Here is a 288,358-nt window from a genome sequence, read left to right as displayed (position 1 = left end):
GTAAAGGAGTGAAGAATAAAATGAGACCAACAAAATAAAATCTTTTCTAATCTCAGCAAATACTGCAGCAGTGGTCCGCTGACCCAGCAGAGGAGTCAGATAGAAAAATCTATTCTTCCCAAACAAGTATTTGTTCTCAAAATGCAGTGTTTCACCACTGCCTGCTTTCCCTCTAAAGCCCTTTTTCTCCCCTATCTTTTTTGTTTAGTTTTGTTTTTTAATAAGATGTGTGACTTTAGGCAAGTTATTCCAATTCTCTGTAACTCAAGTTTCTCCACTGAAAATTGAGACTGATCTCTAGCTAGAGTGTGAGGATGGAGTTGCATTCACACGACATGCCTAGCACATGCCTGGTCGCATAGAGAAAGTACAATAAATGTTCTACCTGAGAGAACTCCTCAACTAGGAACTTAATGATTGGGTAGCTAATGATCTGTAATACCCTCCTGAGCACCTGAAATCTTGGTTTCAAAAGGAGAGTGTGTCCAGCCTTCTACAGGAAGCCGTGGGTACTTCGCCGGCAAGGTGCGAGGCAAGGCTTAGATCTGGACCGAGCAGGCTAGTGAGCAGGTGTTCAAAACCCAAGCACTGAAATTGTGAATCAGAAACATTTTCTGCAGCTTTGATGGCCCATAGGACAGGCAGCAGGCAGCTCTCGACATCTTGCTATAGTCAGAGAATTCGGGATGCGAACCCACTTAGAAAGTGTGGGGTGCAGCCTTCTGAGGACAGTTTTCAGGCCCATGAGAGTGGAGTAGGTTGTGAGAAGGCAAATACTTCTACAGAAACCCTTGGGAGATCATTTTGACATAGGAAAGGGATTGGAATGAAAAGTGAAACATCACCTCTTTCAAGCTTGTTTCCTGCCAGCTTCTCCCTTCTCCCCTTCCTTCTGAGCTCTTGGATGGGGGTATTTAAGGTCTCTCTTCTAAGAGAAGTTTTGTAACGCCTCAGAGGCATTTCCCAACTTAAAGTCAATATACTTTGTATACTGATGAGATACGGCAGTAAAGTAATTAGCTGTCTACAACTAGTTAATTAAGAGACACCGCATACGTTGGCCTCAGGCAGTTAGCAAGTCTAGTTGATGAAGTGGTAATTGGCAAATAAGAGGACTGACAAAACACAAGGTGATAAGGAATTTGTTTGTCCAATGGGTAAGAGATCACAGCCTAGAGAAGGTCACATGGGTGGGCTCTTCCTGAGGCTCAATTATTGTCAGGAAAACAAGGATTTCCAACTCTCGGAAAATGCAGCAGTAAACAGAATTCTTCCCAAATTTCATTCTATTTTCCCTCTTTCTATCATGCCAGTACCCAGTTTACTGAAGTCAAGGAGGGCATTAAGACTCAGAGACCTTGCATGTGCCACCTGGCAGGGTCACAACTAGCAGAGACCTTGTGTGGGTTTTTAAAAGGTGCCCCTTCCTCCGGCCAGACACAGCCCTTGCCCTTGCTCTGACATCCAGCCTGGGGAGGAGGACCTGGACTAGAGTCCAGCTGCACTCACCCTTTGGGAATGAACCCTCCACCTGTACAACCGTAGGCAGGGACCCCACCTCCTACTCCTGGCCCGGATCAAAGGAAGACTAGACTTTGGAGAGGAAGCCCTCATGAAAAGGAGCCGGATTTTCTTTCCCCACCCTGGAAGGGAAGGAATATCCCCAAGTGTAAGTTCTTGTCTGCTACTCACCAACAATGCAAGTCCCATGGCGCCTTGAGTGTTAGCAAAAGTCTCACACCCAGAAATTCCCGCCCAAGGGACACTTGCTTTTCTCCAAGCCAAGAATCACCTACTGGTGAGAGGAGTGGGAAATGGAAATAGTATCAGAATCTGGGAGGGCTCTCCACATGCCCTGGAGACTGTGATGCATGACCCCCATAGGAGGACACACTATATCACTCCTTCCCCCCATCACTTTCAAATTCCTATGTAATTAGGTTATGGTGAAAGAGTGTATAAATGTGAAGAGGATCAAAGCAGAAAAAAACATTTGGAAATTACAGATAGCCCTTTAAGTCAAAACACGGGAATGTCTAAACGGTGTCTCTCTCTGCCCCACGGTTTCTGCTGTTCAATGCCATGCTTTCTTATCATGTGCTCTGCTGCTACCTGCATAAGAATCAGAAGCACTGGGAGCAGAGCTGGAAAGCTACATCTTTTAACAAGGTTCCCAGGTGACTTTTATGTATTCTAAAGTTTGTGAATGACTAATCTCCTAGGACAGGTAGCTTATTTAGTGAATATTTATTCATCTAATTTATCTACTTATGACTTACATCACATTTAGAGAGTGGAGAGTGAGTCCCTAATGTCATTTACACAGATATCCATTAGCCTAAACCTAGCATAACATAGTCCTCCTTGGCCATAATTACAGAACAGCAATCTAACTTCCAATGGCCATAAATAATCAGTCATAGGTTCTCTAAGCAGTTCCCGCTGAACTTACGTGGCATCTAGCATCCGGTTCTGATGCTGCCCTAAAACCAATCATGTCTCAAGTCCACACCATATGATCTTATGTGTAGTCGCAGCCATTCTGTTTCCAGCTCTTGAGATGGTGCTGAGAAGGAGTTCTTTGTTGGGAAGAGGAGTGAAGACACAGATGGAGCTGGAGAAGCAGAAGAGTAGGTCAAATTGTCTCATCAAGCAGGGCAATCTCCTTCTTGGCCACATTCAGAACCTCCTTTCCAGTGCCCCTCAGGGGCTGTGTAAAGTGAGAGGCCCCAAGGGCTCTGGGCCAGACCAGGAAGGACAACTTATGGTGAGGGAGCCAGTGCATGTCACTTTCCTGTTGCTGCTGTGGCAAAGTACTACAGACTTGATTTCTCCCTATCTTCTTTTTAATCCTGACTTTGTTCAAAGATTAATGAAAAGAAATCAGCTATATGTACAACTGGAGGAAAATTAGCCTCGTCGTCATTTTCTGAATTTAATTTCATGTATATACTACATGCCAGTGACATCTCCTCAGAGGCACTGCCTTTTATTGCCAATGAAAAATTTCACAAAAGTTTTGCATGTATTTTAGCACCTATTATAAAAATTTTACAGTACCATGAACCCACTAAGCATTAAAATGTAAATTGAGGGGAAGAGAAGGCATTAAAAAAATGCTGCAGGGGAAAAACAAGAGGTCATTCTGAAGTTCAGAGTCAAAGGAATAGCTGAGGAACAGCTAATAATGCCTCTGGGAGCACCGGCTGGAGGATCCTGTTAAATGGGAGAAATTGGACTCTAGTTCTAGCAGCTGCAGTTCTGCCTGGAGCAGATTTTTTTGGCTCTCTTTAGTGGAGCAGATTTCAGCATGTGTCTGTCTTCCTGTGGGAGACGCTCATGCGGAATCACCCATGACCCCAAGTCGCCGTTCTCTGCCTCCAGCCCAGAAAGATAATTGTCTACTACTGACTGTTCTTCACTTTTATTTTATGAGTTCATTTTAAATTATAGCAATAATAAATGTTCAGTGTATTGTCCCAAAATTCAAACCATGAAGAAATGCATGAAGAGTAAGGGTCACCACATCCACTCCTTCCCATTGCACCTTCTCTCCTCCAAAATGGCCGCTAAATGGCGTGGATCCTTCTTGACCTTTCCTCCATGTACATATGTATACCATTTTTTGTTGTTCTTAGTAGCTTGCTTTTGCTAATTAAATGCTCAATAGATCCTGGATACCTTCTCATGTAAGTGTATACAGTCCAGCCACATTTTTAAATGGCTTCATTGTACTCCTAAGGGAGAAAGGCACCACAATTTGTTTAACTCTTTCTTTATGGATAGATATTTACTTTGTTTCAGTTTTCTATTTTTAAACAGTGTTGGAATAAATATCGTTGTACACATATCCTTGCAACTTATATGGTTATTTCTATAAGAAACATGCCAAAGGTGAAATTTCTGGGTACATTTTAATAGGTGTTGCCAACTTACATGCCTACCAACAGCAAAGTAGAGTTCTATTTTCTCTATATTCTCGAAGACACTGGATATTAAAATATTTATAATTTTTCTCCATCTGATGGCATGAAAATAATATCTAATGATTCATTGGATTTGCTTTTACCCGATCCGTTACAAGATTGAGCATCTTCTCATGTGTTATCATAGTGTTTCCTTTAAAGGCTCTTAGAGTCCTGAGGATCCTCTGGAAGATGGCTATGGTCATTGGAGGACAGTATAAGCCACCAGGAGTTAATCTGGAACATAGCAAGCTAAGACTCCGGGAAAGTGGGACAGAACCACCTTCAGACTCTTTATTAGGCAGCTCCCTGTCTATCCCTAGGCTTCCTCTTCCCTCTTTGTGAACTAACAAGTGGATTATGGGGAGCCAATCAATAGTTCTCACCCTGGAAGTCATCAAGGTTGGGAAATACCTCAGACTTCTCTAACACTCACCTTCTGCAAGCATAATGTGCAGCAAGCCCTGAAAATCCCCAAAATAGCATAAAAGGAAGAAGATGGGTTTTAGATTCAGTCAAATCTAAATCCTCCACTTATTAAATTCATAATCTTGATCAAATGACTAAACTTTTCTCTTAAGAATGTTCTCAAGACTGCAGCAAGAATTAAATGGAGTATATGGAATATTAAATGCTCAGTAAATGTGAGGATTCTTTACCTTTTCTCATTTCCTCTGTCTAGGCCCCTGAATGCCTGGGTCCCCCTCTATTCACAGGGCACATGTGCCAGCTGGCACAGTCTTGCCCTCTGCTTGAATCGTGGACTGGGGCTTGCTTTTAGGTCTCTGTCTGGCCAGCTGATTCCTCTAAAGGTTGGGTTTTTGTCCTTGCTCTTCCGCCACCTTATATTTAGAACTATTTTCTTGAAGGACAGTGCTCTTCTTCATTGTCCCATCCTCTTTTCCCCATAGTTTAAAGCCTCATTCCCTTCCTTTGGAATTCAAAGCTTGCCTGACACTAGACCAGAACTGCCTCCCTCAAGCTTAGATTTGGACTTGACTTTCTATTATGTCCCCTCATAATTCAGTTGCCATTTATACGTCTGTGTCCCCACCCTCAGTCTCACCTCCTGTTCCCATTCTACCATAGCTTTCCTTTGCTAGAACAATAAGACATTGCAACACAGTCTAGCAAGCTCCCAGGAGTCCATGCTGACTGATTATCTAGGTCCTAGCAAGTGATGCTGAAGAAGAGAGAGAAGGAAAATTGCCCTAAGAGAAAGGCATGCCTCTTACTCCTCAGTTTCTCTTTCTTATCAATTGGTTTTTATATGGCTACTCACGGCACAAGAAGCTTCCCCTTCTCCCCAAACTAGGACAATTGATCCATCTATAGGGCCAAATCTCTAACAGAGCCAACCAGCTAACATAGCACACAATATCCCATTCTGGAAGCAATGGGCAGAGGTGGAAAACCAAAAATCCCCACTAACACTTCATAGATTTGAGATCAAGTTAAAACCTTAAAGAACTAAGCAAATCTTTCACCTTTTTAGAATTGCGTCTGGTCCTGCTTTTTTTTTCTAAGTTATAGCTAAGCGCTTTTGTGAAACATCTGCACATCCGATTGCCAGAATAGCAGAGATACGATGTTAAGCATTCTGCTTTTATTAACAAATTTTCTATTGGGACTTGTTACTTAGTTTTGTTACTAAGATCATTAGTGTCTTTATGTATTAAATAATTATAATAATAAGGAATAAAAAAATGTATATATTTTACACAGCTGCTATCTATAGTAGCCAAGATACTAGTTCAGCTGCTTAAACAGAGACCAAATCACAATGGTTGAAAGCAAGATAGAAGGTTATTTTCTCTTGCTAAAGTTCCATCTGACAGGTTCAGTAGGGAGGAGTTCTACCCCACAAGATCCTCCAGGGACCAAGGCTCCTTCTATCTCATTGTTCTGTCATTCCTTAGAGTGTTGTTATTGTCCTCATGGTCAAAACCAGTTTACTCAACCCGGCATCCATCTATCAGCCTATGGAAAGGTGGAAAGAGGACAGGGAGAGCAAGCACTTTTCTAGGAAAATGGTCTGGAAGTAGCATATATCATTTCTGCTCTTATGCTATTGGCCAGAACTTACTGGTGTGGCCATACCTCGCCAAGGGCAACTGGGAAATGTCATTTCTAGTTGAACAGTTATGTATCCACTTGGACCTCAGATGGTTCTGTTACCAAAATTCCATCAGAACCATATATACAACTTTTAGCCTACTTTTTCATTTAGTATTTTAACAATTATTTCCCCATGTCATTAATAAATTGTCATAAACATCATCTTTAATAACTATATAATGGTTCCATATATGGAAGTATTTCCCAACTGTCAAACATAGGTTGTTTCCAATTTGGGAATTTTATAAATATTACTTCAATTAACATCTGGTATATTAATCTTTATTTGCTCTTCTGGTAATTTTCTCAGGATTTATTCCTACGAGTAGGATTGTTTTACATAAAGGTTGTACCAATTAACCTTCCTCTCAGCAGCAAATAATAGGGTCATATTTATGCCACCGTCCCTAGCAATAATTTGGTCTTTTTTCTTAATCTTTGTAAATTTGATTGATCGAAAATGGTATCTAATTGTAATTTTAAATTTCATTCCTTTAATTATTAGTGTGTTTATTTCATTACTTGTGAATTTTAACAAGTTCCATCTATTTATTAACTGTTTGCATTTCTTAAGAATTTTTGTTTGCCCATTTATTGTCTCAGGTTATTTTTTTCATCTGTAAAACAGGGTAGTAATTGTACCCACATAATAGAGTATGGTGAGGATCAAACTTTGTTTCTTCTACCCCATTTGTTCTGGTTTCTTCTGGACAAGCCCTGCAGCCTTGGGCCCCGTCCATGTTGGGGCCACAGTGGATTGATCTGAGGAGCCCCATTCATTTTGTCACACCACTCCATCTTAATTTGTTCACAGCACTGATGATTAGAAAAAAATTGTGTATATATATATATATATATATGTGTGTGTGTGTGTGTGTGTGTGTCCGTGTTAGAGGAAGATTGGCCCTGAGCTAACATCTGTTGTCAATCTTCCTCTTTTTGCTTGAGGAAGATTGTCAATGAGCTAACCTCTGTGCCAGTCTTCTATTTTACGTGGGATGTCACCACAGTGTGACTTGACAAGCGGTGCTAGGTCCATGCCCAGGATCCAAACCTGTGAACCCTGGGCCACAGAAGCAGAGCACGAGAATGTAACCACTACACCACCAGGCTGGCCCCAGAAAAAATTGTATTTTTTAATGGTTTGCTTATTTTTTTTGCCCCTCTCTCTTCTCCCGTCCCCTTGCATCCCCCTACACTAGAACCAGGCCCTAGTTTCTCTTTTTCACTGGTTTCTCTACCACCAAAACAGAGTCTGGTACATGGTAGGTACTCAATAAATACTTGCTGGATAAATAAATGCACCTTCTTCTGTCATTGCCAGAATCTCTCGACTACATTAAATATTTAGGCACAGTATGCAATTACCTCTTTTCCAAAGATGAGTTGTGAAGCCCTGGCACACACCCTCCCGCGTCCATGCACACTCACTCACTCGTATTTCCAAGCTCTCCTCTCTGCCTCCATCTGTCATGCTTACAATCCCAATGCAAATGCACCACTGCCAATTATGCTCTAACAATGCACTGCACTGTATCACACCCCCTGGCACAGTTTCTACTAAGGCCTGTAGTCTCTAATCAAGAAGGAAGAGAGAAGAAAGAAAAGGAGAACCCTAATCTGGCTGCCTAAGAAATATTGCCCTCATGCAGAAAGGAATGTGGCTGCCTGGCTTTCTGGTTGGAATCTCTGAGCTAGGAACAGGCTGTGATGGTAACAGCTTTTTCTGCCAGATGATGTGTACTTTTCCGAGGCACAGGGTGGAGCAAACAGAGTCCACAACTGTGCTTCTCAATCCAGCACCACCGACGTGGCAGTTTGTGGAAATCCTCCCGGAGTCGAGCATATGGTCTTCCCCGTAGCCTGCTTATCAGAACTGCTGCAATTAAAAAATATACAGTACTGGTACATTTTCAAAGGGATTTTCGTGGACTTCTAGGAGAGAACAGATAAGGTACCTCTAACATGCCTCCATATAAAACTGAAAGTCCAGCTAATGCCTAATTTTGAATTCATTTTCTTTAGTATAAAGTAAGAGACACGCATTGTTCTTTTTATTCTGGACATTTTGTCCTATTTTACTTCTGTTTCCTCAAAATTATTAGGAGTGGCCTCAAATATATTTTAATATTTTACAGTTAATTCCACTTTAAATTACATACTAGCATGGGCTATAGTTATAAGAGTAACTATTTTGAGACCCAATAATTAAGTAATTAAATTTGAGAATTTCTTTGACTAACTAAAAAGCAGAGAAAACACATAAATTGCTTTGGAGACAGACTGAGTATTCTGTACTGACAGTATGAGCTCTCTTTCTGAAGTGCCCAGGGAAAGCATACCCCTAGCTCTCCCAACTGCTAAGCATCTCCCAACCTCTGCGACTCTTCCCACATCTACTTAGGCTCCTAGAGAATTGAATGGAAGTTCACTTCAGTAAACCCACCTCAAAATTATATCCTGATCACCTAAACCCTAGACCTTTGCATCTTGAAACAAGGGAAAATGCCCTCTTTCCTTATTGTTTCATTTAAAAGCATCTACAACCCCATGAAAATACTGTGTGTTAATTTAGAGTCACACCAGCTACATTTTTACTGGTTTGGAGATTCATTGGTAAGAGAATGAGCTGTTGGAGAGATGACCAAATCCTCTTGTGTGTCCCATCATGTTACCATGTCCAAAACATCCACTGGATGAGGCTGCCTCCTGTGGCCAACATCCAGCATGCCTGGAAGTGAAGCCAACTTAGTTGTTTCTTCAATCTGTTCTGGATCCAGCCTGGGCTCAACATCTGGGGACCAGGGATATAGCAGCCTGAGGATAATTAGGTGGGCAAGGATATTTACTATGATAAATAAGGCACCGATGTGGCAAGCTCACTAGAATATCCCTGGTCAGGGACGTGATGACAAGCTGTGTCTCTCTCCAAGTCCTCTTGTCCTATCATTTGAGTGACTGGATCTAATTCCATCTCAGCACTTCCTAATATTCCTCACAAACTGATGACCGAATACTTCATGCCAGGATATTCTTGGCTATCCTGGGAATCTAAGACTTTTCTATTATCATGATGCTTATTGATTTCCACAATTCAGAAAGTGTTAGGAACTTGCATGTCTGTGAAACCAGAACTTACAAAACCCATCTTGTTCTGGGTAGCATGAAACCAGTCAAGGGACAAATGGGTCTCTAATAAAACCACTTTTTATCACCACAGGAACTCTCTGCAGTACAAACACGGATGCTCGAAAGGAATAAAATTGCCAGCACTGATACACAGCAACCCCTGGCATATGTAAAGGGGAAGTAAGATGACAAACAAATACATAAAATTCTAAAGCAACTTCATGGGAGGATGTTTAAAAGTTTCCAAGGTTCTCAGTTTATAAACCAATTTTTAAAAAGTTTTAGTGCAGCAACAGAAGTTTCAGTATGTCTGTAAGATCCAGCCAGGTAACTAACGAATCTGGAGGCTCAATCTAGACAGAACTGTCTTTTTTTTTCACAGTATTTTAAAAGACATTAAATCTCAGATGTTGCCAGATTATTCTTCAGAAAAGTTCAAAGAAATGGCTTTGATAGAGACGGCTTTGAATGTAGGCAGACCATCGTTTCTAAGAGGAGACTTGAAGCTGGGTTGAGGCAGTGACAGTGAAGAGCAAACGCAGGTCCAGGAGCCTTTCAGCAACGTCGGGCTTCAGACGTGATGAGAGGCCAGCCTCATGCGTGCCTTCGAATGAGAACAAGTGGAAAATGCTCGGCCAGCTGCAGAAGCAGATGAGCTTCCCAGATATCCTAGGACTTCTGATGCCCGTATAGCGATGGATAAGACAGTTCCCCTAGAGGAGATATGGAGGGGAGGTTAAATAATTTTTCTCTTGAAGAATCAGTTTTAGAAACCCCTAGAAAAGGAAAAGTACTGACCTGAATTTAATTCGTGAACCTGACCTAACTGTGAGCAAACCATAGACTCGCTGAGTTGCCATGTAGTCAAAGGGCCTACATCAGTGTTTCCCCAAGGCCAGCCTGCAAAACAGTTGTATCAAGATTACCCGGGAGGGCATTTTTAAAATATAGATTCCCAGGCCACACCATGGGGCCTTCTGATCCAGTTGGTCTAGAATGAGACCCAAGCATCTCTACTTTTAACAAGCACCACTGTGGGAAAAGCAACTTGGAAACAGAGGGATGGATCAGACCGATAGAGCTCAGGCCCTAGGAATCTGGCCCACCTGCTGCCTGGACACAGGCACTTGGTGGGCAGTGGGTGAATTTCCAGGCAGGAAGTCACAACAAGGGGCCATCAGCCTGGATGTCCCAGCAAAAAGCTGGAGCGTGGCAACATATAGAGATCCAAGAGAACAGGCAGGCCAGCAGAGGCCAGCAGCAGTTCCATCCAAAAGTCTGGAAGAAGGAGGAGTGGCAGTCTCAAGCCAGGTTCAGAGAAATATTCTCAGTCCTGAAAGTTGTCAGGCCCTGAGGAGGTCATCCACACAAAGACACAGGCATGAAGGACCAAAGAGGTACACGGGCAAAGCTGGGGCTTGGTCATGAGAACAGAGCGGAAGCCCAGTCTCTAAATCTAAGACAGAACTAAGGGGAGTTCATATTTGTCAAACGCCTTCTCCGTGGAAAGTGCTTTTCACAGGCTGCCTCGTAACCCCTCCCATGTTTTACCCTCACACATGCTGACTTAATCCCCACTTAATAAGTGAGGTGAATTTAAAAGGTGATCACGGGCTAATTTTTATCTCTTTGGGCCACCGTATCCTCATCTTTAAAATGGGTAGAATAATTCTTACTCCCCTGAGTTTGGGAAAGGATAAAACATGGCGGTCTGGTCCCTGGCACACAGTAATGTCTAAAAGGAATTTCATTGTTTCTAAAAGGAAATCCTAAATTTGTGTTGTAGTATTTTGCAGGGAGTGTGTTCAAAAGCCTACCACAGCTTTCTCTATCTGGCTAACTTCCCTATCTAGTTTCTAAAGCTCTCCGTTAACCCATCACACCCTCTGCACCAACCGCATCTCTCTCCACTCCCCTGAGCCCCGCACTCCATCCAAACCAACCCAGAGGGACACTAGGTTCCTTGCCCATCCTCGCGAGTATCTGGAGGGTTGTCTTCACCCATACGTCCTTCCCTTCCCCCTTCCTTATATAAACAGCTTAGCTGTATCCAGCACGTACTCCATGCCAGGCACTGTACTGAGTATTTTATTGGCATTATTTCTTTCAAGGGTCACAGTAACGCACTAGGTAGGTACTATTATTTTGACCCTTTTACCGATGAGTAAACTGAGGTTTTAAAGAAGAGAAGTAGCATGCGTAAGATCCCGTATTTAGTAAACGGCAGAGCCCTGACTTGGACTCAGGTTTTTGTGGGGCCAAAACCTTTACTCCAGCGCATGCTGTGCTCTCTGCAGCCGACCAAGCTGTCTGTCACTCAAAGCTGAACTTGAACCTCATGTCCTCCAGGAAATGGAGGGCAGCTCTAGGCTTCACTGGATCAAAGGTAACACCCAAAAATTTATTTAAGGACGTCAGTGTCTGGAAACCAAATAGAGAATCAGTGAGAACACTTCATTATCCCTTGCAAAAGAGGCCTGCCTGCGGGGGAAACAGGGAAGAGTGAAGCTCCCTGAATACTGAACTGGAGCCTGCTCCCAGGAAGACTTTAGCTGAGCCTTGTTCTTCTAAACAGTTAGTCAGAAGCATGAAAAGAGATAGTGATAAATGCTTTAGGAAAATCACTCTAAATTTTGGGTTAAAAACATTTCAAGCGTTTCTGTCCCCAAATAGTTTATAGTCAACATTATGCACCTAGACATTACCTCCTTTAGTCACTAAAGTAACCCTGTGACACCATTGTTATTTTAAACAGAATAAAAAGAGAGACCAAGGACACCCAAAGAAATTAATTTGCTCAAGGCTATATAGAGCATAAGCTGTAGATGTTTCTGCCCCCAAAATATAAACACTTTTAGCCCGGATGCGCTGCCTCTGGGGCTTTCCGAGATCTGGTCTCGCACTTTGAACCTGTTTCTAGTGGTTCAGTCAACCTGCTGACGCCCTTGCCTGATTCCTCTCTCATAACCCTGTTAAGTTATTTCCGAACTGCCACACTCTGCTCGGGAAGCTTCCCTAGGGAGTGAAATTCTTCCACTGAACTCCAGGTGGCGCTCTGTCACTGGAGGCGGTGCTTGCCGCATGCTGGCTGCTGGACTTCACCTCTTCTTTCAGGTACCCCCATGTTCAAGGAGGAGACGGTCACAGTGCCAAATCCATTGACCATCAGGATCCCTGTTACTGCAGTGGTGACCTTCCTGATGCTCCCGGCTTCACTAGAAGACTCCAGTTGCCTATCTCCTTGGCCTCTGGATACCCTACCCTGGCTAGCGACCCGCACACCCTCTCCGACGTCCTAGACCCAGCTGGGTGTGTTCTAGGTCTTTACCTCTCCATATGTGCCCCATCCCAAGGCAGCTAATCAACTCATGCCTGGCCACAGCCCAAGATACAACAGGAAGTAACATAAATGCATTCAATCTTCCTGGAGCACAGTCTGTCAATAAGTAACAGCAGGTGTAAAATGTCACAAAGGAAAGGAGTTCTGCACCAGAGGAGTGAGGCCTGGCAGGCTGGAGGGAATGGTCTGAATCAATCTCTCTCTCTTTCACACACACACATTGCCTCTCTCTCTCTTTCTCCCTCTCTCTCTCTTTCACATATACAAATACAGTTTTTCTCTCTCTCTCTCGGAGTTGTGATTCTCTAGAACTAAAGGCCAGAGCAATTCCTCCCCCAGAGCCACACTGAAGGGGTCACAGTGACTCACTATGACTCTAGGGATGCTTGAGCTTTAGGACCCCTCACCGGCCTCTGTGAGCACCCAGGCTGTCGAGTGTTCTCAGTGATAAAAGGCTACAACAGCAAGCATTTCATGTAAGCATTTCTGATAAATTGCCTAAAGAGATCTCTGAAGAAAGGGACATGAATCTCCAAGGAGCCATGTCTTGGTTTATTTTCTCATTAAGTATTTATATTTGTACCCAAGTTAGTAGTGATAATTTTGTATTATGTTAGGAACACTCCCAAAATTGAATAAGTAATGGACACCACAAAGCCTAGATCTGCTCCTGGGGAGAATACTGGTACTGAAGAAGCAGAGAAACTCAAAAAAGTGCTGAGAGCCAAAATATCAGGAAGGGACTCCGAAGTCTCAGCCCATCAGAAGGAGCAAAGGCAGCTGGGAAGGTGACGTATGGAGTCTGGGATCCAGGAGTCCAGTTTCAAGCACACAAAGTGGGAGAGATCCAGAGAATTGCCTGAGTAGTTGCAGCTGACATGAGGTGTTCCCAGTCAGAGCAGAGGACAATCGGAAGGCTGAGCAGGGTAGGATGCTCAGGGCACAGCAGGGTCAGGGGCCCAGCCAAGAGCACTGGAGTTGGTGGTGAGGTTGCAGTCCAAGCAGAGGAAGCCAGGACATGAGCACCACTGACTAGCGGGTACAAAGATGCCATCAGTGCACCCTAAGACACTGCACCCCAAGAGTGGAATTGGGCACCTTACACACTTAGGCTGCATCAAGGACTCCTCAGAATACACTGCTCAATTAGCAGGATTGGGGAAGGCTGGCAAGGACAGTGAGGCAAAACAAGCAGAAGAACCTCACCTGTAAAATGGGCATAAGACTATTACCTAGCTCTTACCATTGCTCAGGTGAGTCAGTCAAGGGTGGAGGCGCCAAGTGTAGCCTGGTGCCCTATTCAATCCTGGAGAACTGCTCAAGCACTTGTGAGTATGCTCCTACCTTGAATATAGCCAAAGAAAAGGAGTTAAAATTCTCCTAGTATGAGAGGAACAAACGCACTCAAGGAAACAATGCGGTCAGGAAAGAGCAGCTCAGTTCAATTTTAAAAAGAAATCACCAATACAATGCAAAATGCAGTTCTCTGTTTCCTTATTGATTTGATGAATTTCTTGGTAAATTTTTATCTGCTCAGTTGGTTAGTGTTTGGTTAGCTTTCCTTTATAGTAATAGTAATAGTTTTAGTTTTCCTTATAGTCATGACTACCATTACTATACTTTATTTTCTAAGTTGATATTGTTTTCTAATATCATTCTCTTTCCTTGTGTTGTGGGGAAAATGAGAAATTTCTTTCCATTTCAACAGATCATGAGGTATCTGTGCCCCTCCGCCCACTACCCTTCACCCGGAACGTGGAGCGTCCAGTGAGCTGACTTGCCGATATCTGTTCGTAGGTAGTGTTTCCAGCGCCTGGCCCAACACTCAGAGATTCCGCCCTCCGGAGGGCATGTTGATCCTCAGCTCTGAGACCTGCCTCCCAAGGCCTTTGGAAGCCATCTTTCCCCATCTGAAAAGCTAGATGCAATTCTATCTGATCCCCAAGGTCGGGTCTCAGCCTTCCAACACAGCTGCTTAGACCAAATCAAGAGGTCCGTGGGTAAGCCGGAAAGGACGTCAGAAGGTCAGAGGCTGGGATTTTTATTCAGCTCAGATGTGGACACTTTTGCTTTCCTCTAAGGGGAAAAAATATTTAATACTATTAAGGAAAAATTTCCACTAACTGCGGTCATGTTCAAATCACTCACAGAAAATAATTTGAATGCACAAGTTTGCTCTCAGGGAAGAATATTCATCGTTTCAGAGGAGGGAAAGGAGTCAGTCATAAATTTTCTCCCACCTACCCTAGCATCCACAGTTAGGGGAATTAATTTAGTTTGGCCTAGTCTCCATGACAAAGCAATTCTTGCCTGAGCTCTCCAATTCCCTTCCATCCGGAGATCATATAAACAGAAGGAGTGGTAGCAAATTCTCAAGAGACGACAAAGGTGAAAATGGGGTAAAATCTGGAATCACCAATGACTGCCTGAGGTTGCAGGCCCGGGAGCCTTCCTACGCTGCGTCCATAAACCACAGCAAGATGCTCACATCTCGCTGTCCATTTTTTCTTCATTGATTAGTTGTATTTCTTTTTGAAAGACAGGAAACATCTGCTGTCTCTCTTACGTGTTTAAATGAGAGACGTCACTTACGTAAAGAAGAAACTGCAGGCGAAAACACGGATCCCAGCGCTGTATATTATTTTCTAAAATGATTTATAACACAACCCTCAGGATAAATGTCAAAATTAAAAGAGAATCAGGAAGTACAAAATGAATCCAACTCAATAAAGTCAAAGCCAAATCATGGTGCTTTAGTAAATGTTTCTAGACCCTCAAACATGCACATGAAGTGAAAACCTTCAGAAATAAACCAGTTGTACAGAATTCAGCTTAGGGCTTTGTATTTGGTATGTGCCGAATAAATTGCGCTAAATTTTTCACCAACAACTGTGATGACCAGTACACATTCATATGATGTAGGGTGAAGTCTGTGCAGCCTCAAGATAATGCAGCGTTGTAAATGCCACTGCTACTGTCAGCTCCTCCTTATTTATCTCATTGATTATCAGTCCCACCTCCCATTTTATGTCTGACCTCAGAATGACAAGCAAACATAATGAAAGAGAAAATTGAGGACCTCTGTAGACTTGGCTCAAAATCTAAACCCATGATAGTGTGGGCATTAAGAATGAAAGAGCTCATGCCATGTGCTCTCCAGGGATCAAGGTGGTAACAGGCTGTCCTTGCAGCCAGGCCCTCACATTTGAAGGAGGAAACTGCCATACAGTGGTTCCTCCTGTCACTCTGTGTTCTGCTACAGAGAAAATCCACTCAGGGCATTGCCTGATTGGGCACATTGATTTTGGCCCTAATAGGTATGGATTATCTGCCAGGCCATGGCCTCATTCTAGATCCACTGCAGAGAGAAGTCAACAGATAGTCTTCTCACACCCTGCTAGTAGCTTAATCTATTACATTACATAGTGACCAGGGCAGCCTCTGATTAATGTAGTCCAGCCAGATTGCGAATCTAGAAGGAGAAGCAGGGAAAACCTTGGCAATGTTTCACAAATGATTCTGACTCTGAGACACCAGGAAAAGGGCGCTTTGGAACAAAATAGGTACAGATAAACTGTTGGTAGAGGTGAATATTTCTAAGTGCTCACACAACAGGCAGACCTCTTTTTCTGACCCCTTGAGATCTTTCAGTGGTTGGCTTGGAAGCCAGCATAATTTTTATCTTGGGCTTCTAGGACCTCCATCAGTAAGACTGGATGCTTTTACAAGGAGAACTGGTCCTGCTAGCTTTGAGTGGTTTCAGCCATAATTTTAGGCAACAAGGAACACATTCCACAGTGCAGAGTGGGAGGGAGAGCGCCTGACTGTGAGTCACAAGACCCGGGTCTGGTCCCACCTCCACCAGAAACTATCACACAGCCACCCTTCAGGTCAATTTCTCCATCTTCAAAATGAGATTGATAGGCCTACTCTCTGCCATATCCAAAGAGGGTATTGATGTAAATAATTTGTCATTCTTTGGAAGAGAAGCAGACAGAGACTGTTAAGATAGTCAAGGGGCATAGGCTGTTTGCACACAGAGGCAGAGAATGGAGGCAATTAGTCAAACAAGTACAGTACTGCATAAACCACTCCCACCTCCCACGGAGAAGGGAAAACAATACGCACACACTTACCAACCCTTACCTCACTAATCTGAGTAGTTCAGATAGACGAAATTTTTGGTTGCCTGAATTACCCAGATAGTTCTCTGAAAAATCTCAGTTTTACCTGAGTAGTGATAACCTTAATATTATCTTCTTTAGGGAATGAGGTACTGGACCTAAAACTACTTCTTTCCCTTTGAATTTAATTTCTGAGGAAGACAAATTATTATGCTGTGTTCATCCAATGGAATCTTCAGATTTCAGAAGACCACAAGAGCGATCTGGAGTTTAGCTAAGGGGTTAAGATTCAGAATCTTCCAGAAAGTGTCTCTGCAAGGCATCTCTCTAGGGTGACACACTGAAAACCCCAGGGGATTTCTGGGTCACTCCAGCAAAGCATTACAATTTAGACCTGTGGTTGTGCTGACAGGAAATATACATCTTGATATATTAAATTAAACACATTGAATTAAATTGCAATGCCTCGGGCTTAGACAAGTTTTGGGGGATTTTATTGCGGTCATTAGTCTAATTTCTAGAAAGAGTTTGTGGAATTTCTGGAAAGTTCTTCTCAAACTAGTATGATGAGAGAATGATACACCAACTTTGCACATTCTATTTAAATATTATTCAGAGAGGAAAAAAAGGAAATAATTCACTCACTGGGTCTTGCTCTTTGATGCCAGAAATGAACTTACACTCCTAATTTTTCAAAGACATTTGATACATGTATCTGGACGGTTATACTTCTCAATTTATAAGACTAATTTACTCTCAATTGTTTTTATAACTCAGGTATGTCATTTAGCATGACAATGTCCTTATCTTCATAAAGTGGGTCATTTTAATAATGCATAATAGTTATTGAGAATTTAAATTCAGAACCCCTTATTTATGTTCCATCTTTACAGTGGCCTTGACTGGTAGACAGGCGGTACTCTGTATTTATGACTACAAGATGTTGTATGTAACTCCCTGAGTATAACCTAGTTGCCTAGAAAAAAAATGCTGCTTCTGGAAGCACCTTCTGTTAAAGTATCTTATGTTCAGGCGAAATTGGCTAAACAATTGTGACTTTGGAATTTCATACCTATTTATGCTACTACTTCGTAAAATTTGGGCTCTGAGTGTCAGCTTTCCATGGTGCCTGCAAGGTGTCAATTTCACCAAGTCTCGTAAACTTGGGAATACAAACTTTTTTATAACTTACTGCTTAACTCTTACCCCAAACCTGCACAGAGCTCAAGGTCTATCCCTCTGGCCTTAATGTTATACCCTGTTATCTAGGCAGTGGCTTGCCCCTCTCCTAAGAGATAGGCTCTTCTTTCAGCTGCTGTCTGAGGCCACTCCAGATAATTCACCCTACGCCCATCACTCCCACCCTCAGGAGAGCCACACTCCAACTGGGTTCATCCTGGAGCCTGATTCAAACCAAGAGCTGCCCAAAATTATACAGGAAACCACAGCAGCAAGGGGGAACAAAAAGGTCTCCTGGGGGTCAGCTGGGTGGAGTAGTGGTTAAGTTTGCACTTTCTGCTTTGGTGGCCTGGGGTTTGCAGGTTTGGATCCTGGGCGCAGACCTAGTACCGCTCGTCAAACCACACTGTGGCGGCATCCCACATAAAATAGAGGAAGATTGGCATAGATGTTAGTTCAGCCACAATCTTCCTCAAGCAAAAAGAGGAAGATTGGCAACAGATATTAGCTCAAGGCCAAGAAAAAAAATGTCTCTTGGCCTACAGTACCCTAATCGTGCTCAGTAAGGTTTTCTTAAAGATACAACTTGAAGCACACTAAGAATTCAGCATTATATTTATGCCCCAAATTCTAGATCAACAAACACTGATTTGTTTTAGAGATTCAAGGAAAAACATGATGTGGGAAGATATGTCAGAATTAAGGATCTTGCTCAAAAATATGATGTTCTGACTGCAAAAAGTAGGTCAAAGCAATATGACTATATATCAGGTTCCAACCTTTTAAGTATTTTTAGAAAAATACCTTCTTAGACCCATACAAGCCTCCAAATTAAATTTATATGTATATAGATAAATATATATGTATGTGTATATCTTGACCCCTTATAATTGAATGTCAGGTTTAAAAGTGGTCTTAGCATACTGAAGCTCAAATGTTGACCTACAGGCCCATTAAATCAGTATTGCTATTTGTAAGATCTAAGCAAAATGAAGGGAAAAATTTAATGTTGTGTGTGTGTGTTCACGTATATCATTGCAGGGTTACTACTGTCCTTACTCCAAGAGGCCTATTCTTTATTATGGCCTTCCAATTCTCTTGTAAATTATCTCTTTTTTTTTTAATGAAATCTTGGTTATAGTGGAAAGTTGTTTTGCTTTTTCATTGTTGTTTGGTTTAGTTTTTATTAGGCAAAATAAGATGTTGAAAACCTGATATGCGTCTCCAAATTTGGGGAGTGGCATGGGTATTTTGCTGATCCTTGAAATCCTTACATCTGGGATATAAGAACTAGACGACGTATGCCAAACTCTATCTGACGTTGGAAGCGTCTCAAGGACCTTCCTCCATCAGTCCTGTTCTAGCTCCTGCAGCCACATGGACTCAGTTGTCCTTCTTCCACGAGAGTTGAAGATGCATGTCTATAGTTGAAGCCAGTTCCTCTGTTCCCCCTAGGATCTTTTTCCTTCAGAACAACAAAACCTTTTATTGTCTTCAACTATCCTTTTGAGCCAGACCTCTAAAAAAAGAGCCTGTAAGGAAGAAGAAAAAACTTGAAAGGAAGGAGTATGTATATACTATTATCATTTTTATTACCATTTAAGGAAATAAATCGCTCTCTTCTATGTTTTGTAAATGAGGAGACTGAATCTGAGTGATGCAAGACTTAACCAAGATCAAACAGCTTGTAAGTGACATTCAGTCCTCGGCAAATTGAAATGTCATGTCCGTGATAAATGTATGCATTAAGACAAAGGACAGAGACAGTCGCAGATGTATACAAATGGATTGAATAAATATTTCCATTGTCTAAACTACACCAGACATTACCGTAGTAGCAAGGTTACAGAGAAGGAGGTGGACTCCCTGTTCTGGAGGAGCTCACAACCACAGTGTGTAAATTAAACAGTGAAAGTGTGAAAGAGTTGCTTGAGAAATTAGAAACAACTAACTTTACCTGGGAGAGCTGGAAAGGACATGACATTTAGGCTAGGCCACGAAGGATGAGTAAGTTTGCCAAGGAAAGTGAACCATTACCTATGATATTTACTGCAGAAGGAAGAACGTGTTTGAAGGGGAGGTATAATGAGTTCAGTTCCAGAGTGTCGAACTTCGATGACTTTGAGACATCCAAAGGAAAGAGCCAGGAGGCAATTAAACTATGTAACAGAAAATTGAAAAAACAGACTTGTGAGGTACATACACACAGAAAGCAGAGCTGGAAAAAACTTTTTCCCTCTTCTGCTAAATTGGAAAATGCTTGGTATAAAAGCTTAGGAGGAATTTAATTTTAACTCTATGATCCAAGAGAGTTTTCTTTTCTGAATCGTGGTGCAGAAATCCATTTTCATTGATAATGGTGAAATGAAAAAGAGAATAGGAAAAATATCCTCCAAAGAGATGAGTTTCAACAGAGAGAATAATTTTATTTGACCTCAAACTTTCTATCTTTAACTCACAGATATATACGGTTACTCTATAGCCAACAGGTTCTCAGTCTTTAACGAATATCCAGCCATTACTAGCAAAACAAAAGTAACGAGGTGGCCTTAGCTTTGAAATTCCTTGAGACCGCCTGCTTAAAATTATTGTCATATAAATATGGAAGTGGCTTCTTGATACTGATAAGGGCTCTGTGATTCTTTGCATCCTAGCAGAGATGGGTAGTTTGGTTTGGGCCCCGGGGGAGTCGAAGCCTATCTCTGAGATACCAAGATAGGGATTTGCCATCTTTAACTCTGCATTTAAAGGCACACGGCCGGTGGACTGAAAAGCCTGCCGCCGAGGAGCCAGTGCCTGCTATGTGCCAAGCAGGGTGGCTCTGATACCTGTCCTGTCCAAGTGAAGGGGGCTTACAGCAGGTTACTCTGCACTGAGAGCAGCTACATACAACAGGCTGCACTCGCTGGCATGATCTCCCCAACCTTGTGTTCTCTGAGCCTACCTCCCCCATGTCCCTCCAACACCCACAAACTCCACTCCTGGCATCTCATGGAATGTGAGCCTGGACCTCATCATCTCAGCTCCCAGGTACACTTAAACACAGCAGCACATAGAAGTAGCTCAATCATTATTTTTCGTTTGTTAGATGCAGCCAAAAACAACAATTACAAATATAAAAAAATAAATTTGAGTCAACAATACCTAGCAACACTGCCTGCTCAAAGGCTTAGCAGACACATTGGGAGATCTTCAGCAGACAGTGACCCAGAAAACTTCTGCAGGCGTCGTCCCCTCATTCCTTCTCACCCGTCTCGTGAAAGTTTCAACTTGGAATTTTGAATAATATCCTGGATAATCAATTTGGTTTATTTTAACCTCTATTACTACATTTAAACTTACCAAACAAAATGCTCTCTCTCTCTCTGTCCTGAGGCTTCTATTTTGAGTTTTCTCTTGGCACCATTTTAGCATGCACTTAAAACTGGGATTTTTTTGAGCTTGGATGAGATGCAGAACAATTTTCTGTTATGCATGACTGAGAGGCAGGAAAAATATTTCAGAGAAAGAAAGCTGTCTCTAAGTGGTTATAAGAATAATTTGGGATAAAACTGATAGAGAATTTAATTTTAACAGCATTAATATGCGGAACAAAATACTAAAATGTCACTTTCATGCCTTGTGGTATATTGCTAATCATACATAACAGCTGTGTTTAATACATATTTTGGTTGCATCTAAAGAATTCTCATCTACATGCCTGCATTATTCTGTAAATGTGAATTGAATAACGGCATTTCAGTGTGCTGTGATCTATCCTTCAGTCGTAGACAGAGCCCAGGGGAGAGTCCTTTGTAAATACACTCTAATAACGACCCCAGAACGTTTAATTTATGCACGTAAGTTGCTATAATTCTTTCTCTTGGTAGCTGGTTTTATACACTGACGGCAAGAAAATTAAGAGCCTCCATTAAAAATATAGAGCTTCAAGATTAAAAACCAAGACTTAGATACAATCCATTCAAGGATATTGTTCTCCTGGGCTGTTCTTGGTCAGCCTCTCTCCACTTTCATCAGTCTCTTAGCAAAGATGCCAAGAGAGTTTCAGAGAATATGACACTCAAAAATATTGCTTCTATATATATTGGCAGGAAGCATTGTCTGGGAAGGAAATTCGTCTTGCCCTAGAAGCCTGCAGAAATTGTCCAGTGAAAAATAATGAAGTAAATCCAAAGTGGCAAACCAAAACCAGGAAAGTAAAGACACATTTTACAAAGGCTTTTGAAGCAAATTTGAAGTTTTCTTTTGAAAATGTTTGGGTCCTTCATAGACCCTGCTCCTTAAGGTGGTGGGAGAAAAAATCTCTCTCTCTTGTAATGAACCCTTCAAAGGAAAATTTGAGCAATAATTTGTGGTATTGTAGGATAATCCATGTTAAAGCTAATTGTGAAAGCATGGCCATAATTTAAAGAAAATCAGTGGACAGTTTCCCAGCTGGCCAATCGTGGAGTTGATGTATTCCTTGCTCTCTTTCTCCCTGACTTCTTTGTAGCACTCAATACAGTTGAAAATCTTTGCCCCCTTTGCCTGATCATAGCATCGCCATGTTCTTTTCCTTCTCCTCCAACCATGTTCAAGTTCCCTCATCTCTGTGTTACCCACTATCCCCCTCTGATCATGAATTCACATCAAGGTCTCCGCTTCTGTAAGGTTACGGGAATCTACCTCCTTAATTTTATGATTTCCCATATCAAATTTATTGCCTAAAACCATATACATCATCTTTTTTCCAAAGCCTGGTGGCCCTACTGACAGTTGTAGTTCTGGCAAAGGCAGACTTATCCTTCTGATTACTGACTCACAACCCCAGTCAACAGATTATCTCACACTTATGCCCCGTATCCAGTTAGACACCAACCCTCCTAGATTTTTCCTTTGTAGTATCACCTAACAGTGTTTATTTCTGAGTGATGAGATTTTATAATAAATATATATTAATCATTTAAACACACACACTGCATCTATAATATGCATATAGACAATACATTTCCCTATGTATTATATCTTGTATCTCTCTCTTTCTTTGTAAAGAGAGCTTTGTATCTAAGCTTTGTATTCATCTTTACTTCATTCCTCAGCTCGTGTCCTTATCCTCAATATCCCACTTCTATCCTGCCCATTTGAAGCAGATAACCCCACTTCTGACTTGGTTAAGAAGATTGAAGTCTTCCAACGAATGTTCTCTCTACTTCCATTCTTAAAAACCTCAAAATTTTCCAGAGTTCTCCAATAGTCCTCTCTCGTGTTTTCCAATTGGTCTTGATTCTTCACCTTTATATCTATTCTTGGATCTCAGCTCATCAATCAATTATTCCCTACCTCTGTCTGGCAGCTTCTACCTCTTTCTGAAAAAAACAATTTCCCTTCTACCTACAACATTCTCAAGTACTTCATCTGGGAAGAACGGCCTTCTTTACTCTGCTAATCTCTCAAGCTGCCAGGCCAAGCCTCCCTTTCCCTCACCCCATTCTTCTTGAGAAAGGTCTGCCTACTGGTCCTAACTTCCCACTGATTCCTCAACCTACTGTGCTGTTTTCAGTCTTTAGCACTCCACTGAAAGAGCCGTCTTGAAGATCATCATTTAACTCCTAAAAAACCAATCCAATAGCCTCATTGCAGTTCTTAGCCTTCTTGGCTTCTCTGATACATTTGCCACCAACAATAACCCCCCGGTTCTCAAAAATCTCCCCACCTCCTCAGCCCTGTGACTCTCCAATCCTCTAGTTTCTTCTTGTTTTCTCAACACCTGTCCGGTTTTGCTTTTTAGCCTGTCTTTCTCTTTCTAGCCGTTCAATACAGATTTCCTCCAAGGTCCCATTGTTAACCCCTTCCTTTCTCTCTAACTATCCTATTTCAGGTCAATTCATTGGCTGACATGTGACTGGCTGGCAAATTTGTATCTTACTTCTCTCTTGAAATGCAGACCAGATTTCTAACCACCTCCCAGACAGCTCTATTTGTTCTTTTGCAGACACCTCAAACTCAACATGTCCAAAATCTGGCATACCATCTTTCCTATAAATTTCCATTCCTTGCTTGAATTTCTCATTTTATCAGTTTTCTTCCATACTTAAGAACATCTAGTAGAATTGTTCTATTTATTATCCCAAAACACATTTCTCAACCATTTCTTCCTAGATAATTTATTCGATCCTAATTACTAGAATATCTTTCTTCTTTCTCTCAGGCAATTCAAATGCTACATAACTTTTCAGACCGAGGTGTCGAGTCCTTACTGCACCATGGCCCGACCACTTCGCGCCTCTGATTCCTGCATCACTTATGGTCCATATCTTTGACTGAACATATGACGAATTATTACTTGTGACTCATATATTTTTGCATAATATTTTTATTTAACTTTTTATGTGTCTACATTTCATTTACTCAACTAGATTATAATCTATTTCAAAAGCATAGCTCATTTGTTACATTTCCTCAATCTGTCTCCCTCATTCATGTATTTAAAACATGTTTGTGGGGCAAGTACTATATACCAAACACCATGTTAGATACTAGGGAAAGATATATACGACATGTTCCCAGCCTTACAGGGATTTACCATCTGATGAATGAGTCAGAAATAAAAATCAACAGGTACAGTAATGTGATGCGTGTTGCATTAGAGGTATGTGTGTGTACTTTGGCACATAAGGAAGAAATGCTTTAAGGGATTAAAAATTGTCCCAGAAGATGCTACCTGAGTTTCTTCTTTTTTTTTTTTTTTAAGATTGACACCTGAGCTAACAACTGTTGCCAATCTTTTCTTTTTTTCATTTTCTCCCCAAATCCCCCCAGTACCTAGTTGTATATTTTAGTTGTGGGTCCTTCTAGTTGTGGCATGTGGGATGCTGCCTCAACATGGCCTGATGAGTGGTGCCATATCAGCGCCCAGGATCCAAACCGGGGAAACCCTGGGCCACCAAAGCGGACTGCACAAACTTAACCACTCGGCCACGGGGCCGGCCCCATGAATTTATTCTGAAAGGAAGAATAATAGTTAAGAAGGTGGACAATGATGAAAGGGCATTCCACGCAGAGCAAAGGTAAACAGATAGGAGAAAATATAGTTTATTTGTAGGACTCAAGTAATTAGGTGTAGGTTGACAGGAATTTGGAAAGACAAGAATCACAAAAGGCTTTAAATTTCAAGCTAAAGGTTTTGACTCAATCCTGGGGACAATGGGAAGCCATGGGAGGTTTTTACATATAAGCTTTTTGTGTTAAGTCTTACATACAGAAAGGTGCACAACTCATAAATCTATAGCTCCATGAATTCTCACAAAGCAAACACACCTGTGTGGCCAACACCTCGACTGAGGAAGAACACACTACCCGAATCCATGGAAGGATTTCAAGCAATGGAAACATATTATCAGACTTGCGTTTGAAAGATCTTTCTGGTGCATTGGAGGAAGGAAGTGTTTGGCAGAAACATCATTTAAATTGTAAAGGCAAAAAACTCAGAAAGGCCTTAGAGTGGTGGCATTGTGAATAGAGAGGAAGGGGTAAGTTTAAAAAACATTTAAGAGGCAGAAGCAATAAGATAAGAGGCTGCTTTTTAGTACACCGTCATGCCCATGTACACCAATCGTGCTCCTGCGGAGCTCACTCTCTAATTCTTTGGCAAAGACCTTGTCTAGTCAGGGTTCTCCATAGAGACAGAACCAATAGGATGTACGTGCAAATACACACACACACACACATATAGATACAAGATATGCCAAAATCGTATTATTATGCTTGTGGCAGCTTTAAGTTATCTTAGTGTGTATATTTATATATTTACAGGCTATCATATATACAAATATATATATATATAAAGCTATATTACTTAGTGCATTTATATATATGTAGAGAGAGAGAGAGAGGTATTTATTATAAGAAATTGGCTCACATGATTATATGGTTATAAAGGCTGAAAAGTCCCAATATCTGTAGACAGCAAGCTGGAGAGCCGGGACAACCAATGGTATAAGTTCTAGTCTAAGTCTGAAGGCTGGGAACTGGGAGCTGATGGTATAATCCGGTTTGAAAGCAGGCAGACTCAAGACCCAGAAGAGCTGATGTTCCAGTTTGAGTCCAAAGGCAGGAAAAGACTGATGTCTCAGCTCAAGGCAGCCAGGCAGGAGGAGTTCCCTCTGACTCTTGGGACAGTGCCTTTTTATTCTATTCATGCCTTCAACTGATTGGATGAGGCCCGCCCACATTAGAGAGGGCAATGTGCTTTACTCTGTCTAGCAATTCAAATGTTAATCTCAGAAACACCCTCCCAGACACACCTAGGTTAATGTTTGGCCAAATGTCTGGGCTCTCTATGGCCCTGTCAAGTTGACACATAAAATTAACCATCACAGACACCTCTCTGCTGGTTGTTCCTTGAATGAGCACTTGAAGAACTGGGCTTTGGGACTTTCTTCTTGCTCTGCCTCTGTTGCTGACTTTGTTTCTGTTTGACATATTCTGTCGTTAGATGGTCTAGCAGCCCTTGTCTCTCTTTAAACTAAGTTTCAATAACTCTACTTTTGTCCTTGTTGTATAGATTTGTTTTTAGTTTAACTATTTCTACATTAATTCCCATGATTAGGGGAAGCACATTCTCCATTCATTCATGCTCCCATACTACTTCTATCTGGCATATTTGCCAAATGACATAATAAAAGTACTTATATTATTATTTTTATTTTATTTTATTTTATTATTTATTTAATTTATTTTTTATCACTCAAAGCAAATGCATTGTCCAGGGCCTTGCAGTTCCTTTTTCCGGTTTTATTGAGCTATAACAGTGTGTAAGTTTAAGGTGTACACCATAATGATATTCTATATGTATATATTGTGATATTGATTCAATTTTAATTAATTGCCTCTTTATCTTATCTTTAAGTATTGAAATTTTTTGGTCAATTAAACAGTTCTTGACCTCAGCTTCTCTCTTTTCTATTTCTCTAATTTCACAAGCCTTCTTGCTTCCCCTTGGGAAATGTTTAACTTTTATCATGCCTAGACAAAGTTCTGGAATGAAACACAGTCGGGGATGGCCATTCCGGAGCACCGCTCTCCTTGGTTGTCTGCCTGCTTCTCCCATCACTTTCTTTAGCTTTCTCCCCTGCTACTCTCTTTCGCACTCCCTAAATATTCTTGCCCTCTTAGCATCTCTCTTTGGCTCTTACGTCTCCTCATTACACAGCTCTCCTCAAATGGCTAATCCACTCCCGTGGCTTCAACCATGTGTTAGCTTGGGAAGAAGAAGCCAAGAAGGGAGAGAAAGAGGGAAGGGAGCTGGTAGAGGCTGTGAGAGCCATCAGACTGCGATGGCATTCTGACCCTAAGTGAAGGACAGAGGGAGGGAAAGTCAGCTCCAGCAAGTCTATATTGGCAAGGTCACTGGAGAGTTCTCAACCAATGTCACTTATCAGAGGAGTCCCCCTCTCCCTTGTACATCCAGTCATGGGCTGGGAGCACCAGGGGAAGCTTGCCACAGGGCAAATATGGGGAGGATTTCAGAATGTAACAACTGGAGCCACTGGTCATGTATGCTCGCTGCAGTTAGTGATATGAGGAAAGCTTTGCATGGCCACCACAAACCACCACCTCACAATTCCCAAACCCTAATCTCCAGCCCTAGCTTCTGTTCTAAGCTTTAGAGTCATAATTTTGATTTGCACCAATTACCTTCAACAGATGCCCCATGTGAACCTCATTCATTTGTACAATAAATCATTATTGAGACCCTATTATAAGCCAGACATTGTGCTCTTCTGAAAATGAAAAGCTCGTAGATTGTACAGGGATAAATGATACAAGTCATTTGTTCTTTCAACAAGTATTGATTGTGTACCTAATATACACCAGGCACTGAGACAAGTGCTGGAAATACAGTAGTAAATAAACATGATATGTGCCCTAGGGAGCTCATCATCCAGTTGGCTAAGTCAAATAAATAACCACATAATTATCATACAATGTAACGTGTGAAATAAAAAAGGCATAAACTACATCTTAAAGTGTAGAGAGGAGGTGTCCACATGAATAGGAGGAAGGACAGGGTTTTCTAGATTCGCAAGACAGCATAAGCAAGGACTCATTAACAGCTTGGTGTGGGAGGAACTACATGGTCTTATTGTTGTAATTGGCTATTTCAGTAATTTAAGTGAGAAATAATAAGTGCCTGAGTTGAATGTTTGGCAAATCAATGGAAGCCTGTGAAGGGAGAAAGGGCACATGAGAAAGATATTTAAGAGATCCAGTTATGAGAATTTGGCGACATTCTGGTTTAGGATGGCAAGAGAGAAGAATCTTCTCAGTTTCAGCGTGCCCACCGTCTGTCTCACCTTCTGCCTTTCTTCTCCCCCTGACACCACCCCTCACAAAGGTGCTCCAGTTGGAGACCTCAGGGAGCTCTAACACAGAGCCTGGTGGGCATACAAGAAATGCATACTGAGTAAACTAATTAATACCTCCGAGTCTACAGCATGAACTGTCATCATTGCCTGTGTCATCAGGGTTCCTAGCTGCAATCACAAAAATCCATTGTGGCTAATTTAAGCAGAAAAAAGATTTATTAAAGGGTATTAAGTAGCTCATAGAAAAAATGGGAGAGTTGGAAAAACAGACTAGAGGCTAAGTTTTCAGGAAGAGTGCTCAGGACCAAACCACAGAACTGGTCTGAAGAGCAAACAGCTGCCACCACCTCCGATGCTAAATACTAAACCTGGAAACTTGACCAACATAGCTGCCACAGCCAGCACCAGGGCCACTTCTGTGTCAGGCATTTGGCCTTGCCAACACTGCTGCTGCTGCCACCATCAAAACTGGGCACCACCCAGAGCAGCAACAACCAAAGTCCCACGTAGAGCCTGTTTCCTCAGTTGCTCACATCCGGCATGATATCTTGTGTGCTTGCATCTAATTGGTGGACCTGGGTCACTTGGCTGAGTCTCAGCTGCAGGGGTAACTGAGGAATTTGAGTTTTAACTTCAAAGTCAGAACCTCTATGTTGGAAAAATGAGGCTGTTAATGTGGGAAATTCCTCAAATGTAGAAAGTATTCAAGCTATGATGGGCAGCCACACATATGATGTGTGTAGCTTCACTCATCTCGTGATTTTATTTGATAATTAATTTAGATGCCTATTTAGAAAAGGCACCAAGTGACTGTCCAAAGTCAAAAAGGAATCGTCCCCGTCTCAAGGCACACATTTCAGAAGCTAAGATGCCTTCAAAGAGCTTTCCTACTGCAAACAAAGGTAGTCTCGCAAGTTTTGATTGCAACTAATATGTGACATTGTTTCAAATAAATGGTGATGCCTGTATTCCACAAAATACATTGTCCTTTTCAGGACTTACCAAGTTGGCTGACAATTTCTTCCATTTAGTGGGTTCCATTATTCATCTTGGATTGAATAATAGTCTGTTTTCTTCTTCCTTCTTCAAATTGAACAGTTTAAGAGTACTGTGTATCATTCTGTCAGCTACTGCTGCTAGTTCTTGAATAAAATTTTCTCAAATGTTTTATAGCCTAAACCAATGCTTCCAGTAGAACTTTCTGTGATGATAGAAATGTTCTGTACCTGTGTTGTCTGATCAGAAGCCGCCAGCCACAGAAAGCTATGGAGTCTTTGAAATGCAGCTAGTGCTACTGTGGGACTGGATTTTTCCTTTTATTTAATTTTAATTCCTCTAAATTGAAATTTAAATAACCACATATGGCTAGTAGCCAGTGAATTGGACAGTTTAGGTCTAAACCTTAATTATTAAAAAAATGATCCTAGGCTCTTCAATCCCCACCATTCTTTCCTTTACCTCTCTTTATGGAAAATATTACCATCCCTACTATCTGGCATTGGGTCATTTCCTTTTCTTTAAATTTCATTGACAGTCCTGACATAGGCTTACATAACTGTCTTCTTTACTGGAATCAGTCAGAACTGGACACAATCCAAGTATATAAAATCAGGATGATCTAGATAACTGAGTAAAAGCCTTGCTCCTCCTCCACCAGAAAAAGAACTCAGTGGTTAACAGTGAAGTGTGGTTATAGAAGCAAATTTTAGAAAAGGTTATGTATATATCCATTTTTAATAATAGAGGTAGATAATTTATATTGATTACACATGTGGCTTTAAAGTCTAGTTACAGCCACAATACTATTAATGCAAATATGCATCATGACAATCATAGGATTAACCAAGTGATCTTAAATGAAAATAAGTGGATACTGATGAAACTAAACTAATCACAATTCATGTCTTAAAAAAAGACAGTAGTGAGGTTGACCGGTGGTGTAGTGGTTGGGTTTGCTCCCTCTGCTTCAGTGGCCAGGGGTTCGCAGGTTCAGATTCCAGATGCAGACCTAGCACCAATCATCAAGCCACACTGTGACGGCATCCCACATAAAATAGAGGAAGATTGGCACAGATATTAGCTCAGCAACAGTCTCCCTTAAGCAAAAAGAAGAAGATTGACTATGGGTGTTAGCTCAGGGCCAATCTTCCTCACACACACACACACATGCAAAGACAGTAGTAATGGAAAACCACACCAGTGCCAGTCAACACTTCATCAGGCAAGCCAACACTTCATCAGGGTCGAAGCAACTATCATGTACATGCATTCTCAGTGGGAACCTGCTACATTGCCAAACAGCGCATGGCAGCCTGACTTCTTAGCAGAACATAGATACAATTTTAGTTTATAATTACAAAATTTTAGAGCTTATTTGAGAGGACAAATTGAATCAAATTTACCACCTACATAAATTGTGCATCATTCACCTGGAAAAAATGAAGGAAGGACATGCTTTGCTTTAGATTGGTTCACAGGCCAAACAAAGGACTCACACTTGAGCATCCTTGCACTAGAGAAGAACGGCGTTGAATTTAGGCTCTTTGTTCTCTACCTTTATGTTCCTCTATGTGAGTCCTGGTGTCTAGAATTTAAATGGATAAACAAGCAGATCAGATAAGCAAGGGTCAGATACATGCTGTTTAACTGGACTAGACATTAAGATGCATTTATATCTACATGGAAATCCGTTTCCCCACCCTTCTCCATTAGGAAAGCCCTCTTGATCTCCACACATGATGTCAAGGGGGAAAGAAGGTAGAGGAAACTGGAAAGCTGAGAGGGGTCAGCAAGGATATCCTTTGGAGAGTGGAGAAAGACATCAAAGCAAATGTAACCCTCTCCCAAATAGACCTAAGTCCAGGTCTGTCTCTCATTCATTCAATAACATTTGACCAGCCTCATCCTAGATATATGAATAGAGAGGAGCATAAACACTGTTCCTGCCTTCCAGGGATTACAGTCCACTCAGTGAGACTAGTTTATCAGACTCATTCTGAGCCCAAAGTGACAAAATACAGTTCATTTTAGCATTAGGTGATACTCTCCTTTTTTAAGGGTGGCACATCTAACTATTCCAAAAGTTTCTATTTAACTAGTTTTGTATTATTACAGTACTGAATAGAAACAAAAAACCTAAGGAATCATTTATCCACATCAATAATGATAACAGCATTATGCTAATGAACTGAATGAAATAGTGGTATTTCTATGATGAAAAATAAATATTGTAAGTCATCCTTAAACATCTAGAAAATTCAAAAGTCATATGGAAAGCAAACATCAAATTCTTTTATTTTTGAAAAGCAGTGTAAAAGTCAATGTATCAAGAATAATAGTTCCACAACCAGAGATGGAGCTACTCTCTAGAAAAAGAGAACATTAAATTATTTGTAGGGGACAGCTGCGTGGCCGAGTGGTTAAGTTCGCACATTCTGGTTTGGCAGCCCGGGGTTTCACTGGCTCAGATCCTGGGCGTGGACATGGCACCGCTCATCAGGCCATCTTGAGGCAGCATCCCACATGCCACAACTAAAACGACCTACAACTAAAATATACAACTATGTACTGGGAGGATTTGGGGAGAAAAAGCAAAAAAAAAAATTAAAGAAGATTGGCAACAGTTGTTAGCTCAAGAGCCAATCTTTAAAAAAAAAACTATTTTTAATATTTCTATAAAATAGGAATGAAAAGATAGGTCCAGTCTGAAACATCAGTGTAAGATTTGTTTAGCCTCCAGGATCTAACTCTTCCAGTCAATAATATGGACAACTTATAGGCTTTTTCACCCAACCACTCCTTCCAATGCCTGGATGTAGAGAAGACTAAACCAATAAATTAATTTTAATGCTTTGTATTATTCTTTTGAAAATCCTAAGAAAGTTTCCTGTGACACATTCATGATAGATTTCAAAATATACTGTTAATATAGTACAAACTCATTTATACAAATAAATTGTGACCTAACATGATTTCTATATATAGAAATATGGATATCCACACATCCGGAGGGACCAGTCCGTATACATTCATGCATAGCATAGCTTCCATCTTTGGAAGTAGACACAAGCAAATCTTTTCAGCTCCTCCTCCAGATGCATTCAGATTCTACGGTGGAAATCATAAGAGAGGTGCACATAATGCTGAGGATTATATGATAATCCATTGGAATTTGGGAAGAAAATATTAGAATATCTGCTTGTATGCATATAAAAAAAATAAGAAATAGATGAAGGCTACTAATGTCTTCCATACTAGGGCCCTCCCTTGGCCCACACATTAGGTGATCACGAGTGTACAACGCAGGAGGTCTGTAGACAGACGAGGAGGAGTTCCTTGACACCAAAGGATTGGCATTGGCGACCTCACCCAGTCTCCACTTGTAGCGCACTTCAATAAATTGTACTTTACATGTGCTAAGTGTCATTAAAGATTATTTTATCTTTGTTAGTAGAATGCTACAGTCTGGTTGTTAAAAGCAGAGTCTCTAAAGCCAAAATGGCTAGGTTCAAATGCTGCCTGACTTTGAACAAATTTCTTGTTGCTTAACTTGTCTCTGCCTTAGTTATCTCAGCTGTAAAATGGGAGCGAAACCTAACTCATAATGTTGTTATGAGATGAAATGAGTTAACACCTGTAAAGTGCTTAAAACAGTCTCTGACAAATAGGAAGCACCATAGAAATCTCTGTTAAGGAAAAATGTGCTCACGACATGAAGAGTGTCTGTGAAAATATTATGTTCTGCAGAGAGGTCACTGGTTATCACCTGGCGAAATGTTTCAAACTCTTGTCAAACTTAAGGATGAATGATATAGTTTTCTTTTATGGAAAAGAAATGTGTTCCAAATTTGCTGATATTCCTGTGATGACAAGTGGCTGTCAATATCGAGCATCGGGGAAGATAGGAAAAAAGGAAAAGAAAATGTGCTGATCTTTTCTGTGATGACAAGTACCTGTCAGTAGGAACCAGCTACAGATATTAAAACAAAACAAAACAGGAAAACTAATATGTCCCACGAAGGTAAAGGTGAGATTTTCGCAATGAGTGTGTTGGTAATTGCTTCTTTTTGAGTGTTATGGAAACAGCGTTCTGCAAATGGGTGTTTAAAAATGTTTATATCATTGTGTGATTTTGTGTGAAAATGATATATGTCATCCATCAACATTTTTATTTCTTCACACAAAAAACCTGGCAACAGAATCTTCTAACTTGTTTTTAAAAATCCTGAGTTGCGTTGGAGTTTGGAAACGTTTGAAAAATGAAAAATGCAACAAAAATGCCACTTACGTTATATATTATATTTTTATTTGTTTCTAAGTAGTGTTTATTTTTGTCACATTTAAAAATTTTTACTTGTATGTACGTTGTATGCCCATGCTGTATTAGTCTAAAAGGAATACATATATAATTTATAAATAAATAATTCAGGCCTATATGATGAAAATATTTTTACTATTAGGGATACAAGATAAAACAAAAAAAAGACCAACATTCTATGGTCTAGAAATGGTAGTTGTTGAGAGTCTTGTAGGTGACAGAAACTTGCTGTGTATGAGCTTATTTAATCCTCATAATAACTCTAAGAGAGAAGCACTTACATTATTCCTATTTTGCAGAGTAGGAATAAGGTTAAAATAAGTTGAATAAATTCCCCAAAGCCATAGAATGTGCCAGCGATTGAATCAGGAGTGGAACGCGGTTCTTCCTGGCTCCAAGGGCATAGTTGTGACCACGCTGTGTCTCCACTTCCCTAAATACAGGACAAAGGGCTGCAGTGATATTGCGCAGCAAAATAACTTGAACAGAATAACAGCAGAAAATTCAGATTGGCTAACTTCAAAGATATTTAACTGTATTTTGGTTACATATGGACAAGCAGTCTTCAACTTTCAAATGGTTTTTGCTCTAAACTTGGAAACCACTTTTTAGGAACGCGGGATGCATTTTCTTCTAGAAACAGGGCTAAAGATAATGGCTGAGTTTCTGGACTGTACAGAATCCTATTTTTCTCATAACATTTCTGAATTATTAGACATCACAAATGAAAAATAGTAGAAAACCAAACTTTTGCAATGTCAGCAATTGAACACATATACACACACACACAGAATCAGAATATTGTTACTTAAGAAAAAACACGTTCTAAAGGATGGTGATAATGCATAGGAAAATTTTGTGCATGTTTTTAAAGGAATAGTTCCTCATTTTCATGGATTTTAGAAGTGAATGGCATTAGTTCTTCACAATGCCTAATTTAACTTCAAAGTAAATAAATGTAATACTCTTGATAGAGATGTATAATTAGTGTTCTTTTACTTTTACCAGAATTGATTAAGGCTTGTACTCGAGCAAATGGTTCAATGGGAAAGTGGGCAGAGAGAAAGAAAGAGGGGTTGAGAGATTTTCTTGAGGTAATTGAGAAAAGTAAGCAGAAAAAGAGAAGACAATAATCAGTTTAGCAATGGCACATGTTTACTTTTAAAAAAAAACCATTGTCTTCGCTAAAATTGGCTGACACATGGGACGGAGTAAAGAGACAGGAATGTGGCATATGCTTATTCAAACTCATTCATTGTGGTTCTGCTAGATGCCCACTGTGTCTGTTTGTTACAGACTTGTTTAATGTTTTGGACATTATAGTCCCTCCTTCCCTCAATATGGAAGACTAGTTGGCCCATGGCAGTTTGGTTGATGGGTGGTGGTGACTGGGATGGATGGGTGTCAGGTGTCAGTGGTGAATGGACATTGGGTGTCTCTGATGCAAGAACAGCCTCAAGATGGCTTTGAGAGCAGTGATTGACCAACGCCCAAATTATGAGTCCAGGGTATTTAATTCAGGAAGCTCTTAAGATGCGGACGTTCTTTTTGGCAACGACTTAAATGAGTAACCTCCATTGACAGAAATATTTAACTAATCATTCTTTGAGATCTCCCAGTATTAGCTAGCTCCAAAAAGGAAGAATATTAGAATTGGCATAGTTTTCAGAGACCAGGTCATTCTCCTTATCTTTAAGAGAAACGTATTTGACTTATTTTCTGTCAGCTTCCCTAGATGGCTGCACTTAGAAATACACTGGCTACCTCCTCTTGTTTCTTACAATACACTTTTAAATTCATTGTAGTTTAACTTCTTGGTCCTCATCCCCTCTAATCTTAAGACAGGACATAAATTGATATTACTTCCTCCTTCCTTCTTGAAACTCTTGTCTCCCACTTCACTCTTCTTGCTCTCCCCCTTCTTTTTAAAGTGCTCCATTTCTGTCTTTCTCTCTATGACTTTATATTTGCCACACTTCTAAATTTAAATATCTCCTAACATCCTCTCAGTTCTATTTTTTTTCTTACACCCTCCCATGGGATGTCATCCACACACAACTTGAGCAATTACACCATTGAATGACTCCCCAGTGGATATCTCTATACCTCCCACATTTATATCTCTTGACCCCTGAAGTCCCAGAACTTTCCAATGCCCAATAGTAATTCAACTTGCTAAACCCAGTAGGTTATATTTCTTCAAAGATTTTTTCTTCCAATCTCTCTATCCAGTCCTACTGTCACCTCAACAATTTGGGAGCAATCATTATTTCCATCCTGGGCTGCTGGATACCAACCCACACACTCTCCCTACTTCCAGTTTTCCTCTATGGATCCCTTTTGCTCATGTAGCCTCGTGCAGACATATTCTGACATATAATGTCCTTACTCAAAAACCCTCGATAGTCCTGAGAAGAATCTAGTTGTGTTGTGTTGGAATCCCACCCTACAGAACTATGAGCTGATAGATGAGTGCTGGTTAAGCTGATAAATCTGAGGCAATGTGTTACACAGAAATAGAAAAGTAACACAGTCTTCATGATGTGGCCGCTAACATCCCCCAGAGTGAACAACCCAACAGATAGCAAGGAGGCAGCCACAATGCTTTTATAAGAAAAACAACATCCAGTCTATTTGTTAGAAGTCACTAAGTCACTATTATAGCTGGATTTATAATTAGTTCAAGGACCATTTCCAGACATGACCAATTAATAACTAATTCAAAGTCTACCTGGAAGAAAATTGATAGTGGTTTGTTTAAAATTGTATCATCTACGATTTTCTCTAAAACATTTTATGAATTCCTTGATTCTCAACATCGAAGGCATGCTTACCAAATTAATGAAAGGCGAGAAGATGATAGAGTAGCCAGTATACCAGACAACAATCAGAATCATAACGGTTCTTGAAGTATATAATTATAAGCCAAACCTAACGCCATGATATTTTTAAATGATAAATTTAGAAGTTCAGCACTTGAGTACTGGACTGAAAAAAATGACAATACTTGCACTTACAAAAAATAATTTTAGGCAGTGTTAGTTGACTGTAAGCTTAATATATGTCAACGTGGTGACGTGCCTGCCAGAACCTTGAATAGAACCTCAGGCTGTATTAGAAGCAGGAGTGAGGCTTCTCAGACCAAACCTAGAGAAGCAAATTCTGTACTCATTGCTACATTGAAACAGGAAAGGCAGCAATTTACAGAGAACAGATTAACTAGAATTGCAGGAGTCTTAAAAAGCATGCCATAAGAGAAACAAATAAAAGACTCAGGATTTTCTAACTTAGAAAAGAGAAGATAAAAGGAGAACATATTTAGTGACTCAAATACCAGAAGAGCTGATTTTGTGTGGTTTCAGAAGGCAGAACTGAAATAAATGGATAGAAATGGTGGGGAGGTCGATTTTTCGATCAATACAAGAACTCTAACCATGTCAGTCATCCAACAGCAGTCCAGGCTGTCTTCGAAGGTGGCGACTTCTGAGTCACTAGAGGAATTCCAAAAGCAGCCGAATGGCCACTTGTCGGATGCTGCAGGAGAGATCCATTTTGTAGGTGGAGAGTTGGAATAAGTTAGTTCTAAGTCACCTTTAAACTCTAAATGTCTTCAATCCTGTCCTATGCGTCCTTGATACCTCTTCAACTTCCATTGTTTGGCTCACTAAACTATATGTCCTTCAGCTGAGCATGGCTAACTTGTATTCCCCAAAAGTACCTTTTGTTTCTTGGCTTTGTGTTTTTTCTCATCTTCTTCCCTTCACCCAGACTGACCGTTACCATCTTATATGATTGGCAGTCATGCCCATCCTTGAAGATCTAGTACAAAGTTATCACATCCCTGATGCTTTCTCCAATGATGAATCTAATTATCCTCTTTGCTTCCTTTTGCACTATGTTCACCTCTCTAAGATAGCTTTTTTGACATTCTGTCTTGTATTAAACATTTTTTATAACTATCTTTATTCCCTATAAAATTGAAAGCTACTTGGAGGCAATGACCATCTATTGCTTATTTTGGCATTCCTGTTTAGTTTTAGGTAGGACTGCCTATGACAGCCCTAAAATACATGCTTATTAAACTGGAATTGACACAGTTACTGCATGAAATCAAGAGTGATATCAGGAGGAGGAAAAATTAAATATAATTTCTGATTAAATGTACTTCTGGAGTGGAATATCTGTGCCTCTGTTTCATCGACCCTACTGGTTCCTTTTTTTCTGCCTGATTTTTTAAAAATTTTGGTAAAATACATGGCTTTTACCATTTTAACCATTTTAAAGTGTACAGTGGCATTTAGTATATTCACAATGTTGTGTAACCATCACCATTAGGTAGTTCTAGAACTTTTTCATCATCCAAAAAGGAACCCCCAGGGCCATTAAGAAATCACTCCCCATTCCCCTACCCCTTGGCCCCTGGTAACCACTAACCTGCTTTCTTTCTCTCTCTTCTAAGTTCTTTTGAAGCTCTGACACAAAGTCTTGTGGTCAGTAAATATTTATTGAACTTAATTTGAATAAAAAGGCCCTCCCAGAAAATATACATTATACAAGAGAAATAAATAGGAGAGATATATTTTTTGAAGTGTAGATTCTTTTTTCTTTTTATTTATTTATTTTTTTATTGCCATAACATTGGATTATAACATTATATACCTTTCAGATGTACATCGTAATATATTTCAAATTCTGTGTAGATTACATCATGTTCACTACCCAAAAGCTAATTATAGTCCATCACCTCATGTCTGAGTCTAATCACCCCTTTCACTCTCCTCCCTCCCCCCTTCCCCTCTGGTAACCACCAATCCAATATCCATTGCTGTGTTTGTTTGTCGTTGTTTTTATCTTCTACTTATGAGTGAGATCATATAGTATTTGACTTTCTCCCTCTGACTTATTTCACTCAGCATAATACCCTCAAGCTCCATCCATGTTGTCACAAATGGCTGGCTTTCGTCATTTCTTATGGCTGAGTAGTATTCCATTATGTATATATACCACATCTTGTTTATCCATTCATCCCTTCATGGGCACCTAGGTTGCTTCCAAGTCTTGGTTATTGTGAATAATGCTTCAATGAACATAGGGGTGCATGTATCTTTATGCATTTGTGTTTTCAAGTTCTTTGGATAAATACCCAGCAGTGGAATAGCTGGATAATATGGTAGATCTATTCTTAATTTTCTGAGGATATTCCACACTGCTTTCCATAGTGGCTGCACCAGTTTGCACTCCCACCAGCAATGTACAAGGATTCTCTTCTCTCCATATCCTCTCCAACATTTGTTATTTCCTGTGTTGTTAATTATAGCCATTCTGACCAGAGTGAGATGATACCTCATTGTAGTTTTGATTTGCATTTCCCTGATAGCTAATGATGTTGAGCATCTTTTCACATGCCTGTTGGCCATTCGTATATCTTCTTTGGAGAAATGTCTGTTCAGATCTTTTGCCCATATTTTAATTGGGTTGTTGGGTTTTTTTGTTGTTGAGATGTGTAAGTTCTTTGTATAATTTGGATATTAACCCCTTATCTGATATATGGTTTGCAAATATCTTCTCCCAATTGTTAGGTTGTCTTTTCGTTTTGTTGATGGTTTCCTTTGCTGTGCAGAAGCTTTTTAGTTTGATGTAGTCCCATTTGTTCATTTTTTCTTTTGTTTCCCTTGCACGCTCAGACATGGTACTTGAAAATATGCTGCCAAGACCGATGTCGAAGAGCCTACTGCCTATATTTTCTTCTAGAAGTTTCATCGTTTTGGGTCTTACATTCAAGTCTTTATTCCATTTTGAGTTGATTTTTGTGCATGGTGTAAGGGAATGGTCTACTTTCATTCTTTGGCATGTGGCTGTCCAGTTTTCCCAACACCATTTATTAAAGAAACTCTTCTTTCTCCATTGTATGTTCTTGGCTCCCTTGTCGAATATTAGCTGTCCATAAATCTGTGGGTTTACTTCTGGGCTCTCGATTCAGATTATCTTTAAAGGATTATGTTTCTGAGTATAATATTGTATAGAACAGTGTTAGTGATTTTGTCAAGCAAGCACTTTGAAATATAGAGTTCTATGTAAATGCTAAAAAAAAACCTAATGAGCTGTAAGAAAGTCTAATTCTTCAAGTAGAACTTCCTAATTTCCCTTAAAAGTACACATGAATGATTAAGGTGACAAAAAGACATCTTAGAAGTTGGTCTTGAAGAGATCTTAGGTTTTCCAAATATTCTTCACCGCTATAGCTTAGAATATTCAAAATACTATTATTTTTTATTTTGCCCTCTTAAAACCTTTCAATAAAGGAGGATTTCTTTTTATGTGCTTATGTGATTTCTAGGAGTAGGAGGATGAACAGGGGTGAATTCCCATGCCAGTTTTCGCTTCCAAGCAACAACTCCATTTAAAATTCTGGTACTAGTCTGTAATCTCATGTATTAGTGGTTGCAAAAGACTGAGTTTGGCACATCAAAATATTCCTTTATCTTAATTTTCCTCTTTCTCTGTGGTAGCTTCCTTACATTTATAGTTTTATGATATTTTTGGCTCCTGCTGCTGGAGAATCCACTGCTTTATGCCTCAGTTTCTCCAACTGATAAATTAATCAAATCCAACTTATAACTCAGAGGAACGGCATTTTTTATTCAGTGCTAAGTGCTCTCTGACTGAGGGGGATTTTCCAAAGTATAATGCTGTGCAAGTGACAATTTAAGTTAATTAAATTCACTGACATTAAACTAACCATAAAACTCCCAATGTGTACAAAATGACTCAGTTTCAACAAGCCCTGTTTAATTTCATGAAATTGTAAAGGGTCATGATTTAGTTAGCTATTATTCCAAACAATCTTGAGGCCAAAATTAGAGTTGTTTTTTGGGGGGGTTTCGCTGAAAAATAAGACTACATTGCTGTCATGATTATTTTTACTAGAATATTCTAATGCATTCAAGACATTTCTTCAGTCATATTTTATTTATTTGTACATCACAGAGAAAAAATGGAATGAAGGAATTTCTCAAATTGTTCTAAGTGGAAGTAGAGAAGGTAGCAGATACATAAAAGAAAGCAGATGAAGGGGGAAAAAAATCTTTCAAAAAGCAGACTTGCGTGTTGATTGCAAGATATGGGAAAAGTGTTATTGCCAGAGGGAGCGAAAATGGGTACCACCTTTCTGGGATTTAGCTTGACCAAGGTCTTAATGATCCTAGGGAAATAATTTGAAAAGGAGAAAAATACATGAACACGAATGTTCATCCAAGTGTTATTTATAATGGAAAAGAAACAAACCAACCTAGAAACAACCTAAACATTCGAAGATAGGGGACTTGTTAACAAGTTATAGAGCATGTATTCTATTAAATACTGGACAGTCATGAAAGCCATTATGGTGCCCATTATATACCAATACATAGATATTATTGTCATGGGGAAAAGTTACAACATGATACCTAGTGATAAAAGCACTTTACAGAACAGCATGCACAGTATGAGTCCATCATAATTAAATCTATATTAAAATACGTACACGCAGGCACACACAGAAGGAAGTTTTGTAAAGATAAACGATGAAATTGTAACAAAGGTTATCCCTAGGTTGTGCATTTACATAGGGTTTTCTTTCTGTTAGTTTATCCATATTTTCTAATTTTGCTACAATGATCATGGATTTCTTATATAATTTGAATGCAAGAAATGTAAATAATTTTTTCTCATTCAAAATTCTTATGTGAATTACCTAAAACCTATTGCTTTGTTCCTAGATGACTATATAAACTGCAAAAATAATGACTGTGGATAGGTGGATGGATGGATGGATGGATGGAGAAATTACTGCAAATAATAGCATTAATTGCAGCTCTGCAACTCACACAAAACCACCTTATTTAAGGATGTTTGTCTTAGGGAGTTCTGCTAAAAATATTTGAAAATGAAATGACTTTATTAATTTCGAATGACTATTTTCAAATTCAATGTATTTTTATATAAGTTCCATTTTATAAAAAGATGTACAGTGAGATCAATTCATTCAAACTAAATGACTTGACTAGGTAATTTTGATGTTGTCCCCTTTATGGCTTTGCCTGGAAAACTATTAAGCTAGATAAGTAGCTTTTCTGTGCTTATGTTTATGCCATAATCCTTCTAAGTATATGTATTAGTCTGCTATTGCCACAATGATGCTGCATAACAAACTACCCTAAAGCTTGGTTGCTACAAGAACACACATTAAATGCTTATGGATCTATGGTGACTGTAGTTCAGCTGATCCAGACTGGTTTGGCTGGGAAGTCATGTTTCGAATGCAGGATGACAGGACTTGGCTCCAGGCTTTGGATTGGGTTCCAGTTTATTCCATTTGTGTTTTTTCTGGGGTTCGGGATCAAGCAGCAGCAGCTACCTGGGGCATGCTTTTCTCATGGCAGATCACTGGAACACAAAAATCAAGCAAAATTACACAAGCGCATTTCATTTACAGCCTCTTCTCATTTCCACTCGCCAAAAAGCAAGTCACATGGCTCAACAAAGGCAGAGGGTTAGGGAAATAGGTTCTATTCCAAGAGGAAGGGAAAGTGTTTGGAGATTGGTGGAACAATCCTCCTAATTATCACAGTAAGTGAATCAGTGACTGGAAAGTAACCCACAAGACTTTACATGGAAAACCCTGTAACAGGAGACTTTAATTCTTGGGTTGAGAGAAACCTTCAGTCACTTCTCAAATGGGCATTTCTATATTCTGTTTTTGCTTTAATTACTGGTCCACCTTTTCCCTCTTTCCCATCCCACTAAATCTATCCCACCAAGTGAACCATTTTCCCATGTGTGAGGCCAGTAACACATGGTGCTAACAGGCCTTCTTGTGTGCCAATTTAGCTTTCATCCTTTTATAGGAGGAAAAATATCTGTTCACTTAATTGGACAACTTCACAGCAAGCCTACCCCCAAGAACAACCGAAATCAGTTGCATAGTTCTCCCCAAAGAGAAGCCAGTTTGTGATAAAAGAGAAGCTAGTCATAGAAATGTGCATTTTTCCTCTCTGACCTGGGAAGCTCCTCTAATAGATAAAAGGAGAAATGCAAGTTTTGTGGGGTTTTTTTTTTAATTTTAGCTTTTTTCTTTTCCAATATTGGCACCTGAGCTAACATCTGTTGCCAATATTTTTTCCTTCTTCTTCTTCTCCCCAAAGTCCCCCGGTACATAGTTGTATATTCTAGTTGTAGGTTCTTCTAGGTCTGCTATGTGGGACACCAGCTTAGCATGGCTTGATGAGCCGTACTAGGTCTGCACCCAGGATCTGAAACAGCGAGACCCAGGATCTGAACTAGCGAGACCCTGGGCCGCTGAAGCCGAGCACCTGAACTTAACACTCGTCCAAGGGGTCGGCCCCAAAATCCAAGTTAAACATGGCTGTATTTAATTCTCTCTAGGTGGAAATTAAGAGTCAAGGATGTCACTGGAAAAAATACACTCATCCTTCCCTAAGAACACTGGTCTCTGGCTCCATGGCACCTGCCGTGTAAAACCTTTAAACGTGCCCTGCTTACTCTCTCCATCAGCTGCCAGAATTCTCGCCATTCCCCTTCATTAACATCCCTTTATTCTCAGCGCTGTGTAGGCTAAGCTCTGTCATCCATCACACAAAGAAAAAGGATGACATATTTCTTGAGACCTATTTGAATATGCCCAATGATACAGATAAGAGGAGGCAGAAAAGTAAGAACATGAGCGAGTGATGTGGAGATCTATCCTGTCTCATGAGACATTCAGCAAGGGACTGACTTTGGACGGGCTCTGGCAAGCGTCGCGGGGTTGTGGAGGGTTACGAAAGACCATCTGCATAAATCTGAATTCTTGCCAAGAAGAAATCTGTGCTTGAGGTGAGAATACTATCAAACACTATAATTAGGACGAAAAGTTAGTGGAAGTGAACTGAGGGCTGCCAGTTTGCTGACAGCAGTCCTTTTGGAGGCTCCTTCCTCTTCCTTTTATTCTATTTGTGAGTGCCCCAGGGTGGTGACACTCTGAGTCATTATGAAGAAAATGAATAGTCAAGGTATTTGAATGGAGGGTGGGGGTTTGCTGCATCCCACCCCTCCTGCCCCCCAAACGGGGAAGACAATAGTTCTTGTCCAAACCATCTCACTTCCTTTCTTTAGTTCCTGATTATAATATCAGAAAGTAAAAGAAAAAAGGACCATTTTGTTCAGATACTTTCAGTCGTCTCTCTGCCAAATGTGCATCTGTCAAATTAAGACCAGAATTTACCTAAATAAAGTGTTTTTTTTTTTTTTAAGCAAAGGGACTCTTTTGGCAAGACTCTATAAATAAGCTTAAAGGAAGAAATAGATCATTTGTTACAGATCATTCTATATGATCTCTTATATGAAGCAAACCGTACATTCTATGCGGCGTCTATAAGGCAGAGATTTCATGCATTTAGCAGTTTTGCTGTTAAGACGGAGAGCTGGTCACGTTTAAAACTTTTGAAAAGTTAATCCTAGACTGGAGATAAGTGAGTTAACTGTTTAACATATAAGATGACAATAAACAGAGAGACGCAAAAAATAATGATTAGCAAAAAGTTTGGGGATCAAGATGAAGTAAATTCATCACGAGTGTTATCCTGCTGAAATTAAATTATCAAAAACAATCAGATGTTAAGTAGGTGTTCATTATGTGTTAAATAAAGCTTAAGCATTAAAAAAAATAATCTACTTCTAAAACCCCCACCCTAGTAAAACAATTGTCTTTTATTCATAGGAGCACATCATTTTGCTTGACCTCTCAGCAGTATTCAACACAGCTGACCACACCTTCCTTCCTGAAAGACTATTTTCTTTGCTCCAGAATTACTCCACTCTCTCCAGCCTGAAGTCACCTTTGGTAGCTCCTCATCCTCAACAAGACTTCTTAAGGCTGCACTTCCTTAGGACTGAAATGGGCTTTTCCCCCTAGCCATCCTGTACTCATTCTATACAATAGCATCAAATATCATCTAAATGCTAATGGCATCTAATTTCCAACCAGCTCTATTTTCTGAATTCCAAACCTGTATACTATCTATTTGACTTTTCCAATTGGTTCTCTGACAAGATTTCAATTTCATATCCAAAATGGACTTTTAAGTTTTCCTTCCTAAATTTCTGTCTATACCAAATATCTAAATAACATCACCATCTACCCTGTGGTTTCAGGAAACAATATGAAAATTGTAGTTAATGTTTCCATCGCTACTGTCAATCCATTAATAAATTTATTTTTCTTACCTCCCGAATATAGCTCAGTCTGTGGTCTTTTCCTTATCTTCTCAGTTTTAAACCTTGTCCAAACCGCTTTCATCTCTCTCACCTGGACTACCACAGTGGTCTCCAAAGTGGATTCCCTTCTTGTACTCTTGATTTATTTCAACCCATCTCCCACATGGTACAAAGTGGTCTTAAAATGTGAATCGGCCCCTGCCATTCCTCCTCTCAAGAAGCTTCGATGGCTTCCCATAGGATTAAAAGATCAATCCTGAAGCCATAGCATGATCTGGGGCCTCAGGATATGTCATTCTCCTCTCACTCAAGCTCCGATTGCTCTGGTCCTTCCCTCACTTATGTGATGACATGAAACCCTTTCCCACCTCTGGGTTTGTGCCTCTGCTTCTGCTGTTTCCACCTGGAATGTTCTCCCCGAGTCTTCCCTTGGCTAACTGATTCTTCCTTCACTTCCTCAGAGAGGTTTCCTTGACAAACACCCTCTTCCTTGAACAAGTTTAGGTTCCCCTACTATGCATTAACACCCTTACTTCATAGCATGAGTCATAGTTTGTAACTGTATATTACTTGCTTCATACCTTCCTCCCACATCAGTCCGCAAGAACCCTATGTCAGGAATCACATTTGTCATTTTCACTGCTGTAGCCCCAGTGTCTAGCACAATGCCTGGGCCAGAGTCAGTTTTTAATATTGGATGTGTGATTAGTTTCAATAATACCTTTATACAATTTCATGTACTGATTCTTTTTTAAGCTGGCTTCATAAACGGTCTTTAGTTAGTTATCCCATTTATTGTTTATAAAAAGTACATAATATTCCATCAAATATATGACAAAATTACACTTAATTATTTCCTGTTTCCTGAGAACTGTTACTCATTTTTGCTGTTGTAACTATTGCTGCTATAAGAGAGCTGTTTCCTTGAGAGAAACTCACAGAGATGGTCACAGGATCACCAGTTTTTCTTTGAAAGTATTATAACATGTTACAGTACCCCCAAGTTGACTGATCTTGGTCATGCTTTTTAAATGCTTATCAAAGCAAACAGCCTATTCTATGAGACCTCCAGACCTACAACCGAGTCACCCCATGTGGGTCATTATAAATTTTATGAGGAACACTAGTACTGACACTAGTAATGTCTAATTTCTCATAGGTCCTAGGAACATTTCCTATTATATTTTGCGTGTGGTAAAATTATAATGACACCAGGATGTCTATCGGGAAGGTATGTTTATTGTGACTACGACATCATACATCTGATTGAGAGTCAAGGTTTTTAATTGACTCAGTCATCATGGAAGAGGAACAAAATGACTTGTTTTTGTAACTGGTACCTCGCAGCCAGAAACTCATCACTTGTAGTCAAGGATGCATTACAAAAACTTTAATTATGAAGACTAAATATTTTTCAATAAGATTTCTTTATGAAGAAAAGATGCTAGAATCCCAAAAAAAGATTTTCAAAAATACTTTTTGATTTTTAGGAAAAAAATGAATATATTAACTTTCAAGTGGGAATAGATGTAGGACAAAAAGTGGGCAAAGAGGTCGTCCTTTCAGAGCCCACAGCATACCTCAGCCAGGGGTCAAGGCCCCAGAAAGAGAATTACGACTCTATTCTAGAAAGAGGCATGCTAGAAAGAGGTCTGGATGGTGAGCGCTGTGATGAGGTGGATTTGAATCTGATCTGTTCAGTTAGCTTCTGGAAAACTGTTCCGTGCCTAGTGTGTTGGGGCTCTTTGACGATGGACGTAACATGGTTCCTGGGTTCCTGTTTCAAACAAGCACAAGTCCAGCCCTGGAGCCAAACTCAGTTTTTTTTAGAAATAATTACTTCAATAATAGAGCTCTTTCTCCCTTTCTTCCTTTCAATAAATCAATAAGCTTTTTCCCAGGGTCCACCATGACAGACACTATAGAAGACACAAAGAAGTTTCCAGCAATTCTCAAGCCTCAAGCAGGATGGATTAGATCTGTGCAAACCCAGTTGCCTGGTATAAACAGAGTGTGGTGCTTTTCATTTTCTCCCTGTCTTTCTTGGTTGGGGGTCCTGTGGCAATGCTTAAACTTTTTGTTAAAATGCAGATTCTGATTCACCAGGTCTGGGGTAGGTGGGAATTTGCATTTCTAACAAGCTCCCAGGTAATGCTCGAGTTGCTAGACTGAGAAGGGCACTTTGAGCAGTAAAGTCCTAGGCTGCATGTTGCCAAGATGAGTGAAATTACTGGGCCACCAGCAGGGCAGGTCTGTTGGCCTGAAGAGCTTCTGGAGATAGAGCAATGGGAGGTTCTTTCACTGTTTGCCTTTTGGCAGAGCTCAGGGGCCACAACAAGAGAAAGAGCTGCATATGTAATAGAGGAGACCTCTCCACTCACATGGTCAACGGATGGCATCATTCTATCCTCCACCGACCGTAGTACACAGGAGCCCGGGAAGAGAGAGCAGCTCTGTGTGGTGACTGACTTGCTTGTGTCCTGGCAGAATAAAGGATTCTTTGTTAGCCCAAAGCCTAGCAGCTTTTCTGGCTCTTGGTGGAGACAGTCATTTTAAACCAAAAATGGATCTTTCAAAAATATTGCCGAAATAACAGGAGTAATTAGGACGGTTCAGTCTACCAAACTCTGAACATAATACTACAATCTGAGGTAAGGTGGAGGCCGTGCTGCAGCAGAGGGTGAGCCAAACAATCTTAGAAGATTCTTATTTTTCTGCTGGATGCTGTTCTTCAAGACTTAAATCAAGCAAGTCAAGAGATATGAGAAGAAGAGTCGTACTTGGCTATTTGTGATCAAAATTCAGAACCAGTCACTGTTTAAACTTATGTATCAGTATAATGTCTTACTAGATCTCAATTGAGGCCTAACAATAAACACCAATGCTGAAATCTTTACACTATTAGTCTACGCCCTTAGGCCTTTTCTTTGGAAATATAGCAATAGGTGGAAATATTAGGACTTCTGGACAGGAGAAGGTGGACATTTTTGAAAAAGCACTTTCTATGTATGTAAAATTGCTTTTGTGAAAACTGGAATGCTATATTGCATCTGTGGAGATAAAATATGATTGCTGGTAGCAGAGGCAGTGGTTCTAAGAAGTAGCTCGGATTAGAAATTCAAAACACACTCTTGGTTTTCCCTCTCCCATTTTTCTTGAAATTACCAAGATGGGCGGTCATGGAATGAAAGTAGCAACGTTTATTCAGCACTTGCTGTGGGCCAGGTACCATGCTAAGTATGTTACACATGTGTTCCCTTTTAATCCTGCAATGAGAACCACAAGTAGATAGAAATATGCCTTTTTTAGGAGCAAGAAATCTGGCATTGAGAGAAGGTGTAGCCTTTGTGCAAGGTTATATAGCAAGAGGAAGCTGAAACAGAAGTACACACCCGAATCTGTCTAAAATAAAATCCATGCCCTTTCTACTGTGGTAGGCTGCTTCCTAATGCCAGATTGTTTTACGTTTCTGGCTGGGGGCAGTTTGCTTTTTGACAGCAGCTGTTCTTATAAGATGTCTACGGAGTTAGCAACTGGTTAACCATAAAGACCTTTAAGATGCCTCCCAACCTTTCACACATCCTCCTACTGCAGTGCTCTTGCACATGCTGTTCTCTCTGCCTGAAATTCTCTTTCTTTGATTCTTTTTTGCCTACCCAACTGCTTTAGACTTATCCTGTAGACCCCAGGTACAAAATGGGCCCAACTCCTAGGACCAGATATCAATCTGGTCCTGTGATAAACCGCAAACATTAAACACGTTTCACAAGAGTGAACGGCTTTCATGTTTTCCTTTTGATTCCAAAACATAACAGTAGTTTAAAAGTCTGTAATCTGGTATCTAGATGAACTCTAAGGTGTTTTTCAGTTATATAGTTTCATGATTGGACTTTAAGGAAAAAACTCAACTATGCTTGCTCCCGTGTGCATAGGGTATTTCTGTAACTATATGCAAGAAACTGGCAACCATAGTAGTTCTTGGGGAAGGAAATTTACTTGTTCTCTTTACTAGGCTTTTTTTGCACTGAGCTTATTTTTAACATCATGTATTATTTACTACTAACCAAATAATTTAAAAAAGCAAATACAATTTAAAATTTAAGTAGACAAAGCATTTTACTTATAAAAGCACAGAACCCCTCCCTTTATAAATGTTTACATGCTATTCTTGCTCTTCTTTACAACCTTATCATTATTGTGATTTTTTATAATGAGAATTCATAGGAACTGTGGGAGATGGAACAGAGGTACAGAAGATTTTGATGATGGAAATTGCTGTTTATTCTGCAAATACTTGTAACTACCTGTTATGTGACAGGTCCAGGACTAAGTACTTTTTCCTTTCCATAACCTCTGGGCAGCTTCTTGCGTGAACACTCAAGCTTTTTTCTTTCTATGAGAGTTCTGCATGCTTAAAATGCTTCCCAGAGATAAGTAGTGGCCTGTTCTCCTTGAATGCCACAACCAGTGAGCTCACCTGCAGGACTAAGGTAAGTCCCAGGTGTCTGGTTGAGGCAAGGAAGGTGGTGGAAGGGACGGTGGCCAGCCATGGAACCTACTACGGGAACATTTTAACTCAGAAAATTGTTGAATTACCCAAAAGCTGATTCCAAAGATTTGTCAACAGAATCCTGAACACACTAAAAGAGCTTGCTAAATAAAAGAAGCTTGCTACTTAAGGCAATTTTTGTAAAGCCACAGAACTTCCTTGTTTAAATTCAGATTTCACAGAGATGATGTGTAGACAAGACCCATGCCTTATACTTGCTTAAACTCTGAGTTTTCAAAGCCCTTTGACATACATTATTGCTCTGAATGCTCTCAAAAACGCTGTGAGCATTGTCTTCCATTTCACAGATGAGGAAAGTGGAGCCACATGCCTATGGAAAACTGGAGGCAATGGCTGGGGTTTAGACTAGGACTGGGAGCTCCACCTGTTGGCACCGAGCTAGCCCCACCATGAGCCTCTTCAGAAATAAGCAGAGACACCTGAATTTATTAGGGAAATTCCTCTAATTTTTATAAAACCAAAACAGCGAATATGTACTGGGTATCCCCATGTCTTCTGTTCTTCCCTCCAAACCACTTTCCTGGGTCCACAGCCCCGCCCATCTTCCTAAAGTTTAGCTCGGATTGTGTCGCTGTCTTCCCCAGTATCTCTGCTAGCTCCTCAGCCTAGCAACTGAACTGAAGTTCAGGCTCCACAAACTGGCAATCCAGTCCTCAGCCTCCGCCCCCATCCACTATTCCCATGCTCTTTCTTATTTCAGCATGCTATTTCCTTCTCCAACCCAGCAGACCAGCCTACCACCAGTTAACACCCCAGCAGGGCCTGGGAGAGGGTGAGGTGGGCCAGAAAGTTTAAGAGGACATCAAAGAACTCCAAAATCAAGATAACTGTTTTAATGCAATATTTTAAGTAACGAACGCAAAAAATGATGAAAAAATATCACAACTTAAAGCAAAGACAGGGTCAGTATTACTGGTTTTTCCTTTATTTTGAGACTCCAAAATGCCTCCGCAGGGCACTGTTACTGATCCTGCAGTGACTTCCCACTCGGGTACTTTTATTAACAATGTTTCCCAAAAGTTAGTTCTCACAACTCTTTGCACACCAGTAACTTCTCTTCTCGAATGTCCCAGCATTTACTTGTAGCTGTCTTCTGGAGAACCTATTTCCCCTAGTGACTGGTTGTACTTTGACGGCAATCTGAATCACCTTGGCTCCCTTCCAGCGCCCTCCCAAACCACTGTGGGTACTCAGCGCCTCTTTGCTAAAAGAATGCAGAGATGACGGTCCTCAAAGTGGCTTCTGTGGGGTAGAGCAGAGAAGGAACCCAGTTGTGTTTTGTTTGGTCCAGGGTGTTTTAAAAAAACTGAGTTTGTTATCAAGCTTGAAAAATCAGGATATTTTACATGAAAAAAAAATAGAAATGTCTGTCATGGCTTGAAAAAAATCAGAAACTCTAGCCAAAGGAGGCCCAGACTCTTCCTTGTCAGCGATGGGCATTTAGAGCAGCGCCGCTCTGCCTCCGGAGCTCTCTCCAGTTCGCCACCTCCTACCCGTTTCGCTCATTTACGTCGCCAGCCAGGCCCCGTTAGCTCTTTGAGTTTGTGACTCTAGGCATAAAGGGACGAATTCAGTAGATGAAACCCATCTGCTGAGTTCTCTCCTGCAGAATAAAGGTTTCCTCGTTGTCCTTTCGAACACGGTCTTGCAGAGGCTCAGGGAAGCAGCTCACCTTTCTAGCCCACAAACTTCCCACGACCCGTGAAACTTTCACTGCCCGCCGCGCACTGCTTCCCCCCGGCCCTTTGCCCTCTCCGGCGCTGAGCCTCCTCTCCACCCCACCCCCTGCGCTCCGGAGCCCGGGGCGGGTCCCCGGCCCCCAGCCGCGACTCTGCCCCGGGCCAGGGCGCTCGGGCTCGCCCACGGCGGCACTGGGCATGCTCAGAGGCGGCCGCGGGGGCAGGTTTGCTTAGCAGGCGCTTGCACTCGGCGGCGGCGGCGGGCGCGCGGCTGCAGCTGGAGCTCGGGCGCCCGGAGTTGGAGTTGCCGGGAGTTTCCCCCCCCACCCCTCCCTCTTCGCGCACGGCAGCGGGAGCCAGCGCGGGAGCCGCGAGCGGCGGCGAGCCAGCGCCCGGGCCGGCCGAGCCTTGTCCGGAACCCGGAGCCCCGCGCGGGGCAGCCCCAGGGGAGGAGCCTCGCCGGCTGGGACGCGTGCAGTGCACTGACACTGCCGTGGCACGAGCCGGGCTGCACGGTAGGGCCAGGGCGTGGGGATCCGGGCGGGCGAGGCAGAGGCCAGGCCAGGGGGGATGCGGCTGCAGTAGCCGCGGCCATCGGGGCGGCCAGGGCAGGGACCCCGCTGCGGAGCCGGAGGAGTAGGCAGGCGCCGGCCAGGGAGATGCTTTCAAGTTGGCGGGTGGCGGGAGAGGGGGCTGCGCGCCCCGGCGCAGCTGCTTTGCACGCGCCGAGAGCGGCTTGGGTCCTTGGTTCTCCCCCAACCTGAGACCCGGTGTGTGGGCAGGGTTGGGCAAGCTGCGGAGCGGAGCAGTTTCGTCCGAGAAAGTTGAAGATGGAGCCCTTCTTTCCTCACTGTCTCCGCGGTAGGATGGGTCCTGAGGGTGCTGCCCACAGTCCCCCAGTGTGGAGGAGCTGAGTGGGTCGCTGCGCCCCTGGGCTGAGCTCCTTCACCCCCAGCTGAAATCCACGAATCACCCCGATCTTCGCTTCCCTGGCGTCTTCTAGGAAAATCATTCCTGCCAAAACTAAGGTAGGCTCTCCAGGCGGGCATGGCTCCTTGCCTCCAGGGCGCTTATCCCTGGGCGATGCCCCCTCCCCAACCTCAGACGTGGCCAAGGGCGCAGGGTTCCGAGTTAGCGCTTGTGGTGCGCGCCAGAATCGCGCCTCCCACACATGGCGGGGCAACGTGTCTGGGGTAGGTGGATGGCCGGATATTTCCTCCAGCCTTGCCTGAGGTTTACCACACCCTACCAACCCCACCCTGTTCGTCTTCGCAGAGGACAGGACCTGGAGGGAAGGGCCGGGGGGAGAGTTTGGGATGACATGCTGTTCCTTAGGAGACATTGCCTGGATTGTATCTGCCTTGGGATTCGGTTCCAGGACTTCATAAGGACCCTTCTCCCCTTTCCTTAGGGACTGGGTGGGAAGGAATAGGGTCAGTGGGTCCACAAGAATGTCCCCCTTGTCCCACCGTCTCCTAAGGTCGCTTTCCAGGCGACCCCAGGACCCTAGAACTGGCATTGTGCAGATTGCGAGGTGTGGAGGATGCTGAGGGTTTCTCCTGGCTCCACTTTTTTCACTTCTTGTTTTGAGTTTTGGGGTTTTGCCTGCACACGAGTCAGAGCTGCGCTGTCAACCCCGGGGGTTGGGAGAGCTTCAGGCAGGCGGTGAGCCGCTGTTCCCTCCGAGGCTGCTAGTGGGAATCGGTCCAGAAATGATTATGCAGGCTAGAAATATGCCTCTCTTTTTTTCTTTTTTGGCTGAACACCTTGGCTGTTGGGTTTGTGTGTTAAGTTCTTAAAGGGGCACCCACAAACGGCTCAAGTGTCGTGTTTTAAGGGCTCATCATTTCTTCTGCATTTTTTTCCCTTTGCTTTTTCCTTGGGGGGAATCTGCTTGGGGGCAGATTTCCAGCTGTGGGAAATGACGTGGTGTGACTAAACAGGTTCTAGAGTCAGATGGAACTGAGGTCAAAGTTTAGCTTTACAGCTGATGACTGTGCTGCCAAATGGTTCGCCATGCAGAACTTCACTTTCTCTTCCGTCAAATGGGGATAATAGTGGCCTTATTTCCCTCCCTTGCAGGGTTATAGTGAGACTTGAGTGAAAAATGAAAAGCGCTAAGAAAAATTTAAAGCACTGTTCGTCTCATAGTGCCTGTCGGCTTTACTCAGTTCTTTTGAATTAACTAATTCGTTTAATTACAACAAGACACCTAACTCTTCTCCCCTCTACCCACTCCTCACCAAGAGGTTTAGTTGCTCAGATGTTTGAAAGCAGCTATTTATTTTTCTCTCTTCCCTTAAATCCATCTGTCTTGATTTTAAGGGCTGAGGCTCCGGTCCTCAAATTTATTTGAGGGAGGCAGCATGGTGCAGATTGGGGGGCAGGGTGGGGGGGGGAGGTGTCCTTGTCAGTGTTCAGACTCCTGGGCTCCAGAATTGGCATGCCAACAAGGCCCCAGTTTGACATCTGAGGCTGATGAAGGAGGCAGCAGACCCTGGGCTAGAGCTCTGGCTTGGCCTCCAACAGTGACCTTGAACTAAGGACTCAGCCCTTCATTGGTGAAATCAGTCTTTGGGATTGGGAGCTAATGCTGGTCACAGGCAAGAAGAGGTGAGATTGTCTCTCAGTCAGTTAATAAGGGTTTAATCAGGCGCCTGAGCCCCACCCCAGGTGGGGCATCTTCCCTAATCTTGGGGCAGTGGTTCTCTAACCCGAGAGCACAGAGTGACCTGGAGGGCTTGTTAAACCACACGCAGCTGGGCTGCACTGCCTGAGGCTCTGATTCTCTGAGTCTGGGAGCATGGGGAGGGGAGTGGTGTTGGCAAGAATTTGCATCTGGGACTAGTTCCTGATGATGCCAATGCTGCTAGTTCAGGGACCATGCCTATGGAATCATTGATTTATGGAGGAAAAGAAAGTAAGAGAGGTGAGGTTTGTTTTGATTTTAATACTTCGTATAGAGAGACGGGGTTTCCTTGGGGCATTTTAGGAACTTGCCTAAAGCATTTTATATTTCCAATACCTGTGCCAGTTACCATTGCCCGGTTTTAATAATTCTGATTGCTCTGCAAATGAATGAATTTTACACACAAAAAAGATAGGATTCCCCTTTCTTTTCATGCCGTAAAATACTTGGCCTCTGATTTCTAGATCACTCTTGGGTAGACGGAGATTGATATTGATAAATCGGACAATTACCCTGTTTCCTTTCTTTAGGGTTCTCAGACGTTGTGGAAAGGAGGTTGCATAAAATCCTGGCAGCTTGAACCATAAAGTTGGAAAACAGGTTGAATCACTTTTGTGCAAGTTTTACAAGAATTTGCAGTGTGCTGTCTTCTCGGAATGAACAGCTGACCCAGGCCTCAGGGGCAGGTGAAGTGCACTCTGTGACAGATGTGCCATGGTGGTCAGACCTGGCAAAGGCCTTCCCCTCCTGGAGGGTGGTGGTGTTGGCAGTGGCTGAAACTCTCTTACAGTCTCTGAGGTGGAGCAAGGCTGACGTTCAGGGGCAGCTGTGCGGTGTCAGTGCTGCTCCGTGTAATTTAGCTTATAGTCAAGCACTATTTGGGCACAGCCCAATCTTAAGCTGTTCTCCTCGTCCGCTAAGCTACGGTCTGGGGCTGAGAACTCACCATGGCTTACGATGGCCTAGATTTGGCCTTGAATTTTAACTGCTTTGTATGAGAGGGGCTGCAGGAGCCTGCCTTGATAGTCAGGGGGGTGACGTCCTAAGGAAGGAATAAGGTTTATAGAGCACCCAGTGAACTGTGTAGGAGGAAGCCAGCACTTCAGCTAGATCTTGTGCTGCTGTGCCAAATGGAATCCCAGCTGACCATCATGCTTTATCTCGGCTTTCCATTTGTGCTTTGTTTTAGTTTTAAAATGATTAGCACTAGAGAAAGCTATCAGTAAATCAGATACCTATTCAAAAACTCAAGTGCACTCTTAGAGTTTTAGGAGATAGACCCGCAAAGATGCTGCCTGTCTTCCTGACTGTAATCAGCACTCGGGGAAGAAACAACGTTCAGCGTTGTTCTTAAGATTCACTAGCTAATTTAAATGGTTTCTCCCACTTAACACGAGTAGGGAACGTTTCTATTTTAAAATTCTTTCCCATAACTTGATGTTTATGTTTTGGGTGTCACCCCTGCTTTTCGCTGCTAGGATTTTTTCCAGCGTGGGGAAAGCCTCTTTCTTTATCACCATGGGTCACTTTCTCAGCACGTGACCACTTGATAGCTCTGCTCCCTTGAAGAAGTCTATTGTGAGACTGTCCTTATGATGCTTTATTTCTCTTTGGTCGGCAGGGCTGCTCTTACTGGGTCAGAGAGAGTCACAGCCCGTTCCTGGAACAGTGTTCTCCTACTCCTAAACCTTCCTAGAGGGTGCTTTTAAACTAAAACTCGTGTTGTACTGCGCTAGCTCAATTCTAAGATACATTATTTTTTTATGTTTCATCATTTTGCAATTTCAGAAATCGAGATGGGTCTTAAAAATTATGAACACATTTAATGTATGGTTTCTTTTTTCTTTTTCTGTAACCTGGCATGTTAATAGAGTGACTGCCAGTTGATGACATTCTAAAACAAAGCTAATTTGGTTTCTTCCACCGGTGGAAAATATGGTTGCTACTCAGTGCTGTCCAGCAGATAGAATTGAGCAGCAATTGAGTTAGCTCAGTTGTTCCTAGAGTCTGTCGGAAGGATGCTATTGGGGTGGCTGTTAACAGGTATGCTCTTGGAAAGGGCAAATCAATTTGGAAGCACTGCCTATTAGGTTTTCCTCTCTTAGAGATTCTCAGCATGTCCATCATCATATCAAAGCCTCTGAGAAGTCCTACAGTTAACAGTATCAACGACAAAAAGCTTGGTTATATTTATTCATTTAAATGTTTCCCAGAACACAGACGGTTTTTGAGGTTATGTGTGTATCTTCTGGTGCTTCATTGCTGAATTAGCACATTCCATCAATTTTAATATGTTGTTTAACACCATGTGTGAGTGGAGTGGTTTCATCTAGACTATCCCTAAAATATGAGGGCATTCATTCAATGTGGATGTGAATTGATTAATGGACTCTATAGATGCTGTTTTTTGTTTCAGAGTGGAGAGAAGCCATTTTAAGCTGTGGTGGCTAAGAAAGTCTCCATGGGGGACAAGACTCTGAAAATGTTGTAAATGATGGACAGCACTTTTTTAGAGAGGAGAAGGGGTGTTTTAGGTTGGTGGTGTAATGGAGCAGGAGTGTGAAGACGTGCGCCTGTGCCTGCATATGTAATGTTCAGGGCACGCAAGAGAAGCACTGTGCCTGGCACAGAGTGAGGTTGAGGGAACCTGTGGCGGTGGTCAAAGAACCAATTGTTACGTTCTTTCTTGATTCTGCAAGTTCAGTGAAGTAGCAGATGACTTCTAGCGACCACAGGAGAGCTAGTTGTGCATAAACGGTGTGAGGCACAACACTGAGGTTGAAAACGAGGATGGATGCATGGGACAGAAGGGAGAGGGCAGAGTGTTCCTAGGCTGTTAGAGGATAGTGGTCCAGGTAGAGGGGGTTAGTTAAAATGTAAGTCCAGTTGAAGAATATTGGATATTTGGGGCAAGAGCTTTCTAGGAAGAGGGGTCTTGACTAAAGTTTCAAAAAATAGCAAGAAGAAATAACTCTTACCCAACTCAATAGAAAGACAAATAACTCAATTTAAAAATAGGCAAGGATTTAAATAGACATTTTTTCAAAGAAGATGTACAAATAGTCAATAAGCAGATGAAAAGATGCTCCACACCACTAGTCATTAGGGAGATACAAATCAAAACCACAAAGAGATAGCACTTCACACCCATCAGGATGTCTGTGATCAAAAAGACATAAAATAACAAGTGTTGGTGAGGATGTGGAGAAATCGGAACCCTTGCACGTTATGTCACTGGCGTGAATGTAAAATAGTGCAGCCACTTTTTTCCACTGAGGAAAACAGGCAGTTCCTCAAAATGTTAAATGTAAAGGAACCTCATGACCAATTCCACTGCTAGGTACATACCCAAGAGAAAAGAAAATGTGTTCACGCAAATACTTGTACACAAAGTTTCATTATAGCATTATCCGTGATAGCCAAAAAGTGGAAACAGCTCAAGTGTCCACCACTGATGAATGGATAAACAAATGTGGTATATCCATGCAATGAAATACCATTCAGCCATAAAAAAGAATGAAGTTTGATTCATGCTGCAATACAGATGAACCCTGGAAAAATGCTATATGAGCAAAGCAGACACAAAAAGCCACATACTGTATGATTCCATTATGAAATGTCCATAATAGGCAAATCTGTAGTGACAGAAAGTACGTTAGTAGTTGCCAGGGGCTGGGGATTAAAGAGTGGCTGTTGATAGATGTGGGGTTTCTTTTTGGGGTGATGAAAATATTCTGGAATTACATAGTGGTGATGGTTGCACAACTTTGTGAATACACTAACTACTACTGAATTCTACACTTTTAAAGGATGAATTTTTATGGTGTGTGAATTATATCTCAATTGAAAACAGCAAGGCGGCCATGATGGCTGGGGTGAAAGGAAAGTAATAAGAAAAAAGTAGTGAGAGAGATCCAGGAATAGGGTGTCAGTTTTAGGCCATATTCCCGGCTGTTGGGAAAAAATATCTAGATAATTCCTTTCTCCTTATTTGTCTTTGGATCTTCTCGGATTTTCCTGTTACTCTTTCACCCAAAGTCCTTCCTGTGAATTAAAAGGGTTTTGTTCCAAGTTGTTCCTGAGTCAGTGGGATAGTTTTCATGGCAGAGGCCTTGTGGTGTCCAGACTGGAGTATGTTTCTGGACTTCCCTCTGGAGACGAATTCCATGTTTACGCTTCCTTGTGGAGATTCACCAGAGAGCAACAGGCAGTGCTGACCGGGCAGCTTATGTTTACTTCTCCATGAAGATTTGACTGTGGTAGACGTTTTTGTGTCAGCTTCTAATTTGTATGTGGAACTCTGTCAAGGCTACCCTTTAAAAAAGAAATCTCTGACTATATTAAACAGAGTTCATGTGGTACTTGGCATTACAAGAGCATCAATGTACTTGGGCTTGAGTCATGATACTCAATGAGGATTAACACCACTTAAGCTGGGGGGCTGTCGTCCCCCTCCGTAGAGACTGTTTCTACTCTCTTTAGCATTAGGGCGTAGACAAGCTCCTGACCCTCATGGACAGGAAGCACCTGGGATCTTGAAAGGCGCTGATTCACGTTCAGTAGGCCTGGATTGGGGCCTGAGATTCTGCGGTTATAACTACCTCGCATTGATGTTGATGCTGCTGGTCCCTGCATTGCTTTTTCAGTAGAAGGTGATGCGGTGTGAAGATGGCTTTGGTGTGGGATGGAACTGAATGTGAAATGTGGCTTTACCATTAATTTGCTGGAGGGACTTGGGCAAGATAATTAGCCTCTGAGCCACAGATTTATCCATAAGTAAGACCTAGCTCACAGAAAAGTGCCTAACCTGATGTGTCTGGAATATTAAATATTATTTGCCTTCTGCTTCCCACCAGGGCTAAGAGTTCCCTGGTTAGGACTAAGGAAAAAATGTGTGGAAGAAAGCCAAAGGCTTCGAAGAGGTTTTTGATTTGGGTGGGTGGGGTTGGGATGGAGACACATAGGGGAAAGAGGTCTGAATCCTAGTCCTCATGGCAATGTGAATTTGCTGATTGGGTTTCAAATTCCCATAGTTTTGGTAAAGTCACTGTGCTCATCTCTGCTGAGTCTGGATCATTTTTAATCAGGCTGTTGGGTCTTTAATCTGTCTTCTTGGAGTTGGTTTCTTTTTGACCGGAAGGTCATCGCTGAGCTGCTCAGTTGGTGCTACAGTGCCTTGGCGCAGTGGTCTCTGCCCCTCCTTGCCTAGCTGCCTTCCGCCCTCGTTTGCTGATGTTTATCTCTAATGAGGACGAGAGGAAGTAAAGGGAGCTGAAATGCAAACCTTTGAGCTTCATTAGCCACATGAGGGAAAGTTTCCAAGGATGAGGTCGAAAATGTTTGCTTCATTGTCGACTTCAGAAAATCTGGGTGTTTCAGTAGTTTACCTTCTGTGAGTGTATTAGCTCTGGGAAGGGTAAATTGAATTAGGTTAATGGGGAGCTACTGAAGAGGAAGAACTGGGAACTAAATCGTGCCTCTGACTGTGATTGTCCCATCTGGAGCCTGTGTCACTTGCCCTCACCGAGCCTCAGTTTCCTCTGTGGCTGTTTGGGACCAGTAATAATTCCTGCTGGCCTGCCTCATGGGGTTGGTGTGAGGCTTAAACGAATGGCCCCTGTGAGGGCATTCTGAGGTCTAAGATGACACTGTCACTCTGCAGTGCTGGCCTAGGTCGTTAGTCCTCGCAAGGTTCCACAAGGTGAGTTGGAGCTTTTTAACTTTTGTTCTCTATCTCCTTTATCGTCATTTGAAGCAGGAGGAAATTAGATACTGTGTTTACATTTCAATAAAGTTGACAAGTCCTTTTCCCTTTCTTCTGGCAAACAAGACAGACATAGTTTTCAAGATTTTTAACGAAACCGCAAGCGCAGTAAATCAAGCTCGTTTCCAGTCTTCACAGCCTAGACTTCATCGCTTTCCTAAGGATGGTAATTTCAGCGGGTGAGGCCCTGTTTCACCTTCTTGTTTGACTGTTTTGTGGATTGGCAGGTGTGGGTCTTTAATGCCTGAGGACTTTGAAGAAAACGAAATTGTTCACTTTCTTACAACGCCCGGGCTGAACGTTCAAACAGATGCTGCACCAGCATCGAATAATCAAAGCTAAGATATTTGTGTTGAAGTCTAATTCAGCAGGCTTCCCTGGTACTCGCTGTCCTTCCAGAAGGTGGAGGTGGGGTGTCCTTGGGACGGGGGCCTGATCTGATTCTGAAGCGAGTATGTGTGCTATCATCTCATCACCTGTCATACCCACCACTGGTAACTAAGCTGGGTCAGAGAGGTTACATATCTGCGAGCTGTTCTTCGTTTTTAGACTCCGTTGGAATGTGTTGCCTCACCCGGTCCAAGGGGAAAGCCGGCAGTATCTGGTGGTTGAGCAGTTAATATTATTCTTGAAGAACTTAATCTACCCTATCATTAAGTAGCAATAAGGAGGCTCTGCTGCCACTGAGGAGGAGCTGGGTGGATATAAAGCTGGGGGTTCCTGAAGTAAGTCCTTGTAAAATTAAACCCTTATACAACTATAACAATAGTTAAAAAAAAAACAAAAACAAAACAGCCACCTTAAAGGTAGAAATTTGGTACTTATACAGACAGCTCAAGGCTTATAAAATGGACATTTCTCCCAATTTCATCCACTGAAAAGTGAGACTTTTTAATCAGATCCTTCTCTGATATTTCCAACCATACAGCCTCTGGTCTATCTACTCGTCGGTTTTTAAAAATGGAACAGGGAATCCTGAACTCAGACGTCCTGTGTCTGAACAGCCCTGGCTCTCAAGAGCCCTTGCTCTTACTAGACTGAACGCCTCCACATGGGGATCTTTACTTTTGTGTGCTGGGGCCTCGCATGTCTGGTGCATAGGAGAGAGGCCATACAAATATGCTGAGCTGGGCAGCTGCTTGCCTCTGAGATTCCCCGCCACTGTCGAATCTATTAATTTTTCTGTCTGTATATTATTTTATTATTTCACATTTCCCTAGAGATTTTTATGTGCTAACATAGCTCACGGTTTTCCCTCTTTATAAAAACTGATTCCTTTCGTCCTCACACCAACTCTTGGAGGTAGGTACTGTTACTCATCCCTATTTTACAGTTTAAAAAACTGAGGCAGGGAAAGGTTGAGTGACTTGTCTAAGGTCCCGCCACCACTATGTAGCCACCATGTACCAGAGCTGGAGTGGAACCCGGATGCTCTGGTCTCAGTGTTCCTGCTCCCAAAAACAGGCACTGCTTAGCCTCAGTGACTCCCCTTTCTTCCCTACTTGAGTGCTCAGATATTATCCTTCTTTCTTTCCCCTGGGTTTCCTGCAAGTTGCAGAGAAATGAGACCAGGCTCGTCTTTCCCTTTTCCCTTCTTTCCACCTCCTTTGTCCTCTACCGCCTTTCTGCTTACTCCCAAGTTCCAGAAAAATGTGACTCTGAGTTTGGAAAATAGACCAACAGCCATAGCACCATGGCTCATTGGTGTGGGTGCAGGCTTGGGATGAGGTGATTCACACAGGGCTGTGGAGAAGGAACTCCGGTACCCGGGCAAGGCCATGACCTCCAGCCTGGGTGTCCAAGTCTGTCAGGTGCCAGGCCACGTGCCCCAGGTCCATGCCTCTAAACCTTTATGTAGCTGTGAGTCACCTCAGCATCCTGCTAAGTAAGGCACAGCTTCTGATCACTGGGTCTGAGATGGGGCCTCAGAGTCTGCATTTCTAACAGGCTTCCTCGAATGTGAGGCTGCTAGTCCTTAAACCCCGGCCCTGGAGGAGCCCTGAGTCTGTGTGAGGCCACGCCTGCACTTCCAAGCACTGTCTTGCCTGAATAGGTGTCATTCCTAACCTGGGACCCCGAGAAGGGACATAAGACGTCTGGAGAGAGATGCACCAAGAAACCGGAAGTTGCAGGAAGTCCAAGAGAAGCTTAAGACAGAATGAGGGTGTAACTGAGAGTAAAGGACATTTGATGCTTTCAGAATGAAGAGTGTGTCACTTCCCAGTGTGAGCTGAAAAGCGCTTTGTTTATGATGGGAAGCTTATTACAAGCAGCTCTAGAGAGCCAGTGGTGAGAATGAAAAGTATGATAAACTCGTGTTTGAGCTGAAATGAAATTTCATAAAGAACCTGCACTACTGGCCCCAAAAACTCTTGAAAGTAACCCCCAGAGCTCCTCAAAATCTCCCTAAGTCTCCTCAGGTTCTGCCTGCTTTCCAGCTCGCTCTGCTGTGGTATGTGATAACATCCTGAGAACCAATATCAGAATATGAATTTATGGTCTACAGGATGCTCTCGTTGTGTCTCCTTGGATTCTCATAGTTACCCAGCTGGTTTTGCATAGATGAGAGGAGAGACGCCCAGAGAGGCAACTCCCTCAGAGTCACAGGCTCACAGGTTGGGAACAGGCGTGGGGAGGGAGCATGACCTGGTGCCTCTTGCTCTTTATAGCAGGCCTGACTGCTTGAATACATTTATGCCAATGGACAGTTAAATCGGTTTGCCCTATTTGGCTTTGCACAGGAGGAGGCATCTAGATGGGTTTGCTTTTAGAGAAAAAATGATTTTTTAAAGTTTAACATCCATACAGAAGCAAGCACAAATTACACGAGTACAGTTTAGTGAATTTCTGTTCCATGAACACACCCATTTAGTCTTAACACAGAGCCAGAAAGAGCCACCAGCACCCTAGAATCTCCCTTTGTGCCTGCCCTCTTTCGGTTACTTCCTCCCCCATGGTAGCCACTGCCCTGGCTTCTAACACTATAAATCACTTATACTTATTTTTGAGTTTTATATAATTACACTCCTATTGTGAGATTCCTCCGTATTGTGCATGCAATGGTAGCTGGATTGTATTCTGTTGCATAAACATACCACAATTACTTATTCTGGACATTTGAATTGTTTCCAGTTTTTGGGTATTATGAATAATGCTGTTGTGAACATTCACGTGTATATGTCTTTTGGTGCACACAGGTGTGCATTTCTGGTGCGTGTGTATGTGGGCATGATTGCTGGATCCTATGGTGAATATGTTCAGCTTTAGTAGATACAGCCAAACAGTTTTCCAGTATGGCCATTCCAATTTATTTCCCCATCTGGTGTGAATGAGAGCTCCATTATTCCACATCTTGCCAATACTTTGGTAAGTCATTTTGATTTTAGCTATTCTGATGTTTGTATAGAAGTCTCTCATTACGGTTTTAATTTGTATTTCTCTTAGCAGCAGCCAAAGCTTGGCGTCTTTGCATGTATATATTGGAATTTGGATATCCTCTTTTGTGAAGTGCCTGTTCAACCCTCTTGCCTATTTTTTAATTGTGTTGTTTGTTTTACTTTTTAAAATAAAGTGAGAGTTCCACAGAAATATCTATGAGAAGTCCTTGAAATCTACAGTGATGGGGGTCACCTGTCAGTAGTATCCGATTGTATTCTCAAACATAATTCTGGGGAGCCCCTCCTGCAGGAGGCACAGCAGGATGAGGTGGGGTGAGGATGTGTAAGAGTCATAAAACCCTTAGCAGGGAACTTGCTGAGAAGTTGGGGAGCCGGGATACGTGGCCAGGTGCAATTGTGAGTTGTGAGGTCACCTGAAAGCTTAACAGCACTTAACCTACAAATGAGTTTGCCTTGTATGGAAGTTGCTCTGGAAGGCTGTAGACCAACTCCGAAAGTATTGCTGCAGACATTTTTGGAATTGCTTTGAGTGCATTGTTTGGGATATTTTTAGTTGGTTTCAAAATGCCCTTGGAGTGTGTATTTGATTTTGGGGAATAGCAAAAGACCTCTCTGAACCAGTCCAGTGGCTGAGGAGGGTGCTTCATGGGTGACTTAAAAACTAGAACATCATTTTATATAAGTCTTGCCTGCGAAGGGGTGGGACTTCCTTTCTTGGGCGAAGAGTAAGATATTAGCGGGGAGGGAGACGGCCCGCACTTATTTTCATGATCTCTTCATCTTTACAGTAACCTATGGGGTCCTTTCTGTTGTGAGTACCCACTTTATAGACGAAAAGTGAGAGATTAGAAGGAGAAAGAGAGCAGGATTTAGGAGTTAAACCTAGCTCTGCCTTACCCGAGGGCTGTGAGGAATTACAAAATTGTTTCAGCTGAAAAAGCATGTGCTGCTGCTGAAGGCCTGGTTTCCACCTGTCCTGATACAGAGCCCCAGGTACAGGGGGGCCTGTGCCCATGGGGCTCAGAGGGGAGAGGAGAACTGGAGTCAGGTTTCAGGGTGCTTGTTCTTCCCAAACACGATTCCAGGGGCCCTACTGTTCATGGGAGCAGCTCAGGCTTTTCCGCATCCTGCCAGGACTGGTAGTCTGACCTGTGGGCCTTACTCTGTCTGCTCCTTTTTCCTCCTGACTAGCAAGCAGCTACCCAGGAAATACTTTAAGACCTGTTGGTGAATACTGTCACTGTTGGAAACTATGTCTGTGTAGAAAATAGTCTCTCTCTGGATGGGTACTTGTGTAAAATCTGACCAGTAGAGGCAGAATTTGCCGAGTTCTTTAATATTCATTCATTCCTGATCTTAAAATCACCCATTAGTTTCCTCTGAAATAGAGTGGGTTAATGGCTTTCGTGTGTGGTAAAGAAAATGATTTCAGAAATTATTCCGGAAAACAATGCCCTTGACGTGAAAGGGGTGATTAGGCACATGTGTGTGGTGATGGATGGTAATTAGTGTTTGGGGGGTGAACATGAGGTAATCTACATAGAAATCGAAATATATAATGATATACACTTGAAATTTATATAATGTTACAAACCAATGTTACGGCAATTAAAAAAATAAAATCTTTACATAATATTACCAAACCAAACCAAACCAAATAAAACAAAAGAATGCCCTGGGCAGATCGCTATCAGATGGACCCTGGGGTTTTCAGCTGCCCCTGCAATGTGAAGAGCCTGGGAAAGGCTCAAAAAGACACTTAGCTATCGCAGGGGCTGTTCCCACCCTTCCTGGCTCATGGACCCCAGCAAGTTGGCTCTCTTCCACCGAGATTGGGAATGTTGTCTGAAAGCTGACTGCATAGAAAGCAGAAGCTGCAAACTATTTTTCTGCCTCAAAGCAGTGGCAGAGAAGCCTCTGGACCTGTCTTGAGACTGCACAGTGGATTGGCTTCTTCGTCTGGTGGTTTCTTTATTCTGAGCACCTTCTGTCCTGCCCAGTTTTGGTTTTCAGGCAAACATAAAACCAAATCATTTCCTATACAGATTAGATTTTTACTTCATTCATATTTGCACAATTTTCCCTGGATAAAATAAGGTGAGGACATTTTTTTCATATATTTCATTTTATTTATTTTTTGTGTACATCGTAATATATTCTGAATTCTGTGCAGATTACATCATTTCACCACCCACAGACGAATTATAACCCATCACCACACACATGTGCCCTTTCACCCTCCTCTCTCCCCCCTCCCCTCTGGTAACCACCAATCTAATCTCTGCTGCTATACGTTTGTCGTTGTTTTTATCTTCTACTTACGAGTGAGATCATATGGTATTTGACTTTCTCCCTCTGACTTATTTCACTTAGCATAATACCCTCAAGGTCCATCCATGTTGTCACAAATGGCCCGATTTCATCATTTCTTATGGCTGAGTAGTATTCCATTGTGCATATATACCACATCTTCTTTATCCATTCGTCCCTTGATGGGCACATATGTTGTTTTCAAGTCTTGGCTGTTGTGAATAAGGCTGCGATGAACATAGGGGTGCAAGTATCTTTATGCATTTGTGTTTTCAAGTTCTTTGGATAAATACCCAGCAGTGGAATAGCTGGATCATATGGTAAACCTGTTCTTAATTTTCTGAGGAAACTCCATACTGCTTTCCATAGTGGCTGCACCAGGTTGCACTCCCACTAGCAGTGTACGAGGGTTCCCTTCTCGCCACATCCTCTCCAACACTTGTTGTTTCCTGTCTTGTTAATTACAGCCATTCTGACCAAGTGAGGTGATACCTCATTGTAGTTTTGATTTGCATTTCCATGATAGTTAATGATGTTGAATGCTGCTCCTGTGTCTGTTAGCCATCCATATATCTTCTTTGGAGAAATCTCTTCTCAGATCTTTTGCCCATTTTTTAATTGGGTTGTTGGTTTTTTTTTGTTGTTGAGATGTATGAGTTCTTTGTATAATTTGGATATTAACCCCTTATCTGATATACGGTTTGCAAATTCTTCAGGTGAGGACATTTTAATGTAAATATTTATTATATTATATTTATTATATTAATTTTAATGTAAGATATTTATTTTCCTACCACATTTAAATCCTGTAGCATATTCTAGAGCAGGTGTGAAGAGCCAGGAATTACAAAGGAGCAGCTGTCCCCCAGTGACTGCAAAAACCTTAAGGGGCGTCTCTCCCTGTTTGCTTAGCAGATTGTGTTATCCCATACATGTGTGTGGTCTGCACATCTCAGATTTGGACTTGGCTGGTGGATGTATGTACTTGTTATTCACCTCCTGCCAAAAGAAGGAAACTTATAAACAGTGCTTTGTATTTTGAATTTTACAGTGCGCTGAGTAAACACAAGCTATACATTGTGATAGGAGGAGTCGGCCCACATCCTTATTTTTTTGAGTGGGTGTAACTAGTGACTAGTTCCTGGATGTGTAACTAGGATATAGGTCATGGTCCCGCTGTCGTCTCCAGCAGAGCTACAGTAAACACTGTCGCCCTGTCAGTCTCCGTGTTATCTTACAGGTGCAAGAGTCTAGAGTTCTTTTTTTCCTGAGAAGTTTTCTGTGAAGTTTTTTTTTTTTATAAGACTCTTGTTTTGGGAATAAGGAGCTCATTTCAGTGAATACCTGAGGCTTTCTTAATATATTAATTACACTAATAGTTAATGGTTGCATACATTTAATGTGTCAGACACTGTGCTAAGAACATTTTGTAGATTCTTTCAACTCTGTTAATTAACTGCTGTCATTTGTCCCATTTTACAGAAACCAGGGAGCAGAGAAGTTCTCCCTTGGTCCCAGGGCCCACCACCCATCACTGTGACTCTGGGCCAGGCTCTTGACCTCCGCACTGTGCTGTACTGAGGCACTGAGTGACCGGAGGACCTGGGCAGGAGCTGGGTCTGCTCCTGAGACACTGGATAGTGGAAGAGGGACAGTCAGACACTTCGTAATATGAAATACATCAATGTGGACAGCTTCTGCATTTTAAATATGCTCAGTGTAGGTGAGCGATGAGGAAATTAATTGTAGCTGATTTCGAGAAGAAACGGAGCTTTGAAGGAGGAGAGAGACTTCTGCTGACATTTCAAGGAGAGGGAAAGATACTTGGCTTCGTGTAAGGTGTGCTGACCTGCATCCTGGCAAGGCAAGGCCTCCACAGACTTGACGGGGTATTTGTCACGGGCTGCTCAGAAGCTGTTGTGGGCATTAGCAGCCCCTCGCTGCCCTGCCTCCCTGGAAGGAGACTGACACAGAGCTGAGCTCCTCCTACGTGAAGCCTGCTTCTTTCCTTGTTTATTTCATCTCTGGGCTTGGGGGAAGAGAAAGGACAGATACACCATGTCACAGTGCTATGTTGGGGTGAAGAAACCTCGAGAAATTCCCAGGAGAGACCCCTTGTAAAAAGCAAGAGGTGTGGTTTGAAATCCTGGAGGAGCCCTTTGTAAGCAGACAAGGTTTTTGCTTCTATAGAATATTTTAAAAAGAAGCTGTGTACAAAAGTAATTGCATCGAATGTTAAATGACAGCTGTTCTGAGTGCCTATGGAAGAGGTAGTGTCCCAGGGGATTTGGCCTCAGGGAAATCGGGTGGCTTTCCTAAGAAAGTGGTGATGAGCTGAGATCTGAAGGGTGAATAGGGGTTAAAGAGGCAGGAGATGGCATTACAGAGGTGACAGAATGTGCAAAGTCCCTGTGGTGGATGGGGCTATGGTATGAGTGAGGGACAGAAGAAGGCCCCTGTCACTGGGAAGGGAGAATAAGGGGTATGAGACAGGGTCTTTTCCCAGGAGTCACAGGGCTTCTAAGCACGGGTTCAAAGTGATCCGATTGACAAGATCTTACACTGGTTGCAGTGAAGAGAATGGAGGAGTGGATGCTAGGGGTCCAAGGGGAGATAAGGATGGACAAGTTGAGAAGTTTTTGCAGTAGTTTAGGAAGAAATGATGAGCACCTGACCAGGGAGATAAAAATGGAGAGAACTGGGTAGATGTTTAGAAAAATAGAAAGAGGTGATAGGACTGGATACAGTGATGGGTTGCAAGTACAGGGTGAGAAAGATGGAGGAATCAGAGACTCCTTGGTTTCTAGATTGCACAACTGGATAATGGTAGTGCCATTCCATGGACGTTGTCATGTTTTCCCACGTAGACTCTAGACTGCTTAATAGCAGGATATTTTTCTAACTTAATTTTGAATCCTCATGATGTTACCTATATAGCAGGTACTCAGTTAGCTTTTGCTTACTGTATTACTTGAGTAGGAGGGGTTTTATTAGAATGATGGCATTTATGCTTGGTGGGAGGCAGCAGTTAGTATACCAATTAGTGTGGTTGGGGCAAGAGAAGAGCTCCATAGTTGGGGTACAACCCCAAAGGTGTTTAGCCATATAGAGATCTCCCTTCAGTTATCAGGAAACATTTTCAATAATTTTGAGCCTCTCAGGGCTTAGAAGTCTGTATTTTTCCATTTATGTTAGACTCAACCCTTCTGATCTTCACTTTCTCCAATGTAAGATGATCTTAGTAACACCAACCTTCTGGGGTGGCTGTGAAGGTTATCTTTGATAACTTTGTGAAATGTGGAACGTTTTACGTTATTTGAAGGAAACTGTCTTTGCTTGCTTTCCCCCGTGTTCCTTCCCATCAGGAGTAGGTGCTATTGCTCAGAGGGTACCGGCCATCGTGATGACAGTTGAGTCCTGGTGGATGAGGTATCTCTCTTGAGTGGCTGCTCATGCCCAGGTAAATGCCTGTGTTTCTTTTTTCACCCAATCCTTCTGTAAAATGATGAGTCAGTGGGTGAGTTTTTGGTTGATGTGACTCTGTTGACTGGTCTGAAGAGTGAAGGAGAGGGAGTGAAAGATAGGGTAGACCTAGTTTCTTTTCTGTTGAGGTTGTTTTAGATTTTGGATTCTTAAATTGCACAAGACAAGTCACAACCCTAGGATAGAGAGTGTGGTGACGACAAATAGTTCTTAACCTCAATCCTCAGTGTAGATAGATACGTGTATGTAAGATGATGGTACTCACTGCCAACCTTTTTGAAGGCTGGACAGAGGATAATTCTGGTGTGGCGGTTGTCCTTGGGCACGATGCTCCCACGAGCTTTCTCTTCACAGAATAGAATGCCTTCACTATGTTGGCGATCTTGTTCAAAGTGATTTATTTGCCTGTTAGTTGGTTTATTTTCCTCCATCGTCTTATAGGTTTTATATTTCAAGCCCCTTTATTTTTTCCATCCCTGTCATTTCTCTGTCACTTCAGATATTCTGGAACACTGATGTATTTCTTTCTGTCCTTAGCACTGTTTTTATTGTCTTTTGCGCTCTCTGCTTTCTCTTGGAACTCTGATACCATCATCCATTTCATCTAGTTGGAAGCAGAGCATTCCTTAGGCTCCAAGAGTGACCTTGTGGCATTTCTCCTCTCCTGTGCTTGTCTGTTGTCCTAAGCATGATAGTGATAAGCACGTTACTCTCTTAAAATAACTAGAGATGGGAAATAGTAGCACATGCCAAATTGTCCTTGTTTGTCCTGTACAGTAGGACATACAGAAATGAGCCAACAGTTGCTTGGGAAATCCATACAGACATATTTCAAAAATATTGTCATTTTTATTTCATAAGCTGACGTTTGCGTAAAAATGCAAGTTTACTCTTATGCTAAGATGATTGAGGCACTTCCATTGTCCTCCATCTTTATTTTCTTTGATTATTTTTAAAGCTTTTATCGCTTAGTTGAAACAGAGAATTCTTCTCTTTCTAGAAAGAATTCTGTATATATCACAAAATCCATTTTTTTTTAAATCAGGAAAAGGCCTTTGACATCTACTGAACCCTTTTGTCTTCTTTTCTTTTTGTGTGCTCCCATTGCACAGAGGAGGAAACTGAGGCAGTACCGTTCTACCATGAATCAGTAGTAAACCCAGGACTCCTAATCTAATCTTCTAGAACCTTAAAATATTTCTGAAATTCTTTGTTTTAAAGTTTCAATTTAAGGTCATTCTCTCTTAAAAGTTGTTTCCTTGCTTTGTGGTAAACAAAGCTTTATATTGGTTTAGTACAAGGGGAGAACCAAGCAATGACTTTGTTCTAAAATTAATGTAAAAATTTATAGCACTATAAATAATAATTATGGAATTTGGCAATATTATTTGTATATATGAATAAATAATTTTGAAGTGTGCCAATATTTCATGTTTGGTCTGGCCGAATTTCCCCTTGGAGGAGATTGCATTTGTGTTGAAACATCCTGTCCTTTCTCTGTTATCTTGGTCTTTATGAGGGGTGCATCCTTGGACTGATGATTTTCCACTCTGAGTTTGTGTAGGAAGTCAAGATGTGTCTAATTAATTATCATATAGAGTGTCAGGAAATTCTAACAGTTAATTTAAATCCACTTTAATTAAAAATAAAGAACATGTTATATAGCAACAGAATTTTGTTCTTTTTTTAAAGGGGCGATGGGAGTCCGTGAATCAGAAAAGACAGGCTATAGCAATTTCAGAAAGCTTGGGGATTACTGCTTTGAAGGCCCAGGAGGAATGGATAAGAACCCAGCAACTCTGCCAGTCTTTATTGTGCCCTCGTGTTCCGGTGGATATTGAAACGATCTGTAACTGGTGATCTATGATCGAGCTATTTGCCTTTAACATCTATTTAAAATCAGTTCTGTTCCCCTGCCCAGGTCAGCAAGCTTTCTTTTATCCTGTGCTGCTCCCAGAGCCACCCCTCAGGATGAAGAATCCTTGATGGAACCGTGTCTTGTCTTCAATTCAAGGTTTTAGAGTCCTGATTAACTGGCAGATATTAGCCTCAAAAAAGGGCAAGAGAGTAGTTCTTAGATTCTACAGGGCCAATGGTAAGAATGAGGGTGCTGGGGGAGAGTTGGAAAGCGTGTCGGGAAGAGGTGGCCAGACTCTCCTGGTGTGTCGGTGAGCTCCTTGGCTTCTTTGCCCATTGCGCTGCCCCGGCCCTTCCTTTTCCCCTCCTGTGGGGCAGAGTGCTGTCTTGGGTGCTGTGGTCAGACGGGCCCAGAAGACTGGACTTTGGACACTGAAGCTGGTTTACCTTTGCTTCTCTATTGGCTGGCTCCGTCCCTCCTTCCCAGCTTCATCTCTCCATTGTCATTTGACACTGTTCTGAATGACCTGGTAACATCATTCATTTTCATCCTTTTGTCCTTGAACTGCCCTTCTCCTCCTTGTCAGTCTTGTACCTTTGCCATCATTCTTCAGACACCACCTCTTTGAAGCCTTCTGTGACCATTGAACTTCCACCGTGAGGCAGAGTTGATCTGTGCTACTCCTGTGCCGTATATGACTTATCATGCTCAAGTATGATTATTTGATTGCATGTCTGGATTGAACATTTCAGGGATGAGACTGTGACTTGTACATTTTGTACCCTTAACACAGTGCCTCATATACAATAGGTGCCCAAAAGGGGATGGATAGGTGGATGGGTGGGACAACTTCAAGGAGAACTTCTGGAAAGGGGGGAGGGAGACAGAGAGAACACATTTTTAGCTGGGATACATGGGAGAGGATCTAGATGTGGACAAGAGAGTTGTTTCTGCTACATGCTTACTGAAAAAGGTGTACATATAGTAGGGGATAGAAGAGTGTGCTATGGTGAATAAGCTGTGCCATATTTTTCAGAGTAGAAACCAAGTAATTGGCAAGAGATGACATCACAGTCATTTGGCTTTCCTTCTTAAGAGCTCTGAGGTCTTTAGTGAAAGATGCAGTTTCTTATATGTGGAATGGGATGATACCCTATAAAGTAGGTTCTATTATTAACGTGAGGGTCTATTGAAACTTAACGTGCTGAGGGCTCAGGAGGGTAACTCGTAGCTGTTGCTGCTATTAGTGGCTTCTGGGGTGTGATAGAACCAAGATGTTCCTGTTATAAGTGTTCTGAGGCAGCAATCTCCCACTCTCTGAAATACGAACTTTCAGATTCATAGCTAACCACACAATGGGTGTCCAGGTGTTAGGATTCATTGGAAATGGGATTATGCATGACCTCCCCTTCCTACTCATGTAGTACTTCTTTTTAGAAAGGAAAGCACTTGCCAGTTTCTTACGGGAAGTTTTACTGCTGCCAGCATTTGGTTCTAAAACAAGTTTCTTACATGAGGCATCACGTGGGAGTCTTTCTGGTTGTTTAAGAGAATTTATGTGTATATCTCTCTGTATTTATTTGCAAAAAATGTTCTTCTGCTCCTCCCTGCAGCCCGGGAGGGCAGGCGGCATGCGTTGCTCTTTCTATTTTGATATGGAAGCAAGTTGAACTGGCCCGGGACAGCTTGATTTTGGTTTCTGGATGCCGTTGCCTGTATGTGTACATGTCTGCCCCTACAGCTGGAGAGCCATTTAGAAATCAGTGACAGGACTTCCTAATGGTATTTATTGACACAGTCATTCAGGCGTTCATTTTCTGCTCTGCGTATCCCTGCTTTTCTCACCTGGCCCTTCAGTGCTAGATCCAGTGATTTTTTTTTTTTTGTTATTCTAATAGGCTGCTACAATTGCCAGTGATGATGACCATTTGTATGAGCCTCTGAACCCCTCCTCTTAGAGTGTTTTATAGCCTGTCTGCTGCTGTTTGGGTCTGTGGTCACTTTTTTTGGTTGCCTAGATATAGGTCAATCCTGCCGTAGTGAATTTCTCAGCAAACAAAAAAATGGATGTGAAAAAGCTATGTACACAAATCAGGTGGTGTGGATCCCACCATCCTTTCTCTCTAATTCCAAAACCCGAAAGACTCTGAAAGGTCTTGTAACCCATTTGGTGGTGAGATATGACCTGAGCGAATGAGAGTCTGTTTATATTCTTCGTTTATCTCATTTAGTGTGGTTCTTTGTAAGCTTTACTCCAGAAGTATTACTGTGTTTGAGTGTGGGGTGCTGACCTACACTCCACTGGGAGCAGAAGTTACGTATTGCCTTTCTGAAAATGTCAAAATTTTCGAATTCCAAACACATCTGGCCTTAGGGGATTTGGATAAGAGATGTGGACGTGTGGTATTTTTATTCGGGCCTCTAAGTCTTTTTTCAGTTGACAACCTTCCCTTGAGATTCTCTCCTTGGCACTATTTTTTGTGGTATGCAAATGAGGATCTCCCCTCCCTGTCACTCAGGAACATATGCTGAGCTGCATGTGGGCTGGGCTTTGTTGTTAAGTGTGGGGAAGAAGGCAGCATTGGCCCTCCTTGCCCTGGAGAAGCTCGAAGCCCCATGATGATGTGGAAGGTGCTATATTAGTAGTCTGTGGAGTCCTGAGGATGGTAGGATCCTCAGAGTCAGAAACGTTACCAAAATTGCAAAGGCAAAGAGATTCGGAAGGCTTCGGTCAGGGAGCAGTTGTATATTTGCTGTGGTCTTTGAAAAGTAAAGCCAGAGATGCGGCTGCGGAGGATCCAGTTTTTGAAGAGTCTTATTTACTGAGCTGAACAGTTGAGAATTGATCCTTTGGAAATAAGGAGTCTTTAAACTTGGGAATGAGTGCTCGAGGTTGCATTTTAAAAGGAGCCCTCCAGGATTTCATCTTAAGGGATCCCAAAAAGAAATCATTGTGATATTGTGGGCAACAGGATATTTTACTAGTATGCCTAATGATACTTTACATTGTATAGTGCTTTAGGGTTTGACAAAGATTTTCTCCTGCCTTAATTTCTTTTGCAGTAGCACCGGGGGATGGCTAGGTAATGTAAGGAAACAGGTGCAGAGAAGCGACTTGCCCAAGGTCATATCTAGCAGCTGGCTGCACCCACTCTCCTAATGCTGCATCCGTTGCTGCTTGGATGTGATATTAAGACATTTTAGTGTATTGCTAGGTCGCTATGTGTACTTCAGGGTAATCTGCTACCTGCATATCTTTTATATTTGTCCCCACTGATTAGACAGCTCCTTGAGGACTGTGGTATTAAATTTGATGTGCCTTTGGCACAAAGATAGACTCACAGTAGGCGCCACTAAGAATCTGCTAGACTTTTTCTCCTCCAGAGCCAACACAGGCCTAGGAAGAAGGAACATTTACGAAAACAGAGGGACGGCCCTTTTTCTTATTGTGTATCTCATCATGTGTCCTTATTATGCAGTTTATATGTTTAAGACCCTGCTCTAGGTGCTATGGGGAATACAAAAGGTAACACAATTAGATGTAAAAAAAGCACTTTGCCGTGAAGGAAGCCTATTCCATCTTATTCATATCCCACACACCAAATTTCTTGGCTTTTGCAACAAGTTTTCTTTTTAATGAATATTGGGTGTTGAAGTCAAAAGGCTCCTTGCACAGGCTGATTAGAACTACTGAGTTTACCCGTTTGCTTTGCATTAGTGTATGCAGGAATTAGGTATCACAGGGCACCTTTCCAAATGGGGATTTTTGAAACAAAGAGACAAAATCATTAAGTCGGCATACTTTATTTTAAAAGAATGAAAGTTTCAGCTTGACTAGATACCCAGTAATATCGCTTCACAAGTGAAAATCGATTTGTGAATTATGCCAACATTAATAGCCAACTGTAAGGTTTTGTGCCAACCCTACTGAGTTAGCCGTGACATTAAGGATGAAAACTTTATGTTACACACCTGGCATGCATTGCTAGTTATGTTCACAGTATTTCCTAGGCTTTCTAGGAGTTAGAGAAAAGTCCACTTCTCAATTATTCTAAGTCTCAGAATCCATGTCAATTTAACAGCATTTATTGATTGATTTGACTTAGTTCTGATTTTCGTTCCCCAACTTTGTATCAGAAAAGTGTTTGGGGCCCCGGAAGAAACTCTGGAGATCATTCAGCCCCAGGGGCTAAGCTGGGGGAAAAACAGATTAGGAAAGTGATCCCTATGGGTTCAAGTCCATTTTTCAACTTATTGTGTACAACTTTGGGCAAGTCTCTGATTCCTTATCTGAAAAGTGAGGCTTATCATAATATTTTTCAAAGATTCTAAGACATACATTTTAATAAAAAATATATATATCTGATATATATATATTATATCTGAATATATATTCAGATATAAATATGTCTGAAAACAAGATGTGATTTACGTTTCATTATATGTTACGGTTTAATTTGTGGTGTTTTCTTCTAATATAGTGGTGCATAAAATGATGGTGCATCTTACAATCAGTGCTTTGTTAGATTTGATGAAATAGGGTAATATTTGCCTTATCAACGTCCTGGGTTATTGTCAGGATCAAATCAGACAATATGTTTTTTAGGAAACCACAGCTGTGCTAACAAGCAAGCAAAAGCACCTTTGGAGGCCCCTTGACAATCTTTCTCCCTTTGGTGTTTATGATGACACTTCATTTCTGTGTGTCAAAAAAAATTGGAAAGACATGGAAAATGGAAATTGCAAATTTTGATGAATTAGGATATCGGATATTTTTGTTAAATCTTTGAAGTAACTAAAAGATTTTAATAGTCTTACAGTTGACTTCTTGAAAGATTTTTTTTTCCTCTCAGACCATACCTCCGTCGTGTTGGTCTTGTCTCCCCTCACTTCCCACCCCTCCCCCATAACTCGGAGGAAGGCCAGTCTTGGATGGGAGAGGGTGTGGGGTAGGGAGATCGTTAATTTCATTTTGGACAAACTGAATTTGAGATGAGTTTGAGGCATCCAAGTGAAGATATTGAGTAGGCAGTGGAATTTGTGAGTCAGAGAGAAAAATGTGGCGTTCTTGGTATAGAGATGGCAAACGGAGGCTCAGTCTTGCATGAGTCACCTACAGAATAAGGAGGGAAAGGATGATTGGAACTGGAGGTTGACAAGCCACCTTCAGCCAACAAACCTGTTTTATTTGGCCTCTGTAGTGTTTTTAAAATATTTTGAACAAGCTGCTGTAGCATGTTTATGGTTTTTGGCTGCCCAGCATATATTTTCTCTTTTGACAGCAGCACCCTAATTTCCTTGTAAGAAATTTCCTAGCCTTCAACCTCAGACCTTGTGCTTTAGATTAAGTTCCAGCCCTGACTCCAGATGCAGTGTGTGACCCAAGGCTGGCCGGTCATCCCCTGAGTGGCCTGGCCACAATGATTGGTTCAAGAATGGCTATGTAATCCAAGTTGGCCCAATCAGAGGGAGTTATGAGACTATGGCGGGGTTGGGAGGGGGGGAGGCTCCAGGAAGAGAATCTTTCTTGTTTCCTGCTTAAACCTGGCAGAATGTGGTCTGGAGGTCTAGCAACTGTCTTACTGCCATAGGGTAGAGCTTATCTGAAAATAGGCACAATAAGAAGTGGAGTCTAGATAGAGAAACTGGTCCTGAGCACATTGATTAAACCCAGTGTCAGCTGTACCTCCCAGCTTTTTAGTTAAAAGAATCAATAAATTCTCCTTTGGGTGTAACCAGGCATTCACACCAGAAAGAAATCTTAATTGATGCCATTGCCAAGATTTAAAAATTGTGAGTTTTCATATATAACTCAAGACTTCTGGCTTGAGCTCAAGTAATTGTTCTAATCGGAGCATCTGCTCTACATTTTATTATAGTTTGTACCTCTCCCTATTGTCATCTTACCCTGATGCCTAGGGTCTGTTGCCAGTTTTCCTGCTCATTCTGCTGCGTTTTAAATTGTAGAGTTGAGAGCAAGTGAGAGTCAATTTTGCTTCACTTCATTGTATTACTTGCTTGCCCCTGTGGGTAGTTGGTCTTTTAACTGCTGAAAAAGAGTGAAAAGAAAAGGGAGCCTAGGTTCAAGCTTCAAGGAGCTTGAACAGGTAAAGAAGGACAAGCTCATGAAGAGAGGGGAGCCACAGCAGTAGGAAGGCGAGCATCGGTCATGGAGGCCAAGGTAAGGAGCGCTCCAGAGAGAGATTGATCAACATTTCAAACACTGTCAAGATGTCAAATGAGATAAGAAAGAAAAAATTCTCATTTGAATTTGGCAACAAGGAGGTCGCTATTGACCTGGGCTGGAGCTGTTTCAGGGAGTGACGGAGCCAAGCCAGATTGGAATGGGTTTAAAAATGAATGGGAGATGAGAAAATGGAGATGCCCAATGAGGACAGTTTTTATTTTTCCTGTGAAGGAGGCAAAGTAATAAGGCAGTAGCTAGAATATGAGGTTGACGTGGAGCGCTTTAAAGGTAGGACTTGAGGGTGTTAGAGGGGAGAAGTTGATTGAATAAAGAGGAGAGAAAAGGGACAATTGATTATGTGAGTCTGAGGAGGTAGGACAGAGCAGGATCTAAAGCCCAAGTGGAGTGGTTGACCTTGGATGAGTGGAAGGGACAGGATGCAACAGGAGGAAAGAAGCTGAGGGCTGAGGGTTGGTAGAGATATAAGTTAGTCGGGTAACAGGAAGTTGCTGTATGATGGCTTCCGTTTCTCTGTTAGGAGGCAAGATCATCTGAGAATGGGGGTGGTGGTGGGGGTGTGGATGTCAGAAGGGGTAGACAGTGAGATAATAGTTGAGGAGAGTGAGAGAATGAGTGAGTGAGAGAACTGTGGTGGGATCCCTTTGTAGAGGATTCGTTTGCAGTTGGTGCTCGTGAATGTAAAGTGACACTATCAGCCTGCATGTGACTTTCTCCAGTGCCCAGGTGCTCAGTTGTAGGCACAGACAGCGCTATGGTAGGTGATATCTAAGGCTGGGGTTTGGCAGTGGGGAAGGACAAAAGGGTGAGGAAAGTAAGTTCAGAGCATTTGGCAAGGGTGTTACGGGAAATGTGTTATAGAAATGATGGCCTGTGGAAAGGAAGCTGAGTAAGAGGGGATGTGAAATGAAACTTCTGATGAGGCCTGAATGGTTGATAACAGTGAAGGGGATTTTAATAAGGAAGCTGAAGCTGAGGATATTGTAGTCAAAAGGTGGGATGTTAGGGCAGTGGATGGCACAGGTGGAACAGAGGGAAGGGTCACTGGTGGTAAGGTGGTTGAGAAGAGACACCAGAGCGTCCATGGCTTTGGCCTTTCAGGTCACCTGTGCCAATTAAGGGTTAAGGAAGATTTGGCCAGCGTTCAAATGAGGTCATTGGAGATTGAGTTGACTGCTTATTAAGAACAGGTTATCCATTTCCTCTAAACCTTTGGTTTCAGTGGAAATTCAGCTGGGAGAGTATATTTAAATAGTTTGGGGCCTGCATTTCTGTGGGTTTTTTTTCCTGAGGAAGATTAGCCCTGAGCTAACATCCATGCCAGCCTTTCTCTATTTTTTGTATGTGGGATGCCTCCACTGCATGGCTGATGAGTGGACTATGTCCGCACCTGGGATCTAAATGTGTGATCCTGGGCCGCCAAAGTGGAGCACATGGAACTTTAACCACTGGGCCACGGGGCCAGCCCCCCACCTCTCTGTTTTTGCAGTAAGTCCTGAGAGTGTGATTTTATCAGGAAAAATGTATCTTTAATCACTTTGCTTTACTACAGAATACATAAATCATTTAAACCTCTTGAGTTCACAGGATCTTCAGTTGCTGCAATGACTTGGTGCTTTTGCCTTACATGTTCATGTTGCTTCAGAAGGTGACTGATGCGCAATCAAAACCTTCAAGAAGAGGCCAGGTTTAACTGACTCCCTTGTGGCTCTCCCTGTGATGAGCTTTGCAGGGAGGGTAAGTCGGAGGCATCTGTTGTCGTTTGTAACGTGCGTTATGCTTTGGCAGTAACTAATGCTGAGCAGGCCCGCCAGTCTGTAGTTTATACGCTGTAAACTGAGAGCTCGAAAAATACTTCCCTGAATGGTAAGGCATTGGAGCCAGCGTTCCCTGAAGTTGAGAAGAAAAAAGGGTTTGAAAGGCTCACCAAAGAAAAGAAAAAGCACTTGGGTTTTATAATAAGATGCTAAATCTGATAATCTCAAACCATCCGAAGGTTGTGATAAAAAGGTTGTGATAAAAATCAGGATACAGAAGTCTATAATCTAAAAAAAAAAAAAGAATTTAAGCATGTAAACTTTCAGATACAGCATCTGTTCGTTACTGATCCTGAAAAGATTAGCTAAACGACAGTGACAAAGCAGAGGGCAAGGGTCCATGTTTTCAGGCTGAGGATGATGAGGAAAGATAGCCGGAGAAGTTCCTTAGCTCTCAAAAGATCTGTCTCGGGATGCAATGTCTTACAGCTCTGCTGCCAGCCAGCCACTCAGTCCACTCTCCGTGGGTCTGTCTCCTGCTTCTGCAAGGAGCCTATTTATTCATCCCTTCTTTTGCCTTTACTTTGCCCCATCCCCATGCCTCTCTTGCCCTTTCTCCATATCTCATCCATTTTTCCCTGTGCAGTGAGGCCAAAACCAAGTCCAACATGATGCTAGATCTTTCTGTCTTTCCTGTCTCTGGCTCCTTTGAGTTTGTTGTTTGCGTAATTTGGTAAGTTAACTCTTTGATAAATTTATAGATTGTTAAGGTTGTGAGAAATTTTGAATTTTTTTTTTCCCCCTCAAACTATTCCCAAGGCAAGAATCGCTTTACTAACTCAAGGCTTACAGCCTGCGAGTTCCTTTAGAGTCTGGGGTATTCAAGAGTCTGGAGACTTGGGTTCTCCTGTCTGGCTCTTAGGGCTTTCAGAGATTGCTGTATTTTTCTCCAATAAAGAGAACAGAGAGATGCTGATGAGCATTGCATGTCCTTGACATCTGCTGTTTTATCCTATTTTGCCCAAGCAATAGTTTGGACCCTGCCTTGATCATTTTTTCTTGCTCTCAAAATAACTAAACCACCTGCTTTGTTCTTGGCCTTTTTTTTTTTGAAAGCCTTTGTTCATTTTAGACGTGAGTCTTCTTGTGACGTATAAATTTCTCCTGTGTTTTTGTGTACATCTTTACTAGGTATTATAAAGCTTATAAAATGGGAGATGAGGTGGAAGTCCACCAAGCATTGCCTCCTGGGCTCAACAGAGCAGAAGGGAGCTGAGTTAAATTGCAGCCGAGAAGTCCTAGCCTCCTTAAGATCCTTTAGAAAATCTCAGTTGAGTGTGTAAACTGCCAAGAACAGTGCCTGGCATGTAGTAGGCCATTAATGGAAGCTATCCTATTGGGCCTATGTGGCTGCTGAGAAAGATCCCACTTTGAAGAAGTTTATAAACTAAGAGTTTATCTCCAAATGAATTGAACCTCAAGATTTTCATATCCTGGGACTTCTATACACTTAGACCAGCCAAGGAATACATGGGGACCTTCTGGTCACAGAGCATTACAACTGGCAAGAAACAGATCTCAGCATCCAAAATGTTACCTAGAAGGAAATTGAGGCCTAGGGAAGTTGGTGAGCATCCTCAGGCCGTACTGTTTATGTTGACACATTGGGACCAGGGTGCAAGTCTAACTGACTAGGCCATTGATTATGCCATTACTAGAGTATTTGTATTCATGGCTAATAAATGTTTTACTGCTTACTCAGCACTATACGCCAAACGTTTAGACAGCACTAACCTCAAATTTCTTTTATTTCCTTCATCTCCCAAACTTGTTTCTTCTATGCAAGAAAATGCTTTACTTTTCACTTTTGTACCAATTCCCATGTTTTTAGAGCCTGAAGTATATGTGAATCCCATTCCATCTTTCCTTTCCCACTCCTTGTAGCCTAGGATATATTGATCGTCTTTTCTTTCTTTTTTCATTTCCTGCCTTCCTAGGTTGATTTTATGATTTCAGCAGTCCTTTTCATGTCCTGTTAGTAAGTTCAAAATCCAGGAGTCCCCCTGGCAGTACAAACACATCGAGCATTTTCTTTTGAGTAAAAGTTACGCGTGACATGCAAGTATTCTTAAGACTTGTGTTCCTTTCTTTAGAAGGATGTGAATTTTTCCCGATCATTCTTATGGGCATGGATTGTCTGAATGTCTTTTTTTCCCAAAAGAGCTATGAGACATTTAGTGTAATTGGAAACTAGATCCCCAATTCGAAGGATTTTGGAGGGATCTGAAAGTCACCTTCTCTGACTCTGAGGATTGCCTAGGACCTCAGGAACAGTGAGATTCTTTCTAGGTTCAGGAAGTTAGGAATCTTCTACCATTTATGATTGGCACAAAGTAAAGGGAATCCAATTATATCTTTGTTTTTTTCTAGAGAAAAAGTTACTTTCTGCTCTAGGGAAAATAGAAAAGTCAAGGTTTAAAATAGATGACAGTATTTGCCGATGAGGCTAGAGAATTAGAAGTTTGTAAAATCTTTGTTTGCTGGGTGAAAAAAGGGAAAAAACGGGGGGAGAGTAGAAGAAAGTACATTAGGTTGTAATAACAAGAGTAGGTAGCATTTGGAGAGTATCGATGTGTTGGGCACTGTGTAAATCAGTTTCCATTTCTCATCTCAGTTATTCTAGCGCTCCTGTGAAACTCTCACTCTTATCTTTATTTCATAGGTGAGGAACTCATGATGCACAGAGAGTTTAAATGGCTTGCCCGAGGTCACACAGGTAATAAATGGCAGATCAGCGATTTTAACCTGGCAATGTGGTCCAGAGCTCCCGCTCTCAGCTACAAGGATACACTGCCCTATATTGAGTCATTTTGAGACATTCCCTCCTTTGAGTACAGCTTCCCACAATATATATGAAGCACAGGAGAAGTGGCAGTTTCAGCTTTTTTTCTTGTTGTTGTTTGTATATTTAAGAGCAGGGTTAAAAAAAGGCAGTATGCGGTCTAAATCAAGTTGAATTAGACCTGTGTGGAAAACATAACAATCATCCATGCCAAATTTCCAATGTTTTTCTTTTTGCTTATTCAATTATTAATAGTCCCTGGTACACATATTCTTTTATTTATTTTCTAAGTGAAGTAAGAAGCTAACATATGATTCTAAGGTGTTGCCTAGTTCTTTAAGAATCTTGATCTGAAAGGAACATTTTCTCTAAAAACAAAAAATCCATTTTTGTTTGTGGGACGCATCTTATTTTGGAGATTGTGGTGGTACCAGGTGCAGAATCTTGGTGGCACAGTAAACTTTGCCTTCCCTTCCTTGAACTGATAGACCAGGATGGGGGTGGTGGTGACGGTGGTGGATGGAGTGTCCGGGTCTATATATCCAGATCTGTGCAGCAGCCGCACAAAAGCCCCTTCCTTAGGTCCCAGATGTCCCAATTTGCCCCTAGCTTCCTGAAATTGAGGTTTTAGAAGAAACTTGAGATCTCCTCGAGCTAGGTTATTCAAATGTGATTTTTTAAAATACAATTCTCCTTTATTTTGTAGAGGAAACGATGATGATGGATATCTCCCCCTTTCCAAATATTAAAAGAGTGTTCTTATATTGCTTTTATAATTCCATTGGAAAATCCATCAATGATAGTTTTCAATATTTTCTTCATTACTATAACATTCTTTCTTATCCAAGCCATAGGAAGGGTCATAGAAATATAATAAAATATTATTATTTATTAGGGCTAGAGCCTTGATATTATAAATGATGTAAAAATAAAGTTTATTAAGTTTTCTCCCACATCTAAAATAGTATAGTAATTACAGAAAATTTGGAAAAGTCAGAGAAATAGAAGCAAGGAAAAGCAAACTCCAGTAGTCCCTATACTCAAGTGAAAGTTACTGTTTCCGTGCATTTTCTTTATCTGTGAAGAGTTTTTGTTTATAGTTCTTGGTTATGATCGTTCTGTGCATTTGATTTTGTTTCCTGCTCTGTTGGAAATATGTTCCAGGTTTAGAGACAGCTGGCTCAGGACTTCTTTGCTGACCCTACGCTGTCGCAGGTCAGCTTGGCAGACCTCTGGCTGGCGCCCTGGTTCAGGGGGTGCTCCCTGGGCACATACCGAGTGCTCCACATTACTTAGTGTTGGGCAGCAGAGCGCTCAGGTCCTGCCTTTGGATCTCATGGAATCGCTGGAGAAGACAAGCAGGTGTTCTCATGGCTACTTTTGTTATATTTTTTTGATATGGAAAATTTCAAACATACACAGAAGTAGAGAAAATACAATAATGGGCCCTATCTGCCTTTCTCCCAGCTTCAACAATGATCGGTTTATAGCCAGTCTTGCTTCATTTTAGACCCCAACCTCCTCTCCCACAACCTGGATTATTTCGAAGCAAATCCTTGACATCCTGTTTTTTTTCTTTTTTAATATGATTGTCCCAAAGGCTTTTTTTTTTTTTTGAGGAAGATTGGCCCTGAGCGAACATCTGTTACCATCTTCCTCTTTTTTTTTTTCCCCTCCCCAAAAGGGAGCTGTATATCCTAGTTGTAAGTCATTCTAGTTCTTCCATGTGGGATGCCACCACAGCATGGCTTGATGAACGGTGTGTAGGTCTGCGCCCAGGATCCGAACTGGTGAACCCCCGGCCACCAAAGCAGAGCTCCTGAACTTAACCACTTGGCCACAGGCCCAGCCCCCTATCATTTCATTAGTAAGTATTTCCTTACACGTCTCTGAAAGATAAAGATTCCTTTTTCATGTAGTGTGATATCATTATCATACCTTAAGACCTTCTCTAATATAATTGAATATGGGATATCTAGTCAATGTTCAAATTTATCTATTTTCCTCATTTTCCTTTTTTGTTTGTTTGTATCATGATTCAGATAAAGTCCACACATTGCAGTTGGTTGACACACCTCTTTTGATCCCTTTTAATCTATAGGTTCACTCTTCACTGTCTTTTCCTTGCAATTTATTTTTTGCTAAACCGGACCATTTATTCTGCAAAGTTTCCCACAGGCTGGATTTTGCTGATTACATCCCACAGAGTTAAATGTTAAATATTCCTCTGTTTAACATATTGCTCTAGCCACTGTGTGTCTTGTGAACTGGTAGTTACATCTAGAGGCTGAATCAAATTCTCTTTCCATACTTTGTCAAGAATACTGTATGATGTGCTGTGTACTCCCACCAGGAGGCACTTAAATTAACGTCGGTTCCCTGTGTGTGTGTGTGTGAGAGAGAGAGAGAGGGAGAGAGAGATGTTGACAGTTGGTGATTGTTGCTGCTTAAATCCAGCAATTCATTAGAGGTTTCACAATCTTGTTTCAGTCATTTCTTTGTTTGTTATCTAGAATATTTTTATAAAGAGAAACTCCTGCTCATCCGCTATTTGGTTATCCTGAGGTACAGTTTATATAGAGAAGGCAGGAAAAATACCTGATTCTTTCCCTTTATTTACCAATTTTCAAAATAATTAGTGGGCGCCATTAACCAGCTAATTAATAATATTCTCCAAAGATAACCATTGAAACAGAGACAGACAGAGATGGGAGGGGATGGAGGGAGAGGTGTGTGCTTCATTAGGAATTCATGAATTTAAAAATATTGGTGTTTCAATCCATTGCATTCGTTCCCGCTGGTCAAAGATGAGACAGTAGTAAAATTGTCCCGTCTTTGGCCAGTGGGAGCCCCTTCGTGCTGGCTCCTAATCCTTCTGATATGGTTCTAGTGGTCTTTGACAGCTTTCCCATTTTCTGTATGTTAGGATATTCTAGTCTGGAAGTGTGGTCTGAGGATGCCTGGGGGGGGGAGGGTCCCTGAAATCCTATTATAGGGGGTCTATGAAGTCAAAACAACTTTCATAACAGTACTAAGACATTATTTACCTTTTTTATTTTCTCCAGAGACCAGATGTTGGCTATTAGAATGTGTACCTGGATATTCTTGTGGTTTCTAAGGTAAACTCTTTGGAGTCTTCAATAATTCCTAAGAATGTAAAGGGATCCTAAGACCGAAAAGCTTGAGAGCTGCCGTTCTAGGCTCATCTTTTACAGTTCTGGCCGCATACATGGAATCACTGGTGACCTTATAAGTTAGCTCCCTTAGTTTTCAATTCTCCTTTTTTGTGTGAGTCATCTGCTCTGAGTCCCACAGCTAATGAGTAGCAAAACCAGAATTTGAACCTAGATATTTATGCAGTAGTTTTTTTTTTCCCCCCATAAAACAATCACTCCTGTCCAAACATTTATGATTAATTGAAGCTTAGAAGCTGTAAACAATGCCCGCTATGTGAGACATGTACATTTCAGGGGCCACCAAGTAAAATTAGCAGTTCTTCTTTTCAAATGGAATGGCCATCAAAAAGGGAGAAACAGATGTAGAGGCAGGATGAGTGGTTGCTATAGCTTCATGGTATAATGAAAAACAATGCTCCGAATATGTTGTTTTTCTGGTCACGGAAGAGAAATTCAAGATGCAGTGGTAGTTCATTAGAGTGTTAACTTTCGCAGATTTCCACCATCGGGAGAAAAGCTTCCTTGGCATGGATTTCAGTAATGGCTCATGCATTGTTCACTCCTTTCTGAACCTAGGATCCAACTGATTGCTTGAACACATAGCTTAGAAACACTTTTCTTCATCTTGTACTTAGTTGCAATCCTGCAAGAAAGCATCCTGAATTTTCAAAGCTGAATAATGATGCCGTAAGCCTGGGACTCTGATTTTTCTATCACTGAATAGTACACAAACATCTAAAAGATGGCTACTTAAAACTGGCTTTTGCTGTTCTGGGTCCTGGGCTGGGGGGTGTCTTTATTTTGTCTCATTCTGTTGAGCTAAACTCGGTCGCTCATTATTTCTTTCTCCTTTCCCAATAACTGTAGTTTCTCCTGGGTAACAAATAAAATTAACTCATATTTCTCAGGCACATGGAAGAGATTCTATCATATGAAAAGGAAATGTGCTTCCAAAACAGCTATCAGTGGCTTTCTGAAGTCATGTACGTACAGGAGAGAAGCAGCCTTACGTAATGTCCTTGAGTATTTACCAACATAAGAGGCACCTGACAGTGTCAGGTGCCATCTGGAGAAGTGTCATCACATAGGAAGCTTGGATCAGAGCCCACATCACTGTTGAGGTGCTTCCTCATTACGTTGTGGTTCAGATGGGGAGTGAGGCAAAGAGTATGTCAAGGGTTTCAGGGCTCTTAGTATAATATAGATTTCTTTGTTGGAAGGTAGATGTTAAATGCTAAATAAGTTTTTGTGTTTATGAGCAAATTCATTTTTTGCTAGAGCCTTGTTGGTTATTTTTCTCAACATTGAATCTGTCGTAGTGAAATGATTTAAATGTTTGCTTTAGGTGACCTGTTGCATTCAGATTTATGTATTTGGAAAGTCAGATGCTTGGGTTTTTCTAGCAAATCATCTCATTGACTTTGCTGAAGATAGTTTTAGAATACGTGACAGTCAGCTTATGAAGTGGAAGGTAGTCTTTCATGGGGATGGGTGCTACCATTGGTCATATCCAAATTTTACCTTCTTTCATATTTGTCCCCTGGACCAGATTGCACAGATTTTTAAGTTTCATGTTAAATTCACTGAACAGACCCATCTGCATGTGGAGAGCATGTGGTATATGACGATGCGAGCCTTGAACTTATGGCTGGAGAATGCCAGGAATTTGAGGTTCTGGTGTCACTGAGGAAAATGGCCCCGCCTTTCTGTGCTTTGGTTTCCTGTTTAGAAAGTTCTGCTCCTTCATAAGGACCTTGAAGTACGAAGAGGAAAGGTGCTTGGTGTGTGGAGTTTTCCATCAGATGCAGTCCTAACTAAAGGCTGGGTTAAAGGTAGGTGAATGCTTTGTAAGAGCATATTTTACATATAGATGAAATATTTATTAGTTTATGCCACACTTATTTATTCACTTAAGTATGAAGTAGCCCCAGGCAGCTTGAATTCAGATTTAAAATTCAGGTTTTGTTTACTTAATTCTCTTTTTCTCTCACGAGGAAAGAATATAGGCTGGGGAAGTGGAAATTGGGATTGATTTTAATTGCCTGAACAGGTTTACTGGAGAAAATGTTTTATTGAAATGAAAATGACAGCCAGACTATTTTTTTTTCTTGCTCTGTGTTTAATTACAGGTGACTTTAGAGTAGTCCATAAATCTCTTTTTCAAGTCTAAGTGAGGCTTTCTATTGCGAAGTGGGCTATAACTTAATGAGTCTTTCTGATGTCTGCCTTGGCTAAAAATCTCTATGGAGAGAACTCAGAATTCCAGGAATCCATTTGGAGGTGGAATCAATTATAAGGATAATTCCCAAGGGGAAATCAGGCTATTTTAGAATCTCCCAGTGCGCTTTTGAAACTGAAGACTTCTGTGCCATTCCCCCAAATCTCAGTGGGCCCCTGATGGGAGTGGTTGTGTTTTTTTTTTAATCTTTCAGGTATTTTAGAGTTAAAACACAGCTGAAGTTAAGGCTGATGTGGAGATTGGGGTTAGCTTATGAGAATAGCGTTTCTCTCTGGAGAGTGCCACTCTTGCTGGAAAAGATAAATAGTAGCATTGAGTGATCTGTAATTCATTCAGTGGCAGTCACTATTGCTGAAGATTTAGGACCATCTCGTGTACAGATTTGTGGTACTTTGGTTTGGTTCTAAGTGCCAGTATTTTATGTGATGGCATTTTTCATAAAGAACGTGGATGCTTTGAAGCCCAGGAACAGAAACCCATAGGACTGGAAAACCACTGCTTAGCGGAGGGTCAGCACCAAGCTGGAGTGAGTTCTCAAAGAGTCTGTGACATTGTGGCTGTGTTCCTCAGTTGGTGGGGTTGGGCTTGTTGGATTTCTTTTTCATTAAGGGAGAAAAACATTTTGATGCATTTGATTGTGCTACATGGTACTGTGGAACCTGACATTTTAGGCTTAGGTCTGGGAAAGATATGTGTTTTACTTATTTATTGTATAGTTTTGTATAAATTTTCTATCTCTTACTTTGAGAAGCAAGTAGGAAAATGAAAAAGCAAAGAACCCAAGTGATCTGTAAAAGAGGTTAAGAGGAAAACGTCTCTAGGAAATTAAATAAGTTATGAAGATGTATGTTTAAGTTTTAGAACATCAAATATTAAAACCCAGTGATCAAGAATTCTCTACTTATGGAACTATTTGAAATTTCATCTTTTTCCTTGCTGCCTTCACTTGATGTCTTATAAAGTTTTATAGTCGTGTATGTCTTATAAAGTTTTATAGTCGTGTGAAGTTGTTCTGAAGTCAAAACAAAACAAATTAACTAGAAATGACTTAGCTATCAGCCAGTCTGCCCTGTGTATTTTGCTAAAGAATCTAGTAACTCTTGATGAAAGTTCTGTCTTCGTCTCCGTGTTCGCCATGTTTAGCACTGGGTTTAACACATTATACATACTGCTTGGTTGGCAGGCTGACTGGGGTAGTATTTACTGAAAAAAAAAAAAAAAAAAAAAACCTCGAAATTAACCTTTTGGCCACAGTATATTGTAAGAAAATCTTGGTGGAAAGTTTGAGAAGTATGGTGGAGAGTGTTAGAACAATCCTTCTCTTTGGGATTTAAAAACTTTGCCATTCTTCCATGAATTGTTAGATCCTAATGTCTACTATTCTAAAATGTTCTGTGTAAAATGTTCTCTATGTATAAGAACTTCTCAAGCTGGTCTGTTTCACCTTGACTTTGGGAGTATTAGTTAATTACTGTTTGAGAGACAACAGAAGAATGAATGAGTGGGGATCATTGTTGCCAATAGATGCTGTTCTCCATATGCCAAAAGTTAAATAAAACATGGATTTTAAAGTTCCATCAAACAATAGCTTGGCAATTTAATAACATTCAATGATTTCTTAGCAACCTAAAGTAGTTTATCCTATTAGGTACATGACCACACTTGGAAAGCTGAGAATTTTAACTTGAACCATTTTCTTTTCTTGGAGTGAGTTATGGCTACTTCCCATGGATGTGAAGTGTAAGGTCTTGTCATTTTGTTCATGTGGGGCTCAGACAAATTTGTTTCTGAATTTCCTGTCCTATCCTCCTGTCTGGCTTCAAGCTTTGGGTGCTGGTGCTGGCTCCATGGGCAGGACTCTGGAGTGGAAATAGCCAGGTTTACAGTGAGCCAGGCTGGCACATGTGGTTCTTGTTTGGGGAAAGGCTGCCAAGAGTGTGTCCAATTCTGGAGAATCTGTCCATTCTTGGTTTATTTGGGAACTTTAAGATGGCATGACAATGACTTGGGTTTCAAGAAACCCTGCTTTATGATATAAAAAGTGGTTTATCTGTGAGATCTCTTTTTGAGATGTTCTATGTCAAAAGAATGTGAATAGGCTGGAGCATTGCAGGAATAATTACTTTTGTTCCTAAAATCTTCAGATTTAAAGGAAAGAACCCAAATATCTTGTGTATTTCATCCATTTCTTCCACAGATGTTTATGGAGCACTTCTAATGTGCTAGGCACTGTTTTGGTTACTGGAGAACAAGGATACAATTCCTTGCCCTCACAGAATTTTTAGAGGGGGAGAGAGGCTTATAAATAAGTTAAATATGTCAGATGGTGATGTGAGCTGTGGAGAAAATTAAAATAGGAAAGGAAAAGAGGAACAGTGTTGAGGGATAAAGGGACCATCTTAGGACCTGGGGTCTTGCACCACTTATGGTGACTGAGTGGTCCACAGGCATGAAATAGCACAGTCCTTTACTGACTGTGCTGTGATAGTCACCACCAGCATCACCACTGTCACAGTTGGAAAACATTTACCCCACACCTGTTAGCGAGGTTGTGTATAGAATGAGTCATACAGCTGAGTGTCTGTCCTCAAGTCTGACAGCTCTCATGTGGACACATGCAGAGGACTTCCTGATGACAAAATCAAATGACTGTATTCATTCAGCAGATGTTTATTGAATGATGATGTATACAAGACATTGTGCGGGATATCAAGATAAATCACATATATACCTTGCCAAAAGAGCCTCTAGTCTAGTCTAGTAGATAGTGTATTACTATATAGAGTAATAGTAGCGGATATTTACGTATAGTAGATCATTTGCATGCCAGTGATTTAACATGTGGGATAGACCATGAGAGGTCCATGACATAGCTGATTTCTCATTTTGCTGAGGAGTGGTTTTCAGTCGGATGCTTTGGGAGGCATGTGTGGGGTAACCAACTTAGGAGTGTGTTAGCCGATTGCCCGGTGTCCACATTCCTGCTGTAGTGTGTTTCTATCCATTGCTTAATGTGTAAAATGCCTTTGAAGTGAAATATGCTTTCTTTGTGAAAGATTGCTCTGAGAAGAAAGCCAACTTCTAGTGCCAGTGATGAAAGTGCCGAGTCTAAGATGTGATGGTTTTTTCTCCAGAAAGTGGAATCATTGAGGGTCTCAGGAAAATACTTCGCATTTTACTCCCTTTGTGAGGGAAATCGGGTAGTGTAGTGGCTAAGATTCTGTGCTCTCACCGCTGTGACCCAGGTTCGTTTCCCAGTCAGGGAATCACACCACCCGTCTGTCAGTTGTCATACTGTGGGGGCTGCATGTTGCCGTGATGCTGAAAGCTATGCCACTAGTATTTCAAAAACCAGCAGGCAGACAGGTTTCAGTAGAGCTTCCAGACTAAGACTAGGAAGAAGGACCTGGCCACCCACTTACAAAACAATTGGCCATGAAAACCCTGTGAATAGCAGCAGAACATTGTCTGATACAGTGCCGGGAGGTGAGAGGATGGTGCAAAAAGACCAGGCAGGGTTCCGCTCTGCTCTACACAGGGTTGCTAGGAGTCGGAATTGAGTTGATGGCACTAACAAAAAAATGAGGGAAATCATATGCTGCACTATAATTTGCCATCTTGGAAATGAACTCCTCATAGACGTATATTTGGATGAATCCTGATAAAGTCCCTAAGGGAAGTGTGGACATGGGAGAATTTATCTGCCTTGTCTGAAGGTGACTTTCTTGGACGAAGCTAAGCAAAACTTCCTCATGAGCTGCTTCCTCTGGGCCCTAAAATCGGGTTATTCCCTTTCTGTCAGAAATAAACAGTCAGCCATCTTTGTGTGAGGGTCCTTGGCATTTATTGTATAAATGGGATCAAAAATTTACTATGTAGAAATACAGTTGTACACACACACACACACACACACACACACCCCACCCAGAAACACAGCAAGAGAAAGCTTGGAAGAGGAATGAAAAGCCGTAAAATACAGTGGCAGAGGCTGTTGGCAACCCAGCCAAATCCCTGAGCCCTCAGCAAGAATGTTTTTCCAGCCTCCCTTGCACTTAGGTGTGGCCGTGTGACTGAGTTCTAGCCAATAGAATGACCATGGTGAAGAAACACAGCCCATCAGCCTGAATCCCTGTTTCAGTGTGAGGAAGAGGAATACCTTATTCACCCATTCCCTATCATGGGAGTCAGACACAAAGTTCTAAGGTGTTTGAGCCATTATGTATTTTTTGGGTCTATTTCAGCAGTAATTAGTCTCCCCTAACTGATACCGATACTATATGTGGTAAATGAGAGGCAAAGACTACAGTTTCAGAGCCCTAGTCTTACTTCTTTGGGGATGCTGGTCCCCGTTGTTTCCACCTGAATAGCAGAATCAGCGCTCGGGGGTGAGGGTAGCTATTGTGCCTGCTGACTCAGGCCATGTGTGTGTTTATTACTGCACTCACCATGCATTGCTTACGGGTATCTGCACTCTTTCTTGTACCCTCAATGGTTGAGGGCAGAGTCCAGAGAGTGCCAGCCGACCCCTGATTTTTCTTCTTCCTTTTCTCTTCTCCTCAAATATTTTAGTGCTGACCCTGTGCTAGGTGCTACCAGGAACACCTAGAAATGAAAGAAACATGGACTGTAACCGCGAAGAGCTAAAAACTCTGGTTGACCACACCACCTCAAATGAGTCCCTCAGCTGGAGGCAACAAAAAAGTCAAGTCAAACTGCTTAAATAATAGCGATTTTTTTTTCCTTTTTCTCCCCAAAGCTCCCCCGTACATAGTTGTATATTCTTCGTTGTGGGTCCTTCTAGTTGTGGCATGTGGGATGCCGCCTCAACGTGGTTTGATGAGCAGTGCCATGTCTGTGCCCAGGATTCGAACCAACGAAACACTGGGCTGCATGCAGCGGAGCGCGAAAACTTAACCACTCAGCCACGGGGCCAGCCCCCAATAGGGAGGTTTTTTTTCTTGAAGATTAGCCTTGAGCTAACATCTGCTGGCGATCCTCATTTTTTTTTTTTACTGAGGAAGACAGGCCCTGAGCTAACATACCTGCCCATCTTCCTCCACTTTATATGTGGGATGCCTACCACAGCAAGATTTGCCAAGCGGTGCCATGTCTGCACCCAGGATCTGAACCGGCGAACCCCCTGCCACCGAGGCGGAACGTGCGCACTTAACTGCTGCGCCACTGGGCTGGTCCCAACAATAGCAATTTTATCAAGAGCTGAGAAGTACATAGACTTTAGATGCTGTTTCTTTATGATTTTTAATCTAGTCAGGTTTACCTCTGAAATTTATTTTAGGTAGTCCAGCACACACTTCTGCTTAGTATTGCTTTCCCCTCGCCTCGTGTCTATAATTCTAATATGGACCATTTAGCAGGTGTTGCAAAGTGTTCAGAGCAAGTTGACTGGGTGTCCTTTTCTCCTTAAATTCCGTTGAGCAATGCCCACAGTGGAAGAGTCAAAGTTGTTACTTTATGGAGTATTGTGAATGGGGGATAGTGAGATGAGGGCATTAGCATGTGTAACCTGAGAAAATCCTGTTCAACTATGTTTTAGTTGTTAGTTTCAGCAGTATCAATGCCTCTTCCATTTGACCCATCAGTGTATTTCAAATTGGAATTTGAAGATTAGCTACTTTCTTCTTCTTTAGCTCATTATCAATCTTCCTTTTCAATTTGCTCTATTTTTCCCATTTGTCCTGTTATTATCAGCTTGTCAGTCTTCCTTTTGAGATGGGATACTCCTTAGAGGTAGGCACCACACCTCAGCTATCTCTGTATTCTGTTCCCTAGTCCCTTACCTCAGAGCATAGCACAATGCTCTCTATATTATGTATGGCTCAATAAATATTTGGTGAATTAGTTGATTAAATTCTTACCCTAGAAGAGCTTCTTGAGCTAGTTCCATACTTGGTGAATAGTTCTTTACATGGCGAACATCACTTCCTGCTGCCATTGTGTTGCTGTCAATTCTCGCGATGTTTCATCTTCTTGTTTAACTTTGTGACGCTGGCCTGGCCTTAGCCAGTAGCAAGAGTCGCACAGCATAATGTTTAAGAAAGGGAAGTTGTAACTTGCTAAATGGTTGCTGTATGAGTGTCGTAGCGTGTGTCTTGACTGGTCCAAAAGGTACTTGAAGGGTCATGTCTGGCGGATGATACTGAACCACATTCCTATGATTTCTTGGCAAAAGATTCATCTCATGTTATATTCATTATATTGCTCAGTTTAATAGAGAAACAACAGATTAATCTTTTCCTGCTTGGTAGCTAGCTTTATTCCTTAGGTCTTGCTTAACTCACTGAAGGTTCTGGAAAATTCTCTGCAAAAAGACACATGCACATCCATAGTTAGGCTTGTTTCCTCTAATAAAATTACAAGGAACTAAAATCCTTCCCTCAGGGATTTATTATATTCCTCCTTAGGGGCACATTTTAATAGTGGTAATGGGACAGAATGGTGACTTAACAGGATTTAGGACACCGAAGGCTAGGAAAGAAGGTATTTTACAGGAAGAGCACTCCACCCTTCTTTGTAATTAGGGGTTTCATTAGCATATCTATTCCTTTGAGCAACAGTGGGATTGCTTCAATATTTTCCTTCACTTTTAGACTTAACAAGCTGGTCTTCCCTTCCCCTCCAGCTGAGAGGGGACTTTGAAAGAAGCCGGCCAGAGCTTTTCTCTGATCTTGCTCTTTTCATTCTTGTCAGTTTATGATCCTTTTGCCAAAAGTCAGTGAAGCAGAAGATCATCTTCGCGTCTTTGATAGTTTGACCTTTACATTTAGGAATCTGTGATATGAACATTTCAGTGCTGGCTGACTTGTTGCTTAACTTCGCCTGGCTTTGTGAAGACAAGGAAACTATTGTTTCTTGAACAAGACTTAGAAGACCATAAGAACTCAACTGTGTAGGATTCCCTGTTAAAAATTAACTTTAAAAAGTTGTAAGAATTTATGATGGTAATAATGGAGTTGCTTATCTTCTTTCAAAGTAGTCTGTGATGATTAATAGTAAAGGAGCTAAATTATTCCTATATCTAAATTCACTGGACTAAATGACATTATAGCAGCCTGAAAATATTGGCCTACTACTTACAGGAAATAGTTTTAGAGAATGGCCTCACCAAGTATCAGTATCTTGAGTTACAAGAAAAACAACTTGTTTGTAATGTGGATAGATTAGTGTTCTTTCTTACCTTGGCTGGTGGTGTGAGCCCACTTTGTCTTAAATGATGATGCAAATGGTAGCCTGAGAGAGCAGCTCAGTGACTCTATATGTATATTTTAGACCAAAGACCTAGCAGAAGATGCACATTTGAACAGGGAGTAATGATGAATAAGTTCAAGAATATGCTTTATTGTGGAAGATAATGCTACCCTCTGCCTTCATTATAGTTACTATCATGGAAAAATAACAAAAATCATCACACTAAAGACCTACTTAACTCACTTCCTATCAACTGATGCAACATGCCCCACATTCAGCAAAAAATTACAAGGCATGCCAAAAGACAAGGAAGAACAAGTCTGGAGAGACAAAGTAATAAGCAAAAACCAGACTCTGATATGACACAGATGTCCTCATCAGACAAGGAATTCAAAAGAACTATGATATGTTAAGTGCTCTCATGGAAAAAGCAGACAACATTCAAGAACAGATGGGTAATGTAGCAGAGAGATTAAAACTCTAGGAATCATGGGGCCAGCCCAGTGGTGCAGCAGTTAAGTTTGCACATTCCACTTCAGCAGCCTGGGGTTCACCAGTTCGGATCCTGGGTGTGGACATGGCACTGCTTGGCAAGCCATGCTGTGGCAGGCATCCCACATATAAAGTAGAGGAAGACGGTCATGGATGTTAGCTCAGGGCCAGTCTTCCTCAGCAAAAAAAGAGGAGGATTGGCAGCACATGTTAGCTGAGGGCTAATCTTCCTCAAGAGAAAACAAAAAAAACCCCGCAAACTCTAAGAATCAAAAGAAAATGCTAGAAATCAAAAATATAGTAACAGAAATGAAGAATTCCTCTGATGGACTCATAAATAGACTTGACACTGTCAAAGAAAGAATCAGTAAACTTAAAGATAGACCAATAGAAACTTTTCAGACTGAAATGCAAAGAGAAAAAATAATTAAAAAAAACCTCAACAAAACAGAACATCCAAAGTCTGTGGGACAATATAACAAGTAGCCTCTGTGTAATTGGAATGCTAGAAGGAGAAGAGAGAAAGGAGCAGAACTCTATGAAGTGATAATGGCTGAAAACCTCCCCAAACTAATGACAGACACCAAACCACAGATCCAGGAAGCTCAGCAATAAGTACCTGAGGCTTTTTTCCCTCTACACCAAATATGTGACTTCTTTTCATACCAGTTTTCCAGTTCTCTGACACCAAGTGGGTGTCCAACAACAATTTAATTCAATTCTGATACCACTTCTTGGAGTTAAGTTAGTACAGATCCCACAGGTTAAGGGCTCTGTCCCGCAAGACTGTCCCCACGTCAGATGCCAGCCGCAAATGGGATGCCTAGGCTACCCACATTTCTGCCCAGCCAACCATAAATTTGGGGGTCCTATGACTGTGGCTCCCCTGCCCCCTGGTTGGATAATTTGCTAGAGCAAGTCGCAGAACTCAGGAAAGTGCTTTGCTTACTATTACTGATTTATTATAAAGGATGCTACTCAGGAACAGCCAAATGGAAGAGATGCAGAGGGCAAGGTGGATTGGGGGTGGGAGGGGTGGGGGGAGGGACCACAGAACTTCCATGCCTTGTCTGGGTGTGCCACCCACCCAGCACCTCCGTGTTTTCACCAACCTAGAAGTTTTCCAAACCCCACTGTTCAGGGTTTTTTTTTTTTTTAGAGGTTTCATTATGTAGGCGTGATTAACTGAATCATTGGCCATTTGTGATTGAACTCAACCTTCAGCCCCTCTCTCCTCCCTGGAGGTCAGGAAAGTGGTGGTGCTGAAAATTCCAACCCTCTAATCATGCCTTGGTCTTCGTGGCAACCAGCCCCCATCCTGAAGCTCTCTAGGGGTCCATAAAAGTCATGTTGTTAGCACACGCTCAGATATAGTTGAAAGGGGCTTGTTGTGAATAACAAGACACTCCTATCACTCTAACAATGCCAAGAGTTTTAGGAGTTCTGTGCCAGTTACCAGGGACAAAGACCAAATATATGTATCCCATTATACCACTGTACCTTATAAAACCACAGTTAGGCGTATCTTATTCAAATGCAACAAACCAAAGGCAAAGAGAAAATCTTGAAGGAAGCCAGAGGGGAAAAATAACACCTTGCCTATTGGAGAACAAGGATAACAATTACAGTGGCTTGATCATCAGAAACCATGCAAGAAGAGGATGGAGTGAAATCTTTAGAATGTTGAAAGAACTCACAATATTCAGTATCTATGCTATCATCTGGGATGGGAACAAGAAAGACTGAAACATGGATGCTGCCCTGAAGGAGCTCACAGGCAGGCTAAGAAAGAAACGTAGATGTTGTATGAGTTTATGTAAAGTCACTTCCCCTCTTTGGGCCTCAGTTTCCTTCTGTTAAATGAGAGTGTTGGACTAGATTACTGACCTCCTGTGCTTCTATTTTCCCCTTTTTTCTTTGGAAATAGAACCTTTTAGTCAAAGGAATTATACTTTAAGTTGGCAGCAAATAAACAGATAAAAGTGGAGCTCAGTGACATAGTGGGTAGGTTCATGCACTCTGCTTTGGCGGCATGGGGTTCACCAGTTTGGATCTTGGGAGTGGACCTACACATTGCTTATCAAGCCATGCGGAGGCCGCATCCGACATAGAGGAACTAGAAGGACTCACAGCTAGGATATACAACTGTGTACTGGGGCTTTGGGGGAATAAAAAAAGGAAGATTGGCAACAGATGTTAGCTCAGGGCCAATCTTCCTCACCAAAAACCACACTTTAAAAAAAAAAAGTGGAGCTATTGTAGCTGGTGGGTAGGAGGTGATGATGAGGCTTCCTCCCAGTCCTTAAAGAGGCTCTTGTGGGGTCTCTGTGGAACCCCCAGGGCTTTGGGAGAGCACCAGTGAAAAACTCTGTCCTAGCAGAACAGGCGAGCCCTTCTAGGTCTGAAGACTCTGGCTGTGCCGCTAAGCTCTACTCATGTCAGTGCTTCCTTCACCTTTAGATTTGTCTCCATTTTGGCTTAATTTCTTCCCTACTCCAGGTTCTGCTGCACTCCCATGTTCAGTGTCATTCCCCATTATACTTAGTGCTTCTCTAATTTATGCCCATCTTCTTGCCATTTCTCTTTTTTCATATCTCTTTGTTTCTTATTGATTTTTCTCACTTTAATTTATGTGAACAGCCTGGCCTTTTTATTATCCAAAGAAAGTTATAATAAGTAACACTTATTGGCTGATCTAATGGCTAAGATTCCGTGCTCTCACCAGGTTCCTTTCCCAGTCAGAGAACTACACCACTGATGTTGGTTGTCATACTGTGGTGGCTGCGTGTTGCTGTGATGCTGAAAGCTCTGCCACTGGTATTTCAAATACAACAGGGTCACCCAGGGTGGACAGGTTTCAGTGGCGCTCCCAGACTAAGATACACTAGAAAGAAGGACCTGGCCACTTATTTCCAAAAATTTGGCCATGAAGACCCTATGAATAGCAGCAGAACATTGATATGGCACCGGAAGGTGAGAGGATGGTGCAAAAAGACTAGGCAGGGTTCCGCTCAGCTGTACACAGGGTCACTAGGAACTGGAATCAACTTGATAGCACTAACAACAGCAACACTTATTGAGTGTCCATTGTGGGTGCTGTTATAAACATTTTGCATAAAGTATCTCATTTCATCCTGATGACAATCTCCTGGGCGGGTGTTAACATCATTATTTTATAGATAAGGAGATCAAGGAAGGCACAAAGAGGCACACAATTTGATGGGGTCAAAGAGAAACAATTGTCAGAATTGTGACTCAAGCACAGGCTCGCTGGCTCTGGAGCCCTTCCACTTACTGGGGGCCTAACGCTTTTTACTTTCACATTTTTAGTTGCCAGTTCTCTGGAAGACTGTGCTCCCGTTCATTCACGTGTCTTTGTATTCTCTGGAGCTACGTCTCTGCTCCTTTTCCTTCCCTTTTTTGAAAAGAGAAGCAAAGAAGCCCTATATGATACCAAGAATGAGGTAGTTAAGATTTAAGTGAAACTCACAACAGAAGTGATTTGGGGATTATTGTTTTAAGTGGGTTTCTTGGGATGTGACAAAGGGAAATGAGACTGAGAGATTCAGGTATTGCAAGCCTGTTTAGGTCAACAGTTGCAAGTTTAGCAAGGAATTTGGTGTGAGGAAGGAGAGCAGGGCCAGATGTTTGATCCAAGTCAAGAGACAGTAAAGGAATGATGGAAAGTGGGAAGAATTTTCTGTTTTGAAAAACTACGCAGCGTTAGAGAATGGTTTCTCCTTTTGTGCTGCTATGCTATTTTAACCTCATGCCAGGAATAGTCTTAATGTAATTACCTGAAAATAAATGAGGAAGAATATGTGCTGATTTCTACTAAGTATGTTGTTGCTACCAAGAGAACAAGGGAAAAAAATAAATGAGTAACCAAATTCCTAAGGACTAAAACCTTTGAACTGCAAAATGTTATGATGTTTAGCCAGCAGAAATAAGTCTACTAAATGGTCAAGAAGCATTAAAAAAAATTAACTTGGAAGCTTTGGCCAATGTTTGACCTATTTCATCATAAATAAAGTTTGGAAGGTAAGCTTTGAGAAGTAAAATTCACATAGATATATTACTCTTACCTGTAAAGTTACAAAATTATAGGAGAAAATTGGCTATTTCTCTATTTGGAGTGGGAGAAGAATGGGTTCCAAATATGGAAACACATCTCCAGTTTATATAGTAAATCTATCTATAGAGATCAATATAGAGGTTTTTACCTCGTTGAAGCACTTTTCTTTCCATTTACTGGGTTCTGAAAGTAATTTTCAGATTTATAACATACTCGATTTAAAGCAAGTTTTAAAAATCTGATGTGTGTGAGGTGTTTGAAAGGAAAACAATAAAATAAGTTTATTGGGATCTCAGTCAACATTTTACTTTAGAACAGATGTTGGAAACCAGCTAGGCCTTTAAAAGGGGAGAGTATGGGTTGATGAACATCCAAAGGAGTTTAGTTACTATATTTCTAAGGTAGCTTTGCCTATGTGGTTGCCTGTGAATAAACCCCCAAAATATAAGTTTTATTCCTAGGAAGTTTGTTTTTCAAGAGCTGCTTGATTATTTAGATACCTCTAAAAGGAAAATAAATGTTTTTACCTATTTTCTTGGGGAGTCCATAGAAACTAAGGATAATATTTTCCGTAAAATTTCTACAGTGCTGGAGATTGGGTCTAGCAGCCCAGAGAGCAGTCTTACCTTCTTTAAGAAGCATTCCCAAATCTCCCTAGTAGGAATTAATCTATACCTTCTTGATTCATGGATTCATTCGTTCATTCAACAAACTATTATTGAAAGCGTACTATGGGTGATTACAGCTGTGAGCAAGATAAACATAGTCCCTGTCTTCCCAGAACTCACGATTTCCCGGGGAATACAGAGTAGGTACAGAGAGTTAAAAGGCAGTATTATTACTGCTGTAATGAATGAAGTTAGGCTGCACACAGATGTGGGAAGACTTCTTGGAGAAAGTGCTATCTAAGCTGAGTGAAGTTAACTGGGTGAACAGAGAGGATTAGGGGAGCAATATATGAGGCTGGGGAACCAGCTTTGTGCAGGGAGTGAAAGAGACCTAGAGATTCTGAGATGGAAAGCAGTTCAGAGTAGGTGGAGCTTGGAGCCTGAGGGAGGAGGAAGTAGACAAAAGAGAAGCTAGAGGGAGAAACAGTGGCTCTAGAACCCTGAGAGGCATGAGGTCATCACTGTTCAAGGTCAAAGAGGTAAGGGACCCAATCCTAGAATCCCAGAGTTTATTTCTTGGGACCGACTCCTAATACCGAGTACTGCATCAGTCAGAGAATAGATGCCTTGCTAACATTTCAAATAGAGGTGATTTACATAGGGAATTGAAGACAAAGGGTATTGGAGGGCTGAAAGCTTGACTAGTGGAAGCAGAGGTAAAATAGAGATTAGTAACTTCATGAAGCAGCTGCCATCCCTAGGGTTGGGGGGAACAAAATGGAACGGGTGTGGTTAACTAAACCAAGAAACTCAGAGCAGGGGCCACCATAGAGCTGGCATGCTGACTGCTAAGGAGGTGCTTGGACCCCTGGGGAGGGGTGGCCTCATAGCTGGTGCTCCAACCATTAAGGGGGTCTGTGGCTACTATACAGAGTGCTAAAAGCATGGGGAACTACAGCTGTCTGCTACTGTGGAGTGTGACAGGAGCTGGAAAACAGGAGGAGAGTTTCTTCTCCCCGCTTCTTGCCAGTGGCTCCCATTGGCAGAATTCAACAAGAAGCCAGTTGCAAGGGAGTCTGGGAAATGTGGTTTGCAGCAGGATACAAAAGAGTGGGCTTGGGCAGAGAGACAGCTGGTGAGTAATCTGCCCTGGGCATTTTATAAAAGTAACTCTAGCTGTACCTGGAAAGTGGATGGGAGGGAGGCAAACCTGGATTCGGACTGATCGGCTCAGAGGTTGTTACCTAGACAGGAGATAACTGCAGCCTGATTTAGGGCGAGGACAAGAGAGAGAAAGAGAAGTGGGTAGATGTAGAGAAATTTAGAACGCAGAATTGAACAGGATTTGGTGACTGATGTGTTGTGACGGATGAGGGGATACGTCATAGGGAATTAAGGAGGGGAGGCCTTAAGGAGGAAACTTGCGTTTCTGACTCAAGTTGATGGTGGTGCTATTTACCGAGGTAGGAACATAGGACTAGAAACTGTTTAGAGGAAGATGATTCATTCTTGCTTTGGGCGGTTGAGTATGAGGTTCCTGTGGTTCATCCAGCTGGAAATTCATTGTGGATATCTAGTCAGATGTAGATGTGATGTGTTTTCAGCATATGGGTGGTCCTTGAAGTTTTAGGAATGAATGAGATTACCAAGGGAGACTATAGAGTGTGGAGAGAAGCGAGCATAGGGCAGAATCCGGAGGAATAACAACATTTTAGGAAAGAGCACAGTAGTGAGACCAGTTTGTGAAGGAGACTGAGAAAGAGTGGTCAGAGAGGTTGGAAGAACATCAGAGTGCATGATGTCCCCGAAGCCAGGAAAGACTGTTGAAAGAGAAGGTCATGGTTGACACTTCAAGTGCTCCAAAATTTGCTGTTCAACGTTGTTTGTGTTTCTTTTATCACACTCATCAAGTCTGCCTGTTTTTCAGAGTTACTTAGGGGTGATTCTCCTCTAGTGTGATGTAGGCCTGAGACTCTGTGCTACACGGACCTCAGCATCTGGCATTGATGTTTTGCACATATGTATGTGCTTGATAGGGGTTTATTGCATTCGATTTATTAGCTGTCAGCAAACTCCAGCTTGTGGATTGGCCAGTTGTTTTTGTAAACAAAGTTTTATTGGAACACAGGTCTGCCCGTTCATTTATCTGTTGTCTGTGGTTGCTTTCATGCTATAACAACAGAGTTGAATAGTTGCCACAAAGACCTTATGGCCTACAAAACCTAAAATATTTACTATGTGGCCCTTTAGATTTGCTGATCCCTGGATTACGGTTCTGAAGCTGTTTTCTGTAAGCTGATAAGATTGTGTCTTTGACTTTTCCTTTTTTAAAAATCTTTTTATTATGTTTAGGAAAAATGTAGAGCATAGACCATGTCTTCTTGGACTTGGTCATGGTCCTGTTTTTGGTATGAAGGCAGCAGAGCCAAGGAAAAGAAAAGTTAACAGATGGTTACAGCAGTCTGTTTCAACATGACTGTGGGGCTAAATAGTACCGTATAAGGAAAACTGCTAGGGCAAGGAAGGCGGAACAGGAGGGAGCGTGGATCCATGCGTTTAAGACAGGCCTTTTCAGCTTTGTGATATACTAGGTCCTGGGCTGGGCGCTAGGATTTCTCTAGTAGCTCAGAATCTGGTTGGAGACACAGACCCGTAAGCAGAAACTTAGAGTTCCCTATAATGTGCTAGGCACAGTGATAAAGCTGTGCACAGGTGGTACAGAAAAGGGACACCTAACCCAGCCTGGGGAGAGGCAGCAGGAGGAAGAACGACCATGTTGGGGGGAGGCCACCAGATGCCATATTGCCACTTCAGAGCTGGAAGTGGATACAGAGGATCTGAGGCTGGGCGGGGTCGTCTACCAGCTGTCTAGTCGGAAGTCCCGTGTGAGACGTAGGGCCCTTGAGGCTGTGCGGTCGTGGAGAAAAGGCAGTTCTGAGAGATCTTGTCCATCACCAAAGTTTGTCTTCTAGGCATTCTTTTTTTTTTAGATGACATATTTAGTGTGGTTTGAGTTTGTGGGAATCATAACCTTGAATTGGTTGATATTCTCCTTACATAAAGTACAGAAGTCATCTTGCATTAATATGTCTTTTGACTGGATTTGTCTTGCCTTTAGGGATGATAAAAGCTCAGTGAGCTGAGCATCTAACATAGGCAAGGAAAGTTCTCTGTTTATTTAAAGCTCTGAACTTGCTGTCACTTTATTATTCGTGCCTCTCAATAACTGCAGATTACACCTTCACGTTAGTCTGACTGTGGTCTCCCAATGACCTGTGTGAGCTGATTTGGGCCGGTGTTAGTCCTAACATATGAATAAAGAAAGTGAGACACATGCTTGCAGATTTTAAGTTATTTGTTGATATTCATTGTTTTCAGTAAGTTCTCTTGTTTGCAGGTAACAGCAACGCATTCCAATCACTTGAGGAAAATAGGAGTTTTTCATAACCGTGCATATGAACTGGAAAGCGGGGCGAACCTGGGCACCTCTGGGTTCTTCCTTCTCTCTCCACCCCTCTACTCTCTGCGTAGTTGCACTGTCCTTTCCTCAATCTAAGATCAGTTTTCTCTGTAACTTTCGCTTATATGTGATCTGTGTTCTCCCCTCAGCCTCTTTCTGCATTATAACTGAGAATTAAAGCTTCAGTTCTTGCTGCTATTGGGTCATTTGCTTTGTTTTCTTTCAGAATCTGATTGGCCCAGTTTCTCTTTTCAAACAAGGCCATATTGTACTGGACTGACTCTTCCTAGGTCAAGGGCCCTCCTCTCTTCCACTCATCTTGGAATGGGAAGGTGTACCCACGTGGTTCATAAAAGCAGGAAGTTGGGAGCTCCCCTCAGAAGCATAAAGTGAGAAGCAAGGCATCCTGAGTTGTGACCTGTCCAGTACATCTCTTCCCTTCCTGGCCTGTAACTCATTTCCTACACACCCTTCCAAAGATACCCTCCTCTAATATAATCCAATCCCCATAGGTAAAACCACACATTCGCTTACGCTTTTCCCACCAGGAAGCATCCCAAAGTCATAGTCAGGTGCTACGTTGAGAAACAGTCATGGGACCACTTAAAAAGCATCATCCAATCTGAATCCACAACTCTCAGTGTTGTCCATTTCAACTCTAGTTCTCTCATGATCCAGTCTAGCCATTCTACGTGAAACGCTGACATACCCTGTGCACAATGGTGGAGACCATCTTAATACTCATTTAAGAAAGGGGAGATGAAATTTCCACCTCTTCATCTAGCTATGAGAAAGACGCGTCATACATTGGTCACTGGCTCAGCCTATGCTCTGTGTAGTAGAAGAGAGCCAACATCTGGAGGTGGGTGGCCTCCTGCTGGCTTTCTGAGGCCAGATGCTTGGAAGTAATAAGGTTTATTGGAGCAGTCTTGACTCATAAGCCCTTGGCTTGTTGCCTTGCCTCTTTTACCATGAAATAAATCCCCTGATCTGTCAACAACCACTCTAGAGTTGTTGTCTCTAGGCTGTGAATTGACATGAGTCTTTGGAAACACTCTGGAACCTTCTATTTTCTTCCTGTGACTTTCCTTCTGCTTTTCTTCTTTGTGCCTTTCCTTGTTAAAAGCTGGTTGTAGAGGTTTTTTTTCTTCTTTTTTTTAGTTCTCCAGTAGTTAATAATGTGACATTGAATAGAAATATCACTCAATGGATGCATCTCAAACCAGAATCTTTTTGGATTTTTTTCCCTTCAACCCCTGTTAAGAATTTAAAGCACTCTGATTTTGTAACAGATAAAGTAGGTATCTATGGGGCTTGAATTCTGTAATCAAGCTTGTTTATTTCTGAGCATTCTTTCTTGGCTAATTTCCATGTGGTTTCTAAGTTAATTGCATAGAAAAAACCCCCAAAATTTAGTTGTCTGCACTATATTGACATGGTTTTTGCATTTGCATTTAATCATTTGTGCTTCTTCTATCTCAGTAAGTACAGTGAGCTGTCTTTATATTTACTTACCATTGAGAACTATGTGATAAATGAGTAGAGTTAGAATAGAGGAAGTCAGCATAGTCATTTTGTAAATAAGCATCAGTGAATGCTGCCACCGTCAACCACTAAGTAACTTCAAACTAATTAAGGCATTGGAGTGTTTGGCTTTTTTTTTTTTTTTTAATAGCATATTTTATTTATCTAGTAGAAGTTCCTGAGTCCCAGCCCTGCCCTCTTTCTCTTCAGGGCTTCCCAGCTTTTGCTGGCTTGGATTGGCCCTTACCCAATGAGAAACCATTCCATTAACCATCACATTGATGCAACTATCCAGAGCCATAGGGGAGTTTCTGTGTTATAGGAAAACACACAGAGAATTAACAGACCAATTATGTAATGATGCATAGTGTTAGGTATTTCATACAGGGAGTGTAATAGGTGGTGATTATCATGGGATTGATCCTTTGGCATCCTGTAATCTATTGCTCTCCAGGTATTTTTGAGATAAACAGAGAAATCTTAGAAGTCTACTGCATGGACTGAGAGAGAAAGGCTAGATAAAAAGTTCCTTTAAGAGAGCAAAATGCAGATCTTATGTGTGTAAGCTCTCCGTATGAAGCTAGTGGTCCTTATGAGAGCAGTGGTTATTGAGAGCCCCCTTGCAGGTTCGGAGCTCCATCCATCATAGTCTCCTGACCACACCCACCCTACTGTACCTCTCCAGGTGCTGCCATTATCTTGTGTCGTAGCATAGACTTGGAACACAGTAGACAGTCGATGAAATGCCTGGTTGAAAGGATGAAAATGTGAGTAGGTAAGGTTTTGGCCTCAAATTTCTGTGAAATACTGACTCTTTAAGGTTATGTATAGAGATTAAAGAGGATATCAATGAAAGAAAACTACCAGGCTGGTGTTGGAGGAATACCGACTGAGTAGACGAACATCCTTGAATATGCATCTTTGCCCATTTGTTCAATGATTTCCTTAGGATAAATTCTTACGAGGAGAATTGGTGTTGTGCCTATTTTCAGAGCTCTGGATAAATAAAACTGAGGTGTCCTCCAGAAGCTGTATATGAGACTGCTGGAGTCCCCACCCTCGACATCTCACCTCGTTTGTTTTTGTGTCTCCAGAGCTCAGAGCAGTTGGCTTGTTGGGAGGGGGTGAGAATAGAAGGTGTTTATAAACTTTTAAGACGACTATGTGATATGAACATTTGGCTTGTTTTTGTTTGTTTTGATGTCTTTGGTTTAATTCTCCAAAGTTCGTGTGATGATTTCTTGATCTCTGCTTTACTCTCCCATTGGGCATTTTCTTTTTTTCTCTCTTGTAAACTGTGCTCTTCCTATCTTATATATTCTTACAACTTTTCCAAGCATGCTAATTAATTTAGTATCTACACCAGGTTCTTCAGTATCTACACCTGGTTCAATTCAGTAACCAGACAGGAATAAATTAGTGAACAGGCCAGATATAAGAAAAACAGGGCCACCTGGATGATGAAGGTCAATTGATGTTAAGCCTCAGTTTGGGCAATAGAATAGGGAGTGGTGGGGACTGAGGAATTTGAGATTATAGAGATACTGGTGGTGGGGGTGCAGGCCTAGTGTTGCTAGATCTTCCCAATTTGCAAGAGAAATTGGAGACCTGTTTTACATAAAATATGCATTCTTAACATGTGCATGGGCCAAGAAAACTTATTCTTGCAAAACTCTCCATTTATGACCTCAGGTCTATCCCCTCCCGCTTCAGTGAATGGGGATGAACATTTTAAAAGTAGTTTTCCTTTCACCTCCCCCTTCCCCCGATACTACTTAGTGCCAAAGGGACATTTGAGGAGTTTATATGTGTCCCAGACCCCTTCTTCTGTGGGAGCTTCTCCGTGGCCATTTCTTTCTTTTCCATGCATGTTCCTGGAGTTTCCTCTTGCTGTTCTGAAAGTGCGTAGGGGCTGTGCAGAAACATGTCCCTGCAGATGTCCTCTGTGCTCACCTTAGGTCAGGTGTGTCTGTCTAAGGCAGTCCAGGGCACGCGCCTTGCGCGGATCCCAGGTGGAAGCTGGGTGTATGTTCTAGGTCACTCAGAGCCAGCGGCTTCTGTGGCTTTCCATGGAAGTGGATCTTCCTGTGTAATCCGTGCAGGCAGACCTAATTAAATTCTTTAATTACATTTCTTGCACAGGCTTAGCAGAGTCTGTATCTCCTGATCACCAGCCTCTGAAGGATTAAAGTGTTTGCCGCTTCTGCTGCTGTGGAGCGGCAGTTTCCGATTCCTCATTTAGTCTGGCGGTTGCCTGTTTTCCTTGTCTTTCTCCTCAGTTAGACTCTTTTCCCTTGAGTATGTCTAATTGGCCTGTAATCTCCATCCCTTGCACAGGGCCTAGGTCAGTAATTACTCAGTAAATGTGTGGTGAGTGAAGGATAGGTGCTGTCCTTAGATGAAATTTCTTTGTGACCTCTGACAACAAGGAACAGTATGTGCTAGAACAGAAATCTTCATCAAAGCCAGATGACTGTCCACTCAGAAGGCTTGGAGAGCTGTGGCTCCACATTATTTGATTTCCTTGTCTGACAGTTAGTGGTGAATGATAGTGACTGTTATTCTTTATCCCTTTGTTTAATTGCTGAACCCACAGGGCCTGTCTACATTGATTTCTTTTCAACTGCTCCATTGATTGGCTTATGTGTTGACGTTCTTCTCTTCTGCCCACTGGAGTGTAAGCTCCGTGAGGGAAGGGACCGTGTTGATCTTGGTCCCTTCAGTGTCAAGGACAGTGAATGAGTGCAGCTGTGTCTTGTCCCAGCTCTGCTCTGCTCTGTGTGCTCCTTTTCTCTCCTTGCTCTTGTCCTTGCCTTTATAAAGGTCTACACAACTCTGCATCTCCCTTGGGTGACAACACTCTATCCACAGTCAGACAGACTTAAATTGGCTCTGTCATTATTTTCCTGCTTAAGCTTGTGGTTCTGTATGGTGAGGCGGAGGGGTGTGGTGGAAGCAAGACAGGATTGCAAGAGGAAAATCCATCTCTTTCTTGGCTGAGTCTAGCGGAGTCATTAAGGGAGGTCCCTTCTCTGAGCTTTGTTCTCTCTACCTGTCAAGGAGAGATGATAATACCTCCCTACGTCCCTCACAAATTGGAAAGATGAAATAGGATGATACTTGAGGAAAGCTTTGTAAAATACGCTGTGACGTGTATGTGCTTTTGCAGCTGTAAGCGGACATGCTTATATGCTTGTCTGCCTTTCCGGAAGCAGGGCGCCCAAGTGGGAGCAGGCTGACCCAGGGAGCTGGTTTCCTAAACTCCTTCCTCATCCTTCACAACAATCTTGTGAAGTGACTGGCACTACCCCATGTTAAAGATGAAGATATGATATGAATCTCAAGAGATGTAGAATTTTAGCCAAAATTATTCACTGAGGAAAGGCAAAGACAGACTCAGACCTCGATCACCTGAGGACAAATCTAGCCTTCTTTTCACCATCCGGCATCTGTTAAGATTGGGGTAGGGGAGAAGAGACTGCTGTGCCTTGGCCCCAGATTCTGCATGGTGAGCCTGATCTCCTATGCTTGAACATCTCTGTAGTTTGTTCATACGTGATACCATAAAATTCTACTAGTGTTAGCCTGAGTTAGTATTAGAGTAGTATTCAATTGATAGATTTTTCTTCCCTATAAAACACTGCACAGCTCGTTAGGTCAGAAGTTATTTTCTGGAACGTGCTGATTAAAAAAGGGGTTGACATTGAATGACAGAAGAGCTGATTGAATGGGGCAGAATCTGCATTTGCATATGGACCTTGAGTCTGACCTGGATTTGTAGGCTATTCCTTGGCATCCCAAGACACAGACCAGGATGCCCACTTACCCGTCCATCCCTCTTACATGGAAATTTAGCCATTGTTGGGATGCTGGATTCTCTCCATGGCATTCTAGTTTGTTGCTTCTGGGGAGTCTCAAGTGAACCTGTGAAGACTCTTCAGTTCCCCAGCAGGACCTTGTGCAGCTGTGTGTGGAAATCAGGATAATTCCGGCATTTCTGAGAGCACTTTAATAGAGCACTGATTACAGATTGCAGGCACCTGGTGGTGTTTTGGGACTGAGGCTGAAGGGTGCAGTTCCAAAGACAAGAACTGGGCTTGACAGATTCTTGTTTTCCTGTCCTGTGGTTCCCCTGGGCCTGGAATAGGTCCTGAGGAATCCTTGCAATAGCTGATCCAGGCTCCTGGCATCATTAGCATATGCTTTCAGACCACCAATGCCAGGGCATCCAATCCCAGACTGAGAATGGACTTGTGACTTTGCCTGGGGTACATTCTGCCTTCAGTGGCTCAGAGCACTGAGACTGTAGGAGGGGCTCCTGTTAGTTGGGATCAGAACAGAGCCCAGTGGCTTGGGACTTGGCCAAAACTATCCCACGCTTCTTGGACTGTCTCAGGCTGTTCCACTTGGGCAGGCCATCATTGCTTTTGCCCTTGACAGCCAAGTGAGAAAACAAATTGAAAACTCAAGGGAATAAAAGGTGATAGCCAAAAGTTGAGGTTTAGAAATCTATGGGCTAGAGGTCTTCTAGTTCAGCCTTAATTTTGTGCCAATTCATATAAAAATAAATGAATCTGAGAAGATTCCCCACTGCGATAAATCATGTTTTCTTTCTCTTTCCCCCTTTTTCCTGACATACCACCTATTCTCGTCTTCCGCATACTTGTGACTGCTATGATAACTTTTACTTGAATGAGCATTGCTGCAAAGTGGAGAGCTATGGCTATCCCTAATCTTGGCTTTGCTTCTCTTTAGTTGTATGATTTGGGAATTATCCTCTGGACTTCAGACTTCTTATGATTTAAGGGAGAGAATTGGATGAGCTAGACAATCCCTAAGATCATTTCCAGCTATTAAAGCTTTAAGCATAAGAATGTCAACATACTAATTTGCCCACACCTTTCAACTTAAGTATAAGCTCCTGGTTGGCAGGACCCAAAAACGTGTCAAGGGATGGTTGTTGCCTAGCTCATTTGGAAGGTCTTGCTGAGATCCTTCTCAGTAAAGTGAAGGGGATGGAATTCCCCTTGCTGACCGTTTAAATTTATGAAGCCCAGGGCATTGCTGCTAGGGAAGCATGTAAGGTTGCTGGAAGCCCTGGCCGAAAATGATAGAAGGCATAGAAAGAGTGAGCATGGAGGTAATAAGGAGGGTCCAGGTTGTACTTTCAGAATGCCAGAGGGGGGTAATACAGCAAAGGAAGTGGAAAGAGGAGGTTCCCTTGAGAACCAGCAGAAACCTTTGAAATATGTGCCTTTCATAGTTAAGCCTTTTCCGGTTTGGAAAATAGCCTACAAGGTTCATAAAACTGCCTTGTGGCAGCCATCCAAGATCCTTCCAGGAGTTGACTCCTGTTGTAAACTGCTGTCTCCAAAGGAGGCTGACGAACAGCTGTGACAGGCTTCGGCGGGCATCGTCCTGTTTATGGAGACAGAGATCTGTTGCAGACCCCCTCTGCTAAGGTATTCTCAACTCCCCAGTTTTTTATTTGTGGAATCAAAACAAGCTCTATTCTAACCAGGCTATGTGATCCTCTTTGCCAACGACACAGCATGACATGCACTCCCGAGATGAACAGATATCCAGAATGAATGACTTCAAACTACAGCCTGATTCCTATCTCTGTAGCTGCTGGCCAGGGGTGATAACAGTAGTGTGTCCATCAGAAAGCGGGGCTGAGCAGAGGCAAAACTGAAGCAGATGGATTTGTTTTGATTTACCTAGAATGCATTCCTACCTTTTCCTGCCTTTCTCATTTCTTCAGTGAGGTAGTAAGGAAGAGCAAAGACTCTGGAATCATGCTTCAGACATTCAAATCCCTGCTCTGTCCTGCCCTTTAACAACTGTGTGACTTAGAGCAACTTGCTTAAGTATTCTGAGCCTTAGTTTCCTTATCTGTAAAATGGAATCTTGCCTCCCCCTCCAGGCCCCACCAGGATAAACATATTAATGAGGATGTTCAAGTATGGAAGTCCCATATCTAAATGTCAGAATTTGAGATAGCAGATGAGAAAGCTTTTGAAGTCTGGGAGGGCCTCTTCCCATTACCATTCAAATTATGCTGCACAGGCACAAAATCATGAAGTTGACCACTGAGGAGACGGATGTAAGTTGAAATCATGATCCTTGACCAGATCCTTATGAAGCAGAAGAATTTAATGACCTTATTGAAAATCTCATTTGTAAAAGTGAGACACTGAAGAACAGAGTTGACTAGGTAAACACGTGTCAAAGGGGTCCAGGATGTGTCACATTTCTTCTGTGCCCCTCATTGCTGTGAATGACTTCATATCAGAGTATAACTGATAAAATATCAATTACTGAAATTCTCTCAAGAAATTATAAAGTGATGATATGCTCCAAATCAGGGATACAAGTAGGAAATACTGCTTTAAAATTGATATTAGATCTAGAGAATATTTTGAGAAGTTTTGATCTGAGTTTTAGGAAGTATGTAAACTTGTTTTAACTATATTTTGGGTTTTTATAGGTTTCATATGCTTAAAAAAAATGGAGGGCCTTTTTAAAGGCTTATTATCTTTTTAGTGTTATATTCCAGGTCTATCCTAAAATAGAGCTGAATTAAGAGAATTTATGATTTACCTAAGATTTGAATAAACAAATATTTGATATAAAAGGCTCATCTTATGCTTGCTGGGGGGTTTATTTATTTATTTATTTATTTTTAATGACTGATATATTTGGTATTTTTCTGTCTACGCCCAGCCCATCCTCTAAGAGGAAGACACCCAAACCACTATCTCAGTCTCCATGTCCTTTCATGTATGGGTTTGGTGTCCCCCGTTCTATTGCCAGTATGAATAAAAGAAACATATGAACTCAGTAAGCAGTACAGAATATAGCACCTAATTCAAATGTTTATTTTCATGTTGTCAGTCCTTGTGTGGCTTTGTCCATATTTGGTCTGAATAGATTTGTCTGTTGCCAGTGTTGTCACTATAAACAACGCTCTCAGGCCAGTATGTTGTTTTCTTAGTCTGCCAACTAGCTGTTGGACACCACCATGACATGAACACTCAAAAATTGGGAGGTGCCAACAATCTGAGCTCCTTTTGGTTCATTTTTTGAAATGGTTAAATTCATTTTTGGGGCCTGCCTCATATTTTGGCGTGATAGTCCTGTCTGAATCCAATGAGTGAATCCCAGCCTGCCCTTCCGTTGGTCCTCTTTTTCTCCCCACGACTGTAGAATTGGTATATGGTACTGTAGAACCAACCGAACTGGGCCTTGGGATTTCAACTTGTGAACATGGAGCTTCTGTTATAGAAGGAATCCCTCAGAATGAGTGATATGAGTGATGCTTATGAAATCTTCATCTCACTTTAACAAATCCTCCAAATGGCATATTCCCAGCAGCTTTTTTTTTTTTTGGTGGTGATGTTATTTTTTGGCTTTGTCATATCACTTCTTGAAGTTAGAATGTAGTGATTGATAAGAGGCTTAAAAAGTCCACCCGCAATGTAAATAAACTTGTGTAAACACAGGTCTTGTGGTCCGGGTGTAGAACAGGATTTGTTCTTTGAATATTAAACTTACAAGAAGCACGTGCTTACTGAACACATAAACAAGGAAAAAGGAGATGAAAATAGTCTAGATTTATAACTGAAGCAGACATGAGTCACTGGCTTGGAGGATCCTGTGAACATGATGTCTCCTACAAAGGAGGGTTAGTGTAGACAGGGAAAGAAAGCCACCATGTCTGATAGTATTTGCTAGCCTGATGGTGGAAAAGAGCTTCCTCTTTCCCTTCCTTAAAGAGTTAAACGTTACGACCAGGGCTGCGAAGTGTGGTTGTGCTGTTTTCGCACTGCTCCAAAGGTGAGTGTCAGAGGGGGCAAGTGCAAACTGACCTCTAGCTGGTGTTCTGTCCACCAGGCCATGGGCCCCACCAGGAGCTGCATTTGCTCAGAGGAAAGGTGACATTTTCTTCTCACAAAATACCTTCCAGGCCTTGTTGTAGTTGTTCACAGCATTTTCTCTTCTTTTTCACAACTCTTTGAAGGTGGAATTTATCCAGTTTCACCTTTGAGATTCCCAGCACCACGCCTGGACTGAAGTTGAAAAGAGAGTAGCACAGACCGATAATTGGATCTCAGTAAAATATATTTCGAGATATCCTCCAGTTTAGGGAGAAAAAGTGTGTCTCAGAAACAAAATGTTTTAAGGAGCATTCTAGTCAGGTTAGAGCAGAATACGAATACTGGTCTGCAGAATCTCTGGCTTATTTTCTTGTTTCAAAATCCAGAGATCATCACATTAACATTTTGGCAAGCTTTTTTCTAGATGTCTCTTTATGCATATAGATATGCACATATCATTTTACATTCATAAGTACATTCACTGTTTTGTAACCTTGTTTTCACTCTGTATTAGGTCATTGTCATTTTTCAAGTCAGTATCTATAGATCTATCCTGTGGTTTTGAAAGTCTATGTAATATTCCATTGGGTGGATGGGCTGTACTGTATTTAACCAAAGAAGATTGGATACTGATGGATATTTAGGTTGTCTGTAATGTTTTGCTTTTAAAAATGAATCTGAAGGAAGCATGCATGGTGTTTAATACACACATACAGCATTCCCCTTTTCTTTATTTTGGGGAGTGAGAGCTGCTGGATCAAAGGATTCCAACTCAAATATTAATCTCTATGAGAAAGGAATTACAACTTCTTCGTAATCCTTACACCAATAGAGGTGGGTTAAAAATGGCGTATTTTACCATTCATAAAAACACGTACCCAAAGATTCCAGTTTGCAATCTTAAAGCAAACTCTGAAAGATACACTTAGCCGGTTCTCTTGATTGTATACTTGGGATTGTGTGTGTGGAAGTGCTTTGTGGATCACCAAGTGCTGTGCAAATCTCAGTGACTCGTTACTAGGACTCTTAAGAGTCTCTGCTATGTACTCTCGAGAAATGTTTATGGAGTTTTTTTAATTTAGTTCATAAAGAGATCAGGAACCAAACAAGTCCCAGGCCTTGCCCCCCAGTCTCTGAGAGCAGGTCCTGAGCACTCCAGTGGGCGCTGAAGTACAGTCTTTGTTTGGAGTTCCTTCTTTAAGGTATTTCTTTGTCTACAAATATTTTTGTAGCAGAATAGAGAATATTTTTAGCTTTTATTTATAGACTCGTAAATTTTATTTTCCTGTTTGGAAGTATCGGGCTCCTTCCAGGATATTTTTAGAGGATTTTCTGTATGATTTATTGATTTAGTCTGGATCTTTAAATCTGGTGAAGTCTTTAGAAGGGGTTCTTGGTCTGACGTGCCCATCTGACTTCACACCCTGACAAGCCCATACCACGGTCCTTGTTGTTTCTACCAAACAGAGTGATGAACTTAAAGTGATTGCACTTTTCAACTTTGAATGTTATCACCAGATTAAAGTTATCTGTCTATTTTAGTGACATATCTGACTCCCTTTTTAGAGTCTACTTATAAGAAGTTTTAGTTAAGAGTAGTAGTTGAACTACGTGGAAAAAGTGGCTGGTGGACTAAAATCTTTGTCTAATTTATTTAGTTTATCAGCACATATACATGCCGTGGAGAGACGAAAGTTTTTATCTTGAGAACTATCATATCAAAGAGTAAAGTTGTCTAAGTAGAAATTTTGCATATTTAGAATAATCAGTAACCCTTACTCGAGTAAACTTTTTAGAAGCTAAATTGACCTCAAATTATCTCATTGGTCTTAATATACGAAACCAGAAAAAAGAAAATTGATTTTCATTGCTTAATGAATTGCGTATTTTCTGACTACCGGATGAAGTTTTTGGATTTTGGAGGAAAATTAACATTTTCAGATTATTTTTAGGTTTAATGACTGTGTAATAACATCTGACTTGTAACATTTAGTATTTTTGCACTGTGGGCTTTAAGAGAAGCGATTTAATGTTTCTCTTCTTTGGTTTCAATATTTGTAACATTGACCCATTCGTTGTCAAGGTAATTGTGTTTCTCTGTCAAGATCTGAGGCGTGGAGAAGAAACAGTTAAATATAGTTGAGCTTGAATCGTACTTATCCTTTAGAATATTACCTTGGACAGTGTAGAAGGATGATTGTGAGCAAGATGGGGGTACTGGAGCCCTCATAGGAGGCATGCAAATGTTCAGGCCGGGGATGATGAGAATCCAAACCTGGGCAGAGGATGTAAGAATGAAGAGGAACTGGTGGAGTCCAGAAATATGAAATTGAATCCACAAGACTGGGTGGTTGGTTAGTTGTTATAGGGGTTTGGAGGGTTGGAGGGAAAAGGCAGGGTCTAGGTTAACTCTCAGTGGAAATGCTCAGTTGGCAGCTATGATTTTATATCTATGGATTTAAAGCCAGGAAGGCAGTCGTAGCTGGGCGCATGATTAGTGTCATCAGATTAAAGGTGGGAGTTAAAGTTGCATTTGTAGCATCTCAAAAAGTGACAATGCAGAGAAGGCCTTTCTTAGAGAACAACCTTATTTCTCTTATTTCTAAGTTATTTGAGGTCACTTCACGAGAGTTCCCATGCGCTAGGGCAGACCAGCTGATTCTCCCCAAAAATCTTCCAGGATGATATCATATTTGCTGTTAACTTGGAGAATTCTGAAATTTGAATTCAGCTTGTTTTTTTTTTTTTAAAGATTTTATTTTTTTCCTTTTTCTCCCCAAAGCCCCCTGGTACATAGTTGTATATTCCTCGTTGTGGGTCCTTCTAGTTGTGGCATGTGGGACGCTGCCTCAGCGTGGTTTGGTGAGCAGTGCCATGTCCGCGCCCAGGATTCGAACCAACGAAACACTGGGCCGCCTGCGGCAGAGCACGCGAACTTAACCACTCGGCCATGGGGCCAGCCCCGAATTCAGCTTATTTTGAGCGCACTTGCCTCAGGATTGGGTCACACTAACTAGTTTAAGAGGATGGTGTCTAAAACTAGGGATTCTACCTGCTTGTTAGCAATGGGAATATAACTGTCCTACGGTCCAGATGACTTGTGTTGGCACAGTCAGTGCCAAAACAGGCTCAGAAGATCGTGTGTTAGACATGGGATCCGAATAGGGAAGCTAATGAGGTTAGAGGAATCAGTTGTCTTATGCTCTTAAGCTAAATAGATGGCACCTCTATCTCGCCAGAGGAGGCTCTTGCCTCTCAGGTGGGGAATATTTAAGGCCTGTAGGCCACAACCCCTTAAAATCATCTGGTGATAATGAATACCCTAGTAAAGGGCATCTGCACTTTTAACTGGGAGTACCTGCCACTTCTCCTTGTCTCCTCTCTCCTGACCACAGAGGACAAGTGTCAGTTCCACTACTGGAAACCAAAAATGTTAGTGTTGGAATGCAAAACATCATGCATCTTGTACCCTTTTCCTTATTATGGACTTCATCTGCAGAATCCCTGAGTTTGTAGGAGTTCACAACTCCTACCCTGAAGGATTATTTTATTTTCTGGTTACTTGTGCAGTGTGGGGAGTGGCGGCCATCTCACTACAGTCCCGTGTACTAACAAAAGCAGATATGGATTTGATGGCTTGAAGTGAGAAGAGAGAAGAAAAAGACTTGAGAAAGATTGAAGCTGACTGTGATTAGTTTCTGCAGCTAGCACTGAAGGCAGCTAGCTGCTTTGACTTGCAAATCATATTGTAGGTTGGTTTCTTGGATGGAAAAGCTTTGTAATTATAGCCTATAGAAGCTGTAGACCAGGAAGAGAAAAAAATTCCGTGGAGTTGTAGGGGAGGAAAAAGAATTTTCCCTCTACCCTTCTGAGTTCTTAGCTGAGACCCCTGTAAGAAAAACAGGTTCACAACAGGTTTATTGACACATATACCTCGTGTGAATGTGGGAGATACCCAGGGAAAAATGAGTCACTCCCTGAAGTGGTTTAGAATTCAGGATTATATACCATCTTAATAGGGAAAGAGAAGGGGGATGTACTCTTAGGGGAGAGTAAAGGATGTCTAGGAAAGGTGAGTGGGCCCTTAGAAGAATAGATGGGAGGTATGATAGTTTGTAACCAAGTCTGTATGAGTATGGTGTTGACTTCTAGCCTCCTCTCCTGTGACATGTCAGTCTTCCCTGGTTGAGGAAACTTCCAGAGAGGGGATTTATGACAACTGCGTTCCTTTTGGAGGACCTGTCTTTAGGCAGGTTAGGGGAATTCAGAGAAAGCCTCTCCCTGCATTTGCTGTTTTTCAGATACCTTCAGCTCAAAATAATCAAAATACTAATGTGGCATGTTTTGGGCGTATGTGTCTTGTTACCTTCAAGGTGATGTAGGTTGGAATAACTATGGTCGTGGGTGCGCCATTGCTGTTTTCGTCTTGTTTCCTTACAGTGGAGTCCCAACCTTGGGCTGGGTGTTGATTTACCAACAGTAAGATGTACGAGCTGATAGAGCTACTTGGTTGAATCAAGAGAAAAAATCATGTAACATCTCTTCCTGTAGTCTCTCCTGAGAATATGTTCCTTTCCATCCCATAGTTCTTCTTTAGGCTGTTGGCTTTTAAATTCGGTGTCAGGATGGCTGCATGAGAACCGATTAGGGAGTTGTTTAAAATAGGGATCCCAAGATTCTCATTCGGTGAGTATGAAGGAGGGGCCCAGGAGTCTGCATTTTTGTAAAGCTCTCTATACTGAATTCAGATGTGCAGTCAGGTTTGGGAGACACTCATAGATTATTGCCACGAGGCTACGATAGTACCCCTTTTACTTTCTGATTCTTTCTCTTCTAATCCACTGTATATCCCCGTTCCCAGGGTGGCATTAAAAACATACACACATACGTGCAGGCACACAGGCCTGTTAATATCATTGTCCTGAACAAAAGCTTTTGACAATTTCCTATAGAATGAATATGATAATCTCTTATGAGTGACTTCCCTGAGGGTGAAGCCTATAAAACGGTTAGTAAGAGCCTTCCATGTGATAGACCATTTATCCATATTTAGAAGATTTCATACCCATGAATGAGGAAAGTGAGACTTCGGTAAATAAAGTTGAGTTTCTCGTTTACAGATACCTTCTTGTATGGATGGCTACATTTACTCAGCTTCTACAAGTTCAGAGGGTCTTTTATTTTTCATACTGTACTACACGAGTTAATGAAAATTTCCATTGTTAAGCATTTGTTATGATTCAGGCATTAGAATAAGTGATCTGCATGCACTGTTTCATTTAATTCTTCCAATACGTGGTTCCACGAGGTAGGTGAGGATACCTCCAAGTTGCAGTTAGTAAACCGAGGGTCTGGAATTGTAAGAGATTTACCCAGGCACTTAGGACTTAAATGTTGGAGCTGAAATTTGAAACCAGGTTTGTTTGATTCCAAGGCTTGTGCTCAATGAAGTTACTGTTTGATCTTTTCTCTGTCTCTTTTCTTTTTTTTTGTTCTTGGCCACTGAATATCAGTATAAAAAAACAAAAGGTCAATTCCATTTCTTACTAGTTTTTCAAAAGAAGAATAGGATTTCTTAAGAGTTTGGTAAAACATGCATGTTCTTTTCTTCCTTTTTTCTTCCTGACAGATTTTACATAAGAAAATGATAGCTTTTTCTGTCTTTTAACCATAGTTTTAGAAAAATGTGAATCCGAGGGAAGAAAGCAGAAGCCATGCCACAGTTGGGAAGGCGCTGGTCAGAGAACGCTTGATGACTTTGGGAATATGACTTTCTTTCTGCATTGCTTATAGAATGTTTGAGGCCCCTGTGTACCAGTGGCTTTCTTTTTCACATGTCCCCAAATGGTGAGAGATGAGAGGCCTTGGAGCTTGAAAAGAACCAGTATATGCCTCTCTCTTTTTAAAAAATGTCCCTGTAAATTATAATACCCTGCCTAGGAAAGGCATGGGGTAAATCATGGCCGGAGAAGTTCTGTTTGCTAACTTCTAGGAAAACTTCTAGGGTATCAGGTATTGGTCAGCACATTAGAAAACAGGTCCCCCTACACTTGTCGTTTCATTCTCAGCCAGTATGAAGAAGCTGGTGGCAATGATAAAATGTCATGATCAGAGCACAGATAGATCTGGGTATAGGTCTATAGCATGTAGATATAGGGATAGATAGAAAATAAAAAGCAACACTTTTTATTCTTTATTCTTGGTGCCACTAAGAAAACTTGTTCTATTATAGGATTGAAATGAGGAGAAGTTTGTTCAACCACAGGGATGCTGTTTTTTAATATATCTCTTTCCTACCGCGAGGGTACAGATGTAGCCCAGTTACAGGTAGACAGTTGTTTTGGTAGCATTTGTGAATCTTGCATTGTGAAAGATGTTGCCATGGTCACCCCTCATAAATCATCTAGATTTACGTGAAAGCTTTGATGAGGTCAGTAGTCAACTCCTTGAGAACTACAACCGTCTTAATAATTTCCTGCATCTCTAATACTGAACATAGAGGTATTACATAGTAGGTGTTTGTTTACCAGTTGGCTCAGTTTTACAGCAAGTTGATCAACTCTTTGAGCCTCTGTTATCATATATAGCTGTGCTGTTGATCCATGTTCAGAATCTCTGAATACTCTGTACAACCTGTGTGACCGACTCATCGGCCCAGCCCTCTCTGCATCTTTAGTTCTGATTTGTTAATTGCTTGAACAAATGCTGGTTACTAATTAAGACATAGAATATGACTAGGATGATGGAATAGAAAACATTTACTCAAGTTACTGTTGAGCTTTTTGGAGGGTAGGGTTAAAGTTCTGATTGACCTTGAATATAATAAACACAAATAAGCAGAATTAAGATCGTTAGGGAAGTACAACTTTTGGAAAACTAAATATAACATGGGGACTTTGTATATGTAAGTTTGGGTGGAGATGTAGGGGACACTCATTGTGAGTCAGCAATAGACTGCTTTATTTTCTTAATTATTGGGCACGAGTGGCCAGTTAACCACAGGAGCATAACATGTGGGAACTGCTGGGTAACGTTTCCAAAATACTTAGCATTAGTCAGACACTTTTTTAGAATTCTGTGTCCACTTTGGCTGAAAGAAAATGTGGAGAATTTGGCAAGGGCCCAGAGCATGGCTAGATGCAGAGGAGCACTGGAAAATAGGACCCATTGAAAGAGGCTAATAAATAAGGATTAATTACTTAGCCTGATCCAAAGCAGCCGAAGGGTGATTAAATTAATGGTCTTCTGTTGCATGTATAGTTATTATGTAGAAGATAGAATTATTTCCACTTTAAGTAGAATTAGGAAAATGGATTTACACTACAGTTAAAGGAGATTTTGAAGTTGCATAAAGAATTTCTTGACTTTAGGGGTTGTTGGACGGTGGAAAGACTTCTCAACTGGAAATGTGAAATTGTGTTCCTTACAGAATAGGAATGGGAGTGGGTAGTGCTTGCTAGCTTGAATTAGGTACACTTGGGGTAGAGATTGGCAAACTTTCTAGATCCCATTTCATGGTACTCATCTCACATTGTGTTGGACATTTTTCAGGGAGTAAATCAGTATTCCCTTTTTGTTTGTATTGTTTCATAGTTAATACAAATGTGAAGACCTTGCTTTTAATGATTCTGTAATGCATTTCAAGCAGGCGGGAGGTTAAACTGCAAATTGAATATTACGTCACCTGCGGATCAACTTGCTTTTCCTTCTTATTTGGACCCTTACAATATTGTCAATTCCAACTTGCCTTTTCTTTTTCTTCTTTAGAAAATTCTCTGCGTGCCCTCCTCGCTTGTTCTACAATGAGCGCCAAATCTGCCATCAGTAAGGAAATTTTTGCACCTCTTGATGAAAGGATGCTGGGAGCTGTCCAAGTCAAGAGGAGGACAAAGAAAAAGATTCCTTTCTTGGCAACTGGGGGTCAAGGCGAATACTTAACTTATATCTGCCTGTCAGGTAATGAAAACCAGATATTAATATTATTAAAACAACTTCTATTTGAAAACAGTTAATTCTAAGGTCTCTAAGAGGGTTATGTACCCAGCTTTTGTACATGTCTGCTCTTCCCCTCCTGTATCCTGTTTCTCTGTTGTCTTCTCTGATCCTAATTTACCTCTACTTTTGAGGTTGCTTTGTAAGAGTAAGGTAATGAAGTCCAATTTTAATGTATTTTCCAGTTCATTAAGAGCTTCTCTAGCGGGTTTGACAGTCACATTTGTTTGTCTGTACTTTCCTTCACTAGGATGTTGACAGAAACTGGGCTGTCCTCGGCGATTTTTGTTTTAGAGTAATGCCTAGTATTTGGATAATTGTCATTACCAGCAGCCTGAGTTTCGTGGGCTTTCTTTTTCTCAACAGTTGCCAATAATCAGTTATAGTTTGTCTCAAGACAAATATCAACACCTAATGGAATGTGAGAAAGTAGCCTCAGCTCACAAGTCACTGCTTTGCTCACAGCCGTTCCTTCTCAGGAAGAACATCTGTTTTATTAAAGCTTAGAATTTTGCTGGATTATTTTTTCTCTTTCTCTTTGTGATTGTAGGAGATCTGTGGGATTTGCTGTAGATTCATACCAAGTTTCCTGAGAGAAAACTTGGATAAGTTTTCCGTGGAGCTATGGGTGACGCTAATCTGAACAGCTGGGGCGTTTGTAATATTCTTGATAATATTTCCTGTAACTAGGCAATGGAAGAACTAAGCTCACCTTCATTCATCTTTTTTTTGTTTCCTTCAATTGGGGCTTGGAAAGAAAATTTTGTTTTTGGACCCATTTTTAGCTTTTAAAAAAATTAAGCCTCTGATCATTGAAGTTTATCAGAATTTATCTCAGTGTGAAGATAGCTTTTTTCCAGAAAGAACACATAAAGATAGTAATAAGACTGTATCTTGGTTTAAAATGACATGAGAACATAGCCCTTTGGTAAGAAAGCCTTTTCAGTGGTTACAAGAAAGCTTTTATTTAAATGAATATGAGAGAAGCGACTTTGAAATATTGGTCTCTCTTTCTTAACTCCAAATAGAATTAGGTTGGGGCCGGCCCGGTGGCACAGAGCATAAGTGTGCACGTTCCACTTCGGCGGCCTGGGGTTCGCAGGCCCGGATCCTGGGTGCGGACATGGCACCACTTGGCAAAAGCCATGCTGTGGTAGGCTTCCCACATATAAAGTAGAGGAAGATGGGCACGGATGTTAGCTCAGGGCCAGTCTTCCTCAGCAAAAAGAGGAGGATTGGCAGCAGATGTTAGCTCAAGGCTAATCTTCCTCCAAGAAAAAAAAAAAAAAAGAATTAGGTTAAAAATGTTGGAGGACATTTCCATCCCTTTAGTGTACCAGGCAGTGCTTGGCATGTAATAGGGACTCAATTAATTTCTAATGACTGAGTGAAAGAAAGAAGTAGCTTTTCCTAAGACCTTCCTAGTATTTTCTGAATGAGATTCATGTCTTTAAAATATTTTCATGTTCCTAAGTTTAGATTCTAGACTTTTTGTTTTTACGAAGATTAGCCCCGAGCTAACTACTGCTAGTTCTCCTCTTTTTTGCTGAGGAAGACTGGCCCTGAGCTAACATCCATGCCCATCTTCCTCTACTTTATATGTGGGAAGCCTACCACAGCATGGCTTTTGCCAAGCGGTGCCGTGTCCGCAGCCAGGATCTGAACCGGCGAACCTCAGGCGGGCGAGAAGTGGAACGTGTGAATTTAACCGCTGCGCCACTGGGCCAGCCCTAGATTCTAGAATTTTTGCTTGCACCAATAGTGAATAGAATGCATTACAATAAATTTTGTGTTTGAGCTGCATGGAACATGAGCTGAGCATGGACACACAGTGATTCTAATTTTGTTAAGCTCTATTAATGTTGTATGGAGATTTCTTGTAGATGAGTAGTTGAAGAAAAGGTGGTGGTTTAGAAGTCCCTAGAATTTTGCCCAATATATAACTATAACTGAAAAAGAGGGCAGTTTTGTTTGCATTTTAGGTATATGCTATTGTCAGTCTATTTCTTTTTTTTTTTCTTTTTTATTAAGGTAACACTGATTTATAGCAGTGTACAAATTTCAGGTATACATGTTTATATTTTGCCTTCTGGATAAACTACATCGTGTTCCCCACCAAAAGTCTGGTTGCCATCCATCACCATACTCATGTGCCCCTTTACCCTTTTCACCCTCCTGCCACCCTTCTTCCCCCCTATTTCTGATCATGAAGTCTGCAAGAGTGATACGGGGACTCTAACTGCCTCATCTCAGTGAAGTAACGTAAGCATTTCCCTGCCATGGAAGATAATGACCTGAGACTTCCTGGGACACTGTATTTCCTCCAAGACCTTCAGGTTTAAAGTTGGAAACTATGAGAATTTCTTTTTTGTTGCGTTCTAATGGAGGAGAGGCTTTTGTTCTGAAAGTCTTCATCCTTTTCATAGATTTGAACTTTGATACGATGGGTGGGTAAAGTAGATCTGACATTTAAGCAGATGATTTAATGGAAATTGGGGCAGGAGAAGGCCAGGCAACTTGGACACTCAAGTTATTTGCATTTTGATTTTTCTTATGATTGAGAAAGAAGCAGCCACCTTTATTTTCTAACTTATGTGAAGCTTAGAGGCGTATCAGTCACATCTCTGATAAGGTCCTGTTTTAATTAGAAGTAAATCATTAGTAAATATTTATAAAGTCCTTTTTTACGTGCTGAGTACTCTTAGTGCTGGGGGCTCGGAAAAACTCACGAAGCTTACCTTGTTTGGTGGGGAAGGAGCAGTAGACATTAATAAGTTACTTAATAATCGTAAACACGATTATTAACTCTGAAAGATTAAAAGGGAAAAATATAGTGATGTGAAAGTATGCGTGAGGAGAATTTGGCCTGGTTGGGAGAACCCAGAGCTGTGTGGAGAGTAGGGCCTCACTGGTTCTGAAAAGTGGCTGGGCTGGGTGCAGAGGGCATTCCAGGCAGGGGAGCGGCAGCTTCATTCACAGACTGCGGTGGTGATTCTGAGTTTCTCCTCCTGTGCAGTCGAAGGATGACTTCTTTGTAGCTCAGCTCACATAGGAGGCTGTCAAGTGAACGCGGAGCCCTGGGAGCACAGCCTCTTTCCTGCTGTTAATGTGAACCACCTATGCTTTCTGGGAGGCCAGGTTCTTTAACTCTTTTGGTTTGGTTGAGTAAAACCAGCTATCAATTTTGAACACGCAAAATTTGTCTAAATTAGGGCAATGTCTACAAAGAATTTTTAACCACTTTTGAAACAAGATAAAGAGTAAAACTTTTTTTTAAAAAAGGAAGATATCATAGCTTTAAAATCTTTCCAACATATACATGCAAGCATGGATGTTTTATATATCCACTGTCTTTTACTGATGTTTCTTTGTGTGAATTTTTTTCCCCTAAGTGTCTGGCGGAATTTATAATCTAAGAGATTGAGGCCTGTGATCATAAGACTTAGTATATTCAGAGAGGATTGTATATCCTCTGGAGGAATCCGAAAAGGTGCTGGAGCAGGGGAAATAAGATGATCTTTCTTTGGTTATTTAGCTATGACTGTGTAAGGAAAGAATCTCTCGAGTTCATTCATGGAGCCTGGGGATAAAATGTGAATGTTTCTCATTGGACTTCCTGAATGGCTTCTTGAGTGGTGCAAATGCTTATGTACTGACATGCTCCTGTTGATCAGCATTCTTAAAGCACTGATTTCCACTTTCTTTTTGGCAATGGCTAAAATTAAAAAGACTGACAATATCAAGTGCTGACAAACATGGAGCAATTTGACCTCTCATTCTTTGCTGATGGGAATGTAAAAATGGCATAACTGCTTCGGTAAACAACTTGACAATTTTTTATAAAGTCAAGCCTGCACTTATGACTCAGCAACTCTGTTCCTAGGCATTTACCCAAAAGAAATAAAAACATATGTCCACATAAAGACATATACATAGAGGTTCATACCAGTCTTACTTATAATAACCAAAAATCAGAACTCAAATGTCCATCTACGTGTGAATAAATAATTTTATATGTCTGCAGAACTACCAATATGTGCAGCAACATGGATGAATCTCAAAAAGCCTTGTGTTGTGTGAAAAACCAGACAGAAAAGACTTGATTTTATTTATATGAAATTCTAGGATGGGCAAACTTAAGCCATAGTGACGGAAATCGGGTTGGTGATAGACAGGGCCTGGGGTTGGGGACTGACTGTGGAGGGGCGTGGAGGAATTTTTTGCAATGGTGTAAGTGTTCTATGTGTTGATTGCAGTGGGAGTTACTTGGTTGTATACATTTTTCACAACTCATCAAACCGCACACTTCAAATGGATGCATTTCATTATATGTAAATATATCTCAGTAAAATTGATTTTTAAAAAATGTCTTACAGAGTTACTAGTGAGATGATTGTAAGACTTTATTAACCTCTTTATCTCAATCTGCCCTGTAAGGTGGACAGAAACTAGGCCTCTGCTTAATAGTATGAGAAGTTATCCTAGATGGCCTTTCTGAGGTCTTAGACAGAAGCAGCTGTGTATCATGTAAACTTGTGCTTCTGTGTGATCTCTGTGTCGGTGTGTTCCTAGTTTCTTATAGCACTCGGTGCAGTGCTGAGTATATGCACAATAGATGCTTAAAGGGAAGATACTATTTAATTTATGGATTATTACATACCTGATGATAGTGTAGACTTTATTTACAACTTAGAACTGTTAACTCATTCAAAGTGTAAATCAAGTCCTGCCCACGACAGTTTCTACTGTTGGTTGCCCCCTCTGGGTATTTGGGTCTGTAAAACTAAACTAGAAACATGCTAGGAAGTTAAAATCAGTTTGTTATTAGAGGCTAGTTACATTCTGAACATTCTGTAATTTCCTGTTTAAAATCTGTTTTCCTGATCCTGTTTTAATTCAGTATGCATAATGTATAATGCTAGCCTTCATGGCCATAAATGGATAAAAATCTTTCCTTGGCTGTTCATTGTCTCCATAGAAGAAGCATGAAAAAAGTTCAATTTTTATAATTAATACATTCTTTTACATATTTTGTTAAAACAGAAAAAAATCCTTTTCAAAATGATTTTAGATTTGTAGAGAGCAAAATTTTCTTATTTAAAAAGAAAAAGTTCTGAGTGCTCTTTGATGAAATAATTCACGTGAATGGATCCCCATGGAAGGTAATGATGTGGACTTTGAGTCTAGAACCTGGCAATACTGTTCTTTATCTCAGTGGTTGCCAATCCTAGGTGTTCCTTAGGATAACCTCTGGAACTTTTCAAAATACGGATAGCCTGATTCCGTCTAGGTCCTACTAATGCAGCACCAGGGGTAGTGGGGAAACTTACCTGTATTTTCAAAGTGTTATGCAAGAGACGCTGAAGCTAAGGTTGAGAAGTTTCACTGTCTTGGGGAGCTATACTTGGGGTCACCTTATTGGTATGCTTGACGTAATGCTATATTTTTGGTACTCAGTTCTATCAGAAGAATAGTTCTTAGTCTCTTTCTTGGTGACTAGCCATGGTCAAATCTCTGAATTTTTCTGGGCTTCAGTTTATTCAGTTGACAAATTCAGATGTTCTTTTGGGCTCTGAGGTTCTAGGGTTCTGAACCCCCTTGGAAGTTTTATAGCAAATTTCATTCTTATTCCATACATATCATGTAGGGAGAAATTCAGGTTGTTAATAATCCAAATGAACACTTTAAAACATTTGCGAAGGTTTGAGAACATTCTTTATAGGTTGTTATTGAATTAGGGTACTAGAGTTAATTGTCAGTGATCTGGCATAAGAAAGAAATTTTTTTTAATCTACTTTCTAATTCAGACTGGATGTCATCTCAAGGTCTGTAAATATTAGAAGAGACAGAGACAGACAGAAATGGTTTATTCAGGAGTGGTGAGTTGCTTTTCCAAGAGTTTTTGTCCAGGAAAAGTCAAGAAATCCATATTGAACTCAGAGGTGTACAAAGGTATTGGCAGTGAAAGAAGAAATGCAAAACGACTATAATAATGATAAACATTTATTATTCTTTATTGTAGTAGTAGTGAAATATTGCTGAAAATGAATCTTTTAGAAAATTATGTAGAAGAAAATAAAAATCACTCATCTTGTATATGTTGTATTATTTGCTCTAATTCCAGTTAATCCTCACAACATCCCTGTCAATTAGGTCGTTTGTTCTTCATTTCGCAGATGAAGGGACCAATGTTCATCAGAGAGGTTGTGACAACCTAGAGTCACCATTTTGGAAGTGACAGACTCAGAAATCCACCCAGTCCTTGTGGCTGCAGTGGCTGTGCTCATCCTGCTGTTAGCACCTCCGTTCTTCTGATTAGGGCAGGAGGGAGTGTGGTGTAGGGCAGGCCATGTTTTAAGGAGCAAATTTCTCCCCAATGCTTCAAAATTGATACATTGAACAATTTTGACCTACCCTGTGTTTCCCTATCTCATTTCCGAGGTTGTTGATTAATAGACTCTCCGACCTTTGGCATATACATCAGGGTAAGCCTTTTATCTCTTTATTATAGAGATTTGGTATGTAAATCCAGCCATAAAACTTTAAGTCGCTCTAAAAGACAATGCAATGAAAAACAAAGTTGCTTCCGGTGCCTTGATTATCGCCTTCTTTCTACATCCTTTTTTATTTAAAAATACAATATCCTCTGTTATACTTTTTATTGGGAATTTGGCTCTTTCATGATATATGCATAGACACATTTGATTAAACCAGTTGTAGCAACAATAATCCTCGGTTACGTGAAGTTAAAGGTAGAGAGAGGGTTTTCTTCTGAAATGTTTTCTGGCCCAGTAGATTTTGCCACCAGATGTCTTTTATAGATGACCTTCAGTGTAGCACCTGCCACGCACCCATCGCATGCTTCTGTGCTCAGTATGGTTAGGGTGGCACCAGTCCACCTTTGAATTAGTAATAATAAGAATAATAATAGTAGTGATGGTATTTGGTGAGTTCCTATATCTGAACATGGTTCTATGCCCTTTACATACGTTAACTCCTTTAATCCTTACAACAATGTTATAAGGTAGATAAGAATACCATCCTCATTTTGTAGGTGACGGAACTGAGCTTACGGAAATAAATGAGCTCACCCGAGATCAACAACTTGTGAGTTACCAAACAGGGATCTCAACCCAGGCAGTTTGATTCTAGGCCTGTATTCCCTTAGCCACTGTGTTCCACTTTTTATCTCTCTGTCTGTCTCTCTCTCTAGTATAAAAGTTATGTGAGAGAGGACTTCCCAAACCAACCATCTTTTCTTACCCTCCCTCACACACTTTTGGTGATAATCGTGTCTCGGTATTACTCCTCTTCCCTGCGGGCTTGGGCCTTGGTTGGTTTTGGCTGGGTGGTGACAAGCTGTACACCCATAGCTGGGCTGTTAAGAAAGTCCCATATTAAAATGATAGTGTCAGCGGATGTGTTTGAGCCTTAGAGAAAATTAGTTCCCCAGGGGAATTCTGAGAGGCTCCTGACAGGGACACAGCCGTGTATGAACTTGTTTTGTTTAGTTGTGTAGTAGAAAAAAGAAGACGCCTTAAAATTTGTCCAGAGTTTCCCTAGGGGTTGTAGATGTCTTCCTGTGAAAACTGGTAGTAATAACATTTTCTTTTGTAAAGCCTTGTGAATAGGAGAGTTCAAAAATGGATGCCTAGGGACTTACCAGTTATTATCTCGTTTAATCCTCACAACAGCTTGTGATGTGGTTTCTCTCGTTTCGACTTGATAGTTGAAATGGCCAAGGTTTAAAGTGGGTAAGTACATACCCACGGTCAGGTGGTGAGATCGCTACAAAGCTGAGGCTTAAGTCTGGGTCCATCTCACTCCAAAGGATGCACACTTTTTCACTTTTTTTTCCAGGACAGGGCTAGGTCCAAGAAACAGAACTCCTCTGTTCCTTAAAAACAATGTGACAACATTCCTTGAGCAAGGCGTTTTAATCTCCGAGGATTTAGAGGAGGTGCTGATGACCACTTCAGCTTTTCTAGTGGTTTAGCACGCCAACAGACTTTTCTTCTTCCATTCTTTGCTGCATGCGTTCCAATTCTAAAACCAGATGGAAACAAGGGAAAACTCTCCACTGAGGCTAGTGCCAAAACATTTCATTTAAAAAGGAAACTCCATCTGTGCGCTCTCCCACCACACAGCCCACTGTTAAGAACAGGAATTTCACAGCTGATTCACTTCTGTTCGTTTTGATTAGTTTTGACTAATTGCAAAGGTGGTTAGGGAGATTGCAAACTAAGGCAGCTCTCCTGGAATGTGGCTGGCGAGGCCCATGTACCTGGCAGCCATCCTAAACAGCAGCCAACCAAGAAGGCAGGGAGTTAATCCACGCAGATGCATTCTTTGTTGGTGGTAATTTTCTGTTACCACTTTTGGAAGATAGTGCTCTTTGCTGTTGTATTGCAAGTTGGATATCATCAGGGTTTCATTTGTCACTAAGTTGTAGTCAAAGGCACTTGGGCACGCCACGAATTCCTGTTGCTCCCTGTCTTCTCCCAGCCCAGCTATGCAAAACACAAGTTTAAGCATAAGACTGACTTAGGGTAAAATACTGGCTGTACTAGCTCTGTTGCATCTTTGAGCCTCAGTTTTCTTATCTATAAAATGGACATAAAATCTATATCCCAAGGACATTTTGGAGATTAACTGAACTATGTATGTGTGTATATAAGGCCGGATACCTAGAAGGTACTCAGCTTGATGAGCAATATTATTATCTTATCATTAAATGGGACGTCCACTACTTCCTGCCATATGAAGATGATTCATCTGCAGTTTTTTTTTTTTTTTAAGATTTTATTTTTCCCTTTTTCTCCCAAAGCCCCCCTGGTGCATGGTGGTGTATTTTTTTAGTTGTGGGTCCTTCTAGTTGTGGCATGTTGGATGCTGCCTCAGCATGGCCTGATGAGTGGTGCCATGTCTGCACCCAGGATTCGAACTGGTGAAACCCTGGGCCGCGGGAGCGGAACGTGCGAGGTTAACCACTCCGCCATGGGGCCGGCCCCTCATCTGCAGTTTTCAAAAAACATGATAATATATGTCTGTGACAGGCTTCTGTGACCCATGTCATGAGAGACAAAAATCACACGAAAACCCAGATTTATCTTGGAGTTTCCTCCCTCTCCTTCCAGACGTTTCCCTCCACTCTATGACCCACCCCTGCCAGGGATCTCAAGGTCATTCTGACTCCTGATTTCTAAACCAAGCTGCTCTTAATTCTCTATGTTCCAAAATTATCTCCCCCACCCAGCTAGGATAATAGGGGGCATCACACTGCTGTTTTGATTCTGAGAGTTTGAAGACTTCCACTCTGATCTCACTGCTGTCTGCGCATGGCTGGGTGTAGTGGACACCAGAGTCCTTGTGTGCAGGCCTCTTTATCTCATTTTGTGGGGACCTAGGAATGGCTTAGTCCATTGAGTTCCTGTCCCTGAAATGGGAGAGGTTATTTTCCTACACCTGTCTTCACTGGATCAAAAGGAAAATTGAAACAAAATAAAACAAAACGTTCTCTGGGGTCAGTTGAGGGCATTGTTAAGCAAATAGCAGAAGAGGGAGAGGCTGGTACAAACGCCTGTGGACCCAGCTTTTCAGCCCAGATCAAGATCTTGTTTGCCTGACTCTTTCCTGTTACTGTTCCTTTAGAGAGAGAGAATGAATCTGAGTGATATTTCCATGCCACTTATCGTCATGCTGAACCATATGCAGAACTTTCCAGAAGAAGCTATAAATAACCACAAGGACGGTGGGGTTGCTGAGTTGTCCAGCAGCATGAAGCATAGAGGACTAGTTAGTTACCGTGCTCTGAACTTGATCCCATTTCTCCTCTGGCCTCCCATGTCGTCTCCGTAGCACCGCTTAGTATTGCTGGGTTGTGTTTGTCAGTTTACTTTCTGTTTCCCTCCCACTGCCAGTCTCTAGAGGGTGGGGACCGTGTTGCAGACACCTGTCTGTCCCTGCGTGGAACAGATGAAGTGCCTGGGGAGAATCAGGCAAAATCCCGCTCCTGCCGAGACTGTGGGCTTGGGCTCACCGTCTGGGTTGGAGCTCCGGGCTGTGAGCTCATGCATTCGCTCTGGGTTAGACCAGCGGGAGCTTGGTTTGGCTTTTATTTTTCAACTTGCTGCTGTTCACGCTAACATGCTGCTGGGTGGTCTTTTCGTTCCCTTGGAATTCATCAAATCACTGAGCAGGAGTTTTTATTCTACCTAGTTACCAAGAAGAAAATGCAGATTTCTCTGATTTATTCGGACTTTTAGAATCATCCCAAGTGAGCAATTTATAAATGCTTCCGTTGTAACCTGGAACAGTAAGATGCTGTTATCTCAAAGTTTGAAGTACCGTAATGTTTCTCCTGATGACCGAGTTCATATGATGGGGGAATCAATGATCGTTTAATGGGCATTGAATATCTCAAAACTTTCCCAGAATGCTCTTTTTCTCACAGTAATCATTTTCAGTTCTACATTTCCTTAGGGCTTTCAAGGGAAAAATAGGAACTTCATTTTTATGAAAAATCTCTCTGAGGATATTCACACTCTCTCTCCTCCAACACACACACACTTTTAACACAAGTTAGTTTTCATCCACCACATGTGGATTCCATGTCGCTTACGTTGTAGACCTCATGCCCAACTGCATTTTGATGTTTCTATCAATTTAACAGGTTCTGCTGTTCGGGGAAGCCTCCAGGGTCTTGGCAAGTGGATTTAAGATGGCAAGAATATACCCGGCCTTGATTCCTTGAGCTCTAAGTTTCCATTTTCATAAAAGGAAGCAATGGAATTGAGAGCTGTCCTTTTTGACATTCTCGCTAACATGAATCAGCAGGAGTTATCTAAGTTTTTCTCTGGTTAGAGTCCTTTCCATCTTGTGGATAGACAAGAATCAGTTGTATTTTTGGATCCATAAAGTTTTAACTAGATTTCTCCCTATAAATATATGTGTGTTCTTTGTCAAAAGGATAGAAAGTGCCACAAAAAAAAAAAGGAAAAAATCATGTAAAAATAGTGACTTTGGCTTTTTAGGTTTCATGTTTTTTAATATTCCTACCCCCTTTATAATATTCTAGGTACAATTTTGTCCTTTTTAAAATTTAACGTGGTAACAAAATTTTTTATTTTTCATATACTCTTTATAAAGTTAATTTTAATGGCTTCTTGAGTAACATAGGGCATTCATCTGTTACTGGATATTTTGTTTTTTCTATTTTCACAGTGAGAAATAAGGAACTTGGTCTTGATTTTTTTTTTTTTTTTTTAATACCTATCTTATGGATGAGGAAACCGAGGAGCTCACAACTAACTTGTTAGAGGAAACGTCCAGATTTCTAGGGAGGAGAACGGGACCTCAGCGCTCTGCGCCTGCTCAGTGCTCTGCCATGGATCCAAATGAGCTTATTTCCAAACCCACATCTGCCAGAACTCCTTAAAAGTAAAATATCCTTTGTGTGCTTAATCGCTGGTTAACCATCCCCATGATATTTAACATTGTTCTGCATCAAATTCTCTTTGAAGTACATATGATGCCTGCTCCATTTAGGATTAAGATATTATTTGATCTCCATAGGCATTGCAGGTGCGTGTCAATGTGGTATGTAGGTGTGTGTTTGTGTCTGTGTTTGCAGAAAAAGAGAGGAAGAAGGTATCTGTCTTACCTACAGCCAACTCTCATGCTCTTTACAAGAGGCAGCTCTTTGCTTCATCTGTTTGGTCTGGTTCACTTCTGAATTCGTGAGACATCTTCTATGGTACTGTTGTTAGATGAGGGATGGGGAAGTGTTAAATGTCAACCAAACATGTGCATGCTTTTTTTTTCTAGGTCAATGCATTTAATTAAGGATTCACATCTGACATTACATCAGATCCAATACTTGGACCTTTGGAGCCAACAGGATGAGGGAAATTAACATCTTAGGAATTTTCTTTTAGAACTGTAGATTTTTTTTTTTTAAAGATTGGCACCTGACCTAACAACTGTTGCCAATCTTTTTTTTTTTTTCCTCTGCTTTTTCTCTCCAAATCCCCCCAGTACACAGTTGTATATTTTAGTTGTGGGTCCTTCTAGTTGTGGTATGTTGGATGCTGCCTCAGCGCGGCCTGGCGAGTGGTAACCACGTCCCCGCCCAGGATGTGAACCACCGAAACCCTGGGCCACTGAAGCAGAGTGCGCCAACATAACCACTCGCCAACAGGGCCGGCCCTTAGAACTCTAGATTTTTGTATTTAGATTAGTCCTTCTCAAATCCAACACTAATGTTTACATGAAAAATGAGGCCCAGAGTGGTTGGATGGCCTACCTGACATCGTAGAACCACCACAGTGAAGCGCAAGAAGGAAAAAACATGCTCAGATTTTGCCCGTTTGGTTTTTGACCTTGGGGGTGACTGGTTGAAGCGGGGTTAGATGAAAAAGAGGTGGGATTAGTGGCTAAGCTGAATCTGAGGACATATCTCTGTGCCGTTCCTTTTCACATCAGTATGCAGGAGCAATTTGTCCCACTCACTCCTGAGAAGAGCCTGTTGGCTGCCAATCAAAGAAGTGGATGTGTCTCTTCTAGGGTATGGGTATTGCAAGAATTGGGTGTGAGTACCGCTGTAAGACCAAGTATGCAGGCTTATTCCACTTCTCTGTCACTTCCTTCTGGGCTTGGGGACCCATCATGTGGAGAGCATCCAGTGAGAGAGTTTTGGAGGGGAAAGGTCAAAATGTCTGTCTCTAAATGTGGTATACCACCTGATCCATTGGGTTAAGAGAAGAAAATATTAGAATTTCTATTTAAAGTATAATTGTTTTCTAATTTATATATTTCATGTGTGTTTTGTAATCACCATAATATTTTAGAGGAGTAGTCCAAGTATATGATTAATAAATATGCATGTACTGGCAGTTAATACTCATACATTTTTTATTGAGGGAATGCATAGTCAAAAATGGTCAGAGAGCCCCGGCCAGAGTCCTGGGGAATGGAACCTTTGCTACAGTGGTAACTTCCAGCCGGTGGACTGAAATCTTTGTGAAATCTCTGGCTTTTAGAGATAGTTGCCCTCAGTAGTGAGCATATCACAGCCCTTTGGAATCAGTCTCAGCCCCCACTCCCCACCCCGCATCTCACCCCCAGTGATTCCAAGGCTTTCTGGAAGGTGGAAGGCCAGCTACTGTGTGAACTAAGCATCCTAACACAGGTGAGGGGGGCCTGTCACAGTGCTGAGCGCTTGGTAGTTGCAGCTGATGGCTGTCCTTTTGGAACCTGAATTCTGGCTAGACAGTTATTTGTTTCGGTTCTAATATTAGTTTTGATTTGGACTGCGTGTAAACATCTGTGGCTTTCCTTTTAGTACACTATCATCAGGTCGGGTCTGGTTTATTTAGTTCTGAAGCTTCTTGGCCTTTTGTACTGTTTAAAAAAAGGGAAACTTACATTTCCTTTCTGGACTTGACATTTATTGATTCATCCAGGGGAGCCTCATTCTTTGCTGATATAGCAAAGTTCTCGGTTCCTGTAGGAGCAATTTTGTTTGAGCTAGTGCATTTCCTTTTTTGTACATAATTATTTTTCTTTATTTGTCAGTTGTTATACTTCATATATAAGAGTTGTGTAGACCATTTACTTCTAGCACAGCTGTGCCAACCTTTTTTGGAAAAGAAATTTTTCAAACTTAAATTCAAATACTAGGTGTCCAAAAGACATTCAGATGTGCCACATCTTACATAAAGAAAAACATAAGTCACATTACTCCCTTTTCCATGGATTTGGAACTATTAAAAATATCACTTCTGGAGGCCAGCCCCATGGTTGAATGGTTGAGTTTGTGCCCTCCGCTTTGGTGGCTCAGGGTTTTGCTGGTTAGGATCCTGGGACTGGACATGGCACCACTCATCAGGCCATGCTGAGGTGGCGTCCCACATGGCACAATCAGAAGCACCTACAACTAAAATTAGACAACTACGTACTGGGGGGCTTTGGGGAGGAGATGAAGGAAATAAAAAGAGAAAAAGATTGGCAACAGATGTTAGCTCCTAGGTGCCAATCTTAAAAAAAAAAAAATCACTTTTGGGGGGCCAGCCCGGTGGTGTAGTGGTTAATTTCGCACGTTCCACATCAGCAGCCCCGGGTTTGGATCTTGGACGTGAACCTACACACGGCTCATCAAGCCACGCTGTGCTGGCATTCCACATACAAAATAGAGGAAGATTGGCACAGACGTTAGCTCTGGAACCATCTTTCTCACCAAAAAAAAAGATATATATATATATATATATATATATATATATATATATATGTATATCACTTTTGGGGCTAGCCTCATGGTGTGGTGGTTAAGTTTGGCATGCTCCGCTTCAGCAGCCTGGCTTCATGGGTTTGGATCCTGAGTGTGGACCTACTCCACTTATCAGCCATGCTGTGGAGGCATCTTACATACAAAGTGGAGGAAGATTGGCACAGATGTTAACTCAGGGCTGATCTTCCTCACGCAAAAAAGAAGAAAAAGAGGAAGATTGGCAATGGATGTTAGCTCAGGTCGAATCTTCCTCACCAAAAAAAAAAAAAAAAAAAATCACTTTTGTTTTCAGCAATGACAGAGCTCTGAGAAGGGATTGGATTTTCTGTGAGTGTATATTTCAGAGCTTGCCTTTACCCTCTGCTCCCCCTTCCCATGTTGCTCTGCACTTTAAGTGTCCTGTTCAGCTACTATCAGGTATGAATACCCTTTACCTGCCAGAGCTTCTCTTTGCAGTGTATGATGGTTGACCACTCTTCCCTCACTTCAACATCACTCTTTCTCTCTCCTCATCCACACTATTAAAAACACAGTTCCTCAGAGTGACTGATCTGAGATGTTAGAAGAGAAATAATGCAGGTTACAAAAATCTTTAAAAACTGATGTGTGGTTTGAATACCTCCCCTGAGGGCATTTGTATTTTGCAAAAAGTGGCAACGCCTCTAAAGCCAATGGTGGTGGTCGTAGTAACACTGAGAGTGTTTATTGAGCAACTACTATCGCCCATTTTATACCTTCTCAGGTAGTTCTGTCTGGGGTTGGTACACACAGTGATCAACATGTGGGGTGTCCTGTTCTGATCATTACTCCTTGTGTATCTGTTGGAAGCGTTCATTTCTCCTGTGTTGACACTTAAGGACTCTTGCTTGGAACTTTTTTGTATAGTGATGGTTTTTACCTTGAATTTTAGAGGACAGCCTGCTAAATGGACTTTGATTCCACTTAATTTGGCTGCTGTTGGTTTTTGCATTTTAACAGAGTATTACGGAAAAAATGCAACTTGATACGAAGGAACCTTGCATCACTCATTTTCATAAATCAACTCACTGAACAAGGACACTTAGAATTATAAATGCTTCCTTCAGTTTCAAAAGTGTTTGTGGTGTTTTTTTGAAGTCACTGTTAGCCAGCCTTCCAGATAAAACTCTCTGGCTTTAAGACTGTGATATGATAGGGATCTTGTTGCCAAGACATTTCTACATAATATTTCAAACTTGCTTCCTTCCAAAATCTAATTTTATTTTGAGCCACAGTACAGCTCTGTGAATGTTGAGGTCAGAGGAAGAAAGGAATCTTCTTGCCCATAAAATGAGCTCTTTGAGTCTGGACTGAAAATGCCTTGCAGGTCACAAGCAAGGGGAGAATTTTGCAGAAATGAGTATAGATTTTCCTGTGCCCAGTTTAATTTTTGCTTAGAGGTAAGAATAGGATGGTGGTATTCAAAGTCTTTTGAGGATACAGCACTTGGCATTACACAATGTAGTTCGTATCATAAATACTCCGGTCTGTGCAGTATTAAAAATGAGATTCGGATTGGAATGACTTACTTAGATTTTTGAGTTGGATTACTCTAATTTTAGCCTACCCACATTGAATCCAATTAGAACTTTCAAGTTTTGGCTTTCTGAGAGATGCTCTGTAGAACATCAGTTTCCTAAGTTTCTAATGGGTCTCGGGAAGATGAGAGTTCTCTGCGTATGCGGACAAGTCAGGTGTTCTGTCTTGGTGAGAAGTTGCAGAGGCCCTTCTGATATGGGGCTTACTTCTGGCACACACAGAGTCACGAGTGGGGAAAACCCATGGCCCAGTGATGGCTATCAAGTGATGGTTCTCGTGCATAATCTGTGTTTCTTCCATTTCCAGGATCAAAGTGATCAGAAGTAACTCTGCATAAGGGCAAAGGCTTGGGAGACAGAAAAAATATGGATTTGAATCTTGGTTCTACCCCTGACTAGTTGTATAATCTGTGTAACATAGAGAATCACTTGGTTTTTCTGAGCCTCAGTTTCCACTGATGTAAAATGGTGATTAAAAACATCCATCTTGGAGGACTAGAGTGAGAACTTAAAAAATTGTATGAGAAGATAAACGTAAACCACCTTGCTTGGCCCCAGAATATAATAAATGCTTAATAAATGTTAGTTTCTTCATCATCCTTGTCTGACATTGAAAGTTGTCTTCTATTGATGACAAGGAGTAAGAGTCATCAGTCATCCGCCTAGAAACTAGAAACGGCAAGAAAGCGGCTGGTGACTTCACACACTCCTCGAACAGGAACGGAAACGCTGTCGAGGGGCCAGAGAGGGTATCTAGTGCGAGGAGCCTGACGCACATTAGGAGCCCGATCACAAGTTTTGTCACTGCCGTGTTGGCTTGTATGAAGTGATCCATTCTGAAGATGGATATTATCCCTCTTTTCTGAGTGACAAGCCAATGGAGTTTCAATTTAAAGCGAGGAGGCTGGATACTCCTGGATATCGTTAAATAGGCTGACAGGTGTTGGTGTGGTGAAAGCACATCTGCAGTCAGGCACAGCTGTATCCAGATCTCAGCTGAATCCCTTTTTAGCTGTGGCCGTAGAACATACCTACCTCTGTGAACTGCTCTCCTCGTCTAGACAGCAGGGACAACTCATACCTCATGGGCTTGATGTGTAAATTAAATAAGGCCACCTGCAAAGAGGCTGATAGAGGGCCTGGTGACCTCAGTAAATGCCAGTTGACAGTGTGCTAAGCATCGTGTTTGTGTGTATGTGTATGTGCGTGGGCTGGGGTGCAGAATCATTCAAAATGCACCTCCATCCTCATCTTAGGAGCTATGAGAATATGCTGAACGCTTAAAATGGGATGTTTAAGGGAAGAACACAGTGGGAACTACTCCTGACTGCTCGATGGCTGTGTTACCTGTGGACACTGAAAGTGCCATGTTCCTGGCTTCCACTGGAGTGCTGACCTATGAAGAGCTAAGTTGCAGTATTTTGTTTTGAAGGCATGGTTGATCGGTGTGTTACAGAAATAAAGCCCACAAACATTTGCCTAGTCATTTAGCTTGGGGCTTTTTGGTTTTAAGCTGATGTACTATAAATTTTTGTTTTCTTCCTAAAATGTCTTTGTTTGGGTGGAGAGCCTTAAACCCCAGTAGGCAGCAGGCAGCTTTCGCAAGTCTGTACCTGGGGATGGCTTAAGCCGTGCGCCCAGTCCCTGGAGAGCTCGAATCCCCTGCAGTTTGATAACACGCTTTGAGGATATAAAAGAAACTTCTGAAAACCAATTTCTGGTTTATCATTTTCTTTTCTCCATGTGCATTTTTATGCAAACTAATGCCATTTGTTTGGATTTTCTTCCACCGTTAGAACTTTCAAAGCCGAAGTCTGCATCCGAGGACTTAGTCTGTAGCGTTTCAACTGTGTCCCTGACCCGCTAGCTCTCCCTTCGTCCCGGTGGGCAGTGGTGAAGCCCTCTGCTGTTGGTGTGCCAGCCGCTGTAACTTGGTCTTGAACTTCTTATGGAGGTCTTATTCTTTTCTGTGGAACTGCAGTCTATTTGAATATGCAGTGATGTCTTTTTCCTTAATTCCATTAACCTGCGTGACCAATACCTAGTAGGCAATGTTTTCTTCTTGTTCACTTACCCAGTTGTTTGCCAGTTGGAAATTACACTCTCTCTTGTGGTTTTGGATCTGTGTGGGGGTCAGTAGCAGTAGCTACATGACATAAGTGGAAAAAAGAAGCTGAGCTTTGCAGTCAAGCAGACTTGGGTTTGAGTCTTGCGCTGACACCAGCTGTGTGATCTTGGGCAAGTTGCTTCCTGTCTCTGTGCCTTGGTTTCCTCAGTTCTGAAGCTGGGTGTCTGGTATGGCTGTAGATATTAGAGGTAATATGTGTGAAGCACCTGGCATATTTCCTAGCACATAGTAGGTGCTGTGGAATAGAAGCTGCTGCCGCTGTGGTTGTCATCTCCTGGTTGTCTGCACAGTTGGTTTAGAGCCCTGGCACTTGTCTCTGTGGAGGAGAAATTGCTGTGAGCAGCAAGGCCAGATCCTTGACCCACCTGCAGGCTGATAGGCACTGTGCCTTAAGGAGCACCCAGCGTCCTCACCACAGCTGCCCACTGCTCATCACAGGCCTTAACGCCCCGGTGGCTTCTGCGGAGGGCTACGACTCCAGCCTCACTTTGCCGCTTGCGTTTGAATGCTCCTAGTCGTTGCTGGTCATGAGAGTTCCATGCTTCCAGGTCACCCTGCAGTCGTGCCCAAAGCAGCCAGAGCACCGCCAATCCAACCTGTCTGTTCTTACCAGCATAGGAGGCAGCCAGGACCCCAGGGGCCAGGTCAATAAAAGATGCTAAACCTTAAGCTTTTCCTTTCCACCAGTGGGATGAAGATGGAGAAGCTGCAGCAGGTTGGACGGCTGTTGTGACAGCTACAGCAGAAGAATCTGGATGAGTGGCTTGTGGAAGCTTTGGCTTCAGACATGGGACTCCCTCGTCGAATGGGACAGTGGTCCCCCAGGAGGGTGATGGCTTTCACATCTATCTACCAGACATCCCACTAGCCCTTTGATCATTTGGAAGGGGGTGACCAGTTAGGCATCCTTCCTAAGGATGTTACTCTTCCTTCCTGCCACGTTCAACATACTTTCTATAGACCACTAGCTGAGCATAGAAGAACTTTCAGATGGGAACAACAGTACAAGTAGCTAACGTTAAATGAACACTTAGTATATGCCAGTTACTGGATGAAGCACTTTCCATGCATCATCTCATTTCATCTTTATACCAACCCTCCCAGAGGGGCATGTGACTTGTTATCACCTTTTCTCAGATGAGGAAGCCAAGAAGGAGGGAGGTTCAGTGACTTGCCTAATATCACAGAGCCGGTAAATATTGGAGTAGGGACTCAAACCAGCTCCTTCTATCTGCACAGTCTGAGCACTTCACCTCCAAGCTATGGACAGAGTTGCTTCCTAAAGCCACTTGTCTCTGTGTCAGGCTGTGTCCACTCCTCAGGGAAGATTCCTCCGTCACCAGAAGCTAAGGGGTAATTGTTGATAATTTATTTTAACACCACTGTTGCACTGCCTTATAGTGGCCTCACTTTATGGGAAAATGAGCTTTATCCTCCCCAGGCCTAAATTTACAGTGGGACCCGAGGACCACTTGGCCTGTCATCACCTGGCTCCTGGACATACCCGTTCCATATCTGTGGGCACACCAGGGTCAGCTCACACGCAGATCTCAGTGCTTCCTTAGTCCTTCCGCTCAGTGCAGTTCACTTAGCAAAAGGCAGTGTGAGCAGTGTAGATGTCGTGGGGGTTCCTGAGTGGAGGTGGGCCAGAGTGTTTACATCGTATCCGCGTATCCGACAGCAGGTAATGCAGGTAACAGCGCTCTCTGCTCCCCAAAGCCCGGGCTGCACTGCCTCCGGGACTTTTCTCTCAGAGCCCTTTTTATCATGGGGGTAGGCCTCTGCTTAGCTGTCTCTTCTCGTCCGCTTCAGCCTGTCTGCCCCCACCAATCCCACTCCCATTATGCAAAGCAAGTCAGGACTAGTCCAGCTGCTATCCCCAAACCCATTTTAACACAAAATAGAAATAAAGCAATCCTAGTCATTAGGACCCACCCTCCTGAGAAAGCAGGTAGGGTTTGAAATAACTTTATTTCCCCTGTTGTTCCCTTAGTTAAGGAGGTGTGATAACCTTTCAGGCCTGGGTTTGGTAGCTAACCCCTCACCGCATGCTAGAGATGATAGCTGGGCCTGTTTTCTTTGGAAAACTGCTGGTCACTTTCATTTCTACCAGTCAGTGACCAGCTCCCGTCCTCTTTCTTCATCTGAGTTGGCAAGCCTTGTAAGGATCCTCAGCCCGTCCTGGGAGCTCAGTCTCTTCTTCCAGCCCTCTCCACTGCCATCCCCACTCTGCACAAGAAATGCACGTAGCACTTACTACGTAACCATATCTTCATGCCCTTGGCCTTTTCTGTGTCCATTTTGAAGATGCTGACCTCTGCTGTTAGCATCAGCAATTCTAAGCCTTATGGCCACCATTTAGTCCGAGTTAGTTTTTTCATTCATTCAATACATTTTTATTGAGATCTTACTGTGGACAAAAATAAACATGAGCAACTGTTTCCATGGTGTTTAGGTGGGAAGAGCCATAAATTAAATAATCAGCTGTAAAATACTGAGTTGATTTCTATGAAAGAGTGCACAGAGCGGAAGAATTTGACAGCTTCAGTAGGAAGTGAGTGATCAATGTGATGTGACGTTGGAAAAGAGTTTACCAGAGTTGATGGGAAGGGAGTGGAACAGCAGGAAAGGGTATCCCAGGCAGGGCCTACAGACAAACATTCTGTGCTCCCTGGGGCAGAAGGGAGCAGGCCAACCTTGAGAAACAGAAAGAAGGGCAGTGTGGCAACAACACAGCAAGCAAAGAGAGAGTGATGGACATTGGGGTGGGCTGTCCACGTCCTCATCCCAGGAACCTGGGAATTTTACCTTATTTGGAAAAAGAGTCTTCACAGATATATCGTTAGGCATTTTAATATGAGATTACCCTGGATTATCCTGATGGCCTTAAATGCCATCACTTGTTTCTTTGTAAGAGAGAGGCAAAGGGAGATCAGACACACAGAGGAGAGGTGATGTGAAGACAGAAGCAGAGATTAGTGTGATGCGGCCACAAGTTGTGGAATGCTGGCAGCCCTCAGAAGCTGGAAGAGGCAAGGAACAAATTTTCCCCTAGAGCCTCCAGCAAGAACATGGTCTGCTCACACCTTGATTTTGGACTTCAGGCCTCCAGAACTGTGAAAGAGTAAATTTATGGTGTTTTAAGCTGTTTTGTGGTAGTTTGTTATGGCAACCACAGGCCACTCCCCTCTAACATTCATTCTATTTTTGATCGACACTTGGACTTTTGCCAGGTTTGGTTATTGCAAACAGTGCTGCTGTGAACCTTGTCTTACGTTTCTTTTAGGGACCATCCCTACATGTGTCTGTTTGGTATATACCAGGAATAGAATCGCTAAGTCGAAGAGTATGGGCCTCTTCAGCTTCGATATATACCACCAAACAGATTTCCACGAGGTGGTACCAATTTATACTCCCACCAGCAGTGTATAGAATTCCAATTGCTCCATGCCTGTGGTCATTGTTAATTGTAAATTATTAAGTGGGCAGGGAGGGTTACTGATTGAATTTTTGCAGTTGAAAATTGACAGGTGTAAGAAAGGTATTTCTTGCAAATATTACGTATAGAACTTAGAAAACAAATCGCTATTTTTATTAATCTGCAATTTTAAGGAAATGGAATTTGGCCAGACTAAAGGCAGTTTTCTCATTCTATATCTGAAAAATATTTCCCATTTATAAAGTATCTAATTCTTTGTTTATAACCATCTTCTGTATGAGGATCCCTCTCGCTGTGATGAAAACAGAATTGTTTGCCATGATTCCATTGGGAAGAACTCTTAGAAATCGGGAGCAGTATTGTTAAGGTGACTCTCAGTCTTTTCTATTCAAGACCAACTAGTGCTTAATCCAAGTACACAATTTCATCTCTTGAATTGTCCGTGTTATTCTTCTGTGCTGTCCTCTTTTGGTTCTGCATCTCTCTGAAACTATGAAAATCAAAGAAAACTTTAAACTTGGGAAGAGAGAATCCCTACTCAGGTTAGAGAAAAAGCTTACCTTCTGGCCCATCCATTTCATACTGCTGTTAGCATTTTTAGATAAAAGATATTAGATGTCAAAATAATGGCATAGTGTGGGGCTGTACATCCAGCTGTACCCAGCCTTTGCCATAGCTAGAGTATGGCCCCTCTGATGATGCTTACTCTATGCTCTTTCCTGTTGAATTGAGTCCTCCTTCAAATAGATTCATGACTTTTTCCCCTGTAATTACTTTTCATCCTTTCCTGCTCTTTCCAATTGCTCTGTATGCACTCCCTGTCTGGGAATCGAGATGTGCACCGAGGTATTAGGAAGAAGTTAGGATCAGTTTTGGGATGACTGCTAGATCTTTGTTCTCCACTTTATCTATGGAATAGGTTTCTGTAACATAGGAGAGACCCATCTCCTTAGTACTTAAGAGTCTAGGTGATGGTTTGAGTAATTAATGACCAGTCACATTCTTTCTGTCTTAATTGTTATATGTGACAGAACCAACAACATTGTTTTCATTACACTCAGACAAGGCATTCTCTTCTCCCCTCTATTTTCTACCTGCTATTAATTTTGGAAAGTCTTATTAAGAATAAACTCTACCCCTAATTGGTCTCTGGTTAGTTCAGGAGAGCCCCTGCTCTCGGAGCAGAAGAGGAGAAACTGGTAGGTTAAGAATCATTAAAGATGCTCTCTCCGTGCTCATGGTCAGAAGACAGTTCTCACTCGGTTTTTCTATTTCAAGAGAGTTCCCTAAACTCAGAAAAATCAACCCTATGAGCAATGTCGAGTGGTCCCTCTTTGGACCAGTAATAAAGAGTCTGTTACTGAATGTGAGACACAGGGCTTCTGAGTGCCTGAAGCCTGGTACCTCTCGGAGATTCTTTGTGTAAAGCTTCAACCCCCAGACTTGGAGAAGTAGGTACAAAGTTTCATGATAGGGCATAAAGTCTAGGCTTTTCGTAATCATTACAGTTTTCCCTGAGAGATTCTCTGGGTCCGAGTACAGGGCTATGTCACTGCCCAGGAGTCTCAAAGCCCTCCCTTTTTATCTGGCCCCACTGTGAGTTCGAAAATGGATCTTCAAAAATTTTATTTTCAAGCGTGAGTCCTTTTCAAGCATTTTGTTTTCTCCAGAGGAGGTGGGATCTGGCACCTTTTCTCCATCCCACTTTCGGAGATGTCACACCCTGTGCCTTCTGTGTAAGACGAGGGCAGAGGATGCTGCACATGGAGACCGATTTTTCATATTAAATTAATGTTTTCAGATTGGAAACTGATCTGACCTGAGAAGCTGTTAGTCATTAGGGAAAATCTGAGTGATCGTCTTGAAGGAAGAAGTCAGTCTGTGTAGAAATATGAGCTTATGTAACAAAATGTTACTTCTGGGTGTGGATCCTTCTAAATCAAAAGTACGTCTTGGAAAGTGGCCTGTGGGGGGAGGTTTCCTTTCAAGAAGCCTATGTGGAGGCGGTGATAGCATCCTATAATTGGGCAATGTGTGGATTTTTTGGCCATTAAACTTTAGCTATGATATTACACATTCTTATCCGGTCACTGCCTATTTACTATCATGATGAACAACCTCCTACCCAGACTCTGTTTAGTCGGTTTCTCCCCCTCCCCCCATAGAAAGAATGCTCAGTGTCTAAAAATGGAAGTTTTGCTTGTGGAAACATCTCTGTTTTGTGTAGCTGATGCATGACCGATTTTCTTCCTCCCGTTCCTGGCTGCTTCCTGATGTAGTTGGCAGTGACTTTTCTTGATGGTAATTGGTCCTTCTGTGTCATTCTTGGACATGTGTACATCATGCCTCCTGGCATTCTGTTGGAGTTGTTCTGGATTTTCTCATTTAATTCTCCACTGCTGTCTCTGTCACCGCCTCATGCTCCTCAGTCCCTGTTTTCTTCAAAGACTCATCTGTGTTCCTTTCTGTGAGCTGTTCCTGTTGTGGCTGTCACTCCTGTCTGAGCATAGCCACAGCTTCTTGTGCAAACCAGTTTGGTCCTGGAGAATCAGAAAACTGAATGCTTTTGCTTTCCCTTTGCACATGGAGCTCTATATGATTAATACTGCTTTTCTCCTTTGCTTTCTGTTTTGGACGGCCTGTGTCGCCTTGTTAATCAAGATTAGATTATTTGGGGAGACTTTTACTGGTAGACCGGCCACTTTTGATTTGTTAGTTAATAAGCACTTGACTTTGATAGTGGTTTGCATGACTTCCATCTTTACTTCTTGGGTTGTTACTTCTGAGCAATTTCTGAGTTACCCATATCATGTAACTTCTTAACTTACAAGGCTCTAGTCTCTTGATCCAACTGCTAAAAGTCCTGGCCCCATTCATCTTGGTCTTCTTGCCTTCTTTCAAAGGCTGGCCCCTCCACATGTTCCCTGTATCCCATACTCTCTTACTTTCTCAAGGACTATGCTCTTCCAGTTATCTTCTCTCCAACCAGCTCTAGGAAACTGCTCCCATAAATATACATGCTTTCATATCTTCCATTTATAAAATAATCCTTTCAGGACCCCAGACCACTGGCCCAGCTCTCCTCTTAGCCTGCCTACCCTGGAGAGATGTCTGCACTTGTGGGCACTTGCTAATCCCTCCTTCAGCCTTGAGCCCACTTCAGTCTGGCCAAGACCCTCCCCACCAGGCTCCTGCTCCTAACAAAGTTTGAGGAGCCCTGGTGCCACGTAATCCAATGGTCACCTTTCCCCGCCTCTTTCCCCTCCTCTCTCAGTAGCACTCAGCACTGTCCACCACTCTCTTTGCCTTAGAATCATTTCTCTCTTGGCCTCAGATGTACTGTACTCTCTCAGTTATCCTTCCATCCCATCACTTACTTTAGTTTTTGTCTCCATTGCACATCTCCTGTACCTGAATTCTTAAATTTGGAGGCTCTGTCTTGGGGCCCTTTTCTTTTATACTTCCTCTCTTTCTCCACATTCTTAATGCTTTGATCCGTGAGTGTTAGGGATTGCTATTTCTAATACTATTCTATTTATGTTGTTGGAGAGTTATGACAAAATAAGAAATCACATTAACTACCTAGAATACAGAAAATATTTCATAAATGGTGCTACTGTTAGATGTTTTTTCATCTTTGTTTCTCTCATAAATTTGTATAAAAGGTAGACTCAAATATTTGTTAAAGAATAGTTGAATTTATCTTTCTTTGATTTCAAACATTCATTATCTTGGTTTTCTATTGGTATTAATTGCCCCACACTCCTAAGAAGGCATGGTCTCAGTCCACCAGATATTGGGGTGAACATTCTAAGATCTTTTTATTCAACTCATCTACCTTTCATTATTCTACTCTCTTAACTTCCACCATTTTGATAATTCCCAAATCCACTGTGTATCCCTGAAAGCCACCTAGTTACTAGTTCTAAGGAAAAATTATCAAATTACGTTTCTAATTAAGTTGCTTTCGAGAAGGATTCAACGAGTTAGTATTTGTTTATAATATACATAAAGCCGTTAGAACAATGCCTGATGCATAGTCGACATTTGGTAAAGGTCAGCTGGTATTGTGATTATTTTTAAAATTCTTGTTATTCTACAACATAGGAACCTCCTTCGAGGAAGAGCACATCCATGTGTTTATGGACATAGTGGCAGCAATGGTCTGACTTTCCTCCTCTGGAGGGTGGTGTTTTTAAGTGGTGTCCAAAGGCTCACCAGTCCAGGAGAATGTGAGGTGCTCAGAAAATAGCAGATTCTTGGGCTCCCCTACAACAGACGTGCCAAACTAGAATCTGTGGGATTGGGAACCAGAAATCTGCTTTTTCAAGCAAATTTTCCTACTTGATTCTTATACATGCTCAGATTTGAGAATTATTTTTGTGCCCAATAAATTGCGAGACCTTGGAGGTACAACATCTTTCAAGACATCATACATGGAATAGCTACTTAATAAGTGATGTGTGGGATTACAGACCTTAGAGAGCATCAGGTCCATTGCTGTCATGTTGCCAGTAAGAAATAGGAGCCTACCAAGAAGAACCTTCTCCAAGGTCAGGTCGTTTGCTAGTGGCAGAATCAGGGCTGAGACTCAGGCTTCCTGGCTCCCAGTTCCATTCTCTTTGCATGCTCCACACAAGCTCCCCATGCCCACAGAGTGACCCAGAAGACTTTCCAATATGCCTTCTATGAAGCAGTGGAGGGACTGTCCTGGTGGAAAATGGAGGGAAGAGAAGTGGAAGGTGAAAGGAGACAAAGAATGATCTAGAGAAAAACAAAAAGAGAACCCAAGAAGAAGATGGTTGAGATTTTGTGAGAAAGGGACCATAGGTTTTGATGGCAAGAGGGTTTGGGAAAACAAGAAAGGAGGTAATATATAAAAATGGAGAGTAGAGTGAAGGCCGGAAAAAGAGGGTTATATGTTTACCTTTCATTCCGTAAGTGTTCATAATCCAGTTTAGTGATGAGAGCCTTAGATTGAAGATCCTGGTATAAAACTCTTCAGCAGCTTTGCAACATAGACCCAGAGTTCTGGACAAGATCTCGAAGCTCTCTCTAGTTCTAGCACCACCGGCTTTGATCTGAACATGACAAAATGCATGCATTGCAGCCTGTTCGAGACACCCTTGGGTTTCACTGGGGAAAACTATGGGCTTCAAAGGAAACCTTCCTCCGAATTCCTGATGTGTTCCCAGCACATGTATGTGCATGGCTGATGGTGTGAGGGCTATGTGACTGTGATGCATTTAAAAATAACTTTAATTAGAACGTTTTCCTTGAGAGTTTTAAACACAGCTGTTATTCCCCTTACTTTACCTCTGCCTGAGATCCGAGCCTACCCTGCCCCAGGTGGAGATGGTTATGCTGTTTGTTGCTCTTAGTGGTAGTCACCGTGCCCAAGGTTGAGGAAGTGACCAGAGCTTCTGTGCAATGGCAGAGCTCCACAGGGTTAGTCATCTTCAAACAGGAAAAAATGGAATTATCAAGCAGTTTTCGGTCAATAGTTCCTTGAATTGACAGCTCTTTCTTGCCCACTCTTCTTGGAGAGTAAGCTACATTTTGACTGGCTAAAAAAAGATGAAGAAAGGCAGGGTCCAAACAAAAAAAAAGCCATAATTTCTGTTTAAAATTTATTTGGGAGGGAAAACAAAGCAATTAAGAAATTCACGTTGCTTAATACAGAAAAAGCAACAAATGAATTTCAGTGACTGTGTAAATAAATATTTTGAAGCACCAAATTACAAATATTTTTAAATAAGAAAATCAAGAAAATATATATTCATTCCAGTTCTTTGGCACTTCAGAGTCAAAGCTAGAGCGCCTACTGTTCAAAATGTTTAATGATTTATTTAAAGGTCAAGATATAGACATTATACTAACCAGTGAAGCTAATTTTCATTCTTTTCTGAATGTTACAATCCAATTATATAGCAGTATATTTCATTAAGTATATTCAGCTCAATACTGAAGAAAAACTGGTTTTTATTATCCATAGCAATTAAGTTTTCAAATGTCCTTTACATCAGAACGAAAACTAGCAGTTTTCAAGTTTACCTTTTTCACAAAGAATTCAGAATTTAATTACCGAATGTCATAAGGAACATAAAACTGAAAGACATAAAAATGTAAGGTTTCGATTCTGATGGAACATTTAAAATGAAGCACTTACCAGTGAGGATTCTCTTCAGCTACACATAATGAAAAACCTGAATAAACAGTGGCTTCAATAAATCAGGGAGTATTTCTTCACATAGGGGTCCACGGCGGATGTTGACCTTCTTCTGCCTCTAAACTTCGTCTGCCTTACCTGCCTTGAATTGCCTCATGGTTGCAAGAGGAGTGGGCTGCCTGCAGCGTCACACCTGGGCAAGCCAGAGGGCAGAGTGGGCAGGCCAGCTTTCGGTTCTCCCAGAAACCCAGGTGACTTCCAAGTGCATTTCACTGGCCAAGACTCAGTCACATGGCCACCCCAGCCATGAGTAAGGTTGAAAACAGAGCCCCCTTCCCACTTCCAGAATTGGGGTTCTGTTAAGAAGAAGAGAATGGCTGCTGGGTAAGCTATGAACTCTGTCAGCCCCAGAAGAGTGAACATTCACGTTTTCTGAAAGGGATTTCACCTTAAAGAACTGATTCTAATTAACTTAAGATTTTCCTGAGACCCCTCTTTCACTTCTTCTCTGGGCCACGTCACTTTGCTCTTTACGAGTAAGTGGACCTATCTTGATTTTTCTGCTACATAGCAATCGATTTGAAAACAATTAAATATGCACTTAGGTATTGGTGTAGAATTGGGAATAGGCCGAAAGGGCATGAGTTACCCCATTATCTTTCATGGAGATGCGTGCCGTTTGTGAGTAATGGACTTGCTCTTTTCATAGTCTTCACAGCACTGTCTGCCCTCAGATCAGAGGTGGTTGTGTTCAATACATGCTGAGTAAAAAGTCAAACTGTCAGTGGTCAAAGCATGAAGACAAAATAACTGGCTGTTTGATTCCGGCCATTTCATTATTCCTGGGAGGAGCATGAGAGAATACCCTTCATGCATGGTGATGACAGTTTTCTGCGTGACACACTGTCTTCCACCCAGCATGGCCCCTGAGGCTCCTTAAGGTGATGGGACTGTTTGTGGTGAGGACCACTGTAACCAGAGGTGGGTTTTCACACATTCATCTCCTTCCCACCTTCACCCACTGAGTGTAAACTATTTCCAGATAGTCTGCTGGGCTCATTCTTCTGCTCTTCTGGATGGAATTGTTGGCAATGTGCTTTTGGTTATCCAGTCTGCTTTGAAATATGGTTCTAATTTTCCCTTATAAAAATGAGGCTCAAATGGCACCACTTGTGTGCCTTTGGTCTCATTTTAACTGTTAAGACTTCCACCGGTGGATCAAAAATTCGTTCAAGACCTATTTGAAAAGAGTTGGTTTCTGGTTTTCTTCTGTGTACTCTCTTTCCCTTCATTTTCTTTCAGGAATTCTGTCCAACTCCATCCTGCAGTTTCATTGAATCATTGCTCTTTACAAGTTGACTCTGTTCCCAGCACCAGATTTTCATTCTCTCGTCTTCTCAACCGTTAATCTCTTTACTCTCTCAAGTTTCTCAAACACAGGAGGAATTGAAGTAAACCCATCACCCAGACAGACTTGCCGAGGAGGAACTTGTGCAGGTGTACATCATGGCAGCCTGTTGCCACTTAGCTGGCAGCTCCTGTACCTGTACTTACGAGCTCACAGAAACTGAAGGAAGTATTACTTTATTAATTTGTACTGGTCTCTTGGATGCTTTCACACTGGTGGTCTCTTAGTTAAGTGCATACAGTGCCACTTGCTCAAGTAGAGGAAGGAGCCAAGGAAGAGGGAGTGCTGAGGCAGAAATGGGTAGACACTTAGGAGTAGGTGTGGTGGTGCACCAGGGGGAGGGCTCCTGGCCTAACCCTGAGAGGGAGAACAGATTGCTGAGTTCTCTTTTCATGGCAGTGAACCTGATGCAGCTAGGGGACACAGGGTCTACTCCCTATTGGCCCTACTTAGAGTCTACTTAGAATTATAAGCCCTTAGTGATCTGTTTTTTGCTTATTGCTTACTCACAATCCCCTGCCCCCACTCATATATAGCCACTCTTTTCCATACCCACACACAACCTCCATGTCCATGTCAGCCATACTGATTAACTGATGGACTTTCATATTCTGCCACCTTCCTTTAAGTGCATTTCCTGTTTCTTCTCCCAGCCAAATTTGATGTGTCCTTCCAACCTCCCCTCCCATGTTATCTCTCCCAGATGCCTCCTTGAGTCCCCAAGTGTGAGTGGATACCCCTCCTCTGTACTCCCATAGTGTCCTTGTGCCTCCTTCTCATGGCCCTGAGCACACCGTCCTGCAGTCTCTGTTTGCCTGTCGTCTCTCCTTCTAGATGGCAGGACTTTGAGGTTAGCGACCACATGTTATTCAGCTTCATAACCATGGTGTCTAGCATGGTGTCTGACAGAATGTAGTTGCTCAGTACTATTAGCTGAATTAATGGATAAGGCCAGAAGAAACTGGTTCTGTTGTCAAATTTTATAGCTGCAGTTTTCATCTCTCCAGTTGACATAATAGACCCTACTTGCCAAGTCCCTGTATGGTGACTTATTTGAATGTCGGTTGGGGCTGGGGTGAGGTGGAGTTGGTGGGGGGGGTGGGGGTTGCTGTAGGAAGAGAGAGGAAGAAGATTGATTTTGGAAAGTGTTTGCATGCAGGTCAAGAGGTGTCTGACATGCACCAGCATAGAAATAGACCTGTGGTTCTTATCAGTCTGCAGTCAGCCTATTTACTGAAAGGTCAAAAAAGAAGCTCCCAGCATCAAGCCAGCAGAGCAGTAATGAAAGGCAGCCGATGACAGATGCAGGATAAAAGGAAGAGGAACATCATCTTAACCACAGACTGTTACATATACTTCATGAATTTCTCACCCGTGGAACCTCTGCCTGGCTGAACGCTTTCTATATGAATGTTGATTTTGCATAGTCATGATTCTGAGCTACGATTTTTTTGCTTTGTCCCTCTCAGCAATCATATTTCTCAGTAAAGTTACTGGGAAGCCATCCTTCTTTATTCCTTCTAAATACCAGATCCTGTCATTGTATCTTATTTTGGGAACCATTCCAGTAAAAAACATCCTTTTTACCCCAATTGGGTATGCTGTTGTAGGTGACAGTTGGTTGGAGAGGCAGGTCACTTTCCAGAGTTAATCTGTAGGGTTCACATCACTCTCTCAGCTTTATATAGACATAGGTATACCAGATGTCTCAAGAGTAAAGTAATATTTGGGGATGACAGGAGAGGAGGTCAGTAATGACATACCTTTTTAAGATACTGAACCATCAGGCAACAGAACCCCTCTTTCTAAAGGATGTGGATAAGGCCTCAATGTGCTGTATTCTAGAAAGGTCTAGAGATGTGCCGTCCTCTACAGCAGCCACTAACTATATGTAGCTGTTGAACACTTGTAATTAAAACTGGTCCAAGTTAAGCTGTGCTGTAAGTCTAAAATAGACACCAGATTTTGAAGATTTAGTACAAAAAAAAGTAAAATACCTCAACAACTTTTTAATATTTATTACATGTTGGGTTAAATAAAATATATTGTTGATGTCATCTATTTCTTTTTACTTTTTAATATAGCTCTTAGAAAATGGATGCTGTCCACGTTTTATTTCAATTGGACAGCGCTGGTCTAGGGTTGCAATGTCACGATACAGTTCACAGGTAGTATGCGTGGTGGGAATTCAATGTACGTGTCTTGATAGCTTTGACTTAGAGTTAATGCCATCTCCTACAGCAAAACAACAGAAAATTCCCAATTTTCACTTCTTACTTTAGCCCAACAAAGCTATAACTCCAAGGATAGATATACTTGTCTGTGTAACCTCATCTAATTGAAGCTTTTGCTAAAATCTTTCATTTGGCTCTGTGGTTTCCAGAGGATCCCATTGCCTTTCAGTTGCCTAACTGAGCACGTAGGGTTGGAATCCAGACTTCCCAAACTAGAATAGAAGTCAGAAAGATGCTCAGACACCAAGAGCCAGAATTACGTTTGTCCATATGGTCTGCTAGTGCAGTATCTCTGTTGCCTTGGCCACCAGATCACCGTGAGGGAATGCAAATGTTATTAGGTAAATGCAGCAAAACATCTTGGTATTCAGCTTGATCTAAACCAATAGTACCTCTTTAGACAAAAGCAAATAAGTGCAGTAGGGTTAATTTCTTTTCCTGTAATATTGAGATATAATTTGTTTTCTGCTTTTCCATCCCCCATACTGACGTAATTTTTTCACTTCTGGGTTTATGACACTTTCTGGCTGCCTGGAGTTGACCGCTTGTTTTCCCGCTTGACCTCAGCACTCCCTCCTCGTTATTGCACTAACACAGCTTATTGAGCAAGTGTTTAGCATAGAAACTAGACTAGACAAGTCTTAAATCAGCAAAGTGGCTTTTCTAATAGTAGCGTTTGGCCAATGGGAAGGGGACTTGATGTGTAGGGGTGTGGGAAAGCTTTTTGCTGTGGGTCGCGATGCTTTCTGCTCTGTTTCCAGGAAGGCCGGGGCTGAGTTTCTCCCCTTAAAATCAAATAAACTATACTTAAAAATTCAAATGCCATTCCTCACAATGAAGTTTAGTACTGGTATAATGAGCTAACTTTTTGTATTTTTTTCTTTTCCTTTTCTTATTCAAATTTGAAAGAGTGACTTCCTGTGGGCCTCAGAATCTGTAATGGGATTTGGTGTAGATATTGATTTTTATATGCCTTGGAAATGGTTGGAGGAGCAGTGTCCAACAGAAAGCAAACAGGGATCTTGGGGTAGGCACTAATTTTTAAGCAGGGATGGAGTATGAAGTGTAGTTAAGTATTATCAGAAAATCATCAAGGAAGAGAGAAGTGCAATCTTTTGAAAAACTAAATCTTTGCATGACTGAGTTAGCTATTACAGAGGTCGTAGGAGATAAGCCACCTTTAACTTGAGTGGGCAGGCACAGCATCTAATGGAGCAGCTTTCTGCAGCTTACCTGATTATACATTGTGGTTAATATTACTCCTGTAATAAAAGAAGTGGTGAGATTGCCACGGTCCCAGCATTTTCTGTGTTTTCAGTTCAAACAGCCAAATAGGAAGATCTGTCTCTGACTTTCTTCTATGTTAAGTCTGATGTGATTTCCATCATCTCGTACAATGTGGGCATCATAGATAAACAAGATGAATTGTTTTCTTCCCCACATAAAGCAAGTCAGAATTTTTGTGTATAATTTTGTACCTAATTAACATGTTACTGCATTTGTAAAGTGGTAAAGGATTAAGAAATTTTTAATTGGCAGTTCTAAAATTCCTTCCATCCATAAAGCCCAGAATACTGGGAGCAAAATGATTACCAAAATCTCTGAAAACCTGAATGAACACAAGAAATTTTCTTTTATCCCAGCCAAATGGCTGTGCATGTGTGCATGCGCACACATGAACAATGAAGCTTAATGTCAAACAGTAATATTTAAAGACAAAACTTATGGCCAAGAAAGTAATTGCTTAAGATTCTTTACTCATGTTTCTGTGTGTGCACATGTTTAAAATCTATCAGCTGTGATCAGAAATGGTAATGTAAATTACTATATTTCATATATTTCTAAGATGTGCACTTTTTCACATTTTACTACCTCTGGAATTGGGTTATATCTTGGAATCTGTGACATGTTTAAATTATCAGCCAGGTGGCAGTTATGACATCATTGTGATTGCTGTGTAGACGATGCATAATTGCTCATATTTTCATCAATTCAATTAAGATAGATTGAGTAGAATTGCCCTGTAAGCTGCCTTCAAAAAGGTTATGCCATTTATTATATATATAAAAGCACAGTAATAGAGTAACATGATACATGATAAGTCCAAATCTAAAAGAGCTCTTTCAGTAAGTATAAAATAAAAGTATGTGGTCAAAGCATTGTGTCATGGTTTGATTGGTAGTTTCTTTACTTATTTAGTGTGGCATTAATAATGGTACATCTTGATAATCAGTAGTGACTTGGATATGATGAAAACCAATATATAAGATCAGGACCTTTGCTGAATGAATGTGGATTTTCCCCTTTACATCCTTCCTGTGGGCATGTTTTCCATTTCTCCATCTTACTACAAGCTAGTCTCTTCTTATCTGAAGGTGGCATTGCTGACTCAGCATCCAAAGAGCATGCCACTGGTTTTGGTGCATCCGGTGTATCTCCTTAGTGCGCTAAGTAACAATCCACCCATGTTCTTCTGCCCGTGATTCGTATTGTATGTGTGTGAGTGTGAGAACAACAGTGTTGAAGAGACAAATGGCAGTGTTCAAGTAGAGTCTGGGACTAATGGACGGAGTAAACCCCTAAACTCCCCAGTGGCCCTAGATTTTAACTGTGACCTAACATGGGTCTCTAGCCAGTAGATCTAGTCAGTTACAGACACAAAAACAGCTGAGTTCAAAGACATCTGGTCGTAGCCAACCTAAAGTTACACTTTTAAACCAAAGGAAGCCTCATACGTGCTTTGCGATTCTACACCCATTCTCCTATTTCTCACGTTTGTTTTGGACTCTTGGGCTAGATCTCTCCTGTGAAAGTAGATATGAATGAGAGTTGCCAAATTATTTCTGTCTGGTCTGTGCATGGATGCTAGGTTGTTTTGTGGTGTGTGTTCAGCAGGTAAAGTTTCCTATTTCCAAGGACAATACAATGTCTGAGAGGAAAGCCTTTCAAGGTGGAAATATGTTGTCTGATCCTGGGTTTCGAGAAAAGACATCAAAGAAAAAGCAATCTAGTATAATTCTATTCTAGTTTATTATAATTCGGTAATTCCAATTCTGCAATCCTATAATTCCAAGTTTGTTATAGCTTGGTGATTGTGTATTCTGAAAATAGAAGTTTTATGCTGCTTGTGGTCATGTTTATGCTTATCATGTGTTTAGAAAGTACTATATTTTTGTAGCAAGCCCATCCGACTCCATCTTGATTATCTTAAATTTCCCTTCCTCTCACAATTCATTCACTACATATACCTCCACAGCTTGCTTTCTTCTCTTAAAATTCAGATCATTCTTACTTGTTTTGCATTAGTTTGGCTTTTATTTATTGGTAAGCTCTTTGTCACATGAATCATGTATGGATTTGGGGTTTTTGCTAGATTTTCCTTTTCATCTGTTGTCTGTTTTTGCTTTGTTTTTTGGCATTTCATCTTCAGTTCATTCTCAGCTTTATTTTCTACCTTTTCTACATCTTCTACCTTTTTCTCCATTGCCCAAAATTCATTTTTTTCCTTAATGGGGAAAGTCCTATATTATAAATGTTGTTAGGAGGCTCTGCAGGATCCAGTTATGGTAAAATGGTTTATTGATATGAATTGAATACACCTAATGATCCTACATCTGCCTTTTCCACTTTTTTGCATTTACTAAATGAGTTGAATTCAATGCTGTATTGGAATGTCAATTTTTGTAAAGTACAGCTCTAGGTGGTGCAAAATTTCTCTCTGGGAAGATGAGTCTCCTCGAGAGGTTTTCTGTCCTTTGCTTTTATGTCACGTCTTCCACCCATCCCACTGTCCCACTCAACGTGCTCCAGGCCCTGGAACAGCAGGTGCTCCATAAATATGGTTGAATGAATGAATGAGTCTGTCTTAAAAATGCACTTTTCCTTTCCAAAGAAGAAAGAAAACTAACTCTGCCAGGCAAAGTTTTGTGGCAGCTCTGAGGAATGAGGGAGAAAATTGCTAATAACCCTTCACATTGAACTTTTTCATCTCGGGAGGGTTTGACAATAGCTTGCTGTGGATGCAGAATAGGCTTAAACAAGAAGGTATGAAATTTTACACATCCAGGTAGTTTTTAATTAATTTTATTAAAAAGCTGTGAATAACATTTTTTTTTAAAGACTTTATTTTTCCTTTTTCTCTCCAAAGCCCCCTGGTACATAGTTGTTTTTAGTTGTAGGTCCTTCTAGTTGTGCTATATGGGATGCCGCCTCAGCATGGCCTGATGAGCAGTGCCATGTCCGTGCCCAGGATTCGAACCGGCAAAACCCTGGGCTGCCGAAGCAGAGTGCGTGAACTTAACCACTCGGCCACAGGGATGGCCCCAGCTGTACATAACATTTAAAAATTTTCTATGAAAGAACCAAAATCCTTAATCCTATTGCCTAAACACACATTTTCTAGCCCCTGTCCACATTCTTTGATACAGTTGTAATTTTGGTTAACTGAGCTCTCTCTGTATCTAAGGAGACTATCTCAAGAAATTTTCTCTTCAGCCTTCTTGGTTAATTGTGATGGAAGGGGCCTGGGTGTGATCACCAGAATAATGAAGTGATTTATTTAGTTCATGGAGAATCAGGCACAGAGCATGTCCCCCTGTAACAGGTCATCATGAAAGAATTTCTTCCTAGCAATACTATGTGCAGGTAAGTTTTGTTTGTAAAATCTATGTTATAACTAGCACAATGCCAGGTCTCAAAAATGTGTGGTAAAGATTTCATCATCAAGGATATGATTTCTTTTTCTAAGGAAATGTGGCTTTTCTTCAAAAACGAAAAGTTCGATGGACAAATTAAAAATACATTGAAATACTTTCCACGTTTTTAGGGAAACACAGATCTGGTGAGATCTGAGACGAGCGCAAACTGTGTCATCTCCATGTGGTATGTCGTGGGCCTCCTCTGCCAGAAGGGTGTGATTAGCCATCTGAGGAAGATGTCGCAACTTAAAGTGGATTTGGTTCCAAAAGTGGATTAGTTCTGTGCTAGTGGAAGTATAGATCTTCAAGAAATCTAAGAAAGTATTTCTGCCCCTATGGCCTGGGGGATATTTGTATGTTGAAATGCCTATAAAAATTTCAGCTTTGCACCTAGAAGACACAGCCATGTTCTTTTTTGTGCGGTGATGAAGTGCTGCTTTGTGGTTAGGAGATGACATATTTTCCAGATTCTCTAGAAGCCTGTTGGTGTGACACTGCTACCATTACTGCCAAATTACACTTTTCAAAGAGCTGAGATCCAAAGGGAGGAAGGGAAAATAAGTTAAGGGAATATGTTTTCCTGAGAATAGTCATTCCATTCATTGAACGATGCCCAGGGTGAAGTCGAGGTCGCTTGCCCATCCTTTGTAGAACATTATTTCTCCACTTAAGCCTTTTTTTTTTTTTTTTTTTGTTAGAGATTTTATTTTTTTTCCTTTCTCTCCCCAAAGCCCCCCGGTACATAGTTGTATATTCTTCGTTGTGGGTCCTTCTAGTTGTGGCATGTGGGACGCTGCCTCAGTGTGGTTTGATGAGCAGTGCCATGTCCGCGCCCAGGATTCGAACCAGCGAAACACTGGGTCGCCTGCAGCGGAGCGCGCGAACTTAACCGCTCGGCCACGTGGCCAGCCCCTCCACTTAAGCCTTTTAAAGCTGATGAAGTCTATAAAATTTTGTTGCTGACATAAATACCTAATTTGAAGAAATTCTGCTTGTGCTGTGTGTTTCTTCTAGGGAAAACCAGACAAATGTTTATTAGCTCCCTCAGAAGTTCAACAATAAAATTTCCTGAAACTGCCGACGTGGGCACGGCTGCTTTTTGGAACTGCCAGCTACGACTTTAAATCTTGGCAGTCTCGAGTAAAAGGCAAAATAATTTGCTGTACCAGAAAGGGAGGCTTGGCCCGTATGTTGTCATAGGCATACGGAGACGCTGAGAAAGGCAGCCTTTACTTGAGTGTTTCACACCTTGAGATGAGTTAGGGAGGAAGTGGCTTCAGCTGTGTGTGTGTAGCACGTGGGGAGATGGAAGGGAAGATGTGTGCCATTGCCGTGTTAATTACGTCTGTGGAATTGGAAGATTGAAAGGCTGCTGGGAACTCTGATTTTGGACAACTTTTTCTGAAATGCCTATGACTTTCCAAGAGAATCATTTTCCACAGTCTTTGAGGTTTTACTCAGATAACCAGTTTGTACTTGGGATCGATCGAAGAGCAGATTTGTTAAGAGTTGATCTTTTTGGAGGCCTGTGTTCACTATCTCTTAGCATCCTCTTCTGCTGTGTTTGGGGCAAGGCTTGAAAATCTGCAGGGGTGTTTCTCTTCGTTGTTCTGCTGAACTTTTACCTGATATCTTCTGTCATCTGTTGGCCTTGTGGAATGTCACACGATTTTTTTTTCCATCTAGTGCCTGCATTGGGTTTAAATGGAAATTTCCAACCCAAGGGAACTACATGGACTGACTCAAAGTGCTTTTATTTTCTAGTAAATTTAAAGAACACTAAAAACTCTATTTTCATCTTAATATCCATGTACTAGAAATGTTTAAATATCTGGGAGTGCATGGTCTCAAGTACCTTTGGAATGAATAAATCAAAATAAACAATGATCAGATATGACTGCTTGGCTGACTTGGAAGCGCTGAGCTGGTGATTGCATGTTTTTGCTTTAATCACCAAGATACTAAATTATTTCAGCTGTGTGTTTCTTATTTCTATATATAGTTTATCAGTAGCTGACGTGGTTGCTAAAGAGCTGAAAAGAGGTGTCAAAAGCTGGGTAGGTTATCCAATTCTAATTTGTTTTCACAGTGTGAGGTTGTTAATAGACTAATAAGCTAGTAGGAAAAGAAATAATGAGTTTGTGAGCTAGACACCATTAAAATTGTAAATGAACAACTTAGCATATGGCTGTGATGAGAATAACAACAAAAACTGGAAAAAAAAACAAAACAGAACGCCAGACAAGCCGTAAGGATGCCTGGTTTGTTTAGAAACATTGACAGGGAGCAAGGTGAGTGAGGGGTGAACTGGAATCTCTCTGTGTTCCAGAATATTCTCTCCCCATTTTCCAGTTCTTTCCTCTGTAGCGCAGGGGCCTGAACTCTCTTGCTCCCAGATGGAATTGTACGCAGTTTGGAATTTTCCACTTGTTACTGATGTGCGTTTGTATAGATGAGGCCCGGTTTCCTAGGGAAAGTGAGAATTAGTCTAGGGCACTGACAGATCAATCCAATTAGGGAGTGATGATGCTAAATTCAGGAGGACTATTCGGCAAGAGCAGGGCGTCTCAGGGCAGCTCTGTGCTTCCATTTTTTCTCCTCACCCCTCCCCTCACTCGCTTGTCTCTGTGTGCAGAGGTGTAACAACATCAAATAGTAATTCAAGGGCTGTCTGTGCAGTAAACTAAGATTAATGAGAGCTAATCCATGACTGATTATATGCTCTCCAGAATTAGAGAAAAAGGACTTTCTGTTAAAGTTGCAAATATAAAGATTTGGGAATATTTCATTTTAAACATTCACACAACCCACTGAAGGGAGGGAAACTGTAATAAGGAAAAATAAGCCCAAACACATCTGGTTGGCATTTCTGCTAATGTCACCCGCAGGAAGGCTGCTGCAGTCAGGCCCTTGGATGAAGGACAAAGAAGGACTATGGGGCTATCACAGCACAAAAGCGGGGAGAAGGCCAACGTCAGAAGTGACTTAGAAAATAAATAAACCATTCTTTGAAGCAAAGTATGATAGTTATAAAAACTTTCTCAGCAAATCAAGATTTGGGTGATATCACGCCTAGGGTTTTTAAAGGATTTTGAGCATAATACCCTCTGCCTTTGGCAATCATAGATAACGAGAAAAATGTTCTTGCTTGTTCCACTGGACTCTATTTCAGAAGGATGTCAACACAGCCCAGTGGCCAAGGAGGAAACAACCTTGGCCACCGAGAACCAAAGATTTACGTGTGAGGGAAGGGGGAGTGTTCAGCCAGCAGGGTGGGTGTGGAAGGACCCTCCGCAGGGTGGGCCAGGCAGTGGGGCCAGGTGTGGAAGTACCGAAACCCACAAGGAAGACTCCATCACTCACAGCACATCAGACCTGCGTTCATAAACATTCTTCTTTAATAATGAGTCACAAGTGCCTAATTCTTCATGCAGAGCCTGAATATCACACTCATGGGAAGAGAACAACACTGGAAATTCATCCATTATAGTTTTCTTACACCTTTAACTTTCAGTTATAGTGTTCTACATACACACTTTTACTTGTTTTTGTCCACTGTAAAGTTTGAATTTCTCCCCATTACTTTTAAATTAGGGAGCCAACCTTGGTTAGTAGCAATTGGAAATTTTATTTATTTTATTTTTTTAAATTTTTTTGTGTGAGGAAGATTGGCCCTGACCTAACATCTGTTGCCAATCTTCCTCTTTTTGCTTGAGGAAGATTGTCACTCAGCTAACATCTGTGCCCATCTTCTTTTTGACGTGGGATGCTGCCACAGCATGGCCTGATCAGCAGTGCTAGGCCTGTGCCTGGGATCTGAACCTGCAAACTCCAGGCTGCCAAAGCAGAGCACACGAACTTAACCACTACGCCCCCTGGCTGGTCCCTGGGAATTGTATTTGTTAAAAAATAGCAGAGACGCTAACACACAGTACTTGGCTCACTCTGTTCTTGATGATATTCTAAGTGCTGCCTGTGTATCAACTCGTTTGATGCTCATGACACCCCTGTGACGTGGTCCAGGTTCTTACGCTCCTTCTACAGAGGAGGAGCCAGGCGTTGAAAGGTGGAGTAACCTGCCCACATTTATGCAGCTGGTAGCTAGTGAGTGCAGAGCTGGAATAGGAACTGAGCAGCCTCGCTCCACAGTCTGTTCTTAACCATTCTGCATCCTCTCCTACTTAACAGATGACTAGCCTCTGCATTGGAAATATTTTTTAAAAATCATACTTTATCACTTACTTTTTTACAAGTTAACTCTCTAGCTATAGATACAAATCTTCTTAGTAAGCACAACAAAATGATGGCAGTGTACCAATAGTGTCTTAGCCTGTGTTTTTCTCAGTGATCATAGGGAGTGAAAAATGTGAACTTTCAACTCTAATTTGCCAAGCATAAATGGTTATTTGCCCCACATCAAAGGCTCTGAGACAGACTAACTCCATGGCATTGTTACCTGGTGGGCAAGGTATCCATGTATGACTAGTTGGAGCAATGTTGCGAGCCCAAAGACATCGAGAGAAGCAATTCTGGAAAGTGTGTTTAATCTCCCCTGTTGGTCCCACACTTCTTGTCCTAATTTTCACCACCTACTCATGATTCCCATTGTGTTCTGCTCCCTTTAGCAAGAATTTTTTTTTTCCTTTTTTCATCAGGACTTTGCTAGACTGGTGGGAAATCAAACAAATGCTTGCTTGTTTGTTTACACAAAGAAGAAAAGTGGAAGGAAAGAAACAAGCATAAAAACTCCTTGCCTAAGATTAAATAAAACGAGGCAGGCGGCAGAGCAGAAATATTTGAGAACGTGTCGGGGCTCTCCCTGCATGAACATTTCCGCTGTAACAGCTCACCTCCATCTTTGTTTTACATCCAAGCCACTTGGAAACCCTTGCCCTTCCCGATTTTCTAGGTACTCCATTCCAGGGGGCTCCTGGCAGGGGTGAGGTGAAAGGCTGCTTTCTTTGTGTTGTGAGGTAACCTCCAAACAAATCAGAAAGTTGTTGTTCAGTTGGATTCTTCTCCCTTTTTCTCTTTAATGTGGGAAAGGGGCGGAGATTATAAAATTTATTTCTGGGAGGGTGGTATTTGCAGATTACAAAATACTTTAAAAACCTGTTGTGCAAGATTATTTAGTGTTTCTAAAGTCAATTGATTAACCAATCTTGTTTTGCTTGGTCGATATATATCCTCTTGTTTATTTTTGAAAGTGGAATTGCAGGGTTCTGAGAAATGACTCAGAAATCCTATGGCGTTGAGAAGTGTCCAACTATGGAGAAACGCCAAGGCCCGTCTCCTTGGTATATCATCTCCTCTGGAACAGGGTAGCTCCCGAGACTGAACCGAGACTTCACTCGCCCACTGTGATTGTAGTTTCACATTTATGGAGGCGAATACCTGAGTAGCTGCGACATCCTACATGTGTTTCCCAGCCATTGTCACTTTAGTGGTTGTGCCTCTGTAATTGCTTGTGCTTGGAATGGAATTAGTCTTGTTTAATTTCTCTAGTAATGGCAGAAAATGTTCTGGTCCTCAGGGTACCTGGGATCTTTGTGTTCAGCTGGTTGCAGTGTGCTTTGTATGACCCTGACACCTGGACAAGGGCTGTCATCTTCATCCAGGTGTGTCTTGTAGTCAGCAGATGGTCTCTTAAGAGAGTGATGTCTAAGCCACATTTTGTAAATGAGTAAATGAAAATGCATTTGGGGGATTCACCATTTAATGAAGTTCTATTGTGAATTCACTTTTTTTTTTTTAAGGCTTGGCACCTGGGCTAACAACTGTTGCCAATCTTTTTTTTTTTTTTTTCCTGCTTTGTCTCCCCAAACCCCCGCTGTACACAGTCGTGTATCCTAGTTGCATGTCCTTCCAGTTGTGGGATGTGGGACGCTGCCTCAACGTGGCCTGACAAGTGGTGCCATGTCCGCGCCCAGGATCCGAACCCTGGGCCGCCGCAGCGGAGCGCGCAAACTTAACCACTCGGCCACGGAGCCGGCCCCGTGAATTCACTTTTAAGATCAATCTCACCCCTGTGTAATTCCATGTCTTTACACGTCATGTGTTGTGAGGATGGGGTACATTTGTGTCTGTGAGTAGTTTATCCAATGGAGTACGTTACCTTGAATGCAGAACTGTGTTGAACCCTGCTAATTGTGTGGGTGGAAGAGTGTCTTGGTACAGTGGTATCTTATTTCCCTTTTTATGGCAGCTGATTCTTAGCTATAATTTTTCTAAAGAAATTTGTAGAAGATAAAGGAGTTCAGTAGGTGTCACTTCCTTGTAATTCCCTGAATTTCCCTCTTTGCAGTATTAATTGGCCCCTCCTGTAAGTGCATACCTCTAGCTTGTCACTTGTTGTAATCTGACATCTTATACTCAGCCGTGACCCTGTGTCCCCACTGAGTTGAGTGCCCCCGGGACCCAGGGACTGTGGCTTAGTCATCTGGGTGTCCCCTCAGCACCAGCACAGTGGTGACTGTAATAGCAGGGAAACTCATGTTTGTCTTACTGAATTCTTTGAAGAAACAGACAGGTACAGAGGTGGCTAGTGAGAATGTAGAAATACCAAACAGGGCACCGAGTTAATGAATAACAGCTAACAGTAGGTTGTGACCATTGCCACACTTTTTCTTAACTACTCTCTTGGAGTTTGAGACTTTATCTATTTCTAAGTGAACTCAGACCTTTGAGTAGTAATTAGTAATGTTTTCAAGAAATAATTGCATTGCTGGGTTAGAAATGAGTCACTTAGCTCGTTGTGAGTGTGCCCGTCAACATTCAGCATCTCCACTTCCGTAGTTTTGATGTCTGTTTATCCTAGAATAAGAAGAAGTTTTCTGGGCCATTTCCACAAGAATACAGACTGCTAATGCAGCAAAGCGAGGGGAGAAAATAAATTGATGGTCCATGCATAGATGGAACTTGATATTTGACAGGTGGATTGCAGGTCAGTGGGGCAAGGATGGGCTGACTGTTCAATAATTGGAGCCGTGACATTCAATTATTCATGATGAGAAGAAAGTGGCCCTTTAGCTCACAGCAAATACAAAAATCAATTCTAGGTAGATTTAAGGTCTAAATGTAAAAAGCAAAGCCTTAAAGCTTTCAGTGGAAAATATGTAGGAGACTATTCTTACCTTCTCAGGGTAAGGAAGGATTTCTTAAACAGCTGCAGAAAGGGCAAATCATAAAAGAAAAGATTGTTAATTTGACTACGTTAACATGAAAATTTTTTATACATTAAAAGTACCATCAATAAAGTGAAAAGATTGCCACATTCAAGGAAAGGATATTTGCAACTTTGTATAACTGAAAAAGGATTGGAATAAGAATTTCTCCAAATCGGGAGGGGCAACTCAGTAGAAAATGGGCAAAGTCTAGGGGCAGGCAGGTCAAAGAAGAGGAAATGCAAATGACCAAGAAACGTGAAAGATGCTCCGCCACGCTAGTAACCAGGAAGATGTAAATTAAAATGAAATGCCATTTCACACTCATCAGATTGGAAAACATTTTGGAAATGTGGTAAAGATGTAGAGCAGTGTGGGACCCTGATACATTGTGATAGACATGTAAATTGACGTAACCACTTTGGAGAACCATCTGGCTACAGCTCCTAAAGTGTAAGATGTGGTTCTAGGGTTGGGCTCCTAGTGATACCCTAGAGAAGCTGACATGTTCACAGGGAAACATGAAAGAGAATTTCCAGGACAGCTTTGCTTGTAATATTGAAAAAGTGAACATAACCACCTATAGGTAGGAAAGTAGATGAATAAATTATCCTTTTTTAATCAAATGGAAGACTATACAGCAATGACAATAACTAAAGCTACATGAATCAACATGAATAAATTTCACATACTGTTGAGCAAAAATAGCTAGTTGCAGGAGGAAATATTTCCTGTATTGCCATTTATATGAAATTTGCAAACAGAAAAATGTTACATAGTGTGTGGGGTTAGTAATATATAGAGATATAAAGATATGCATGGGCATTATTAACATCAAATGCAGATTTTTGGTCACCTTTGCTGGAGGCAGGGGAATTTTGATCAGGAATGGGTACATGAAGACATTGATGGTGCTTGCTATGAGTTATTTCTTGTAATCAGGTTGTGGATCCTTGAGTTTTTATTATTTATTCTCTATACTTTTTTGAATATCAGAAATATTTCATATTAAAATGTAAGCCAGAGGAAGGAATATGTTTTAACTAAGAGATAAATTAAAGATTAGAATACTGAATCCAGAGTGGCTCAAATCTGTGGTGTAAATAAGTCCATCATTGAACTGAACGTGCCATTCTTTCATTTACATTCATTAATGGCCAGAATCTCCTTCTCTATCTGAAGTACATATTTATTAGTTAAATGTGCTCTTAACACTCCTGTGGGTGTCATCTTTCAGCGCTATCAATGCCATTATTTTTCCTTTGTTTAAATATATGCCAAGGGCCTATCTTGCTCTTGCCACAGCCAGGCTATCATCTCTGACAAGATCATCTATTTTCCCTTCTTATCTCTCTGAGTACACTGACCTTCCCTTTCCTAAGTCTTAGTTGCTGGAATTCTGCTCATTTTCAACATTCTTCTAAGAATGGATCCTTTTCTGCCGTCTTCCAGTTCCTATAAGTACACAGGAATGTGGCCCTTGCCATCAGCAGCCTGGACACCAGATAAATGCGTCCTTCCGCTTGACCTGTTCTTTGTTTTACATCTGTCTGCCGGAGAGCACGTTTGAGCAGGAATCAAAACGTGCTGCTGCCCGCTCCTGGCTGTCCACACACTGGCTCTGTGGCTTTGCAGAAGTCGCCTCGTCCCTCTGAGCCTCATTTGTTTTGTCTATAAAGTTAAGGAATTGGTTTTGATGATGTCTGAGGCCCGCTTCAGGTCTGAAATTCTTTGTCCGCTAGTTTTCTATCCAAGGTTTCCTGGAGAGAGGGAAGAGAGAGGGAGAGGAGTCAAAGGAAGAAGGCAGAAAGATCAATAAAGGCCAGAGGCCCTAATAGTAGGGTTGGAGGGTGACATTCTGGTAAGATAGCTGCTGACAGAGTAAAGGAAGAAACCTGAGAAAGCTGATGGTGAAAAGGAAGACCCAGGCAAATGCTTGAAGGAGGTAGGGAGTCTTGGCAAGGCCCGGACAAGGCTGCACGGTGTTCTGAAAAGGCGGAACGAGGATTGAGGAGTGAGGGAGTCCATTGGGTGTCTTACCAAGGAAGGGTGATGGTGGAGAGGCAGCAGAAAGGTGCACAGGGTCCCAGTGACAGAGAGGGTGGGAAGTGGGGGCCACCTTTAAAACAAGAAATAGCTGAGAGGTAAAAGGAAGGGTTAGGGCTTTTGAGCCATGTTCTTATATAAAAATATAGTAGGAAGGTCAGTAGTCAATAAAATAGGTTAAAACAGGCAGACGGGGGCAGTTTCCTTCCTATGAGAAAATGACTGTAATTTGCAGCCTGACGTCCCTGAGCTGCTGGGAGTTCCGCACGTGCCTGTGCAGTGAAGATTTTTGTTCTGGAGTAACAGGGACAGGCCTTCAGCCGGTATTAAAAAGGAGCCACTGAGTTCCTGTTATTTTAATACCAGTCGATTTTAAACCTTAAATTGGTTTAGCCTCCTACCCTCTTACAATAAAATAGTATTTAGACAAAAAGAACAAACTTACCATTAAACAAGACACCACTTGATATCCAGAAGGGATGTTATTTAGATCAAATTAAGCTAATGCTTTTTGGTATGTGTTTGCAAATATTGGAAAATGTTAGTGAAATTACATTTCTTAGGACATAACTATAAATTCCTCCATGGAGGTCACACTCTGCTCCAAGCACCTTATTAAAGTGTGAGAGGGCCATCAGGTAGATGCCGGGTGGAAGCTGGGAAGAGATAGCTCACACCAGGTTCGCTTTGTTCAATGGAATGATAACAGTAGTTATCATTCATGTGATATTCATAAGATTCATATCAATCATAACAGTAGAGGTAAGTGGTACTATTCCTATTTTACAGATAAGAAAAATGAGGCTTAAAAAGTTTATACAACTTACCTAGTAAGTGGCAGCCACAAAAAGGCAGAGCCTATTTGAAACTGGGTCTCTCTGACTCCAAAGCCAGATTAAGTACCAAACCCTCGCCTCTGGTGCCTTGTGTCCGCTGTGCAGTCAGCAATACATCCCACGCACCAGATTTCTAGATCTTGTGTTCGCGTCATCCCTGGTGGTTACCGCGTGTGCTGCTACACCCGTCACTGAGCTTGTTTTCCTGTTTCCCAGAAACAAGTGAAACAGACCACAGTTGTGGGAAAAGACAGTCTCCTCTTCCCCACAGGAATTGCTTGGCAAACCCTTCATTATACAAAAAGTTAGATGTCTTAAGACAATTCGTACTGGAGAGAGACTGAGGTGGTTAGGGGCTTGAAGAATCTGATGTTGAGTGAGGCGCTTGGGGATTGGCAGGTGACAAAGGTGGAGACAAGGCTTGTTGAGGTCCCCTGGAAGCAGCTTGACTCCACTGGGTGAAGGCCTTGCCGGTTAACAGAATTTTTCCAATTCAAATAAAGTATGGTGTATTAATTAGGGTTCTCCAGAGAAACTGAACCAATAGGATACATATCAATAAATAGAAAGAGATTTCTTATGAGAGATTGGCTCATGCAATTATGAAGGCTAACAAGTCCCATGATCTGTAATCTGCAAGTTGCAGACCCAGGAGAGCTGCTGGTATAGTTCCAGGGGAGCCGATGGTCAAGTCTGAAGGCCCACGAACCAGGAGCACTGATTTCTGAAGACAGGAAAAAGATGGATGTCCCAGCTCAGGCAGAGAGGGAGTTTGCCCTTCCTCCACCTTCTTGTTCTATTCAGACCCTCAGTGGGTTGGATGATGTCCACCCACACTGGTGTACGGATTCAAATGCTAATCTCTTCCCAAGGCACGCTCACAGACACACCCAGAAATAATGTTTTACTAGCTGTCTGTGCAAGCCTTTGCCCAGTGAAGTTGACATACAAGATTAACCAGCATATATGGTGAACGTTTTATTAAAAATGAAAAAAAGGAGAATAGCTAGAAATGTGCACTTTCTCAGGGGTCTTGAGTTTCATTCTCATCAAACTAGGAAAAAGATAATTAAACTGTTACCAGCAGGGAAGAAGATAGCACAGCTTCTGAGGAATCACCTCATCTCTTTGGAGACAATAAAGAGGAAATGTTAAGTAGTGTTGATCAAACGTTAAAAATAGTCAAGGATTTTAATGAGCAAATGTTTTTAAACTGTGAAGATGGAACCATTAAGAATTAATTGTAAATGGTAGTCTCATTATTTTTAAAAATGGCCTCATTTAACACATCTCCTTTAAAAACTAATTTAGTGTACAGACACACAAGACATTTACACACTTTGCTCCAAGTGTGTTTTGGGTATTCAATACCTAATTCTTTGCTTTCCGTACCAGGAGCAGTTCACTGGGGAGCTTCAAGGTTGGTGTGTGGTACTTTTTGAGACCTAGCTGCTGTTTCATGTTCTGTTCTCATAAATTGGGAAGATTGAAAGCTACACATAGGAATCACAATGAACTTTTAAAGTTTCTGGATATCAAAATCTCTGGAAGGCTAAACTTTGTTGAAAGTTTCTCTCCTTATTTTGCTTGACATTCCTCAGTAGGACACAAATGAAGCTTCTGTAATGTTCAATTAAACCTAGCTTGTCTCTCGTAGATCCTGTCATCTCAGTAGCTATTTTTCTTCTTATTACAAGCATGCTTTATAAATTTTGGCTCTTGTGCATCGTAAGCAAGGAAAGATTTATAAGAAATTAACCTTGCCATCATCCACCCACCCCATCCTTGAGTAAGGATGCAGATACACAGAGACGACATGTCCACAAAGAGTACACAGGATGCGTACACACAGAGACAGAGAGGTGCATGCACACCTCTCACCTTCTCCTGCTACTGTTTCTGCTAACAAGTATGCATTTATTTAATTAACCAAATTGCTATTTTGCACAAACAAATTAAGGGTCTGTAGCAGAGTCACAGGTGTGAAGCGTAGTCACAGGTGTGAAGCATACCCACAGGTTTGTTCAAATCACTGTAGATTGGACAAAGTCACTCCTGGTTCCCAAGTAGGAGCAGAATTTAATCTGAAGTACTAAGCAACTTGAGGGTGATTTGTTTTTTTTTTAAAAAAAAATCTTGTTAAATCTTTCTGAAAAATGATTATTTTCTAGAGGAGGCTGATGAACCCTAAAGGTAACTTAAAACTGGTTCTTTTGCATTTATTCATCAGTTGTTAAAGCAGCCACGAAGTTTTTGTGAAAAATTAGGAAATGAACCAGCACACATTTCTGCCAGTGTATTTGTTATCGGGTAATTTTTCTTTTCCTAGAAACCTTTCTTTCTTGTCTTTAATATGATCTACTGGTTACCATTTTTTGTACCCATGTCAGAATGAGATCTGATCATGAGGTTATTTTAAGCTTTTGAGGCAAAAATTGCCCTGAAAGAATTTGATTTCTGAGTGTGCTGATCTCCATGGTGTGCCTGTGGGTGAGTAAAAGGCAGCCGACCCGGGCACCTGTCACCCACCTCCTGCTGAGTGTGGCCACCTTGAAAGGAGGGGGTTGGGCGAGGGTGAGTGACAGAGCCTCTGTCCTGACGACAGCAGACTGTAATCTTGAGCACACGCTTAGGTTCTAGGCATCTGCTTTCTGTCCCAGGGTAGGAGTTTGAGCCAACAGCCTTGAAGTCAGGAAGTGTTCACGACTTCAGAGAGCAGTTGGGGAAAGTTCCTTTCCTTCAAACACTTAGTTTAGAATAAAATGGAAACCTAATATTTAGACCAAATATTTGCCAATTAATTCTCAAACATGAGGTGTTAGTAGTATTCTGCCTTCCCACATCTCATCTGTCAACAGTCAGCTGGGTTCTAGGGTAAGAATGTACCAGCCCCTGCTGAACTGCTGTCATAGATGGCATAGGTAAGATGGTACCAGACTGATGCTTAGTTCAGACTCGTGCTATATTAAAACATTTGTGTTGAATAGATAAATCCTTACTCTTCAGCAGTTTGACAGACTACCAGTTCTATAGTATTTTATTGAATGAAACCCCTTCCTTCCATTTCACCAACTAAACAAGATTTCCCCTTGGTTAGATATCCATGCCTGCAGTTAAGTTTTTGTTTTTGTTTTTTTAAGAGATAATTACCTTTTTAAAAAAATTAAATGTTTTCACCATTCTTATGAATATCAGTAGCTTCCTTGGACCATGAATACCCCATAATTCAGGCTTTTTTGACAATAACTTTAGCTTTATATTGACATAATTTAAATAAAACTATCATGGATGATTCCTTTATCCCCTTATCCACACCACCTTCTTTTTTTTAAGGATTCCTTTACTGATTTGTAATTTATATACCATAGAGTTCATCAGTTTAGAGTGCACAATTCGGTGTTTTTTAGTATATTCACAGACTTATACAAGCATGACTCACTGTCTACTTCCCCACTATCATCACACGCCCCCCAAAAACCTGACACCAGTTAACAGACACTCCACGTCTCTCCCCTCTCTAATTACCTAGCAACTACTAATCTACTTTCGAGTCTCTGTGGATTTACCTATCCTGGATGTTTGATATAAATGGAGTTATACAGCCTTTTGTGACTGGCTTCTTTCCCTTAGCATGATGTTTGAAAAGTTAATCTATGTTGTAGCATATATCTGTGCTTCATTCCCTTTTTTCCCCAAATAATATTCCTCTGTATGAATATACCACATGTTGTTTATCCATTCATCAACTGATGGGCATTTGAGTTGGCAATAGTCAGAATAATGGTACCCAAAGATGCCCTAATCCCTGGACCTGTGAGTATGTTACCTCACATGGCAAAAGATTTTTGATGTGTTAAGGGTAAGGACCTTTTGAGATAAGATTATCCTGGATTACCAGGTGGACCTAATCTAATCACATGAGTCCTTAAATGTGGAGAGCTTTTCAAGTCTTTAGTCAAAGGAGATGGGACTATGGGAGAAGAATCAAAAAGATGCGACACTGCTGGCTTTCAAGATAAAGACCATGAGCCAAGGAATGTGGGTGGATTCTAGAAGCTGAAAAAAGCAAAGAAATGGATTCTTTCCATGTGCTTCCAGAAAGGATTGAGACTTACAGACTATAATGTGTATAATTATATAATAATATAATTTGTGTTGTTTCAAGCCATTTAGTTTGTAGTAATTTGTTATAGCAGCAAAATATAGAAAAATCATGCAAAGTTGTTTCCACTTTTTGGCTTTTGTGACTAATGTTGCTATGAACATTTGTGCTCAAGTATTTGTGTGGACAAATATCTTAATTTTCCTTGCTTATCTACCTATGAGTGAAACAAGTGAAATTGCCATGTCGTATGGTAACTGTATGTGTAATATTTTGAGGAGCTGCAAGACAGTTTTTCAAAGTGACTGCGCTATTTTTATATTCCCACCAGCAATGTTTCCATTTCTCCATATCCTCCACACCACTTCTTATTTTCTGTCCTCTTGACTTTAGTTATCCTACTGGATATTTTGATTTGCATTTCCTTAATGAGGAATAATGCTGAACATCTTTTTGTGTGCTCTTTAGCCATTTGTATATCTTTGTAGAAATGTCTATTCAAACCCTTTGTCCATTTTAAAAATTGGGTTATTTGTCTTTTTATTGTTGAGTTCTGTATATGTTCTGGATACAAATACCTTATCAGATAAATGGGTAACAAATATTTTCCCCTATTCTATGGGTTTTCTTCACATTTTATTGATGGTGTCCTTTTTAGCACAAAAAGTTTTTAATTTTGATGAAGAATGAAGACCAATTTATTTTTCCTTTTATCTCTTATGCTTTTAGCTTCACATCTAAGAAATTATTGCCTAATCCAAGGTCACAAAGATGTATACCACACTTTTTAAAGCTTTACCTCTTACATTTAGGTCTATGATCCATTTTGAGTTAATTTTTGTTTATAGTATGGGGTAGGTATCCAACTTCATCCCTTCGTATGTGGACCTCCAGTTTTCCTAGGACTTAGATGCAGTTAATTTTTAATTGAAAATGTTAACCCCTGTAGATTATTTTTGGGTGTTTGCGATGCTGCTGCTGCCTCTGTGCTCTGTGTCTGGGATCTGCTGTGCTAGTGACAGCCTTTTCTCACGGTCCTCTTCTGTGAAGAATGTGTAATGAGCCTCTTGTTCCCAGAAGGATTGCTGATACCTTGTCAAAAAGTGTGCAAAATATGGGAAATCACATACACTTTTTGTTACCTCATCCTTTCATCTTCTCTTCTAGTCTTTGTTTCATTCCTGATAGTATTGGATGTTTTTTCTGCAAAGTTATTATGTGAGTTGCCATGATTAGGAAGAACTGTGAAAAAGGACTTTGAAGGCTAACCCAGTGGCATAGTGGTAAAGTTCGCAGGCTCTGCTTTGGCAGCACAGGATTCGCAGGTTTGGATCCCAGGTGTGAACCTGGCACCGCTCATCAAGCTGTGCTGTGGCAGCATCCCACATAAAATAGAAAAAGGTGGGCACAGATGTCAGCTCAGGACCAAAAAAAAGAGGACTTTAGTATTACCTTTGCCTCCCTAATTTAGAGTTGCTCCACTCCTTAACTCCCTGGAAATTACCAAGTGCACTCAGAGACTGGTTGCATTTTCTTCCTCCTTCTCTGGTTTCCTTGGGCTGTGTTTCCTGCGCAGGGACAGAGTTTCCTCAGCTATTCCTCAATCAGGGGACTGCTCTGTGCCATCCGTCATTCATCCATGCCTGGATGACCCTGGGAAGTAAGTGTGGTCTAGGGATGGTCAAGTTTGTGTCCAGAGTTAATTGCGTCTAATTCCTAAACTAGAGAGATCCTTACTCTGGAATGGACTGGTTTCCTACGGCAGTGCTTGCAGCTCTCCTGGGGATCTTATTAAAAGTACAGATTATGATTCACTATGTCTGGATGGAGCCTGAGATTCTGCTTTTCTAACACTCTCCCGGGGGTGCTAATGCTGTTGGTCCATGGACCACATTTTAAGAAGTAAGTTTGATAAATAAGGTTCTCATTTAGAAGTAAGGTAAATTCTGGGAGGAATTTAGGAGACGGTACACTTCGGGGGCATCCTAGTCCAGGCCCTGCATTCTCCCTAAAATTTTCTGGAAATCAAAAACCTTTTTTCATAAAACAAAATGCTCCCCCGACATCCTACGAAACAAACCTATTCCAGATACCTTCCAGCAGCTGCAATTAGGTAGAGATTAAACTTCTTTAAATGAAAACCTGCCTTTGGAAGAACCTGCAGAAATTTTGCTGTGGCTCGTTACGCAGTCACCAAGCTTGGATTTATATGCCCAGGTGATGCCACTGTGTCTCTGGTCTTTTTGTGTGTTATCTGCATCATGCCTCAGAAGGGCGTTACGTGACTTGTCCTTTGAGAACAGTGTCCAGCTAGCTGTTTTAGTTATAGATTTCCCAGGTGATTTAAGAATGAAATGGGATAAGAGTTGGGCCCCTCTACCTGGACAGTCTTACTTTTCTCTCGGCTGAGTTAAGCTTTCACGGCAATTACATAGGTATCACCAATTCTCATATTATGAAACTCACGTCTACCCCAAATCCAGGGGCCAAAGACCTGGTATATTCTATTTCTTGAGAGTGATTTTACCTTGAGTCCCACAGCGAAAGGCTAGTCACTCTCCCACCCAGGGCACTATCTAACTATTATAGTCTCTCTGTTTTTCCTGGTAGTTACTTCAAAACTTTAACCATCATAGTTAAAACACAGTAATTTTTTTTTTTTTTTTTTAAAAGATTTTATTTTTTCCTTTTTCTCCCCAAAGCCCCCCGGTACATAGTTGTGTATTCTTCGTTGTGGGTTCTTCTAGTTGTGGCATGTGGGACACTGCCTCAGCGTGGTCTGATGAGCAGTGCCATGTCCGCGCCCAGGATTCGAACTAACGAAACACTGGGCCGCCTGCAGCGGAGCGCGCGAACTTAACCACTCGGCCACGGGGCCAGCCCCAAAACACAGTAATTTTTTTAAATGGTATACATCTGTTTGCTGAACCCTATTAAGACACCAGTTTTAGGGGCCCGGCCCAGTGGGGTAGTGGTTTAGTTCACGCACTCCACTTTGGGGGCCTGGGGTTCGCCCATTCAGATCCCGGAGGCAGATCTACACACGGCTCGTCAAGCCATTCTGTGGAGGTGTCCCACATATAAAATAGAGGAAGATTGGCACAGATGTTAGCTCAGGGCCAATCTTCCTCACCAAAAAAAAGACAGACAGAAAGAAAGAAACCAGTTTTAAAATGTCAGCAAATTTCTGAAAATACAGACTGCGTTCTTTGGTTCTTTTTTGATCATTGCAATTTTCTTTTAGGTTCGTATTCTCCATTTTTGTTCTGTAAAACTTAGCTCAGGGAAGGAAAGGGGGAGAGCTTGATTGATTTACTGATTCGTTTATTTACTCTACCTTCACCTGATAAAGATTATTTATCTTGGAGCAGGATCAGAACTAGTTGAATAGGGTTTTGGGTGTGCATATTGATTGGAAATGGGGAGCAAAAAAGGGGGGAAGACTATTCATATAACTATACCATGACTTCATAGTTTATGTTAATTTCTATAACTCAAAAAAAAAAAAGTCTTTATAACTTAGCTTCCCCACTAGAAGAAGGCTGAAGCAAAGTAAACATTTGTGTTTCACCTTATTGGACTATATTTAAAAGTCCAAATGGTTTACCTGATTTGTTGTTCTTGGTAAGTAAGAACCGTGACTTATGGTGGCTGACCGAAGATGAAATACATCTATAGTTGTAATGGTAATCATAATAATAATAGTAATATCAGGGGTAATGACAATTGTTGCATTGTTTTAGTAGTGAAAGAATCAAAGCCGCATGGCATGTGTGTAACGTCTGGGTAACTCGATGGACCATCGGCTTGGTATCTTCTTGGCTCTTGAAAACCTTACTTCCACCACTAGCTGAAAGAATTGTGTCACAGTATGGTTCTGAACCATAGGTTAAATGAATGAATTTGCAAAGGCATCTCATCTGTGCTTTTTCTCTCAACGTAGTCATTTTTGTTCCATCTCTATGCTGAAGTATGTATGGGAATGCTGAGAGCTCCAAGTCTGACCTCTATAGACAGTAATGATGTGAAACACAATTGTATACTTTTTTTAAGCTCTGGGAAACATGAAAAATTGTCCTCATCTGTGATTCCCCTCTCTCCTCCTTGAAAAAGACAGTGTTGACCCAAGCACTGTGATAAATAACTTCTGATCATAATGGTGAGAGTGGAGGGAGACTAATGTTTTGCTTTGCAGCCATCCTGCTGCCTGGTACTTGAGTTTGAAACAGTTGAGGAAATCATTTTCTGAAAATGAGCAAAAACTGTTAAGGTGAGAGCTGTATCCTTTGGAAATGCATAAGTGAAATACTGAAATGCAAAAGCGAATACTGAAATATGCAAAAATAAGCTCATAAATCTTGATCCGTCATCGCAAATCTCCATCAGAGAATTGTGCACAGGCCGTCCTTCTAATGTATGTTTCAAATACAAAAGTTCAGAAAAAGGAAGAGTCTTTGTGACAGCTGATACGAGATTATAGAAGAGATAGACATCTGCAGAGAACCAGCAGAGTCCACGCCAGCGCTGTGAGGGACTGTGGCCCTGGCACAGCAGATAATCTCGTGTGGTCTTTTAAATGAGGAAAGAAAAGGATACCTATCTTCTTTAGGAAGGGGCAGGACAATACGATCAGCCTGTCTTTGAAGATGTGTAATTGTCATAAGTTCATAAATTCTTCTTCCATTCGCTTGTTAAGAACAGGACAAGAAATCCTTGCATTAGGTAGGATTTTGAAATTCAGTTAAAAAACAGAGCAAAACAAAAAGCTAAGCATTTGACTGTCCAGTTAAGATGCAAACTTCACACCTCAGTCTTGTAGTGGAGAGTATATTAAATGATGCTATCCACATTAATAATGAAGTGATACTAACTTATCGTACTAAAAGATAAGGCAAGGATCAAGGACAACTTTAAAATATATCTTGGGACCAAAACTTGGAAGATAGTCCTGGAATGGCAAATGATTAATTAGAAAAATATTGACCTCAGCCATCGGAAACTAAGAACCTATAAAATTAAATTCCATGAGAAATTAATTTTAAATAACTTCATTTCTTGCATCACAGGGGCATATTTTCTGATATCAGCTTTAGTGTCTGTTACCAAATGATAGTAGAAGATGATGCATAATTTGTTTAAGGCTCAGTAAATTCCAATAGACCTGAGCAGCTAAAGAATGACATGTTGGCATCCAAAACAAGGCACAGCAGAGACAGGGAAGGGCCACATGCCTATCAACTGCAGTGTTTCTTGGATCCTTACCTGTATCCTCCAACTCCTCTTCTGGAGAAGAAACAATATTTTTTCATATCCTAGCCATCTCTTTATGAGTTTCCACTTCTTAGTGGTGCTTTTTTGAGATCGGTAAGAGGTGAAACAAGGCAACAGAGTTTTTTCAAAGACTGAAAAGATTTCATCATTGTTTTTAATTGATGCCTTTAAAACACAAGGTTCAACATGGAAATTATAGACTACAGCAAGGCAATTCACTTTGCAAGTTGACCATTTAAAAAATTTCCAGGGAAGACTAATTGCCTCATAGGCTTTCCTCTCAGTATACTCATCAAGTAGGACTCTAAATGTGGTCCTGCTTCTTCTCTTCTCAAAGTAGCCCAGGACATACACAGAAATGACCCATTCTTTATTAAGTGGTCCTCACGTCCTGTTTCCAGGACTGTAGCCCCTCAGCAAGGAAGGAGTAGTTCCCCTTTGGCCAGTGAAGGAGTGGGCGACCATAACAGTTGAGCCACTTCTTTTTGTTGGCGCCCCCTCAAGGAAGTTCTCCTGTTCAGCATCTTTCAAGATAGTTTGAGTTTCATATCCTTTAATGATTCTGTAAATTACTCCTTAATTACACACATTTCCTGGCAGTGTAGGTGTTTGCAGCATTAAGATTGGGCACATAACCCAGGAGTGCAAAGAAGAAATTATATAAATAAGTAACTTAAGAACTCAAATTCAAATTAATCTAGTGCTGGCTTCTCAAAATAGCTATGTGGTGAAGGACCTGTTTTTGTGTGTGTGTGTGTGTGTGTGTGTGTGTGTGTGAGGAAGAGTCACCCTGAGCTAACATCTGTTGCCAATCTTCCTCTTTTTTTGTTTTTTTTTGCTTGAGGAAGATAAGCCCTGAGCTAATGTCTGTGCCAGTCTCCCTCCATTTTCTATGTGGGATGCCTCCACAGCATGGCTAATGAGAGGAATAGGTCCGTGCCCAGATCTGAACCTTTGAACCCAGGCCACTGAAGTACATTCAGAACGTTAACCACTCAGGCACAGGGCCAGCCTCCAAGGACCCATTTTTAAATTTCCAGTCTGCTTGCATCAATGCTGTAGTAAAATAGAGTAAAAATGAATTGGTAAAAAAATGAAATGAAAAAAGATTGTCTACATTTTTTAAAAAAGTATTAAGAGGAGCCAGCCCTGTGGCCTAGTGGTTAAGTTTGGTATGCTCCACATTGGTGACCCAGGTTCAGTTCCCAAGCATGGACCTACACCATTCATGCCATGCTGTGGCAGTGACCCATATGCAAAATAGAGGAAGATTGGCACAGATGTTAGCTCAGGGCAAATCTTCCTCAAGCAAAAAGAGGAAGATTGACAACAGATGTTAGGTCAGGGTGAATCTTCTTTAGCAAAAAAAAAAAAAAAAAAAAATAGATTCAAAAGTCATAAAATTACTCTTTCCAAGTTCTACAGCAGTTTCTAAAAGCTCTATCTCAATTTCTGCTCTTACAGAAGAACAGTACCAGATGGCACAGCATATCGTCTTTACTTTGAGTAGCCCTAATCTTATGTACTCACATTTACTCACTGTACCCTCTGCCAATCCAAATCTTCTTATTCTTTCAATAAATTCTTTGAACCTTTAGGTAAAGTGTGCCCTTAAGACAATGCTGTGTGGTTTTTAAATACGTGGAAGTATATCTAAATTGCAAACTCTTATATATTGTTAAATAGTCATAGGAGACTTTAAAAATTATCTGGCAAATGCTAGTTGCTGCATTTCACATTTCCTTGGCTTCATTTCCTATCACTCCATTATAAATCTCACCCAGCCACTTCTTCCTATCACAATACCAACTGTGACAGGGAGAATTTCAATAACATGCATCCAAATGCCTTTCTTATCTCAATATAGTTTTTAAATCTTGAATTCTTTAAATGAAAAAGCTAATCTGGGGCCTAGTTTTGTTTAAAATTGCTTTTAAAACTATAGGACAATAATCACATTAAATTCTAATCTCAGATCTCAAATAGTTGAACGATATTTGAGTTCCATGAATTCCTTGTGAACATTGGGTCCATAGAAATATAGCTTTAATTACATAGAATACCAGCTTGATGCACCTCCCATGCCAGACAGATACTGCCTGCCATTGGTAGTCAGGTGAGCTTCTCTTTTCCCATCACGCAAGTTGAACAAGATTGTAATGTTTGACATGGAAAGAAGTCCAGGGGGTACGCTTGCTGTCCTACAATATTTGGAGGGCTGCCATGTGGACATGAAGGTTGGGAAGTTCTCTGTGACTAGAGAGCACAGAGACCAATGGGTATAAGTCAACAGAGAGGCTGCCTTCAGTTAAGTGAAGGATTTCCAAACATACACACATGCATTTAGAGGAAGACAAGGAGGAGTTGAAGAACGCTCCTGATCTTTCTCAGCTATGTGAGGTTCTCTGCTGCCGATGAGGCTGTGCTGGGGGGATGTGATGAGAATAGAATAAAAGTTTGGAATACTCGCTCCAAGGAATGCAAGAAGGCCTTGCTTGTAGGAAAAAAGGGATTGCGAAGCAGCACTGCCAGGCAGATGACTGCCCATGGGGCTAGTGGAGAAGGGTACTAATGCTTTGGATACTTGTTAGTCTGGATGACTGCTAGATGTTTCCTTCTCTGAAAAGCCGAGGTCGCAGGTTCTGGTATCTATAATGGAGACATCCTACTGCTTCATTCCTTTCTTTTTTTTTTTTTTATTATGAAATATCTTAAATGTTTAGAAAAGTACATCCAGATTTAATATCTTGCTGTATTTGCTCCATCTCTCTCTCTGTCTTTTTTAATATTATAACTAAAGCCTTATCACCACCATTCCATTCTTTTCTCATCTTTTGTTCCCAGAAATGGCCACTGAATTGTTCAGAAATTCTTTGTATGTCATGAGGAATTTTATATTTACTTTCTGATTTTTTCACAGCAATGGCAAATCTGGGTGCTATTTTTTTTTTTTTTTTTTTTTTTTAGCATCTCTGGTATTAGTAGTAGAGATAGATATAGAAGGTTTGAGGGCTTTGTAGGATTTATGTTGTTAAACTTAGGCTCTAGTAACTAATTATCATATGTATGTGTTTTCTAGGCCTGAGATCCCCCAGCTTATATAAAATTGTGACTTACAAAGTTGACCCTGATTAAAGACACAGATTTGAATGCCTCAAATGCTAGGTCTGTCTGTGGTAGACAGTCCCAGAAGGGACTGGATATTATGTTAATCATAATACATTTGTTCATACAATTGGCTTATTCAGTTCTTTCATTCATGTACTGGATTGGTGTTTAAAGGGCATACTGTGTGCTGGCCACGGTGCTAGGCTTTGGGGATGCCAGGCAGTGAGCGATGCAGACAAAAATTCCTGCTTCTGCGAAGTTGACAGTGTAGTTGTGAGAAGACAGACAAACAAATAGGTCAGCTGCGGGAGAAGTATGTTCTATGGAGAACTAGAAAGTAGGGTAAAAGGAGTGTGTGTTGGGGGCGGGAGTCATTGTTTTATTTTGGGTGGTCAGTGAAGGCCTCTTTCTCATGTAGGGACATGTGAGCAGTGGCCTCAAGAGAAGGAGGGTCTCAAGGGGGTCTGCAAGTGTAGGGGTCTTCAGGTGGGAGTGTGCTTTGCATGGGGACAGCTGTGAGGCAGTGTGGACAAGTGGTGTGAGCAGAGGACAAGCAATAGGAGATATGATCAGAGGTCACAATTGCTCCTCAGAACATTCCTGAGGTAGACCTAAGGCACATGTAGTTATACCCATTTTTACGTATGAGGAAACTGAGGCCTAAATAGGGTGACCCATTCAAGGTCACACTTGCAAGTTGATGACAGGACCAGAAATAGCATGTTCCTGCCTTCCAGGAGGTAATCCTTTCCGGCCACCACTCTTTATTTTTTAATGTACTAGGACCTAGAAGAACGTGATCTGGTTTTACCTTTTAACTGTTTCTTTGGTCGAATTGCATAAGATCCCAGGACATCAGTTCTCACATTGTAAAACAAGGGAGATAAAATTCAGGGTTCTTGTGATATCCAAGCAGGAGAGCGTAGATGAGGCCCCAGGGACTGCGAAGTTCTCCGCGCATGATGTCTGCTGGAGCTGGACGCCTCCTGTGGCCAGAGGTCCTGATGGGCAAGCCTGGAGTGTGGCAATTGAGCTATTCAAGCCCAAGCCTGTGTAAACATAGTGTAGCACTTTGGATTCTATAACTGCCCCATATTCCGATTTTTCAAGAATCGTAGAGGTAAAGTTAAATGCAGATTCTAACGAATTTAGAAATTCTTAAGTGACTCTGCATCTCCTTTCCTGCTTGTCTCTAAAGATAACACAGAAATGTAAATATAGTTTGATGTATTTAGCTGGCACCAATTCTACTACTGTGTGTTTTACCTATTTCTATTTTAAGTGCATTTTCCTTTGTAATTTCTTGTTTCCTTTTATGTTCTGCCAAATCCCATTAACTCGTCCTTGAGCTGTGTAATCTAGAGTTTAGGCTCTGGGGGTGATGGGCTTTGCCTGAAGTGGAACCTGGCTATAGGAAGTAATGAACTCCTTTCTGCAAATGCTGTGCCTGAGCCCAGCCTGTGACTTCTCCAGGGCTGTTGGATCTCCTGAAAGCAGCTGCTGGCCTGGCGGTCCTGCAGAACCTGAGACTTAGGAGGAAATTGGGAGTTTGCAAATGTCAGGTCTGTTTTGATCTGGGTCGTAGCAGGACTGTTTGTGGAGGCAGACCTGGGAAAGAGCTTTCCAGGCAGAAGGGACAAAAAATTTGATGCAATTAAGGGACCAAAGAAAGGTCAGTATGGCTGGAGCACAGTGAGTGGAGAAGCAGTGAGATTGGGGAAGTCGGTGGATCCAGATTGCATAAGACCTTGTCAGCCATGATATCGAGCCTAGATTTTATCATACGGATAGTGGGACATGGGGGACAGAGTTTAAGCAAAGTCATGACATGATGTGTTTCACATTTTTGCTACCACAAAGACAAATGGGGTCAGAGTCTACACCATCTAGGTGGCTGATGCAGAGGTCTGAAATATGATTGGCTACGGCCAAGCAGAAGCCACAGAAGTGGTGGGACATGTTAGAGTCAGGATATATGTTGAGATGGCGCTAACAAGACTTAATAATGGCTGGAGTTGGGTGAGATGGTTATGAAAAGAATGAAATTAAAGATAATTCCTAGTTTGTTGGTGTAAGGAACTGAGTAAATTAGTGATACCATTTACTGTGATGGTGAAAGACTTGAGGAAGTGTGGATTGGCAAAGACTGAGAGAGGGAGGAAGTAGCAAATCAATGATGCTGTCTAGCCATGTTACATTTGAGAGACCTATGGTAGGTACGCAAGTGGAACTGTTGGGTGGAGGGTTGCAATCCAGAGCTCAGCGAGGAGATGTGGGCTGCAGATTGGATGCCTTAGCTTTGAAGCAGTGTTTAAAGCAATGCATTGGATGGTTGAGATCACATAGGAAGAGAGAGTTGCCAAGACAGAGACCTGAGATGCTCCAACATTAGAGATTTAACAGAGGAGGAGGAAGAGTCAGAAGAGGGGGCGGAAGGAGCCACGTTCCAAAGGAAATGGGAAGAAAGGATGTGGTAAACTTTTTACAAAAGAGGGAATAATATCAGTATCTTTTTCATTGAGAGAATGTTATTGGTATAATTTAAATACAAGAACAATTAAGGGTGACTATCTTGTTTTAGTTTTTTTAAATGATTATTAAAAAGCAATACATTTTCATTCCTAAAAAATTAAAAATACAAGGTATAGAGAAGAAGAGAAATCACTTGAAATTTCAAGATTCTTTCATGGCAATTCTGATTTCAAAATGCTGATATTTTGGTGTTTTTCCATTCGTCCCTAAGGCTTCCAAGATATGTTTATGTAATTGAGGTGGTATTGCATAGATATAGACAACTGTGTATAATGCTCTTTGTACTCTATGTTAAAACAGAAACAATTCCTCATGTTATAAATTTTTAATAAAATTTTAATGCATGCTCGTATATTTTTAAACTTATTTTTTAAATGTTTCCAGATCTGTATCTTTGTTGTTATTGAACAGTTCCTGCTTTCTTCCTTTTTTTCTCTTGTGGAACAAAATGAAGTAGACAATTCATCTCCTTGACCTAATACCTCCCTACTATATCAATTCATTGCACAGAAAAAGTGAAAAAGCAGTCAAACTGCCTGCTTAGAAATTTGACTTAACAAAATTCCCTCATGTGAGCGAGCCACTTGCTAAGGAAACCTTGTAATTCAGCCCTGTCCTTTATTTTCCTGTAGCCCTTAAATTAAAATTCGTCATGAATGCTCCATTCTCAGGTTAGATTTCATAACAAAACACTCCTTTAAAATAGCTAAATCAAATAACTTAACAAGTAAGATGGCAGATAAAAAAGGGAAACATTGCTGAAATATACAATAACTCCAAGTTTGGAATTCTCGAAGCATAGAAAGTTAAATATATATTTTCTGCACACAAAAGAACATAATCAACAATTGAGATAATGGCTGTTTGTGATCTGGTGATTGGAATGATATAAATAAAAATCATTAAAATGGTCTCATAAAAAAGACTAAGTGAAATATATACCATACACCTAGTAGATTTTGAAACTTTTTATGCATTGCAGAATATCAGTACTATGTCTTTAACCCTGTATATTTTTAGTCGAAAGGAACAATTCATATGCAAATTGAAAAGTGACATATAATGTTATCTATTTTATAGTAGTAAGATTTGGATTGAGAAGAATAGAGACCATTCTCAGACCTTCTCAATAAAGAGAACTGTCATTCGTGGGCTTTTTAAAGGAAATCTGATTACTTGGGACAATAGAAATGCATCTTTAATCAAGGTCCATTCACCTTCTAGAGAAATTCTGTAATTAAGAAATGATAATTAGAAATAGTTGATGAGTGTTCTGTGCGTATGTGTGCAAACGTTTTTTTCTACTCAAAGTTTTTATTCTCGGATTTCCATAGCTACTGCTTATTACAATGGATAAGGGGATTTCTGTGGCCCACAATCAATCTCCCATTGCATTTTGGCACCATATTCTACAAAGGGTGTGTGTGCATGTGCATAGGTGTGGGAGCAAAAACTACATGAGCTTTAACTACAAGCAGACCCTATGGTGGTCCTATGTGTATATTCTCTGAGGTTTTATTTAGGAACTGACACATAAAAAGTCTTAAGTAGTCATTTTTTGGAGTGGATGAAACACAATGTTCTGGAAACAAAGGTGATTCCAGCTGGGAAATGGTTATACAACATGTGGAACTGGATTGAGACAACTAAGCTCATGGGTTGTCTTCTTCCTCCAGCAGTTTTGCTCCGTAGGTCACAGAGCTGTAGGCTCCATGTTGTTTGTAGGTCAGAACAGCAGACTTCAAGTAAGTTCTCAAGATTTTCTCTGTTAGACAGACTGGAACAGAACAGCAAAGGACCAGTCTCAGGGTGGGGCATGCACAGCAAGATTCAGATTCCACAGACATACATTGAGTGTCCACTGCGTTCCAGGGACTCTGGGATCACTCTCTCATGTTCCTTGTGTAAGATGACACTCCTCTGAATAGATATTACTAGCCCATTTTACTGATGAGCAAGCTGAAGCTTAGAAAATGGTAATAACTTGACGTAAGGCTCCCTTGTGTAAAGAGAAGGCTGAAATTTGAACTCAAGTCTCCTGACATTTGAGCCACGATAGGACCTTTCAAATAGCCCAAAAGAGTAGCTGGTAAGTCTGAATCCTGTTTGAGAAGGTTTCTCATCTGTCCCTTTTCTGATCTCCGATAAAAAATTTGTACAAACTACAACAGATTAAAATAAGTCACAGAATTCTCTATTTGGAAAGGATACCTTTATGTATGGGGAACTGAGGCACAGAGAGGTTGAATGATTTACCCACGGCCACAGTGACAAAGCCCAGACTCAAAACTCAGGCTGGAGTATTTCAACATCCTCTTAATAACTAATAATCAAATGGGATGGTCACTTTCCAGTAGTTGGCTATAGTTAAATGGATCTGCTTTAGATGAATAAAGGGAGTATTAGAGCAGTGGGCTGCTATCCACTTAGATGAGGGGCTTGACCTAACTGTGTGAAGTTGTAGTGGGACGTAGTCACCTATATTATTCCCATAAAACCAGTTCAATGACTTTGGGTCTGTGTTTGGACTGGAAAAATGGGATTTGGCAAACATTTCTTTTTTTTTTTTTCAATTCCTTAACTCCGTTAGTTCTAATATGATTGAGTGACAAGGTCACTCACAGGAGTGCTGTTCCTGGTGCTAAGCCTCTGGCATCCTTTGCTTGTGTCCTGAAGCCAGCCCTTGAGTTGTGTATGACTGAATGCCATTGTTCTTACTCCAGAGGGAGTGTATCAAAACCTGTCTGCGTCTGGTTGGCCAAACTATCCTAATGCAGCAAAGAGAACAAAGATTTGGTTGGGATGGGAGGGGGAAGCAGAGTTAGAAAGATAAATTTGGTATATACATGTACAGACCCTTTTATAAAAATTTTCATTCAAGCCTAGCAAATATTCTGTGAAGTAAGTAATATCCCCATTTTTATAGATGAGAACATTGAAACTCAGTGATGATATATAATTTGTTCAAGTTTATAAGTGGAGTGAATGGTGAAGCTTTGCTTTACACTTGGGTTTTGAGCTTTGAAGTTCATATTCTTTTGACCCTTCTGTTACATACCTGGCATACATATAACAAAATGAAGCATTCTTATTTTGTAGAATTTTTTTGGCAATAGAAAGATCTCACATTGGATGTTCTCATTATCTCTGAACTTTTAGGCATATTAAATCTTGGAGTTTCATTTCTGTACCAATTGTAACACATCCCACAAATATAGAGAGAGAGCTTTCTTCATTTAATGGACTGTACTAGGCACTACAGAAAATCAAGATGAAAATTCTGTCCTTAAGTTGTACAGTGTAGGAGAGAGAAAATGTAAAGTTAAATAAGTATAATGTAAGGCAATAAATGACAAGAGCCATTGGAGAGATGCTGCCTAGGCATGTGGGCAGTTAGAGGAGAGCTTTGAGACAGGACCCCAAATACCAAAGTGTGCCTATGTTAGCTTGATTCTCAGAGCAGTTCCTGCAGTCTATGCTGAACGTTGTTTCAACAAGACAGCAAAAGCAGAGAAGAACCGAATCAAATGCAGATAGCGAAAACGAGAGCTCTAACAGATGGGGAAACTTTACAGGAAGGCCGCAGGCACATGTGATAATTCAGAGGAATTCAACAAAGGAAACTTGGTCAGTAAAATATTCTTTTAAACCTCCGATAAAATGGTTACAAGTTGCTGACTTTGAGCCACTTTTCAGTGTGATCATTAGCCATCTTTCATAGATATGCCAAAGTTCAAATTAAATACAAAATCTTATTCAAAGATAAATATATTGCAAAATATTTTGTATAACTCAGTGGAATTGTTGGTGAAATTCTAGGGTGGAACATCTGCTTGAATTTAGACCTGCCACAATCCTGGGTATTTATGCAAAGAGCCCATGGAATTACCCACAAACAGAACAAGGTCTAAATGAATAGTAATCCCCAGAAACTCTGCTATACCCATCTCATCAACCTCCCTCACTTAGGAGATATTATCAGATCTTATGTCTTGATTAGCTTTCTCATATTTTTCTCTCTTGTTCGGATAAAGGCTTAATTGAACTCAACCAAGTTTCCCACAAAACTAGTGGGAGAGATAGACAAGTAGTGTGTGTAACTCAGTACACCACCAAACTGTTAGTGAATATTGCATAGTCTGTTGTCAGCCATCTATCTACAGCACTGTGATGTAGCCCAAAGGGTAATGAAGTGGTCCTCACTCTTGGAACACTTAGAGAAGCATCTGTGGTGGTCAGAATAACGTCCCCACCAAAGATGTCCAAGGTCTAGTCCCCAGAACTTATGACTATAGTACCTTACATGGCAAGAGGGACTTGGCAGGTGTGATTAAGGTTAAGGACCTTGAGATGAGGAGATTATTCAGGATTATCCGGGTGGGCCCAACTTAATCACATCCCCAGAAGTGAAGAACATTTTTCTGGCTTTAAAAATGGGGCAAAGGGACCAGGAGTCAAGGAAGGTGGGTTGCCTCTCGAAGCTGGAAAAGGTAAGGAAACATCCTGCAGAAGGAATGCCAACACCTTGATTTTGGCCCAGTGAGACCTGTGTCAGACTTGCAACCAATGGCTGTAAGCTAATTTGTATTGTTTTCAGACATTAAGTTAGTGGTAATTGACTACAGCAGCAACAGATAACGACTACAGTCTTTAAAATTTAATTAGTTAAGTGAATGGTACAGAGTAGAGATATTTCTGGGAGAGAGAGTTTTCACCAGGTTGGTGTTACTTGGAAAGATATCCCAGAGGATGTGGAAATTTAGCTGAGCCTTCAAGAATGAGCAGCAATACAGTGAAATATAGGAAACGCTGGAACATCCCAGGATAAAGGGAGAATCAGGGATGTACAAGGCATCTTTGGGAACAGTAAGTAGGCCAGTCTGGCGAAAAAAAAGAAAAAAAGATTCATGTAACACAGTATTGATAGATAAGGGAGAAAAAAATGCCTTCACGTTAGATTTAGGACATGAAACGTTTAACACTTAAAGTTTGAAATTTGTCTCACAGACTGCTGGTCCTCAAACTGTCCTTTGAGACTTGGAGATTCATCAGCGGACAGTGAAACAGAATTCTAGATACTCTGGCATCCTTCGCCTGCTCCTGCCAGAGCACCTCTGTTCTGGCCTGTTTTTTGTGGATCTGCTTAAGATTTTGTTCAAAAAATGATCCTACTACTTTAAAACAATAAACAAAGAAAATAAAGTGGGCAGTGGAGCAGCCCCAGGGGTGGCTCCTTCTCCAGCCAGCGTCCCTACTTTGTTCTTGCTTTCCTCAAGACTGTATTTAGCTCTTTACACTTTTCAAGATAAATAAAATAAATGTCTGATTTTATAATTGTTACTTTTACAATCACTCATGCAAACTGTCTTGATATTCTGATTTATAAAGGAAAAAGATGTCACTTAAAGATAAAACCTGTTACATTTTGATACTGTATATTCAACAGTGTACTTTCCTGCATGTGACCCATATATAAGAGACCATCCACGGTTTTATACTCAGCTTTCCTTTTGCTAGACCTTATCTTTCCACATCTATGGCAAATATTACTGTAACATTTTTATTTAGTTCAGGTGTGGTGTTCTGACATATCAATATACCCACGACTGGTCCCCTATCATTGGACATTTAAATTTGTTTTTCTAACTTTTACCTGTAAGAAGCAATTTTCTTTTTTTTCTTTTTGAGGAAGATTAGCCCTGAGCTCACTGCTGCCAATCCTCCTCTTTTCGCTGAGGAAGACTAGCCCTGAGCTAACATCAGTGCCCATCTTCCTCTACTTTATATGTGGGAGGCTTACCACAGCATGGCGTGCCGAGTGGTGCCATATCCACCCCCAGGATCCAAACCGGCGAACCCCGGGCCGCCAAAGTGGAACGTGTGCACTTACCCACTGCGCCACCGGGCCGGCCCCCGTAAGAAATAATTTTGCAGTGAACGTTCTTGCAGCTAAAGTATTGTACTCATCCTTTAGTTAGCAAAAAACAGATATTTCTCATATTTATTACTTACGAACAGGTTTTTGGTTGTCTTTTAGGTGCCCAGATATCAAATTATTTAATGTTCAAAAATCTGTTGTAAGAAAAACTCGTCTTCACTGTTGTTCATTTTATTCTTGAGTTGTAATGTGTGTGCAGGAGAATGCATACGTCTTAAGTGTACTGCCTAATGATAGTTTACCTGTGTGGACACTTATTTGAATACCACCCAGATGAAGATACAGGACGTTTCTGGCATCTCAGAAAGCTCTCTTGTTCCCCTTCCCAGTCAACAGCCCCTGGCCCCATAGGTAACCACTCTTCTGATTCTTATCACCATAGATTACTTTCACCTGTTCTTGAATTTCCTGTAAGTGGAATCATACAGTGTGTATTCACTCTTTGAGGTCTGGTTTCTTTCATTCAGTATGCTTTTGAGGTTCACCCATGTTGTCGCTGGTGTTAGTGTAAGTAGTTCCTTTTCCTTGCTGAGAAGCCTTCTATTTGTAGATATGCTATAGTTTGTCCATTCTCCTGTTGATGTCCATTGGGATTGCTTCCAGTTTGTGGTTATTATGAAGAACGTTGCTTTTTACCTTCTAGCCTAAGTCTTTGTGGACATATGCACTCATTTCTCTGGGATACACAGATTAGAGTGAACTTGCTGGGTTGTAGGAAGGTTACGTTTAATTTTATCAGAAACTACCTACAGTTTTCCAAGTTTGGTAACATTTTACGCTCTGCTTGGCAATATGTAAGTGTTCTGGTTCGTCCAAATTCTAGCTTTCACTCTGTATTTCCAGCTTTATTTATTTTTATTTTAGCCATCCTAGCAGGTTTGTCAGAATACTCATTCATTTTTTTTAGCCTAAAAAAAGTGGGTATGTCTAAAATGATCCTAAATAGCTGGATTTGAGAACATTTTGATTTTATATAATGAGAGAGGATGTTAATATACTCTGTACTCAGTCCTGCTTTTGAATAGATTAAAAAAGCCAAAAAAACAAACAAAAAATCTGTCTATACAGACTAAGTAAATTATTTTTCCTCTATTTATTTAAAATAAGACTAATAATTAGATTCTCATTTTTGAGATTTGGCTTTTAAATATAAGTTTCTTGCTTTAAGTTATGAATTTCGAGACTCAGTCTGTCCTGGGATGATACAGTTAATGCTGCTACAAGGACAATGGCTCCTTCTCCCGGTTAAGCATCCATCCCAATTTTTGTTGCCTTCATCTCTGCTTAGATCTTTCTGGTCATCATTTATTTGTGATGTTTAGTCCGAGCTGGGAGTCCTGGTTCCTTTAGAGAAGACAGACGCTGCTCTCGCTTTATAGGACAGGCTGATACTTCAGTGCTGTTTTCAGAGGCAATTCCTTTTTATGGCAACATCGCTGGGTCCTATCATTTTCACAGTCTGATGTGGACCTCATTTCTTTCTCTTTCAAGCCCGTGAAGACAGGTCCCAAACCTCTGAATAGCACACTGAAAAAGATTAGCCATGTCACAGCCACCTTGGCTCAGGGGAACAATTTTGCAAAACTTTCTCATGTCGTTTAGCCCAGCTATTTGGTGTAGAGCTCTCCCAACAATGGCCTGACTCTTTTAATCTGTATCAGATGCGAGGAGGAAGCCTGGAGTTTATTTTGGACTCCATGATGGATTAGAAAATAAGCACACACGGAGCTTCTTTCTTGCTGTTGGCAAATGGTTGTATTTGTTTTGACTCGTCTACTGCTTTCCTGTAGGTCAGAGTTCTGTTGGCGTCTGTTGTTGTGCAAAGCCTGGAATAGTGACCCACCCTGAAGGTGCTTTGATGAAGACCTTTCGGTGATAATGTTATCCTGCCTGGGCTGCAGTGTAGCTCTCCGATAGAACTGAGGAAAGAACTGGAGATGTGCTAGCCCTAGGACTCAGGGATGTAAGTTCTTCTTACAGACCACAGAAACGTGCCTTTCCCTTAATATACGTCTAAGGAGAGGGAAAAAGAAAAATTGTGTATTGGGAACAAAATTGAGCAGATGAGCTGAGATTGTTTGCATTCATTTTAATCCTTCTTAGTGTTTATAAATTATAATCTGCAAAACGTAATACTCTGTTTACCTATTGGATAATTTGCTGTGTGGTGTTTAGCAAGTCCCTTAACCTCTCTGTACTCCTCTTTCTTTTTTTTTATTTTATTGAGGTCACATTGGTTTATAATATTGTGTAACTTTCAGGTGTACATTATTATAGTTTAGCTCCTGTAAAGATTGCATCGTGTTCACCACCAAAAGTCTAGTTTCCGTCCGTCACCATACATATGTGGCCCTTTACCCCTTTCATCCTCCCCACCACCCCCTTGCCCTCTGGTAACCACCAATCTGTTTTCCTTATCTATGTGTTTATTTGTTTATCTTCCATGTATGAATGAAATCATATGGTGTTTGTCTTTCTCTGTCTGACTTAGTTCGGTTCATCCATATTGTCACAAATGGCACGATTTTGTCTTTTTTATGACTAAGTAGTATTCCATTTTATGTATATACCACATCTTCTTTACCTATTCATCCATCCATCATTGAACATTTGGGTTGCTTCCAAGTCTTGGCTATTGTGAATAATGCAGTGAACATAGGGGTGCATATGTCTTTTTCAGTTAGTGTTTTCATGTTCTTTGGATAAATACTCAGAAGTTGAATAGCTACATCATGTGGCATTTCTATTGTTAATTTTTTGAGAAATCTCCATACTGTTTTCCATACCACCAGCAGTGTATGAAGGTTTCCTTTTCTCCACATCCTCTCCAACATTTGTTATTTCTTGTCTTTTTAATAGTAGCTATTCTGTACTTCTCTTTCTTTATGAGAGTTGGTGCTGCTGATGTCCAAGGATGCTCTCACTTCAGAGGTCAACAGGCAGCTGCATTGTGTGGTGTCTCAGAGCACCGCTCAGAGCCAGGCAGCGGGGGTTTGAATGCTCAGTAGATGTGTGACATCTGAGCAAGTTACTCTCTTTCTTGGTGCCCTAAGACAGTGGTAATTATAGCAGCCACCTCACAGGATTCTTACCATGATTCAGTGAGGCAGGAAAGCATTGTGAATTCCTCCCGGCACAGAGGAGTTCCTCTGAAGGATTAAGTAAAATATCTTTTAATATCTGTGCTGATTTGAACTTTCTTATCCTTTCCTAAGACATATCTTTTGACATTCTTCCTGGGATAGGGAGGAAGACAAATTAGTGTTGACTTTTTATTTAATATAGTGCTTTAATTTCACTGAAATAGATTTCCAAATCAAATTATATCCAATATTGAAAGATATTTTGGAAAATATAAACCACTAAGAGGAAGAAAATAATTAAATGACATATGTGCTTACCTCCCAGATATAATCATTTGGTTTTATTTCCAGTCAGGTTTTGGGATTTTTTTCCTATTCATAGATTACCTTCATTTATTTACCAAGTTATAATCACTCTTTATAAACCATTTTGATTCCTAATCTTTTTATTACTCATCAATCATAAGTATTTTCCTGTGATTACCTAGGATTAATTAATATCTGGCTGCATAATATCATTTTGAACAGATACTTTTTGATTTACTTCTCTTTTGCCCGATTGTTGAATATGGCGGTGGTTTATGATTTTTCAGGGCTATAAAGAATGGTGCAATAAATATCCATGTTCAAACTTAAGTTTAAAAGCTTCATTATTTCTTTAGATTAGGTTTCCTAAAGGTAGATTTACTAGGTCAAAGGATATCAATATTTTGAAGCACTTGAGTTTGCCAAGTAACTTTCCAAACTTTGTGCTGCTAATAAAATATTGGGATGTCTATTTCATCATATTCCAGCAGCATTGATGACTATCATTTTTTTAATCTGCCAGTTTGTAGGCAACATCCATGGTACTGCTACTGCTTCCCTAGGAGGGGTTTAAACATTTTGTCATGGATTTGCTTACTAAAGATATCTGTTCTTTTGGGATATGTCTGTTCGTGTCTTTAACCTGATCATTTAGGAGTCTTGGTGTTTTTCTCACTAGCATCTGTGAGTTCTTTGTAGAGAAAAGAACACGGACTATGTGTGAAACACTTGCCAAGATATTTCCCTTGTATTTTTGTCTCTTATTTTGGTTATGATCTTTTAAATTCATACAAAACTAAATGAACATGTATAGTTAAATCTGTAGATCTTTTCTACGGTCATTTCTTTGATAGTTTCCAAGCCTAGAAGTTCTTCACTTTGTAGAGATTAGGTAAATATTCAATTGTGTGTTCCCGTTTTTCCTAGGAGTTTGCGTATGCATCTATCTATTTATATCTATACTTAAAGCTTTTATATAAACTTAAATGCTTTAAAAAATGCTTTTGATTGTTTCCTTAGTTTTTCTTCATATGAGTCATTGATATGGCCTGGACTCAAACCGAAATCCCTTGCCATTTCAATACTGGGTTAGGAAAGCGTGTGGTGTCTGTGGGCTTCAGTAATATTCCCCGCGGTGCATTTATACTTGTGAGAATCACTATGGAGGAGTGTTTATTAAATGCTCCCTGTGCGAGTCAATGTTTAGTCACCAGAGACAGACTCCTTGTTCTGTGAGAGATTGTGGTCAGACGTGGAAGCTGGGGATGCTCGGTAAATGGTAACTGGGACAGCCTCTGATGTGAGATATCTAGCAAAAACTTCCCTCCCCTGTCCTCAATTTCCTCATCTGTCAAACGAGCCAGTTGAACTAAATGATTTCTAAGGAGCTCTACAGCTCTGAAATCGCTGAATTTGGTGTACCGAGACACATGCCTATGCAGACGGCTGTGGAAAGATGAAACAGCCTTTGTCTACATCGGCTCACCATCTAGTTTCCAATTTGCAGCATCATAGGCTTTTCTTATTTACACTTGGGGAGACAGGGAGGCAAGGACAGATGAGAATAATGGGGAGGAATTATAAGAGCCAAAGCACTTAGACAGTCCAAAGGCACCTCCTTTTAGACAAACCTCCGCAGCGGTAAGTGGTTCTGAGAAACTGGCCACCAGGAAAGATGGCGCTGATGGCGCATGCTGTCTGTCACCTCTTAAAAGGTTTCCTTGGTCTCTTAAAGCATCCTGGTTACTATTTGTTGTTTGTAAAGGTCCACAATTCCTTATCAAAACCTTAGTCCCAGATGTGTTTTGAAATTCAGAATTTTTCTGAGTTCAGAAATGTTGCATAGTACACGAACTAAGTTTTGTAACATCCCCAAATAGGGTTTAGGGCAGCACCTCTCATCAAACACATTAATATTTTAGCAGCAGAATGCATGAAGATTCACAAAAAGTTGGATAAGTAATGACTATAAGTAACCCCACTTCATTTCATGGCAGGTTTTGCCACCAAATGAGATACAAAAAATCTTTTGGTTTCCATAGCCTTTTGGATTTGGGAAAGAAGATAAGGGATTGTGGGCCTGAGGAACCCTTTCCAATTCACCATACCAGACACACCTTCTCAGAGTTAAGATGTGACTATGAGCCCTCTGCAGAAACCTCCCATGGCGGTTCGTGGCAGAGACACTGGCACCCGGACTCCAACTGGCATTAAGGGCCTTCTGTCCTGTATCTCACCCAGCTCTACAGCCTTGTCTTTCTCTACCTAAGGCAGTAACCCCTCCCCAAAGCCACGCGCTGGGGTCCCAGGCCTACTTATCTGCTCTCACACATTCCAGACTTGCTTCCTCTTAGTGCTTCTGTTGAGCTGGTTCCCTCCACCAGTGACACTCCTGTGTCCTGTTGCTCCTTATCCATAGCCTGGCTTTGTTCTGCTGTTCATCCTAACTGCCTTCCAAGATCCCATTGCAGGAGGTTCTCCTGGGTTTACCTGTTTGGAAGGACTCATCTCTTTTGTTCGGCCTCTCTACTCTGTATCTGTTATGACACCTATTAAAGACTGCCTGGTATTGGAACAGCTTGTATGTGTGTGTCCTCTACTAAATTATGGACACCTAGAGTAGCGGTGCTCGAACCTTAATTGGCATGAAATGCTGCTTGTTACAATTCAGATTACTGGGTTCCCCCTTCTTCCCTCCCAGGAATTTCTTTTTCAGTAGGTTGGAGTCAGACCCAGGTAACTGCATATTAACAAATGTCTAATTATTTAAACTCTTCTGTTTCATCTTCTTGACTATGAGGATCTTGACAGCAGCTCCTGTTCTTGAAAGAAGAAGCTGTCCCAGGACTCCAGAATCAGAACCTGAAACTGAATTGGGACCTCAACGTCAATCCACACACAAGTGCTGCCTTTGTTTTTCTTGTCGTATTTCTTCTCCTTTGTGTGACTCAATTAGCAATTAAATCCATAACAGATGATGGTGACTATGGGATAATGTCTAGTAACAAGTATAGAAGAGGTTTCTTGGAAGAGCAAAACTTGAGTCACTCATGCCCACAGTAGCATCAAAATGTGGGAAGTAGCCATGGCCAGTGCAAAACCAGCCAGATGCCCGCAGACTGACAGGTTGGTCGTCTTCCTGGATTGTGCACTTGGAGGGCTGAAGAATTCATCGATGACATCCTCTGCCCAGGACATTCATTTGAGAAGTGTTGCTGCCTATTCTGCGTTTAGATTCTGAGGTTGGAGAGAGCCTAGTTTTAGCCCATACCTCAGCCCTACCAAAGATACCCCATATTCTTCTGTTTGGGTTTCTAATTAGAATGATATTGATGAACATAATCCTTAATGTAGCTGATGTTTAGTGAGCTCTGTGTCCTGGAGTCATATTAGTCACTTCACATGAATTATCTCATTTAATCCTCAAGACAACCCTAAGAGGAAGTGTACTTATTGCCTCATTTACTAATGAGGACCCAGATGCCCAGAGAGGTTAGGCAGTGTGTCTGTAGTAACACAGCTAAATAAAAGTGGGGCAAGGATGTCAACCCAAGGGAGCTGACTCCAGAGCCCATGCTCTATAACTGCTCCAGCTGCCACTTTTGAAGTTCTCAGGGTCCTGACTTGCTTTTATCATTGAAACTCTGCTTTATCTCTTGTGCATTTGAGAGAATTTATTTTTTCAGTCGTATCCTTGAGTATGTTGTGTGTGAATGAGTATAACCTCAATTCTGTGTGTATTGAGACCTCTACTAGGCATCATATGGCATACGAGCAGCTTGCCCAACACAGGGCCATACCACCAGGAGTGGCTGGGCACTCCCACAGCTTTCTAGAGAAGTTAAGTGCGACTCCTAGAACCTCTTCCTTTCACTGGGCATGAACGCCAGGAAGCCTAGGCCTGTGGTTTAAGTCAGAGCGGAAGAATGGTGCTCTAGAAGGAATGCAAGCACGTCACATTTAAATCACTTCATGTCACTCTTCTGTAATGGGACCAATAGAACGAGATAAACAACATCACTTGTGGGAATTCCCTGTAACTTTTAATTAATCTCCTGGCTACAGTCAATCAAATGGTCATTTCAACATGCAAGAAGCTGGACACTTTTATGTTCTGTGCTTTGCTCCTTTGCTGTTGATATTAGAAAATGCCACTATTTTGGCCAGCTATAAATTAGACTGATGTCAGTGAGCAGAGCATTTCTGGGAAACATTTAGTTGCCTCTTACACTGACCATGGTTGGTGATTGAGATGAAAATAGATATTGACTTGGCGTTATTGACTTTGAATCTTATTTTAGAGGTCAGAACTAATACACGAGAGATAGAGGAAAAATAGCCAGACAAACTCAAGGCAAATATCATAAAGCCACTGGGATATGATATAGAAGGCAGTGAAGAAATTTTTCTGAGCGTTAAAAAAAAGGAAATAAAGAGAAGAGTTAGAATGGAAAACTTTTAAAGTTTCAAGGAAGTTATGCAAGCAGGAAGCCACATTCTCCCTCAGCCTTTCATCTGCTTGGTAGCAGTACGAGAGTTCCTTAGGCTGCATTGAGAAGGGAGTATGCCCCATTTGCCTATAGAAAAGAGTGGGCAGACTTGTGAGATAGAAGTACCCCAGAAGCATACATGTGTGAGCAAAGCCAGCTCTCAGACTATGAATATGATCAAAAGAAAACGCAATGTCTTCTGTGGCTTTGGTGATATAGAATTATTCAGAGTTCTTCTAAGCAGTATTAACTCGTGTTCCTAGGAAACAGCTTGTCCTGGTTCTCCTCCAGTTAACAAGAGGAGCTCTGTTCCTCTGCCCACTCCACCCTGCCTGGCTGCCTATGAAATATTTCCACCTGACCTGAATCCAGGCACCACAGAGCACCTCCTGGCCTCCATCCCTTAAATGACTAACTTTATCACTTTCTATCACTTTCCCTGAGCTCCACAACTTCAAATGGATTGCACTTGGTCTTCCAATTTTCTTTTACCTCTCACATTTAAGTCAGTTGCCAAATCCTGGTCATTTTACACTATTTGTTTCAGACCTGCATCTTCCTTCTTATAAAACACTGAGATACTTTCCAAATTGCTTTATCTTTTCTGTCCCTTTCCATTCAGGAAATCCTCAACTTTGCCAGAATGATTTGATTTCTCAAATGCAAACCTGGTTTGATGCGACATACATATTTTTATGTTCTTTGGCTGTGATTTTTATTCTTATTTATATATTATCATTATTTTATATTTTATGGTCTTTTTGTAAAATGTCATTTTCCCAAAAGAGAAATGACTGGATTGAAGTTCAAGCCCAGCTTTTACTGTAAAGCTGACTGTTCCGTAACTGTTGTGAGATTTGCGATCTTGTCCTTGAATGTCACTGAGGGAAGTCTATTCTCTAACTTTGGAATTCCTAGAAAATGTGAATGGGGGACAGCATATATTTTATTCCCATTTGAACACAGGAGAATGAAGTAACTGACAGGGAGTATCCCTCTGCCCCCACTGCTATTTCCTATGATTCTCTGTTGGGGCTTACTCACAAGATTTTAGTCATAACTGGAAATCACAGATCCCTCTGTAATACCCCACATTTTGCACAGTTAAGGTTTTGTTGTTGTTGTTGTTTGTACAGATTCTTCATTATCTGACACTCTGAGTACTTGAGGGGTCCCAGCCTAGCGAGGCACCTGGTGGGTCAGACCACAGACCCGGAAGCCAGATGGCCATGTTGTAATCTCAGTTCTGCCACCTACTAGCTGTGTGATCTCAGGCACATTCTTTAATTTCTGTGTGCCTTTATTTCTCCGTCTGTAAAGAGGGTTTAAAAATGGTAAGTTCTTTAGGTTTGTGGCGAAGATTAAGTGTTCACACATGCAGAACACTTAGAATAGGACCTGGCACATAATAAGCCCTCTCAGTGTTTGCTGTTGTTTTGTTGTTGTCAGAGCTGTATTTAATCATGTGCAAGGTCAGTTTCCCTTTGTTCTCTGCTAATATTTCTATCCTTGGCTGAAAATTAATAATTTGGGGACAGTCAGCATCTCTGGACTTCTGAGTGGGCAGGCTGCACCGCGCCATATCTTGGAGGCTGAGCGCCACCCCTTGCAGCCTGGCTGTTGAGAGCGCCGTGCCTGGGCTCTCCTCCTTGATGAGTGTCTCCCCAAAGGGCTCTTCAGAGAAGCAGAATGTGGAAAATAAGGCTCATTCTGCTTCCTGTCCCAGACTGTGCGAGTTCTCTTTACAGTAATTGATAGCTGAGAATGTGCGGGGTCCACCCGGCTCTCTCCCGGTTCTCTCCAAGCTCCTGTTCAGTGACATCTTGGCAGCATGCCTCATACTGGATATACTCCCTGGGGGCCCACCGTGCCTCAGCAGCCCTGTGGTCGGTGGGCCAGATGGAGCCAGTGTGCGAGTGGCACAGCCCAGAGGATGGCATCTCGAGTCACTGTGACACCTGGGCACAGGTACCAGGTCAGACACCTGCTCAGGCAATACGCCCTGAATGCTCACACAAGACAGCATAGAGAGGGCAGGGGCCCTGCCCTTTGCATGATGCTTCTGGAAAGAGAGATTCTCCGTCCAAGGGATGTGGTTGGCCCAGAATCAGGATTGCCTTCCCAAGATACAGTTCCATGTTTTCTTCCCTCTCAGAATTATTTTCCTCTTGGAAGAGTATAGAAATATCTGGCTGGTTTTCCAAGTCCTCTGGCCTCCTGTGAAATTTCTAAAGCAAAATAAATAGATACACAAATAAATAATGAAAATTAAGTTAAGAAATAAATTCTACTACCTAAACTCAGCATTTGTACTTAGAACTTTTTTCTTTCCTTTTCCTTCCATCCTCTCCCTTCCCTCCCTCACTCCTTGTTTTTCTTCCCTTTCTATCTACAGACATCTTTCCTTCTTTTTAAGTAACTTGTTTATGCATGAATTATTTATAGGCTGCCTGTAAATACATGGATGAGCAAAACTACTCCATAGAACATAAAGACTGTGTGTATGTGTGTGTGGGGGGATACAGTTAAATAATCTCAGAAATATATAATTATACACTGACATGCCACAAGCATTTAGAAAGAGAACCTTATCTGGTCTGGGAGTTATGCAAAGACTGTCCGGGTGATGTGCTTTTTGACTAAAAAAGCTGGAAGGACTAATTGGAGTTAACAAAGAAGAGAAAGGGCAGGAAGGCCATTCCAGAAAGAGGAAAATTCATACTCAAAGATCATGAGATGGGGGCCGGCCCCATGGCCGAGTGGTTAAGTTTGCGCCCTCTGCTTCAGCAGCCCAGGGTTTTGCTGGTTCTGATCCTGGGTGCAGACATGGCACCTCTCGTCAAGTCATGCTGAGACGGCATCCCACATGGCACAGCTGAAGGACCTACAACTAGAATATACATCTATGTACTGGGGAGCTTTGGGGAGAAGAAGAAGAAGGAAAAAAATAAAAATAACAAAAAGAAGACTGGCAACAGATGTACCAATCTTTAAAAAAAAAATCATAAAGTGGAAGAAGCATCGCATGTTCAAGACGTTAGAAGAAGTTTTCTGGTGAAATGTTAGAAGAGAAGGAACAGTATTCCATTAAAGTTATCTTGTAATTTGGTGTGGAGATTTTGTATATATATATATTGAACAAATCAAAGTTTCACTTAAATATTTTTTTCAGATAACTTCTTCTAAGTTATCAAGGAGTTATGGGTACCCTCATGGCTACGACGAGTGATGGGTGAAAAGAATATCAGTTGTCCTCTCTTTAGTTAACTGAGATAGATTATAGCATTAAAAGGATTCTAAGTAACTTCCTAAGTGGGGATGTGTGTGAATGAACAGTGAAGTTTTAGTGTGAAATAAGATTGCAGTCTTTTGCTAAGCTCAGTAACGTTTTCTTTGTCTTTTGACATAGTCTTTTGTTATAGGTTAAACATCACAGGATATAAACAGGGCATTCAATGTATAGTTAGCCCCCACTTATCCTTCGGAGGGAGCGGCACCATGAGAGATGGATTCAAACTCCCAATTGATTGCCCTGTCCTTTTTTTAAATTGGGCACATTTTTGCCTGAAAATGAAATGTTTGTAAGCTTGTTAGAAGGGCTTCATGACTGGTGGAGGTAGTCTCTTAACCTGTCTTGTTTTTAGACTTTATTGGGACCCCTAATTAACATACTGCCCAAAGGTATCTGAGCACAGAAGATATTATGAGCCCTTCCTTAGGAAACTCCTTGAGAACAAGGGTATAACTGAGCAAGAGGAAAACATGAGATACTCGAGGACTGGCCTGGTGGCATAGTGGTTGGGTTCATGAATGTGAGTTAAGATCCTGGGCACAGACCTACACACTGCTCGTCAAGCCATGCTGTGGTGGCATCCCATAAACAAAATAGAGGAAGATTGGCACAGGTGCTAGCTCAGGGACAATCTTCCTCAAGCAGAAAGAGGAAGATGGGCAACAGATGTTAGCTCAGGGCCAATCTTCCTCACCAAAAAAATAAATAAATCTAAGAGTGATTTTCCTTTGAAATTTTCAAGGTGTAGCTTAATTGCATTCTAGCTTCCAGTATTGCTGTTGAGAACTCGAAAAGGCTTCAAATTCCTGATCTTTTCTATATGATGTTTATTTTCTGCCTTTCTGAAAGCTTGTCAGGTCTTCTTTTAATCCCCAGTGTTCTGAAATTTCACAGTAGTATATCCAGGTGCAATCTCTTTTCATCTATTGTACTTGGACTCAGTGGACCCCTTCTGTGTTGAAATTTGTTTATTTTCAATTTCCTGAATATTTCATGCCTGACCCCCCTCCACCCAAACCCATGTTTTCTCTCTCTCTCTCTCTTTTTCTGTCTGAAACTTTGTTATTCAGATGTTGAGAACATTGTGATAGAGATGGTGAATTATCTCACATCCATTCCAACTTCCTTCGAGTTTACCTTCAGACACTGCAGAGGCTGGAAAGCTGGGTGCTGTATTTCCCAGACTCTTTTGCAGCTCATGTTCAGGATGTGACTTAGATTTGACAGTTCTTCCTGTTTTGTTTGCAGGCGTGGTCATTTGACCCTGGGGCAGCATTAACAGGCATCTCAGTGTTGGGTTACCAGCTCTGTGAGGGTCAAGAAGCAGGCCGCTTGCCATCCATTTTGCTTGGATGGGTTGTGGCCAGCACAGGCTGGCTTTGGATCCAGCAGCAATAGCTGTGACTCTGATCTAGGCACCAGCAACATGCTTCTGGATCTGGCAGCTATCCATGGCAGTTTGCACCTCCGGAGCCCTTCTCCGGATGTTACAAGTGGTAGCAGCTCCCTTTGTGGCTTAGTTCTCTGGTTTAGTTTGGGAGTTGTACTGAAAGTGTAACCCCGAATCTGTTTCTTTAGTACTTCCAGTGGTTGTGTCATTTGATGTATTTATTGTAAGAAATAATTTCTCCTAAAACTGACTAGCATGGATTCTGTTCTCTGTGAAGGACCCTGATCAGTATGACGCTCCTGGATTTGTTTCTCTAATTTCTTTTCACTTTTTTTGTGCCTTCTGATTCTATTTTGGGGGGAGAGTTCCTTAACTTTAGCTTCTAACTCTACAATTGAGTAATTGAGGTTTTAAATTCACACATACACACACACGTAATATCTAAGCACACTTTTTTCTTCTCTGAATCCTCCTATCTTTTAGTATCCTATTCTTGTTTTATCACTAGATCATCTTCTGTTATCTTTCTGAGGATATTAATGATAGGTTTTTTCTTTAAATTTTATTCTTTCTCCATAGTCCCTGTTTTCTCCAAGTTGCTTTTGTCTGTTTGGGTCTCTAACTTTCACACTAAAGATTTGGCTCAGTAGTCCTTGGTTATCTGCTCTTATTTAAGAGTAGGGCCTTAGAAGCCAGTGAGAAGCCCTGAGCATGTGGTTGGGTGTTGTTGCCTGCGGGCTTCCCTGTGAGGTGGTCTGGCTATGCTGTTTCATTGGGAGAATTCCTGATGTCAGCATCTTTAGGGCTTTCTTCTCATTCAGGTTAGATTCCCCAGAAGATTGTCTAGTCTTCTGCCTGTGAAGTGTGGGCTGGCTGCCAGAGTCCTGGACACTGAGTATGATAAGAGAATTGAGGGTCTAAGCATAAGTAGGTGAATGTTCTTTTTGCAGAAAAAAGCAACAACAATCATTTTTAGTGCTTTGCCCCATTCTCAACTGTGCCTGGTACAGAGAGGGCTGGAAAAGTCAGACCCCTATCTATAAGAGCAGAGACGGGGAGGGGGCATCTAAATGCGTTTTGAACAGATTTTCAGCCATTCTTTATATTAGGTCCATCTTCACCCTACCTTCAAAGGTATATTATGCCTTAAACTCCTTAGCTTTTGAGGTTCTCTACCGTACATTGGGCTGGTTGTTAACTTTTCCCCATTGCCCACTTAGGTTTCAGCACTTGAGTCTGCTTGGGTCACTAACCACTCATCCATTTTCTGTCTCGCTTGCAAAGTTTTGTCAACGAGTAGTCTCTCCCTTTTTCTTTGTCTTTGTGAGTTTATGCCTTTAAAACACAATCCCCTAGTGTCATTTCAGTCAGGTTAAAGAGGGACTGCAAGTAAAGGAGTGTGTGCAGACCCATGGTTTTGACCTGGGAGTTGGTTAACTTTTCTTTGACTAATGAGAAATAGAAGGGTATTGCTTTTGCTTTCCATGGCTTCCCTTGATTAGTTATTAAACTTAATTGTGTAGTATGTGTCCTTAAACTGGGTTATTAAACCTGATTGTGTGTGTGTGTGTGTAAGCTTAAAGTAGAGTGTAGAATAGCTAGAAGAAAGGAATGCAGTGTGTCCTAAAATATACACCAATTTCTTTCCTTCACTGCTAGTAGTACTTGGTTCAAGCTGCACTAGCACCAAAGATTTGCTCTTCACCATAGTTTGAATATACTTAATGAGAAGCATCTGCAGTCAACATCTCTGCCTTAAACCACTACTGTGGGGCGAGGAGTGGGTTTTTGGTTTTCCTTTATTATGTTTTACGTGATGGGAATGTATATTTGCCATCCGAACAGCATGCTTTTTTGGCATTTACTGCCAGAGAGTTGTGGCAAATCAGAAATGCTTTGCTTGAGTTCAGTGGAACCTTTCACATCAGCACATTCTCCCTGTTCTTCATTCCTGGTGCCTACAGCAAAGATTTAATAAGCCCTGTTTGCAAAACAAAAAGAGAAAAATGGTAATGGCTCAGTGGAAAGCCCATTAATGTTTCAGACCACTGACTGTTGAATCCAAATATAGATTTTAGGAAAGAGGGCTAAACTCAAATGTGGAGAGTGAATTTCCTCTAAAACATAAACCTTTTCATTTTTGCTGCGAAGAGAGAGATTAAAATTGAACCATGGAGGGCAAAAATTAATAATGACAGGTGTTCCAAGTATGATGTTTGGGTTTTGTTTATAATTTCTAGTGATAATAAATGAACAGGTTCAGCATGTTGCAGATTTTGAGAACAAAAAAATCAGGATGGATACATGACTTAAGCTTTTAACAAAAGGTACACTTAAAAAAAAAAAAAGGAACTGTAATGAAACAAGCACCAAAGGGTAAAGAAAGGGTATATCTTGCATGATAGTTTGGAAGGTTTTTCATTGAGGTCTTGACTGTCAAGAGCTCATAGAAGCAAAATTCCATTTCTGCCAAAATGTGTTCTCATTCATGCTCTGAGCCCTAACATCACTTAGGGTGGGGCAGAAACTGGATGAAATTCTAGAGTTTCATGTTGGTTGTTTAGAAACGTGGCATAAGGGATTTCATGTTTTCACTGGATGCGTTTGGCTGCCTCTTTGGGGAGGGTGCAGGGAGCAGAGGGTCTAGCTCGGGACCTATTTGGATTCAAGAAACAGCAAGGTATTTGTGACCAGCAGTTGGGAGACTTAGGTTTCAATCTAGATTTATCTGCTAACTAGTTGCATGTCCCGAAGCGAGTCCTTCTCAATTGTTTTATTGGTAATTTTTTTTAAACTCTTCTAAATTTTTTTTTAAAGCTAAGATGCATGTGGCACAAGAATAAAGTGATACGGAATCATGGTAGTGTTACTCTGAAAGTCAGATGTAACTTCAGTCTGCTTAAAGTACGAGACAGAGCAGAAATATTTAAAGATTAGAGTTAAATAACAGATGATAAAAGTGAGCTGAATTGTTGGCATTCCACAGGGCAATTAATACCACTAAGATTCCAGAGTAAAATAGCAAGAACATCTAATGTGAATTGTTGATGAGTTCTAGATATCAGAGATTTGCCAGAGATGATTATTATGATAAACAACACTTATCGAGTGCTTAATATATGTCAGGCCCTGTACTAAAGGTACTTCAATGCATTATCTTATTTATAATTAATTATAAATATTATATTATATATATATATATATAAATATCGGATTATAGTTACTATTATCATTCCTATTTTGTAGATAAAGAATCTCAACTGAAGTCATGCACAGATAAGAGGTGACAGATCAGGGACTCAGAGCTGGATCTCTTTGACCCCAAAGCAAAGTGTTGTTAACCGCTTTGCTATATGTCAAAAGCTGGCACCAAGTGAGGGTTGTATCAAAGAGTAAAATATCAAAAACAGCTAAGGCTCCTTCTCTCTTTTATGAACTCTAAGCTGTTGGGGCAAGTAGAAGATTCAGCAAATTATATATAAAAAGTGTTTGTCAGACTGTCCTACCCTGTAGGAGATTTGAGTCTACTGAGGAGGTCAGAGATTAGAGCAATTAAGGAGACAAGGCACCGCGTGATCATAAATGAAGAAGCTGGAGTTCTATACCTTGAATAAGAGCAAATTCATGAAGACTAAGTTCGAATATCTGAGGATAGTAGATGAAAGCCTTTAAGAGCTGCTATTAGATATTTTTTAAAACTTCCAAAACATTCAGTTTATTACAGAGAAATGACCCACTGCCATTGCTGGTCTGGAATGAGTCGGCGAAGTGTCTATTGTTCTGTTTTGCTTCTGAGAGTTGACGCATTGACCGGTTCTTTGTTCTTCCATAGTGTCTACATACCCCTGGGATTCTTCTGCAGAAGCTAATGGAAATGTCAGAGTGTCCTCCTCGGGAAGAATGCCTTTTAAAAATGTTTTGAATTGGAACTTTCCCACAACACAAGCTCTTAAATAATTGGCAAATCAAAGAATAAAACAGCAAGCTATATTTAAAAGGGGGGGAGGGGCAGCTAAAACAAAGACAAAAATCCTGTCTTATTAAAGGCTGCCTTCCCCTCTTTAAGAAATAGTCATAGTCACTTTTTAGCATGCAGTTGTCTAGGTATCTTTGCAAAAGGGGCGTATCTTATACTGATGGAAAAGAAAGACTTCAGTAAGCCATTGAGATTCAACGGCTCTCTCAGCCACTTAGATTCTGTGGACTGAGGCTGATTGCAGACTAACCTACCCCTTAAAAGACATACTAGAAGAACCCATAACAATTTCCTCATATCATAACATATTTATATGTGCAAACATAATTTTCAAAAATTTTGGTTAAAATGACTTGAAGGCACGGCTGCAAACAGCTCCTCATTTCTATCTTCCGTTCAGAATGGAAATTCAGAAACAGAAGCTACCAATATCTCTAGGTCTGAATCAACAACTTTTCATTTTATATTTCAGTGACATGCTGAAGGAATTCTATTTTGACTCGTTTCCCAAAGGATGATGATTCTAATATAGCTCCCCTTTCAAAAAGCAATAAAAAACCGAAAGCTTTGCCCACCTGAGCCAAGAGTCACTAAGAGAGGGGCCGCGCCTGCTGACAGGACATTTCAAAGCCCGCATCCTATGGCCCTTCCCCACACATCTTCATAGAATGCCTCGGCATCAAAGGAGTTCTCCTGGCAAATCAACCTTCAATGCCAACTTTCCAAAACTATTCATGTATTCAGTAAAGCATGCAGATATGTATTTTTAATACTATTCATAAGCTGTCTGTTTTCATATTTTTGCCACATGAGAGGCACACTCAGAATGAAATATTGAATTTCAGAGCTCCTTGTTGGGCCTTGATGTGGTTTTTGCCTTTGTGTCTGAAGTCAAAGAAGAAACAGTTTCAGGGAAAAGATATAAGGAAGCATATCTTCCATGGTTTTGTTCGAAAACACAAACTGCCTTCCTAGATTTTCCAAGATCCACTTCACTGCTGTCCCTGTCAGTGCACTGCTTTGGCCCAGCCATGGAAAATCAAGAAGCAGGAGCAATGTGTCCATCTGGAAGGAAAAAGTCTCAAGGCTTCAACCCACTTGTTCTGGGTAAAATAAAACTTACTATGGAATCCCTGAAAATCTGGAGGACCACGAGTTTCTGTGATATTTCTCTGATGTGAAAGCATTGCTTTAAAAAAAAATACAACTGATATCTTTGAATTTAGAGATTTTTCTGAGCTGTTTTGCTCCTCTCCCGTATGCCACTGAAAAACACTAGTCTTTGTGCTCTGGTGAGCGTCTCCACCTCCAAAATAAGTGTCCCTTGCAGAAAACTTGTTTTCTATAACTCAAGATTTGGCATATCCAAAGGCCACGGGGCAAACTGCTAAGGCTGGGCAGGCTTGCTACTGGAGGGTCCCCTCAGCACCTTGAGAAGGCCTGGAATGGACAGGCCTTGGAGACCATAACTCCCAGTCCTCTATCTTCACAGGGAAGGGCAACCAAGGGTCAGAGAACAGAAGGCCTAAGTTCGTGAACTTTGGCACAGCTCTTGTCCATCTGGTTTGTCTACTAGTAAGAGCAGTTTGACCTGTTAACCCACAAATGAAGGGCATTTCTTCTCTTAGATATTAGCTCAAGGTTTGCCACCTCCCTGACATCTTCCCTGTTCATTCAGTTGAGTCTAAACTGATCTTCTCTAAATGTCTTTGACCTCTAAGTATTTTTAGGTTGAAAAGGACCCTAAAGAGCACTGACTGTGTGAATTCCCTCTATGACATCCATGTCATTTGAGCTTACCTAGTGAAAGGAAATTTACTACCTCTTGTGGATGGATGCCCATTCACTCCATGTACTGAAATATGTGAAGATGGTCTCAAGTCCCAGAAAATAAATGTAATTTGCCTTTCATTTACTATCCTCGGATATTTGAGGATACTTTTTATGTAAAGTCCTTTTTCTCTTCCAGGATCTATCAAGGATACCGCAAAAGTTTTTGTTGTGGACCTTGGAGATAGTGCTCGTGAGGGACACGACCTCAAATTCCTGCGGCTGTAAAGGGTCTGCTTTAAGCAAACTATCTAGATGCAGGAGCTCCTTACTCCTGAAACTTCCCTCATTGAGTACTTTTAAAAGTCGAGTTTCTGTATCCAGATACGCTAAATTTGTGAATATCATTTCTTTTGTTTGGCTTGTCATTCTAATGTTTTGTCTTGTTTCCAGCATTTTCCTCCTATAAAGTTGAGATGCCTGTTCATGATGTTTTGAATGGAGGCTCGAGTATTGACTTGAGTTCTTTTCTGAAGTCTGTTCCCTGGACCGGGGTTTGCTTTTCTGCCATAACTTGAAGAGTATTCCAATGTAAACTGCATCTCCTGGCAGGAGCTCTGGCCACCCACCACGTCCTTCAGAAAATGAGGAGTTTCAGGAAGCCATAGCTTTCCACAGAAGGTGCAGAGGGTTTTACCCTTGAATTAATGAGCCACAAACACTGAGTACAGCCTGAGCTTTTCCCCGAGAATGCCCACTCTTCTGTTTAGATTTGCAGAAAAATCCAGAAGATCAAATCTCTGGACAGCTCTCTGGTGGTAACCTCACCTGCAAAGCAAGGTGTGTGGGGAAGCAGATAGGCAGTAAGGGAGGGAAAGTGTGAGGACAATGGTCTCAATACCATAGACTAGGATCTGAACAGTATCGTTGGTTTTTGGACTCTCAAAGCAATGAGAAAATGCCCTTTCAGTGGGTGAATGTAGGAAAGCTTATGAAATGTGACTCATGTGACCTTTCAGAAATTGGAACAGCCCACAGTCTACACTGCTAAGTCCTCTTCTCTGCCCTCTAGCTGTCCCTGGTCCCCCTCCTTTTCTTTTTGGGACTGGGTGTACAGAATTAGATTCATCATAGTTGTTGGTTCATGACACGTTCTCATCATTGATCCATACATGACCCACTTTTATGTATTTGGTCATTTTTAGCAACAGTTCCTTTTATTAATGGGAACTGGGCTGTTTCCAGATTTTTGCTCTTGTGTTTGTCTTTACCTCTCATTTTCACATCCAGGGCCCAAATTCCCAGCAACAGATGGCAGGGGAGCTGTAATTACGCACCTAGACGGCAGGTCCCAGCAGTAGGGACGTGGTGCTGTTGCTTCCTGTACATTTCCCAGCTACAACCTTCCCCATCCTTCAGAGGTTCCCTTCTCTATGTACATTGAACACAAACCCTCGGATAGGACTAATCTCAATCTTACCTGTGGCAAAGTAAACGTGTGGAAGTAAACTAAGCATCATTGTACCCCTGAGGGCTTGGGAATAGCTTTTACATTTTCTGGGAAGTTTTCAAAATCTTTGATCATGTTCCTAGCCACTGCATTTTTTTTCAATGTCAGAAGCAAATTCCTCATGGTGCCCAGCTCAGGAGGCTTTCCGCTAGCTAGCTTCCCTTGGGAATATTCTAAACAATATAGTGAATTACTAAGCCTAGTTTTTTAGAGTGTTTTCCCAGTACCCTTTAGCACAAGACAACTTGGAACATGATGAGGAGAGAAGACAAATGTCAGTTCAGTAATGTCATTTCTTGGTCTTCTCACTCACAAATGCAGCCAGACCCTTCTCAGAGTACATGGATTTCAAGCTTAGTGGTAGAAATAGTCATCATTTAATGGGTGAAGAAAGAGAGTGTACACCAAGAGGATAAAAAGGAACAAGAGACAAGTCATGCAAGTGTTGCCTCCATGTTAGTAACCGGCTGGGAGCAGAGCAACCAGATGCCCCCGCGGGGAGCCCACCACCCTGCATAGCCCCTCTGGAGCTGCCCTGCGATTGTTTGGGAATCATTATCTCTGCTGGGCTTTTTATTGTTCACAGGGGGCAGCTCCTGCCAACCAAGATCCTGTTTCTGTTTTGTAAAGACAGTGCCTGGAGCTCAGGGAAAGAAAGGCTATGTGGAGAGGCAAGAAACATTAAAAGGAGAGGAAGAAAATGGATTCTGCCAAGTTGTTTGTACAGTTCCTCTCCTTTTTTCCCTCATCTCTTCTTAAAATAATTGGTTTAGGACTAGAATAGAATTGGCGTCAAACAAACCCTGAGAGTCAGTTATCTTGGATGGAGGCAAGTAAGTAAAAGTATACCGAATGAGATCATGGAATGAAAATGAAAAGCGGTATTGATCCAGAGGCGAGAGGCAGCCTGGAACAGGGAAGAGGGCAAGAAATTTTTCTTTGGATCAATAATATCTTGATCCTAAGTATTTATCCCAATATCAAAATGGATTACAGGAAAAGCAGTGAGGTACAGAACTCTTACTCTGTTCTTTTCTTCTTTTATGAGGCGGAAGACCTCTATTCATGTTATATAAAGGCTATAGAAAAGATACAAATGGCCATAATGAAAGCAATCTTACATATTCTCTTCTATGCAATATTTAATTACTAATTATTTCACAGTCATGATGAGCTGAATAGATGGAAATTTCCTTCCTTTTCTTTAAAAGGAAGCTGTTTTTTAATCTACTTCAGTGGCATGGCTCCTGTGGTGTAAATTCACTTGGCCATTAGTTTTTTGTTTGTTTTCTTTTTTAGAGTTCACATACTTTTTCTCCTTTTGTAGACTCTCAGTCTTTCTCGTGTTTATCAGTTTAAACATCGAGGCCTGTGGTGGTTCTGGTCAAACAGTATAATGAGAACTTTATGTGTTGTGTTCTTTTATAGTCATTCTTTCTTGCTCACAGCTTCATTTCAGTAAGAATGGGCATAGGCGTAACAGCTCCTTTACCAGTTTATATTGCTCACATACAGCTATTCAAGCAGATATGGAACTATCTCCTAGGAGAAAGCGATTACTGAATTTGAACCAGACAAGAGGACAGGAGAGGAGGGAAGGAATGGAGTAGATGGACACTGAGGTAGGAATGAGATGTCTCAGTATATTACTTTTGAATCATGTGACTGTTATTACCTATTTAAAATAAAATAAGCAAAATAAAATTTAGGAAAGAATAAGGCATCAACAGGCACTGGCAGTTGTTATAATGGCTTTGAGGTGTTTGGTTATAGATCTTCATAAAAGGGCCATTCCACTCCATTGACAGACCTCTGACAGCTGACTGTCTTCTGGATGCCCCGGTGAGTGACAAGGTCGAATATGCTCTGCTGTTTGTCACCGAAAATGATCCATAACCAATCTATAAATGAAAATTTGGGTGAGTTTATTCTGAACCAATATGTGAGGACCATGGCCCGAGGTCTTTCTTCCCGCAGGAACAAAGGGCACCAAAGAAGCGGGGTGTACAGAGTGGTTATATGCCCTCAAAGAGGATGTTTCACATATAACTGAAATGTCCCTTTTACAATAGTCACGAGACCGCTCTGTTGGCACAGCCATTGATGGACACTGCAGGTAGTAGGTCTGCTGTCTCGGTGGACACAGCAGGGTGGCAGGTCTGTTGTCTCCAGCTGGGTGGTCACAGGTGAGCACAGCAATCAGTTCCTAGCCTAGGGAGAGATGCTTATCCTTGAGGAAATGCCAATGTGGAGGGAAGTTGCACCTTTATCTTAAGGGCATTTGTTCTTGCCATAGGAAATGCTTAAAGCGGATATACAATGCATGCTTAATGGCCATGTGAGGCCCTTTTGGAAAAACAAAGTCAGGCCAAATTAGGTTTATACCAAATGGCTTCCTCATACACTCTAATATATCCTATTTCTTGCCATTTCTATTTGTTGTGTTTAACCACTTCACATTTATAGAGCTCAGCCGTCTTGGTATTCCCTGTAGGCTTAAGCAATAGCGATTGCGTATTAGGCCAAATGTATACCTGCTAAATTGAATTGAACACTTTTAAGGTGGAGTTTTGTGAGAGAGGAAGCCAAGCTTAAAAAGTGAAATATTTTGATAACCCCTGTCATATAAGAAAACTTAAGAAAACCAGCCAAGCTCAATGTCTTCAGCTCAAAACACTAGTTAGCTGTGTGTTAAATTATAGTGCCAAAATTCATTCACTTTCTATTTGCATCTGATTCATCATTGCTCTCATTTTTAATGTTCTTAAACGTTACCTGTTGAAGCTGTTAAAATCCAGTAAATGCCTTGGCATACCCAATTAAATGCCCAATTACCAATTTTAAGCTCTTGACTTACAGTTTAAAATGAGATAGACCTATCCTTGCAGTTGAATTGTTAATGGATGGCAGACCTCAAGGGAAGTAAGATTTTAATGTTCTTGCTCAGGAACATTGTTCCCACAGTTTAAACAGGAACACAGGCACATCATTGCTGCTTCTACATCAAACCCTGTGTGCTGTTCCGAACTACTGTGAATTATAACTGTGGGTGTCTTTTCAAGAAGAGGAAAAAAATTGAGGGCAAATAGGAGTTGTTGGAGCCTGGGCAAGGGCGATGGGATAATTTCCTTTTCAAGAAAATAATAGTGCCTTTGTGTTGAGGCCAGGAAACAAGACCAGGAAGCTTAGAGTTCTGCTTTTGAATATAAATATGTATTTCAGAAGATTACTTCCTAAACATTGAGTTTGAGCATAGAGGAGTATCCCAGATTCTTGGACAGGAAATAGGTTGCCTTAAGAGTCATCCCAGGTCAAGGTAATCTAAAAGAAATCAGCTGCTCTCTGGGTGGTCTTATTTCTGTACTTGCAAACTGGCCCTTCCCGGTCAGGAAGGCTCATCTTTTTAGTTATAGAAGCTCAAGGATGGTTTGACCAAATCAGATCTGCTTCTCTTCTCTTTCCTTGATCCCTATAAGCCTTACCCATCCTTCATCCATCTGGCGACAGCTCAGTTGACACTTCTTTCATAAAGAAGATGTCCTGCATCCACCGAAAAGCCACCTGTCACCCCACTCCCCCACTCCATTCAGTGTGTGTTCTTTCCCTCTTCCAAACACAATTATACACTAGCTGGTGGTAAGAAATACACATCAGGGTGTTGATCATAGCCTGCCTTGTATTTTAGCACTTAGGGACTTGTCATTTCTCTTCAAAAATGGAAAATTCCTGAGGAGTAGTGCTGAGCTTGGATCATCTTGTCCTTGTTTTCACCCCTTAACTCATCTCCCCTCCCTCCACCCTCACCCCTTGCGCATCACCGTCCCTTCAGTAAGCACGCAATAAATATTTGTTGAATGACTGTTATTTGTGCCTTCAGATTTTTCCAAAAGAATAGAAGAGTCACACTGCTTTGTGATCTAAGTGTTGGCAGTTTAAATTCTTCTTAAGCGAAACAGAAAATTTACATAAGTGTCTCATATTCAGCTATGATTCCCTCCAGGGGAATTTAGGAAAGATATGAGCATAACATTTTGCTACTCCCAACAGAATAGTTTTCTCATACCATGAAGCTCCCTTCCTGCCAAGAGACCTCCCCTCACCTTTCCTCTCCCCAACAGTTCATCAGCTCTGCAGAGAGAAACAATAGCAGGGCTGACAATCTCTTGATTAAGAATCTCAGATAAGTCTAGAACAATGACTCAGGATAAGAAATTGAAGATATCCTTTGTGTGTTGAACATTTTAAAATGAGTAGATATTTTACATTTTCTGCTTTTATTTGGAAAGCTCAACCTTACTATTTTTATCTATGTAGTGGCTTTCTGTGTTTGTTTCTTATATATTAGTGAGATGCCTAGACTAGAGAGAGTGGGCATCATAGTGTGCAGCGTGCATTTAAGTGGCTCATGGAGCCGTAGAATGGTAAAACTAGATGGGGCTCATAGCATCCTCCTAGCCTAGCTCCAGCCAAGAAATGATGAAATTGAGACCCAAATAGTAGAAGACATGTGTAAGATGCCCATAGACAGGTGGCAAAGTGGGCACAAGAAACTGAGCTCCCTGACCTCAGTCCAGGGCTCTCTCTCTCTCTGAGGCCTCCTTCTGCTTAGAGTCATTGTTGTGATTCAGTGAGTTGCAGTCCTCTGCTAATGGAGTAAGGTTCACTCTCCACGTGGAGCCACTTTCTCTTTACAGAGGGGATCGCTTAGTGTCTAGGCCAAATCCTGAGCCTGTAATGCTGTTTTGGTCCATGATGGAGCAGGTGAGGACCTACAGGGTAATTTGACAGCAGAGACATTGGCCTCCACTGGAGAGCCATTTTAATGAGCACGTCCTTTTGACAAGGTGTCAGGAAGGAGCATGCGTTACCTCCCTCAAAGGAGACAGCAGGTTGAGCTGTGGTTCTTTTGAAGGGACCTTTCTAAGGCTCCCAGCAGGAAACATGTTATGTATTCTCCCATAAATTTCCTTTTACTTTGTTGTCTCAGCAAACAACTCTTTTCTCTTATCTGAAAAATAGCCATTTAATTAGCTTTACTCTTTCAGTGAAGATGACCTTCCACCCATGACCATGCATGAACCCTGCTAGCTTTCTGCTTGGCTTATATTTTGGTAAACAAAGCTGGTTTACATTAGGAGCTAATTCGGGTTGCGACTGTGTTTCTCTAAAGCCTTTCAAGCATGGTGGCTCATCTCCTCTGGCTTTGAGATACAGCCTGGAGCCCGCCCGCCTCAGTTCAGGCCACTGGCCAGCACATCTTCTTTATTCCCTCAAGAGGAGGAGAGGGGGAGTGAGCATTTTACCAAGGACAAAGCAGGGTTTTTACCTTCTCTTCCTCTTGAAAATAGCCATTACTTAAGACTTGAAGTTCCCATTTGGAGTGCTCAGTATATGCTAATTTTAGTCTGTGCTCCTACACACAATTCCCTCATCTCACTTATAAGGGCAGCAGAATTGACAGCGGAGATCTTCGGCACCTGCATGTCAGCAAGATTGGGCCCCTCCTCTATCCAAGGCGGGTGCTGTGGCCTATGGGTTGTTAGACACGTTGTCTTAGGAACGAAATGTACACAGGAGTCCAGGCGGATACCGCTCTGTCTGTTATGTTTGGACACTGTTCTCCACCCACACCCTCATTATTCCCATCAGTCAGGGAAGAGTGAGAGATGGATGGACTTTCATCTGCAGAATGAACCTCCTTCCAAAAAAGCCCTCAGGAGAAGGGAGAAAGTTAATGGTTGTGCTCCAGCACAGAGGAGGAAGAACAAACCTGGCATGCAGAAGGCAGTGACCTTTCCTGTAGTTCCTTCTACAAGGACATCACAATGGCTTGAGTCCAGACGTGGAAGTCACTGTTCTTCTTTGTCCATTTCACCAGAGTCCTGAACCAGTCACGTTGTGGCCGTCTCCACCTCTACTCTTCCCTCTGGAAATGCTGCTTTTTCACCATTCGTTCTCGTACTTGAGAGAGTGGTGCCTCCTCTTCTCTGAGGCACTCTGTTTCTCTCTTTCTTAGAGTCTCCCTCTAGAACTTGCCTCCTCTGAACACCGTCCTCGCTCTTCTGGCCTGTTGAGCCCTCCATTGGCACTGAACTATAACTACCATTTCTTGCTTGATTTTTTTTTTGTCATCTAAATTTAACCTGAAAACCCTTGAGAAGCAGGAACTGTATCTTATTTTGCCTAGAGTGCCAAAAAACTAATTAATAAACAACAAGATCCTACTGCGGTGTTATCAGGGAATGCGTTTTCCTGTGAGGGAGACTCGTGTGTTCTGAATTTAGAATGTTGGATAATTCTGCACAAGTTTGACTGAAGCTTCCCTTGGCACTACCTGTGGGGGAAAAATGCTTCCCAAGCAAATGAAATGATAAGATATCTACAAAAAAGTTGTAACCTATTAAATTAAAAAAAAAAAACCTGGCAGTTTAGGACTAATCATTTGCTTGCAAAGAGCATATTATTATTTGTGTTCCTGAGTTAGATTCAGTACAGCAAAGTCCTAAAATGAGTGTTACAGAGAAACACCATAGACATTTCGGGAAGGGTGAGAGCATGGGCTGGACTGCCAAGGAAAGTCGGTGGCTGAGGGAGGATCTGGGGCTGGCCTGTGAGGGGTGGGCACAATTTAGATTTGCAGGAGGAGGGTGTAAAAGCATCCCAGGCTGAGAAGTCAGAGGGAGCGGAGATATGTAGATAGGTGGGCTGGGATGCGTGCAAGGCCCTGGGAGGAGCCTGGCACTTTGGTGGTGCCAGATCTCCAGTGGAGTCGTCAGTCTTGGATGTGTGGAGTAGAAAGTGAGACTGGGTGGATGGGGACCAGCCAAGCTTTCAGTACCCAGGGACACTTATGATCCACTGCATTGTTTTGATTAAAGAATCAACATTTATTTTTTTACAAATAAGTTCTATAATTTAGACTTGAATTATCAGCGCTTCTGAATGGTTTTGCTCATTAGGATAGCATCTTCTACATGTGACAAAACTATTGACAGCAATGGAAAGGACTCCCATCCAGAGCCATCTGCACAGACTCCTTCCTCACTCTGAGGATCTAGAGATGATGGCCTGGTTTTAAGAGGGCAGCCTTTGCAATACATCTGGGGTGAGTCCTGACTTTGCCCCCTAGAACTCTCAATGACATTGTTGCCCTCCTTAGCAGAAGAAGCACATAAGAGAGAAGCATTACTTCTATCCTTGTAACATCAGACCCCAAAGTGAACTTTGTGACATGTGTTAGTCAGTTCCTCAAAATCTGCTTAGAATTGGCACATTTTTACCAGTGCTTCTGGTTCTGTGATGGTTGGTGTGATCTGTGCTACACAGCGTCACAAGTGCCTTGCAAATCCGAAATCTGCATGCCCAGCATCATATCAACAGTGACTACAGGTACAAAATCACAGCAGCTGAGGGAGTTCCGGAGTCTCTGGATTTGTTGGTTGGCTAAAATTTGAGTTGGAAGAACTGAATCTTAGTGGGAATCTTGGCATAGTTTAGTTTCTCTGTTTATCTGTTTAGTATTCCTAGTTCCCAGAAAGTTTTCCATCTTCACAGAAGTGCCAGTACCTGCTGGTGCTAAGGTATGCTGAATGCTCAGCAAAGGCCAGTGAGGGAATGGCTCTGTCGGCGTGGAGATCTTGGCCTGTGGAGTCAGGTGGAGAAAACTTGGTACAAATTTGTACCTAGTCTAGGAAGTCCTCCATGAGGATGTTTGGAGAGATAACCAGGAAGCTGCTCCCTTTAGCCTTTAGTGGAACAAGGAAGGAGCACCAGATTGTACGTAAAGACTCTCAGGCAGATGCAATGCCTGCATTACCTCATTTTTCCCAGAGAGGCAGGTTCTTATGAAGTTACTGTGTCTTATGAGCGAGGTGAGTATTTTGAGTCCATGGTTCTCAGCAATGATATTTGAGTGGACTAGAACTTAGGTTATGGAAAACATCAGAGTTTCTGAGTTAGTGATCTTAGCATTTGGAAAATGTGATCCAGTCTCATCATAAGCCTTCCAGGCACCATCTGGTCATGGGCCTTAGCTGGAAAGCAGCAGCACAGTGCAACGGTCCCCATTCTGGAGATGAGATCTTTTATCGTTTGCTTTTGCAGATAGTAAATATTCAGCTGATTGCTGCATTATGAGAGATCTGGGGACCTTTGGACCCCACACATCATCATCTGGTACATTCCTAATGTACAGTTTGACAAGACAAGGCCTACAGCACATGTTCATCCTCTCCATGGCAGTTGTTCAAACAGTGGCAAACCACCAATTACACCTACATGGACAGACTTCCAGCAAAGCCTTTCATTTCATATCTTTTTATTTCCAGTGCCACTTTCCCACTTTCAACAACCCCATCCCCTGAAATTCATAGCCTTCATTCAACAAACATTTGGTATTGATGCTTACTGTATGCAAGGAACTCTGCTGGATACTTCACTGTACTTTGATTGCGAGTGGGGACTGGAGAGGCATAGAAGTAGAAGCCTTGCCTATAGAGTATAAAATTCTTTAGTGAGGATAGGAAAAGCTGCTCTCCCTTAAGAAGCTCAAAATGGACTTGTATACCTGCCATATGGAAATAGTGGCAAAAGGAACACAATAGGATGCAAAATATTGGTGTGACTTGTAGAGGAAAAATAAGTTTAAAGTGTGAATTAAAGTTTTTCTCTAATCTCTTTGAGAATGTGGCCAAACAATGGATCTATGAATACTCACAGTAGATGTTAAGATGACCATTAGCCTCCAGCATCTTGGTTTTAAAAACTACCAGTGTAACCAAATAGGAATCTGAATCAATCCAATTCTGAATGGGAACTCACTGCATTGTGTTCACCGTTTTAAAACTGTTCCACTTAGATCTGGCTTCCTATCTAAGAGGGAATGTGGAGAACGCAGCTGGGGTCAGTGGAAGCCCACAGAAGGTAGTAATGGAAAAAGAAGACCTATCTGGGAAGGTTTTAGCTACAAGAAAACTGGAGACCAATTAAATGATGACTTTTAAGAAAGTAAAATACAAATGGCTTTAAATCATAACCTAAAAGGAAAGTTTCTTATCATGAAACCTTTTAACTACAGTTGTTGTATCCCTTAAGGACAGGAATATGTTCTGAGAAATACGTTATTAGGCAATTTCGTCGTTGTGCAAATATCATAGAGTGTCCTTACACCAACCTAGAGGGGATAGCCTGCTACACACCTAGGCTATATGGTACTAATCTTATGGCACCACCATTGTATACGCAGTCCATCATCCACTGAAACTTTGTTATGCAGCACATGACTGTATTAGGATGAGTTTTAGATTATTATCATGGAGGTAAAAGATGTTAGAAAAAGAATGTATATAAAGCACCTGAAAAGGTAACCCAAGGCAAGACGTGGATGGAGAATAAGCCTCTTGAGACATCTTCCAACACTGTAATTCTCTCTTATCTTGACTACATAAGCAGAAGTGCACAACATACATGTTAGATTCGTTCAATGAGCTTTAGTTATGTCAAATTGGTATAACAAACCGAACCGAACTTTACCTTGCACATTAAAAGAATGCAAAACATTGCTTTTGAAGGAGCCATTAGAAGTTATAATTTTTAGCATTTTGTTGATCTAAGAAATTCACATTTGACCCCTGCTTGTAAGTGCTAGATGTCGTTTTAAAACTAGTATAGGTTACCTTGAAATGCAACATTAGTGATTTCTGCCCCAAATTTCAGTCAAAGAAGACTGAAGTTTTGGTACCAAGTTAATTTCACGCAAAGGATTTGAGAATTCAGTGTCAGTAGGTCCACTTACTGGCATGCCTGATCCTTCCATAAATGCATTCTCTGCTAAGCACAAACCATGTGTATCCATCATGCTTGCTCCTGCTCTTCATTTTTTTAATATAATGTCTTTATTTCATAGTGGAAGACACAGTGACATCCAGTAAAACTGAGGAACTGCCCTCCACAGTATATACACCAAAGGGTTGGGTAAGCACTCAACTATATCCATGAGCCCCGTGAGAACAGAGTTCAGCGACCACATTGAGCATTACTGAGAGCAGCAGCTCCTCTCCTTGCCATAGATGGAGTAATGGGCCAGCCCGGTGACTGCTCTCTGATTAAGACTGGCCTTATCAGAAGAGCCTCTGGTGTAAGTGTAAGTCTGAGGGTGAGGAAAGATACCCTGGGACAAGCAAGTGGAGACCTGCGGACATCACGACCAGCTGAGTTTTGAGAAGAGCTAATGTATCAATAGATGTGTCATCTTCTAAAGATAGCTTGTCCTCCAATTATGGTCTGATTTATGTGGAAATTGTGCCCGGGGAATTAGACGAGAAAGCTGAGCCTATCACCACTCATTCAGCACCAGAGGGTCAGGTGTTCTACTTCTTTTGTTCTGAGTGTTCATCAGGGCTGTGCTGTTGAAAGCGCCCCAGGGACTTTTCTTAGGAAGGAATCAGTTAACACAAGTGGCATCATTTATTTCGGAAATGATTCCGAGTCTGTTACATAAATACTAATGAAGTGCATAACAATGTGTTCCACCTTGGAACTTGCAGCAGAAGTCACTGGACGTGCTGGCTTTCTGGGCGAGAGATGCGGCTCTTGACCGCATGTCAGAATTTGTAGTCAGGTGTGCCTGGTTGTTCTTTTTTTCCTCCCCCACATTGCCTTAAATGACCCCAGATAGAAAAACAAAAACATACATGGCCAAAAAGAGAGTAGGGTGGGTGGGATGTTGCTAACCATGGTCATCAGTACATACAGCAAACCCTTGTTACTTCTCATGGGAATGGAGATATTTCTTGTGATGAGTATTTGAGTTAGGACTCTGTGTAGGACACCCTCCCAGGCGCTCTAAAGTATGCAAAGACAGAATCTTTTATTCTCCGGGTATTTATAACCTGGGGATGAGATGGCACACACAGATAAATAAAAATACAAATCAGAGTGATCTTTATTGTGACACGTGCAAAGTGTGATGTTCAGTAAACAGTGGCCTACAGTACGCCAGGCCTCAGGGTATGCAGATGCCTGGGACTCAGTGAACGACCTTGAGGATTTCCTCTGGGGGGTCAACAGCTATGGAGAGTGGGACAGAATGTCCCCTTTTTTCTCTCTCTCCACTACTGCCATGTGGTCTAAGCCACCGTCACCTCTGTCCTGGATGACTGCAGTAGAACTTCCTAAGCGGTTTCCCTGCTTTCATGCACACTCCTGCCACCTCCTTCCCCTACAGCAGTGGACCAGTAATTTTTAAAATGTAAATCAAATGCCATTACAGTCCTGCTTCATGCTGGCACAGTCTTGTGCACCAGGGCCTTCATGATCTGGCACTTTCTTGCATCCATGACCTCATTCATTTTTTTCCTTTCTTCAGTATTTTTCTTCCCTGATCTTCTTTCTCTTTCTTGAACATCTCAAGCTCTTTTCCACCTGTGAGCTTTGCACTAACTGTTGTGCCTGAAGAATGTCTGAAGGATTGTCTTGGAGTATGTCTAGGTTATAAGGAGATGCAATGAGACAAGGGAGATGAGGACAGAAGAAAAAGCTACTGGGTTTTATAATTTGGGAGCAATTTAGTTTTCGTGGGGCAGTTTCTGGAGAGTGGTAAGGGAGCAGGGAAGTGATGGGTTAAGCAGTGAGCAGGTAGTAAAGCAGTAGAGGGGCTAAGCACACATAACTGTTTCTTCTCACCACCACATTTCTCAAAAGAAAGGAGAGGGCTTGGGGCCTGACCTTGTCCATGGGAGATTCTCATAGGAAAAGAAAACATTAAGCACGTTCACAAGCAGAGTGGAAGAAGTCTGAAAAGAGGGAGCGAAGGGAGCTTTAACTAAGAGGAAGCATAGTTGGAGAAAGGTTCCAGAAGTGACAGGGAGGAAGAGGACCATGAACCCAACTGGAAAGTTTTGCAAGTAGGATGTGCTTTTAAATCCCACAGGTAAATTTTCATACAACAAGTGTCAGAATTGTAATGAATAAAATCACTTCTGTTATGATCTAAAGCTTTGTGTCCCCCAAAATTCATGTTAAAATCTTAACCCCCAATATAATGGTAATAGGAACTGGGAGCTTTGAGAGGTGATTAGGTCACGAATGTGGAACCTTCGTGTGTAAGATAAGTGCCCTTATAAAAGGAACCCTAGAGAGCTCTCTGGCCCCTTCTGCCATGTGAGGACACAGTGAGAAGATGGCCGTCTATGAACCAGGAAGTGGGATCTCACCAGACACTGAATCTGCTAGTTCCCTGATCTAGGACTTAGCCTCTAGAACTGTGGGAAATAAATTTCTGCTTATAAGCCACCCAGTCTATGGTAGTTTGTTATAACAGCCCAAACAGACTAAGACAACTTCCGAGTTTGCACATTATTCCTCTGTGGAGAATATCCTAGGTGGTGTGATTCTTTACTGATAGTAACTTTGGAATGCACCAAGGGGGTCAAGTGCTGAGGTAGACCTGTCAGGGTTGGCGACGTACAAATTGGTGGCAATGAAGTTCACAGCACCACTATTGGGAAATTCACAAACCCTGCCAGTATTATTATCATCATTATTATTGGTTTACTTTTTATTAAGGTATAATTTACATATGTAAGGTATACAAATCTTAAGTGTACAGTTCACTGAGGTTTTTATATGTATATAAACCCATGTAAGCACCACCCATATAAACATATAGAACCTTTCCAGCACCCCAGAAGGCTCCCTTCTCCCTCCATCAAAGTAATCTCTATTTTGACCAATTGCCATAGATTAGTTTTATGAGTTTTTTAATAGTTTTATTGAAGTATGATTGACATGCTGCACACTTCACATATCTGAATGGTACAATTTGGTAAGTTTTTACATGTATACACTCATGAAATTGTCACTACAATCAAAATAATGAACTTATCCATCATCCCCCAAAATTTCCTCATACCCCTTTTTAATTTCTCCCTGGCCTCCAACAGTCCCATATCCCACCCTAGCAAGTAACCACTGATTTTCTTTCTGTCCTATACGTGAGTTTGCATTTCCTAAAATTTTATATAAATGGAAGCATATAGCATGTACTCTTCTTTTGGTCTGCCTTTCACTCAACATAATTATTTTGAGATGGAGGTTTGTCTTGTTTCTACTTTTTGGCTATTACAAATAAAGCTGCTCTGAATATTGGTGCACAAGCAAACACTTGGTGTGGTCAGTCCTTTGAATTTTAGCCATCATAATAGGTGTGTAATGGTACCTCATAGTGGTTTCGGTTTCCATTTCCCTAATGACTAACGATATTGACCTTCTTTTCATGTGCTTTTTTTCCCATCCACGTCTTCTTTAGTGAAGTGTTTAAGTCTTTTGCTCATTTTTTAAAAATTGGATTTTTTTAAATTGAGTTTTGAGAGTTTTTAAAAGTGTACTTGGATATAAGTCTTCTATCAGACAATGATTTGCAAATATTTTCTCCCAGTTTGTGACTTCTCTTTTTATTCTCTTGAAGAGCAGATGTTTTAATTATAGTCCTACTTAATTTGTTCTTTCATGAATTGTGCTTTTGGTGCCACGTCTGAGAAGCCTTGCCTAGCCTAAGGTCACAAAGATTTTCTTCTAAAAGTTTTATAGTTTTAGGCTTTTTCATTTAGGTCTTTGATCCATTTTGACTTAATTTCTGTTTAAGGTCCAAAGCATGAGCTGAAGTTCCCCTTTTTGCATGAGGATATCTGGTTCCTGTATCATGCCTTTGCACTGTTGTTGAAAACCAAATATAATCTATGTATATTTCCATATACACACAGGTCTTTTTCTGTACTCTCAGTTCTGTTCCATTGATCTATATGTCTGTCTTGATGCCAATACCACAATATCTTGATTAGTTTAGCCTTATGACAAGTCTGGTAATCACGTAGAGTAAGTCTTCCAATGTTGTTTTTTATTCCCCTCAGAGTTATTTTTGTTCTTTTAGATCACTTGCATTTCCATATGAATTTTTATAATCAATTTGTCATATTCTGCCAAAAATACCTGCTGGGATTTTGATTGAGATAGCATTAAATCTGTAGAGTACATTGGAGAGAAATGACATGTTAATGAGTCTTCTAACCCATGACTATGGTACGTCTCTCCGTTTGAATCTATAGGTCCATTGGAGGACTATTGCCATTCTTAGCAATATTCAGTTCTCCAATCCTTGAACACAGATGTTTTTACATTTATTTAAGTTGTCTTTCATTTCTTTCAACAATATCTTGGAGTTTTCGGTGTACAAGTCTTGTACTTCTTTGGTTAAATATATCTCTAAGTATTTTATTCTTTTTGATGTTATTGGAAATGGAATTGTTTTCTTTGTTAGCTTATTAACTATTGTATTAGTCAGGATTTTCCAGAGAAACAGAACCAATAGGATGTGTGTACATTTGTAGAGAAAGGAGTATATATGTATACATATTATATTTATCTATATTTATATTTATCTATGGAATTCCCTCTTGCAATTATGGAGGCTGTCAAATCCAAAATCTGCAGGATGGGCTAGCAAGCTGGAGACCCAGGGAAGAATCGATGTTGCGGTTCATGTCTGAAGACCAGCTGCTGTTGTAATTCCTTCTTGCTCTGGGGAAGTCAGTCTGTTGTTCTGTTCCAGCCTTCAGCTGATTGGATGAGGCCCACCCACATTATGGAGTGCAATCTGCTTTACTCAGAGTTCACCAAAGTAAATGTTCATCTTATTCAAAAACACCCTCGCAGAAACATCCAAAATAACATTTGACCAAATATCTGGGTGCAATGGCTTAGCTAATTCGGCACATAAAATTAATATCACAGCTATGACTCTCTGTTATTTTGGGGATTGATTTAGAGTTTATGGTATACATCTTTAAGTTACCTTCAAGTGATAGTATATTACTGCATGTATAGTGGAAGAACTTTCCCATAGTTCGCTTCCCTTTCTCCCATCCTGACCTTTATGCTATTGTTGTCATGCATTTTACTTTTTCATATGTTATAACCTCCATACTACATTGTGATTTGGAAGCAAGACTAGAACATTATTCAGTCTAGGGCTACTTATTCCCCACTAACGGGACAAGACTCTTCTGTGTATTCTACCCAAGGCCCCCGAATTTTGAGGTTTTCCAGTCTGGCTGGTGGGAAGAGGCACTATCCTTGCCCTGTTTGAGTATGAAGTACTGTTTCCTCTATTCATTTTGAGTGGGTCTTTCTCAGGCCCTGGGTAATTTCCTCTGTGCTACTCTGTCTGGGAATTTTAATTGCCTTGATCTCCCTGGACTCTCAGCTCTGTCTCTTCAGCTCCAGGAGTCTGCCATTCTCTGTCTGGGCTCCTCCTCCTTGTACCACAGCCTGGAAAACTCAACCAGTAAACTAGGGCAATCACAGGCCTCACCTCATTCATTTCCCATCTCCCAGGGATCACTGTCATTCATTGTTTCATATATTTTTGTCCATTTTTGTTGCTTCCAGCAGGAGGGTGGACATAACACTCATTTCTGTTGTGTAGACAGAATTAGAATTGCTGGGTCATAGGGTGTGTGCACGCTTAGCTTTGGTAGATATTGCCTGGAGTTTACCAAAATAAACTCAGCTAATTTTAATTGTAGATAATTTTCATGAAGGTAATTGACATACTTTTTACCCAGATAATGTTACTAGATTTTATTCCCCAATTTAACTCAGTGAAGCGTGAAGGTGACAGGTTCTTAGTGATATCATTCACTATTTTTTAAGACTTCAGTGATGTATACCCTCATTTAAAGTAGATTATTAAAAGAATTGAGTAAGTGATGGTAAAGAGGGAGGAAAGCAGAGAGAACAGATCAATCTTTGTTTGACTGATAGTTATAATTACATTTGACAGCATATGCTTGCTAAGTAATAATGGCTTTGATTTTTTCCAAAAACCTAATGATATTATATGTTTCGTACCTAGTCCATTAGAAAATTCTCTGTGTGGGGCCTGCCCAGTGGTGCAGCAGTTAAGTGCACACGTTCCACTTCAGCGGCCCAGGGTTCACCGGTTCGGATCCCAGGTGCAGACATGGCACTGCTTGACAAGCGGTGATGTGGTAGGCATCCCACATATAAAGTAGAGGAAGATGGGCACAGATGTTAGCTCAGGGCCAGCCTTCCTCGGCAAAAAGAGGAGGATTGGCAGGAGTTAGCTCAGGGCTAATCGTCCTCAAAAAAAAAAAAAAAAAGGAAAAAAGAAAATTCTCTGTGGCTCTGCCTCCTTCAAGTTTGGTCTCATTTTTGGGGGAATATCATTCTCACAACGAAGGATATCCACATCCACATGACATCCTTCCATGGTTCTTGTAGACTAAATATTCATATTAAAAGATTATACTCTGAGGTGGGATTGATAGCGTCAGGGACATGGCACCAGGCCCCTCCCTCACACAGTGGTGACCCAATGGCCCTCTGCTTAGCCGCTGAGGGACAGAGAAGTAGCGGCTGCAGAAACGATTCAGCCTCTTCTCACTCAAGGGGTGTTTGAGCTCCAAGAATGCTTTTTAGCAGCTCTCACAGGTAAAATGTGTTTTGAATTTCTAGCAAGCATGATATTTCCCTGAAGAGAGTTTTGCTTGGCTTATACTTTTCAGTGTTTAGTGGAAAATGTTAAAGGAAAGCATTGCATTAAAGGAATCTTTTTCAAGTTCTTCTGCCCAGCCTTTGAGCTCCTCGTGGAGTAACTCCTTCTTGAGTCAGGTAGCTGCCACTTTGAAGCCTTTGTCTTTAGCTCCTCTGTTTGTAAATCTCTCCTAAGAATAGATCAAAAATGATGTTGACATCTGTTTCCAGAATTGAGGAAGTAAGAACAGAATAAGACTTTATGACTGGCGTTAACCCCTTCTGTTATCTTCCTCGTATAGTGGAGTGTTAGGCATTGTATTTAACCTCTTTCAGAAACTATCACGGTTCTCCCAACCTAGGCATTTACTTCCTGGACTTGAGCCTGTTGTTTGTTTCGCAATTACACGACATAAATCAGACATGTCATACCCTTTCCATATAAAGTACAAGGTTGTAATAGCTGATATTGATGAGGTTTTATAATTCATTATATGTTTACCCTTTACCCCAAATGCTCGCAAATTGATTTTCTCCTCAGGTCTATGGGGAAATGTCTACGGAAGTTGAAAAGTCATGCACAATGGGAAACCTTAGATTGCTGAATCTCAAGCCTGAAATTGTGTTTTCTGGGAGGCTGAAACAGAATTGCTTAAGCCGGATGCTGCTAGAATGAGGATTACAAGGAAAGAGATTTTTAAAGAGATTTTGACCTCAAAATTTTTCTCCTTCTAGTCTTATGATATTTCTATGATATCTTGGTTTTTACTATTTTCTCTACTCTCTCTACTCTCCCTAGTCCTATGGACACCCCGCTTGTCTAGTAAAAAAAAAAAAAATAGTTCAAGTCCCTTAAAACTGTGGCTTCATCTTGAAACAGAACAATTGAGCCTGAAATAAGTTTTTGGTTTATTCATGGTCTCTGGTGGTCACAGAAGTATTTTTCGTTTTGTTGAGGAGCCATTGGTGTACTCATTCATCTATGCATGTGTACATAAGTTGATACTATGTATCAATTTATAATATAGAGGTCATCATGGTGCTATTCTGGAGAAGGCAGTACTGCTCCTACAGTGGGGAACCAAGCCTTCTGGGAATTAAGCTTCCTGATTTCAGGCTAAAGATTTAACAGCCCAAGACTACCTGTGGTGTACCTGAACCTATGATTGACTTGGAAAGTAGAATACCCTTTCAAAGTAAAAATCTACATGTTTTTACAGTTTGACACAAAGTAAAATTATGAACAGGGTAAAGAAAATTAACATTAGAAGGGGGTTCTAGAAGTATCAACTAGATCTCATATTGCCATGTGAAATTGAAGTTGTGCGTTACAAAAGTCATGCTGTCTCCGTGTTGGTAATTTGGAAATATGAAAACCAGGTTGTACTTCCTGCAAAGTTGGTATAACGAGGTTGCTTGCTCTATTAATGTGTAGTTGTTAGCTCCTCTCCAGATGGTGCTGTACTTTCACATTAAAAGCATCCTTCCTAAGGAATGCTTGATGCAAGATGTTTCTTATTCTTCTCCTTCTGCTGAAGGACTTATCCAAACTTCTGTACAGGAAAGAAGTTTCCCATACAAACGGTTCGTTTTTCAGTGTCGCTTTGGAGAAATTTCCTAGACTTTCCATCTCCTCCTTTTCCTCCCCTTCCTCCAATTTGGAGGTGAGATTGTGATGTAGGTATAGGCCGAGAAACTAGTGATACCAAATAAGGAATCTTTTGTGTGGAAAACTTTTTTGTGTGTGGTTATCCCTCTGTACACCAAGGAAGTCTGAAAGCTCAGGGGGCTGGCCCAGTGGCATAGAGGTTAAGTTCACACACTCCACTTCAGTGGCCCAGGGTTTGCAAGTTCAGATCCCGGGAATACACCTACATGCCACTCATCAAGCCATGCTGTGGTGGTGTCCCTCACATACAAAATAGAGGAAGATTGGCACAGATGTTAGCTCAGGGACAATCTTCCTCAAGCAAAAAGAGGAAGATTAGCAACAGATGTTAGCTCAGGGCCAATCTTCCTCCCAAAAAAAAAAAAAGGAAACAAACAAACAAACCTCAAAGTCCTATGCACTGACTCTCCTCTTCCCTCCCCTTTGGGTTTAGTGGAGCAGGGACTGTTGAAGGGCATCCCGCATCCTTCCACACTGGCTTGGTGCTCATGACTGAAATGCCACGGTTTTTGTGGTGGTGGCTTTTCTTTATTTAGATTAAAAACTTCTTCCTAAAAACGTGTATGCAGATTCAAGAATACCCTTTCTGACCCACTTGGGTCCTGTCAGGAATCTGGACAGAGAGCCCCCAGTACCTAAGATGGGCAGGAGAGGAGGAGGGCCCCAAAGACACATTTGGCCATTCCATGAATCAGTCTGGTTGGAGCCTGTGGAGTCTCGACATTTACTATCTCCTAAATCGTAACACACTTTGAGAAACACTGTAGGAAGCAAACAATGAGCCGTGTAGAGTGCACCATGCTCCATTTCCCATTAACTATGGCAGCGACCACATTTCCCTATTCCGAAAGTATTTGAGGTAACAATCTAGATATTTTGGCTTCTAAGCTTTGTAAACATTCAACTGTCTCACTGAATAAAATTGTTGATGCAGCCTCAGACCTGATCTTTATTTCTCCATAGATACTGTGAAATCCACCTAGAAGGAAGAGCATTAAGGAAACTATTTCCAAGTAATCATTTCTCACCTTGGCCTGATAGCCTGTTTCTTTACCACATCAGCACCCAGAATGTGTGCTCAGTCTTGCTTTTCCTTCCTCAGCCACGTTTCAGAGGATTTCTTTTTTTCCTTTGTGTCAGACACAGCCAGAGAGCAGCCCTGATAAGATTCCACGTGGACATCTCTTTTTTTTCTTGCTCCAAATTGTTTATTTCTCATCCACAGTCTTTCTGAAATCAAAATGTCTGGCCGTTAGACTCCAGCAGAGCAGAGAGCTAAGGCGTACCACGGAACACTGACCTTCACTCAACTGTAAGATCATGAAGGAAGTAAGCGTGATGAGATTTTAAACTATCTCAGGTACATAGCTATGGTAAATTCTGCATCTTAGCTGCCTGGCCTCAACATCAAACTGTATTGTAGATACAATTGTTCCTCAGCTCCTTTTATTTTTTTTTTTTTTGATAGAAATGACCTCATAAAGATATAAAATGATTTAATTCGTTTAATTTGTAACAGAAATATTTGTGCAAATGTTAGTAAATATACTAAAATGCCTATGAAAAATGAGATGTAGAGGATACAGAGGTGGTGAATAATAATTTTGTTTATATGCTGATTATTTGTTTCCTTTAAAATAGTGTTTTAGGACTGAGACTACGTGTTTTGTATCTTTGGCAAGATTGACTTTCCTGTTTGGAATGATAGAGAAATGATGCTGTGAATAACGAGATGGTAGAGGATAGAAGGTGCCTCTTTAACGAAAAGTGGCCTCTCGATGATTGGACCTTGAGATGGCGGATTGGCCTCTTAATCACGGGCAGGGTGCAGTCTTCTGCTGTTTTACATAAAATGCCAGTAACTTGCATTTCTGTCTTTCCTTTCCTCATCCAATTTAGTCCACTCCTCCACCAGCTCCTGACTTGTTGCAAGACCAGGTTTGATCTGACTAAGAAAGTGCTTTTGCTGTTGGCTGGCTTATTGGTTTTTAATTAGATAGAATTTCTGATTGAGCAAAACCAAGGCTGGTGGTCTCCATTCTTTGACTATAGCTAAGTGTCTTATTTTATTTTTGTGTGATGTTTCATGGAGGGGCCATTTTTTAAAGGACCTCATAAGCCATTAGTTCATGAGATAGAGATGTTACACCCCTTGAGTAATGATTTTAGACCTAATGAGTAATATTTTAGACCTAATAGTTCCTATCACTGCTGCTTAATTACAGCTGAGGCGTAGATCAAGTCTACATGAAAACTAAAGAGGAGGCGTGCAGCCATGAAAACCATAGTCTTTTTATCAACACCGATAGCAAAAGGATGTGGACTTGGTTGGCCCCATGCTTCTGTCTTCCTCTGAAACCACCATAGGAAGCAGTGGGTTCCAGGAGTGGGAGTGAGTGAGAAAACAGCATTAGGCTTGGGTAACTCGAGAACTTGCCTTACCCAGTGAGTCCCGGTGCGGATGACGTAGCGATCTTAGAGAAACCACTTCCAATTAAGCTTTGTGATTACACCTAGGGGAATATCTGGGTTATGGAAGTTTTTAACACCAGTCTACACTTGCCAATCACCGTTTTACCAGAGTAGACCTCAGATCCCAGCCCTCCACGGACAACGCTTTAATTTGAAATTATAGCATTTATGTCTTAACTGTATTTTTTACATAGTTTTCTATTTAATGTGGGCAGAGCTGTGTATCTATTTATGGCTTTAATATGTATTTTTTATTAACTTATTTAAGTAAATAAGGGAAAAAACAGTTCAAGATGTTGTCAAAATCACAACGGTAGTAGCATTTTTAGAACAAAATGATTCCATTAATCCTTATTTAATGAGTATCCCACACACAATAAAATGTGGCATTTGACATTGCAGCAAAAAGCTACAGTGGAAAGAGCAGTGGGCCCTATGCTCATTGTGCAAGTTACAGATTTTCATTCATTAACAGTATTCCTTTGGCAAGACAATTCTTCCTGTGCCTCAGTTTCCTTGTCTATAAATATAATGGAGGATAGTAGCAACAGCCCTGCCTCTATCACAGACGTATTGTCAAGTGCAAGAGAAAAACAGAAGCTCTATAAAAAAGATTTTAAAAAAATTTAAAAGCTATGGAAAATGTCATTTGTCATTATGTCAATGTGTAGGCTCCTACATCACAGGCTGGTAGGGGATACCTTAGAAGATCTGTGTGTGGGGCTATCCATATCTTCGTGTTTTAGGACTAGACGGACATAATAGCAATCTGGTTTTTCTTCTTCACAAATATGTCAGAGAAGCAAATGTTGAATATTTCATCCAGGTTTGCAATGTACAGAGTTCAGTGAAAGAAAGAACATGGGGAGGGAACCTACTTGGATAAAATGATCAAGAGAAGTTTTTTTCTATAAAGTTGACATGTACGCCGAAATCTGTATAGTGAACATGCGACAACCATAAAACCATAAAAAAAGGGTGGAGCGGGAGTATTTCTGTGAAGAGAACAGCATTTGCAAAGGGTAGAAAGACGTTGCTGTTCCCAGGAGCAAAAGATGGCTGAAGCCTGGTGGACCAAAGGGAGGTGAGGTGAGTGGAAGGAGAGAAGAGAGGTACTCAGGGACCAGAACGTCTAGGGCTCTGCGGGTCATGGTGTGGGGCTTGGGTGTTATTCTCAAGGCTTTGGGGTGCCATTGAGGAGTTTTTAAAAGAGGTTCACTCTTCTATATTTAAGTTTGAATAGCCAAGTTGGTCACAAAAGCCAGTTTAGGGGAAATCGTAGAAGTCAAGGTGAGGACTAATGGTGTACTACCTGGAACATGGCTGCTTCAAGAACCTCCCTGACTTTCCCCAATTCTGCCTTGGTCCCCCACCCAACACCTCAGATGAGTCCTATGTCATTTGTCCTATTAGGCCTTAACACTGTTTTGCATCATTTTTATGCCCCCACCCCCCCCCCACCAAGGTCTTGATTCAGAACCACATCTTGTTCAATCTTTGAATTGCCCACAAAACTTCCTTCTGTGTCTTCCATCTAAGAAATGTTCCATAACTATATGTAAAATGAGTAAATACACAAGTTCAGTGGTCTCAGGAGTCAGTGAGCCTCAGAATCACCTGGGGAGATTTAAAATATGGATGCCAGGGTCACACCCAGAGAGATTCTGGTTCACAAGGTTTGGTGTATTTGTCGCAAAACTCCCAGTGTCCCTGATGGGGGGTTGGAGTAGAGAACCAGGGGGAAGGGCTGATTCTGAGTTGTCTTCAGTATTACCTGTTGCATTTTCTGGGGTTTGCTATCAATTAGCTTTCCTTTGGAAGGAGAAGGTAAATTACTGTTTTTCACTAGACTTGTAGAATTTGATTTTTTTTTTATCAACTGTGGACCCCGAAAACACCAAAACAAGGAAGGGGTTAAAACATGGCTCCTTCAAGCACAGAACTCAGAAAGTCAGGCAATGGTTTGTGCGTGTTTTGATTTCAGAAGGGGAAAGTCTTTATTTAACTCTATATAGTGTGTATATAATAATAAATTTTTTAGGCACCTGCTTCAAAATAGAAACTGGGATGTTGGAGATAATAACAATAAACAAAAATTAAACCAAACCGGGCTCAGTGCCCAGGAAAACTACCCAGATTCCAAGAACTGGGCGAGGAATAAATTAATGGGGGAAAAAAGGCAGAAACAGATGGAGTTCTAACTGCCTCCAGTACAACGACCGCTCTGCAGTGTGGTCACTGTGGAGCAATTCCCTGGGGCATTCGTCCTGTGGGTGGGGGTCCTGCCCTTCTCGTTTCAGTGACAAACTTTCAGTGAAACTTGCCTTCTAAAATGTCATTCCTAAACATGCCCATAATTACAGCGATCCTGCATTGTGTTTGAGTTTTTATAACACTGTAAACTGCTTGGAAATAAATGGATCCGAAGTAAAAATAGGAGTTCACAACAACTTTAAAGTTAGAAGGAAAACCTTCATGTTGCCCAGCATGCCTAAATGTCGAGTGATTTACATAAACAAAGGAGGAAATCCTCTTTGTGTGTTCAGGGGTGTGTGTGTAATACAGGAACCCATGTTTTCCTGTTATTGAAAAGCGTTCTTTAATCTTTTAAGCACATTTAGGACTTGTATGTATTCCAGGTATGTTGTTTCCTTTAATATTAAAACATGAGAGCTGGGCATGACTATCTGAGAAACCTATTAGGTCTTCCTTTTGTGTCATAGGAGACACACAAAACAAATGAATGCAATTAAATGGATAGATGGAGCCTTGGCAGACTGGAAAGATTGCCTGAATTTGGTTAGGGGGGTGGTTATTCCTAATGAGACTTAACAGGCTTATGCGCAGAGCTGTAGGCTGTTTGTGAATAGAAGACTGTGAACTTTCCTCTGATCATGGGTGCTAAGGAGAGGATGACTTTTTAACTGTGAAAGTAAGTTTAATTGGTGCGAAATGTTCAGAAGCTTTTAGCCAAATATAACTGAAATAATGGGTAATAAACCTAAGTATTCTTTGAAATTTAAAAAAAAATTTCTTCTGGTTAGGAACAAAGAGAGAAGATTGTCCTGAGATCATAAAAAACAGTCTTCAGTCCTGGAACCATAGGGTTGTTACAGACCTAAAGGCAGGGTCCCCACGTGTCCTTTCCTCTCGGTCCCGCTTTCCTGCGTTAAGGACCCCAGACAGTGAAACTTCAGGGGACTCTGGTCTTCACAAAGGAGGCTCTTCTTACCGCCACCATGATTGCAGTAGTGCCTCTCTGTCCTTCATCTCTCCAGGATTCCTCTTGCCATCTGTTGAGCATCTGCATAATTACATGAAAATGTGGGATCTGTGGGGTTATTTGAAACAAAGAAAGAATGTGCCACTGATGCCCAGTCTTATTAGGATTGCATTCATTAAAAGTAGTTCTTTCCACCTTTGCTAGTCCCTTAAATTGCATTGTTTCTATTAAATCTTACAATTCCTACAGCCTGGGCTCAGGAGGAGCTTTTAGGAAAGCCCTTTGAAAACATTTAATTCCTCCCTACGCTTGAGGCTCTAAGTCACAAAGTGAGCAGACTAGAAACATCCAGAGTGACTCCCTCATGGTGGCTGGTGCTTGACCTCTGTCTGAGAGGTGACCTTGCTCATCCTCAGTGTGGAAGCGAGTGAAGGAAGAGCTAAGGCCCGGAGGAAGAGCTGTCCTGGTCCTGCAGGTGTGGTGACCTCAGGAATTCATGGTGGGCAGGGCACCCAGAATGCCAGATACAGTCATAATCAGACACAAACTACATACAAACTGGACTGTATTTAAAGCCAAATGGTTCTGTTTTCTTTGAATGAGGTATTACTCCTTATCACTGAAGCCTGAACTATTTATGCTTGACTGTGAAATTAGAAATATGCATTGCACTTCCCGAGGGGAGCCAGTAACCTCCGCTTCCTTTAAAATCCAGCCTTTCCCGAGGACCCTACCTGATGCCTGTCAGCTGTGTAGTTCTTGCCCTGCAGTGGGTCACTGTGCACTTGTAGCCTCCATTAAAGGTGCTTAGTGTCATTCACTGAAGTTGCGTTCAGTCTGAATGGATGAAGATATAAATGAAGCAGCCCTCACAATTATAATTAGATTGTAACGACTTGAGATGGGGATTATATTTTTCTTTTAGATTCACCCCTCATCGAAGGCATACATATTCATTCTCTCTCTGTATACATACATTTTCTTTTTCTTCTCTCTCTCTCTCTCTCATTGTGCATATACACATAGGTGTAAGAGAGAAACACCACTGAACAGGGAAACAAACCCACCTGCACACCCACTAATCTGTGTGGTCTTTTGTTGACAGTGACAAACAAGAAACCCACACAGGCGTCCATCACGAAGGTCAAACAGTTTGAAGGCTCCACGTCGTTCGTGCGGAGATCACAGTGGATGCTTGAGCAGCTCCGCCAGGTTAACGGCATCGATCCTAATCGGGTAAGTGACCTGCCCAGTGTTGAACGCAGCGTTCTCTTTACACGATGTCTTTCTCATTGACCTTGGAGGTGGTGGTGGTTCTCTGTGTCATTTTTAACAAAGCTGTTTCTCTATTTCAGTTATGTGACTAAGGTGATTTCTGTGTCCTTCCGTCCTTCCTATGGGGAATTATAAATCTTTTCATCATGTTTGATGCAGGAACCTAAGGGGATGCGTATTGAGGAAATGCTACCCCCCGCCTCCCCCGTAATAAGTGTATCAGCAAAGTACAAAGAACAGAGTTCAGAGATCACATCCATGGTCATCAATATGATACACCATGTTCATCAAAGCTTTGTTTATCTCCTAATGCCACCAATGAGGAGATTTATTTACCAAAAAGAAGATAATAATCATAAATGAATGGCACACTAAAAATTATATATTAGGATTCTAATGGGTTTAATGTGAGAACATTTATGGTAGCATTATTTATTCAAAGCACATTCTCTTTTGCTCACACACACTCACTGTACGAAACATCAATAATGAGGAAAGATAAAATGTAAATTGTAACGATGCTAAGATAATAAGGGGGAATCTTTTCCTACCAAAGGTTAGGGGCAAGAATAATATGGTTCAGTGCTGAGGCCTGAAGGAATCTTTTTCCAAATAACTGGAAAGGCAATACGTTGTCTGAATTCTGACACAAGTCCACATGTAGTAGGCTGTAGGGACTTCTGTGACACCAGCTTCCTAGCGACATCTGTAAATACTATAAGATTTGGAGTTTGCTTGATAAACAGAGGAAGGTGTACTCCCCATGCACTTGGGTGCTAAAAAAGATGAGCCTTATGGCTAAGACCAAAGTTTTGGAAAGATGTTTTAGCCTTTATGAGTCTTCTGTTGCGGGTTGGCTGGAAGCGGCAGTTTTTATGGATTGAAATCAGTAGTTATTTCACTGTCTTTTCTAGGATTCCGCAGAGTTTGATTTGTTGTTTGAAAATGCTTTTGACCAGTGGGTAGCCAGCACAGCCTCAGAAAAATGCACCTTCTTCCAGATCCTCCACCACACCTGCCAGAGGTACCTCACGGACAGGAAGCCCGAATTCATTAACTGCCAGTCGAAAATCATGGGAGGTGAGTGGGCATTTGTGTGGCTTTAGTCCTCCTGTTTCCATACACTCGCTTATATATAAAAAAGTTAGGCATTCAGCACCAGAATTAAAGCCAAAAAAAAGACTCAAGATGCTCCGAGTTAGACAGCATGCAAACCATTCCAGAGAGTTCACTGTATGCTAAATCTAGACACAGTGCTAAATCTAAACACATTTTCACTCTCATCCAAAAGCTGGTCTTTTTAGAAGAATGAGCCACTTAGCAAAGATGGTTTGTACTATGAGAACAAACCTGTCCCTTGATTAGAAAAACCTTTCCGTTTGGTTTCTTTACCACCATTTCTATGATTTCTTTCAGAACACTGTTTTCTGGATTGCTTTTTCTTACTATTTCTCAAGATATTTTACAAATATTAATATGAAAATTCTTATAGATGTAGTCCCTTTCTTTCAAACAGCAATTAGTCTCACGTTTATTCCTTGAATGGCCTCCAGAGCCAAGTCAGGACGAGCGCTGTAAGCCAGCCAGAAGGATGAGTTCCAGCGTTGGCAACTTAAGGAGAAACATTTAGAGGGTGCTTCACACATTTCTTTTAAGGGAATTGAAACTATGCTAAAAATATAAAAGCCTTTCCCATCTTTCTGTGAGTTGAGGAAGAGTGTTTATATCACTGGTCTTTTCTCTGATCTGTTCTGTTGGTTTTGAAAGAATTTTTTAAAACTGCACCAACTTTGTCTTAATCAAATGTCAAATGAAGGTCACATTAGAAACATGACATCTTCTCCTTGCCTGTATATATCTTTCATGATATATACATGAACATGGAACAGAATCCATTATTCTGTGACTGCTATAATTTTGCCATTAGTCTGCTGGATATTGTATGGAGAAGACTCTGTCCAATGCTTCGTTGTTCTCCACTCAAGCGTTAGTGTTCCTCTTAAATGGGAAGTTTCTTACATCTTAAGAACCTTGAAAGGTCTTTCTTAAGCATTGATGCAGAGTCTTTTATTATAGTTCCTCTATTTAGTCCTAGAAAAATATAAGAAGTGATGAGTGGTGCATTAGCCACATCCTTTGGTACAAAAGTGAAAACTATTGGACATAAATGTTGCAAGGAAACAGAATATCAAATGCTAACCTCTTGCTGTTTAGAAAATATAATGAGATCTAGCTTTCCATCACGTCTGTGCCACCAGTGCTGTTCAAATGAATCCTACCTTGAAAGTCCAGCCTTAACAGACTTGGCAGAAGGTCAGAGCACTCCACGCTTAGGACCCCAGGTGGCTGTGTTTTCTGTGAATGGGAAATCGGCCAGGAAATCCCAGCTTTCCCTCGTTCTTCATTAGGTACAATTTTCTCTGCTGTCCTAGAATCAGATTTGTTTCTTGACCTTAAGTTCCTCCTGTAAAACATTTTCCCATCAGTGTCAGCATGGTCAGTAGCTTGCGTGGCCAGCACTTAAGCAGAGTGTGCTGTAAAAATAATGTGACATTATGGGTTTAAAACTTGTGATGTCGTTGGGGATAGACTGCCCTCAAGCATTCCACTTCTCTATGTTCCATCCTGAGAGCAGAGTGGCCTGAAGTGGAAGCAGTGCCGTGGGAACCACTGTATTTCCTCAGAATGGAAATGTGAGGCAGAGGCAAGAGGGCCTCAGACTCCCTCCACTGTCCTTGCAAGGGAAACAAGCCACCTCTTTCCTGCTGAGGTTAGGGGGGCTGTGGTCACTCTTCTCTTCCTCTTCTCCTAGGGGACTAAGCAAGGCAGTCCCTCTTCTCTGTTGCCTGTGAAGCTCTCATTTCTTCTCTCAGAACAGGTCCTTTCATTCGCTCATCCACTCTTGGTTCATCATCCAATCGTACACCAAGTAAGTGCTACGTACCTACTATGTGCTAGTCATGCTGCTACATCCTGGATGTGGAGAATCATTCTGTAGTTGGCCGCTTACTGGACCCTAGTTCCCACCACCCGAATCCCAGACTGGTAGATCCCTAACAGCCTTTCTATAGGCTCTTCATTCCCTTCTTGAGTATCCTCAGACCTCCCCACACAGTCCCACCCAGCCGCTTCTGTCAGTCACTGACCCAGTGCTTCAGCTGTCTTCCAGTGCCCTGCGAACCCCAAATTATGCAGAGCTGAGGCAGGAATCCATATAGCCAATGTTAAGTTGTCGGTGTGTGTATTGGGTAAAGCTACAGATTCATTTCCTCTAGTAAGAAAAAGAATAAGTTAGTGAGACCAAGTGCCAGAATTGGCTCTGCCTTTGTGACCGTTGGTGTCTCTTGTTTTCCCTGGACCTCAGTTTACCCTGGTATAACATGTGGAGGTTAGACTAGATGACATGTAAAATCCCCTTCGGTTCTATCATTTTGAGAATCTGTAATTCTCAAGTTATAGCTTTATGGTAGAGGTTAATAACTTCTTAATTTAATAATCAAAAGCTTTAGTGCAGTTGAGTATTGACTGGTCCTGATTCCTAAGTAAGGTAAAAATGTTTGAATTAAACACAATGTAATTTGTTGGCAGCACATATGTCCTTAGTGGGAGCAGCCTGTCATTTTAAACCCTTGCTTGTCCTTGATAACCATTTATCAACACATCCTAGTTAATTAGCATGCTGATTAGTCTTCCTTTCTACCAGTTATTACAATTCAGAGACTTAAAAATTGTGTAATTCTTGAGTGACCCCTTTAATTTTGGGGGGCACCTACCCCATCTTCAGCAGATGAGATCTGTTGCAAATTTCACAATGTCTTTTGATCTATCCCTATAGTATGGGCCACAAGTCGTAGACACAACTGTTTTCTCTGCTGTGAGATGTGATAGGTTCTGTGATTTTAGAGAACTAACGTTGATGTTGGTATCGTGTCCTGTGCCAGGTTCATTGCAGATATTATCTCATTTAGTTTTTACAGCAGCCTTTGGAAATACAATTTATGATCTCCATCTTACAAAGAAGGAAACAGGATCAGAGAGATGATTAAATAGCTTGCCAAGGGTCATATAGCCAGTAAATGGCAGAGATGAGATTCCAGCATCGGCTCTCTCCACTCTAAAAGCATCCTCCTCAGGACCACTGAGTGCCCCACTCCAGGGAACACCACTGACGTTGTCTTTGATATGAATGGTGCCCCCTGGAGTTGCGCAGAAATCTTTGGAAATATTTTAGCCAGCGCATTCCTAGGTATTAAAAAAGGGAGGTAAGAGGAGAGGGCCAGAGATTATAGGTAGTTTTAACCTTTTCCTAGTTCTATCATAGGTATATAATTAAGATGGTAACTCTTAAGCTTTTTTACCTTTTGGTCCTAAGAATGAAAGAGTTATCAGGGACCTTTAAAATCGTCTTGCTTTTTGTTTTTGTTCCTCTGAACTTCAATATATTAAAGAGATGAACTGTCTTAGTGAATGGGGAAGATGATGGAGCCCTGGCTGCTCACTGGGCCTCTCAGATACTCCACGTCTGGCCCAACTCTGCCATTAGGAAAACAAAGGCCCAGGGATTTTGAATGACTTTACAAAGATCAGAGGGCTGGAAGCAAGTCTGCCTGACTCCCACTGAACCACACTTTCTTTAATACCAGTTCAAATAGGATTATCATTTAAATATCTACAATTTCATGCAGTTCTCCTGTTGTTTTTATTAACTGTATATATCCCATGTGACAGTGTTTTTCTTCTTTCCTTGGGGAAAGTCAGTTACGCAGAAATGGATTCTTTAGCATGCTTGAAATTCTCTCCTGCAAACATGGTACGTCCTTATCTGCAGAGGATAGATGGGGAAGCTTTGGTCTTCTGATGCTGGTTACTGGATGCAGGAGACACGTGTGCAGTCGAAAGGACTGGATGAAGGCCCTCATAAACTGGAAGAGGGCGGGATGCTCGAAGCAGTTGTGAAGGGAGGAAGTGTGGGTTTCTTTTCATGCTCTGTCAGCATCTTTGCAGCCGTCTTCTCTTCTCTGGATGGTTGGAGGACCTGTAAGCTAGGACAAAATCCTCCAGCCTTGGTCTTTCCTGACCTCCACTCTGCCTCTCTTTCAGTTCATTAAAGTTCAGTCATCTTCGAAACCACAAAGCCATTCATTTAGTCGCTGGGTCCCTAAACTACCGAGCAACCTACAGAGATTGAAGGCAGAGGTGTAGAGCCAATCTGGCTGCGGAAATGGGATATGGGATCATGAATGACGGGGCCCTAAAAGTGAGGTCTTAGGTTAATATAGATTGTATTTACTTCTTCTGAGACGGTAGCTTTTTTCTCTCTCTCTACTGCAAGCAGAGATGATGATATACTGTTATATTTGTGATAGCACATTTGGATTTCAAAGATGCCTCGAAGGAGTTAATCACACGTATAGAACTTTAGACTCCCAAGAGAGACTTGCTTTCAACTAATTCATTTCAAAGAAGCACGGTCCGCCCCTCCCAGGGGGACTTTGTTGTTCTTCTTTCTTCATCCTTCTTGTAAAATGTAGACAAATCCCAGATGACCCCTCATGGCTATTTTATTTACACTGAACTTTTGTAGTGATTACTGTTGGCCTGTTTTTTTTGTTTTTTTTTTACTAAGTACCGTGAACTCTGGAAATCTTTAGTGGTATTGGCAACTTCTGTGTTAGAACCACAAAGTAGATTCTTTGCAAACCTGTTTTCTTTTTTAATAACTTTTGCAAATTATTTACAGAAAAAAATAATTTAGTCTTCAAGGGGAGGTTCTGTACAAACTGAAGCCCTCCTAGCATTTTTCTTGAAGTGTAAGCCCAAACACCCTTGGCTGACTCATTCAGTTACCTCCTACTCTTTCTCCTGTTTTATGGGTCATCCTTCAGCGAGCCCCCCCTATGTTGTGTGTGGCCCCATTGACCATTTCCCTATGAGTCCACAAGCATTTACTTAGCACCATCTGCCTGTCAGGCACTGAGCTAGCTGTGGACATCCAACAACAAGGCAGGCACCTTCGCCAATTTTACTTACCTTTCTGGGGCAACAAAAGATGTAAACAGATAGAAAACAGTGTGATAACACCATGGTGATTGCTGAGCTGCATTTTAAAGGATGGTTAGCAGTTGCCAGACAGACAAGGGCAGGATGAAATGAGCTCTCTCTTATTGCAAGAGTTCATCCAGACAGTTTCATTTCAACGCTAGCTATATTCAGAATTTGGAAGGTGGCAGATTGTTTTTCCACAAAGCAGGCTATTTTGAAGTGCCATATATTTTCCTCATCATCAAAGGGTATTTCTTAAGCGTTGCCTGTCTATGCACAGCCCTTCAGATGATGGTATAAAGCCCAGACTTCTGAGCTCTCTTAGAATTCCAGGGATACAGATGTCTCTGAGGTCTCCTTCAGAGCAGGCTGGCCCTCCCCTGCCCCTGCTGATTGGTATGCTAAAGGAGCCCATGGCTTTACTCCGGAATCCCTGGGGTGGCATTGAATCTAAGGATTCAAAGTGTGACTTTGTATTGTACTTTTCTTCCAAACAATGCAGGGTCATCCCTAGGTGAGGCAGCGAATATTTCACCTTGTGAGTGCTCCAGGCGTGGGCATGTGTAAGGTGAGGTAACGAATAAGTTACAAAGAGAGCACATGTCTGAGTCCTAACAGAGTTCTTGTGAACAACAACAAAAAAAAGGTGACCAATACCATCATTCTTAATCCTGATGTATTAATATGACTGCTTTAAGGGAATCTGCAGCATTGCCACCTTTCTTTTTTTTTTTTTTGGTGAGGAAGATTGGCCCTGAGCTAACATCTGTGCCAATCTTCCTCTATTTTGCGTATGGGATGCCACCATAGCATGGCTTGATGAGCAGTGTATAGGTCTGCACCCAGGATCCGAACCCATGAACCCCGGGCCACTGAAGCAGAGTGCACAAACTTAACCACTATGCCACTGGGCCAGTCCCAGCATTTGCAATAAACTTATATTTCTTCCTTGTGTTTTAATGTTTTCTGTCAACCAAATAATGGCTTTGTGGAATGTCACACTCCTACACCTGCTCCAGCCAGGGACACATTACAATGAATTGCTTCTTTCTCAAGAATAAATTCCTGTGCTATTTTGTCCCTAGTGCTAAGACTTTAACATACTTGGGGATGCGCACACACACACACACACACACGCATACACATACATATACATATTAGAGGTTATAATTCACTTACCGAGTTAAGCTCTATTAAAATCAGCGTGTTGCTGCTTCTTGATGCTGACGTGTAGGTGCGGAGTAGAGGAGGCCAGGCTGCTTAGCTGATTCACTGATGTGAGAGAGCCGTGAAGTGTTTCTTAGAGCTCTTTAAATCAAGAGGAATCCATGTCATGGTTCCTCTAGTGACTCTTTTTGTTACCCTTGAAGAAATAACAAAATAAACCTCAGTTATCCTCCACCAACAAGGTAGATGATTTATGAGGCGCTTTCCCAAGATCCCACAGCTAATGAGAGAGACAACTAGTGCTTCAGTCAAGGCCTGTCCCTTATTCCCCATCCATTCAATGGAGACCATGACTTCCAAGTTCCCTTCATAAGCACAGGTCTTCTTTTTCTTATATTGATTCAGCTAAGCAAAAGAGGAGATAACACCAATTTAAAAAGATGTTTATGAGGATCAAACTAAAAATTCTGTTTGAGAGTTCTCTGTGAATAACGGTTAATTATATTAATCATGTGTACACACTCATCATCCACTCTTCCGTCACTCCATCCTCTTCATTGCAGCCAGCACCCTCTTTTCCTAGACAGCATGACATTTCATTAAAGACTTGCCTTAGAGAAACTTTTTGGAGAGGTTAAGAAATTAAAAATAGAAGCGAAAAAGATGCATCAATAAAAATAACAGTACAAATATTTAAATCATACAATAGGAAAAGCGCAGTTTGGGAGATTTTTTTGTTTTGTTTTTTGGGATCCCACCAGTGTAACTGCAGCATCAAACAAGTTTGATGTTTATGGTGCTATATGAACAATTGACATAACCATGTGACATCGGCTGAGCACTATTAGGAATGGGACATTCCAGCAGAAATTATGAGATGTTTCTGGATCTGAATCTTTTATGTATTTATTGTTTAAATTTAGGACAACATTGCCAGTCATTATGTTGGGTGGTTTATGTGCTTTCTCATATTTTCTGAGTCAGTCATTCACCCTCATCATGTTCCCATGAGATGAATCAAGAGCAGATGCTTTTATTGTTAAGTGAGAAAATTGAAGTAACCAAGGGTTACTTCCTTAGGTTCCATCCAATTCTGTGCATGATGTAAATGACTAGTAACTAAACAAAAATTGGGTCACAGATGTGATTTTTCTCTTTTTCATTGCTCATTGGCTGTAAGTTAGATTGAAATGCATGCTGTGAAACAGCTGGTGGCTTATGGTTAGTCATCCTGAGCCAGGAGTAACTTCGTGCATTAAATGCTTTTGAATCGTATCTCCCCATCAAAATCTTGCACCAAACCAAGGCTCCATAAGGGTACTTTCGAGGTGTCATTTATTCGCTTGATGAGGATCATGAATATATTTTGTCTATCCCATGGTTAGATAATCTGCAATAGATGAGAGCCTTTCCTACTTTCAGAATCAACCAGAAGATAGAACTGCACAGCTGATACAGTGAAAAGAGCACACACTGGATGCACTTACCCCTGCCTTTGACGGCATCACTCATTCACTCTGTGACTTTCTCTAAGCTTCTTAATTTACACTCAGCCTCTCTGTGCTGTTCTGTATCATGCATAGTAATGTACACCTTGAAGGGATGGTATGGGGATTAAAGTGAATTTAAAAATATTCAATCAAATGGGATTTGTGCAAAGTGCCAGTACATGTCTGAATAGTCTGTTTTAAAAAACTTGGAAATTGTAACATGTATATTCATAATATTACAAGACTTTTTTCCAAGATATGTATCAAAAGCCCTTTTTTATGAAAGGAGTAAGAACATATTCTTGAGCTTTCCTAATCCATGTTGGCCGTAAGAATTGCAAAAAAATAGTAATTTCTTTGTTCTGACGGGAGTGAGCTAAGCTGTATTATAGACATTTCAAATGTCTGGAATGCTGAGTTGTTTGCTATGGTTTATAGAATGCTGAATGTGTTGCATTTTGTGTTTGACATTTACAGAAAGCATATGTTACTGCTGATTTACCAAAACAACCATGTTGAAATTATATTGAGTGACACTGTGCCAAAGATCAGGGCACATAATCCAGATCTTCTCATAGGAAAGAAGAAACCTAAAACGTTTTCTGAAGTTTATAAGAGAATAGAAATATTCTTTTTCCGCCAACGTTATCTTCATCCTAGAATATTTCTGAGTCTAATTCTCTTTCCACAGCCCGAAATAGGGATACATGAATCAGAAGTAAAATTGTTTAATATTGTTAGACATGAAGTGATATCTCTGAAACAGACAGAAAAGACATACTGCATGATATCCATACTTTTAGATTTACAGAAAAGTACAATTCTTAGAAAAGTTTGGGAGACGTAAGTTTTCCAACCAATTTCCTGTATAAGGACATTAAAAAAGTCTTCACATTCAATATCACCATAATTTCATAAAGGAAAGTCTACTTTAACTCTAAAAGATAAAAAGGACATAATTTGTAGGCATAAAGGGCTCGTCCTGAAATGGAAATGTTCACCTTTATGAAAAACTTACTGCATTGCCCTTATTTTTGTTAGTTCACATAGACCAGTAAAAACTGCATCATTACCTGGCATTTAAAAGGTATTGCTCTGCTGTAACGTAGAAACATCAAGAACTAACAGTTACACGGGATTTTAGTGAAGAGAAGCTGTGAATTCTCAAGAACAGTAACTGATTCCAACACCCGTCATGTAGTGATTCATCAAGTTCATCCCCACTTCCGGGAAACCACGCAGAGCACACACCTTTTGGACAGAAGATCAGAATGTCCTCTTCAGGGTCGAAGGCCATAGTCCTATTCCTTACCCAGGATGGAGGTAAGGAACTTGTGCACCTACCTCAGAAACTACACAGGAAGATGAGATTTCTCAAACCTTTAGTGAAGGGGTAAACGACATGGCTTATTTTTTTTTTTTTACATTATATTCTAAGCTTCTAAAAATTTCAGCCTTGTTTCTGATCATTAGTAAAACTAAATCACTAGATTTAGCATAGGTGGTTATTTGAAATCTAGACGCTGATGTAAATTGGACACTTCAGAGTTATAAGACTGAACATCCCTCATCCTTCTCCTTGCAATAAGCCTACCCAGGATTAGGTTCATTAGGTGTCCTGCAAGAGCAAGAGTATTTGGGTTGTCAGATTTAGGAAATAAAGATAGGAGATGCTCAGTAAAATTTAAATTTCAGATAAACAGTGGATAATTTATTCCCATGCAATATTTGTGACATACTAAAAAATTATCCATTGTTTATCTGAAATTAAAATTTTCTTGAGTGTCCTATATTTTGTCTGACAACCATCATTGACATCTACCCTCCCATTTCTTGACACCATAACAAAATATGGAAAACAAAATAAGTACATTGTTATGTAGTCCAACTTTATGATGGCCCAACAATTATTGTGACTTTAAGATAATTTGAGATGGCAATCTTAAAGGCATAATGTTAGGTTAGCCGTTCAGAGATACAAACAGAAAAATATGAACAGTCTGCTAAGAAGGGCTATTAGAAGAATTTAGAGGATTCATGTCTTGTTATGGCTATTCTACGTAGAATAATACTGTAAAAATGCAAGTTCTAATTAGTAGTAAGTATAAGAACTCCACTATAGCACTTTTGTAACCAAACATGAGATTGCTGATTAATTTTGCACAGAGGAGAAAGTTCAATTCTGAGTCTGAAAGTCTTTGGCTTGCTTTTAAAAAGTAGTTTACTGTTAAGAACGATAAAAGGACCCTGCCATACACTCTTGGGGGCATCCAGCAGAACAAGGGCTCCCATTTTTGGAGGAGAGTGGGAAGATCCATGACCTCAAGAAACTAGAAGAATAAAGAAGTCTAACAGGAAGCCGCTACTTTAAAAATTTGACCTCCTCTCTGACCAGTCTAATAATTTTCTTGGTTATGGACGTACTGGTCTATCAAGGATCCCATGATGGACACTGTGGCTTGCCTACAACCTCTGGCTCACACTTATCAATCACGCTGGCCGTCTGTATCCCTTTCTCATTGTCAAGCAAACAAATATGAAAAATAACCATGACTTAGCTGTTGGTTGGTTGGTTTAGTTTGTTGTTTGTTTGTTTTTTTCCCAGCTCTATTTGCCTATAGTATTCAAAGGTGATACTGCTGTAGGTGCCGTGAATGATTCAATGGGTCATACCTGTGCAAGAGAAAGAATATCTGTTTCAATATTTTCTAACTGTGAGAGCACATTAAGCATAAACATTTCAATTGCAATACATGAATGGCAGGAAAGCAAGAAAGTAAGTATAGCATTATGTTGGGGTAAATATACATGTTTTAGGAAAAAGAAGAATGAGGACTAGTCTTTGTTGACTTAGGGATTTATTTACTTTACCCACTTTTGAGTAAATTGTGAGGTGGCAAATATTGTGTGTGTGTGTGTGCGTACGTGCTTTTTAAACTCAGTGGATACTATTAGTGGGAAAGCAACTATTTGGTTTTCTTTTATTTAAATTAGTAGTCCATTCCAAAAAGACAGTAATAAGAAAGACTCAGACTATTTTTGAATAGTTGAATTTTTTTTAATCAGAAACTGATTACTTATACTTTGAGAAAGTCTAATGTAATTGTCATAATTATGCATAATATTCTGCCCAGTAGAAAAGAACTTTTACTAGAATCAACCTTTTGGTCAGGACCAGCTTTATGCCCCTTAGGACAAGGAAAATTAAACAGCACAGAATATAATGGGTAAAAGTCCAGGGCATTCCATGATTCACATATAAATAATGCACAAGATCTAATCTCCTTGTGATTGTTTATACTATTATATATTATTCCCTCTATCGATGTTTCAGTCTGTTCTATGGACCTTATTTTCACACTTGGTTGATTTTATTGATCTTCTTCCCGGTTACCATTATAAGAGGTTGAGACTTATGAAAAAAACATTTTTTACAAGGTCAGAGTAGATTCATACATCTGTGACAAAAGCCAAAACTTGTCCTGATGATTTTGTTCTAGGAATGTTAGGTTTTTCTCAGACACCAGGTAAAAGGGGGAAAAAAACTTTTGCAATTATAAGAAAGTTTTTATGATGCCAACATATCCATGTTTATCTTCTTTACAGCTCTGACTTTTAAACTTGAATAAAATAAAATAATAGAATGGTTTTTTTTAAAGAATGACATCATTTAAAAGCAAACGTTCATCTCAAAGTTAATGTGTATTTTAATTTTTCTAGCCACAGTAGCTTTACCATCTTGGTTATTTTTATTAGGTTCCTACTGATGCAATAGCAAATTATCGCAAACTTAGTGGGGTAAGGCAACAAAAATGTATTACCTTATCGTTCTGTGGGTCAGCAGCCTAGAATGGGTCAGTAGGGCTGTGTTCCTCCAGGAGGCTCTAGGAAAGTCTGTTCCCTTGCGTTTTCCACCTCCCAGAAGCTGCTTGTGTTCAAAGTCCCCAGTGGAGCATCTTCAGATCTCTCTCTCTGGCTTTTACACCCCTGCTTCCCTCTTACATGACTCTTTTGTTATATTGGGTCCACTCAGATAATTCAGAATAATCTTCCCATCTGAAGATCCTTAAAGGAAACCTCCAAAGTCCTTTTTACCATGTAAGGTAACATATTCACAGGCTCCAGGAATTACGATGTGGGCATCTTTGAGAAGCTAGTGTTCTGCCTACCACACCATTTTTCTAAATAATTCTGAAAGCTATAGTATACACTATTGTGTAATATTGTCCTGCATTTCATTTCTTCCTTTCACAAGCGATACTTTTAAATACTTCCTATAGACTATATTACTTGGACTAACCTGTTATAATTTAAGACATTTAAATTTAGAACGACCTAAACTTTTTATGAAGACCTAGTTCTTAAGTGGCTGAAAGGGCTTGCCATGTGCGTCATCAAGAAGTTTCTCACTTTTCATGCTGAGATATTTGTACCTTGGCCCTTTCTCTTTACTTAAGGAATTTATTTTTCCTTAATAATTACATGGTTCATTACAAGTTTCTAGGAAGTCTTAGTATTTAAAGTTTTTGAGGATGAAGATATTGTAAGTCATTTGATTTTGTTTAAATTCATCCTTTTCCTTGATATTTCCCTTCCTGCCTCCTCAGAAAATGATCCTAATGCCCTACTTGTAAATAACCTGGTGGTGGTCATCTTGAGAGACTGACAATTCCCTTTTCAGCTTTAATATAAAATGTCAAGCTCAAGTTTATTTAGCACATACTCATCATAAACAAGTTCACGTTAGCCAATTGGATTTCTCTCTTTAATTCAACATACATTTAGAAGTGATGGACATGAACACCTGAAATGCAATTACCATGTTAATTCAACAGTTTTCTGTGTTGTTCAGCATGTGTACTTCCTTCCCTGTGGCAGTGTTTCTTAAACCTTGTCTTATACACACTGAAAAGAAAAAGGCTTTGAATGCACAGATCTGGGTTTGAATTTCTGGTCTGTCACTATCCAGACAAGTTACTTAAACTGTCAGCTTGCCTTGCCCTTCTTAAACAGAATAGTACTTACCCCATAGAGGTGTTGTAAGAATTAAATAAGATTGTGTATGAAACATTTAGCATGGCGCATAGGGAGTACTGTGGAATGTAGTGGTAGCTGTTATAATTAATAATTATGTTAATATATTATAATTAATGTTTTTTAAAATCCTTCCTTCCTGTTTTTGGCCTGCCTTCCTTCCTGTTAAATTAATATTATGAAATTATGTTATACTTTAAAGGAAACTGCAATTTTATATGTTGAAATTTAAGATATACATACATTTTCAGGGATACATATGTTATATAAAGTGTGATACATCTATATTCAACTCTTGTGCATAATACACACTTATAGGCAGGAACATGCATAGATAATTAAGATGGAGTCCTGGGTTAGGCAGCCTTCAGAAATAGAATATGTATAAATCTTCTTTGGGGAAATAAAAGACTTGGAAGAATGTCATAAAGCTTTCTTCCATGATGATTAAGAAAAATAATTCCAAAGTTACAATTCCCCTCTTTTGGACCTATTATAGTTCTCAGCCTCATCCCTTGAAATCTGAGTAAATGCATGAACAAGTAGCTGGATTTCTCTCTGATTAAGATTAGGTAAAAAACTGCAGAAGTTTTAAGTTCTAATACAGATAATAGCAAGGAGTCTACAAACAAGCTGTGACCGACTCCTCCCTGGGTCAGTGGCTTATAAGAATCTGCATTCCTAGGGAGGCAAGAGAAAGCAGATGGAGTCTGCCACCCAAGTCCTGGAGCCAGCTGCCCACTAGCTTAGGACTGGCTCTGTGATATCCAGAATAACACCCGGGACAGGAGCCTCAGTCCTTCACTTTAGGTCCTGGTTACTTCAGGGCCCTGTATAGGAAATAATGAAACTGTACATAGGGAGGAAGGGTCAAGGTGGTGAGGAGAAGGGGGAAGAAATTAAAATTTCCTGCTCAAGAAGAGTGTACACACCGAAATTCTATGATATATGAGAAAACCAAAAAAACAAAAATTCACTCCAAGTGAAATGAAAATAACAGAGGAATTTGAAAATGACTTTAAAATAAGTATGTTTGTAATGCTCAAAAGATAAAAGAAGGAGCTAGAAAAAGAACAAAATGTTGCAAAACGAAAACAACATCAAATGAAAACATGAGGTAGTAGGGGAAAAGAAGAATTCTGGAAATAAAAAGATAGAGACTTTGAAATACACTCAATTGATGGAATAAACTCTAGACTGGGCATAGTCAAAAATAGAATTAGTGAACTGGAAGAGGATGAGAAATTCACCCCTACTGCAGTACAGAAAGGTGTAGAATATAAAGAGGCACATGTCCATGGAAGATTTAATGAGCTCTACCATTCATCTCATGGGACTTTCTGAAGAAGTGTGTATAATAATGGTGGAAAAGCAATATTCCACAATATAAAGGCAAAAACTTTTCCAGAATTGAAGACAGATTAAGAGTAACGCCAAATGTCACACTTGACAATTAAACAAAGCTATACCTAGACAAAAATATAATGAAGTAGCAAAATATTGAGGACAAAGAGAAAATCTTAAAAGATACTAAAAGTAAAAGACAATTTCCTATAGTGGAAGGACAAACTGATAGCTCACCATCAGGAACAAGAGATGCCAGAAATCAATAAATTAGTATCTTCAGAGTTCCAGAAATAACTGTCAATCTAGAATTCCATACCTAGCTAGACTATACTATAGAAAAGAAAAAGAGGGGGCCGGCCCAATGGCCTAGTGGTTAAGTTCACACACTCTGCTACAGCAGCCCAGGGTTTCGCCAGTTCGGATCCTGGGTGTGGACATGGCACCGCTCATTATGCTGAGCTGAGGTGGTGTCCCACATACAACTAGAAGGACCTGCAAGTAAAATATACAACTACCTACTTGGGGATTTGGGGAGAAAAAGCAGGAAAAAAAAAAAAGAGATCGACAACAGTTGTGAGCTCAGGTGCCAATCTTTGAAAAAAGAAAAGAAAAACAAAGATATTTTCAGACAAGCAAAGATTATTTGCCACCTCTTGACCCTTGCTGAAAGAACTACTAAATGAAGTGCTCAAACATGAAGCTTAGTGAACCCAAAGGGAAGGTGTAGGGTGTAAGAAACACCAGTGATCACAAATATGTGATCACAAAAATATATTACCAAACTGAATTGCCTAGTGATTATTTAAAAAATTATTTTGGATGTTTCCTTAAAAACACTGGAGCTAAAATTCTTGATAGAATTAACAAAGCATATCCTATGCTATGTGTCCTGTGAATAATTAATCCATGCTGAAATCTGTACTTTGAACAAGAGTTACTGAATTAATTTGACTTTGATAGGAAAAAAAAAAAACAGTTGCATCTGTTAGACTTCTGGTTCTAAAATGATAGAATAAAAAAAGGATTTCCTCCTCTTCTCTTGAACATTATCCAGAATCAACTGGGAGAATATAGGAATGCGAGCCATCCCTGATGAGATGCATAGCTGTCTCTAATTACAAACTCCTGTATGTGGGGAAGGACTGATGTGCACAGGAAAAGTCAAGGTAGTTCCTGAGAGTTTTCATAGCTGCACACTCACACAAAGCTTAAAGCCATCAGACTGAAATGATTCAAAGTGTGTGCTAGTAATCCCTTCTCTGGAATGATGAGCAGATGCCAGGAAAGCTCAGGGAGTTTGATGGACTCAGCCTGGCATGATGCCTGGGCAAGTCAGGGAAGAAGGGCTGGACAAAGAATCACACAGTCAAATCCATATTTGAGGGAATCAATCTATTGATGGGGTAGGGAAGAAACTGAATTCTATGCAACCCTTGGTACAGGTCTTGTTGAGGGGAAGTAAAGGCTCAAGAACTTCAGTTACACACACAGCTCTGCATCGTAAAGAGAATGCCTAGTGGCCACTAGCCTGGAACGTGGTCCTGTTCCCTCCTCAGTAATGTGAACCACCTGCAATAGCTGTTCAGAAAGGGAACACCTTGCTTTTAGAAAGGTAAACCCCAAAGGACCAGCATAAGTGGTTCCATCACTTACTAGGTGTGTGTTGGTGCCCAAGTCATAACCTTACTAGCCATAGGTTTTGTTTTGGTAAAATAGGGTAATAGTTCCTCCCATATAGCACTATGGTTAGAATTAAATAGCATAATATATGTAAAACACTAGGCATGCTATCCAACACATGGTAAAGAGACAGTAAGTATTTGTTGATCAACAAAGAGTGGGCCAAGCACATGTCTATGAGGTGGAATTCCCAGGGCTGAGCACTGGCTTGCCTGCCTTTTCCTCTTCCTCTCTGAAGAGTATTGATTAAGATCACAATTCAGGAGCAAGAATGCCTGGATTCAAATCCTACTTCTTTCACCTACAAATCTTATGATCTTGACCAAATTGTTTATCTGACCCTCAGTTTTCCCATCTGTAAAGTGGGAATAATAATAGTAAAAACTTCCAAAGTTGTTGTGAGAATTAAATGAGTTAATTCTTATAGAGCATTTTGAATAATATTTGGCATGGAGTAAATATTCAGTATGTATTAACTGTTAGTGTTTTTATTTTTAAAGCAATACAAGTCACACAATACATGTGGATCTCATACTTCTTAGATCTTTTTAAGGACAGTCACCTTGTCAGGAAATGTGATTCTTTAAACATATAACCAAACATTGAATTGTTTTGTTTGTTTTCATTCCAGCTTTTGGTTTATTTCGATCATGAACAAAATTCTCTCTCTCCCGTGGTTGTTTTTTAAGGTAGATCAGCACAATGTGTTGAATAAATTGGTTGTGTGCTGGTACTAGCCAGTTGTGATAACTTATTATTTATGACCTTAGAGCACGGGTCCACAAACTACGGGCCTCAGGACAAATCCAGCTGGTTTTTGTAAATAAAGTTTTATTGAAACACAACCATGCCCATTCATTTACATATTGCTTATGTCGGTTTCCCCACTACAACAACAGAGTTGAATAGTTGCACCAGGGCAATATGGCCTGAAAGGATAAAATAGTTACTGTCTGGCCCATTACCAAAAAAATTTGCTGACACCTACCCTAGAGTAGTAGTTTTCAGTAAGTCTTTAGGTAGTTAGAAACAGCATTTCTGGATACATTTAATAATAGGCTTTAGTGTACTTTGAAAATATAATATGTAATATAATTAGAAAGAAATTGGTAGTGGTATGGTTCCAGTCTCCCAGAATGTTTTTTGTAATTACATAAATGCTGTTGAACTACAAGAAGATGGTAGGGGATCTCACTTCTTTCTCTTAGTGTGGGAAATGTCAGATTTAGGACTTGAGTGCTTGCTGCTGATCCTTTTGTGAAGGGATGCTGTCAAGGCCGATATGTCTAAAATTAGACAACAGAACAGAAGGAAGGCAGACAGGGACAGACAATGCAACTTTCACTCATAACCACAGAACTCAAGTCCCTGTGGGGTTCCTTGGCCAGGTTCCCAGTTGAGAATGGAGATTTCTGTACTGTTTCCAGCCTTCATTTTCAAGGCCTGTTGGACTTGTATGATCTGGGCTATCTTTTTCTTTTCTTTTTTAATGGTTTGGATCTTTTGTTTTCTTTAGACTGGTTGACTTTTTAATCTCAGCCTATAGAAAACATCACTGTTTAAGTCTGTTGGGAATTTGAAGTGGGCAGGAAGTAGGAGGAATTAAATGAGGGAGGGCATTTGGGTTGTCCATGCATATCGGTGTTTATGCTCAGTCCCCCTGAGTACACTTCTGAAAGGAATTAGCTTCTAGGTACTTAGTAATAAGACTTGGAAGGGCCTACAAGTATACTGGCCATTTCTCAAAACGTCTACAAGTTCCTCAATTCCATGACAACAGACCACAGCAAATGTGTTTGATGCTCTTTTTAAAAGCCGGTGAAGCTCTCAGTTGGGAAACTGAATCCAGATCCTTGATCAGAATTTAACAAAAAGGAAAAGATTCTTTTTGGTTGCCCACCCCCCAGGGATCATTAGCTGTTGTTCTGCTTTTCTAGTTCCTATTTCCAGCCACCCTCCCTCACCAGGGCACCTCCAACACTTCACTCCCTAGAGATGACTCAGTCTTTCTGGCCAAGACGCACGTCTGCAGCTAGTTAGGCTAGAGCGGTGGCCTAGACCTCTGATTAATAGCAATGGTATGCTTCCTACTCATTTGTTGCCTTTCTGTTTAATTTTACAGGTAAGTTCTGTCCTAGCCCTCCCTGAAATGAGCACACATCCCTGCATAGCCGAGCTCCGGGGGACTTTGCCCCTAGCTGCTCTCCTTGGACTCAGTCCCAAAGTCCTGAGGACTGACAGTTCCGAGTTGCACACATGTTTCCTCCTGCCCACACCCCCCAAAGCCACAGAACAACTCTTTACCGGCCTCTTTTCTTGCTTTTAACTAAAGCATATGTGTGGAAGGACTTAACGTGATTATGCCACTTGAGAGTATAGTTAGGTGGCCATAAAAGATCAGATTTCGAATGAGGGATATGCTCCTATTCCTGAACTTAAACCAAGAGAGATAGTAGTCTAGCTTCTTACAAGAGTAGAAATTTAAATATTTCCGTGGAAGTAACTGTCTGGTGGCTCTATGGGTTAGCACAATTCTCACACCGCTTTTCATCTGTAAGAATACTAAATCTTGCTATGTGTTACAGAGCTTAGGAATTTTTCCTATTTTCTTCCATCTCCCCTGCTGTTTCAGCTCCTTGTTTTAGATTGTTTGTGTCAAGTTACATTTATTCAAGTTAAGCAAAGCATTCAATTACCTAAAAAAAAGGGAATAGAAAAACTTGCAATGCCATGTATTCCCTGTAACCTCTAATAATTATGTCTGCATCAGCTAACATATGAATTAAAATATGCTTGTTCTTGATGTCTTCTGGGCCACAAAAGGAAATGATTACTACATTTTGTCAAACCAGTGCCAATATGATGATACGTTAAAACACTCAGCTCGCAGCTGCAAGTTAGTAAGCCATATAAGGTAAAACTTTAATTATAGCTTCATCCTACGGTAAAAGTACTTAATTAGACTCATGTAAGATTTTACTTGAAGCTAGATAATTTTTTCTGAAGATTTAACAAATTAAGGAAAAGAATATCTTTTCTCATTCATCTTCCTTTTCACTTGTTGACCTTTAGCCATCTTTCCACCCTGTTTTTCCCCTATTACAGAACGAACATAAGGAAGATTTAGTCTATTGATTAATAGATGCCCTCTTGACTGGTTATTGATTTTCACTTCTGAGTTGTGAGTTTTCAAATGCTATTTATCTTTGGTATTTTGACCAGATCTTGAGAGCAAAGTAAATATTTTATTCCTATTCCCTTTCTGTCCTGAATCAAGTAGTGCCAGTATTAAGGGCACGATATCAATAATCTTATTAAAAACCATTAAGGCACCAAACTTTGAGTGTGACTTCATTCATGTATTCAAGGGTGTTGCTCTCTCAGTATTGCTGCTGCTTTCTGGGTGGCAGTGAAAAGAGGGGAGTGACAGCTCTCATTCCACTTCTCTCTGCTACTGTTTCTAGTTCCCCAGTAGTCATGGTGACTGCAATATGCGGTCTCACTTATATGGTATGATATTTCTTACCCTACTGCCGTTTTTTCCTTTTAGTTTACCCATGGATATATTTTTAATAAGAAGGCAAGTAGAAAAATGGGCATATACATCCACGCTGCACAAGAGAGAAAATGACACTATGGATATTGTTACTACGAGTAGCTAAGGTTACAAGTTCAAAGCAGAAAACGAGATTTTAATAACAGTATTCATATTAGTATATTAATCTGTAAGGTTTATTTTCTAATATTTTAAACCATAAAATTAGGTTTGTTAATGCTTATTTTTCACTTCTTCTGTTGTGTTCTTCTAGCATAGAAGTGAGAAAAAAATGAACTTTCTAAAAAAATAAAATGTAGCATTTTTTTCATTAGATAATGCTATGGACTGCATGTTTGTGTTCCCCCATAATTCATATGTTGAAACCCTATCTTCCAATGGGATGATATTAGGAAATGGAGCCTGTGGGAGGTGATTAGGTCAGGAGGTTAGAACCCTCATGATGGGATCAGCACCCTTATCAGTAGGGACACAGAGAGTGTGCTTGCTCTCACCCTCTGCTCTCTGCCGTGTGAGGGCATAGCAAGACGATGGCCATCTGCAACCCAAGAAGAGAGCTCTCCCCAAAAACCAGCCATGCTGTCACCCTGATCTCAGACTTCCCAGCCTCTCGAACTGTGAGAAATAAGTTTCTACTGTTTAAACCATCCAGTTGACGGTATTTTTGTTATAGCGGCCTGAGGTGACTATTACAGATAATCTATATTTGTTTTTTCTTCTAAAACAATATTTAAAAAAATCTTTAAGTGGCTAATTTCATTCATGACATGCTTGGAAAATGCATTTATGACGTCCATTTCTCTCACCCTTATTCACAAAAATAATATCATTGACTCAATTTGGTTTTGTTAAATTAAACATTTTCAAGGAGGTCTTCTAAATCTGGGTACTCTCCTCAGAGTGTGTTGACAATGTGAACATCCCTCCTTTTATTGGTCAGAACACTTGGTTATGCTGCATTAACAAACGTATCTCAGAATCTCAGCAGCTTAACAGATAAGACATGATTTCTCACTCCAACAAGGTTGGTCAGTTCAGTGCCTCTCTAGGCCAGCTTCTAAGTGGTGACCCAAAGATCCAGTTTGCATGTAATTCCTTGATCCACCATTTCAACAACCACCCTCCAGAGTCAAATTCCATAGGAGAAAAGAGGATGCAAGGCCACCCAATGGCTTCTCATTACCTCAGCCCAGAAGTAACACTCATTGCTTCCGGATTACAGCCCACTGGCCATATTACCAATCTAACTGCAAGGAAGGCTGGAAAATAGATACTTTCTATGTATCCAGGAAGAAGAAAACAAAACACAGTTTTGTGAAGTCCTACCATTATTTCTGCCAAACCCTTTGTGTTTATCATGGAGGAAGGCTCTTGAGAAGCATTTTTGAGATTCATAATTTTAAATCAAGTAACTTGAACTTGATTTTATGTAGGTTATCAACCCAAAAACTCTGCTTTTTCCCTTTAGAAATCCATGATACATTGTCTGCAACAAGTTATCTTTAACAAGCCCGTCTCCCTTACCCTTCTGAGTGCTCCGTCAGTGTCTCTTAAAACTGCTTTTTCGTTCCCATCCCACCCTTATAGCTCAGGCCCTTGTCATCTTTTCCTGAAATATTTGCAATAGTCCAATCACCGGTCACCTTACTTCCTTTCATTAGTCGCACTCCAACTAGATCATCATTATTTCTTCAGCGCTGTGTGATCCCCTCACCTCATAAATTCCAAGGAGCATGGGCATCTGTATTACTCATGTGTTTTAAGAGTCACATGCCTTAAATGTATCAGGATTATTCATTCCTCAATATCTGTAAGGATCCTTCTCACAACAAGGATTATAAATGACTTATAATGACACTTGAAAAACTCAATGAGTGAAATACAAAGTATTTTTAAATTGACAGAAATCTTTGTCTTTCAGATGGGATTCTGTTAACGTTTTAACCTGTACGTTGGCTAGGGATGAAATGTACTAAAAGTTTATTCTTCTAAATTGAGTTTTCAATGCTTAATCCTTTTTAAAAGTGTGGTATTTAAACAGGAGGTGTGAAAAACACGCCTTCCTTCATATTCTAAATAGAGTAAACACAGGAAGAAGCAAATCTGTTTTGGTTTTCCGCTCACTTTGTGTGTCTTCTTTTTCCCACTAGAACCATAAGAATTTTGGAAATACTGCTGTTTCTGTTGGAAGAAAATTTTTTCCATATTAACCAAATATCCTGAATTTGTATTTTCTCCATGATTATATCTTTGACAAAATTTTTCAAAACTTCACAATTAAGAAAATGCTGTATAACTGGAGTTTTATTTCAGTACATCCAGAAGTTGATCCTTTCTGTGTGCTGATTAGAATAGCACAATCCAAGATGAATGCCAATGAAAATGAGGAGTTTGTCGTAAATAGTAACCTCATCACATCTTTGTAAAACCAAAGACATCTCCATTCTTGATCAATTCACTATCCATTCAACTAGCATTTATTAAACACCTACTAAGTTATGGACATCATGCCTGGACATGTCAACAAATAAAGAGGTTACCCCTATGATCAAGAAGCTCCTAGTTTAATGAGGTATACAAATAAGTTGGCCAACAGTCTTGGTGCATTCTAATAAATACTTCATTTGAGAAATGAGAAGGGTGCTATGAGAAGACAGAATACCTCACACAGCCTCAGGGAATCAGAACTGGATGCCTGGAGGAGGAATTGTGGCTTAGGTAACCAAGCTGCTGAAAAGAGGAGACAATCAAGTAGAGGAAAACGGCATGTGAATGCCATGCTCATGTCTTAGGTATGAGTGTAGCATCGTGAGGATGGGACAAATGAAAATCTACTCCAGGTACTTGAAGATTTCACCTCACGAGGTATACCCTTAAGAAACTTTGGAAACTCTCATGAACAAAAGAGAATAGTGATACTAGAGGCAACTAGACGTGAATTCAAATCAAGATTCTGTCACTGACTGGCAGTATAATCTTAGGTGAGTTTCATCAATTTTAAGAGGGGAATAATAGTATCCATCATAAAGGATAGCCCTTAGGTTTGTAGACTAATGGATATAAAGCATTTAGTACAGTTCCTCGCACATAGCAGGCACTTAGCAAATCATATTTCCTATAATAAATGGAAATAGGTTGTATTTATAACATTAATAATAGCCATTCAGGTCTTCGGTTGGTTGAGCATTCTTTCCTTCAATTTGTATCTTGTTAATATGAATTGAAAATGTTTGTGTTTAAAATGATGCAGTGTGGATTAACTCCTCTATATAATTGATAGTAATTTTATTCTGTTGATGATAATTGTAGTAGATTTTAATGACCAATTGGCAGGAATTTTCAGAGCATCCTCCTAGGAAGTAAAATTTGTCACAGGAATTCATTAGTAATCAAAGAAAATACATTCAGACCATAGAACGACTAATGAATAGTCATGAAACCCATTGAGATTCCATATGATTTTGAAAATTGTTAAGTGTGATACCAGAGAGATGGTAACAAAAAGAAACCCTACAGCTATCAGCCTGGACAGAAATTGTACTTGACATGTATTAGCATAGCCACTCATTCATCACCATACCCGGAATCTGTCTATGAGGTGAGATTCTCGGTTTTGCATTCACCAAATTAAAACAAGAAATTAAATGACTCTCAAATTCATGTGGGTGCCAGCATGGGACAGAGTCAGAAAGAGAAGCTGTAGTTCAATGAGCTGTATGCTGAATTCTGTTGCCCTGATGACAATGTCTGAAGCATAATTGACCTAAGCTTTGAAATTTGCAGATGCCAATATCATAAAAAGAAATAGGTCAAGGCTGCAGACTAACTTGATTCTCTGTATTATCTCCTAAATAATAGGATTTAGCTCTAGCAATAATTACCTAGTCCAGTGGTAAAGTGACCTCGGTGACTATAATAGAAGACTTTTGTTATACTCAGCATGTTTCACCTTAAATTTAGCAGACTATCTGTCTGTGGAAGTGCATCTGTCTCATTTCTCCTGCTCAAGATAAGATGTTTCCCATGCACCATTTGATGCTAGTCACACGGCCAGTTTAAGGACTGAACTGTCAGACAGAAGAGGATTCAGTAACTCAAAGTTTCTTTACACAATTCTTTGGTCCTTTGGACACAAAAATTGACCATGTAAGATATCCCTGGTGGTGTGTATACACTTTTCCTTGAAGTGTATGATTTTTTTCCTTTGGATTTTATCATCATGAAATTAAAGCTGAGTAGTGTTGTATATTGAGATCACAAACTGGGGTGAAGTTCTCCCAAAGGTAATGGTACCACTTTCCAAAGGGGACATGAGCGTGGGTTGTTTTAAGGAACCTGATTACCAGATTCTCACTTTCCCTGTGTGTTTTTCTTAAATTTTGAAGACCACGAGCGCATGGGAAACCTCACTGAGCTCCAGGTCAGCAGTCACGGCTTCTAGGGCCAGCTCTGCTGTTCCCTGGGATGTAATAGCATTTGTACCCCCAGCCAATTCTTTCGCTTATCCCTCTCAACACCGTTTTCTCTCCAAGGAATTGGATGATCACTAAGTTGCTTGCCAATGTAAAGCAACAGGGTGTTTGCTTGTTTTACATGAGGAAGTCACGCCAAACTCCCAAAGCGCCTGATCGCTTAATGACAATAGGTTTGAGATGCAAGTAAAACATCTCTAAGAACCAATTTGGGCTGGACACATACTAAGTGCGGCATACATATTTTCTTAAGTCAAAGAGCACAGTAAATTCATTTTTCCTTATTGTAAGGGATCTTCAACCTCAGACCTCATTCTTTATTCCCAGAGCCTCAAACCACTTAAGCTCTTATTGCCTTAATCCAAGGCCATTTAATTTCCCACCCCATGTTAATAAATTAGCCTTGGTGAGTTTTCTCTATATTTTACACCCTTTATATTCTTATTTCCTATTTGTAAAAATGTGTTCATTTTCATACAGTAGTGCCAGCCATGGAACGCATGTGGTGCATGGGTCTGCAAGTATAAAAATGGGGAGGAGATAGTCAAGGAAATTTAAGAAATTCACAGTCTAATTGGCTAAACAGACACCTAAACCAATAATTATAATGTCTTATATGTAGTAATAGAAGCGTGAATAAAGTGCTAGGAAAGCACAGAGGAGGGAGCACAACCTTCTTTTTAATTTTGATGATGTCCAATTTACCCTTTTATTTTGTTGCTTGTGCTTTTGGTGTCATATCTAAGAAAGCATTGCCTAATCTAAAGTCATGAAGATTTATGCCTATGTTTTCTCTAAGAGTTTTATATTTTTGGCTCTATGTGTAAGTCTTTCATCCATTTTGAGTTAAATTTGCATATGGTGTGAGGTAGGGTCCAACTTCATTCTTTTGCACATGGATGTCCAGTTGTACCAACACCATTTTTTGAAAAGACTATTCTTTCCCCATTGAATTGTCTTGGCACTCTTTTTTTTTTTTTTGGTGAGGAAAATTGACCCTGAGCTAACATCTATGCCAATCTTCCTCTACTTTGTATATGGGACGCCACCACAGCATGGCTTGATGAGTGGTGTGCAGGTCCATGCCTGGGATCCGAACCTGCAAACCCCCACCACCAACACAGAGCATGGGGACCCAACCACTACACCACTGGGCCAGCCCTGTCTTGGTACTCTTGTAACCATCTTTTTTTTGTTGTTTTTGGCTGAGGAAGATTCCCTCTGAGCTAACATATGTGCCAATCTTCCTCTCTCTCCTCTGTGGGTTACTGTCATAGCATGGCCACCACTGAGTAATGTAGGTCCACACCCAGGAACTGAACCCAGGCCACTGAAGTGGAGCCCGCCAAACTTAACCACTAGGCCATGGGGCCAGCCCTTGTAGCCACCTTTTTGATGTGCTTTCCTGACTTAACTTCCACTGTGCCAGTTCACCTTGGTTTTTCTCCAGCATCTCAGGCTATTTCTTCCCAGTGTCTTTTGCAGGCACCCTTGCCTTCACTTGACTCTTAAGTCTTAAAATTCTTAAAGGTAGTGTTTGCAAACCCCTTCCCTTCTCTCTTTAGTGTTGCTCCCTGGGTAAGCTTATCCATTCCCATTCTCTCTCTGTGCTGTTGACTTAGAAATTTTATCTCCATCCCTGACTTCTCTGCGGAGCGTCACACAGGAATATCTATTTGCCTTATTGACTTCACTTGGATGTTTCGTAGGCAACTTAAGCATATCGTTATCCAAAATGAAATACTTGATTCTCATATCTGCTTACCCTCCAAGGAAATTTCTTTTTCGGACAGCTTTTTCTGTCTTGTACATTGCACCACTATATACCCACTTGCTCAAATCAGAAACCTGGATTCCCTTGCTCTTCTTCCTTTTCCCTCATCACCTGTGTTCAGCTCATCAGTGTGTATCTTAAATCTTTCCACTTCTCTCATCTCCATGACATCATTGTAGTGCAGGCCACCATTATCACTTTGTGAATTACTGCAATAGGTTCTTTTTTTTTTCCCCCCCCCAGAGGAAGATTAGCCCTGAGCTAACTACCGCCAGTCCTCCTCTTTTTGCTGAGGAAGCCTGGCCCTGAGCTAACATCCGTGCCCATCTTCCTGTACACTATATGTGGGACGCCCACCTACCACAGCATGGCGTGCCAAGTGGTGCCGTGTCCACACCCGGGATCCGAACTGGTGAACCCCAGGTTGCCGAGAAGCGGAACGTGCGCACTTAACCGCTGTTCCACCGGGCCAGCCCTGCGATAGCTTCTTAACTGTTCCTCTGTTTTCTCCCTTGCTCCTATTCCCAAACTATAGCCAGAGTAAGAATTTCAAAAATGATCTCAGTCCAGGCTATCCCTGTTTTAAACCCTGCAGTGGCTTCCAGTTGCACTTAATATCTGTCTCATTTCCATGGGCTGTAAGCCCCTACCTACTCTGGCTCCTGCTCCTCTCTCTAGTCTCATCTCAAGCCAACTGTCCCCCTCCTATAGCCACACCAATCTCCTTTCAGTTCCTAGAACCCCTGAGTTTTTTCCCCTTTCAAGCCTTTTCACATGGACTCTGCCCTAACCTGTCTCTTCACATCACAGCTGAAACATTATATCTTCAGGCAGATCTTTCCCATTGGTGCCAAGTCAGTTGTCCTCCCCAGCACTCTCACAGCACATTGTTTGTTAACTGCCTGGACATTTTTTAAGTGTGTGTGTATACACACCCATTATGTTATGTGTATACACACATCTTGCACCTACATATGTTGATTTATCCTGTACATAATCTGCCTCCTCAGATTGTGTATAATGTGGGTTAAGCTCCTCACCTGACATGGGGTGGGGACTGTGTGGGGAGCATGTCTATTTTACCTGCAGCTGTGTTCCCAGCCTGCTAGCTGTGCCTACAGCAAAAAATAGGTGACCAAAAACATTTCAGTGAATAAACAAAGCAGCAGAGAAATTTGGAAAAGGTGGAGTGACATCTGCTGAGTGTGAGTTACCGGTTGGTCAAGGAAGGAAAGGACAGCACAGGTTGAGTGACAGAGTGTACAAAGGCTCCGAGGCAAGACAAGAGATGATCTCTTTAAGGATATTGATTATATTCCCTGAAGGCTGATGGGATTTTGTGCATAGAGAGGGGATACCTTTATCTTCACTTTGTTTCATGCTCGATTTATTCAACATTTCTACTAAACAAAACTTAGAAAATCAAGTTTTCTCAAACTTTTGAGCATTAAGCCAAACTTAGTTCATTAAATTCCCTTAAACGATTTAGGCTTCAATCACAATTTAATAGAACTGATTATGTTGAATACTTTAGATACTTTAAACAGATAAAACATATGCAAAAAAACCAATTACAATGCTTAAAGGAATATTATATTTAAACTTGTTATGAACTAGCAACACTGTAGGTTTAATTTATGTCGTCTTTATTTCTTTACTACCTCATGAATCTTCCAAATTTAATTGAAATGCTTATTTTCATATTTTCTGAGTCTAGAAGAATTGGGTTGTCAAACAGTTGGCTTTTGGTGGATGGGGGCACAGGCCTGCTTTCTTCTCCCAAAGTGATTCAAATCTGTGTGCCTGGATTTCTCACTGGGTCCCTTTTTATGATGGAACTTTCTATTTCACATCAGTAGCACTGTTTAAGCCTAGGGTTTTTATAAGAGTCCTTTGTTTTCAACCCAGTGGGTGTTCTCTCAGAACAGTGTATCCTTTGCCTGGCTTGGCCAGCATTACATAATCTTCTACCATGTCATTAGTATACATTGATCTGGTATGTTTGCTTTATTGAAAACATACAGAAACCTTATTAATATCGTGATTTCTCAAGTTATCTAGAAGTTTCTTCCTCTAGCCATTGCAATCTAGTCTGAACAGATAGCCAAATTTCCAAAGAGGAGAACTCATTCACGACTTTAGGTTGTGTCATTGTCACTCTTTCTACTTAGTGCTTATATTTGACCCTTGCTGCTTGTCAGCCCTTTCTAGAATAATTTCTACTCTTTCTGAAACTCTTTGGCTGACTCATAGTTTCCTGTATTTACTCATTTCTACTCACACAGATAGGAACAAATCATACTTTTACATATAGATAAATACTTGAAAGAAACAAAATACTCAATCATTTTAATACTGTTTACTTAGTAGAAGCAATAAAATAAATTAAGCACCCAATTATAGTCAACCTTGTTTTGTATTTCAACTTCATTTTTGTGCAGTTTATATTAACTCAACATTAACAAGTTGTGGGTTCCACAAAGTTATATGAAATTATTATCATCTTCATTGTGAAAACTTTTATTACTGTTGATGTTCCAAATATCGCAACTTGTCCGGTAGAACCTGCTTTAAACTGGCTTCTTTTTCCTTTTAGCACTAGTCCTACCATCTTTGAAGGTATCCTTGTTGTCTGGCAATAATAAAATATTTCAGGCCTATCTGAGTTTTCCTTGCCCCGAGGAAGTTCCAAAATGCCAAAGTTCTTACTTCCCTAAGAACTTTGCTTTCTTCCAGCAGAAAACAGTGTTAGACCAAAATCTAAGTGCTAGGTTTGCATTTGAGTACTGATCTTGCAAAAACAAAACGTGCTATTTCTAATGTTTGGACACTTTTAGGGAGAGAGCTGGACACAGTGTTCCTTGTTAAGCTTTTTATCAGATTGGTTTTTTTCCAAATTCATTTATTATATGCTCTACTCTACAATAAGAAACTGATAAAACTTTAATAATTTTCTAAAATTTATCAAGAAACAGTGAGGCAGTAGATAAAGATTGGAGTCCATGATGGGCGGCATGTGAGTCGCTTGGCACCACAGCGGAAGGGACCATCTTTAGTTGATTGTGTTGCATTATGGGTGAGCCGAAAAAGGGTTGAGCAAGCAAGGAGCATGATCAGGTTAGCAGTGTGACAAAAGGATGATGTATAGAGAACGGAGAGACCAGTGGCAGGAAAACCACCCAGGGGCTGTGGTGGTCCAGTAAGACCTGGTAGAGACTCAAAATAGAGTGGAGGGCTGAGTGAAGATCCCTTGCTGAGATCAGAGCCCTCGACTGCGTGAACACGGATGTGGGATATGATGGAGAGGTTAGAGTCAAAGGTGAATTGAGCATAGGATACGATGAGGGCAGAAGGGCCGTTGACTAACACAGTGAATTCAGGAGGAGGAGGTCAGATGGAGGGTGGGGAGAGAAAGAATGGGTTAATGTTAAAGCATAATTTGGGACACAATTATAGACAGTGTCTGGCCCATGTTTATTCTACCATAAATATGCTGCATTAATCAGCTATTACTGATAACACAGTGTGTATTGAGTTCCTACTGCATTACTAACACTCTGCAGAGTATATATTTCATTTAATTTCCACAACAAGCTCTGTGAAAAATAGGTGCTCTTTTTATTGCTATTATGCCAATGAGAAACATAGGTTCATAGAAATTAAGTACTTTACCTGAGGTCACATAGCTAGTGCTGGCAGAGACAGACTCCAACCCAGACCTTTCTGACCTCATGCCCCTCAGAGAGGAATGAAACTGGCAGGGAATAATCAAATTGATGGGGGGGAATCAGGAAATACTGTGGTATAGAAGCCCAGAGAAAGGGTAGCTTTGAAAAAGGAGGGTCTGTCCACTTGTCAGTCGCCAAGTGGAGGAAGCTTAACAAAGGCAGTGGACTTGACAGGTCATTGGTGAGTGTGAGAGACAGTGTTAGGCGAGTGAGATGGAGGCTACTTCAGTGAAAGTTCACAGTGACTGGGAAGCAGACTCTTCCTTCAAGAGTGTTCCTGGCCAATGAGAGTAGGGAAAGCGGAGGCTTAACGGAAAGACTCTTTAGTGCCAGATCACAAGATTATCCCTCTAGTAATGCCTAAAGTTGAGTGTCTACTTTGTGCCAGACACTGTGCTAAGTTCCCCACGTGTGTGTTACCTCCTTTATTCCTCACGATAACCTTGTGAGGTAGGTACTAGACCAACCCCTGTGACAGGTGAGAAAGCAGACTGAAGCACAGAGGGAGTAAGTTATTTGTTCAAGGTCACACAGCTAGTAAGTAGCAGGCTCCACATGCTGAGAAGAATTAGTTTTGGCCAGTAGCTTTGTAGAGGGTTTTCAAATTGTATACATCAGGACTTGAAATTGTAGTTATTAAAGTAAAAGTCCCTGGCTTCCAAGTAATAAAAGCAGAGAGCTACAGATCATGGCTGGTTTATCACCATGCATCCCAAAGACAGGGAACAAAATCCATTTTACCAAATTCAGAGCTACTTTAGGTTTTTAGTCTCAGAATGAGGGTTCCCTCTTTGAAGCTGCATTTCAGCCACCCTTCTGAAAACCTGAACATAAAAAAAAAAACAAAACAAGTATCCTTAATTCATTCTCCTCATGTCCTGTAACTTTCGTAAGAACATGTTCATAAGGACCAAGCCTAAATGAATCCTAAATGACTAGTGAATTTCTCCACATATCCTGAGTTTAAGTGTTTAAAGAGACATGAGTGAAATCCTGTGTTTGACCTTGGCCTATGGGACTATTGGGACAGTGACTTGAGAGGAGAGTATGAACTCATGGTCCATGGCCGTCTAGAGGACAGGCGGGGGGCATTGGACTTTCTCCAGAGTTCTTAGCTATGGGGCATGCCCTTGACTTGGGAACAGGCTGAGGTTCCACTAAATTATCTGAACATCGCCAAGAGAGAAGGCGTTTGCCTAGTAGAACGGTCCATTCTTCTTCCTTTGGTAATGCCAGCCATAGATAACTCCAAGGTCTCCTTCAAGTAGACTTCTGAGTTTATGGGTTTACAAAGTGTTCCTGAGCACCGAGTCCATTTTTCTTTGTCATCCAGCTGCAGGCAACAAGCAAGTTTCATGGTCCCTGAAATTAGCCACCAACTTGAGACAAAAGATAATTCTGGAACTGCCATTCAGCATACTATATCTGTTCTGCTGCCTCTATAAAGCACGCCTTTTTAATGTAATTACACGACTTGTCCATCTAATACCAAATTGATGAGGACAGCCTGGGTTTATTTATTTTTCCTCCTTTAACTTAGGAGTCGTTTCCCAAAGCGAGTTCTGCAGAAATCCACACTGCTAAGATAATCTATGCAAAAGGACCCTGTGAGTAAATGTGTTTGGGAAATTCTGCCAGCAGATCTTTCCTGCTCCCACCCTTCCTCTTTTGGTTTCACAATTTACATTAGCATATTAAAGGTTTTCCAAACTTCTGCGATAAAGGAGCTAGCTAGATCCGCATTTCGTAAAGTCGTTTTACCATGGAATTGAATTTTCTATGCAGCACTTTTTTAAACCACAGAACCACTTTGGGAAATGCTGACACAGTCTTTAAGAGCTTTGGGGTCAACTGTCAGCCTCATGTATTCGACTTTTTTTAGACTCTACATATAAGTGAGGTCATGCAGTTTTTTTCTTTCTGTGTCTTACTAACACAGGCAGGGAGGTGGGGGAAATGGGGAGATGTTGGTCCAAGAGCACAAAGTTGAAGTTACGTAGGATGGATAAGTCTAGAGATCTGTCGACGAAAATGATCCATAACCAATCTATAAATGAAAATTTGGGTGAGTTTATTCTGAGCTGAAATCTGAGGACCATGTGCCCAAAGGAAGAAAGGGCACCAAAGAAGTGAGGTGTACAGAGTGGTTATATACCCCCAAGCAGGACGTTTCACATATGATTGAAATGTCCCTCCCACAATAGTCACAAGATTGCCCTGTCAGCACAGCGCTTGATGGACACAGCAGGTAGTGGGTCTGCTATCTCAGAGGGCGTAGCAGGAGGCAAGTCTATTGTCTTGAGCTGGGCAGTCACAGGTGAGCGCAGCAATCAGTTTCTAGCCTAAGGAAAGATGCTTAATCCTTAAAGAGATGCCGATGTTGGGAGGGGGAGGGAAGTTGCACCTTTATCTCAAGGGCCTTTGTTCTTGCCATAGGGAATATCTAAAGCAGATATACAATGCATGCTCAACAGCCATGGTCAGGCCCTTTTGGAAAGACAAGGTCAGGCCGAATTAGGTTTATACCAAATGGCTGCCTCATATTCTCCAATATATCTTATTGCTTGCCATTTTTATTTGTCAGATCTAATGCACAGCATGATAATTATAGTTAATAAGACTGTATTGAATACTGGAAATTTGCTAAAAGAGTAGATTTCGGGTGCTCTCACCACAAAAGAAAGAAAGTGTAATTATGTGAAGATATGGATATGTTAATTAGCCTAATTGTACAATTATTTCTCTGTGTGTATCTATATCAAGTCATCATGTTGTACATCTTAAATATATACAATTTTTATTTTAAAAATAATTTAAAGAGAGCTTTGGAGTCAAGATCTGAGTGATCTTGGATAAGCTACTTTACCTTCCTGAGCACTGGTATCCTCAACTATAAAATGGTAAGAATGCATTCCTTTGAGGAATTTGACAATTTACCGTAGCCCCTGCACGGAGGAGACGTTCAGTGAATGGTAGCTATTCCTGTGAGAGACTGGCTGATCTTGACACTGCATCTGTGCCCAACGTGGGTTAACAACTCTTCCTTTCGGCAAGACTTGATATAAGCTAACCTGCATGTGACAGAATTTATCTGATTAGTCATTACCACAAAAGCACGAATGAAACTTAGCCTTTTGAAAGACTCTCCATCTTAAAAGGGGATCCTAGAGGTTGTCCAGCATTGAAATGCAGCAGAGTGCCTAGTATTGATTAGTCAATGTAATGCACAAAGAGCTTGGTAATTTACCCAAACTCACAGATAATTAATGGAGTCTGTGCGTTAAGAACCAGCTTGTTTCACTGAGTGGGCCTTTGGGTTTAATCACTCTGTTTGTAGAAATGGAAGCTAATGTTATCATTATTATTTAAATTATTACTTACTTATAAAATGTTTGGTGCAAGTCACAGTACTAAGCATAACCTCCTTGGAAGCCTCGTGATTACCATGCAACTGAATTGCCATTGATGGGGGCGGAGGCAGGCCCTCAGCTCTGGAAGCAGAGTAGGATGTGAGTAGTAGTTCAGAGTGGCTTAGCACGGAGAAGGGACCCTGCAGTCAGGAAACCAGGTTTCCATGCGGCTTTTCTTTTCTTTTGCTAATATGTCCTCTAGTGGTAGAGACACTGAGGAAAGAAAATTGGAAGTAGAAAAAGGAAAGAAACAGCATCTTGGGTGAATCCCATAGATGTGTATCCAGTAAAATTAATTTGAATGTCACTAATACTGGACCAGATTCGAGTGTACCTTATGTTTAACCACAAAATGATTCTGCTAAGGAAATTAATGCCATAGACAAGAATAGAATAAGGACTATTTAATCTACTCAGAGAATAAATTGTTATTGAACACTTTGGGCATAAGGTTCCTGGCCTATTAACAGATTTAATATAATAGATATAATAGATCTCCCTGCCAATTTTTGTGAGTTTGTTGTATTAGAACCCAAATTTATTTTATATATTTTTTCCCATTAATTGGTTTTCCTCTAAGTTAGTTTGAATAAATGGGACTTTATTGTACAGTTATTCCTAAGTGGTTAAACTGATTATGGAATAGAACGTAAGTCCAAGCAAAACTCTGAGCAGATTTCAGTTTTAAAAGACTGCTCTGAGATGAGCATGTCTAATCAGCACTGAGAAAAGATTGGCATATATTTATCAATCACTTATTTTTTCATTTTTTATTTTTACCTTTCTGATGAGGAATATTTGCCCTGAGCTAACGTCTGTGCTGGTCTTCCTCTACTTTTTTTTTTTTTATGTGGGTTGCCTCCATGGCATGGCTGATGAGTGGAATAGGTCCACACCCGGGATCTGAACCTGTGAACTGGGCTGCCAAAGCAGAGCACAGGCAACTTGAACCACTAGGCCATGGGGCTGGCCCCCAAAAAACTTACTTTTTAGATGATTTTTCTGCTATCTTTTTTCCAAACAGGATGAGTATTTTGTATGTCAAATATCTATATGTATTGATATTGGAAGTAGCTGCTGAAAATTCTATTTAAATTGCCTCTTTACTAGCTATAGAGTTAGGAATTTTGATTACCAGGATACAGTCTGAAGTCTAGGATTATCAAAAGAAATTATGCTGATATTTGAGCTATTGATGTGCTTTGTGTGCTTTTAAAAGTCTTTCCTCCTCTTCTTTCTCTTCTATTGCTATTTTTCAATATACTCTACTCTTTTTCTCTCATTTTCCTATACTTGAAATTTCTTTTGTTTTCAAACAATGACTGAATATAATATTATAGCTTACTCTCAAGTTGTTTTCTCAATAAAGAATAGTCTTCTCAATTAACATAAAAGATGACAGCATATATATATATATATATATATTTATTTATCTTAAAAGCACATATTTAGTGGACCTGACGTGAATGCAGCATCAATGAAGTAAGACCGGTCTCTGCTCTATCTCCAGGGACTATAATTCAAAAGTTGACTTTATTTTCTGTGGTTGACAGCCCCTTCTGTCTATTTACAGAGAATTACTGTTCTATCTGCCTTGGGAGACTATTTTATTTTCAGTTTTAACTCAACACAGTATGATGGGCCCAACTTTTGAGTTAGGCATCCTATTTACAAAGCATACCTTGATTTAATGAGTATGTGTTCAGCTCCCCTCCTGGGCAACACACTGAACTACACACAGCAGGTATACAAAGATATCTAAGAAGCGTCTTCTGTGAGCCTCAAGACTCTTAGCCTCAAGAGAGGAGAGAAGAGAGGAAGACATTCAGTGGAACTGGGTCGGACTGTGCTGTTTTCCCAAAGTTCCTAGAGAGCAGGTGTGGTCTTAGGGAGGTGGAGGGACGGATGTCCACTGAGCATCTCCAGGCACTTTGTGTACATCTTTGTCTTCATTTCCACAACGGATACATGAGGCAGATGGCATAACCCGCATTTCACAGATGAGGAAACTGAAGATCAGAGAAGTTAAATCACTCCCTCCAAGTCGTTCTGCCAATTGTGTCAACATAACAGTGCCTGGCACATAGTATGCAGTCAATTGACTAGTTTTGAATGTTGAATGAATCTTTTAGGGAAGCAATTTTCAGCATGCACCAAGAGCCTCAAAAATGTTTATATCCTATGGATCAGTTTCATTTCTAGGAATTATCAGAGATGTGGGCAAAAATTGTGTGTGTGTGTATGTGCATATAAATGCAACAAGTTAACTGCAGCCTTATTTAAAGAAAGTAAAACATTTGGAAACATACTAAATACCTAAAAGGAAAATAGTTGAATAAATTACAATAGTGTCATGCAGCCATTATAAAGTATTTTCAAAGCATTTTTCATGACATGGGAAAGTACCCACAATGGGATATAGAACTAAATATACGCAGAATGGTCTCAACCATGATTTAGAAAAGCATATATGGAAAAATTGCTAGAATAAAATGTACCATAAATGTAAATTGTGGTTATCCCTAAGCAATTGACTATTACATAATTTTATTGCCCTTTTTATAGTAATGTCTATTCTAAATTTTCTACAGTAAGTTTTTAAACTTATAATACTAACAGGATGTTTGGTACTGCGATTTTAAGAAATGCACTAAGAACTACTGCCCTGAAGTCTTGATTCCACACAGTTAATGCAGACGGTGTCATTAATCTCGATACAAGAGGATTCCCACGGAGGCCAGTGTAACACAATGAGTGAGAGAGCTGGCTCTTGAGCTAGACCTCCTGGATTTAAAACCCAGCTCTGCTATTCTCTTACTGTGTGATCCTTGGCACATTGCGAAACCTCTCTCTGTACTCTGATGTTCCCATCAGTATAAATGGAATTAACCTATTCTACCACAGAAGGCTGTTGTGAGGAGCAGATTTTACTAAGTGCCTAGAACATAGTAAGTCTTCAGGCAACTGTCATTTTTGCCTTTATTAAGGGATTTATTAAGCTGTTTAACTTCTGTTATTTTTATGCCTTGCAGCTGTTTATTTTAAGGCTGGTAACAACAGATTTTTTATAAACTCCCCCCTTACTTTTACTATAGCAAAACTCTTCCCTTTTTTATGTGTGGTTGTTGACTTAATTCACTCAGTTCCTGGCACAATTTCTAGAGGACATAGTTAACTTCACTAGACACAGACTAACTCTTAGTCGTTTGGCAAGTTAAGAATTTCAGGACCTAGATAGATCATGTGACAGCATCAGTTATGTGTCCAACTCTCTGCTAAGCCATGAAGAAATCATGAGAGGGGTGATATATACTTCCTGCCTTGAAGCCAACCAATATTTATTGAGTATCTACTGTGTCCCATGGATTGGGAATCCAGAAGTGAAAAAGATACAGTCCCTGTCCTTAGGGAGCTCACCCTAGATATCCAACAATTACATGCAGGAAAATGAATGCACCATTGGAAAGAGACACAGGATAATGTGTGTGTTGGAGGCAGCAGGGGGTAGGGTGGGCTAGACATGATAAGGTTTTTAGGAAAGGAGTCTGAAGTGTGTTGAGGCACTTAGGAGTGAGCAGGAAGGCTCAGATGAGAAGCAGAGTTCCAGAAAGAGATACAAAGGCATACAAGTAAAAGAAACATGGCACATTTGTGAAAACTGACGTTACTTTATCAAGGCGTGGGATTAGGGAATGCTAGGTAGGAGGGAAAATGCATGGGGTTCTAAGAGGTGAGCTGAGAGAGGCAGGGCAGAAGTCTTGATTTTATCTTGAAACATTGGGGAGGTGGTAACAGGTTTGCCTTTAAGAAGGTTTACTATAGAACTGTGAAAGATGGATGAGAAAAGGTATGGGGACACTTCGACAAAGGCTATTGCTGTAACTCTGAAGGCAAGAGGCTCGTGGATATAGAAACAATGAGGATGGTAAAGAGGGCAGAGAGGAGAGAGCTGTATAGGAGGTGACTTTTTGTTGTATGGAGTAAAAATGAGAGAGAAATCTAAAATGGACCTCCAGATTTCTGAATTGAGGAGTTGGGCAGATAGTGGGGTTATTCATTGAGTAAGGAACCCCAAACGAAAAGTAGGTGTGAATGAAAGATAATAGGGTCAGGTTTAGACATGCTGAATTCAACTTGACTTTGGGTCACTCACCTAGAGTTGTCCAGTAAGAAAACATTGGTCTGGAACTCAGCAGCACAACCTAGGAGAAGATAAAAATTTGGTCTTTGAAGCCGAGAGCTGAGTAAAATAGCACCAGGGAGAAGAGTCTGCAGAGTGTGAAAGAGAAAATGGAAGGACAGAACTCTGGAATTACAGCATTAACAAGCGGACCTGAGAAGAAAGTAAGCAAGCAGGAGCCCCAAGTCAAGAGGAGAAAGATTCAAGATTTAGGGATTGGTCAACAGAGTGAAATGGTGCCCTCAGGGAATTTATAATCCAGCTGGGAAGTCACTGCATCCACAGGTGAAGAAATGAGGTAGAAGAGTGGCTCAGGACTGTATGTGATTAAGCCCCTAAGAAGGATCTAGAGAGTTCTTATGGAGCCGAGAGGAAGGAGAGGATGGGATTGACCTGAAGCTTGATAAAGGTGATAGGACTTTATTGGACCTGAAATATGAGTAGAATTGAAACCAGGAGAGGGCATTTCAACGGAGACAATGAGATTTATTCAAATCCATCCTCATGCCTGGAAATAATTGAAGATAATTTTCTATCGAAGTGGTCAGCAATGTTGTCTTTGAATAGTGACAGCATTTGGTTCTCTCTTTTCGTTATAATGTTTGGTTCTCTTTTAATTATAACAGCTGTTGGTTCTCTTTTAGTTATAACAACTGTTGGTTAAACAGTATCATATAAAACAGGGTGCAGTGTTACCTGACATCATGTACAAGATTAAGGAAGTCATGACAAGAAAGCAGTGTGGCTTATGCATAGCATGTTCATTTCAGAAACACAGATGTGTCTAACTTTGAGATCATGAGAGTCGTTTCCAATGGGAAAAGACAAGTCCCAGTTATATGCCCTCTTAATTTGATGGTAGCCAATTCTAAAACCCCTTTGCTTTAAATGCAGCTGTTCCCAGCTGTGAGGCTGCAGACTTCCTGCCCCATCTTTTCTCTAACCTCTGGTAGCTAAGCTGTGGGTATGTGGAAGGAAGCAAGAAAGGGAAGAGATTTTCTTGTGCCCTCCCCATACTCCTCTGCACCTTCCAGTCCCTTCTCCGTCTTCCCACTTCATCCCATTGGCCTATTCCTTCTTGAGAGCACTTGACTTGCAACGCAAGGGCAATAACTCTTAATTTACCAACAGGGATACCTTGAGGACAGAAACAGTCAGGTGTGACCTTGGAAGATAACCTGTCAAAACCTATCTAAGCTCGTCTGCTCACAATTCTGTCATAGTCACTGCTTCCCATGACTGACACCACATCTGCAAAGAGGAAGATACAGAACAAGGAAAAGACTTTGGAAAGCCAGGTTCCAGTGCTAGCCATGCCACTTCCCTGGTGAAATGACCTTGTGTAAGCCCCTTGACCTCAACTGGTCTCAGTCTTCTCAGGAGAATTCTGTGACAATCAAATGAGATAATATTTGTGAAGGTGCTTTATGATTGCAAAATGCTAGTCAAATTGTTAGGCAGTGGTGACAGGCTATCATCATAGTCATGAGTATGATTTGAAAGCAAAGGGGGACCAGGATTTCTCATCCTAAATCTATTCTGAAGACCTAGACCTCCCGTTCCAACCTTTGCATTCAGCCAGATTTCTCCAGAGCCTCATCTCCTCTGGTCCCCATTAATCAGTGCTGGTTTATCTTGGCTCATGTAGTGTTTGACGCAACTGAGTGCAACTAAGTTAACCTCATACTCCTTCCCTTAGTACCTGGCAGAGGCCCTTGAAATCTACCCCTGAAGAAGAAAAATGGAAAACCATTTATGAAGTGCTTCCCCTGGGCCAGGCACTTTCTTTGCCTGAGATCCTTTTCCGCAAACCACAGACTGTTCCCACAGAGGAGAAATTTGCAGCTGAGACCAGTGGAAATTAGATTTCTATTAAAAGCTGTCTGTGGCTGGATGTATCCACCCCAGGTACAAAGTTAAATGGTGTAATAAACTTATTCAAAAACATAAGGCTATTACATAAAATGCCATTAAATATCTTCCACTCAGTGTTAACAAAATACAGCTATAGATTTCCTTTGCTTGTCATTTTGCAAGTTGCTGCTTCTCAGTGGGCTTTGCACCTGCCGGTTCTTCCCTGCTGAATTTTGTTTCCCAGTCCAGGCAAACGGGATGTTGGGTATGGGTAGCCCTTTTGAAATGTGGTGGTTTTCAACTTTCTCAGTGTCATCACTCGTGAATCTGGGAGTCTAAGTTTTTTCAAGGGCTGGTTTCTGTCAGTGTTTTCTACCTGCTGGCTAAGTGTGGTACTGAGGCCCCAGGTTTCATATACTAGTGATCAGAGGCAAGGAGGCCCAACCAACCAGGCCGTAGCTCAGGATGCAAGGCTGACACATCTACTCCGAGCTTTGAGACTGACTCAGAGCTTCTTATGTGGCACCATTCAATTAGGGATGAAGGAATAAAATGGAAGAGAAGAGTTGAAAGGAATACAGAGAATCATATCTGGAAAAGTTCTGTGCCTCCAGTTTTCCTGTAGTTGTTCATGTAAACGCCAAGTCCAGAGGAAATGCACGTAAGATCCAGATACATCTCACTGAACTTGTCTAATTCTCTGAGCGCGTCAGGATTTCCATTTAGCTTTCCAAGCCAAGTCCTAATCCAGATGGATCCGGTCCTTCTGAGCCTCACCAAACAGAATTCTGGTAGAGTGGAAATGTGTGGTGTGTTGGGGACAGGAATGTGAGAGAAGACTTCAGCATTTGCCCAGGTCCCCAGGTCAGTGGGATTCTTCCTACAAGGGAGTCAGGCCCATCAAATTGGAAGATGTGTTGACTTGTTTCTTACACTTGAAGCCTTTCTGTAGTGTGACCTGCCTTGCTCTTATAGGGTGCTCACCCCGGCAGGGATCTGTCACTGTGGGTTCTCCAAGCCAGCTTCTGATGCTCTTGCTGTCCTTCTTCAGGAAACAGCATTCTCCATTCAGCGGCCGATAGCGTGACCAGCGCCGTGCAGAAAGCAAGCCAGGCCTTGAACGAGCGCGGGGAGCGGTTAGGCCGAGCGGAGGAGAAGACGGAAGACATGAAGAACAGCGCCCAGCAGTTTGCAGAAACTGCACACAAGGTGGGTCCTGCAGAAGGGCAGAGCTCTTAGCTCTGGGTTATTAGGGAGCATCTATTCCAAGAAACTTTGCTCCAGTATATTTCCCATGATGGCAGACACAAAATCAAGCCCTTTTCCCCCTCTTTGTACAGCTTCCATCTACTACTTAGTAAGTACCAGAGTCATGAAAGATTTCTTCTCATACCTGTTTCTTCAGGTATCTCCTCTCTGATGTCTTCATCCCTATCTCTGACCTTGGATCGTTGGGAAATGTGGACAATCTTTAATTCCTGCCCAGAAGTTTAGGGCTCAAGTTTTAGGGCACAGGAAAGGGAAGGGAGAAGAGGTCAGGTCTCAGAATATCCCTCCTCCCTTGGCCACTGCTTGAAAGAGGACTTTGGGCTGCTCCTGCTTACTCTTCCTTGCTGTCCCTTCCAGTCATGAGCCTTAGCATCCGGTGTTCTTCTCTCTTCACCACGTGAAGAGCAAGCTCTAGTCCAGGGCATGGTGCACCTCAGGGCTGCTTTCCCCTCTGCGGGGGCCATGGGCCTCTGAGGCTGGCCTGACAGTGCAGTGCTGCCTGCAAGGTCCCCTCCCACCTCTGAACCCAGAGAAAGCATTTCTCGTGTGACTGGGCACACGCACCCCTCCATACTCCCGCTAAGAATGTGCCTTTCAGAAGGGAAAATGGGAGTTTTTGCTGGCATCCAGCTATCAAAAGCAGCCACAGTCCAAAGGAAAGAGAGGCCCGGGTGGTCAGGTGATAAGGAGGATTTATTACTGTTCTTGTGCTTCAGATCAAAGGGCAGTTCTTTTCTGGCTAGTGATTTGAATTTAGGTTTCCAGAAACAACTTCTGCTAATAACTGTTGGCATCTCACACTCACGATCTGGCCCTTCAGATACGCTTTTCAGATGACCTTCAGGGGAAAAGAAATTAATTTGCTTCACAGAAAACCCCGCTTCTGCTGAGGAAACAAGAATGGACAGCCTGAAAAGTAACGAGAAAAATCTCCCCAGCTGAGCCGAACTGGCTCTCCTGGAGCCTCAGGCTCAGGCCAGACAGTGGTTCAGTTCTGAGGAGATGCTTCCTGCCTTCCCTTCCTGCATCCCCTGTGCATAGACCTGTATCGTTGTGTCATCAGTTCTCTATCGTGACAGCGTCTTACTCCACGGCTGCCTTGGGGGCCCAGTTGGGGTTCCCTGGTGGAGAGTTGGCCAGATCTGTCTGAAAATGCAGCCCTGCAGGAGCCCAGAGCCTGGGCTTCCCACAGGTGTCACAGAGGGAGCGAGCTCAGATGTAAGCTTCCCCTCCTCCTCTATCCCTTCTCCAGCCTTCGTGATGCAGAGATGACGAGGCCATGGGCCTGCTAGGGTTCCAGTCCCAGCTTCCTTTATAACAACAGCAGTTTTCGTGATTTGAATGGTGGACGGACACAGGAAGTCTGGGGAGACATTTAAAGTGTTGATTTGGGGAAGAGAAGACTACAGGGAATAATTGTTTAATTGTCTTCCAGGGTGGGAAGGGTGATAATCCAGACAATTCTCTTTCATGCCTTACCACACAGAATAAAGCAAACAATAGGGCGCTGACAAAATTCTGCTAAAACAAGAGTTTAGGTTAATGATTATACCATGAACCGGGTTACCTGGGAAGTCTGTGAAATCGCTCTTCCTGGTGGAACAGACGGCATCTGGAGGTCATCCATGTAGGCGGCCCCCTCCGAGGAGCTTGTCCAAACACTGGGTGGATAACCTAACCAGATGGCCGAATTCTTGGCCCTGGTCGCCCCGTGTCCCTGACATTGTGGCCAAGTTTGCTAACAGTCGAGAAGGCAGTGTGGGATGGACGTTAACATCTTGTGTTTGACTTACCATCCTGGTGACCTGGGGCGAGGGCTTCATTTCTCTAGGCCCCAGTTTCCTCATCAGTAAAATGGACTAATTGTAATAGTACCTGTCTCCTAGGGTGTTGAGACAATTGAATGAATTCAAACCTATAAATCTTTTAGCACAGTACCTGGCACATGTAAATCTAAATTAATGAGTTATAATTATTTCCATAAAAATGGTCCCATATGGGCTAAACCTGCCCTATTGTGTCCCATAATGAACATGTAGGGGGGGCTGGGGAAATGTGATCGAGGATCCCAGCACAAGGATGGGAGGGATTGGAGGTGAAGATTTTATGCCCTCCGAAGTGGGTGGGAGGGCCTCCTGCTAAAAGCTGATACCTTCTAAACACAGAGCAGCCCCCAGGACCTGTCAGAAAGAACCTGATTAGGCCGCCAAATGCAGAGGGACCTCTGGCTTTGACCACTGGGAGGATCAGTGCCAGCCAGTTACCCATTTTCAGTAGAGATGGATGACGCAGAGGGCAGTCTACACTTGTTTTGGTTTCCCCTCCCGGGGGTGTTTGGGGTTGGGGGGTGCTGCTAATGTCTGTTAGTGTGTTTAAGGAGTGTGAGAGAGACACTGTCATAGCCAGACTTGTGGTTTTCTGAAACTGGGATGTGTGCTTATGAATCACCAGCAATTGGCAGTATTCCTAACGAGATAAGTGTGGCTATTTTCCCAGGGATTAAGACTCCTGATTTGAACCCACTAGCACAGGCTGACCATGAAGATGTCGTTTCACTGGCCAAGCCCCGCTGGGCCTGCTGGGGAGGAGAGAGTTCAGAGATAGAACCCGGGCCGTCCACTTCCCCCCACCAGACACATGTGGCTGTGTTGACGCATAAAGAATGGGCTGTGTTCACAAATCAAGACACAGTGCACATGTTAGAGTCCTGAGCAGAGAATGGCAATTCCAGGTGACATTTCCTCTGTGCTCACTGGTTGAATAAAAGCCCGCAACTCCAGCTGGAGAGCATAGCACAGGTTTCCAGATCACAGTAGAGAAGGCTCTCTGGCTTTCTAACTTTTCCCAGGGCTCCTGCAATGACCCAGGTACATTAGTGAGTGGACCACCTTTGCATGACCCTGTCCTCAAGATACGAGGGTGCCTGTCTCCTGCAGAGCAGATGGAAAATGCTGGGCACTCCCTCTGCCCCAGCTCCGCTCATCCTGGCTTGAGGAAGCCTGGTTCCTTCCTGAGCTGTGGGCTTGGCACAGTCGCAGCCCTTAGGAAAGCGCAGCTCCGCCACAGAGCAGGGCTGCTCGCTTTCCCCTGCCCCAAAAAGCACAACATGGCACTATGTGCATCGCTTTGATTCCCACCACGGGTGGTGAGTCAGCAGGCGGGAGCGGTGCCCACACCTCGGCGTCCTCAGAGGACATTTCCCGCAGAAAGGAATGGTGATCTGCCCTGTTCTGCACAAGCCCACGTTTGTGGGGGAGGGAGTGGTCAGTGGCATTTCTCTCACTGTCGAGAGATGGCTCCCTCTGCCCCTCCTACAGTCCCATGCTTCCTTTGAGTCTCTGAGCTAGAAGGCCCTCAAGAGTCCAGGCCTCTTAGGAAATCCCCCCAGTATGAGTAATGGTTTATTACTATTATTATTATATTTAGGTGGAGTCATTTACACAGCTTTGAAAGAGAAAGCTTTCCATGAGGTATTAAAAAAATATATCAAAAGGAAATTTTAAACCCCTCTTCTAAAGGACTCTAACATCTAAATTGATCCATCAGCGTCTGAGTTGGAGGTGATATTTATAGACACAAGGAAACTGAGGTACAGAGTGGTTGTAACTTTGAAGCTCAAGGTCATACAGCACATTTGCAATGGGGAAGCAACAGCACCCTGCCTTCGGTACTCTAAGCTCCTAACTCCCAGGGAATTAAAAAACAAAAAACAGGTAGCATGGAAATGATGCCACTTTGGCAAAAATACCTCCAATAGCAAAATGTCCGATCAGTTGTATTTCTGTGAAGCTGAGCTGGCCATGCCCTGCCTGGCTGGGGCTCCCTTTGCGCCCTTCCAGACGTGCAGTAGGGTAACCAGGGCCTGGTGTGAACATCAGCACGGTGGCTGCTGAAGATTAATGACTGTGGGTGAATTGGCACGAGCCTATTCATTGAAGGTTAACAGCTCAGTAAATAACAGGACAGCAGCACTGATCAAATATTTATGCTTGGTATTCATTATGCACAACGCTTAACAACTCTGTGTTGATTTGAATGGTCCACGTCGCTAAATACTGTATAAAAACTAGAGGCACAGCAAGAAGTGGAGGCCATGCAGCTGCGGGGCTCAGAGTGCAGCCAGGGAGTGGGATGAATTGAAGGAGATCCCTGGCTCGGCCATTTCCACCCACCATGTTTCCTGGACTATGAACTCCTCCAGGTCAGGAGTTATTAGCCACCTCCATCCTTCTTGACAAAAACCCACAGCACTTAGCACAGCAGCCTGAACGTACACAGGACTTCACAAACACTGTCTGACAGTTGACCAGCTGTTGGCATCAGTACTGAAGAAGGTCTCAGGAGGTCTTCACTTAGTCTGGCTTCACCAGGCAAAGGCACCAAGGAGCTCTTTCACCCGAGGTTCCCAAGCAGGCATTAATTTAGCAACACGAGGGCTAGACCCGCAGGTCCCCTCTCCAGCACATGCTGACCTGGCTCCAGTGTACCAGCTGCAGGAGAAATGTTAGTGCTGCTCTTGCAGGTGGTCTAGCCGAAGTGGCCCCAGGGTTATAACTTCTTTGTTGAAGACATCAAGAAGAGGAAGAGAGACTAGGACTGCCCTGGGCTACACTGGAGAAATGGATCATCAACATCTTCCAGGATGACGCAGAACTCTACTGAGTGGAGTCAGGGGATCTCCCTTGCTAATTCTCCAAGGGCCGAGATCCTGGTCGTGAGGCAGACGGCAGGGCTGTCTACAAAGTTATTGCCTGCAGAGAATCACCTGCTCTTTGGTCATAGACATTCAGAGTTGCAGAAACCTGGCCCCTACCCCGCCACTCCCAGCCCCAGCCTCGGATTAATCCCTAATGTCAGACTCTGGACACATGAGGAAGTACAATTCTGTCTCAGCTCTACCTTCTGTTTCACATCTGTGTATGGGCTCCTTGGAAAGGATCTGGCTAAGCAAAGCAAAATCAGATTTAATTTTATGTTCTATACCTGTATACATTTCTTCAGTATATCGTCATGGGCTCCAGCTGGGCTTGGGACGCTATTGGATGATACACTGGTATTCGGTGTTCCCATTTAGAAAGATCTAACAGTTCAGTAAACCACATTTCTCAAATACCTGTGGGAGGAGCAGTCAATCAAGGTCGGGATTTGGTCTGTTGTTCACCCCTAGTCAGTAAGACAGTGTCCTTGAGCACCTTGGACTTGGTTGAATGTCCTGGCTGGATATTGAGTAGATTATTGCAGGTTGTTTCTCTACAGTTGTTGATTTTTAATACTTTATGAGATGTCAGTAAATACTTACTTTTGAGGAGTATTGTTTTCCCTTGATAACTAGTAACGTGGGAGCCCAGAGGCCTTTGTTCTGCTCCCACCTGTTCCGAGGGTAGGTCACTCATTCTCCCTGGGCTTTGGGTTTTCCATTTGTTCCTTCAGCAAAATAAAGGAACGCTACATGCAAATGCAAAGCTCGGTGAACTAAGTGGGAAAATGTAGCACATCTACTAGGTGTCTCCGTGCACAGTGATCGGGATCTGCCCCAGCCAACAGAGTCTTGGTGCTGTTGCTCGTGGTGGATGTGGGGAGGGAGCATCACAGTGGATTCTCCTCGCTGCTAATAACATTGGCCTCTTCTCATCCCTCTCTGTCCTTAGCTTGCCATGAAGCACAAATGTTGAGAAACTGCCTCTCCCGGTGACGCTCTTAGGAGAAATGGAAGAGTTTGTTCAGCAGTTTTTACAAGAATTCTGGACCTCCGCTTGCTTCTTTTTTCCCAATATATGGACATTTAGTTGGTTTTTTTTGTTTTTCCTTTTCAGATGTTAAGATGTTGAGTTTTATACATTTCCCTAATGATCTTGCTAAGAAATGCTGCATAGCATCAACTTGGTTTTTTTCCCACTGTGTGTATGTGTGTGTTTGTATGCGTTTTCCCTTTTTTTTTTAAAGTTTTGTTTTTTGGTAGTTTGAATATGAAATTTGGACCAGATGATATACTGAGCTGAGTCTAAACTGACAGCTTGTATTTTTTTTTTCCTAATATTAAGCAGGAAGACATTTTAATGTGGTGACATCACGTGTTATTGTTCCTGGATGGAAATAAAAGTCAAGCAGCGATTGCCTTCTCTGTCTCCTAGCTACTCTTAATTTGAAGGTTAAGAGCCTCCATCCAGAGACATACGTCTGTATTATGGAAAACAATTGGATTTATCAGGGGAAACAGCAGTCTTAGATTTTGCTTTTTATGTAGCAATCTCCTGCATGAGCTATCACCAGCATTCAAAAGAACAAATCGGAATCACAGATAGAAATCTACTTTCTGAGCTACAGTTTAAGTACTTCCTGCTCCTTTCCAGCCTGGGTATTTGGAATTATCATATGAAGGATAAAAATTTGAGATTAAAGACCTAAGGAGAAGCCTATTTAGAAGCCTCAGTGCATTCATGGATGTTTCTTTCTTTTGTCATTGTCGCAAATGATGTAGCTGGCATTGAAAAGAGCTTGGATTTTTATCAAGAATTGATTTCTCCAGATGGAGGTAAATGATAATGTGAAAAGATACTACATTTAAAATCTTTCCTCTTTTCTTTCTATAAAGTCATGGCTATTTTAGAGACACTCTCACAATGTCCTTGGGAAATGGCCTTCAGTTTCTTGGAATCTGATTTTTGGAGGCTTTGATGTTGTTATTGCTGTCTATTTATTTCATGCAATTTAAAATGTAGTTTCTTGACAAACTGCATTTCATGGCAGTTGCAACTCGCCTGGTCTGACACGAAACAGCCCAGTCACGAAGCCTTTACATTGCAGTCAGATTGAATAAAGTTGGTTCACATACCTCCTGATTTTGTATTACTCAAGAGAGTACTGGGTTTAGAGTCTGGGAGTTTTGTTTCTTAGAGGGTTAAAATGCTAAACATAGAAGCTGTGCTTTGTCTACATGATACAACGAGGCAAGCTGCACGTCCCAGACGCATCCTCAGCCCCGCGCTGCAGTGCATTGATCTCTAAGCTGCCTGAATCTTAGGGCCCCTTTCTATTCCTTCCTAGCCATTGAGCCAACTGAGTCCACGTGTATTGTAGGCTCTTACATAGCAGCATAAGAGGACTGTTGGATTGTTTATGCTGATTTAAACAGCTTCATTTCTCCTGATAAACCTTCCTAAGAAGATAGGAAGTTGGACTACTGGAAAAAAATTATCATAGATTGTACATGTCAAAAGTGAGATGGGATCTGCTGAAGACAAATTTCTGAATCCTCTTAGGGAGATGATCTAGTTCAAGAAAGCTGTCTGTAAAACTTATATGGTATATGAAGTTACTGTGATATTTTGTACTTTTGTTGTCTAAAAAGTTTAAAGAAGCAAGTAACTTGCTATCTGGTGAGTACCATTAGAATCATTTATAATTTCTAAGAAAAGCCGGATATATCACTCCAAATAGGTTTATTTGCAGACTTGAGTTCAGAAAACACACACACACACAGTCTCACCTTCCCAAATTGAATTCTAGCTTCAGAGATAGGCAGTTGCTATAAATAACTGAAAGAGTCAATCTAAAGCCCCCGACAATTGGCCAAACTCAAAAATAAAATTTGTTGCCAACTACCTAACAAGTGTTTGCGAAGCTGCTTCTAAAGTAGCAGAGGATGAGGTCATAAGCATACTGTGAAACTGGCGATCCTCCCTCCCTGGTGGAATTGTGATAGTTACTCTTCATAAATGTAAGTATTCCACATCTTGGTCTCTTTCCTCACTCTCAGTTTACTCTTGCAGACTTAAGCCTTATTGAATATAGCCCGGCTTAGAAGCAAGCCTTTCTGGATCTTTATTAGCTTCTTCTATTCATCTGCTTCCGGGCCGTGGTCATGCCCTTGACCTCCCTGTGTCAAAGTCCTGCCTAGGCCTCCACCCCGCAGAGAGGCCATGACAGCAATCCCTGTCCCTCCTCTACCTCCTGACCTCTTGCAGAGGAGCCCTGTGATGACACACGTGAAGTTCTTTGCTGTCCTTTTGTAGAAGGTGCTGCAACACAAAAGATTAATACAATGTAACCTAGAGAAAATTGCTAAAATGACTCGCATTATTGGGACCAATTCATTTGGGACCAATTCAATGGCCTACTAGAAACAAGTTTCTGTTTGTTTCATTTCTGCACTTCACTATTGAGTTTTTGGGGTACTATATTTCTGTGAAGGACTTCATAAATTGTATTGATGACGCATAAAGAAAAGAAACTTCCCAGTGTTACCACTTCTTCCTGGAACGTAGCGGTAGTATTCTTCACTAGTATTATTAGATATCTGTGTACAGGAAGTATACAGTTATTCAGGTTGATGTTTCATATTAAAGAATGTATTTGTAAAGTGTAACAAGATCAGTAGTTAACTTTTTTTAAGCTCTGAAAAAATAAAGATATGTGTTAGAGTTAAACTTATAGTGAAATCTGTCTTAATACTACTTTTGTGGCTAGCAAAGATTGTGCATTTATGTACAAATATTTACAGAATGCTCTAAGTAAGAGATATTAAAGATAGGTTTCGCTTTTAATTTTTAGAATTGTGACACTGCTGATGTTTATTGTACAGTTATGAATTCTTTGGAAGTTCTCTAAGATGTCAGATAATTTTCATTTCTTTCAGAGACAAGTAACACCTGCTTTATGATTCGCTATTACAGCAAACTCTAATTTTGTCATTAAATATTTTAACTCTGTGATGAAAGTTTGTTTCTCTCAGTTATTTGTGAAATCTATAAAACTCTCCCAAATAGGTAGCCGTCGTCACACTTTTGATGCCAATGGGAAGATCTCGTGTGCCTACAGGAGACCTAAGAACTCGGATCAGCATTAGGATAAAGTTTCATAGCATTATGATATATGTTCTAGTGGAAAATCTTGAAATGTAAAAAAGACTAAAGAGCTAACCTTAATTTAGACAATGAGATTCTATCCAGCAAGAGTTAAATGTTTCTTTTCCTTCTGTTGGGCAAAGCAATTAAGCCGATTAATAGTTATCTTTCTGCTCATATTAGTGATGGGCTCGACTCGAGTACTTTTTACAACGTGTGCCCTTATTCAGCAGACTAGTTTTATGTCCTGTTAAATTGGAAAGAAGACCTCATCAAATTATGTCCATTTATTTTTATGGAAAAGCAAACGCAACTTCTCGCATCACCCCATTTGTTTTCAAGAGAAGTGGCTTAGATGACAACTGTAGCATAACAGCCACCTCTGGGTTGGCATGGACGCTCGGTAAAGCAGGCAGGACTTGGAAATACTTCCTGGGAGGACTGCAGATGGAAGGGAACATTGCTGTCTCTACTCTTCAGAGAAGAAAGGAGACGTGGTTTGGCTAAATGAGGACCCAGCCTTAAGTTAATTACGTATTTAAAAGCACTGGTTCTTGTGAACTAATTATAGACTGATTGCCTTGCAAAGATGATCTTTTTTCTCAATATAATTTTTATTTGTTAGCATTATGCCACAACCAACTCTCAAATTTCATGGGAGGATTAATATGATAAATGCTTTTTTTTTTTTTTTTTTAAATTAATGGTGTCTTCCCCCTGGCTGTCGATGAGAACATGCTTAGGAAAAACTATGGACGTCATAATCATCGTCTTCCTACTAAGCAGATTGAGGGTAAGGAGGGGATAGAAGAAGAGGGGTAAAAAATACCAGAAATAAATTTCAAAATGGAAATACCAATGTTCACATGTTGTTTCCCATTGATAATGTTGTGTGTGCCTCCTCCCCTGGCATGGGCGAACCTGGATATCAAATGCAGGTTCACGTGTGTGCACCCATCTGGCGTTAAGAAAGGAACTGAGCTGTGCTCCTAGGTGTTCCTGAAGTCACTTCATAACACCTTGCCCTTCTGGTCATGGCTAGGCAAGTGACAGTATTGCCAGAGGTACCGGAAACTGGGAACTGCCTCAGGTGAGCCATTACAGAACCTGAGAAATGTGAAGACTTGAGAGACCTGGGCCAGAATCCATCCGACCCACAGGCACGCCTCACTTCTCTAGATGTGAATGTGCTAACAGGACTCTCTCAGCAAGACAGGGCAAAGATGGATTTTCTTTTGGTTTGCTTTTTGAAAATTCAGAAATTACATATAGAAAGATTTTCTATAGCCAGAGCCAGCCTGATGCAAAATTGATCCTCATTTGTACCTCCACCCCGACCTTTGGAGCCCTCACCCTTCTCCCCTCCATGGCCTTCACCTTGCCTTCCGATCCTTCCTAATCCTGCTTCAGCTTCGCCTCCTGAGGTCTTACCTATGCACGAAGCGCTGGTTTACAGCAGCTTAGGACAGTTCCTCCATTCCAGCTGCGTGTCAGTCACTTGGGGACCTTTTAGCAAGGCACACATTTTACTCCCAAAATTTGCCTTCTTAGTGTCCCTGGTCATCTTTTGCAAAGAAAAAGAAAAAATGACTATAGCAGGGCCCGGATGGTGGGACCTCTGGCTTCCCCAGATGCTCACTAGATTTAAACCAGCAAATTAAAGCTGTCAAGAGAATTAAATATAATGCACATATAATCTCGATTACTGCATTAGTGTAACCTTCTGCCTTGACCCTCCATTATATTTTCTCCCTTGAGCCTCATCTGGAGCCTCAGGATGTCCTGAGTCATATTTTCACTTCCCACCCCCATCTCACCCCTCAAGTTTTCTGCCACATTTTCTTCTTTCTGCTCATGAGTCATGGTCCTGGGCATCGTAGGTCTTCCAGGGGTGGGTTGGCTTTGGTGGCCCATCCCACTGGGCACTGCTGGAGGGGCAAAGCTGCCCGCCCTCTCTCAGTCCACAGGAACTGGTGGACAGACCCAAGAGACTCTCAGCCAGCTGCTAAGGAATATTGTCACTGCTCTCACATTTTGTCTCTTAGACATTTTAAATCCTATTGATTCTCTTCTATCGAGTGAAGATTTTTTTTATAGAACATACAGTTTTTCCTGTCTTCATGTGCTCAACCAGCCCAAGGACGCCTGTTTAGATGGGACCTGGCCCCATGCCACATCCATACTGACATGTGTCAGAGGCTGGACAGGAATCCCCAGTCCTGCAAGGTCCAGATGTCCCTCGTCAACATTAGATATGAGCCATTGTCCTATGACATTGTATCCCAATTGCTTTGTCACTCAGATTATTTGTCAACGACGTGGAAAGAAGAAAGATGAGCCCATGAATTCTCAGTTTTATCCTGAAATCTAAAACATGGCTGTGTCACAATTTCTGAAGAAAATTCCTGTTATACGCTCCGACCGTGTGCACCAAATGCTCTGTTTAATCATAATACCACGTCCTTGGCGATTGAAGCCTGAAACTTTGTTAGTTTACCTTAAAACCAATCCTTTCTTTTACTGCCCCAGGAAGCAGGATCTGGTTCCTGCTACTGAACATGCTTTTTTATTCACAGTACAGTGGCTTCCTTTGGGGAGTTTTGCTTTTTTAGACCTGAAATTACAGTGACCGATACTGGTGGACACGTTTACATCATTCTGAAACTTTCCAATATTGACGGAGCCTCAGCATTTGGACAGAAAGAAACTGGGAAGAAAGAATGTATGAACTGTGCTGTACCCCACACCCCCAGAGGAAAAACAAAACACAACCCCTTTAACGAGGAGTGGACATGAGCACGGTGCCCTCTTGTGGTGCTTTTCTGGAGGCAGCATTGCATTGTGGTTAATGAGAGTGGGTCCCAGGAGTCCTGCCCTGCTTCCAGTTCCGGCTCCAGTCATACTAGGTGGGTGGCCTCCAGCAAGTTACTGACTCTCTCTGTGCCTGTTTTCTTAGCTTTAAAATGGTAGTAGTTATCTACCTCAGAGGTGAAAATAAGGATTAAATGAAATAATGAATGTAAATCCATTAGCCCCCTGCCTGGCTCAAGAGGGTTCCACCTATGGCAGCTCCGCAGTGGGCTACTTCTCTGGGATGGATCCAAAATAAAGTGGTAAACCTTACGGGCTTGTGTGCCTGCCAGACTGTGCCGCTGGCTAGAAGAATGGATGTGTTTTTCTCAAATCCATGTTGACACAAGTCACGTACACAGACATTATCCAGACCTCTCTGGCCATTTTTATGGCTCAGGAACATAGATCCCTTCACATTTCATATATTCCAGCTCTGGGATAAAGGAGAGTTTCCTGGCCTAAATGCACCCAGTGGTGACCATTTTCTGGAGGAAATTTCCAGAAAAGCTAAATTCACAAGAGAGAGGATTGAGAGAAATTGGCCTCAGTGTGTGTTATCAACTATGGGAATGGAAATGAATGGTTTTATGGACTGAGAGATTATCTGACGTGTCCTTTGGGCACTAATTCGTACTTCTCTTTAAAGAAGTTCAAAGTTTGTCTGCAGATGTATCAGTGAGATTCTGAGGATGCTGCTCCTCAAACTATCCCCACGTGACTTAAACTGAGAGTAACTTACAGAGAACCATTTACTCCACAGAGTGAACCTGGGCCTAGAGTGAAAATAGCCCTAAGAGAACAAAGGAAGTGACTAATATCTCCCTAAAGTGTGAATCGTTGATAAAACACCTTTTCTGGAAGCATCTTTAGGCATTCAGCTAAAAGATGGAAAGAAGGCTGCAGAAAAACTATGGTGTCAGCATACCGTCCTCCCATAGTTGTCATAGTGTTCTTACTTATGATGTCCAAGTAAATCCAACATTATCTGGAAAACAGGCTATTTGTAAAGGACTGTCCAGACAAGAAGGATCTGGCTGGTTATAACAGTAGACCTGCCCCAACCAAAATCCAAACTCTACTCCTCTAAATATTGCACTGTTATATTTTAACAAATTGCAAGCCATGCAAATTTCTTTTTAAAAAGTAAATTAACCAGAATCCTTCCCAGCAGAGAGACTCCTGGCTTTGTCATTAGCTTTTGGTCCTCAGGCAAATTACATGATTTTTCTATACCTGGTTCTTCAAGTTTCAGAGGAAAATAATCTGCATCCTGCCTGCCTCAGGGTGCTGGTGAGTGACATGAGATGCGGACTGTGAAAGGGCCCTGCGAAGAAGTGTGAAGTGTGAAGGAGGTGTGGGTCACTCCCTAAAACTCGTTGTCTTCAACTGTCCTCACCCAATGCCTGAGGGGTTCCTTTATCGCCACCCTCCTCCCCTACTGGTCCATCCATGTAGTACTAGATGGTATCATCATCTCCATGTCCCTCTCTCCCAAGAAAAAATCCCCCACAGTCAGCACGAGCCTGCTGGCCATCATGGGAAAAGGAGCAAAGGTCATAGTAAGAAACAGTCACAAACTGCTCAGAGAAGGGGACAGCTGGGCTTAGAGGCCCCGGAGGGAAAAGATTCAGAGTATTCCAGGGTCTAAGGTGGCCTGACGCAGCTCTCCCGAGGACCACAGGTAACTCTTGAGAGTTCTGACATCCAAGGAAAGAAACTGGTTTCCACTCACCTAGGAGACTCCTTAAAAACCAAACAAAATTTCAGAGGCCAGTCAGGGAGGTGGGACATACTCTCCCCACATACAGGGGCTGGACAGAGGCACACTCAAGTTCCTATTTTGTCTGGTTGTCCTAACATAAGATTAACACAGGGAGGGCCACAGAAATGGCCAAAGGCTTAGGAATTCAGTGGGTAAAAAGGAATGATAATTAGCAGTTGTTCCAGAGAAACGGGTTACTGGTAGAAAGATGTGATCTGAGGGTGTTCTTTCAGACACAGGAAAGACTCAACAGTCCTCAGCTCCACTCACTGGGAACAGTGTTATTATCCCAACTAGGGGAGACCTAGGCAGCCAGCTCTGTACTCCCCTTTGGTGGTGCCTCACCTAGCCTCACTTTTCCTGTAGCAACAGCAAGAGAAAGGGCTGGAAGATGGCATAATTGTCTCCCCTCAAGCCTAATGCTGAGCTGGTCTAAGCCACTTATTCATGCTTCCGTTCTTTTGGGCTCACCCAGATTCTCCATGGTGGGTGAGCTCCCTACCTCCCCACCCCTCACCCCCTCCCACACACCACACACATAAGGCTGCCTTCATGTACACGCTACTCACCAGCTATGTTAGATGAGGGAGCTTGAGGACACTGCAAGGAGCAAGGAAATGTGAACCACAATCCACCTGACTGGGTTTCCTTCCAGTCCTTCTTGTGTTTTCCCCCTTACTCAGTTCCTCCTCCCTGAGGTGGAATGAGGGCAGATGAAAGGCAGAAGGAGACTGATGTTGCCACATGAGGGATGGCGGTTAATTCTAAGGAATATCATCCTTACAAAGGATGAGCAACAGAAAGGGGCAATTAGGGGAAAGTGTTCAATCTACTTCCAGAAGCCATTCAAACCCATCCTTCTTTGTGACGAATGATCGAGAAGTAGTCCTTCTCAGTGACAGACGTCAGCTTGTAAAAGTCCTCTCAAGCCTTAATTCCACAAGCAAACCCACAAAAGGCGTTGCCCTGAAATTTCATTGTAGGGTTTTTACCTAAGAAAAGAAAGGCTTGAATATGGTGCCCAGGTCTGCTTAGGCCTCAAGAGATCTAGCTCCCTGAGCTCAGTCAGGACCAGGAATCCATCTGCCCTCAATACTCACTCTGCTCTAACTGGCCTGGCCCCTCTCTCAGTTCCCCAAACACGCCAGGTTCTTTTCACCTGAAAATCTTCACCTGGGTGGTCTCGGATGCCAAGAATGTCTCTTTCCCCAACTCTTCATGCTGCTGATTATTTCTCTTCTCTCCAGCATCCACTTCAATGTCTCCTCAGAAAGCTCTTCCCTGAGGACCGCATCCAAAGGTGAGCCCCTTGCTTTTCCCTCTCACAGCATCCCTTCTTTCCTGTCACAGAACTTAGCGATATGTGTATTTATACATTTGTTTTCTTCTTTATTGTCTTGCCCGTGACACATTCAGCACTGGGAGGTCAGGAACCCTGACTATTGTGTTCCCCACATTACTCCAGGACCTAGGATTTTCCAGGCACTTAGTACACTCATCTTACATAAAGAACCTGTCTTCTACTTACAGCCTTTATGTGGGACACCGACGGGAGTTCACAGAAAAAAATCCAAATAGCTGAACATATGAAAAGATAGTTAGCCTCACTCATAGTTAGAGCAATGCAAATTTTTAAAAAGATGGCATTGCAGAGCTTGATGACACTTGAGAATCAAATACTATTGAGTGGGAGTATAAATTGAAACCACATTTTTGAAGACAGATTGTCAACATTTATCAAGATTCAAATTGCTTGTACCTGTCCCCAACTCAGCCCCACTCTCAGGTCCCTGCTCTGTGGGTTCACCCACTAGCCGCTCGCGACCACCCTACCCTGGACCTACCCTCCCATAGCTGTTTGCTAGCTCACTGTCATCAGAGCAGCTGAATTACAATAAATTTCTGCGTCTGGAAAGGAAAGACGGAATAATGATTTTCTAAGCTATAAAATTATTTGTCTACTATATTGGTAACCCTTTTATTCACCTATGCCAGTTA

At 41.3% G+C, this 288,358-nt stretch overlaps 1 protein-coding gene across 6 annotated transcripts; it reads left to right on the top strand.

Annotated features, from left to right (window-relative positions):
- Positions 1–50,779: 50,779 nt before the first annotated feature.
- Positions 50,780–281,618, top strand: STXBP6 (syntaxin binding protein 6). Of its 6 annotated transcripts, XM_008531126.2 has the most exons (8): positions 83,011–83,193; positions 84,392–84,445; positions 86,232–86,334; positions 119,754–119,942; positions 231,730–231,860; positions 232,814–232,979; positions 272,685–272,842; positions 278,551–281,618. In XM_008531126.2, exons 4-8 carry the CDS (start codon positions 119,789–119,791, stop codon positions 278,572–278,574), a joined length of 633 nt encoding a protein of 210 aa, XP_008529348.1. In that variant the 5' UTR covers positions 83,011–83,193; positions 84,392–84,445; positions 86,232–86,334; positions 119,754–119,788; the 3' UTR covers positions 278,575–281,618. The 6 variants fall into 6 exon arrangements, with proteins under 6 accessions (XP_008529344.1, XP_070484479.1, XP_008529346.1 ...); XM_008531124.2 differs by lacking the exons at positions 83,011–83,193; positions 84,392–84,445; positions 86,232–86,334 and adding exons at positions 51,264–51,535; positions 51,803–52,048; XM_008531127.2 differs by lacking the exons at positions 83,011–83,193; positions 84,392–84,445; positions 86,232–86,334 and adding exons at positions 51,369–51,535; positions 51,886–52,048.
- The last annotated feature ends 6,740 nt before the right edge of the window (positions 281,619–288,358 follow it).

The sequence above is a fragment of the Equus przewalskii genome, chromosome 1, assembly GCF_037783145.1.
Source record: "Equus przewalskii isolate Varuska chromosome 1, EquPr2, whole genome shotgun sequence".
NCBI classification, from domain to species: Eukaryota; Metazoa; Chordata; class Mammalia; order Perissodactyla; family Equidae; genus Equus; species Equus przewalskii.
Note: the sequence above shows the minus strand (reverse complement) of the source record. Positions and strands in the feature narration are given on the sequence as shown.

Coding starts and splice junctions, on each gene's coding strand:
- STXBP6 (XM_008531122.2), top strand. CDS start 119,789: ATGAGCGCCAAATCTGCCATCAGTAAGGAAATTTTTGCACCTCTTGAT. Junction 231,861..232,813: donor ACGGCATCGATCCTAATCGG/GTAAGTGACCTG, acceptor TGTCTTTTCTAG/GATTCCGCAGAGTTTGATTT. Junction 272,843..278,550: donor TTGCAGAAACTGCACACAAG/GTGGGTCCTGCA, acceptor CTCTGTCCTTAG/CTTGCCATGAAGCACAAATG.